We start from the raw sequence: 286,047 nt of genomic DNA, 5'->3' as shown, positions 1-286,047 counted from the left end.
AGATTTTCTATATTTTTATTTTTATATAATTTGTTACTTACCTTCAAAGGTATTTCGATGCTAGCCTCACCCTCTCTATTTTTAGCAACAATTTTATACCTTCCTTCTTGTTTTTTCTGTACTTTAGAAATTTTGACTATACTACAATACATGTGCATATCACTTTCACTCGTGATGACAATATTTTCTTTGCTGGTTATCTGCGTATCCTTGTAATACCATGTTATTTCAGGTTCTGGTACTGCTACCAGACGACTTTCAAGTATCACATCATCACCTTCGTTGACATATTTTGCTTTTGGTTTTCGAGAGAAAGTTGGTGGAATTCCTTCGAGAATATCAGCAAGGGAAGATTCTCTGTAAAGAAAATGAGATAATTAATTAATCTTTTAGCTATACGACAAATTTTAACCCTCACTGTGCATGAACTTATTATCATAATTGGTAAAAATTATTAGCAAATTTAAATACCTCGACAAACTTTTCCTGGATGGTCCAGTTAAGTCTGAACCATGGTCAGATAAAGGAGCTTCCACTATTAATTCCGTCGTGCTAGATGCAAATCCTGCAGTATTCTTGGCAACGCAAGTAAATGTACCTGCATCTTCGGGGAAAACTTCTCTGATAATTAAAGTTGCTACATTATCATCATCATAATAAATTTGGAAGTCTGGTGATGGTTTAATGATGGCTGTTTGGCGGAACCAAGTTATTTGAGGTCTTGGTACACCTTCTACTTGACATTCGAATTGTACTGTATATCCATCCGGTGTATGAATTGGTTGTAATTTTTCAATAAATCTTGGAGCAGATGCCTTTTCTCCTGGTGCTGGTTCTATATTCAAAATTAACAATATTAGTTTTATTATTTCAATCATTTTACTATGGTTTTTTCAATATAACGGAACTTACTTTCAAATACAGGTAATTTGTCGATCTTTTCGTGTAATTTACGTTGTAAATAAATAGTGTAATGTACTTCATCTAACAAATATTGCGCTGGTACCCATCCTTTTTCTTCTGTTAAATTTTTCTTTACAAACCACCAGTCTTGATTTGTATGATCTAAAAAATACAATATAATTATATGCGTATGTTTTTTATTATTTATTAAATAGTTATAATTTATAAGTGTGTAATGCTTACCAATTATGTATACTTTTTCACCTTCAACAAGATTAATTGCTTCATCTGTTTCTGCTACGTATGAACAAATTGAATACATCGTATCACCATCACGAACAACATACTCCACATCTAAAAAAAATGATATAAAATTTAATAAAATAATGTATATTTTTATGTGTGAGTATGCTTATGATTATATTTTACCTTCTTCGTAAATATCTTCTTCCCTGGTGATGCTAAGTGTTGCTTCTTCTGTAATTTTACATTTTAATGTGAAATGTCGTACAACAAAAATGAATTAATTATTAAATGTAGCTAAGCAACTGTTATTTATAATATAATGACGATGATAGTTCTTATTGTTTATTTATTTATTTATTTTATTTTTATTTTTAAAACCGATATGCTTTTCATCGCAAGTTTTTTAGTATGAGGATCGAATGAAATTTTGGATACCTAAAGAAGGAATGATGTATTCGCGATGTTAACTGGAACTGAAATATGTTAGAAGTAACGAATATTTATGATGAAGCTGAAAGTATATATATATATATATTACATAAAAATGAAAATATTAATTGCAAAAGCGAACAATGGTACAAAGTATATTATCAAACCTTCATCGTAAGTAGATGGACGTCTTTTAGCTTTTAATTTCAAAGCCAAGGATTCATCTGTTTCCTCGTACGAGTATTTTCTTTCACGTTTCAGTTTCATTTGTACATCTCCTTCCTCGAATTCTTCTACAGAGTATGGACGAGGTTGTTTCTTGACTTTTCTTCTCAAAGGAAGTTTCATTTCATCGGTTTCCAATTCTTCAATACTATATTCACCTTTACCCTCTTCATCAGATTCATCAATGATTTCTTCTATGACAGGACCAGAATCATCTTCAACTTCTTGAATAAGTCGAATCGTTTCTTCACCAGTTTCTTCCGAATATGTCATTGGACGTTTCTTTGGTTTTAAACGAACTTTACCAGACATAGAAATATCTTCTTCTTCGTATGTGTTAAGTGAGATTTTAAACTCTTGTTCAACATCTTCTTTAGTTTTGGTACGGCGTGGTCTAAATGTTACGTTTTCTACCTCAGTAACTTCTTTAATATCTGTTCTAGGTTTTCTTTTAGGTCGTAATTTACGTAATGTAACATCTTCATACAATTCTTCGACTTGTTTAGGTGCTTGTTTCGGTGGTTTACGTTTAATTGTAAATTCACCAATCAATTCTTCTTCCACCGGTTCTTCTATTTCTTCCTTCCGTTGGATCGTTAATTCATCTGCTTCTTCATCTTCTACTTTAGGTTTAACTTCTTTCTTTTTCTTTAACGTGATATCAGCTTGCACTTCATCCTCCTTCGTTACTTTTTTCTCTGCTTTCTTTAAAGTTACTTCAGTTTCTTCAATTTCTTCAGTAACAGATGGTTTTTCTTTGGTTTCTTTTTCAGAGTAATTTCTTCTACTGGCACTTCTTTTTCCTCTTCAACAACAACAGGTTTCTTAATAGTTACCTCATCAGCAGCTTCTTCAGTTACTGGCTTCTTCTTTGGTTTTTTCTTAATTGCAATTTCTTCAGTAACTTCTTCAGGAGCCTTTTCTTCTTTTTTTGGTTCCAGTTTTTTAATTACAACCTCTTCAGTAACTTCTTCAGGAACTGGTTCTTTCTTTGGTTTCTTTTTCAGAGTAATTTCCTCAACTGGCTCTTCTTTTTTCTCTTCGACAACAACAGGTTTCTTAATTGTAACCTCATCAGCAGCTTCTTCGGTTACGGGTTTCTTTTTAGGTTTCTTCTTTATCGCAATTTCTTCAGTAACTTCTTCAGGAGCCTTTTCTTCCTTTTTAGGTTCTGGTTTTTTCAAAACTATTTCCTCTTCGACTTCTTCGGGAACTGGTTCCTTTTTCGGCTTTTTCTTTAATGTGACCTCTTCTATCACCTCTTCTTTTTTCTCTTCTACAACAACAGGTTTCTTGATGGTCACCTCATCAGCAGCTTCTTCAGTTACTGGTTTCTTCTTTGGTTTCTTCTTTATTGCAATTTCTTCGGTTACCTCTTCAGGAGTCTTTTCTTCCTTTTTAGGTTCTGGTTTTTTCAAAACTATTTCCTCCTCGACTTCTTCGGGAACTGGTTCCTTCTTTGGCTTTTTCTTTAATGTGACCTCTTCTATCACCTCTTCTTTTTTCTCTTCTACAACAACAGGTTTCTTGATGGTCACCTCATCAGCAGCTTCTTCAGTTACTGGTTTCTTCTTTGGTTTCTTCTTTATTGCAATTTCTTCGGTTACCTCTTCAGGAGCCTTTTCTTCCTTTTTAGGTTCTGGTTTTTTCAAAACTATTTCCTCCTCGACTTCTTCGGGAACTGGTTCCTTCTTTGGCTTTTTCTTTAATGTGACCTCTTCTATCACCTCTTCTTTTTTCTCTTCTACAACAACAGGTTTCTTGATGGTCACCTCATCAGCAGCTTCTTCAGTTACTGGTTTCTTCTTTGGTTTCTTCTTTATTGCAATTTCTTCGGTTACCTCTTCAGGAGTCTTTTCTTCCTCTTTAGGTTCTGGTTTTTTCAAAACTATTTCCTCTGTGACTTCTTCAGGAACTGGTTCCTTCTTTGGCTTTTTCTTTAATGTGACCTCTTCTATCACCTCTTCTTTTTTCTCTTCTACAACAACAGGTTTCTTGATGGTCACCTCATCAGCAGCTTCTTCAGTTACTGGTTTCTTCTTTGGTTTCTTCTTTATTGCAATTTCTTCGGTTACCTCTTCAGGAGCCTTTTCTTCCTCTTTAGGTTCTGGTTTTTTCAAAACTATTTCCTCTGTGACTTCTTCAGGAACCGGTTCCTTCTTTGGCTTTTTCTTTAATGTGACCTCTTCTATCACCTCTTCTTTTTTCTCTTCCACAACAACAGGTTTCTTAATAGTCACCTCATCAGCAACTTCTTCCTTTACAGACTTCTTCTTTGGCTTTTTCTTGATTGCAACTTCTTCTGTTACTTCTTCAGGAACTTCTTTAGGCTCTGGTTTTTTCAATACGATTTCTTCGGTCACTTCTTCGGGAACTGGTTCTTCTTTTGGTTTTTTCTTTAAGACAATTTCCTCTGTAATCTCTTCTTTTACTTCTTCCACAACAACAGGCTTTTTGATAACAACTTCATCAGCTGCTTCTTCAGTTGCTGGCTTCTTCTTTGGTTTTTTCTTTATTGCAACTTCTTCCGTTACTTCTTCAGGAACATCTTTAGGTTCTGGTTTTTTCAATACGATTTCCTCGGTCACTTCTTCGGGAACTGGTTCCTCTTTTGGTTTTTTCTTTAAGACAATTTCCTCTGTAATCTCTTCTTTTACTTCTTCCACAACAACAGGCTTTTTGATAACAACTTCATCAGCTGCTTCTTCAGTTACTGGCTTCTTCTTTGGTTTCTTCTTTTATTGCTACTTCTTCGGTTACTTCTTCAGGAACCTTCTCTTCCTTTTCAGGTTCTGGTTTCTTCAGTACTTTCTCTTCAACCACTTCTTCAGGAACAGGCTTTTTCTTTGGTTTTTTCTTCAAAGTAACTTCTTCTATTACTTCCTTTTCTTCTGTAACAACAGGTTTTTCAATCGTAATCTCATCAGGTGCTTCTTCCTTTACAGGTTTCTTCTTTGGCTTTTTCTTTATCGTTACTTCTTCAGTTACTGGTTCTGGAGCTTTTTCCTCTTCTTTGGGTTCAACCTTTTTCAAGACAATTTCTTCAGGAACTTCTTCAGGAACTGGCTTTTTCCTTGGTTTTTTCTTTATTGTAATTTCTTCTGTTATTTCTTCCTTTTCTTCTTCAACAACTACAGGCTTTTTGATAATAACTTCATCAGCAGCTTCTTCTTCCTTTATAGGCTTCTTCTTTGGTTTTTTCTTTACCTCGACTTCTTCAGTAATTGGTTCTGGAACATCTTCTTTAGGCTCAGGCTTTTGCAAGACTACTTCCTCAGTTACTTCTTCAGGAACTGGCTTTTTCTTTGGTTTTTTCTTCAAGGTAACTTCTTCTACCTCTTCCTCTTTCTTCTCGTCCTCCGGAACAACAGGTTTCTCAATCGTTACTTCTTCAGGAACCTCTTCTGTAGGTTTCTTTTTGGGTTTCTTTTCTTTCTTTTTGGGCCTTATTGTAACTTCTTCCGTTTCATCTTTTGGAACTTTTTGAACTTCTTCCTCTTCCTCTTTAGGGAATTCTTCTGTACCCTCATCTTCTGGTTTGTCTTTTTTCCATCCCTTTAGTTTAATCGTTTCAGGTTCCTCTTCCGGTTTTTCTTTCTGGGGTATTCTAAACTTCACCTCGGGTTCTTCCTCTGGTTCTGGTGATTTTGGTTTGCCCGGAATAATTGGAACTTCTTCGATTTCTTGATCAGGTTTCTTACGTTTTTCTTTAACGTATGGTTTTGGTTTCGGTTCTGGTTTTGGTTCTTCAGATTTCTCAATTTCTTCTGGTACATACTTTTCAAGTTCCGGTCTATCAAATTCGGTTGGTTTGAAATCTTCGTGTTCCAGTTTTACTTTTGGTTTTCGTTTCTTCTCTTTTGGTTCTTCCTTTTCTTCAACTTCTTTCACAGGTTTCTTTGGAGTCTCTTCTGTTTCTTCCACTTCTTTTGTGGGTACTTTCTTTAATTTAATTTCTTCAGGTTGGGGTTCTTCCTTTTCAGGAACTTTACCTTTCTGTTTGACCAATTTCTTTGGTTCCTCCGATTCTTCCTTCTTCTTTTTCGGTTTACGTTCGTAAATCGATTTGTCTTCTATTTCTTCCAAAGGAATTTCTTTCAATTTTTCAAATTCTTGGTCCAACTTCTCAAGTTCCGTAATTACTTTTTCCGGTAATTTGGTCTTCTTGAACTTTCTCTTTAATACCGTCATTGCTTCTTCCACGTTTCTCGATAGAACACCAACTTGAATAGGATTTTCTTCGAGTAATGTGATTTGTGGTTTCTGTATTTCTGGTGGATAATCACCAATAAATGTGATTCTACTGCGTAATAATATTTTAGGTATTTTTGCAACTTCAGCTTCCTTTTTCTTCGGCGTTACTACTTTCTTCAATTTGATCGAACCAAATTGTACAGTTTCTTGAGGTTCCGTAAATTTCAATTTCGTTGGTTTTATTTCTTTTCTTTCTATCTTTTGTGGAACTAATTTCTGAAGTTCTGGAGCTAAAGGTTTCTTCTCCTTCTTCTTTTTCGTTGGTTCCCATTGTATTTTTTCTGGCATTGGTTCCAACACTGGTCTTTCGTATTCTGGCTCAACCCATTCTTCAATTTCATCTTTTTTAGGAACCTTCTTTTTCTTCTTTTTTAGGAACAGGTTTTTCTTTGACTTCTTCTGGTACAGGCTTTTCTTCTTCTTTCTTAATTTCTTCTGGTTTTTCTGGTTGAACCTTTTCCTCTTCTTCAACATGTTTAGGAACTTCTTCTGGGACTGGTGTAACATCTGACTTACTTACCCGTTTTTTCTTTAATTTTTCAGGTTTAATTTCAGGTTTCTCTTCGACTTTGGGTACTTCCTCAATCTCAACAGGTTTTTCTTCTTTAATTTCTTCAACTTTTTCTGGTTTTTCTTCTTTAATGTCTTCAACTATTTCTGGTTTTTCTTCTTTAATTTCTGGTTTTTCTTCTTTAATTTCTGGTTTTTCTTCTTTAATTTCTGGTTTCGGTTTTTCTTCTTTGGGTTTCTTTTTAGGTGCCTTTTTAACAGACACTTCTGTTATTTCAGGTTTTTCTTGTGGTTTTTCTTCAATTGGAATTCCTTTTTCTTTCTTTGGTATTTCTTCTGTTGGTATTTCACTCGTCATAACATCTGTAATTACTTCAGTTGTTTCAATACCTTCTTGAGTTATGATCGTTGTCTTCTGTTGTTCCTTAATTGGTTCATCCAATTTAAGTTCTTTCACGATATCCTCCTGTTGTTCCTCTTCCTGTTTTTTGGGGAATTTTTGTGCACGAGTTTTCGTTACCTTCACTTTTTCTTCTTTCTTCGTTATAGGACGAGCCTGATCCTCTGGGATTTTATCTTCAGGTAATTCTTGCGAAATTATTTCAGTTATTACTTCAGTAATTTCAATACCTTCTTTAGGAATAACTTCAGTTGCCGCTTTTTCTGGTTTATCTTTTTTCAATGGAATTTCTTCAATTATTTCTTCAGGTTTTTCCTCTTCTTCTTCAACAGCTTTCCTTTCATCAAACGTAACCTTTTTCTTAGGAATTTCTTCTTGAACCTTTTCAGGTTTCTTTGGTGCCTTTTTAATCGAAATCTTTGTTGTCTTTGGTGTTTCTTTTTTATCTTCTTCAAGTACAATTGCTTTTTCCTCTTTTGGTTTTTCCGTTTCGAAAGGCTCTTCAATTATTTCTGTTATTTCTTCTTTAGTTTCCTTCGGAGCTTTCATTACTATAACTTGATCCTTTGTAATCTTTTCTTCAATTATTTCTTCTTTCTTTTTAGCAACATCTTTCTTAACTTTTAATTCTGGAATCGATTCAATTGTATCTTCTGAAATTATTTCAGTTATTTCTACACCTTCTTCAGTTGTAACAGTTGGTTGAACTTTCTTCTTTTCAGGTTTTTTCGAAATGATTTCTTCGACCAATTCCTCGACTACTTGTTCTTCAACGTCATCAGCTTTTTTCTTTTTCTTTGGTGCTTTTTTAACAGTGACATCGATTACCTTGACTTTTTCTTTTTCTTCTTCAAGTTTGGTTTTGATTGCTTCTTCTGGTGATATTTTTTCTCGTTGTGGTAACTCATCTGTATAAGATGCAGTTATTATTTCTGTAATTTGTATACCTTCCTTCAAAATAATTTCTTCCAATGCTTCAGCAGTTATTGGTTTTTCAATAACAATTTCTTCAATACGTTCCTCAGGTATTCCAGATTCCGAAATTGTACTTTTCTTCTTTTTGATGACTTTTTTCGATGGTGTTTCAACAATCTCAACTATTTGTTGATCTTTCATAATTTGACTTTCGTCAGATGTTTTTTCTATTATTTCTTGAGTAACAACCATAGCTTGATCTTGTTTTCTTGGTTTTTTCTTTTTAATTATTTTCTGAGTTGGTGTTTCAATTACTTCAATGATTTCTTCCAATCTTTCTTCTTCAATCGTTGGTTTAGCTTTTTCTAATTTTGGTTTTTCTATGATAAATTCTTCTATTATTTCTTCAGGTACACCATCATCTTTAACAATAGTTGTTTTCTTTTTAATTATTTTCTTCAATGGTGTTTCTACAATTTCAACATCAGTTGTTTCTTTTATACTAGTTGATACTTTTTCTATCATCGATGGTTTTTCTATAATTTCTTCGATTAATTGTTCTTCCTTTTCTTTAGTTTTAGGTTTCATTTTCTTTCTGATTACTTTACGAGTTGGTGTTTCTATTATTTCTTCTTCTTCTTCTATGATTATTGTTTCTTCTTCGATTCTAGGTGCTTCTATTTTAACTTCAGTAATTTCTATTTCTTCCTTTTCATCTGTGACTGGTCGAACTTTTTCTTTCTTTGGTTTTTCTATTATCAATTCTTCAACTATTTCTTCAGTAACTTCATCAATTATTTTCTGTGGCTTTTTCTTCCTTTTAACGATCTTTTTCGTAGGAGTTTCTTCGATAATTTCCTCTTGAATTTCCTGTTATTATTATGACATAAAATAAATTTAATTATAATATATTGTTTGAAAAATTAAATGGTATGTGAATGATTATTTTTATTTTTTTATTAATTTGTGACTAACCTCTTCCGTTGTCTTCTCTACGATATCTGTAAAAGTATAAATAATAATATTAATGTATGTAATAATTATTAAAACAATTAAGAAATGCAGTAACTTTAGTCTGTAAACATTTAAATGCAATGATTTTTAAACGTGAGTTATTATGGGTTTTTTTTAATTTTTATATTTATCACTCCTAATTGTATTAAAAATATAAATATTGTTTTATGTATGAATATATATGTATACTAATTTAATTTAAGGTTTGTTTTATATATAATAATAATAATAATAATAATAATAATAATAATAATAATAATAATAATAATAATAATAATAATAATTATATTTACACTTAAAATTATTGAAATAACCTAAACCTAGATAAATTCCATCCTATATTTTGTTTGTATGAATGAATAAGGTTGTAAATTGTGTTAATTGAAAGTATTTTTGTGTCGATGTTCATCTTTTTTTTATAATATGAAAAAGTTTTTTTAGAGGGTTGACAATAGTTTATTACGTGAAAAATAAGCTTACCTCCTGATAAGATTTCATCAGTTTTAGGTTTTAACGGTCTTGTGTGTTTTGGCATATCGTGTGTTTCTGTTGTAGTAGTAGTGTCTTCGATATCATCAGTTAAAGCTGTTAAGAGTGATACAGTTTTGTATTTATTTAAAGTGTCTTTATGTTCCAGTAAAGTCATGGTATCCATAACTTCCATTATTTCATTCTTACCTAATGGTACGCCATTTACTTTTTCAGGTTTTTGTGTATCATCAACTTTTTTCTTTTCCTTCCTTACCACAACTGTATCTATTATTTCTTCTGTGATTATATCTTCATCCACTTGTTCGATATCTTTAGGTTTATCTTTAGGAATTTGTTCAACAACCGATTCCTCTGGGACAGCTTTTTTCTTAGGTTTTTTCAACTTTGTTTTACGTATCGTTACTTCATCTTCCGTTTCATCTTTTGGAAGTTTCGAAATTTCTTCTTCTTCCCTTTCAGGGAATTTTTCTGTACTTTCATCTTCTGGTTTACCTTTTTTCCAACCTTTTAATTTTATCTTTTCAGGCTCTTCTTCAGGTTTTTCTTTTTGCGGTATTCTGAATTTAACCTCAGGTTCTTCTTCTGGTTCAGGTGATTTTGGTTTGCCCGGAATAATTGGAACTTCTTCGATTTCTTGATCAGGTTTCTTTCGTTTTTCTTTAACGTATGGTTTTGGTTTCGGTTCTGGTTTTGGTTCTTCAGATTTCTCAATTTCTTCTGGTACATACTTTTCAAGTTCCGGTCTATCAAATTCGGTTGGTTTGAAATCTTCGTGTTCCAGTTTTACTTTTGGTTTTCGTTTCTTCTCTTTTGGTTCTTCCTTTTCTTCAACTTCTTTCACAGGTTTCTTTGGAGTCTCTTCTGTTTCTTCCACTTCTTTTGTGGGTACTTTCTTTAATTTAATTTCTTCAGGTTGGGGTTCTTCCTTTTCAGGAACTTTACCTTTCTGTTTGACCAATTTCTTTGGTTCCTCCGATTCTTCCTTCTTCTTTTTCGGTTTACGTTCGTAAATCGATTTGTCTTCTATTTCTTCCAAAGGAATTTCTTTCAATTTTTCAAATTCTTGGTCCAACTTCTCAAGTTCCGTAATTACTTTTTCCGGTAATTTGGTCTTCTTGAACTTTCTCTTTAATACCGTCATTGCTTCTTCCACGTTTCTCGATAGAACACCAACTTGAATAGGATTTTCTTCGAGTAATGTGATTTGTGGTTTCTGTATTTCTGGTGGATAATCACCAATAAATGTGATTCTACTGCGTAATAATATTTTAGGTATTTTTGCAACTTCAGCTTCCTTTTTCTTCGGCGTTACTACTTTCTTCAATTTGATCGAACCAAATTGTACAGTTTCTTGAGGTTCCGTAAATTTCAATTTCGTTGGTTTTATTTCTTTTCTTTCTATCTTTTGTGGAACTAATTTCTGAAGTTCTGGAGCTAAAGGTTTCTTCTCCTTCTTCTTTTTCGTTGGTTCCCATTGTATTTTTTCTGGCATTGGTTCCAACACTGGTCTTTCGTATTCTGGCTCAACCCATTCTTCAATTTCATCTTTTTTAGGAACCTTCTTTTTCTTCTTTTTAGGAACAGGTTTTTCTTTGACTTCTTCTGGTACAGGCTTTTCTTCTTCTTTCTCAATCTCTTCTGGTTTTTCTGGTTGAATTGTAGTCTCTTCAGGACTTTCTTCACGAGAAGAAACTTTTTCTAACGAAGGTTCTTCTGGTGTTTCTTCTGGGGCAGCTTTTTTCTTTGGTTTCTTCAATTTCTTTTTACGAATCGTAATATCTTCATCAGTTTTATCTCTAGGAACTTCATCAGGAGCTTCACCTTTAATACTTGGGAATTTGTCAACACCTTCATCTTCTGGTTTTGGCTTTTTCCAACCTTTCAATTTTATTTTTTCAGGTTCCTCTTCTGGTTTTTCTTTTTTCGGTATTCTGAATTTAACCTCAGGTTCTTCTTCTGGTTCAGGTGATTTTGGTTTGCCTGGAATAATTGGAACTTCTTCGATTTCTTGATCAGGTTTCTTTCGTTTTTCTTTAACGTATGGTTTTGGTTTCGGTTCTGGTTTTGGTTCTTCAGGTTTCTCAATTTCTTCTGGTACATACTTTTCGAGTTCTGGTCTTTCAAATTCGGTTGGTTTGAAATCTTCGTGTTCCAGTTTTACTTTTGGTTTTCGTTTCTTCTCTTTTGGTTCTTCCTTTTCTTCAACTTCTTTCACAGGTTTCTTTGAAGTTTCTTCTGTTTCTTTCACTTCTTTCGTGGGTATTTTCTTTAATTTAATTTCTTCAGGTTGGGGTTCTTCCTTTTCAGGAACTTTACCTTTCTGTTTGACCAATTTCTTTGGTTCCTCCGGTTCTTCCTTCTTCTTTTTCGGTTTACGTTCGTAAATCGATTTGTCTTCTATTTCTTCCAAAGGAATTTCTTTCAATTTTTCAAATTCTTGGTCCAACTTCTCAAGTTCCGTAATTACTTTTTCTGGTAATTTGGTCTTCTTGAACTTTCTCTTCAATACCGTCATTGCTTCTTCAGCGTTTCTTGATAGAATACCAACTTGAACAGGATTTTCTTCGAGTAATGTGATCTGTGGTTTCTGTATTTCTGGTGGATAGTCACCAATAAATGTGATTCGACTTCGTAATAGAATTCTAGGTAATTTTGGTTCTTTAGTTTCTTTCTTCTTTGGTACTGTAACTTTTCGTAATTTTACTGTACCAAATTGTACAGTTTCTTCAGGTTTAGAATATTGGAGTTTAGTTGGTTTTATTTCTTTTCGTTCGATCTTCTGTGGAATTAATTTTTGTAATTCTGGAGGAAGTGGTTTCTTTTCTTTCTTCTTTTTTGGACCTCTTTCTATTTTCTCAGGCATTGGTTCCAGAACCGGTTTTTCATATTCTGGCTCAACCCATTCTTCAATTTCATCTTTTTTGGGAACCTTCTTCTTCTTTTTCTTTACAGTAGGAGTTTCAGTGCTTTCTACTATTGGGACTTCTGAAATTTCTACAGGTTTATCTTCTTCCAGAAAAGGTTTAGCTTGTTCTTCTTTTGGTTTCTCTATTACAAGTTCTTCAAAAACATCCTCAGGAACACCAGTTTTGGAGATTCTTGTCTTTTTCTTTTTAATAACTTTTTTTGTTGGAGTTTCAGTTATTTCTACGATCTTCTCGTCTTCCATAATCTTTGCTTCATCTGGAGTCTTTTGGATGATTTCTTCAGTGATTACTGTGGGCTCACCTTTCTTGGTGGGTTTCTTTTTCCTTTTAACAATTTTAGTTGTAGGAGTTTCAACGACTTCTATCACTTCAGGTTTTTCTTCCTTTGGAGTTTCAAGTTTTTCCAAAAGAGGTTTAGCTTGTTCTTCTTTTGGTTTCTCTATTACAAGCTCTTCAACCACTTCTTCTGGTACTCCTTTGGAGATTCTCGTCTTTTTCTTTTTAATTACTTTTTTCGTTGGTGTTTCAGTTATTTCTACAATCTTTTCATCTTCCATGATCTTCGCTTCATCTGCAGTTTTCTGGATAATCTCTTCCGTTATCACAGTAGGCTCACCTTTCTTCGTTGGTTTCTTTTTCTTTTTAATAATTTTAATTGTAGGTGTTTCGATAATTTCTACAACTTCTGGCTTTTCTTCTTCGGGAGTTTCACGCTCTTCCAGAAGAGGCTCAGCTTGTTCCTCCTTAGGCTTTTCAATGACAAGCTCTTCCACCACATCCTCAGGAACACCAGTTTTGGAGATTCTTGTCTTTTTCTTTTTAATAATTTTTTTCGTTGGAGTTTCAGTTATTTCTACGATCTTCTCGTCTTCCATGATCTTTGCTTCATCTGGAGTCTTTTGGATTATCTCTTCGGTGATTACTGTGGGCTCACCTTTCTTGGTGGGTTTCTTTTTCCTCTTAATTATTTTTGTTGTAGGTGTTTCAACGACTTCTATCACTTCTGGTTTTTCTACCTTAGGAGTTTCAAGTTTTTCCAAAAGTGGTTTAGCTTGTTCTTCTTTTGGTTTCAATATTACAAGCTCTTCAACCTCTTCTTCTGGTACACCATCTTTGGAGATTCTCGTTTTCTTCTTTTTAATAACTTTTTTCGTTGGCGTTTCAGTTATTTCTACAATCTTTTCATCTTCCATGATCTTCGCTTCATCTACAGTCTTCTGAATAATCTCTTCAGTAATTACTGTAGGTTCTCCTTTCTTCGTGGGTTTCTTTTTCTTTTTAATAATTTTAGTTGTAGGTGTTTCGATAATTTCTACAACTTCTGGCTTTTCTTCTTCGGGAGTTTCACGCTCTTCCAGAAGAGGCACAGCTTGTTCCTCCTTAAGCTTTTCAATGACAAGCTCTTCCACCACATCCTCAGGAACACCAGTTTTGGAGATTCTCGTCTTCTTCTTTTTAATAACTTTTTTCGTTGGCGTTTCAGTTATTTCTACAATCTTTTCATCTTCCATGATCTTCGCTTCATCTACAGTCTTCTGAATAATCTCTTCAGTAATTACTGTAGGTTCTCCTTTCTTCGTGGGTTTCTTTTTCTTTTTAATAATTTTAGTTGCGGGAGTTTCAATAACCTCTATGATTTCTGGTTTCTCCTCTTTAGGAGTTTCAAGTTCTTCTAAAAGAGGCTCAGCTTGTTCCTCCTTAGGCTTTTCAATGACAAGCTCTTCCACAACCTCTTCAGGTACACCAGCTTTGGTAATTCTAGTCTTTTTCTTTTTAATAACTTTTTTCGTTGGAGTTTCAGTAATTTCAACAATTTTCTGCTCCTCCATAAACTGGACTTCATCTTGCGTTTTTTGTATTATCTCTTCAGAAATCACAGTAGGCTCACCTTTCTTCGTTGGTTTCTTTTTTCTCTTAACTATTTTAGTTGTAGGTGTTTCAACGACTTCTATCACTTCTGGCTTTTCCTCCTTCGGGAACTCCAGTTCTTTCATAAGAGGTTTTGATTTTTCTTCTTTTGGTTTCTCAATAACCAGTTCTTCTACAACCTCTTCTGGTACACCAGCTTTGGAGATTCTCGTCTTTTTCTTTTTGATAACTGTTTTTGTTGGAGTTTCAGTTATTTCTACAATCTTTTCATCCTCCATGATCCTTGCTTCATCTGGAGTCTTTTGGATGATTTCTTCAGTAATCATAGTAGGTTCACCTTTCTTTGTAGGCTTCTTTTTCCTTTTAACTATTTTAGTTGTAGGAGTCTCAATTACTTCAATGACTTCTGGCTTTTCTTCTTTCGGGGTTTCAAGTTCTTCGACAAGAGGTTTAACTTGTTCTTCTTTCGGTTTATCAATGACAATTTCTTCCACAATTTCTTCTGGTACACCAGCCTCCGTAATCCTCGTCCTCTTTTTTTGATTACTTTTTTTGTTGGGGTTTCAGTAATTTCAACTATTTTCTGTTCCTCCATAAGCTGAACCTCATCTTGTGTTTTCTGTATGATTTCTTGTGTTATTATAGTGCGCTCATCCTTCTTAGTTGGTTTCTTTTTCTTTTTGACTATCCTTGTTGTAGGAGTTTCAACCACCTCAATTACTTCGGGCTTCTCCTCTTTTGGAGTCTCAAGTTCTTCCAGAAGTGGTTTTGCTTGTTCTTCTTTTGGTTTTTCAATGACAATTTCTTCTAGAACCTCCTCTGGAACACCAGCCTCACTAATTCTTGTTCTCTTCTTTTTGATTACTTTTTTCGTTGGTGTTTCTGTAATTTCTACAATCTTCTGATCTTCCATTATTTTAACTTCATCTTCAGTTTTCTGTATGATTTCTTGTGTTATTATAGTGCGCTCATCCTTCTTAGTTGGTTTCTTTTTCTTTTTGACTATCCTTGTTGTAGGAGTTTCAACTACCTCTATGACTTCTGGCTTCTCCTCTTTTGGAGTCTCAAGTTCTTCCAGAAGAGGTTTAGCTTGTTCTTCTTCTGGTTTTTCAATGACAATCTCTTCAACTACTTCTTCTGGTACACCTGCCTCAGTAATTCTTGTCTTTTTCTTTTTAATTACTTTTCTCTTCGGAGTTTCAGTTATTTCTACAATTTGCTGTTCCTCCATTAATTGAACTTCATCTTGCGTTTTCTGTATAATTTCTTCAGAAATTACGGTTGGCTCACCTTTCTTCATTGGTTTCTTTTTCCTCTTAATTATTTTTGTTGTAGGTGTTTCAGAGATTTCTATTACTTCTGGTTTTTCTTCCTTCGCTGTTTCTAGTTCTTCTAAGAGAGGTTTAGCTTGTTCCTCTATTGGTTTCTCAATAACCAGTTCTTCTACAACCTCTTCGGGTACACCTGCTTTAGTAATTCTCGTCTTTTTCTTTTTAATAACTTTTCGTGTTGGCGTTTCTGTGATTTCTACGATCTGTTGATCTTCCATTATCTGCATTTCATCTTGCGTTTTCTGTATAATCTCTTCTGTGATTACTGTGGCCTCACCTTTCTTGGTAGGTTTCTTTTTCTTCTTTACTATTCTTGTTGTTGGCGTTTCAATCACCTCTATTACTTCAGGCTTCTCCTCTTTTGGTTTCTCTAGTTCTTCCAGAAGAGGTTTAGCTTGTTCTTTCTTAGGCTTTTCAATAACCAGTTCTTCAACAACCTCTTCTGGTACACCTGCCTTTGTAATTCTCGTCTTTTTCTTTTTGATTATTTTTTTAGTTGGGGTCTCAGTAATTTCTACGATTTGCTGATCTTCCATTAATTTGACTTCATCTTGTGTTTTCTGTATTATCTCTTCTGTGATTACTGTGGGTTCTCCTTTCTTGGAAGGTTTCTTTTTCCTTTTGACTATTTTTGTTGTAGGTGTTTCGATAATTTCTATAACCTCGGGCTTTTCCTCTTTTGGTGTCTCCACTTCTTCTAGGAGTGGTTTTGCTTGCTCCTCTACTGGTTTCTCAATAACCAGTTCTTCAACAACCTCTTCTGGTACGCCTGCCTTTGTAATTCTCGTCTTTTTCTTTTTAATAACTTTCCGTGTTGGTGTTTCAGTAATTTCTATGATTTGCTGATCTTCCATTAATTTGATTTCATCTTGTGTTTTCTTTATAATCTCTTCTGTGATTACTGTGGGCTCACCTTTTTTCGAAGGTTTCTTTTTCCTCTTAATTACTTTCGTTGTAGGTGTTTCAGTGATTTCTATTACTTCTGGTTTCTCTTCTTTTGGTTTCTCTAATTTTTCTAGAAGTGGTACTGCTTGCTCTTCTTTCGGCTTCTCTATAATCAGTTCTTCAACAACCTCTTCTGGTACACCAGCCTCAGTAATTCTTGTTCTTTTCTTTTTAATAACCTTGCGGGTTGGAGTTTCAGTAATTTCAACAATTTTCTGTTCTTCCATAAGCTCAACTTCATCTTGCGTTTTCTGAATGATTTCTTGTGTTATTATTTCTCGTTCACCTTTTTTCAATGGCTTTTTCTTCTTCTTTACTATTCGTGTTGTTGGTGTTTCTATGATTTCTATTACTTCTGGTTTCTCTTCTTTTGGTTTCTCCAATTTTTCTAGAAGTGGTACTGCTTGCTCTTCTTTCGGCTTCTCTATAATCAGTTCTTCAACAACCTCTTCTGGTACACCAGCCTCAGTAATTCTTGTTCTTTTCTTTTTAATAACCTTGCGGGTTGGAGTTTCAGTAATTTCAACAATTTTCTGTTCTTCCATAAGCTCAACTTCATCTTGCGTTTTCTGAATGATTTCTTGTGTTATTATTTCTCGTTCACCTTTTTTCAATGGCTTTTTCTTCTTCTTTACTATTCGTGTTGTTGGTGTTTCTATGATTTCTATTACTTCTGGTTTCTCTTCTTTTGGTTTCTCCAATTTTTCTAGAAGTGGTACTGCTTGCTCTTCTTTCGGTTTTTCTATGACCAGTTCTTCTATAATCTCTTCTGGAACACCAGCTTCAGTAATCCTTGTCCTTTTCTTTTTAATAACTTTGCGGGTTGGGGTCTCAGTAATTTCAACAATCTTCTGTTCCTCCATTAGATCGACTTCATCTTGTGTTTTCTGTATGATCTCCTGTGTTATAACTTCACGCTCACCCTTTTCCGTGGGTTTCTTTTTCTTTTTAACTATTTTTGTTGTAGGAGTCTCAATGATTTCTATTACTTCAGGCTTCTCTTCTTTAGGTTTTTCTAGCTCATCCAAAAGTGGTTTTGCCTGTTCCTCTATTGGCTTTTCAATAACCAGCTCTTCTACAACCTCTTCTGGTACACCTGCCTCAGTAATTATTGTTCTCTTCTTTTTGATTATTTTTCTTTTTGGTGTTTCAGTAACTTTTACAATTTGTTGATCTTCCATTATTTTAACTTCATCCTGTGTTTTCTGTATAATCTCTTCAGTAATTACTGTAGGCTCACCTTTCTTCATTGGTTTCTTTTTCTTTTTAATTATTTTGGTTGTAGGTGTTTCAATAATTTCTACAACTTCTGGTTTTTCTTCCTTCGGGGTTACAAGTTCTTCCAAAATAGGTCTTGATTGTTCTTCTTCTGGCTTTTCAATAACCAATTCTTCTACAACCTCTTCAGGTACACCAGCCTCAGTAATTCTGGTCTTTTTCTTTTTGATTATTTTTCTCTTTGGTGTTTCAGTGATTTCTACGATTTGTTGTTCTTCCATAAGATCGACTTCTTCTTGTGTTTTCTGTATGATTTCCTGTGTTATAATTTCACGCTCACCTTTCTTAGTGGGTTTCTTCTTTTTCTTTACTATTCGTGTTGTTGGTGTTTCTATCACTTCAATTACCTCTGGCTTCTCTTCTTTTGGTTTTTCTAATTCTTCCAGAAGTGGTTTTGCCTGTTCCTTTATTGGTTTGTCAATAACTAATTCTTCTACAACCTCTTCAGGTACACCAGCCTCAGTAATTCTGGTCTTTTTCTTTTTGATTATTTTTTTCTTTGGTGTTTCAGTGATTTCTACGATTTGTTGTTCTTCCATAAGATCGACTTCTTCTTGTGTTTTCTGTATGATTTCCTGTGTTATAATTTCACGCTCACCTTTCTTAGTGGGTTTCTTCTTTTTCTTTACTATTCGTGTTGTTGGTGTTTCTATCACTTCAATTACCTCTGGCTTCTCTTCCTTTGGTTTTTCTAATTCTTCCAGAAGTGGTTTTGCCTGTTCCTCTATTGGTTTCTCAATAACAAGCTCCTCTACAACTTCCTCTGGTACACCTGCTTCAGTAATTCTCGTCTTTTTCTTTCTAATTATTTTTCTCTTAGGTGTCTCCGTGATTTCTACGATTTGTTGTTCTTCCATAAGTTGGACTTCATCTTGTGTTTTTTGTATGATTTCCTGTGTTATAATTTCACGTTCTCCTTTTTTTGTGGGTTTCTTCTTCCTTTTAATTATTTTAGTTGTTGGTGTTTCAATAATTTCTATTACTTCGGGTTTCTCTTCCTTTGGTTTTTCTAATTTATCCAGAAGTGGTTTTGCCTGTTCTTCTATTGGTTTTTCAATAACCAGCTCCTCTACAATTTCTTCTGGAACTCCTGCTTCAGTAATCCTTGTCTTTTTCTTTTTAATTACCTTTCGCGTGGGAGTCTCTGTAATTTCAACTATCTTCTGTTCCTCCATAAGCTCTACTTCATCTTGCGTTTTCTGTATGATTTCCTGTGTTATAATTTCACGTTCACCTTTTTTCGTGGGTTTCTTCTTCCTCTTTACTATTTTAGTTGTAGGTGTTTCAACGATTTCTATCACTTCTGGTTTTTCTTCCTGCGGGGCTACTAGTTCTTCCAAAAGAGGTTTTGCCTGTTCTTCTTCTGGTTTTTCAATAACCTGCTCCTCTACAACCTCTTCTGGTACACCAGCCTCAGTAATTCTGGTCTTTTTCTTTTTGATTATTTTTCTCTTTGGTGTTTCAGTGATTTCTACGATTTGTTGTTCTTCCATAAGCTCGACTTCATCTTGTCTTTTCTGTATTATTTCTTGTGTTATAATTTCACGCTCACCTTTCTTTGTGGGTTTTTTCTTCCTTTTAACTATTTTAGTTGTTGGGGTTTCTATCACCTCAATTACTTCGGGCTTCTCTTCTTTTGCTTTTTCTAACTCTTCCAAAATTGGTATTGCTTGTTCCTCTTTTGGTTTTTCAATAACAATCTCTTCCACAACTTCCTCTGGTACTCCAGCCTCAGTAATTCGAGACTTTTTCTTTTTGATAATCTTTTTAGTCGGAGTCTCAGTTATCTCAACTATCTTTTCCTGTTCCATAATCTTCGTCTCTTCTTCTGATTTCTCTATAATCTCTTGAACTATAACAGTTGGTTGATCCTTTTTCACTCTCTTTTTCGTTATTACTTTTTTCGTAGGTGTTTCTACAATTTCTACCGTTTCTTCAGGCATTTCAGTTGCTGTCCCAATTGGTTTCTCAATCGTAACCTCTGTTACGAAACTTTCTTTCCTTTCTTTCTTCTTAGGTACTTCCTTTTCCGGTAATTTTTCATCGTCAAGTGGAATTTCTTCAATTTCTTCAATTTTACTTGGTATTATTTCTTCTTCAGTAACAACATCTGTTATCTCTTCAATCGACATAAATTGTTTCTTTGGTATTTGTGGTAAGGTTGATTTAATATTTTCCAATTCTTCTTCAATTACGACAATATTTTCTTCTTCTTTTCCTAAAATTGGTTTCTTCTTTCTTATTATTGTTTTCTTAGTTTTAATAGCTGCCGTATCTTCATCCTTGCTGCCACGTCTAAATTTCGTTGTATATTCTTCAGTCACCTCGGTATCAGATTCGAACGATGGTTGTGTTGTTATGGTATGTTTTGTTTTGTGTGGTAATGTGATTATGGTGTCATGTTGTTGCACTGGTGCTTCTGTTGTTTCTGAAATGTATACAGAATAAAGTGTGATATGACAAAGATGTGGATGATGAATTGACAATTTATTTTTTTTGTTGATTACTTTATTTGGTTTGACTTCTATGCTTCTTCGACACATTCTTCAGGATTCTCATTTTTTTCAAATGATACATTTTTAATTTACCTTTATATTATTATTATTCTGTAATATATATATATATATATATATATATATATATTATTACATAATAATTGTTTTATATAATAATAATAATAATACATTGTTTAATTAACAATGTATACAGATATTATTATTATTATAATCTCGTTTAATTGAATATGATATTTTGGTGTAATTTTTATAATGAAAAATATATTTTTGTGATTAGTAGTAGTGAATTTGTATAGTTGTGTTTTTTTGTATTTGTATCATTGTGTTTTTCAGACCGATTATTGGAATGTATTATTTATTTATAAGTTTGTTTTTTCCCTTATCTACTACCTGACTATTTTATTATAACTAACTTTCTATTGGTACTTACCTATTTATCACGATAATCCTTTGTTTTGTACTTATTATTAAGTATATATATACCTACGTGTCATTTACACTTTCCTATTATAGTTTAATCTTTATAATTATTTATTCATCAATGTAATTTTTATGAAAATTCTTTTGTATTGTTTTTTATTTTTAAAGATAAAAATCTTTCTTTTATGCTTGTCAGATATTGTCTCAGTTGGTCATTTCTGAATGTTGGTCACGTCAGCAATTGTCATATAAATTGATTGTAATAATACTCACCTATTACATTTGTCAGACGATCAGCTTCAATTGACACATTAGCTACCTTTGTTAATGGCATTATGGATTCTAGCAAGACTGATTCACATTCTCCAACATTTCCCAATTCCGTGACAATGATACTTTCTTTAGGTTCTTCCAATTCACGTGCCTTTTTACTTTCAGGCTTTGATATTTTAAATTCTGAGGTTGTATCTTCTACAAGAATTTCAGTTTTCAATGCAACTTCAGTTTTGACAACGTCAGGTAATGCACTAACTTCCTTAATCGTTTCTTTATCTTCTTGTTTAGTTTCTTTTTCGGTGGTCATGATTTGAGTTACTTGGAAACTTTCAGAAGTTCGGAATGTAACTTCAGCAGTTGCCATTGATACGGTTTTATCAATAACAAGATTACGTTCACTTTCTTGCGGAACTGTTTGAATTTCTTCAAACGTTTCGTAAGGTATTTGTTCAGGAATTATATTTTTAGTTTCTGGTGTAGTGATTTCAGCAAGATTTTCAGTAGTAGATGACGTTATGACTTGTGATTTTTGAGCAACCTGTCTGCCGAACAAACTGGGCAATGCCGTTTGTTTCGTTGGTTCGTCCGGTGTTGGAAGATCTTTTTCCAATTCACTGGTAGCAACTTCTGATATTGATAATGATGTTAATTCTTCCAATTGTGGTTTACCTTTTTGTCCCTCAGGTAGTTTAGGTTTTTCTAATTGGTCTACATTGGTTACTGTTAAAACTTCGGATATTTCAGTGGCTTCCACACTCAACATATTTGGGAATGCTTTACGTTCCGTGGGTACATCCGGACTAGGTAAAGATTTTTCAGCTTCGTTGAAAATAACTTCAGAAACTACGAGTGAACTGAATTCTTCTACTTCTGGTTTCCTCTTTTGACCTTCTGGTTTTTCTAATTTTGGCATTTCTTCTACAGTTGAGACAGTTAAGATTTCAGTTTTTTCAGCTACCTCTCTTGTAAGTAACATTGGTTTTGCTATCTTTTCATCAGGTTTTTCTGGACTTATCAAAGTTTCCTCTGATTCGTTGGATACTATTTGAAACACTGATACTGACGTTAATTCTTCGAAGTGTGGTTTACCTTTTTGTTCTTTTGGTATTTCAGGTTTATCCAATTCTTCGGTGTTACTCATTGATAATACTTGAGTAGTCTCAGCAACTTCTCTTCCTGATAGCATAGACGTTGCCATAAATTTATTTGGTACTTCTGCAGTTGGTAAAACATCTTCACTTTCATGAGAAACCACTTGGGAAACTAATACTGAACTTAATTCCTCTAATTGTGGTTTACCTTTTTGTTCACCAGGTTTAACAATTTTGGAAAATTCTTCAGCACTGGTCATGGTTAATATTTGACTGGTTTGTGCCACGTCTCTGCCAGAGAAACTTGGTTGTGCAGTTTTCTCAGCAGGTTTTTCCAACGTTGCCAATGTGTCTTCCATTTCATTGGACAATATTTGTGAAATGGTCAGTGGTGATAATTCCTCGAAACTTGGATAACCTTTTTGTTCTTCAGGTAATTTGGATTCGATCAATTGTTCAGCACTAGTCACAGTCAAAACTTGCATCGTTTGAGCTACATCCCGTCCAAAGATATTCGGTTGGGCTTCCCTTTCAGTAGGAACTTCTGGACTAGGCATTGTTTCTTCAACTTCGTGAGATATTATTTGGGATACTGTCAACGATGACAACTCTTCTAAACCTGGTTTACCTTTTTGCTTTTCAGGTTCTTGCTGTGACACCAATTGTTCAGCACTCGTCATGGTAAACACCTGACTTGTTTCAGCTATGTCTCTACCCAACAAACTTGGTTGAGCAACCTTTTCCGATGGCATTTCAGCAGTTGGCAATGTTGTTTCAGCTTCGTTCGAAACTATTTGTGAAACTGTCAAAGAAGTCAATTCTTCCAAACCCGGTTTACCTTTTTCTTCTTTCGGAACTTTCGTACTTAAATCTTGGGTTTCTGTGCTGATCATTACTTCAGTTGTTTCAGCTACTTCTCTACCGGAAATATTAAATTGTGCCGTTTGATCTTTTGGCAATTCTTTTTGCAACAATGTATCTTCCGTTTCGTTTAGGATTATCTCAGATACTGATACGCTTGAATATTCTTCAACTTCTACTTTCGTTTGTTTTTCTTCGAATTTAAGATTTTCTGTTATATCTTCAGCAGTTCCAACAGTTAATACTTGTAATGTTTCAATAGCTTCTTTGCTTAATAAATTGGCTAGAGCTTTTTGTTCTTTTGGAACTGTCGATTCTGGTAAAATATCTTCAGTCTCGTTTGAAATAACTTCGGTAATCGTAACTGTACTCAATCCTTCATATTGTGGTTTTCCTTTTTGTTCGGTTGGTTTAAAATCTTTTCCTTCAAATGTATCCTCACGTTCACCTAATGTTGTTTCCGTTTCTATAACAGCTTCCTGAGGTATTTGCGACAAAGTTGCTTGAGATGAAATTGTTTCTTCTTTTTGTATCTCTTCAACATTTTGCACACCTTCTATCAATGATTTTTGTACCGTTTCGAATAATCCAATTTCTGTTGTAGCTTTGACCCCTTGTCGTTTAGGTGCAACATCAAACACATCTTCCTTGTCATCCGTAATAATTTCGGATATTTGCAAAGGTTTGTTTTGTTGGAAATCAATGTCTGCTTTTTGCATCGATGGTTTGAAAATACCTTCGAATGTTTTTTCACTTTCTTCGACTAATTTTTGTTCAACGATGATACTTTCAAACGTATCACGATGAGCTGTTGCTTTTTGGGGTGTGACACTTAGATCTTTGGTGCCCTTTTCAGGTATATTGACTTGAGATTCTACAAGAGTTGTTTCGATCATTCCATGTTCTGTAATTATTGTTGAAGAAGCTGTTTGAGATGGGCCAAGTTCTTTGGTTTGCAAAGATTCTTCAATCTCAGCTGAGGTCACTTCAGTTACTGAAATACTATGACCCTCTTCAAACATTGTATTTGCAGTACTCGAAATTGTTTTAGGATATTTATCAAACAAACCTTCACTTTCAGCGCTAGGATTATCTTCGATGATTAATGGCTCTAACGTGTCTTGTTTTGGGTGAGCTTTCATTTCAATTTTTTCAAATGGTTTAACAGAACCGGTACTTTGTTCTATCAATAATTCAGATGTTTCAGCAACGTCCATTCCAATTCTAGTTAATTTCATTTGTGCAGTACCATGAGTATATTCCGGTACTGTCATTATGTCTTCTTTATCCTGAGTTACCACGGTGTCAATTATTAAACTTTTTTCTTCAACAAAAGCAATTTCAGCGCTACGCTTGTCCAGTTCCAATTTATCCGAAATTACTGAACTTTGTTCTTGGGGAATTGTTTCATTGATGTTTATTGATTCCAATATAGATTGAGTACGATGGGCTTCCGATACAGTTGGTTTTGTTGCTTCAGGTAACGTACCAAGACCTTCACGTAAGTTGACTTCAAGTTGCTCAGCAACTTCTTTAGCATCTAACGAAGGTATTGCCGTTTTTTCGGCAGGTTTCTTCTCCAAAACAAGTTCTGATTCAACGTCTTGCGTAACTGTAGCTTCTGTTATTGCAATGAATCTATTATCGTCTAATGCAACACGTGCTTTAGTTGAAGTTAACGAGATTTTCTCAACCGTGTCTATTTCTTTCTCACCTAAAATCTCTTCGGTCAATTGAATAGTTTCGTAAGGTTTTTGTCCAATTTGTGCTACAGCTGAGGATGGTTTGATTATATCCAATTTACCAGTACTCAAATCAGTTATTATTTCAGTCTTTTCAGCAACTTCGTGTCCAGTAATAATACTGGGTACAGCTTCTTGACTTCTATCTTTGACAGTTGTAAGAATATCTTCTTTGTCAGATATGTTAACCTCCGTAACAGTTATAACACGTTTACCTTCTTCTATCGACGTGTGAATCTCGTGTGTGGTTGGTTTGAATTTTCCTTCGAAGGGTGTTTCTTGATCCTGAGGAATATCCTGAGTTATCAACAAACTTTGTTGCACTTCTTGACTAGGAACTGCAGTTTTTGTATCTGGTTTTTTCACATGAACTTCACCAACCGAATCTTCGGTAGTTATTGTAGTTGTTTCAGCAATACCATGACCTGAATCAATTCCACGAAGAGCTGAATGTTTCGATGGTTGTTCTTCAGGTACATAAATGGATTCCTTTTCATTGGTAGTCACTTGAGATACTGTGACAGTTGTTCTACCGTATTCCAAACCAACGTTAGCTGTTTTATTTTCTGGTATTGTCGTTGGTAAGAATTGATCTTCACTTTCTTGAACGATTGGTTGAGATTCGATCAGTGGTAACAATGGTATATGTTCAGGTTTCACAGTTGACATAGATAATTTTTCTTTGATCAATTCTGCAGTAGTATGATCGACAATTTGCATCATTGTTTCAGCTACCGTGTGACCTTCCACGTAAGTTTTTCCTGCTTTCTTTACTTCAGGCATTTCTTTAGGTTTGTATTCATTTTCTTTATCTTCAGTAATAACTGTTGATATTTGTATACTTTGTTCCTCTTCCATTGCTAATTCTGCTGTTGCTTGCATAGGTAATTTATCTTTGGTTAATGGTGTCTCAGATTCTGATGGTTGTATCTCTGAAGTTACAATTGTTTCTAATGGAACATTCGAAGGTGTTGCAATTACTGTCAACGTTTTAGAATCTTCAACTTTTCCAACACTAAGGTCTACCATAATTTCTTCTTTCTCAGCTATTGGATGACCTATTATTTGAACACCTGCTTTCTTTTCGATTGGTTTATCTGGAATCTCAAGAATTGCTTCTTTGTGTGCAGCAATTTCTGTACTTTCTGTCACAGAAATAAATTCGTTTATTCCAATTTCTGCTTTGTTACCTATAACAGGTTTCTCTTGAAATTCTTTTTCAGTTTCTGTGATAATCGTTTCCAATTGTATGATACTTTCGAATGGTAAACGTTCCTCTTTAGCTTCAGCAACGGGATGCTTTGAGATGTCTAAAATTCCTGGATGCGTTGCTGGGGTTATTTCTGTCTGTTGTGCAACTTTGTGAGCATCGAATGATGTTATTGCTTTTTCACCTTCAATAAGTGCTGCAGGTGTATAATCTTTTTCTTTGTCAGACGTTATGGTTTCTAATATGGTTACTCCGTGTTCTTCATTGAAAGTAACGTTGACCATTTTATCATCAGGTTTGACAAACGTTGGAAGTGGTTGTTCTAAATCACCAGTGGATATTTCTGATGTTATCAAACTACGGAATGTAACGTGATCCGTGGTAGCTGTAACGGAAGTTACTTCTTCACGTTTGAAATCACCAATGTTATCTGTGGTGGTTGTTTCACTTGTTTCAGCTACAACATGTGTTGGTATATCAAACATTATTGATTTTGATTCTGGTTTTTCTTCTTTAGGTAAAGTACTTTCCTTGTCACCCGGTATTACCGATGAAACTATAACACTTTCACCCATGATAAATTCAAGTGTTGCTTTTTTGTCGGATGGTTGGATTTCTGACAATGGTGCTTCCTTTTCCGTAGTTTCCACTTGTTCAGAAATGGTTGTTTCAAATGGTAAGAAAGTTGTTGATGATTGTGCAGTTTTGGTAGGTTCGATTGATAATTTAGACAAATCAGTGTCGCTTATTATCTCAAAGGTAGATGCCACATTTTGAGTGATAATATCAACGTTTGCCTCAATACCTTTTGGTTTAGATTCCTTGTCAAATTGTCCTTCTTTTTCCTCGGGATGGGTCATGACAATTTCAAGACCTTCACCTTCTTCAAAAGTAACTCCCACTTTTTTGCTTTCCGGTTTGACATCAGCCACCAATGGTGATTCCTTTTCGGAAACTGATACTTCAGTTTGTTGTACGATATTTAATCCACTTTGTTCTTGAGTTGCACTTTCTTCTTTTGGTTTATCTTCCTTGAGAATGTTCACGTTACTAGCAACAATTGTTTCTTGCATTTCTGCAACCTCGTGAGTATCACTGATGTTCATAGCAACTTTACGTTCTTTCGGTACTTCCTCGATTGATAATTTTTCTTCGTTCAACATGGCTGTAATTTCACTAACCATTAATGTTTCCGGTCTCGTACAAAATTCAACTTCAGCACTTTGTTCAACAGGACGTACGTCCATTTCCCTTGGTTTACCCGTTTCCGCGATATTAGTTTCAGTTACGATCAATTCTTCCAAAGCTTCTTGTTGCTGAATTGCCTTTCCTGTTTTAGGAATATCATCAATTATGGAACCAGTAGATTGTTGTATCATTGTTTCTGATTGTAATGCTATGGTATGACCAGTTATTGATGTCTGAACTGTATAATCTTTTGTTTTTTCCGTAGGAGCATACGTCATTTCTTTATCATGTGTCACAATTTCAAGAACACTCAATCCACTTTTAGCTTCAGTATAATCCACATTAGCAATTTTTTGTTCTGGTTTTACATCGATATTATAAATGTCCTCTTTCTCAGCAGTTTCCTGTACCTCTACTGAGATACTTTCAAGAGGTATCCGTGATTCGTCAGCTGTTCTTGATGCTGGTCTTTCTTGAGGAACAAATTCATTGGTTGGAGATTCAGTTCTAACTTCCTCAGATATCGGTGCATTGTGCGTTACAAAATCTGTCGTTGCAAATGCACCTTTAACGTCAGTTACTGTGGTATACTCAGCTTCTTTTTCACTGGTTACGATCATAGTTGTATGAACACTTTCAATTTCATCGATTGATATTTCAGCTTTTTTCATATCAACAACTTGGTCATCTTTTACTGGACCTAATCCTTCAGCTGTTACCGTTTCTTTTACAATGGTTTCCTGTAAACTTACAGCACCAACTGCAGCTACTGCAGAGGATGGAATTTCTTTGACAACTTCACCCACGTTATCTTCAGGTTGTGTTTCCTCGATTTGTAGAGAAACAACCGGTTGAGTTGGCACAGTTTTACCGTGATGGGATTCTGGTAATTCGAATATCTTCAATTCACTTTCTTTTTCTATCGAAGTGGTTTGGAAAATTTCAACACCTCGCATTGCATCGTATGAAGTTGCAATTGTACGTTCTTCTGGTTTCATCGTTTCTTCCAATTTAGATTCTTTATCGTGTGTAAGTGTTTCGTGTATGATTTTAGCTTCTGTTAATTCTACAGTTAAGTTACCACTTTCGGATATGTATTTTAATTCATCTTTAAAATCTGATGGATAATCGGCTGTTTCAACTTGAGATATTTGCAAATATTCTTCAGGTCTAACCGAAGTTTCTGCCAAGAATGCTGTTGGTTTTTGATCGATGCTGTACGGCCCTTCCGATTCTTGTACCATCGTACTAGTGACAGAGCCAATTTCTAATGTTGATATTGATGTTTCGGCTAGTTTGGTAATTGGTTTTTCATCTGGTTGATAATCTTGTTCTTTTTCTGAAGTAATTGTTTCTACGGTAGTAGCTGATGTTATTTCGATGACACTTAAATTAGCCTGTACCGTTTTATTTTCTTCAACTTTAAAATCAGTTTCTTTTTGATGAGTGTCAATTGTTGACACTGTTACACCTTCCAACAAGGTAATTTTATCAGTTGCTTCAAATGTATCTGTTTTTCTGTCAGGAACAAAAATACCTTCGCTTTCTTGAATTACATTTTGTTCAACTATGGCTGTCTCGTTATCGTAAGAAATACCAATTTGTGCTTTCTGACTAGGTGGCAATTTATCTGGAACATATTCACCTTCCTTTTCAGGTGCATGCAATTCTTCGGTGATTCTTTGTTTTTGTGCTATGATCGATTGTGTTGCTACTTCAGTTGGTACTATCAATTCTGGATAATATTTTCCAGGTTTATCCTCAGCACAAACTTCTTCTACAATAAGCGGTTCGGTTGCAGTAACATTGACCCTAGGTTTCGTAGGAATATTTTTAACAATTTCAAGTTTATCCTCAACCAAACCTTCTTGTACCTCATAAACTGATAGCCCAACTTGAGGTAAGAAATTATCCTCAGCTTTAGCCGTAAGTGGTGAAACAAAATCTTCCGTTGGTACTTCATTTTGACTTACCAAAGTTTCCGAAATTGTTTTAGCTTCTTGCAACGTCAAACTGGTGTCAGCTGTTCTAGCGATTTCTGGTTTGCTCAAAGTTAAATCAGATAAATCAGCATCGTTGGTTAATATTTCACTTACCATTAAACTTTCGGATGGTGTAATACCTGGAGTAGCTTCATAAGTATTGGGTTTAAATTTATCTACAAATTCACCTGCACTAGCTTGAACATTTGTTTCTGTAGTAGAATATGGTTCAACCATTGAAACTGTAACAGATGCTTTTTGTTCCGCAGGTTTTTTAACGTCAACACTATCAATTTCTTTTTCTTGTACAGGTTGAAGATGTTCGGTGAGTGCACTGACTGTGTCAACAGCTAATTGAGCTTTTTCAACTTTGGGTTTACCTGGCGCTTGTTCAACTGTACGATTAAATGATACAACTTCGTGAAGTTGACCAGGTACATTCAATATAACAGAAGGCATTGATTTGTCACGTTTTATTTCAAATTCTTCAACTTCTTCCAATTGTATTTCATCTTCACCGATATTCGGTTTCTTTGCTTTCAACTGTTTACGTTTGACAATCATATCTTTTTCTATTATTTCTTGTTCTGTTTCAATTTGTTCATCTTCTTTCTCATCTGTTATCTTTTTAATGATATCAACTTTATCTTTTGGAATCAGTCTGCTTTTCGAATCCTTATCAATGACAATTATTTCTTCTTCTTCTTCTTCTTCTACGTCCTCTTTTATCTTCTTCTTCTTCTCCTTTCCAATATCTTGGATTTCCTCGATTTCTACTACCTCTACCTCTACCACCTCATCCCTATCATCCTTAGGTTTATCTTCAATCCGATCCTGAGGTTTTCTATCTTTTCGCTTGCGTAGTGTTGTTGTGTGTGCCTGCCGTGTGTCCTCGTATTCTGCGGAAAGTATGTGAGATTTTATGTGTAAGACGCGATGTTTGTTGTTTTTTTTTATTTTCTTTCAAGTGTTACCTCTACTTCTGCTAATTTAATTTTTTTATTTTGCTTTTAATTTCAACTAGCTTTTTGTTTAGTAGAAACTCCCTTTTATTTCACCCTTCGTTTTGCCTATGTATGTACTATATATGTAATACACTCTTGCATACTTCATGCGACGAATCAGATAGTTATGTTATTTAAAAAAAAAAAAATATTTATGATTCATTTTACACTGAGTTATAATAATTAATATTATTTTATTAATTAATTTAATATTTTATGTTGTATTATATAATTAATAAAATAAATATAAAATAAATAAAAAAATATATATATAATTATATTATATTATATTTATATAATTTTATATTTAAAATAATTATTATTAATTACATATATAATTACAATATAAATTAAAATTAATTACTAATAAAAAATATTAATTATTTTTTCTTTTATTGTTTCTATGAGTATAATAAATAATGAAAATACTGTCGTGTTTTTTTTTAATTTTATTTTTTCGAAGAGTATAGTGTGAATATTTTTCATAATTCATCGTGTAAAATGAATCTCTCTTTTTTTTTTCATACAAGAATCGTGCTTCAACGAAACGAAGAATACAACCTACAACGAGCTAGAAAAAGAAGAAAAAAAACCAACGAACAATAAAAAACGTACAAAAAAACGAGTAATGTGTTTTATGCTGTTTTTTTAATAATAATTTTTCCAACGATGTCGTATTTTATGTAAGTATATATATATATATATATTTTGTAAAAGTATATTTTTTATAATGATTGTAATGATTTAATTCGATTAAAAAAAGGAGGTGGGTGTATTTTATTTATTTTTTTAATTTGAAATTGTAATTACGACATTTTTGGAATGTTGTGCTTGTGTCATTTATGTACAGGCAAGTGTCATGCGTTGCTTGGTAAACAAGTAATTATGTGAATGTTTTATTTGAAATAGAAAATAGTGGTTGATAAAGTAAAAGATGAAAGAGTTTTTTCAAAGAAGTCAAACCAACATAGACACCAACGAAATAATAAATATCATTTTTGTTATAATATATTACAAAAGTTATTTTGCAAAAAAATTACTTTATTTTACTCTACTTTTTTAAATATATGTAACATGTTTGATTAAATTAATACTATCATAAAAGAAGAAGATGAAGAAGAAGATGAAGAAGAAGATGAAGAAGAAGAAGAAGAAAAAACAGACCACACCAAATGTTGCTGTGAATATGTATAAAGATAACTTAATAGATAAAATATTTGTGATGAAGTTAATTAAATAATTTTAACTTCAGAATGATATATTTTTTAGGAATTTTATTATATTTTTTTTGTGTATGATCATTTGCATGTCAATTATTATGTTGCAAGTGAATTAAAGTGAAATTGGATTAAAGTGAAAGAAAAATTAATTAACAATTAAAACAAATCACTATAAAAGCACTGATTGTTATAATTATTAATTGTAATTGCCATCTACTTACATTTTTAATTACGTTTCAGCATAGCGAAGCTCATTTGTTTCTTTTTTTTATTATTTTATAGCTGCAATACTACTCGTAGGCGTGGATTTTTGGGTAAATGGTTGTTGTTGTTTTTTTTTTATTGTTGTTGGGAGAATAATTATTAATAATTTTTGGATATATAATTAAGGTTATTATTGCGCGTGGAAAGCATAGCGGCTTAAGCAGAAATCAAATTGTCACTGCAATTTTGATTCGATCATAGTGTAAAGCTTCATGCATCTGAAAGAATAAAAAGATCAAACGTAGAAAAGCGTATCCTTCAAAATGATATCGAATTTTTTTTCTGTTTTTCAATTGGTTAATAAAAAATGATTTTTATGAATATTATTTTTATATTGTATATAAAATATAATCCATCTTTTCGTTTGTATTTTGTATTTTGTTTTTTTTTGTTCATAGATGGATTAAAAATAAATTTATGATATTTCGATAGCAAAATTAATACCACATTGTTTAAATTTAAATTTGAAATTTTTAACTTTTATTTCACAATTATTTATTTATTTGTAATAATAAGACATGATATTAATTGTACCACGAATGATGAGAAATTATAGCATAATTAATGATAATAATAATAAAAAAAAATAAAAAAACAAATTGATAGTTTATCCGGTTTGTATAAAAATAATAATAATATTATTATTAATTAACCCATGCATCGTAACTCGTTCTATCAAACCTTTAATTTCTTGAATATCCTGTTTGTGAATGGCTTTCCTCTCATCTCTTCTTTCTGCAATCAAAAATTGTTTGTTCGTCGTTGCTGTTAAACATTTTTTTAGGGAAAAGAAAATCAAAAGTAAATCAAAACGCAGGCATATTATGGCACACAGATATTTATAATAATATTTATTAAACAATTATAAATACAACGTAGATTAAAAGAAAGAAATAATTTGTAAAAAAATATATATAAACATATAATATTAAAATTATATAATAGATTAAACATTAATAAGCAACATTTATCATTTTGTAATATCAAACATGTTAAATTCTTAATTTAATTAAATATACAACTAAGTATATGGCGTAATAATAATAATAATTATTATTATTATAGTATAACAATAAATTAATAAACGCTTATATTAAATCATTCAATAAAAAGAAAGAAAAACAAACGGGAATTAGAAGAAAATTAGATTAAAATAACAATCCATGTACAATTTGGTATAATTAGTTTTAAAAAAACATCACACCACGCAATCTAAACTTACCCATGATATGGACTTCTGTCTTATGGACGGCATCGATTCTTTCCATAACGTGTTGCTCGGTTTCAACCTAAAAATATTTTATTATAATAATTTCCAATAATTATTTAAATTTAAATACTTCAATGGCCATTTCTATATCAACACAGTCAAACGTTTTCAAAAAAATTTGGTATTTCAATGATGGTGGGTGAGTGGGTGGTTAAGTGACCAATAGTATTTAATTTTTATCTTTCTAACAAACCCTATAATAATTATTAATCTAAATATTTGTATTTTAATTTATATATAATATTAATATTCATCTTTAATGATAACATGTTACATAAGTGACCATTAAAGTATATTAAATATTATGTTATAATTAAATAAGATTAGGTGGGGTAGGGTGGTTAGTTGACCAATAGTATTCAATACTTGTCTTTCTAACAAACTCCATAATAATTATTAATCCAAATAATTGTATTTTAATTCATATAACCTACCAGACAATTAATATTAATCTTCAATGATAAACTTCACATGCACATGTTGCTTAAGTGGCCATTTAAGTATATTAAATATTATTTTATATTAAAATAAAGTGAAATAATTAAAATTGGTAATAACTAAATTAATAAAATAATGATATAACTTTTGTAATTCGTACCTCAGTCACTTCAGTGACTTCCCAAGCACGTGGACGGAAGTCTTCAGGTACAAAATGAGTAATAACTTCCTCCACAGTTGCATGTTGCAATTCGATCATTCTCATAAATGCCCTGAACCCAATAGTAGCTGCTACGATACTTTCATCAGTAGTTGTTTCTTCTGTTAATACTTGACTGATCAAAGGCCCATGACCTTCACGTTCTACCAATTGGACTAATGCATTTTGTGCATCGGGTGTTCTCAATGCTGGAAACTTGTCGGTAGTGTAAAGACTTTCATTTATTTCAGTAACAGAAACACCTTGACGTACGAGATAACCAATCGTTGCTAATTCTCTCAATGGAGTTTCACCTGGTCCAAATTCTTTCGCTTGAAGTACCTCGAGAATTTCTTCAACTTCTCTGGCAATGTGTTCCCTTTCTTTTTCAAGGATTTCTTCTACAGTTATTTCTTCACGTATTCTCATCTTTTCACCTTTCTTCTTTTTCTTAGGTTTTTCTTCAATCATTTCTTCAGTTTTGATCACCTGTGTTATTTCTTGACTCGTAACCTTTTTACCTTTCTTCTGTTTAGTTTCAATACGTTTGATCTCTTGTACGTCACTTTCCGTACGAATTTCTGATACAGAAATTGTTTCCATTATTTCACCAGTGGTTGTTGTTTCTCTAGCACGATCAATTGTTCTTTCAACTTTGAAATCAGTTGTCACATCTTCCGGTCTTATTTCTGAAACTATCAATGTACTTTCACGTTCGTCGATGACAGGTTTTGCTTTTTCTCTGGGCCAATCTTTTTCTCGTGGTTTTTTGTCATCGATTTTCTTCATTGATGCTGTTGCTTCAGTTATCACTGGTTCTTGAATTGGTACGATCTTTTTAGCACGAGATACCTGTAAGTGTTATTCATTTAAAATATGTCTGATATTACAAATATTTTATTGTATTAATTTTTTATTATAATAATCGTAACGATTGATATTGGAATTTTTAATTGTAAAATATTTTGTTTAATTACCTCTTTCGTTCTTTCTTCAAACGTTGTTGCACTTTCCAATACTTGGGTTTCTTCGATATCAACAATTTTTCTATAAAAATTAATATAAATATTCAATAAAATTTAATAATCGTGGAATCTTATTTTTTTTTATTTAATTTAATTTTCAAAATATTTAACTCACCTGTCTTCGGGTTGTTCTGTATCTAACAGTTCTTCTGTAAAGATTTCTTTTTTGTCAACTTTAACACGTTCTGGTTTAATCTTTTCCTTCGATTCCTTGGCCTTTTTCAATTCTGGTTTCTTCTTTTTGGGTACTTTCTTTTGTTTCACTTCAACAACCTCTTCGGTTTCATCCTCCGACATTGGTTTCCAATCAGTTTCAGTACCTAATGTAATTAATTATTATTCATTTTGAATGATTTAATTATCGATTTTAGATATCGTGTGTTGAATTTTTATTTATTAATTAATATTCTTACCAGTTACACGTAATTTTGCTTTTGTTATTGCTAAACCAATATCACTGGTAGCTTTACAAACATAATTAGCTTCGTCATCTCTGGTTGCTTTTAAAACTGTCAACGTTGTTTTCTTCTCTTGATCGATTATACGAATTTTAATATTTTCCGTATTCATTATCATTTTGTCATTTTTGTACCAAACAACGTCTGCGTTACAAATAAATAAAAATATGTATCAAAAATAATAATAGAATTCTATTCTTGTTAACATTTTAAATCAAATTTATCTCATGAACAAATGTTTCATATAATTTAAATAATTATTATAATAAGTGTTTCAATTTAGATAAAATTTTTCTTCATAATACAATGATAAATTAATTTATTATTTTTAATTATAGGATTTTAATTATTATATATTCTTAATACTTAAAATATTACCTGGAACAGGATTACCGGAATACAAGCATTCAAATACAACCTTCTCTCCTTCATTAACATAAGCGTCTGTTATTTCTTGAATAAATCGTGGTATGGATTGCGTGGCTAAAAAATAATCATTTATACCATAATTAATATAACAATTATCCATATAATAATAATATCTTACAAATTAATTAACATACATTTTTTACCTGATTATAATAATGATGATGATCGTTTGATTGGCATGATCCCAATGTCAGTAATCTGATTAGATGAAAAACACAAACGTACACACACAAAATCGTGCAAAATATAATGTTTAAATAAAAACAAATATTTGTCTGTGTTAGTGATGATGATAATAAAATACCTGACATTGTCCCCCTTTCATCCTCACTATGATGATGCTCGTAGGTAATTTCTTCAGATGTTGAAATGTTGCTAGCCAAACCAAGATTGTTTCCACTGCATTGACTTTCCAATAACAAAAATTCTTGCAATTCTTCTTGACTGTCAGCTGTATGCAATTGTTGGAATGCTTCTAATTCAATTTCTCTAGGTTCTAATGGATACATCCTTGAATCCATGGTCAAATTACCAAAATGTCGTTCTTTCGACCATCTTGGTACTGGTATTCGTGATTTTGGATACGTATGATATTTTCTAACGTGTTCATATTTAACATGGTTGTCTGTTTTTAATTCTGTTCTCTTTGACGATGACGATGAAGATGATTCTTGCATTTGGATCTTGTTAATGCGAAAATCAAATTGATTTTGATCGTTAGACAATGTTTCGTTGTTTTCTTCGATGGGTGATAAATAAAATGCAACTTCAGGTACGTTTAAATCTAATTGACCTTGAATTTTTCTTTCCAATTTTGGCGGTGGAAATTCATCAAAATCCAACGTGATTTTAGGTTTCATTTTTTTCATAGTTGTGTCAGTGATATTTTCGTGTATTTCGTTAGACATTTGTTTCATCGACAATGAAGATCTAGTTGACGATGAAGATGAAGATGATGCTGACGATGAATGTGATTTGTTAGATCTTTGTTTGTTCAATTCTTTGTTAGATTTATTCGATGATGATACTAATCTCGTTTTTATATTTATATTAGATAATTCATTAAATTTCGTAGATGTTTCATCGTCAGTTAAATATATTAATTGTTCAGGGTTATCATTAACTTTTGTTCTTTGATCTTTCAACATTTTCTTTGTAATTTTCATTAGATTTATTTTTTCTTTAGTTTCTTCCAACTTATTAGATACTTTGATTATATTAATCGTTTCATTTTTATCTTGTTTCACATCACTTTTCATACTTTTTATTTGTATTTCAGATTGTTCGTTCAATTGTAAAAGATTTGATTCAATTTTTTGCAATTTTCTATACAATTCTTTCATATTATTTTCTGACACAGTTTTAACATTAACAGAACATTGCGAATTATCTAAATACATTTTATTTAAATCACTTTTTATCTCAATGGATTCCGAATGTTTATTGGAAACATGCAATTGTTTTGAAATTTCAATCGTATTTTGACTTTCTTCGATGGTTTTCATCAAAACATTTTCATCTGTTGTCCTTGACTTATCTTTTTTCCATAGAATAGTTTTTTTTTTAACACTATCATCGTTGAAATTGCATTCATTTTCACTCAGCATGCAATCAGACAATTCCAATTGACGAATATTACAATCTTGATTCTTACCTTTGAGTGCTTCTTGCATTTCTTCCATCTGGGTAACCCATTCTGGTTTTCTATAATCTTTCGTTCCAAGAATACCTAATAACCAATTATTATTTATATTAATTATAACCAATGTAATTATTCTTGTCCCTTTCAGTCCCAGAATATTTTTAAAAGCAATAATTGATTGTGAAAATTATATATTTCAATATGAATATTTTTTTATTAAGCAGGAATACATTATAGCATTTATTATATTATCATTAATAAATAATAATAATAATAATAATAATAATAATAATAATAATAATAATAATAAATAAAATAAACAAATAATTAAGATGAATCTTACTTGCTTGGACATAATTTTTTCTATTTTTTTGGGACTCAAAGGGCTCGACAAATTGTTTCGATTGAATTTATTTTTGCAAACATAAGAAATATTAAAATAATAATAATAAATAATGTGCATATATATATGGGAATGTAATTGAGTGTTCGTTTTAGTGTGATAGAATTATTGTGATAGTCGGATAGGATTTTGAGGATAATTAAAAGGGTTCAATAATGATTCGTTCCCATCCCAAAGCGTTGAACTGAAAAGAACTAGGATTTAAATTAGCAACAAATTTTCTTCTAAAAATATTTTATAACAATTTATAATTGTATTATAATAATTACCTTCTACGGACAAATATGTGGTAGTTGTGGATACACCAAGTGGATTATGAGCTTCGAATACAATCTCACCAGTGTCATCTGGATAAGTTTCTGTTATCGTTAACACTGAAGTACCATCTTCAAATTCTTCGATTTGGAATTCTTGAGATGATACAATTTCCACACCTTGCTTATACCATTTTCCTTCTGGCTTTGGCTTACCTTTGACCTTAACTTCCAATCTAAAAATTAATTATTTATTTAATGATTTGTTCAATGTGTTTTTTATAATTTTTTTGTTTATTTTTATTACCTGGTTAATTCACCATCTTTGGTAGGAATTAACTGAGGAAGTTTCTTTATTATTTCTGGAGCTGATTCCTCTGTATCCGTATCGAATAGAGGTGTCTCCTATAAATAATAATTATGTCATATATATATTTATTTTTTTTATTAAATTTATTTAATTTATTATTTATTTCATATATTTATTTCTTATTAATTTTATTAAATTAATTAAATTACTATTACTATTATTATAATAATAACCTTTGGCGATAATAGATCCTCTTCTGAACCACTTTGTCCTGTGGTAAGTGACGTTGCAATGATCGACGATGCAATTTCAGAATCTGGTACGTACTCATATGCTATTCAAACATAAACAAAATAAATATTTTTAATAACAATTTAAAATAATTAATCATCATTAAATAATACAAAAGAACGGATGAACAAACCTTCGACGATAAGTGACGTTGTACAAACAGCCTCGCCAATAGGATTTTTAGCACGACAGGTGTATTGACCAGCATCTTCCGGGAATACTTCAGTAATTGCAAGACTACAGACACCTTCGGTATCTTGCCAAATTGTTATTTCTTTTCCTTCCTTGATTAACTTGTCATCGTGGTACCATTCAACTTTTGGAATTGGCTTACCTTGTACAACACATGTCAAATTAACACTTTCACCGTCCATCACTCTTACAGGTGATAATCTTTTTACGAATGTCGGTGATATTAATTCGGTAGCTTCTTCCCAGGTTGTTTCAAGAAGATTAACAGTTGCTGTACAGGTAACTGAACCACCAACATTTTCTGCACGACAGGTATACGTTCCTGCGTATTCTGGTTTGATTTCTTTCACGAGTAACAAGGATCTGTTTTCTTTCGTTACTATTCTCATCTGTGCAGTTGACTGTTGAAAATGAATACAATTTATTAAAAGGATTGTTTTTTTTAATATTTAAAAATTATTAAAACAATTGTTAAGAATTTACCTCGAGTGGACGACCTTCGTAAAACCATTGGAACGATGCAATCGGATAAGATTCAACTTTAGCTTCCATGATAACAACTTCACCTTCTGCAACTATTTGTGGTTGCAAGGGTTCGATAAATCTTGGTGCTTTAACCTCATCAGTTTTATCTTCACGTTCTTTGATGGTAACAGAACCAGAACTTCGTGCTTCACCAGCAGGATTTTTAACTCTCACCTCATATTTTCCACCGTCCGTTTTAACTGGTTCTGGTATCAATAATTCCGTAGTATTTTCGTAAATTTCAATAACACGATTTTTACTAGGTACAATTTCGATTCCATTGCGATACCATTTAACTTCTGGTTTTGGTTTACTTTCGAAATCGGCTGTTAATTTCAATGGTTTACCACGTTCAGCGACCAATGCTGGCAATGGTTTCGTTATCGTTGGTGCTTGCATTATTTCTGGTTTAGATACTTTAACAATGTTGCTAATAACCAAATTAGCTCTACATTCTGCTCGTCCAAATTTGTTTACTGCACGTACACGATAAGTCGTTTCATCTTGGGGTTTAGGTTTGAGTATTGTTAATTTAGCTTCACCCGTTTCTGGGTTAAATGTTATTTCCGTATCTTCTTTTTTCGGTTTGATCTCATTTTCATTGCGATACCATTTAACTTCGGGTATTGGTGTGCCAGTGACAATACATTCAAGCGTTGCTGGTTTGTGCTCTTCGACCATAAGTGGTTTGATTGGTATTGGGAAGTGAGGAGCAACACCTTCCTCTTCTTTTTCTATTAAAAAGATTTATCAATCAAATTAAACGATCTTTGTTAAAAAAATGCAACACAATAAAACACATTCATAAACAAAACAATCTATTATACGTGCAAGTATTTTTATTTATTTATTAAATTTTTTGTTTAGGTTATTAGAGAAAGAAAAAGATGATGCGTTATCTGTAAAAACAAAATAAAATTATGTGTAAAGATATTTTTATTATAAAACTTTAGCGATAGGAGGAGGGGGTATTATTATTATATTAAAAAAGTTTTTGTTTTTATAAAAATATAGATGCAGGTATTTAAAGCAAATCAAAATGAACACAACACAAATCATAGCATCTTTGATAATATCAGTACCAAAGATGACTAGATTCACTGTTGACGTTGCAACTCCTGCCGGATTGGATGCTCTACAAGAATACATTCCAGCATCTTCTTCTTTAACCTTGGTAATTTCTAATGTTGCTGTTGTTTCAAAGATCGTCATAATGTATTTTTCACTTGCATGAAGTTCTTGTTCGTTTCTATACCAAGTTACTTCAGGTACAGGATTACCGACTACGGTGCAAGTGAATTTTGCTGGTTGTTGAAGTTCAGCAATAATTGGTTGCAATTTTTGGATGAATCTTGGCGCAATCTTTTTATCTTTATCTATAATTGGTATGTCAACTTGTGTACGTTGTCTACGTCTTCGTTTAGTTTCTTCCGTAACTTTTTCTTCAACTATTTCTTCAACTTTCTGATCGTCTTGGACAATTTCTTGCGGTTTCTTTTCGGTTTTGATTATGGTTTCTTTACGAGTTACTTGGAAATCTTGGACAGAAGTCAAATCTTCTGAAATGACTTCCTTATCTTCAGTTATCAATTGTGGAACAAGTTCATCTTTTGGTTTATCCTTCTTCTTTGGTTTTTTCAATACCAAATCTGTACGAATTTCTTCAACTTCTTCTGGTTTTTCAGGAATTTCTTCTACTTTTGTTGGTTCTAATTTTGGTTTTTCTTTCTTTTCTGGTTTCTTTGTTACAGTTTCAACTGTTACTTCCTCTATTACTTCAACCTTTTCTACAACTTTTGGAATTGGTTTAGGTTCTTCAGGTTTTTCTGTAACTTCTTCTACAATTTCGATAACCTTTTCAGTAATTTCTAAAGGTTTTTCTTCGGGTTTTCTTCGAACTTTTCTCCACGATACTTCAGTCTTTTCTACGATTTCTTCGTCAACTTTTTTATCTTCCTGTACTTGTTCAACTTGTACAATTTCTTCGATTTTTTTCTCAGGTTTTCTAGCTTTCCGCCATGGCATTTGTTTTATTTCGGTAATTGGTTCAATCTTTTCTTCTGTTTTTTCGGTTATTTTCTCAGGGATTAGAATTTCTTTTTCAGAAATTATTGTAGTCTCTTCAATTTCTTTAGGACGTACAATTATTTCGGATATTTCTTTGACTTCTTCATGTATTTCTGTTATCACCTGTTCTTGATCGATTGGAACTACAGTAACCTCTTCCTTAAAATCAACAACCTTTTTCGTTTTTCTACCACGTCGCCATGGGAATATACTAACTTCTTCTGGTTTCTCTTCTTCCGGTTTTTCAATAACCGAAACGGGAACAAGTTCTTCAGATTTGGCTTCGTCGGGTTTCTTTTCTTTTATGACTGGTTTCAGTTTGACTTCTTCTGGAACTTTTTCTTCTGGTTTTTTCTTTTCTACAGGTTTTAGGGTTACTTCTTCTTTGGTTTCTTCTTCTTTAGGAAGTCGTTTGACTGGTTTCAAATGCACTTCTTCTGGTTTTATTTCTTCAGGAATTTTTTCTTTTCTAACTGGCTTGAGCTTAACTTCCTCTGGAGCCTCTTCTTCAGGTTTCTTTCTGAAAACTGGCTTCAATGTTATTTCCTCTTTCGTTTCTTCTTCTTTAGGAAGTCGTTTAATTGGTTTCAAATGCACTTCTTCTGGTTGAATTTCTTCCGGAATTTTTTCTTTCCTAACAGGCTTGAGTTTAATTTCCTCTGGAACTTCCTCTTCTGGTTTTTCTTTTCTAACAGGCTTGAGTTTGACTTCCTCTTTGGTTTCTTCTTCTTTAGGAAGTCGTTTAACTGGTTTTAAATGCACTTCTTCTGGTTGAATTTCTTCCGGAATTTTTTCTTTCCTAACAGGCTTGAGTTTAATTTCCTCTGGAGCCTCCTCTTCTGGTTTTTCTTTTTTAACAGGCTTGAGTTTGACTTCCTCTTTGGTTTCTTCTTCTTTAGGAAGACGTTTGACAGGTTTCAACTGCACCTCCTCAGGTTGTACCTCTTCTGGAACCTTTTCTTTTCTAACAGGTTTTAATTTAATCTCTTCTGGAGCTTCCTCTTCTGGTTTTTCTTTTCTAAAAGGTTTAAGTTTGACTTCCTCCTTAGTTTCCTCTTCTTTAGGAAGTCGTTTAACTGGTTTTAAGTGTACTTCTTCTGGTTGAACCTCTTCAGGAACCTTTTCTTTTCTAACAGGTTTTAGTTTTACCTCCTCTGGTGCTTCTTCTGGCTTTTCTTTTCTAACAGGTTTAAGTTTGACTTCCTCCTTAGTTTCCTCTTCTTTTGGAAGACGCTTTACTGGTTTTAACGTAACCTCTTCCGCTTTAATCTCTTCTGGAACTTTTTCTTTTCTTACGGGTTTTAATTTAACTTCTTCTGGTGCTTCTTCTTCAGGCTTTTCTTTTCTAACAGGTTTGAGTTTAACCTCTTCCTTAGTTTCTTCTTCTTTAGGAAGTCGTTTGACTGATTTCAACTGCACCTCTTCAGGTTGTATCTCTTCCGGAACTTTTTCCTTTCTAACAGGTTTCAACTTCACTTCTTCTGGTATTTTCTCTTCTGGTTTTTCCTTTCTAACAGGCTTAAGTTTAACTTCCTCTTTGGTTTCCTCTTCTTTGGGAAGTCGTTTCACTGGTTTTAGTGTAATTTCCTCGGGTTGGATGTCTTCTGGAACTTTTTCCTTCCTCACTGGCTTAAGCTTAACCTCCTCTGGTGCTTCTTCTTCTGGTTTTTCCTTTCTAACAGGCTTGAGTTTAACTTCTTCTTTAGTTTCTTCCTCTTTAGGTAATCGTTTAACAGGTTTCAATGTTATTTCCTCTTTAGTTTCTTCTTCCTTGGGTAGTCGTTTAAGTGGTTTCAACTGCACCTCCTCAGGTTGTACCACTTCTGGAACCTTTTCTTTTCTAACAGGTTTCAACTTAACCTCTTCTGGAGCTTCCTCTTCTGGAGCTTCCTCTTCTGGTTTTTCTTTTCTAACAGGTTTAAGTTTGACTTCCTCCTTAGTTGCTTCTTCTTTAGGAAGTCGTTTGACTGGCTTCAAGTGAACTTCTTCAGGTTGAATTTCTTCAAGAACCTTTTCCTTTCTGACAGGTTTAAGTTTAACCTCCTCTGGAGCTTCTTCTTCTGGTTTTTGCTTTCTAACAGGTTTAAGTTTGACTTCCTCCTTAGTTTCTTCTTCTTTAGGAAGACGTTTAACCGGTTTCAACTGCACTTCCTCAGGTTTTATCTCTTCTGGAACTTTTTCTTTTCTAACAGGTTTTAGTTTTACCTCCTCTGGTGCTTCTTCTTCTGGCTTTTCTTTTCTAACAGGTTTAAGTTTGACTTCCTCCTTAGTTTCTTCTTCTTTAGGAAGACGTTTAACCGGTTTCAACTGCACTTCCTCAGGTTTTACTTCTTCTGGAACTTTTTCTTTTCTTACGGGTTTTAATTTAACTTCTTCTGGTGCTTCTTCTTCTGGCTTTTCTTTTCTAACAGGTTTAAGTTTGACTTCCTCCTTAGTTTCTTCTTCTTTAAGAAGACGTTTAACCGGTTTCAACTGCACTTCCTCTGGTTGAATCTCTTCTAGAACAACTTTTTCTTTTCTTACAGGCTTCAATTTAACTTCCTCTGGCGCTTCTTCTGGCTTTTCCTTACGAACAGGCTTGAGTTTAACTTCTTCTTTGATTTGTTCTTCTTTAGGAAGACGTTTGACTGGTTTTAATTGCACTTCCTCAGGTTGAATCTCTTCTGGAGCCTTTTCTTTTCTTATAGGCTTAAGCTTAACCTCCTCTGGTGCTTCTTCTTCTGGTTTTTCCTTTCTAAAAGGCTTGAGTTTAACTTCTTCTTTAGTTTCTTCCTCTTTAGGTAATCGTTTAACAGGTTTCAATGTTATTTTTTCCTTAGTTTCTTCTTCTTTAGGAAGTCGCTTGATTGGTTTCAACGTAACCTCTTCCGGTTTAACTTCCTCTGGGATAATTTTTTCTTTTCTTACAGGCTTCAATTTAATTTCCTCTGGCGCTTCTTCAGGCTTCTTCTTGACTACTGGTTTCAGTGTTACTTCCTCTGATTTAACTTCTTCGGGCACCGTTTCCTTCCTAACAGGTTTCAATTTCACCTCTTCTGGTGCCTCTTCTTCAGGCTTCCTTCTGACAATTGGTTTCAAAGTTATCTCCTCTTTCATTTCTTCTTCTTTTGGTATTCTCGTAACTGGTTTCAACATCACTTCCTCTGGTTTTGCTTCTTCCGGTACTTTCTGTTTCTTAATCAACGTAACTTTAGGTGTAACTTCCGTTTCTTTAGGTGTTTCTTTTTCTTTAGGAATGATTTCAGTTGTACTTTCTGGTATTGGTTTTGCTGATTGTTTTCTTCCACGTCTCCAAGGAAGCTCTGTTTTTTCTTCAACCTTTTCTCCATTTACCAATTTTTCCGTACTCTCTGGTTTCAATTGTTCTTGTGGAGTTAGTACAACAGGTTTAAGCGTTGGTCTTTCCATTTCTTCCTGTTCCAATTGTCTGCTACTACGTCTAGTTGGTTTCAAACTTAACCTCCTAAAATCTTCGATAACCTGTTCATCTTTTTTAATTGGTTGTTTCGTTTCTTCCACTTTCATAGGTACCACCTCAGGTTTTGGTGCTTCTTGCGTTGGTTTCTTTTTCATTTCACGACGCCAAGGTGCAGTTGAAGTTTCAACAGGTGTTTCCTTCTCTAATGGTTTTTCCTCAGGTTTAATTGACATCGTAATTTCTGTTTTCTCACGTGGCTTTTCCTTTTCTTCATCCAATGGTTTTTCCAATGGCTTTTTTAATTTTTTCTCACGTAACCAAGGAAGTGTAGAAACTTCCTCCTTAGGTGCTTCCTCTTCCTTTTCTTTTTCTTCAAGTGCCAATTCTTTCTTTGGTTTTTTACCTCGAATCCATGGAACAGCTGTTTCCTTTTGAACCTGTTCAGTTTCTTCAACTTTATCAGTTGTTAATTTGGTAACATCTTCTTCCTCAACGTATGGTGCTTTTTCTGTCTTCTTCTTTCCCCTTATCCATGGTACAGCTGTTTCCTTTTGAACCTGTTCAATCTCTTCAACTTTATCAGTTGTTAATTTGGTAACATCTTCTTCCTCAACGTATGGTGCTTTTTCTACTTTTTTCTTTCCCCTTATCCAAGGTACAGGTGTTTCTTCTTTTACTTCTTTCTTTTCAGTTTCTTCTTCTCTGTCAATTTTTAGAGTTGTTTCATCTTCTTTTTCCTCAAATGGTATTTTGTCTTTTGGTTTCTTAAGTCCCCTTAACCAGGGTACTGGTTTTTCTTCTGTGATTTCCTTCTTTTTAGTTTCTTCTTCCTCTCTTTCAATTTTTAGAGTAGTTGTATCTTCTTTTTCTTCAAATGGTACTTTGTCTTTTGGTTTTTTCAGTCCTCTCAACCATGGTATACCTTCTTCAGTTTTACGTTCATCTATCGTGGTATCTTTTTGAATCTTCAACAATTTACTATCTTCCCGTTCTTCGATACTTTCTACAATTTTGTCATCAACTTTTTGTAATTCTATGGTCGTTTTCTTTGTTGTTTCTTTCTTTTGTTCAGGTTTGACAGATTTTAATTCAACTTCTTCTAATGTTTCTTTCGTTATTTCTTTTTTATCAACTTTTGTTTTCTTCAGCGTCACCATTTCTTCAGTCCAAGGTTTTGTCTCGGTTACTTGTGGTTTCTTTTCGATCTTTTTCAATTTTGATTCAGTTTTAACACTCACGTCAGTTTCTGAAGTTACAGTCAACCTTGTTCCATCATCTTGTTCGACATATTGTTCAGTTTCATCTTTCTGTGTTAATTTCTTTTCGATCGTTTCTTTTTTCACTGCTTTCAAATCAACATTTTCAATTTCTTCTTTGGGAATTTCTTTTTTATCAGGTTTAGATTTTTTCAATGTAATTTTTTCTTCAGTCCAAGGTTTCATTTCAATATCTTCCTTCGATAATTTTCTCGTTTCTTTGACCTCATTAGAAACACGAATTAATTTGGTACTTTCATCGTCACGATATTCTTCTTTTGATTCCTTAATAACCGGTTTAAGATCAACTTCTTCAAGTTCTGGTTTTTGTATTTCAGTTTTGACGGGTCTCGATGGTTTTAATTTAATAGTTTCTGGTTTTTCTTTGACCAATTCTTTTCTTTCAACTTTAGCTCTCTTCAACGTTACTTTTTCTTCAGTCCAAGGTTTAGGTTGTTCTACTTGTTCAGAAATTATTTTGTCTTTTGTTATCTTCTTTTCTTCAGATATCTTAGATAAATCCAAAAGTGTCGTATCTTCTTGTTCTTCAAAGTGTTCGATTCTTTCATCTTTCTTCGAAATTGTTTTCTTAGTGGGTTCACTTTTTTTGGGTTTTTGATCTTCATCCTTTTTGGTAATCGTTTCATCCACTTTACGTGACAATTGTAAACGTTTATCATCTTCTTCTTCAACATACAATTCTTTAGAAGTTTCTTCAATCCGTGAAACTTCAGACACTTCTTTCCTTCCCAATGTAACATCTTTGATTACTGGTTTCAACGTCACAGTTTCTTGACTGGGTCTTCTGATTTCTTTTCTATCAATTTTCGTAGGTTTCAATTCAACTTGTTCCAAAGTTTCTTTAGGAATATCTCGTATCCTATGTTCAGTCTTTTTCAAAACGATTTGTTCTTCTATCCAAGATTTCTTTTCACCTTCAACAACCAATTGCAATTTGTCCAATGACGAATCCTTAGATTTTGGTTTATCTTTTCTCCATGGTGTTACACTTGTAATTCTAGGTCTATGACTAACACGACCTATTCGCCAAGGTAAAGTTTCATCACCTGGTTGAAGAGGTTTATCATCGATCGGTAAACCTTCCTCATCCAATAACAATGGTTCTAATATCACATCCTTTCCTTTCTCAATACCATCCACAAATTTATCATCAGTTTTATAACCTGGCCCCGATTCTGCTGGAACTTTGTAATAAGTCCCTTTTCTTTCTGAAATATTATAATCAATTTATGTTTTCTAGGTTAACTTACTCGAATATTTAAACACTTTGAGATACATTTTCAAAAAAAAAAATAATATTAAAATCATAAGGATTAATGTAAATATAAATTATCTAACATTTATTTCAATTATGATGCACTTGTGAAGCTTTATTATTTAAATAACAACAACAACAAACTTAAAAACAAAACAAACTATAGTAATGAAATATTTCTGTCAAAGATAAAGTCATTTCGCAATACTAAAATAATATTTTGTCAGTAACGTAACGTCGTGTTCTCAAATTATAACTTGAAGATTAAGATCGGAAAAAAAGAAAAAAACCGGGAAGGGTGGGAGTGTGGGTCTGGGTGTGGGGGGTAAGGGAGTAAATCGAAAAGTAGTCGTGCATTGTAATTTTGAGCACTGGGTAATTCGTTATTGCGAGCCAAATTAAGTACGTAATAGTAAGGAGGGGGGGGGGAATAAAATAAAAGGGCAAATCGCCAAATGTGTCGACCTTCGAACAAAACAAATTTTAATTGAAATTATTCAAAATATGTTTTTGGGATCGTACTACGATTGATCTATAGGTAAAAGATGAGACAACGTTCCAACTATAAGAAAATGTAGTTTGGAGTAGGGGAAAGGGAGTAGGGTGGGATGTAAAGGTAAAATAAACCAAATAGTAAAGGTAAGAAACAAATAAAAGGTGTGTAACTTAGAAACAATGGAGTATATTACATTTCCTTAGTAATAAACTGAGAAGAGAGAAATAAAAGGTGAACCAAAGAGTGAAAGTAGTAGTGGTGGTGGTGGTAAGAAGAGGGGAGAGGGTTTGGTCATGATGCATAAACGATGTTTGCATGATCCGAAGGTTGGACAAATCTCTAAGAAATAGTAGTGGAGTGGGGATGACTCGAGACGACTTACTATGACGTCTTACACACACACACTTCTGACTCCGACATTAGGCTACCCTTAATAGTCATCTACTGGAAGCCGGAGATGAACAAGCTCTAAAGGAAACCACTCTCTCGTAAACTTTGTTGGAAGATGAGTCCCATGAAAAATGGGATTTAATGGAATTTTTTTGAGTTATGGTTTTTATATCATGTAATATTTTTTTGGAATTATTATCAATTTTTTTTACTTCTTTTTTTAGTTAGGTGTGTAGTTCAAATTCGTGTTTAGTTAAAAGTGTCAACATTGTGTTTAGTGTAGTGTGGTGTTTACTTTAGTACAGTGTTTGTATTTGTGTGTTTTTAAAGAGACTCGTGTGAGACAAGTTGTGACAGTTTTTTTGTGGTTTTCTTTGACAGTTTCAGGCCGCCTTCGATTGAACCACACACATGTATTTTTTTTTTTTATTTAAATTATAATACATTTTTTGATCGTGTTAGGTTCAATTGAAGTGCGGCCGTATTTGAACTGGACACGACTGTTTTTAATTTGTGATAAACAGTTACGAAGATGGTGCATAAGATTGTTTAAACAAATTTCAATTGTACAAAGTGGTGCTACGAAATAATATCATAGAATTCTATATTAATAATAATAATTATTATTATATAAACGTAGATATATGTAGAAAATAAAAAGAATATTTCATTCATTATCAAAATATTACTTTGATAATGAGATAAGAAAATCAATGTACAGATTCGTGAACGAGTTTTTAAAGAAAGTCTGTCCCGTTTGTAGAATTCGGGGGAAGGGGTGCCAGTGATCTACCACAATTTAACGTGTGACACATTATATTTATTGGATGAATCATTTACGCGAATTGGATTGGTCATGATGTATAAAAATAAAAATAAAGTAAGAAGTCCACAACGTCTAGCAGTGGCAGTCGTTGCAACCCTGACCCTCTTATCTTTCCTGTTGTGTCTCTCAAACAAACACCTACACTACAAATTTGTTTCTCATTTTCTTTTTTAGGAATTTACATGTCATGTTTTTTACTCCCCCATTATGTTCTAATAATAATAATAGTTATTATTTTTAAATTGTTATTCTTAATAATAAATGTCTTTTCTTTATAGCGAGTTCTGTTTTTACAATCATTTGTTTGTTTTTTTATTATATATTTAATAATATTCATTAAGATTGAATTTGAAAATACAATTGTTAATAACAATTCAATAAAATGACCGAAACTAATTTTTTTTTAATTATTTTCATGTAATAATTTTTGTGTGTGTATTAATTTTTAATTCGTAGATGTTATTATTGCAATATAAAATAAAATTCGTGATGTAATATATAATTAAATTAATTTAACTTGGAAATTATAATTTATAATAATTAATTTAATTTTATATTAAACATATATTTATATATAATTATTTTATATTTAATATTTCGCATATAGTGCAATAATATAATTTATATTGATATTTAATTAAATAAAATATTATAATGAACTTAAGCCAGTTAATTAAAAATTAAAGTTAAATATATATATATATATATATATAAGTCTCTATTATTATTATTATTACAACCTAAAAAAGGACCTCCTCAAAGTTAGTAATAAATGAATAATAGGAGGTGGTGGTGGTATTCCTGAAGTAAGTTTGAGAACATAAAACTAATGTCTAACCAGAAATAAATTTTCTTTCCCTCATGCGACGACTAAGAGTACGCTGACACGAAACGCGGCGGGTACTCTCCGAGTATTATTTTTGGCCTAAGTTGATTCACTGACAGCTGCTGCTTGGTGCCGAAATAGTCTTCTGCTTCGTCGACCTGCACCTCCCCCCTTTCCCCATTTTGCGTTCCTCGACGATGGAATGGATGATGTTAGAAGATCGAAGAATCACCACCAAACCAAAAGACGAATAAAATTAAGGGGGTTCCTCCCCCCTTACCTCTACCCCTATTCTCCTAATCTTCGATGTTAAATGATTCATCGTACTTGTTTTTTCTCTCATTTTTTTGTTGGTTGCCGAATCAACGTTGATTCTTGGCACGTATTTAGTTTTCCAGGTGGTTGCCGATTTCAAGGTCGTTATCGTCATCGGGGGTGCTAGTAGTAGTGTTGGTGGTGGTATTGCTGGTGGGTAGGGGTAGAAGAGTTTCCAATATTTCTTCTATTCGTAATTCTTTGGCTCGCTTTTCGTTCTTCCGAAAATATTTACAGTTTTCTTTTGTAATATATATATATAAATTTGATATTTTTCGTATTCAATATTCTATTGAGGGAGAAATAAACAATTTAATGATTTTTCATCTTCATCTTCTTCTTATTATTAATAAAAGATTGAACGTTATGTTTGCACGAAGGTATTCGAAGAAAAAAAAAGATAGAAATAGAATAACTTCATCGTTCCATTCACGGTACATGGAAATGCGTTATATCCGGTTTAATATTCCATACCATTGAAATGCAAAAAACAAAACTAACGTATTACTCATATGCAACTATAAATTCAAACTCCATATATTATATTATAATAAACCGTTAATAATATTACATAACCATAGAAGAATTTCTTTTCTAAAATATATAAATATAATAATATAATAATTAAAAAATATATAATAATTTATGTATATAAATTTCTAAAAACAAATAAAGAAATACAATTTTGAAATGACTATCATAATAAGTTAGACTTAGCCAACTGACGAGAAGGGGGTAATAATAATGAGTTTAAAGATACGTTAGAGAGAAAAAGCAGTCTCACGAATATATATGTCTACATATGTGTCTGTGTCTACAAATATATATAAATTTGAGTAGTGGTAACTCAGCACATGAATTTACAGAGTATTCGTAGAGTTTCGTTACCGGGTGGTGGCCAAATATAGTTAGGTAATGTAATACACGTCACGTGGTCAGAAATAGCCGAAGAAGAGGGCCTAGGAGGGTGTGCACACGGCACTGACGTGTCCGCTTGCTTGCTTGGTTGCTTGCCTCTACTTTTGAAACGACCGAAAGAGCAGAAACTACCGAGGAAAATATATACGTTTATATCTTTAAGACGAGCTACTCTCTTCACGCTCGTTAAAACAGCTGCTTGAGAGGGGTGGGTGGTGAGGGGAATAGCTGAGAGGAGGAGGAGGGTGGTGGTAAGAGTCCGGAGTCCGTAGGGTCGGGTTGTTGGAAAGCTGATACTCGGAATGTTAAGATTCTCTCGTGTCAAACGTGAAAAAGGTTTCAATATGGTCGTTCATTTTCACCATAACTAATTCAATACTTAGGAATTTATTAATTATGATGATAATGATAATGATATGGTATTATAAAAATATTTTTCTACGCACGCATAAAGAGGGGGTTTGTCTATCCGTGAAACTCTACGTTGAAGATCAATTTTGTTTCCATCTTGGTTTTTTTTTTGCTTCTTCGTAGGATAAGATAAACAGTAATTATACTAGAAGTAAATTTATGTGTTTCTGTTCTATTACCATCACTTCACTCTTCACCCCCACCTCCTACACTCTTCTTTTTTTATATTTATATTCTATATTCTATATATTACGGTTCGTGTAACACGCCTGCTTTTTTTTTCTTTTCACCTTCCTCCTCGAGTCACGTTATATTTCGTGCAAACGATAAAAATGACGTTTGAGAAAATAAAAAATGAAAAATAAAAAGAAGATGAAGAAGAATAATTCGTTTTGTCGGTTTTCTTTGATCATTATATCTTTACTTTACTTTATCTTTACTTTAATTTGTTTTTTTTTTTTTAATACTGTAATTTAAAATGCACCCATATCATTCTCTTAATTTCTCGAGTATTAATTTTCTTAATTAAATCTATATATATATATTTGATCTAGTCGACGAATCGATAACAAATCAGACGTTTGTAGACGTATTTTTAATTAATTTTTATTTAGATATTTTTTGTGTGTTCCATTGTACAATAAAATAAATAAATCGATCGGTTGTGTTAAATGATTATTAGCAGCTGATTAAACTTTGACAACGGAGTAATATAAGTGCAAGAAACGCTTCAAAAATTATTTCTTTTTTTTTTTTTTTTGATTGTTTGTTTTATATATGTTAGGTGTGTTTTTTTTTCTTTTTTTTTTCGTGTCGTGTAATATTTTTTTATCGTCACGCGAATTTGTTGCAGTTGAAGGAAGGATTTTAGGCACCCCCACTCCTCCTCATTTTCTTTTCACACGAAGAAAAAAAAACAATGTTACACATATTCTATTTGACTAATTACTATTAATTAATGAATATATATATTATTTTCTAACATTATATTTGTGTTCTCTAATTATGAAACATTTAAACAAGATGAGTACAATTGAACGAGTAAACGAGTTTATATATTTATAAATTAATAATCATTGTTATTGTTTTGTTGTTGTTGTTATTCGTCGAGGCTTTTGTTCTTCATTGTTTTTTTTTAACTTAAACATTAATATATATTTTTCTTTTCATTTGTTGTTCCTTAACTTTCAAATTCCCTTTCATCTTTCTCTCTTAATTTATCATTTTTCTTATTTACACAAAGTATATTAATTATTATTATTAATTATTATTTATAATTCTATCGAAGCACCACCTGTACACGTTTTTTTTTTTCAATTCAATTATTTTCTTTTTTTTTTTAATATCTAACATAAAAACGTACGTAGAGTGATGTCTCGCTCGTTGATTAATACCTTGTTCGTTGTTTTTTTTTTCACCCTACGTTCGTCATGTCAAAATTAAAAAAATAAAAAAAGAAAACAAAGTATGTCCAAATATTTGGAACATGCTAACAATCCTTCAATCCTTGCAACAATCCTTTTTGCATTGCACTTTTCGTCACAACCAACCCCTTATCTTATTTTTCTTTTTTTTTTTTTTAAGCACCACCTTCGTAAAAATGATTAATTGTTTTTCCTTCTCTTTTCGATTAGTAGTCGAACTTTAAAAAAAGAGAAAGACAGATAGAGAGAAAAATAAAAAATAAAATTTCTTTCTTTTCCGTTGAAAAAAAAGCATTCAACGTCATCAAACATAATTAAAAAGCAGCTCGTTTCACTCGCTCGTCTACTTTTAAAAAAAACAAAAAAACCACGACGAGTTAGTACGATGAACTCCCCGTATTGTGCAATTAAAAAATGTTTTTTTTTTTAATTAAGGGATTAAAGTTAAATTTTTTTTTTTTTTAATAGACTCGTTGGAAAAAGGGTTTTTTCAAAACAAAAAAAAGAAAAAAATAGGAAAATGGGTTATATGGTTTTTTAGAGTAACGCAATAAAAAGCGAAAAAAAAATAAATATACTCATGGGTTTACCATCGATGGACCCCCATGGGCACACATAGAAATTCGTATAACATTTAAAACAATAATAAACATGAATCAACAAAAAATAATATCTGAAAATTACGAAATTGATAATACGTGTTTTTAGTTATGACCTTGAAAACATTTTTATTGTCTCATCTGTGATACGAATTTCTTTTGGCAGTTATCTAAAGGTACGTGTTTTTGTTCTTTTCTTTTTTGAGTTTCTTTTTTTTTTACTGGATCAATCCAATCGCGTTTCGTGTTAGCAATTGAATTTTTTACGGATGTTTTTTTTCTTTTTTTTTTTTTTAATTCTTACTTTTGACGATGAGTTTCGCAGATGTTTCTACGGTACCGGCCGAGGTTGTAGCTCTGCAACTGAACGTACCAGTGTCCTCTTCGTAAGTTGTTGCGATTAACAATACAGCGTTGTTGCCCTCATGAATCATCTGAAATTTTAATCAACGAGAACGTTTTTATAAGAAATCATTCATTCAAATCATGATTCGTTCAAATATAAACGTGTCAAATGAATTTTGTACCTGAAAATCGGGCGACTGAGGTATAAGGGCACCTTCCCTGTACCATTGAATCGTTGGCTTTGGTTTAGCTGGTGTAACCTGAGTTTTAAATTGGGCTGGTTGTCCCTCAGAAACTATTTGATCTTTTAACGGTGATAATTTAGGCAAAATGTCAGCCGCATCCGGAGCTAAATTATATAAAATAAATTTATGAAAAATTTGTTACAATTTGTAGATTTGTTTTTTCTTTCTGTTGATCCTTACCAAGAACTCTCAAATTTGCAGATGTTGTAACATCACCGGCAGGATTTTTGGCGATGCATTTGTAAACACCTTCATCTTCAGGAAATGCTTCAGTTATTTTCAAAGTACAAAGATCACCATCCTTTTGCATTTGGAAATATTTCGACGGTTTGATTACCTATAAATTTTATTAACAATTATTACATTAATAAATTGTATTCTATTCTCTTTTCCTCATGATAAAATGATTTATTCGTATTTACCTTGTCACCTTTTTTCCACTGAACAGTGGGTACAGGTTTTCCTGTAATTTTGCATGCAAATGCAACTGAAGTTCCTTCCTTGATTGTTTGATCTTTGAGTGGTTCTAATACAGCAGGTGCTTTTTCAACACCAGGTGTTGTTGGTTTGGCCGTTTTTGTTGGTGATTGTGGTCCTCGAACTGTACATTCAGCATCACAACGGGCTTCACCTGCACTGTTTATTGCAACGCATTCGTATTTACCCGAATCGTCTGGTATCGTTTCCAAAATGAGCAAGGTGTAAATGTTATCTTCTTCTAATGTCTTATAACGAATATCAGCCGTCACTTTTTTACCATTCTAAAAAATAAACAATTGTATGTTGGGTTTGAAAGAATAAAAAACAATTTGTTGCAATTAGGTAAATGATAATATTACCTTCAACCAATAAACATCCAAAGGTTTGGTACCAGTAACTTTGGCATCGAATCTTGCCAATTGTCCAGTTGTCACTGAAGTATTTTGAATTGTTGATAGAAAACTGGGTGGTACGATTCCACCTCTACCAGGTTGTCTTCTACGTTCCTCAACAACCAAATTGGCACTGCATTTAGCTTTACCTCCGCGATTTTCAGCAATGACTGAAAAAACTGCTGAGTCTTCCATAAATACTTGACGAATGATCAATACAGATTTCGTACTGAACGTATAAATTTGTAAATCAGGTGAATTTTTAATTGGAAAATCTTCCCTGTACCATTTAATGGTTGGCAATGGATCACCGTCAAATTCAACCTCAAATCTTGCTTGTTCCTGTTCGAATGCTCTACATGGTTGAATCTTTTTCGTAAAAACTGGAGGTTTAGCAGGTTTCACTTGTCCTTGAACAACACGTTCTTGAGTTTGAGCTTTGTGTTCAACTTCAGTTGTTTCAGTTGCTGTGATTTTTCTGGTTATTTCTAAATCACCTTTTACTTCTTTCTGAGTTTGTTTTTGTTTAGCAACGTGAACTTCTCGTCCATGAACCAGTGATTCTGAAGGTTCTGGTGGGTACCTTCCAGTACCCTTTACACGTTCAGTATCGATATCTACCTCGGTTACGTGTGGTTTCTTCACGAATTTTGCTTGTGGTGGTGGTTGAGTTGTTTCTTTTATATCCTGCGTTTCACTGGAATTTATTTAATTGCGATTAGGTATATTAAATTTTTAATAAAATTATATATATAAATTAAATATTTATAATAATTATATTTAATATTGTTATTTTTATATTTATTATATATTTATAATAATATATAATTATTAAATACATATAAATATATATTAGAAAATTTTTGAGAAAAAAAAGTAATTTTTTTGACCCACCCTAATATATATATATATATCTTATCACATATAAATATAAATAATAAAAAAAATTACTTACAGACTTTCTTGATATTTTTGTGCCATTCCTTTGGCCATAGAACTTGATACAACTTTGTCACCAGGTATTGCAAATTGATGAGAAGATTCCCTCAATCTGGATTCCTTTAATACTTGTTCCTCTTCCAAGCTCATCAATTTTTGATAATAATCCTCATTCTTTTTACTCTTAACAGATTTTTGCCATTCTGCTTCAGGTTCTTTGAATACCTTTTGTCCAAGATGTTCCGTAGCAATTTCAACACCTTGTGATACTGTTTGATGACGTTCTTCAAATACACGCTCGAGTTCTGTGTTCTGTCTCTCCGATTGGTATTGGGTTAGTCCATAATCGTACCAAGCTAGGGAACAAATTGATTAGACCATTCGTTCGTACATTTTTCCCCCACATGTCAATTCTTTTTTTTTTAAACAACAACGTATGTCGATTTATTTTTTTTTTATCTTCGTCCAGTTGAGGAAAAAACAAAAATTCGATTTTATAAATTTCGTAGTTACAACGATATTTTTTTTGAAGTTTGAAAACCTAAAACTTTGATAAAACTTTTGATCCAATTTTATGTTTAAGGTTTGTTTAGTTAATTTTTTTTTGTAAACACAATTTGACAATTGATTTGAAAACCTAAAACTTTGATCATTGATAAAACTTTTGATCCAATTATAAAATACTATAAAAACATAAGTTAAGAGGTTTAACTTAAGGTTTACAGTTAACATAAGTTAAAGGTTTATTTAGTTAATTTTTTTTTTTTAAATATAATTTGACAATTTTGTTCGTTGATTCGTTGCAAATATCTACGAAAAGGTTTTTCAAATTGGAATAATAAATAATGACACAGTACTTCATTGGCGATGCAACACATTTCTATCTTTCCAACTTAATCCCAGGAAACAATTATTTCAAAATTCGGCAAAATAATCGGAGACAGAGGTGGACATTCAAAAAAAAAAAAAAAATTTCATTCAAGTTAGAATACGTGGTGTTAATACACGATTTGTACCCAAACCTTTTTTTTCTATTTTCATTCTATTTTGCATTTTTTTTTTTTAATAACGTCAGTAACAATGGTACACTTAGATCGATCATTCTGTACCCTTCGTCACGTTTGAAGGTTTACCTTGATTTTCCAAAGACATGGAAATTGAAAAAATGCATTTTTATATTTTTTTTTTCATAATACTTCATATATACATAATTCATATTCACCATTCATTGAACACATTTTATTTGAGACACATAATAATCATCAGATTGATTTTTAAGGATATGGACCAACGAGGATTTAATTTCAACAAATTAAAAACTAACCCAAAGAAAGAAAAAAACACAGAAAATACAATTCTCTAGCATAATCAACTAAAAAAACTAAAAAAATAAAAATAAAAATTAAATAAAACGATCAAATAAAATAGGACACACAAAAATAAACACTGAGGAATACGGAGCTCTACTTTTACAATCTAAAATTCATTTATTTATTAACAAAAATATTTTTTTAAATAATATCAATTTTTTATCCACGATCGAAAAAACAAAAAACGTGATTTACGTTCAACAATAAATAACAAAATATGAAATAAAAAATCAACAATTAGAGCCACAAAAAACCCGTTTTCTCCAGTGCAAGAACAACAACAATAACAATAATAATAATAATAAAAAAATTAATTGATAATATTAACACTCGAAGAAAAATATTCCGAATATTTTTCTCCGTGTTAATAAATTAATTTTTGTAACATTCGTGAAACATGATAAGTAGTAGTAGTGGTGGTGGTTGTAATATTGGTGGTATAAATAAATAAATAAATTAAATAAATAAATGCTCTATCCATGACTTGTCATACCTGAATTGCGTTAATCCATCGCGTAATGCGTAATTCGAAGGAAGGTCTGTCACATTGCTCGAAATTCTCGTCCGATTTCCAAAATCCCAAAGAATTAGAAGAAGAAGAAGAAGCTGGTAGCGAAGGTACTCGTAGGGATGATTTGCCAGATTATTAGGACAAGGTCAATTGGATTGATCAATTGGAATTAATAGGAATTAGGATAAATAGATTTGCAATAGGTTTGATTGTGTTCAAATTGTCTCAAGTGTCATTTGTTTCTTAATTGATTAATGTATATATATATATATATATATATTCTTATAATGTGTCGTATCGTTATATATTTTTATGTACTGTGTTTTGCGATTGTACGCATTTGTAACACCTCCCCCTTCTCATTTGTTGCTATCATTATATTGATCATGTGCCATATTGTATCATTGTTTTCGGTTCTGCTTAAGTATATTTTGTTCAGTTTTGCTATTTGCATTCTTTGTATCAATATTTCTAATAATTATCATATATATAGTAACCAATTATAATATTGATACAAATTAGCATATTTGTATAATAGTGTTTTGATATGATCGTTAAATTCAAACTTACGTCTCGGTGAATTCTTCAATACACCACGATAATCGTCGCTACGTTGTTTAACAGTTAAAAATGTTTCCGTACGTGATTCCCCAACTGAACTTCTTGCGATTACTTCAACCTTTCCGTGATCATATTGTCTGGTTTTTGGAATATCAAGATGATACATGCCGTCATATGTCAACTTGTAACGTGATCCCTGTAACACGATATTTATTTAAACAATGATAATCTAATTAATTGTATAATATAATTAAATAAAACCACATACATTAACAACAGTGTGTCCATTAAGAATCCACATAACACGTGGTCTTGGGTGACCCGTAACTCGGCAACAAAATCTTGAACAGTCACCTTCCTCAACAGTAACTGGTTCTGGTTTGCTAACGAATACCGGTGGTGCACGTACCTTTTCTTCTTCACCTTCATCTTCAGGAACACTGTAAAGAGATAAAAACATTTATTAATATTTATTATTACAATTGAACAATAATATGATGTTGTTAATTATCATACATCTGCCATGCTGCTTCCATTTCACGAATTTTTTCAATACTCTTCATACCCTTTGGTAATTGGGACTCATAAATGATACCAGGTTTTCCTGCTGTACGAATAACAGCTCTAGTTTCATCCATTCCGTATAAATTGGTAGCCCTGCAAAGATACTCTCCACTATCCTCAGGATAAACCCAACCAAAGTTCATAGCAACATAACCAAAATCGTAGATTGGTGTAAATCTGTTTTTATGGGGCAGTGGTTTGCCATTGAAGAACCATTCAACTTTCATATTTGGATCACCAACTGGTGCCAATTGACATTCAAATTTGGTACTGTTCATTTCAACTAGTTCAACTTGATCCTGTATTTGAGTGACGAAACGTGGTGGTTGTTTTTTATCAGCATCGTAAAGGTCATCTTCAGTCAAATGAACTTCTGAGGTGTACTTTTTAATAGTTGCTTCCATTTGCATCAAAGCTTCTGATTTTTTCATGCCTTTTGGTACTTGATTTTGAAGAATGATACTTGGTAGTTCTGAAATACAATTTTATTGAATGAATTTTGTTAAACTTTGTGTCAATATTTTTTTTAAATAAAAAATACATACTCTTGCAAGACACGGATGCTTTTGTAGTATCTTCACCAAGATCATTGATAGCTTTGCAAACATATTCACCAGAATCTTCAGGATACACGTACAAAATATCCATAGATACGAAACCCATATCGTAGACAGTTCTGTATCTGTGACCAGCAGGAATAAGCTTTCCATTTCTGTACCATACAATGCGTAAGTTAGGATCATCTTTTGGTTCCACTCTACATTCGAACCTGACTGGTTCTGATTCGTCAACTGTAGCTGATTGAATCTGTGTAATAAAACGTGGTGGTTCACGTGGTGCTTCCTCAGCTGGTGGTTCACTGATAGGTCCACGTTCTAATTCCTTTAATTTTTCTCCACTCATGCCTGATGGTAATTGGGAATCGAAATCTATCGTTTTCTTAGCTACAAATAAAAGAATAAATGATTAAATATTTGCTAGAATTTGTTAAATGAGGATAATTGTTTTTGTTTAGAAAATACTTACATTTACATGTTATGGTTGCTTTAGTTGTTGCAGTACCCCATTTGTTGGTAGCCCTGCAAACATATTCACCACTATCCCTAGCATATGTGTAAGACATGTCCAATGAAATAAAACCAAAGTCATTTATCTGATGTACGCGAGAACCAGTTGCAAATGGTCTACCATTGTGGTACCATTCAACACGCATAGTTGGATCACCGACTGGTTCAACTCTACAATCGAAATGACTTGGACCAGATTCCTCAACTTCGATGTCTTTTAATTCAACGATGAATCTTGGTGGATTAGGTGTTTCTTCTTCAGCTAAGATTTCATCTTTCTTGTAAAGGGATTCTTCTAATTTTTGAATACTTTCAGTACCAGTCTTGAAATTGCTTGGTAATTGTGGTTCCAAGATGATACCTTGACGACCACGAATTTGCAATTTACAGGAAACGGTTGCTTCCCCGTGACGATTGGTTGCTTTGCACGTGTAAAGACCAGAATCTCTTTGATAACAATTGGCTACTTCCAAAATGACAAAACCAAAGTCATGAATGGTTTTTATTCTTGTACCAGCTAATAAAGGCTTTCCATTATGGAACCATTCGACTCTCATACTGGAATCGTTGATGGGTACGAGTCTGCATTCGAAATGAGCTAAAGAATTCTCAGCAAGTGTTAAATCTGATGGAGTTGTGATGAATTCAGGTGGTTTTCCCGTATCATCGTCAGGAGTTGGTTGGCCTGGTTCATTTCCAAGACCTTCAAGTTCGGCTATCTTATCGATCGTACTTTCCATACCTTTTGGTAATTGCGATTCAAGAATGATACTACGTTTTCCTGTACATTTCATAGTACACGTGGTTACTGCTTCACCGTAATCGTTAGTTGCTCTACAGCTATATTCTCCGGAATCTTCAGGGTAAATTGGTGAGATCTCCAAAATAACGAAACCGAAATCACAGAATGTTCGAAATCGTGATCCTGTTCGAAGTGGTTTACCATACCAGAACCATTCAACCTATAGAAACATAGTTTTTATTTATTGTTGGTCAAATTACATGATAATAACAAATACATACCTTTAATCTTGGATCATCGGTAGGTGTAAGTCTGGCTTCGAAGTGTGCACTTTCACCTTCACGAAGACCATCGATGTTGCTTAAAGGTACAGTGAAAACTGGAGCTTTTCCACGTTCTTCAACAGTTTTCTCATCTTTGGTACGAATCATAGAATCTTCTAAGGTTTGAATCTTTTCTAAACCACCTTCCATTCCTTTTGGTAATTGAGATTCCAAGATAAGACTGGACTTTGAGAAACACTTCAAAGTAGCCTTAGTTGTATCCTCGCCATACTTGTTAAATGCTCTACATTCGTATACACCGGAATTTTCTTCGTAACAATAAAGTATGTCAAGAATGACTATACCAAAATCATGGAAAGTTCTGTAACGATGACCATGCGGTAGTTTTTTGCCATTATAATACCATTCCACTTTCAAATCTGGATCATTAACAGGTGTCAATCTGGCCTCGAAATGAGCAGATTGTCCTTCAACCAGTTTCGTGATATCAGCAATTTGGGTAATAAATTTGGGTGGTTCGGCAACAGGTGTTGTCGGTGTTGTTGGTTGTTCACCACCATAACTTTCAAGTTCACGAATCCTAGCAAGAGAATCAGGTTGCAATGAATCCAAGTATACTCCACTTTTACCGAAACATTTGATGGTTGCTTTCGTATAATCCTCGCCATATTTGTTGCTTGCTTTGCATACGTATTCACCAGTGTCGTGTGACATGACTCCAGCAATGTCCATTACGACGAATCCAAAATCAGAAACCATCTTGAAACGTGAAGAATGTCTGAGTGGTTTTCCATTGTGGAACCATTCAACTTTCATATGTGGATCACCAACAGGAATGAGAGTGCATTCGAAGTGTACAGATTGTCCATCTTTCAAACCTTCCAAGGATTGTATATGGGTCGTGAATTTTGGTTTTTGTCCTTTAGATTTGTCTACGCATTCTAATTCAACACTAATTTCCGCTTTACCCCATTTGTTCGTAGCTCTGCAAGAATAGGTACCAGAATCTTCAATTTTAGTTCCCAGAACTTCCAACACGACCATTCCGAATGCATAAACGGTTCTAGTACGATGACTAGCTTCCAATGGTTTACCATTATAGAACCATTCGACTACCATTGTCTGATCACCAGTTGGTGTTAACGATGCTTCGAAATGAGCAATCTCACCTTCAGATAGATTGGTCAGGTTCTCGAATTGTGATGTGAAAACAGGTGGGTGTCCTTCTTCGCTTTCTGGTAAACCACCTTCCTGTCGTTTCAGTGATTCTTCAAGATCTTGAATGGCTTCCAAACCTTCCTTACCTTTTGGATGTTGAGATTTCTCGATAACACTTTCTTTAGTTGAACAATATACCGTAGTAGATGTAAAAGCTTCTCCAACTTTGTTATAAGCTTTGCAAGTATAAATACCAGAATCACGATCATAAACATCAGTCAAATCCAAGGTAACAAATCCAAAATCGCTGGTCATCTTGAAACGGGCACCATGTTCTAATGCTTTACCATTGAAATACCATTCGATTTTCAGATCAGGATCATCTTTTGGTTCGACTTGACCTTCCAGATGAAGAGGTTCAGATTCACCCAATTTGAATTCTGGTTGAAGTGGTACAGTCCAAATTGGTTTGGGGTATTCGTGTTCAGGTTTAGCATCGGGTCTTCTGTATTTGGATAGATATGCATCTTCAGCTTCTTTAACTTTTTCCAGACCAGCTTCACCTTGCGGATGTTGGGTTTGTAGGTAAATACTTTGTTTGCTGGTACATTTAAGTGTTCCAGATGTTTGTGCTGTTCCTTTAGAGTTAGTTGCTTTGACTGTTACGATACCTGAATCCTCTTCGTAACTATGAGTAATATCGAGTGCAACGTATCCAAAATCGTATGTTGATTTAAATCTGGCACCAGTTGGTAATGGTTTGCCATTCATGAACCATTCGATCTTCATAGTTGGATCCTTCGATGGTTCTACGTTACACTCGAAATGAACGTTGTCACCTTCGACGCATTCAACATTGTTCAAGTGGGTTATGAAAACTGGTTCTTCGTATGTTGGTTCAGGTTGTTCAGTAGTACCAACTTGTGGTTGTTCAAGAGCATCGATTTTAGGTAATGCGTCTGGATGAAGAGTATCACCAAGAAGCCAATGACGATCCACGATCTTCAAACTACAAGTAGACACAGCTTCTCCAAGTAAATTTGTAGCTTTGCAAGTATAAATTGCTGAATCGTCTGGTCTCAAACCATTAATGGACAACGTGACTAAACCAAAATCAAATGTACTACGTAATCTTGTACCGGTTTGCAATGATATACCATTTTTGAACCATTCTACTCTCAAATTAGGATCAGCTCTTGGTTCTACTTGAGCTTCTAGATAAACGTGTTGTCCTTCAATCAATTTATCATAACTTTCTAAATGTTTGGTGAAAACTGGTGCTTGTTGTGGAGTTGTATCAACGAACATCTCTGGTACTTTATTCATTTCAGCTTCCTTTAGTTGAATCTTTTGCCATGCGTCCGGTTGTATACTTTGAGCATCAATTGCAGAACGTGCTTTAACTTTCAATGAAATCGACGAAACAGCTTCACCACTTTTGTTGATAGCCTTACAAGTATATACACCAGAATCTTCTGGTATTACTTTCAATATGTCCAATGTTACATAACCAAAATCATGATTTACATGGAAGCGAGATCCTGTAATTTAATGATTAATATTAACATTTGAGAATATTGTAACTCAAACATAATAATTTTGAAGGATTTATAAGACTTACCCATTTTTAACTCGACTCCATTCATGTACCATTCAAATCTCAAACTGGCATCACCCACGGGTACAACTCTACATTCGTATCTGGCAAGCTGACCTTCCCAAAGTTCTGTTGGTCCAGTTAATAATTGAGTAAATATTGGCTTGTCGAAAACCTTATCTGGTTCTTCAGCACGACTAGGTCCTTTATCAGCTTCCAATTGTGCAATTCTACGTTGTGCTTCTGGGTGTTGAGTATCCAATTGTATACTGGCCTTAGCTAAAAATACACACACACACACACAAAGTAATGAAATTTCTTATTGAAGACTGTATATAAAATAGGTTATAAAACATGGTAGAAGAAAACTAACTTTTTATTTTCATCGATGCTGTAGTAACTGCTTCTCCAAGTGGATTAGAAGCACGACACATGTAAACACCTTCATCTTCATCACGAACATGTGTAATATCCAAAGCCACGTATCCAAAATCGTGAACCTTTGTTATACGTGAACCTAAAATAAAACATTTTATAATATTCAAAATAATTTGAGTAATATTTTGTAGTCAACAAAATGTTATTTGTCATACTTGTTTCCAAAGGTACTTCATTCCTAAACCATTCAACTTTTAGTGTAGGATCACCAACAGGTATCAATCTGCATTCGAAATGAGCTGTGTGACCTTCGGGTATAGCATCGATATTTTGTAAGGGTTGTGTAAAGACAGGTCGTTGTCTAGTTTGTGGTTCCGGTATGTCTGGTCTTTTCCATGGTTGTTGTGCTTCAAGCTCACGAATCTTGTCCATTCCTTCTGGTCTTTGTGAATCCAAGATTATATTGTCACGGGGTATTACTTTAAGTTCGATTGAAGAAACACATTGTCCTAATGTGTTGATTGCTTTAACGGAATATTGTCCTGCATCTTCTGGTACTGCATGACTGATGTCCAATGCAACGTAACCAAAATCAAATGTCATATGGAAACGGGATGCTGATGGTAATGGTTTGCCATTGTGATAGAATTCAATTCGTAAATTGGCATCGTGAAGTGGTTCAACTTGGCATTCGAAGTGTGCTGTTTGACCCTCATAAACTTCAGTAGTACCCTAGAAAATAATCATCCAATTTATTGGCATCTCGTGGTCGTCACTGTTGTTGTTTTCATTTTTAGAAATTTACCCTAAGTTCAGAAACAAATCTGGGTGGGGTTACTGGTGGTTCTTCAACTTCTAATCTTGCAGGATGACCATGAGCTTCGAGTTCACGAATCTTTTCTAAACCATCTGGATGTTGAGTATCCAAAAGTATACTGCGACGAGCTGAATAAAATAATACAAATTTTAGATTGTTTATTAAATTAATAAATTGTTTGATTTCATAATAAATTGTTCACTAACTTGAAATAATATTCATGTTATCATCGTCTAAATGTAATACGTCTTACAGGACAATGTTTGTTAGGATCGTGTACAGTTATTTTAGGTGATTGGGAATACATTTTACTTGTAAATGATTTTTTACAGTGATACGTGTTAGGTTCGATTGATTTACAAGGTACTGAACAACAATCCTTTCGTATATTTTCATTAGTAAATTTATGCTGAGATTTGGAAAATTGTGGGAATTCATTTTTATATGTTGGGTAGGGTTTTTTTTGGAGGTAGGAATCGGGTGAACGATGTTTATTCGATTTTGCTGATCGTGACAAGGACATATGTAAATTGTTAATATTTATTTTTGAAAAATATTTGAAATGAAGTATAAACTTACAGCCAACTTTAATTGTGCAGGTATTAACAGCTTCTCCAGCCAAGTTGGTTGCTTTGCACATGTAAGTACCTGCATCTTCTGGATAAGTATACAATATATCCAATGCAACATAACCAAAATCGTGTGTTGTACGGAAACGATGACCAGTTCTTACTGCCACCCCATTTACAAACCTACAATTTTAATATTAAATTAAATTCATTGATTTTACATAACATTAATTAACCCAACATATATGAAATGTTATTCGTACCATTCGATCTTCAAATTTGGATCGTTGATGGGTTCTACGCGACATTCCAAATGTGCGTGTTCACCTTCCTTTAAATGATCCAGATTGTTTAATGGGGTTAAAAATACAGGTTTTTGATGAACAACTTCCTTTTCAATTTCTTCTTTAATCTCAACAGTTTCTAATTCACGAATCTTTTGTAAACGTTGTGCATCCAATGTATCCAAATAAAGACCTTGTTTAGCTGTAAATAAAACAAAATCACAGTTTTAATATTTTATTTTAATTTTTATTTATTTAAATATGTTGTACTTGTCAATTTTTTCAATGATATAATTTTTTTGACGTACGTTTATCATTTGTTTTGAACAAGAAAAATTTATATTATTTATACGGTTGTACAAAAAATACACCTGACCAATTTGTATATAAATTTCAATAGAAAAAATATGATTTAATAAATTGATATTTTTTTTTATTTAACTTACAGTCTACGCTGATGACACACGTGGTGACAGCTTCCCCAACAGCATTTCTGGCTTTGCACATGTAAGTACCAGAATCTTCTGGGTAAGCATAAAGTATATCCAAAGCAACATATCCAAAATCATAAGTAGTTTTAAATTTGTGTCCTTGAGGTACAGGTCTACCATCTCTGAACCATTCAACGATCATAGTTGGATCATTAACTGGTGTTAATGTTGCTTCTAAATGAGCACTTTTGCCTTCTGGTAAATGTTCGATATTCTTCAATGGTCTACCAAATTTAGGCTTTTCAGCAATTATAAAATCTTCTTCCTCGGTACGTTTGTAACGAGAATCATCTTCAAGATATTGTATCTTCTTAAGTGCACTTTCATGTTGGGTTTCGCGAATGATAGATGAACGTGCTGAAAAAATTAGCAAATTATGTTACATACAAATCTGATGTGATACACACAAACTTACACGCAGTTAACATTCGTAGAATGTCATTCGAGTACATGGAATGATACTTGCAAGCAATAAACAAAAAAAAATAAATAAGGTATATACACAACAAGACAAAGGATTGATCAACCTAATAACTGAACTGAGTAATAAAATAAAAAATAAGGGAATCTATGCAAGGAATAATAATCCACCTACTGTCCCCGTATTCACGCAACGCACAAACAAACATTGAACAACAACAGGTAATCTTCGCTTCATCGGCACAAAAATCTATCGATAACTTGTATCTAATTATCATTTGTAACAATGTAGACGAAGATATAGATGTTGGGGATAAAAAAAAGCACAAAATACTTATTGGAAAGATAAAGAAGCACATAAGCTCAAGTACCTATCAATCTAAAATATGTTATCGTATATCATTGATATATAATTGCTGTTCTTGTTTTTTTGACATTTGATTTTTACTCACATTTAACTTCAAGATTTATCGAACTCTTGGCCGATCCCAGTTTATTGGTGGCCTGGCAGGTGTAAGTGCCGGAATCCTCAGAATAAACTGTCAGAATGTCCAAAGATGCGAAGCCAAAGTCACAAGCTGTTCTATACCTGTGACCGGTGGTCAATGGTTTACCATTGTGGAACCATTCCACCTTCATGTTCGGATCAGGATAGGGTTCTATACGGCACTCGTAATGTGCACTTTGTCCTTCGACTAATTTCGAAGGTCCATTTAATTGAACAGTAAATGAAGGTTTTTCTTTCACAACTATCTCTTCTTCTTCACGACGTTGATATTTGCTTGTGTCTTCCAGGGCTTGTAGTTTTGACAATGAACTTTCGTGTTGAGACTCGAATTGCAGGGCTGCTTTTGCTGTGTCGTGGGAACAGTTATTTGTCAGTGTAATTTGTTGTTATTATGATTATGATTACGTTAAGATATATTTTATTAATGTTGTTTTAGTTTTTCTTTTTTTGTTTGTCTGAACACCTAACAGGGTTTTTGTTCTCAGTGTTCGATCAAAAATTGTATGAAAAAAATACCAACGACGAAAAATGGTACATCATACTTCATTTCATGGATTGGTCACTCTAGGATGACCAAAAAAAATATATTTCACAAAAAGTAGCAATAATTTGTACTACCTTTAAAATAAACAACATTTAGCAATTTAAGCGTAATATTTTGTACAGCGACAAAAGCTTAACAAACGTCTAACTATTTGCTTACTAAGCAATCCCGGTTTTTGTTTTATTTATTAAATTTTACCCAATTGTTTACTTACATTGTACGAAAAGTGTTGCTGAAGTTACGGCTTCTCCTAAATCGTTTGTAGCACGGCAAGTGTAAGTACCAGAATCTTCAGGGTTCACGTACTTCATGTTCAATGCGACGTATCCAAAATCGTGCATAGTTGTTACCCGATTTGCTAAAAGAAAATATTTATGTAATATATGATTGAATGTGAAAGTAAATGACTTAACTTTTGTATCAAACATTTCTAACTTACAAGCAGCAATGGGTACACCGTTACGAAGCCATTCAACTTTGAGTTTGGAATCACCAACAGGTATGACACGTGCTTCAAAGTGAGCCGCTTGATTTTCAGCAACTCGTAAATCTTTGATCGGCATCGTGAAAACTGGTGCTTGGGTGACCGTTTCTTCTTGTACGGTTTTACGTTGGTAACGTGATGTATCTTCCAAGTAACGAAGTCTTTCCAAAGCTTCCTCGTTATGGGATTCCATGTAAATTGATTTTTTCGCTGTTGAATAAATTACAATTGAAATAATTATTAATATCCATTAACAATAATTATCCATTAACAGATTACATTTTGAAATATTTAACAATTAATAAACTTACAATGTACTACAGCAGTTGCTGATGTAATAGCTTCACCAATAATATTTTTAGCACGACATGTGTATGTACCAGAATCATCTGGATAAGCATACATGATATCCAACGCAACGAAACCAAAACTATTGGTCTCAACAAATCTTGATCCAGCTTTAACTGGCATATTATTATGAAACCATTCAACTTTCATCGTCGTATCTGACACTGGTATTAATCTGCACTCGAAATGAGCTCTTTGTCCTTCCTTTATTTCAACATTGTTCAATGAAGTTGTAAATATCGGTGCTTGTGTCGTAGTTTCTTCGATAACTTCTTGACGATGATACTTGGAACGATCCTCGAGATAATGAATCTGTTCAAGGCCACTTTCGTTACGGGTATCGGTTAAAATTTGTGCAGTTGAACGGCATGACAATGTGCAGGATACTTCATCGCTACCGACAAGATTGACAGCTCGGCATGTGTACGTTCCAGAATCTTCAGCGATCAAATCGATCACGTCCAATGCAACGTAACCAAAATCGTGGATTGGACGGAATCGGTGTCCTAAAGAAAAACAAAACAGATGGATTATATTTTATTCTTAATAAACGAATTTGTGTTTTTGATAGTTTACCTATTGTAACTGGACGACCATTCTTATACCATTCTACTTTCAAATTGGAATCAGTTACGGGTTCAAGTTTGCACTCGAAATGAGCGTGTTGTCCTTCCCGAAGATTTTCTTGATTTTTAGGACTAGTAACAAATTTGGGTTTAACTGTGACAACTTCGTCAACCAATTCATGTCTTTTATAACGGGAAGCATCTTCCAAATATTGTATTCTTTCTAAACCTTCTGGATGTTGAGATTCTAACAAGAGATCTTTCTTAGCGTGTACTCGAACCGAACACGAGGTGACAGCTTCACCCAATTGATTAGTTGCTTGACAAGTGTAAACTCCAGAATCGTCAGGATATACACCAAGAATATCCAATGCAACATAATCAAATTCGTAAGAGGGTCTAAAACGGTGTCCAGTTTTAACTGGTCTTCCATTGACGAACCATTCTACTCTCATAGTTGCATCACCAACTGGTTGAAGACGACACTCGAGATGGACGTTGGTTAATTCGACAGTTTCAATGTTATGCAATGCTCGAGTAAATTGAGGGGCTTGCATTACGGTGACTTCTTCTTGTTGAGTTTTACGATATCTAAAAAACAGATAAACAAATCATTTCAATTGTTCAAACACATTTTTATTTGATTCATCGTCAGAGTTTGTGACTAACCTGGATGTATCTTCTAACATTTGTATTTGTTCAAGTGATTGTTCATTTTGAGTTTCAGTAACAACGTCAGATCTACCGATGACTCTGACACAAGCTGAAGTATGAGCAGTACCAAGATGATTGGTAGCCCTGACGGTATATTCTCCAGAATCATAAGCAGTTGAATGTACGATATCCAAAGCAACGAATCCAAAATCATAATAAGTTCTAAATCTTGAACCAACTGTTACTGGTCGTCCATTTTGGAACCATTCTACTCTCATAGTTGGATCCCCCATTGGTTCTAAACGACACTCCAAATGAATATTTTTTCCTTCGCTTACTGGTTTTGGATCACTCAATGGTTGAACAAAAATTGGTTTTGATTTGGATATTTCTTCGATGTGATATTGTGGTTCGATAAATTTCGATTCTTCGAGACGTTGTGTTTTTTCAAAAGTACCACGGTGCATGCTGCTTGTATCTACGCTTGAACGTGCTAAACAAAAATGATCGTAATATATTTTAATTAGGCCAGTTTGAGTTAAGGATAATCCTAAAATCAATACTCACTTTCTACGATCATGGTTGCAGAAAGTTGAGCTTCACCCAAAGCATTTCTAGCAACCACCGTATACGTCCCAGCATCTTCAGGTCTAACTTGAAGAATATCAATAGCAACATATCCAAAATCATGATAAGTTTGAATCCTATTAGCAGCAGTAATGGGTTTGCCATTATGATACCACTCGATTTTCATAGTAAGATCACTCTGAGGTTCGACACGAGCTTCAAAATGGGCTCTCTGACCTTCCACAATTTTATTAGTTCCTTTCAATGTGCCTAAGAAACGTGGTGCTTGTTTAACCTGTACTTCTTCTTGCACTTGACGCATATATTTGCTAGAATCCTCAAGAGTTTGGATTCTTTGTAATCCAGTTGGATGTTGACTGTCATAAATGACATCGTTTTTGCTAATGACGCTTAATTGTGCTGTTGTATGGGCCTCACCAACTCTGTTGTAAGCACGGCATGTGTAAATGCCAACGTCATGAATCGTCACGTATTTAATAGTTAATGCAACGTAACCAAAATTAAAGAATGTTGTTATTCTTGAACCTTATTGAATAAAAAGAAACAAAAATGAATTTGTGTGAAATAAATCCTGTAGAAAATTTGATTTGTTGTGAAATAAACTTACTGGCTTCTACTGGGCGTCCATCTTTGAGCCACTCGACGCGTAAATCAGCGTCCCCAACTGGCTCTAAACGGGCCTCGAAATGAGCAAACCCACCTTCTCGTATTCCATTTTGATCTTTAATAGGAGATTTAAATTCCGGTGGGCTAGTCGGTTCAGGCTGTTCTTGGACATATTTTTGATGAATAGCCTGTTGATAAGCTTCCAATTCCTCGGCAGCTTCAATATATCTCTGTTGCTCAGGAATACCTAAATCTGTTGTTACACTAGTTCTAGCTGTAATATATTGATCAACAATATTATTAATCTTCAAATCATTTTACATTGCTTTTACTTAAGTCTATACGAGCTGACGATTAACTTAATCAATGAATTTTGTTTTGTTATAATTAATAATTTGTATAATTTACCAAAGACACGAAGAGTCGCGGAGCTGATAGCTTCTCCCAAACGATTCATAGCTTTGACTGTATAAGAACCTGCATCTTCAGCCCGTAGGTGCAATATATTGAGCGAGACGTATCCGAAGTTGAAGATGGTTGTGATTCTTGAACCTAATTGAACAAGAAAATAATATATATATAATAACAAGTTATATTATAAATTGGATCAGAAAATATTATAATTAAAATGATTATTGTTGAATACTAACTAGCTGTGATTGGTCTACCATCCTTGTACCACTCCACTTTCATGGTGGGGTCACTAACAGGTGTCAACTGAGCCTCGAAATGAGCGTTACGACCTTCCTGTAGCTCACCAAGATCCTGGAGTGGTCGGATGAAGACCGGTCGTTGGGAAGAAGATATCTCCTCCACGCTCTCCTGCCTTTGATATTTGCTATAATCCTCCAGCTGTTGGATATATTGAAGACTGTCGGGGTGTTGGCTAGCTTGCTCGATCGTAGCGCGTGCTAAAAGTTAATTAATTTTAACAAAAACATTAACTGGTAATTCATAAAATGTATTTGTAATATTTAGGTTGAATAAACTGAACCAAAAGATGTTCGTACATTTTTTTAATTAACATACCAACCAAATAAATTTTGGATATATTAAATATTAAAAATAAAAACAAACATAATTCAATTATACAATTTGGAATTAAAGTTTTAACACAAATGAATGCACGAACAGGTTTGTTTCATCTTAGATAAATTAAATTATAAATAATTGAAATACTCACGTGTCACGCTAAGAGTGGCACGGGATTCGGCAACTCCTGTTGAGCTAACAACGCGACACAGATATTCGCCGCTATCTTGAAGTACTATGCTGATCAAATCAAGAGAAATAAAGCCGAATCGGAAGATTGATGTAGCTCGTGAACCTACAAATTTAATTTCAATCATATTTATATTTTGTATAAATGTAATCAATTTATTGTAATCATTATTTTATAAATATAACAATAACTTACTTGCATCAAGTGCTCTTCCATTTACATACCACTCAACTCTCATAGTGGGATCACCCACCGGTTCGATTCTGGCCTCGAAGTGAATACGTCCACCTTCAATTTGATGAACGTCTCTCAATGGTATAATAAAACGTGGAGGTGGATAAATTTTATCTTCCTCGGGTGGTGGCAAATATGGTTTTGCACGTTCTACGTGTCTCAGGTAAATCACTTCGGGGCCAGGTGTTGGTCTGTAATAGTAATGAACAACGTTTTAAATAAATTATCATTAATTATTTGAAATTTAACACGTTCCATGTCACGTGTACCCATTTATGATGAAAATCAAATAACCTACAACTTGTACAACAAAGTTGAACAAAAATGGTTTGACAGGGAACATGTTAATTTATAAATGAAACATTTGTATACCTTACATTTCCTTGAATTATTAGTAAGCGTTAGAAAATTATCAGATATGAGATAATTAATCCCTAATTAATATGATTTAATAATAACTTACTCAGGTTCGATGATTTTAGTCGGTCGGGGTAAATTCAAGCGTCTTGGTTCAGGTGCGGCTCCTTTAGGTGTTTCTACGAAAAGCCGTGCTCGGGTTGCAGTGGAACCAGCCACATTTTGTGCGGTACATTGATACCAAGCTGCATCAGAGAATTTAGCGCATGGTATATCCAATGTTGATGCCCCACTGCCGTCCATAGATATGCGCACGTCTGGACCAGGTGCAATTGGTACACCATCCTAAATATAATCAAACAATTAGACTACAGTTCATTAAAAGTATGATTTTAACATTTCATACTAAAAATTTAGTTTACCTTCTGCCAAGTGATTCGTGGAATTGGAGTACCAACCGCACGTGCCATAAATACAACAGGTTCACCTTCTTTAACATTAGTTGTGGTAAAACGTTCAACAAATTTCGGTGCTACAACTTGTTCCTTCTCGATGACATTGAGATTACATTGAAATGAAGTTTCCCCAGCTTTGTTTCTAGCAATGCAAGTTATTACACCTGCATCGGCACGATTCACGTTGGTAATCATCAAAGAGTTATTACCAGATTCATTGACAAGAATTTTATGAGTTAAATCATTGGCTACTTGTTGACCATTGATGTACCATGTTACTTCTGGATATGGTCGACCAGTTACACGACAATCAAACCTATACAATTAACATATTTTTATTATTTAATTTATGTGTGTAATTGAATTATTATTTTATAATTTACCTAGTCATCTTTCCTTCGGTAGCTTCTCGATCATTGCAAGTACGAACGAAATTAGGTGGAAGAACTTTACCAGTTTCCGATTCTGATGACGATGAATCAATTTGTTGACTTTTAACAATTTCTCTTTGTTGCATTTGATGTACAGCTTGATCAACTTGATCACTTGATTCAATGGCCAAATATGCTGAACTTACTGTGCAACCTTGTTGATTTTCAGATAGTAAAGTGTAATGGCCACTGTCTTCTGGTAATGCTACCCTAATCTTCAATGTTGCTTGCTGATTTGAATAACTCATTTCAACTCGTTGAGATTCACGAATCCTTTGACCATTTTTAAACCAAGTCAACTGGAAAATAAAACATAAATTTTATACTTTGTTAATATTATGATTTTAATAAGTTAAGGAAAATTCAATGAAGATCATAATTACCCTTGGTTTGGGATTTCCTGTAACTTTAGCTGTAAAAACAGCATCGGATCCTTCAATGAGTTTAGAATTTCTCGGTTTTTGGGTAATTTGTGCTGGTGCAACCGGACCCAGATTGCGATCAACCACTGTTGAGATTTGCGCATCAGATTCGCCAACAAAACGACGAGTAATCGATTCTCGAAATTCCGTTTCGCGCAATAATCTATATTCAAAAGTATCCACCTATAACAAATAAACGAAACAAATATTATTTTTAATTAATGTTTGATATTATACGATCATATTGTTAAACAAAAAATCATTGTAAGTAATGAATAAAATTACTTTGAAATCTTCGATGCTGGAGGTTCCATTGACATAACTTCGTTTGTCGTAGGATTGTTGATAACTGCGTTGTTGGAAACTTTGGGCGCCAGTTTTTTGTTCAGTTGTTTGGAAACTTTGAGTAATTTCCTTTTTGTAACTACCTAATTGTTGAGGTGGAGCACCGAATCCTTCAGGTTGAATATACACCGAGCAGATAGCTTCTCCTAAAAAACAAAAAAAAAACAAAAAATATTGTTGTAATTAACATTGAATTATATAATAATTATTAATGAAATTTTTATTAATTCGAATTAATATTAAAATTTATTTTGATATATATATATTATGATATATGATATATATATATATATATCAAACAATTATTTGAAATAATTAATTTTAGCAAATATCATTGATTTATTATGAAAAGTATTGTATAAACTTACCATATTGATTTTTGGCACTACACGTGTATTCACCTTCATCTCCCGGACCTATTTGATTGATTTGTAAAGTAACAACACCAGTTTTGTCGTCATAAGACATCCGAATTTTTCGTGATTCCAATAAAGGTACCCCCTTGTGAGTCCAAGTAACGTTAGGTTTTGGATTACCACGTACGCATCCCTCGAATATGGCATTGCCACCTTGAGCAAATCTTGCATTTTTAAATATCTGTTCGAATACCGGTGGCGACGGATCACCTGGTCTTCCGGTAAATCTACAGAATTATTAATAATATTAATAATAAACTAATTCGTTCATTTTTTATTATTTAATCAATATTAAACGTAATAACTTACGTTGGTATCGTTGGTGCCGTTTGCATCACTATTTCCCCTTGAACTGTAAAAAAAAATAAAACAATTTAAAAAAAATGATAAATTAATCTGATTAATTAATTTTAAACACCTGTTAAAATTTTTTGTTTTTTTCACTTCATTTTTAATTAAACTTTTCAATATGTTTTTATTTTATTAATTCGCACTTTTAGGTTTAAGAACGAAATATGTAATATGTAATACATGTGTAATTTTAATTCCTGTTGAAGTAATAGGGTAGAACATGAATCGAGGAAACGAACCGTTTATGTTCGTTATTTTTCCTGTTAATCGTCACGCATCATGGCTATCATACGTTTTCATGGGAATACTTTCGACGCCTAGCAATTAAGCCAATTTGCTCATTAAATTTGAAACCGTACTACGTTGTATAAGAAAAGAAAAATACAAATTGGTGTATCTTGACTTATTATAACGAGACAAATTAAATATCGGTTTAATCAAAATTACGTAGAACGAATTTGATTTGATCTTCATCGTCAACATTATTGTTGAAATAAATCTATTCGTTAAAAAAATTCTTCAAATAATTATCTCTTAATTGCCTATTAAGAACAATAACCAATTAAGAATACACTATCACTATTCATGATGATTATTTTCATAATATAAATAAAATGATTTAATTCATCTTCAACTCAATGATTGAGTTGACTCATTTCTATATCATCATCATTATCATCGTCAAAAAAATCATTTAATTACAATTGTATATATATATAATACGAGTAGTAACACATTTTCTATTTAAAGAATTTGTTCTGGTGATCTACTAAAAGAGTTTGTTTTATAATCTGTACAATGACCTTCAGTATAATGTTGAATGATCGATGAAACAAACAAACAGTGTTGCATCCTACTGGACACACAATGTTACGTTTCATTTATCCTGTCATTTTCGAAGGTCAAGAGTATGCATGTGTCACTTGCATAAAACAAAACAAAAAAATTGGTGGATGAATAAGGGTTGTGATAAAATGTTTTAATAAAAAATGAAAAAAAAAAATATGTCGTATACTTATGAGAATGAGTAAGAGATAGAAAGAGATAGAAAGAGAGAGAGAGAGAGAGAGGAATGTATCACAGTTGAAGAAGGTTGGTATCCTATTTTTGTATCCAGATGGGGATCGCGTTACCCTGGGCCATTTTAGGAGCAACCATCTTTGCTCTGCTCGGCACCAAACGTCGTCGCATAGCGTCCCGACGCTACGTGTCTATGCCGGATGGTTGCGTACCTCGACCAATCATGTTCATCGTTACGCAAAGCCAGTCACTGACCAAAATAAAATAGCTCATAGCGTTAATCTTTCTCCCTCTCACTCTCTCTCTTTCTTTCTCACTAACTCACACATTCTCCTTTTCTCATCCCCTTTACTCTTCGAATATCGTACTTTATTTAACAACAACAAAAATATTTCAAATCATATTGAATATTTCGATTCATCACTTTCATCGTCACGCAAAAGCTTTTCCTAATTAAATAAAAAAAAAATTAAATAAAAATATTTCAAATCACATCGAGAATATTTGGATCCCCAAATAAAAAGAAATTCATAGAATTTCTTAGTTTTAAATTGTTCCGCAGTTATACAAATCTTGTATTGGTTCTTACAGGTGCTTGAATTTCTTTTGGCAATGTTGTGATTAAATATGTTTATTCACATTCACAATAACGAATGAAATTTTATTTCAAAGTATGAATCATAAATAATCGTACTTTTCCTTGGGATATGGTTATGAAGGTGTTTTTTTTATTTGTTGGCATCGATTATGATGAAATCGGTTAACGCGATTTGGAATATTTCGTTGCTTGGAATTTGGCCAAAGTTTTAAGCCAATACGAATTTTCCCTAAAATAATGTTTTTATATTATCATTTAAATTATGCGATCTACAAATTGTTAGACCTTAATTCTTTTTGGAAAATTCCACGATTTTAATAAATGCGTTTTATTTTAAACAAATAATTTAGTTGAACTACAACACTTTGACAACGAACTGAGAATCTTATAACTCGTTGACAGTGATCTTTTGCATCTTGCATCCTTTCCCTTTCCTTTTTACACATCTTTTTCCCCCTTCAGAATAAAATGAATTTTCAAAAAGGGAACGGTAACTAGGTTGAAACAAGAATTTGAAGAAGATTCGAATAAAAATAGCACTGAGTTATAATTGAACTTAACTTAATTGACTTACTGGAATAAAATCATCAGAAAGAAAATCATGAAAGAAAAAAAAAGATAAAATTGTTCGAATAGATGAAATTCATGAGTTAAAGTGACACGAATTAATTAAAATAAAAAAAAGACATTGTATAAAGTGTCAAAAAGTTGTTTATATTCTGATACACCAATTAAATTTGGGTATTCATTATTAAAAAAATGTATTAATACTATCATCTTTGAAATCAAAATTTCGTGGAAGTAAAAAAGACAAAAAAAAAGAAAAAGAAAGAAAGAGAGAGAAAAAGAAAAAGAAATTCTAACTTGAACAAGTGAGGTATCCTATTTTTGTATCAAGATGGGGGATCACGTTACTCTGTGCCATTTTAAGAGCAATTATCTTCACAGTGCACGAGACGCATACTGCAACGACGAGATTGCAATTCTATATGTCTATGCAAAATAAAATTCATATTTTGTAACTAATCTTTCCTATTATCACACCAAATGCAATAATTCTTTCCTATTATTACACAAGATGCAATAATTCTTTTCTATAATAATTTTTTTTTATTTCTTAGTGTTAAGAAATTTTTGAAAAATAATTTCAAACTGTTTTGAAATTAATTTTCAAATTGATTAGTATTATTTTACGATATTTCTATTCTTAAGTCATTTATTGTTTACGATTCATGCTGACGATGACAGGTTGCGTTACGTTCGATCAGCTGTGTTTCAAATTACTGCGGTATACAATTTTTTTTTTTAAATTATGTATCATAAAGTATGCTGATTTAGATAGTTCTTCAATATTTCTGAACATATCTTTTGTTTAATGCGTAATATTCATATGAATAACTATCCTATATAATATTGAATAAATAAATAATTATTAAAACAAAACAAAATTAAATTAAAATCAAAAATTAATTAAATATCAGCAATCTTTCTAAAATATCATTCGTTGTAATAAATTAAATATTTATAATAATAAAAACATATTGTTTGACGTTACTTTGCAAGAATCAATGCCAAATTGAAAACAAGTACGGTTATTCGGCCAAATTGAAATTCCGATGTTGGCAGAACCAATGTCGTTTGCAATTTCTCTTTTTTTTTTAGATACAGTAAACGTTATTATCGTCCGTTGACATTTCATTAGACAATTGAGAGATTCATTTTCTAACAGGTGCAATCATCACGTTTAATTTCATCATTATTATTACAGAATAGAAATTAATTAAACGATTAGTCAAAACACTTTTAGTTAAAACGTTTATGATAATAAATTAAAACCAAATGTTATAAGACACATAATTGCAATTGATGAATTATTATGTTCAAGTTTACTCATAATTATTAAAATATGTTAAAAAGTTTATTCTGAAAAATGATTTTTCTTATTTATAGAGAGAATGAATTGTTTTTTTTTTTTAATGAAATCATACGAATTAGAAATGATTAACAAGTTTCTTAAAATAACATTATGAAATTCAACTTTTTTTGCAGTGGAGATGTTATTTTCAATTTTGATCTAACACTCATTTCTTTCTAACAAGAATAAACAGTCTAATGTTATTTTCTACACATGATTCATGGAAACACCACAGGTATAAAGTATGAGATTTTTGTTATTTTTTTTTTTTGGTTGTTGTTCTACTTAAATGATTTTGGCATAGATTTCATTTGCATCAAATTATGCAATAATATTATAGACAAAATGTAAATACGAATGATATATCCGAGGACATGTTCAATTGGAGAATTGTAACATAATTTTTTGGAATATTTCCAATATCATATATCGACACAAATTTTCTCAAAAGATTGTAATTTTATCAAACACATACAAAGAAATTTATCTGTCAAACACGTAAGAAGAAATGAATTTGTTTTTCTTGGTGGAAAAATTTTCCTCGATAAAATTATATTAAATAATTTATTATATTTATTAATATAAATTAAAACTTTTTGTGAATACTAATTGATAAAATAAATTTTACATCAAATTGTCAACGAATTATATCATTCAAAATTTATTTTATTTTTTTTTTTTTATATACATTCATAAAGAATGAAGTTGTTTTTAATTTTGTAAGAAATAAAAGCAATAAATAAAGTCAAAGAAAAATGATATTTGCATCATTAGAATGACAGAAATACAAACGTCAAAAATCAAATGATTGAAACATATATAGAATGATTGAAATTTGGGTCTATTACTTGTTTGTTTTGTTAGAAATGAATTAAAAATTATTAAATTTGAAATGTGAATTAATATAATAGAAAATTGTTTTATCGAGTAGGGTGAGATAGAGACTAGACTCCTTGGTTAGAATTAGAGGGCAAACGCGTGGTGGAATTTTCAAAAGATGTGGCGTCGAAAGAACACGAAATTCTATCTTTAGATTCTTCGCAGAGGCGGTACTCTCGCATCAAAAATAGAATAACTTTCAGGGGGGGATATTTTTCACTAAGTAACCAAATTCTGAATTAAAAGAGGAGACACCACGAAATTTTCTTCCAACTAATTGAACCAGAAAAAAACAAATATCTTTACATAAAAATTCAGTGTCACATTGATTTGTTTCAAATGAAGTTCAAAACTACTGAACCGATTTTAATACAATTTTTTTTGTATTTTGCGTGATTTTTTTCAATTTATGTTAGTTAGGATTGTTTTTTAACTTAGGATAGTTTTTATCGCGATTATTTTATATTTTTTTAACCCTAATTTAAGTATTTAATTATTTATAGGTTATCTAGGTCTGTAGGTACGATAAATTTCCAATAGATAGCGGTGTATTACAATTCAATTATTTCGATATAACACGTCATACATTTTTTTTTCAAATTGACATATGACATAACTAACCCCTTGCTTTTTATTTTTTTTTTTACTTGTATTATTATTTTATGTATTCCATTATAATAGTGCTAATTTATTAAATAGTTTATAATTATATTTAAATCAACATTTTATAACAAAATCAAAGCAATGTGTGTCAGGAAAGCATCCTAATTATTTTTTATAACAAATATATATGTGAAACATGATCAACAAAAAGAAAAAAAAGTATTATCATGTAACAGTAACAAAAATACAACGCCAAGTTACGCAATAAAATTCCCCCAATTTTACATCAACCCCCCTCCCCATTTTCACTAAATAAATTTCAAGCAATTTGCAAACTTTCTTTTCGCCATGGAATTATTTCATTAATTTTAAATAAATGATGGATTCCATGAGAAAAAGAAATACTAAAAAACTGACCTCTCTGCTGACTGGTGATCTGTTGTCGAGTAACCTGTCGTTCGGTTCTTTGTTGCGTATATTGTTGCTGTTGTTGTTGCTGTATCTGTTGTTGTTGTTGTTGTTGTTGTTGTTGTTGCTGCTGCTGTTGTTGTTGTTGTCGCTTCATTGTGATTTAGAAAAAAAAACGTTCGAAATTGATGTTTCACAACAAAAAAACGTTCCAAAAGATGGAGGGTTTATTAGGGATCAGTATTCTGATCCCTTTTGAATTATTTTCTCTTCAAATTCGTTGACAAAACTTCTTCTTCCTCTTCTTCTTCGTGAACTTTTTTAAAACTTTTTATCTCCAAAAATTAGAAATAACACTCTCAACAACAACAAGCAAAATAATTTTTGTATCACTCGCGTATATCCTTTAGGAATAATCCTTCAGGATCGTATTCTTCGTTTTATATATCTCGAAATATATCTCGAAATATATCGGAAAAAAAAATGATTTATCTTCTTAAGATTATCGCTGAAATATTAATCTCACTCCAGTCGGCAGAAGTCAAGTCATCTTCAAAACTCAAATCCCCGAGACTCTTTTAAACCAAGACGTCGGTCGAATGCGAATTGCCGGCTGAGACGAGTTCGAAAAACGTACGAAACCTCCCACTACTCCCTCTTTACAAAGTAAGAGAGGGGGTTGGTAACGAAGATGATTCTCTTAGAGTAGGGTGAAATTGAGTTTAGGTGAGATGAAGTGAGGGTGAAGTCTTGACGGTTCTTCTTCTTCACACGCGGAAAATTATTATTTATTTAATGACGTAGTATTTTTAAATATAAAAACAACTTATTGTGATTATTTTCTTGAATCAATCGTCATTTTAATTTTTTTTATAACATTTGTTATCTCACTCTTTATTTTTTTTAAATAGAAAAAAAGGAACATTTAGTTATTATGTTGATCAGTTTTTCATATTTGAATTAAGGGTTTTTTTAATTTCAATTAATTAAATTTATTTTAATAAAATTTAAACTTAAATTTAATTTAATTTAATTTATTTTAATACAATTTAAACTTAAATTAAATTTAATTTAATTTATTTCAATAAAATTTATTTTAATAAAATATAAATTTTATTTTATTTTATTTATTTTACTAAAATTTATATTAATAAAATTTAAATTTAATATAATTTAATTTGATTGTGTAAAAATTATTTAATGCAATTAATAATATAAATTCAAATTAATAAAATTCAAAGTAATTTATGGAATTGACGCAAACAATGTAAAAGTATGACAGATGTATTTAAAATGAATCAAGTCATTGAATATTTGACTAATTTAGTTTAAAACCTACGTATTTTCTTATATGATTAATATAATAAATTATAAAAATTAGATATAGACGAAATATAAAACTGTTTAATTCGAATGATTATTAAAAACTTTTAATATATCGTGTTGAATAAAAATAACTAAATGTTCGTGACTGTAGTTGAAAAAAATGTGCCTTGGCTCTTTGTAACAAGACGTAGGCGGGCTTAGTATAACGTGTTTTAAATCTTCGAAGAAATTCAGGATCAGTTTTGTATGTGTAAAATTACTGTAATAATAAACGAATGACATTGACTCTCTTCTCGAAAGTTGCACGAGTTTTTTCTCTCTCTCTCTCTCTCTCTTTCTTTCTTTCTCTTTCTCGTATTTCGTTGATTTCAAGTCAACCCCATTTCGTTTAGTTTCTTCTTCTTATTCTTATTCTATTTTACGTAAAAAAATAACAAAAAGTTTGCAATTATATTTTTACCGAGTTCCAATTCTTTCCTGATCAAATTTGTTTCGATTATGTTACAACTGAATCATCTAATGTTGTGTAATTTTATTATTCACTTATGTTTCCTAAAGACAAATAATTTAATGTTAATTTATTAATTGCACTCGTAATTTTTATTTTTCTTTACAAATATATATACTTAAATATAAAAACTAATTGAAAAAAAAAATTGTACTATATATATTTTTGTTTTAAATAATTACTAAGATAATTTATGTTTTTTCTAATACCCAAAAAATTATATTTTAATTTACTGTCCCCAAGTTTTATATTTTTGAAATAATAAAAATTAAATTTAATTAAAATATATATGTAAGTAAATGTTATTTAGTTCAAATTGAAAATATTACATATATATACGTGTATGTAATTTTTGTTGTTTGAACTATATTTGACAATGATTCAGATATTAAAGTTGACACGATGCAATGAAACGACCCGCGGCTCACGCAGTTCTCGAGCACACTGACAACCGCCCACGCGTCTACGCATTTTCTCCCCCCACTTTCTTGCACTCCCTCTTCTTACATCTCTTCACACCTCTTCACATCTCTCTTACACCTCATCGTACCTCTTATTTACTTACTCTTTTCCCCCATTCCTCTTACTAGTTACCGTACTTGTTTCTTACACTTTCTTTGACAATATGTCACATACACTCGTATTTTGTTATGATTTAATTTATTATTTCGATTATTCATTTTTATCAAATGTCATATCATTCGTAAGACATTTTTTGAGACGAATTTTTAATCTTTAAAATAAGAATTAAAAAAAATATATTTTGTTATATTTTAATATTCAATTAATATGCGAGATTAATAATATTAATATATTTACTATGAAATATAATTAATAATTATATAATATATTAATATTTAATTAATTTTATATAATAAATTAATTTAAAAAAATTAATAATTATATTATATATTAATTATTTATAAATTAATTAATTAATATATAATTATAATTATTAAATTTGAATTAAAAATATTTAAACAATATTTGTTCAATATTTATTTTAAAATTCATTCATTACTTTATTATCTCATATTATTAGTATTAATAATAATATTATTAGTAGTAATAATATAAATATTATTATTAATTATATTTTATTATTAATACTATTTTATTATTGTCAATAATTATTTTCTTTATCTTTTAAATACCTTATCAATTACTTTTCTTTATTTTTCTTGATTAAATATATCACATCATTTTTATATACGTTTTTATGATTTATTCAATTCATATCAAAGATATAAATCTTTCTTAACATTTAATTTATTTTGTTTGAACTATATTTTATCTCTTTCTCTCTCAAAGATATTTTTATGCAACGGTAAAACTTTATTTAATTTTACCTGTCAATTAAAATACCACAATCTTCGTTTCTCTTTTATACTTATTGTTTTATTATTTTTATTCTTTCTAAAAGTCCCCCACGTGTTTTCCTTCTATCTTTATACAAGTTGACTAGTACAACCATTTATAGACTGTATTCATATCTTCATCCCTCCTTGATCTCCACTTCTTGAATCCCATCTTCATTATTTTCTTCTTATTCGATTTCTCTCTTATCATTCGAGATGCATTTTACGATGTTAGAACGATCATAATCATCGAAACGAGAACTCACTGTATCTCCTCACCTGTCCCACAATCGTGATCTATCTTACCTGTCATGATATCAATTACGATCATATTGCTTCATCTATCATTGACATTTAGATATTTGTTTCATAGAATAAACGACAAAGATAAAAAATAATGAATGTGAAGAAATAAAAAATAAATTAGAACAGAAATTAAATAAAAAATACATGTATATATATATATATATAATGCATATTATAAATTAAAATATTTAATTAATAATCAATGAAGATTTATTGTATACATTATGATGATAAAATGTATACAATAATTATATTTTATGTATTTATATATGATATTATTATTATTATTATTATTATTATTATTATTATTATTATTATTATTATTATTATTTATTAATATAAACAAAATATATATATATATATATATATATATATATATTGTGTATGGATATGTGTATCGTGATATTGCATAGTTGGTAGAAGCACACAAACGTAAATTACATTTACCGTGTGCAAGTCTGTTAGGACCAGCGCGTGTCTCGCTCCGATTCGCCAGGATGCGGAATGCTAACGGTTGGACAACATCATTTCTATACACCTACATAACTCTATCGCATGATACGGTAACGATCTGTCAACCGGCTAAATTATTCCCATACTTTTTCTTTTCTTCTTCTTTTCTTTTCTTTGACTATCATCAAAATGAATATTTTGAAGAAATTATTTCACCAAATATATCTTTTACTATAACTGGTAGAACGAGAATATAAAAAGATCAAAGTTCCCAATACAAATATAGATGTAACGGTAAATAATCGTTTTAAAGTTCATTTTGAAAACTTTGAAATTATCTTACTAACCAGATGAATTAGTAGAAATGAAATTAATCAAGAAGAAACCTAAAGAAGAATGAAATAATAAAATACAATATTGAAATCGTGAAATCTTAGTTGAACACGGTAAAAAGAAATTTCCAAAAGCTTTGAATTATTCAATTACAAGATGAACAAATATAAATAAAAACCAACCATCAGAAACCTAAAAAAAAAGAATGAGACATAGAAGACACAATGTTGAAATCATGTGTTAGTTTTGAACGTTTAACGAAAAGAAAAGACCCCATTGAACGATTTAAAAATAAAATTCTCGATACTCGATCTTTGTAGACGTAAAACGAGAAGATAAGGGTGTCAATGGTTAAACTAGAGGTTAAAATTCAAGTGAAGAAACAAAACAAAATAAAAGATACAATGACAGTGATTGGATTGAACGAATTAAAAAGGATGCTACTTGGCCTAATCGTCTCCAACACTTTCCCCCATGTGTCCCTCCAAACTCCCCAAACTCTCCCAGGTCCCCCAGGTCCTTAACCACCCAACCCATCCATTTGTACTCACTTACGAGTATTATTACGCCCATCGTCGTCCCTTCGTACTCTCGTTGTCATTGTCGTTGTCATTGTCGTTGTCATTGTCGTTGTCTTTGTCAAACGAATTTAAAGAACCAGAGCTAATCGTCAGCAACATGTCACCGCAAAATGCGTTGACTTGATCTCGGAACTCTTTCATCAAGGGAAGTGAGAGGGGCAGAAGGGTAAAGGGACTTTTGTTCATTGGCTAAACTTGGTTCAAACAAACTTAAGTGTAATACGTGCATACAGAAGTTTACTATACTGTAATTCAATGAAAAAACATTCAAAAATAATTTAAAAATAAAGAAAAATGATCATTTCTTCTACTTCTATTCATTTTTTAAACGATTGGAGAAGAAAATCAATTAAAAAATAAATGATGAATTGATTTAATTAATTAATCATCGAACGATTTCCAATAAAGTAGCTCACAGCCTGATTATTATCGTCCAGGTAGAAGACATACGGTACAATCTAACCTAAGTGCGGTTTAAACTGCACTCGTACGAAACCTCGTCGGCTACGTGAGTTGTAGGTCAGATCCAGTCGCGCGAGCGTGTAATTCAGACATTATGATGTTGGAAGGAATCGTTGTACAATGCCTTTGGTTTCGTGTTACGAGATAAGAAAGACAGAGAGAGAAAGAGAGAGAAGAAAAAAAAATAATATACACCTTACGTTTTACCTGTTAGGTGTTTCGTAATAACTACAACAAAGTCTACTAATGATAAGTAAATATTAAAATAGTTTATTATATTAATTTATTATATTTTGATTTTAATTATTATTTGAAGTATTTAATTGGTTGTTCGAAACTTTGAAGTATCAAGTAAAAATTAAGTGTGTTAGATAATTAAAAAAATATTTTGATAATTATTTAAAAATAATTTGTTAAAATATTAAATAAAAGGTGTAAAAATAATCAAAACTCGATAGATTAATAGTAAACTTTGAAATATCTTATAGGAAGTATATCAGTAAGTTAAAAAAGGTAGGTCGAATATATGAATCATCATTTAACCCGAGGTAAAGCTTTTAAGCTACTCTCTTAACCAACGAGCTTCTATTTTGAGATTTGTGAAATATTCTTTGAGCGTTACTAATACCCCTCTAGTGTGTGTTTCATCGCGTGTCTGTGTCTATGATTCAACAGTTCCCTTTAAAAAACATTAGTTTGAAGCTTGAACATATTGTCGTGTCCCACCTGCAAAGTAAAACCGAGGAAACGTGGAAATTCTATTTTAACAATTCACGGATAACGACGAGTAATCAATTACTAAGTCCCTGAATGTACCCAACAGCATCTTCTTCTTCTTTTTCTTCTTTATTCTTAACAGATACGTACAATTTATAGTTACGTGGGTAGAAAATAAAAATAAAAAATTAAAAAGTTGTAACATGAACCCTCGGTTTTATATTTTTTAAATAAATCTGATTCATATTTTTAAATAATTCCTAAAAAAACGTTCATAATATAAATCCTTGTTTTTTTTTTTTATATATAGATTTATATCATAATCATGAAGAAAAAAAATGTACTTTACCGTTCGAATTGATCCTGCGAATTGATTGCGAATGTAAATCAGTCTCGTTCCTCTCGTAATCATCCTGATCGAGGTCACAATATGTCCCGTTTCTGTCGATATTGTAAAAATCGAAACGTTTTGGTTTAATGTAAGATTCTTCTCCCGTTCTCTCTGAGTATTCGTATTCATCGTCACGATTTTCAAGATAACTCCCGTCCTCGCAGCTGCAAAAGCAATTCCGTATTTCTTTTTTTTTTTAAATACCCCACAAGTCGGAATGCAGTTAACTAATTTGGGTTGTCTAGAATAATTCTTACTGATTTATAATATTTATATGTATATAAAAAAATGATAGATATTATTGAATTGATTAAAAAAAGAATTTAATTAAATTAAGAAACGTTTAATATTGATCATTAAATTTAAATTAAAAATATTCAAATAATATTATGATATTATGTATATATATATTATTTATCTACCTGTAATTAGGTGCCAGAGAAAATTCGTATATAGATGCGTGTCGATGATTCGTTATAGTGAGTTTGATTTCTTCTCGTGGTAGAAAGAGATCCTTCAATGCTACATACCTTGGTGAACATTCCAATAATTCCTCATCGATGGATCGATTACTATTGTCAGATTGTGAAGGTGATACCCCTGAAATTGGGTTTAATCTAAGATAAAAAAAGCTATTTCTTATTCACTTAAAATTTTTGTTCTTTTTTTTTTTTGCATACGAATTTTTTTGTTCTTTATATATATATACGAAAATTGTAGTAATTATGAATTTGTTTCGATTCATTTTGCTTCATTATTATCTGGTTCATCTTACCACTTTTCGTGTTATTAGCTTAAGTAAATATCATTTTGAATTTTAAACGAGAAAAAAGTAAATGACGTAATCGATATCGAAACATTGTATTATATACAGGTAATACGATTAAAGATCCTTTCAAGCATAAACGAATAACAACGTGTTTGAAATAAATTCAACTTCATATCTTCTTTAACTTAAACCAGTGATCTTTAATTAATCTATATATATATTAAGGTAAATTATCAAATTAATTGGTTATTTAACTTGTTCAAGGTCTCTACTGTCCTATGTATATAAGGTACGATAGACGAAATAAAAGCTTTTCCAAAACAAATTTTAACGAGAGGGAGGGGAAAACAAAAAAAAAGCTTTACAAGCTCTCTTTTTACATCACGTTTGAAATATCCGGTTACGAACGTATTGCTTGACCGTAATACTAAAGTCTTGCTATTCGTTTTTACGACAACCCCTCCCATCCTCTTCTCTTGATCTAGACGAATATTTGTCAATGAACGTTTATCAAAATAATTTGTCCAACATTTATCCTCTATTTCATACAAACATTACATTCATTTGCAGTTTTTGAAGATGAACAAAACTTCGAACAAATATTTTTGAAAGAATGATCCTTTAATTGTGTTTTAATTTTTTTTTATTTCGACATGAAGGGAAAACACGTGTATGTGTTTGTGTTTTTGTTAACATATGTCGACTAATTTAACCTGTGAATTTTTTTCTTTTTTTTTCTCAATTTATTTCCTACGAAATTATTTTATTTTTGTTTTTGTTTTGACCAAACTTCTTACGAGTTTTAATAATTTCTCATACGAATAATAATTTTGATAATATATGAATTTTTAAATATATATTTTTTTAAGCCACCAGTGGTATTAAAAAAAGAAAAAATTCCCCCTAGAAAATAAAAGAAAAAAAAATTATAAAACCTAGACTCTCATGCACACGCAACTCCTCAATAAACTTTTGCAACATTCTAAAACGTTCCCATTTTTCCTCTCGCAAAATTTTGCTGCGATCGGCGTTGCTATTTCTGGCCAATTCCCCTGCGTGCCAGACCCTCCCACCCCTCCTCCTCCTCCTCCTCCCTCTCGAAGAGTATTCCTCTATCGTTTCTTTCATCGTGACTCTCTTTGCTCGAAGATTAAAATTATTGTGCGTAAGTGTGTGTGGTATGTGTGAGAAAGAAAGAGAGAAATAGATAATCACACTTGACAATTGGGTGACACTTTTTAAAATCTGTCATCCTCTTTTTACCCAAAAAAAATCTTACAAACGATTTTAATTTGTAATCAAATCTTACTATTTTTGGGTTTCTACTTTTGTCTACGAATTTCTTTTAAATCGTCTAAAGCGAATGAGATTTCGCGAAATATACGTTTACGTTCTTTTATTGATATTCGAAGAAGAAGAAAAAAAAATAGAAAAAAAATTATGATAAACATTTTTTAAAGAATTGTAACTAGTATACATACGTTAGTGTTGTTTATACTACGTTTATTCTTAGGATAGAAGATTCAACAATTTTCATACGTAATTTTACGATTTACCTTGCCTTTATATTTTTATATCTTACGTTGAAAATTTTTTTCAATATTAATTATTTATTTATTAAATTTATATAGGAAAATTAATTTTTTTTCTAACTATTTACATTAAAACAAAATACATTTTGATATGCAATAAAAATGACACAAAAATTTCTTTTTACTACCAACGTTTTTGAAAAATCAAATCATAATATTAATAATATTGTTATTTACAATATATATATAATAACAATAATATTATTGTTTTATATATTATATTACAAGTAGTTTCATTTTTGTTGCAAATGAAAGAAATGTTAAATTAATTAAAACATACCTGCTATTTATATATGTGTGAGTGTATGTATATGTATATGCATATATATACGTGCAATAAGTGACCCGTTACCCAAAAATTAGTAATGATATTCCAAGTGTTAGTATAATGACTCATAATCTCGAATTTAAATACTAATATTCATTAATTATAAATAATTGTAAATAAGATTCATTCATGCATAATTTAATATGAATTATTTTTTTTCTACTTAATTATTATTCTATATCTACATTTATAATCCCAAGATTACATTCAACGATTACATTTTACAATTAATTAATTAAATTTTTATTTATAACAAAACCTTTACTTTAATGAATTCATTTGATTTGTTTTTTTATATACATGCAAATAAGTGTGAATATATATTATTCATCATAGCAAAAGTTAAACCATGAAGTACCCATGTAAAAATAATTTTGTTTTTTATTTTTATTTGTTTATTTTATTTTTTTTTTTTTTATTATTATTATATGAAAAATAGCGACAGCAGGGCGGGAGAGAAAAAAATAAATTGTTACACCATAAATAAACCCAGCATATTTTTTTTTTCATGTATATATTGCAGAGGAAGCACACGTTTATTTACACAGTAATATCATCCAATAGGCGTTGGTGACGATGATAAGAACAAATAACAATGATTTTGTATATGTTTTTTTTTTCTTATCTTTCTTATTTTTTTCTCTTTTTCTTTTTTTTTTCACAAATGTGTGTTTGCGACAATCTCGTGCTATTTTTTTTTCTTTCTTTTTTATTTATCTTCGTCATAAATTTATTCATTTATTTTTTAATTAAATTGAGAAATAAAATTTGATAAATGCCAAAAAAAATTTGAAAGAAAAAAATAACACAACACACATTTCGACAATTCTTTCTCGATTATCTCAACCCGATTTTATATTCTCATCTCGAATGAAAAGAAAAAAAAATAATTTGTAATAATATCTCTTATCGTTCGTCTAGTTTTTTTTTTTTTTTTTTTTTTTTAATAAGTAACAAAATGTGACTAGCATTTCTTTTTCATTTCTTGTTTTTTTTTTCTTGTTTTTCTTTCTTTTTCTCGTTCGAACAAAAAAGACATTTATTTTGAATAGATTATTATTAATAAATAAGATAATTTAATATTTTGATTTTTTTAAAACAATTTTGAGAAATGTAAATGAACGTTTATTTTTTTTTTTAGAATCTTCTCTCTTTTTCTTTTTTTTTCTTTCTTTTTTATTTCAGATCCAACTTTTTTTATCTTCTTTTTCTTCTTCTCGTTTCATTTTACAAAAAAATTTTCTTTCATCTTTTTCTTTACATTTTTTAATGCATTTAGGGTACAAGTGAATTCTAAATAATTTTGTATGAAAAATAAAAATCAATAAAGATCATTTATTTTTTTTTTTCATTTTTTATGATAGGTTGAGAAAAAAAGTTAGAAAAAAAGATAAAAAGAGAGAGAGAGAGAGATAAAGAGAGCAAGAAAGGAAAAAAATGCAAGAGAAATAAATACGTAAGTGAAAAAAAAATAGCCTATGAAAGCGATTTATTATTATTATTATTATTATTAATATTATTATTATTTTTTTTTTATTTTTTCTTGTTTTTTTCGAAATTCTTTAGAAAGTCTCAGCAACGACAAAAAAATGCATTTTTCATTTATTATTTTAGTAAAGTAAATTCTTCTTTTTTTTTTATGTACGCGCGGCTACGGAACAAAATAAAAATAATAAAAAAAAAGAAAAGAAAAAAAAAAGAGAAAAAAAAAGTCAAAGTAAAAACAACCATTAACTTATTCGAAACAAATAATTCATCTTAAAATTCATCATCTTCTTCTTCTTCTTCTTCTTCTTCTTTTTCTTCATCTCGTACACTCTCATTTAAACAATTTGACTAGAATTTCTCGTCCATAATTGCGAATTATTTTTTAATTTAAAAAATACAAAACAATCTTACTGCAGTTGAAATCAAAAGAAAGAAAAATCGATCAACTTTGTAATTTTAATTTTTTTTAAATTTCTTTCTTTGTTTTTGTTTTACGATTTTTCAAAATTGATGAAAGATATGAGAGTTGAGTTTGAAAACAATTATCCCAAGCTATCATGAAAACACACATAATTTCAATTAACAATTTCAAATTCCCCATGGACGATAATAGAAGGTTAGAAAACATTTTCCACCACCCCTCATTACCATAAGCTTTACCATTACATTTTTAAGTTTGGTTGTTGTTGTACCACCTTCGTATTTTTTTAATATACTAACACCTTTTTCCATCATCATCATCATTAAATGGGTGCGTATATTGATCGTCTGTTACCTGGGACCTGCAAGGTTGACGAAGTTACGGTTGAGCCTAAACCATTTGTGGCAGTGCAAGCATAAGTCCCAGCATCGTCTAACAAAAATTCAAATAAAAGTAAATTGTTAAATTATAAATGAAAAAAGTGTATATACAATAAAATGATAAACGTACCAGGATAAGCATGAGCAATGGTTAAACGACATACACCATTTCTATAATGTATTTCATAGTTGGTTGAATTTTCAATGATTCTGCCATCCTTTGACCATAAAATATTTGGTTGTGGTTCTGCTTGAACAATACACTCGAATCTAGCGGTTTGTCCACTCACAACAGCGATGTCTCTCAATGGCTAATATCAATTTCAAATAAAAATCATCTAACATAATTCTAAAATATATATAGGGTGATTCACTAGCTTTTGCCAAAATGACTTAACCTAATCAAAAAACACTAATATCATATTGTAGTCCTGAATTTTGTCTTGCAACCTTTTTCTTATCCACTTTTCTGCAACTATCATACTTTATTCTATTTACGTGGCAAGTACTTGTGAATCACCCTGTATATTAGATTGTTATGGTTTAAAAATAAACATTAAATTTACCGTGATAAAGAGAGGTGCTTTCTTTGGTAATATTTCAAGATAAGGTTGAATTACTTCTTTAGCTGATGAAACCCCATTACTCGTTGGCCATGGTGAACCTGTTTAATTAAACAATACTATTATTTAAACTTTTTAAACAAAACCCCATAAAAAAAGAAAAACATGATATAACATTTACCCCAATACCACCTTCTATATATAAGAGCTTACTGATAAAGCAATGAACAAAAAAATGCTGAAAAAGAAACAAATACCATGCCTAAATATACTAATGCATTAAGTTAGTCATTAATTGGAAGGGTAAAGGGTTTCCTTCTTATATAAACAATTCCCATTATAATTCACATGCATTAAGTGAAACAATAATTTCTATTTCTTTATCAATATTATCAAATATTCCAGAACTATTCGAATAATAACCAAAATTTCTAAAACATGTGTGTATGTGTGTGCATGTTGTATATGTTTTGAAAGCAGCTTCAAGCTTATGGTCATCTAACCCAATAAAACAAATTGCAAAGCAGATAATAACGTATCTGAAACTAGCAATCAAAATGAGCTTATTGCATGACAATGAATAAACAATGCAAGGATGTTTTGAAAAGGCAGGTAAATATACCTGCAGAATCCACGTTGCTTGGTGGTCCAGTTGCACTACTGTATCGGGGAGAAAGACTCGGCAAACTTGGACTGAGGGAAAGTGGGCTAGGCGTGGTGTGATCCCATCTGGACGGTGACGGTGAACATGGTATTACCAAACTAGGTGGTGCTGGCATAGTTGTATTATCTCCACCAAACCCTGGATACCTTCTTCTAGCATTCTTCGTATCTTCAGCTTCAGAAAATTCACTCTCAGATGTTGGTTCCCATTTAACTGTTTTTGATGGTCCAAATTTCGTTGATTTAGTTGCACGTGACGATGAAATGTTACTACTTTCTTTTTTAGCATAACCATTTTCTTTTTTGGTTGTAAATTCGTGTACTATTGGAACCTCGATATCACTTGCTCGTCTTTGACCTTGAATCGTTTTGTTGGTACTGGTTATGGTTTTTTTACCTTCGCCAGGTAATACGATGCCAAATTCATAACCGAAATCATACTTGAAGTATATTAATCCAGTATCCGGATCGATTTGCTTCATCCCTGTAGTAGTATAGTTGTTCATTGATGATAAACTTATATATATAATCATAATTTATATTTTATTGGTAATTTACTTTGTAGAATATTTCGATAATAATTTATTACGATTAGCATTTGTTTAATAAATGTGAATTTAATTGTCTATTATATTTTTGAAATGTGTTTTATGTTAAAAATCAAATGTTTAATGTGTGTTTACCGTGTTCAGCAACCCGAGATTCTTCTCTATAAGTCCGTGGTTCGTCACCATCGCTAACACGACTCTCAGCAGGATGTTTTAAGATTGGTTTACCTTGCTTCAGATCCGATTGGATGTCGCTTACGAATTTTTCGGTCTTCGATTTGAAGGTACTCGTCATGTCGCTCATATGACGTGACGCCACGTCTGCGGATGTTTCAGATTTTTTGGTTTTTGTTTCGTGTTACGGGATATGAGCTTGTCAGCAAATATTTTATTATTTTTTTTTTTCAAGAAAGACAGAAAACAGAGGAAATAATATGTTTGTATGTGTGTGCGTATAAATGAAAAAGAAAGACAGGTGAATAAAGTACTATAGAAGAAATTTTAAGATTAAAAAAGGATGGGAAATGAAAAATAGAGAAAATAATTGTCAATAATTAATGAAATTAATAATAAATAGTAATAAATGTGTAAAATTATAATGATAATGATAATAATGATGAAACTATATGTATAAGAGAGTAAAATGAGAAACACGGTTATTTTTTTTTTGTTTACATTAAAGTGAAATGGAGAAAAAAAAAACTATTATCTATGAATTTGCAATTTTGCAAAAATTTGCAATTTTGTGCATCGATCATTAACCAATCAACGGTCATACTTATTTTTAACATAATAACCCGTATAAATTGAAAATAATTTGGAGAACAAATGGACTCCTTTTTTTTCTTTGTTTTTGCATTGAAAGTATAAGTAATTAACTAAAAAACAATAAAAAATATTTGATGAAAAATGCCCTTACGATTGGCAGCCTTTTTGACGTCGGTCCTCGAAACGAAACCAAATTCCGGTGGTGAGCCAGGTTGCAACATTGATTCGTCATGTCTAGTAAATGGTTGTTGTTGAAACTTAGTTGATTCTAACTTGCTTGTTCTAATATCATCACGTAATTGGGTCATCGATGTTTGTCTTTTCATAGTTGATGATGGTGTTGGTGGTCCAGTATCAAATTCCAACGGTGATACAACGTGTTCTTGTCTAACCGGAAGACTACTTGACCTAACACTTTTACCAGAAGGTGGTTGTACCCTTCTGTATCTTGGATCTTCCGAATCACTGTCGGCAGGTGCCCATTTAGGTTTGATTCTACTGGAATCAACGTCACTCTCATAATCTGATTCCCGAAATTGACCTTGTACGAATTTTTTAGGTGTTGGTACTCGATAATAAGATTTCTGTTGTTGTTTTTTCGTAGAATCATCCATCGATGATCCTAAATCACTGCTACTTTTTTGTTTATCACCAAACTTGATAACACGACTGGTTTGTTCAACCGTGACGATTCTTCTACTATTTTCCGTCGATTCATCCATCCGAACGGTTTTCCTAGTTTCCGTACCAATCGCATTGTGATAAGGCATACCTGCACGAGCTTCGTAATAAGTTTCTTGACCTTGAGGTGGTGCATATGCAATTTCAGGTGGTGAACCAGGTAACAATACTTGTTTAATTCTAGTTGGTGTAGTAACGATCATTGATCTGTCTTCCATTCGATTATCTTGCTCGTATTGTTCTTTCGTTGATGTTTTTTCAATTATTTTATCAGGTTGCAATGTTGATACGATCGGTTCCTTTGATTTTCCTAAGTAGAAAATATTTGTTCTCGGATGGTGATCCATGTTCGTAGATAGAATTCGAATTTTTTTTTTAGGGACAGATTTGGATTTCTAGTAACTTTTTGAACTTCAGGGGGTTTCGTGTGTGTGTGGACATTTTTTTCTTATTTTTCGACTCCCCATTTTTTAATTAAAATTAATATTGATTCGTACCACCCTTGCTACGTTTATGTTTTCAATTTTTTTGTTTTTCGAGGAATTAAAATATCTTGCAATGAGGTTATGTTACAAATTATTATTGTATGTCTAACAAATGAACGAAACGAAGAGAATCAAAAGCAGGACAAGAAAACTTGATGGATGATGATTATTGGATATAATAAAAGATAAGATAAATGTTGTTGATGCATTTAGAAAAAAATAAAGCTGGGTGTACGGGGGTGGGGGTTATAGGTTAGGTTAGGTTAGGTTAGGGTGGTTGTTGTTAATAACCTAACGTACGTACTCAGAAGTAGCCAAGAAGAGTAAAGATATGATAGTGAGACAAGCGAAGCAGGAAGATAGGAGAAACTTGTCTCGTGAGATTTTACTACGATAGGAGAAGAAGAAGAAGAAGAAAGCTTTGCCGGGAGGTGTCTACTTGTTGTAAGCTGGAAAAAATTTGCAAAAAGTAATAATCCTATTAGGATCTAACTTCCAATTATATTGTTAACCTCGTTTACGAACGAGATTTTGTATTATTATCCTGATCGTATTGACCTACCAAGTTACATTTAAAAAAAAATTTAAAAAAGTAGAAAATACACCCCTAAAAGATTATCCCATCACCGTCACATAGAATTATTATTATTAAAATGAATTAATAAAAAATAAGTTAATGGATATGAAAAAAAATGCTAAATCTAATCAGGAGGACCACTACTACTTTTAAACTTAACGTTAAAATATTGCAATAGTAATTGTTTTTTTTTATAGAGAAGTATTTTAAAAAATTAATACTTTAGTGAGTTGGACAAATAAATTATTAATAACTAAATTTAATAAATTTCATAAATACCTGGACCAGTTAGAGTAGGTTTCACCGGTTTAAAGGAACGATCATCGGTTTCAATGGTTGTTCGAGGTTTCCAAACTGACGATATTCTACCATCGTAATCACTTTCGTAATCGCTCTCACGAAACTCGCCCTTGACAAATTTGGAAGGGCTTGGAGAGGGTCCTTGAACTTTGCGCGTTGATTCCATTTTACGATGGGTAGAATGATCCGTGGTAAAAACTGTCTCCTGTTCAGAAAATATAAACATAATTGAGATAATTTAATTAATCTTAAACGATTATTGTTTAACTATTGGGTTGGCAAGTAAATAATTGCGGATTTTGTCGATAGGTGGTTTTTTAAAATCAATGACTTAGTTGCCAATCCAATAGTAGCAAATTTTAAACTTTCATTTCATCTAACGTCAGAGATGTCCAACCTTTTTGGTTTTCTAATACAAATTTTGTATTAATCGAACCACATTGATAATGTGAGTTGGACAACCCTAATCTACTTAAGAAAAAAAAGCACAAAACGATCAACTAAAAAGACAAGTTAATCTAAACACAAATAAACATCTATCACTATTCGTGTGCACTAACAATAATCATCAGATCAAAGCATAATCTTTCATGCATCAAAAATATCACTCTAACCTAACATTATCAATAAAATAACTATAATGTTAATCAATTGATATCTTGGGATTCAATTGTTAATTGTTCTTGCCTAGGACTATAAAATAATATATAATATCTCTAAAAATACACACAATAACAAACAAACGAACAAACAAACAGAAAGATCCAGAAATACGTCGTCGAACCTTCGAAGTTTTTAATTTAGTAGGCTCGGTTCCACTCGATGAAGAATATGTCTTCTCAACAAATGAAGTTCTCTGTTGTGGGGCAGGTTTTTGACTTGGAAAAGAACTAGGAGATGGTGTTGTAATAGTAGTAATTGGAACGAATGATGATACTTCTTTTTTCTGTTGTTGTTGATGACTATGATAACTTTTACTTTCAAAGTATTCAGATTTGCTTTCAGAATACGACGTACGAGATTCCATGTGTGAACTGCTGGTTGAACTAGTCGAACCATCATGTTTGCCAAAACTTTTTTGAATGGTAATATTGGATGCTTTTTGTTGCAATGGTTCATCAGTATCCGCCATGTAACCACTCTCCTGTTGGAAAGTTTTAACCTTGAATTTAGGAGACTCTGGTTTCTTTGTTGGTGGAGATTTAGGTGGCTGAGGTTTGCTGATTGTTGAAGGTTGAACGTAAATTGGCGGGGAACCTGGTTTTAAAACGATTGGTGGAGTTTGTGGTTGAATTGGTGGTTGATATTTCGGTTGTTGTTGCTGTTGTTTGGTTGTTTCCCTTTCGTGACGTTTGAATGTTGTTTTCTTATACATTTTCTGTTGAGATTCTTCAGTCAGCATAGATTTGGATGGACCTGAGAATTCAACCGGTGGCGTGTCGAATTTGGATGGTGGTAATGGTTCAGGTTCGGTTGATCTTGGTCTAACCGTTTGTTTGGAAACTGGTGCTTGTACTCTACGATAACGTGGTTCTTCACTGTCACTTTCGTACGGTCGCCATTTTGGTTTAACGTGAATATCCATATCAGATTCGTAATCACTGCCGAAAGTTCCTTTGACAAATTTAGTTGGGGTCGTAACAGGTGGTACAACTTTCGTGACTGGTTTCGTTTGAGTTGGTGACGGTGATGGTTTGAACGGAAATGGTTCTAAATTATCCAAAGATGATTGTTGTTTAGCAGGTAACGGTGGTGGCGTCATTTTAACATCTTTGGGTGGTAAGACTGGTGGTGATTCTTCCTTTTTTTGTAAAACTGACGATGGTATTGTTTTAATAGTACTCGGTGGTATCTTAGCTGGTTTGGTTTCCACTGACATTTCTATTTTTTTCTCTTTTACCATTGGTGGTGGAACATAGCCAATTTCCGGTGGTGGACCAGGTTCTAAAATAACCGAATCATACGAATAAGATTCTGTCATTTTTTTTGATGATTCTTGAGTAGGTGGAACGTATATTTTTTTCGGTGGTTCAACACTTTTCACCAATCCTGGTGCTTTTAAATCCGTTCCAACAGACCAAGGACTCTTCAAGGAATATTCTTCAACTATTTTTTCCGAACTCGATTGTTTTTGTACGTCACATTCTGATGAATACTTTTCACGCATTGATTGTTCTTGAATCGTATTGATAGCATGATCAACTTTAATTGTTTCAGCTTTGTAAATGATCGGTGGTACCACTTTAGATGGGGACGGAGCTTTTTCTACAATTTTTTCCATCGATTCTTGTTTACTACTCCAAGAATGTTTTTCCAAACTACTCGATGATTCAATACTAGTCTTTTTGACACCACCATCAGGTGTCTGTTCAGTTTCCTGTTTAAATTCTTTCGTCGATGTTTTATAATCTTCACCAGGAAATTGTTTGATCAACGTTGGAGTTGTATCACTCGGTGTTGGTGGTTGTGGTGGCCAAGATTTTCTCGTAGCTTCCGTATTTTTCTTAGCCCATGATTTTTCCATAGCTAAACCATCAACAGAAGGTCTCGGTGATATCGATCGTAATATTTCCTGATGACTAGAAGCAGCTGAATGACACCTGTATTCAGAAATATCCGTAGATACGTGAGATCTCGTTTCAACATCTGACGATGAAGACCATGGTCTTGCAGGTGAAACCGGTCTGATGTAGCTTGGTACTGAAACAAACTTTGGTGATTCTATTTTTTCTTCCCTCAACATTTTACTGCTATCCTTTTTCTCATGAACGTCCTTTTTAATGCACACTTCTTCAACAACTTCCTTTTTATCTAACTCAAATGGCGGTGGTGGCATAGTTGATGGTTTCTTAACAATCTTAGGACTTTCTATAACCTTTTGAGGAACCGTAGGAAATATTTTCACTCCACCAATCGGAGCATCTATTGGGGATAATGTTTTCTCGAAGGATTCTTGAAGTTGTTTAGCTTTGATTGGTACCTCGGGACTCTTTTTTTTAATCTCATCAGGTTTAGGCATGTATCCTATTTCAGGTGGTGGTTCTGGTACCAATGTAAATCCTTTCATCATAGTTTCACTACTTTCTGATTTAGTTTCTAATCTTGTAAACATTGATGCACTACTCTCAATCGGTGAACTTGATATTGTGATATCTTCCATAATGGTTTTTTTAGTATCTAACAATGGTGATTTGTAATCCGAATATGGAAAATCAAATAATTTATTATCAACACCACGGGTTGATGATCCGTGTTCTAATTTAGTGAAAATATCTTGAACAGATTTTTTAGTAGTTTGAAAATCCATTGGTTTAGGTTCGGGTTTTTTGATTTCTTGATATCCAGTTGATCGTTCGTAACTTTGAGTTAATTTTCCAACTTTAACCTCGTGACCCTTTCCATCACTATCATCGATCAATTTGATCATTTCTTTGGGTCCTTTAGGCACAGTTTCACTTTCTTTCGTAATAGATTCGAAAAAACTTAACGCATCTTTTTTCGCAATGGTCGATGTTTCTATATTTTCGTTTTCGATTTTCGTTTGTTCTTCCACGGTCGCAACAGAAGGTGGTTCGATCAATTTTGAAGTAAAATCTTCTTGAACAACCTTTTTTACCGTGGTCGTTAGCTCAGGACGAGCTTTCGGTTCGATTATTGGCGGAGTTTTGTGTTCCAATTTCATATGAAACTTTTGTTCAGATTTAGTTTCAGTTTGATGGGATTCAAATGTTGACGAAATTTTTTCTGATCGGCAAGTTTTCATTTCGGGAATTTCATCGATTACTTCAGTTTTACGAATTGTGGATAAGGAAGATGGTAGTATTGGTGTTGTAGTTATTGGTGCTGGACTAGGAGTTGGAATTGTTTTTAATATTGAACTTGGTTGGATCGTTGTCATCCCTGTTATCTGCTCAGTCTTCAAAATTGTCGTTGCTGACGGTACATCATCAACCTTTTTCACGTCAGGCTATGTACAATTATACACACACATACTTTTTATATACTATTGATTTATGAATACCGAATTTTTCATAGAAGATATTGAACATGTTCTTTTATATAATAAAATATGACACTTACCTGAATAATCTTTTTATCTTGAACGTTCTCGTAAATAACCGTTTTGTGTACTTCCGTCATGGTGTCGGGTGTTGGTTCAAAAACAGCAAAATCTGCAATACTTTGTGCTTCACCTCCAGCATTGATTGCACGTACCATATATTTTCCAGCATGTGTTTTTTCAGCTACAAATATTAATAAGAATTAAATATGATTTGGTAAACATTTATAAATAAATAAATTATATTTACCTTTATCAATCTGCAATATATAACAGTTGCCTTGTTGTCTTATTCTTAATGATGGTGGTTGTTCTTTAATTGGAATATCATCTTTGTACCAAGTTACAGTAGGTTCTGGGGTTCCAGTAATTTCAACTTCCATAATCACACGGTCACCACGTTTGACAACTTGTGCTTGCAAACGTCTACCAAATACAGGTGGGAAGATGGTTTCTGAACCAAGAAAATCATTTGTTATTTTTTTTCAATCATAATGTAAAATTTGTAAAATAAATTATTCATTGTTATTGGGGTTCATTTACTTTTGACTACAAGATCAGCAGTACTGCTAGCAGAACCAACTTCGTTGTTGGCAGTGCATGTGTAACGTCCAGCATTCTTCACGTTGACATTTTTTAATTCTAAACGTACGTGGTTGTGAGTATAACTCGTCTTGGCACCATCCTTTGCTTGTAATTCCTGTCCGTTCTTTGACCAAGAAATATTTGGTTGGGGGTAACCTAATATAATAAAATATACTTATTAATAAATTATATTAAAATTTGAGAATTATGTGGATCAAAAAAATGTGTGAATATCACAAACAAATGTTTGTATTTTCATAATAATTTATTATGTGACGAGTAAGTGCAATGACACAAACTTTTTGCCAACAGATTTGATTTTGACATTTTACATTTTTCAATTTTAATGCAAGATTAATATTTAATTTTATTAATATTGTTTATTCTTACCATCTACGATTCCTTCGAGAATGATATCAGCACCTTGATCAACTATCATTCCTGTTAATGGCGATACAAATCTTGGTGCTGTTGATTTTCTACTTGGTTTTTGTACTTGTGCAGTTTTCCCATCACGTTTTATACCTTCCTCTCCTTGTGACACTACTACGGTTTTTTCTTGACGAATTTCACCAGGTTGATCTTGAATTATCTTTTCGAATTCTTCAATTTTCTGTGACTGATATAATAAAATTATTATTTAATTTTATCTGATTATTCTAATCAAAATCATTTTAATATTTTATTAAAAAAATTACTTGAACAACAGGCGGTGCATTATTTTCAGAAGTTGATTGTTCAGTACTATGAACAGTACTTTTAACAGTAACACTCGTAGGTTCTTGTCCAGGTGTTCCCATTGACGAAGACATCATCGATGATATAAATTCTTTTTTCGTAGATGTATGAGTTGTTTTTGATTCCGTAATAGTTTGTGACATTTTTGTTAAAATTTGACTACCCGATAATCCAGTCTCGTCCGACATTTTTTCAGCCGTAAAATGTTTATCACTACTACTTGATGCGTGCATGTCTTCGACAGGTTTTATTTCAACCAACTGAAGTAACCTTTCTGTACCTTCTTCTTCCCTCTTCGGTTCGATACCTAATAATTATTATTATAAAAGAATGATTAATTGAGTTATCATTAGATCAAAACTTAGTCATGTTGTTTATTAATATAGGATTGATATATATAGATCATTATTTGTTGTTTGACAGTGGAATCTATAAATGCATTTGATTTCTTTCAAATCACCAATGTATTAATAGTTGGCATGATTTAAACTATACGCAATAGGAACACATCTGTTTAAATTCAAATCTAAGAATTTGTCGTTATTGCGTAACTTTAATCATAGATGCACACACACACACACACACACACACACACACACACACACACACACACACACACATATATATATATATATATATATATATATATATATATATATATATATATATATATTGTAAAAATATTTAAAGAATTATTAAAATACTTTATTACTAAACTTTACAATTAAATATAAAAATAATTTGAAGAAATAGAAGAAAAAAAATAAAAATAAATTCAATAAGAAACGTAATACCTTTACTGAATCATAGATGCATACATATATATATTGTAAAAACATTGAAAGAATTATTAAAATAATTTTAAAATTAAATATAAAAATAATTTAAAAAAAAATAGAATAGAAAACAAATTGAATGAGAAACGTAATACCTTTAACTATTTGTCAAACGTTTCTAATTTGTAATTTATACTCTATTCGAGTGGAACCAAACATATTGGCTTGTTACCAAAATGCATACGATTTGAACTAACTAAAAGGATCGGGGAATGCATTTCTATGTTAACTAGATCGCAATATGCAAATCTGACCTGTCCTGGATAAGTTAAATTAATCGTAGAAAATCTTGTAGGCGTTTGATTTATATTAAACATTATTTTCATATCAGAATCTTATAAACCAAATTCTTTAATAAAATATATGGAGAAAAAAGAAATAAAAAAATAAATTAACGAACTTTGAGTTTTTTTTTTTAAATGAATCAAACCACACACGAAAAAAAATGTGCATCAATTTTTTACATATTAATAATAATTTATAATGATTCAATAAAATAAGATAATACTTAATAGGATTTGAAGATCCAGAAGAAGGGTCATTTAAATTCCCTGGGTTAGAGCTACTCTATACTAAGCTACGTATTGGGTATTCGTGCTGACAAAAATAACACGGTTTCTACATATATTTTCTGTTAGTGTACGTGCACGTACTAATAGTGCATTTGAAATAAAAAAAAATACGTGAGATTAATATTAAACGTACAAAAGTATTTAACATACAAAAAAAAGAACCACGTTTTATTACAAATATCCTAAATTATAATAAAAATCTACTTTATTTTATTTTATTTTATTTTTCTTAAACTATATTATCATATTTATCAATAATAATTATTTTCGTTTAAAATACGAAAAGTATGATTGTAAAAAAAAATAAGAAAGAAAAAAAAGAAAAAAACAATTAATAATAAAAAATAAAAAATAACGAGAAATTGCTATTAAACTTGTAAAAGTATTTAACATAGAAATAAAAAAAAAGACCACGTTTTTCATTATAAGTATTCTAAATTATAAAAAAAAATCTATTTTATTTTAATTTACTTTTTTCTCAATCCGTATTATCATATTTACCAATAATAATTATTTTCGTTTGAAATACGGAAGATGTAATTGTAAAAAAATAAAATATAATAGTAATTTTGTGTGTGATCATCGAGAAAAAATAACCTACTTTAATAGATAGATACTTATAGTGGATGATTCAAAAATGTCTCAAAAAGATTATTGAAAAAGATATGGGAACACGGAAAAGAAGAAATTCTCTCATCTTCAACTGCACCCTAAAGTTAAAAATAAATTTGTAGGATCGTATTTATGAGTTGCGCTTGCGCTTTATGCTTTAACTCACCTACGAATATTGGGAATCATCGGTTTGTCGTTAAGTTTCGATCAAAATTAACCAAATAAATGAAATTTTGAATATTAAGACAATTTTGATAAAAAAAAAAATATTAGATACAATTATTCTGATAAAAAGATTTCTAATAAAAGAAAAACTAGCCAATGAAACGTAAAAAGAACAATTTGTCTTTTCAAAAATAGTGTTGGACCCTATCGAATTTCCCAAAAAACTGTGTCACGACAATTGTTTGTCATAAAATTATAAAATATTAATATTTAACTTTTGCAATTCGCGCCAATTCCTAGTGAATGAAAATTTACACGAATAATGACACGATATTACAAACACTAAACACTTGTCACGAAAATAAAAATGTATTAATAACTCGTGACACCGTAACACCGTTTAGAATTATTCGATTTATTTTAGCATTCCTCTAACTCAATCTTTTGATAAGTGCAATAGACTCTCTCTTTTTATTTTTAATTATTATAAATTTACTATTATTTTAAATTTAAAATTATAATAAATTTAATATAATAAAATTTTAAATTATAATAAATTTAATGTAATACAATTTAAAATTATAATAAATTTAATATAATAAAATTTTAAATTATATAATAAATTTAATATATTATAAAAAATGTAAAATTAAATGTTACAACGATAAAATAAAAAAAAATAAAAAAGATAATTGGGACCAATTAAAAAAAAAAATAACAAATAATAAATAATTAATAAAAAAACTCACCGATTTCTAATTTGGCGTTGCAAGTAGCCTTACCGGCGGTGTTTTCCGCCACACAGGATATTGTTCCAGCATGCGAACTTTCGGTTTCTGGTATAGTTAATACCTGCCGATCTCCACTAACGGAAACCAAAAAATCTTTTCCATGGACAGGTCGATCGTTGAACAACCACTGAATCTAAATATCGAAATCAAAAATATATTTCCTATTCCCCTTTTTTTATTCTATATTTTATATTAAATAAATATTTAATAAAAACGAGTCATGTTTTTTTCCTGATAATATCCGATAAATGGAATGAAATGATTCGAACGAACTTATGCCGAAAAATGTTCTTCTTCTTCTTCTTCTTCTTCCGTTCTGTTACGTTCCGTAAACTCTCGCTCACTCGCAGAATTTTCAAACGTGAATATACATTGGGTACAAGGTTTAAATATAACCCCCGGTGGGTAGCACGAAATTACTCTTGGTCGGTTACCTCCTAACAGTCTAGCCAACCTTTCTATAATACAACACGATTCGAAATATTCTTTTCATTCCTTAACTATCAAATTTGACCTTGTTACACCGATTAGTATTACTTATAACGTTGATAGTAAATGATAATTTAATTATCACTTTTTAATTGAACTTATTCAAAGATATGAGCTATTTCATAATTGTTCATTATCAAATAATATTTATTTTATTGTTTAATTAATAAAAAATGATTAGATGATTTACCTTAGGTACGGGTTTACCAACAACGATGCATTCAAATTTGGTTGACACACCTTCCGGTACGAATCTGTTGATAAATCTTTCTTTGAAACTAGGTGCTATCAATTTTTCTTCCATTTTAACAAATTCTTCTTTTTTTCGGAAGTCTGTCAATGATCTGACAACCAATCTGGCGAATGCTTTTGCTTCTCCGCTAATATTCGTGGCCTTTACCACGTAATTACCTTTGTCTTCTGGTATGGTTGATAAAATTTTTAACGTTATCGTACCATCTTCTTTTTCTTTTATCTATTCATCGTATTAAATAATAATAATCATTTATTATTAAATAATTGATTAAAAAATGGAATGATATTTTTTATATTTAATGAAAACTCACTAAAATTCTATTATCAGTTTTGATTTCGTTGTTATCAAAGTACCATTTGACTTCCGGTTTTGGTTCACCTGTCACCGCACATTCAAAACTTGCATCCTCCCCTTCGGCAACCAAAGAATCGGTTGGCAATTTGACGAACTTTGGTGGTGAACTTGGTGACGATGAAACTGGTATTTCTTTGTCCTTCGCATCAGCTTCTTCCAAATTACGAGCAATTGCTGATAAAAAAAAATTTGTTATATTTGGATTAAATTAATTTTGATTAAATAAATTTGATAAATGATTTAAATTGACTTACGTAGTACTTTTAATGTACATTGACTAGACGTTTCACCACCAGAATTAATTGCAACAACTTTGTATACACCTGCATCGTCAACGTAAGCTTCGTGAATAATCAAAGAACATTTGTCACCTTGAAATAATAATTGAAAATCTACGGACTCTTTTACAGGTTTATCATTGTGATACCAAATAACCTAAAAATAAAATAATTTGTTTTTAAAAATTGAATTTTACAATAATGTCGAAATACTAACATAATTTAATTTTTATAATATAAAATAAAATTAATGTTAATTTTACACTTGCATAATTATGAATAATATAATTTATAAATAAATTAATTTAATTAATAAAAATTAATTTAAAAAAAATTACCTCAGGTTCAGGTTGTCCAACAATAACACAATCCAATCTAACAGAATGTCCTTCGAAAACTTCGTGATCCTTCAAACGTAGTTGAATTTTGGGTTCTGTTGGTTCCATGTCGCTGCAAGCAAATTCAGAATCGCTTGTTTCACGACGTAAAAGTCCTTTGACGGATACATTGCAGGATACACTGGCTTCACCAATATCATTTTTAGCTGTCACCGTATAACAACCAGCATCTTTTGGAAATGCTTCGGAAATGATCAAACTTGTACGACCACTCTCCGTTTGTATCTAATAATAAACAAATGATCAATGTCATTAGAATGAACAAGTAACAGAAACAAAATAAACAAATCAACATTTTTTTTCATGGCAAATAATTACTTTGGTGTGAGTGGTCTCATCAATTGGTTTTCCATCATGAGTCCAAAATAATTGTGGCATTGGATTACCAGTAGCTTCACATTCCAATTTAACTCTTTGTCCAGCTCTTGCCATAGCATTTGACAATGGTATCAAGAAATATGGTTTTTCTGTAGACGTTTCTATGGCTATAACATCCAAATATTACATTTGATTATAAAATACAAAATTATATCATCTAATAAATAATACAATACTAAAAAATGTATAATCATATAATAAAAATAATAAATATCGAAATAAATTTAAAAAAACTTACATTTAACATCAAGCACTGCAGAAGTAGACACTTGTCCAAGCCTATTGGTTGCTTTGCAAGTATAAATCCCTTTATCGTCTAAAAATACTTCATCAAAACTCATACAAGCTTCCCCATTGTTATAAGTTATAATATAATCAGGAGAATTATCAATATTGGTTTCATTTTTGTACCATTGAACTGTTGGTAATGGATTACCTTCAACTGTACATTCTAGTCTGTACGAATTACCTTCAATTGCAGTTGATTGTTTTAATTCTTTGATGAAAACTGGAGGACTTGGTTGTTCCTCCGGTGCAGTTTCTATAAAATAAAAACAAGAACAATTATTTTAATTAAAACATTCATTCGTTTTTGTTCAAATTAAATGAAAATAATAACCTTTTACTGTTAATGTTGCAGATGTTTCAGCAGAACCAAAATTATTGAATGCTTTGCAAGTGAATTTTGCTGAATCTTCTGCAAATGTTTCTTCAATCGTAAGTGTACAAATTCCTTGATGAAATGTTGTAAGATAATCAGGATTATTTAAAATTGATATTCCATCTTTATACCAAACAACTTCTGGTATTGGATAACCAATTAAACGGCATTCAAATGTAAATCTTTCACCTTCTTGAACAGTTGCATCGTTCAATGGAATGGTAAATTCTGGGGATACTTTTTCCTCAGTTTCGTGCACCATTGTTTTATGGGATTCTTCGACTATCATTTGTTTTGGTGGGCTTGGTTCTTTTTGAACAATTGGTACAATCTTTTCTATTTTCATCTGAAATATAAAATTGAAATGATTTTTATATACTTTATATATTATTTATTTATAGTCGTATATATTTTTATTACCTTTTCCAAAATATGAATTTCTTTTTTGGTAACAGCCGAAGTATGAGTTTCATGAATATATTTTTCATCTGCACCATCAAATTTATCCGTTTGAGCCGATACAGAAAATGACATCGGTGGTGGTGGTGTTGGTGTTGGTGTAGAAACTTTTTGTGCTTCAATTTTAGCGAGTTGTTCTTCTTTCAATCTATTAGCTTCTATTTCTGCACGTTCCAAAGTTTCAACTGCAAGTTTTTCCGCAATTTTTCTCGCATTTTCAGCTTCCAACCTGGCTGCTTCAGCAGCTGCCATTTCTTTTTTAACAGCATGCAACTTTTCGTCAGCTTCTAACTTTTCTATTCTCAATTTTTCTCTCAAATCTTCGGCATTTTGTAAATTTTGAATCAATGTACGCAATTCTGATGAAATTACAGCGAATGAATCCAACATTTGACGATTTTCAACGATAATTTCATTGAACTGTGGTAATCTGTCAATGCCAAATGTAAGTGTTGACAATTCTTTCAATCTTTCGATTCTATTATCTTGATTTTGTTCACCAGGTTTTAAATAATTTTCAATTTCTTGAAGTAAATCCATAGCATCTTTTGGAACTTTAACACTTGTTGCTTTTCTAGCGATTACTATCAAAAGTTTACCACCTTCTCTGTACCATTCTTTGGCTTCTTCCAATAATTCGAAATATTGTATACACAAAACCATACGTTTTTTAATATTTTCCATACGTGATTTCAAATCCCTCCATCTTTCTTTCAACGATGTCAAATCGTTTCTAACGTGCGGGGTTGAAATCACAATGGTTTTTTCAGTTGTTCTAACAAATACATCGATTCTTTGTTCCAACATCTACAAAATTGTATATTACAATAATAAATATTTATAAAAATATTATTAATTTGTCAAAAAATATTATTATTAATAATAGAATGAATCAAAAGTTCAGGTTTATGTTACAAACTGCATTATGTGTATTGTTTTTGTTTTGATTTTTGTTTTATATTTAATTAATAAATATTATAATTCGATAAATATTTGATCTCTTACCGTAATTTAATATTCCACAAATTTAATAATAATAAAAGCAGCAAAAAATAATCAATGAATTAAATTAAATTATTAAATTTGAAATTTAATTAAAGAATTAAAAAGTAATCGGATTATTCATTGAAATGAAAACTCACCGTCATGGTTGCTTCAAATTGATTGAAAGCATTAGCAGCAGTTTTGGCGGCTTGCAAATTTTCGTTAAATCTTGCATCAACCGTTTGCAATTGTTCATTTAAATCTCGCAAATCCGAATCAATTCGTGAAAGATCTTCACTGAAGATACAAATTCTACGATGTTCTTCAATACGAGTTAAAGTTTGAACGGTAAATGTTTGAAAAGGTGAAACAACATTGTCCAATGCTAATCTTAATTTGTCAATATCCTGTAAAGCAGCTTCCGGTGGTTCCAATAATTTAATTTTACCAATGATTATTTCAATTTCTGTTTGAATATGTTTCAAAGATTCCGTAATCGTTCGTTTGTTCGTTTCGAAGTCGTTCAAAACTGAATCAACGTCGTAAGATTTCGAAAATGATGTGACATGATCAACTTTTGTTTTAGATTCTTCTATTTTGTGTTCAACCTCGTGAAGATTTTCAAATATTGAAATTAATGATGTCAACAAATCTTTGTAATTTTTAGCAGTTGTATGCAATTTTTCGTACATCTGTGATAATTTTTCTTTAATTTGTTGATCAACGTGCATCTCACCTGGTAAATTAATAAACATTGAAATTAAAATGAACAAAATATTTAATGAATTTTATCAAAGATTAGAAAATTAATGAAGTATGATAAAAAGGTTACCTTTTTCTACTAAATTATCGATACTTTTAATTCTTGAATCTAATTCGTCAACTGCTTTGTTTAATTCAGGTAAAATACGTCTTTTGGATCCTTCCAAATCACGAAGTATCGAATCAATACGTATTGATTGACATGTTATAACTGGATACAATTGTTCACCAAATTTCGAAACCCATTCTAACGTCTGAAATTTTTAATTACAAAAAAAAGTTAAATAAAATTCATCTAAAATGTTTGAACAATTTTTGAAGTAACAGTTCAGTCAAAATTTCTTTTGTTTTTGTTTTAAAACCAACCTTGGTACTTTCTTCGATTTTTCGTTCATGTTCGATTCGTCGTTCTTTCAATATTTTAATAGTCGTTTGCCATTTTTCCCAAGATTCTGTGATTGTTAATTGTCTGTTTGCAAATATTTCTAACAAAGTTTGCACGCATAAACATGCTCTGGTTACATCCAAATATGGATCATTTATCTACAAAATAAATATTTCAAAAATTTTAGTAAATGTAATATAAAATATAATATTTTTATAATATAAAAATTATAATAAATATATAAAATTATATAAAATATAAATAATATAATAATATATTAAATAACAAATTATAACAATATCGAAAGAAAGAAAAAAATAATAATTAATATTAAATAATTTTATATAAATAAATTTAAATATAATAATAAAATAATATTTTTATTAAAATCAAACATTGAAATACCTTGGCTGCTTCGTCTAAGAAAACTTTGCCACTGTTCGACAATTTCAAATAAATCGATTGAATTGTTTTCCATTTGTTCATCAAATCATCAATTTTAGATTCCTCTGTACAATTTTCCAAATTATTATCAAACAATTCTATTTTATTTCTCAATTCTTCAACTATCTCATGAAATTGTACATAAAGATAACCAAGATCAACTCTTCGAGCAACAATGTTCTTTGTTTTAGCCCATGAATTTTGCAATTCGATAATTTTCGTATGAAATTCATGTTTTTGCGATTCATCCAATCTTTCACGTATCGGTAATATCTCAAATTCCAAATGTTCAACCTCGTTATTACGTTTATCCAAATCATTTAACAATTGATCGTGAAGTTTATAAAAATCTTTGGCCATTGGTAAATCACTGCCCATATCTTGATGACCTTGTAGAAAAGCTTCAGCAATGTTGGTCAACCATACGTGCAATTCTTCATATTTTTCCAAAAATATATTAATCATTCTTGATATTTCAAGATTTTCTTCCTCATTTGCTGTACATCGTTGCAATAAACGTATCTTACGATTCTCCAATTCTTCAACTGTACGTCTCACACCCTGTTTGAATTAAGAACAAAACAATACAAACTTATTAACCAACATTATAAGACGCAACAATAATTAAGTCATTTAAAAATAATGACGTGACTTAACCTCAGCTCCGGGCGCACCTCTTCCCGTAATATCAAGCAATGCGTATCCTTCCATCAAAGGTTTAGAAGTAACATCCTCGATCGTGTTAACCATCTGACCATGGAAACGTGCTAAGCGTGTTGAAAACGGTGGATGTTCTGTCGTAACCAGTTGAATCTCCAATTGATCCAATTTCGTAATAGCCTTCAAATAAATATAAATATTTAAATATGATTAGATATATTGTAATAAATAATGAACTAATAATATTGAACACAAAGTTATAATATATCATGTACAAATATTTAGAAAAATAATAGTTTATGATTTAAATGAATATTAGTAAGAAATACAAAATTTTAAGAGTTGAGGAGGTGGTTTAGCAATTATTATAGTAATTAAGTACAATATTAAATACCAAATATATAAATATGCATTAATAGTTGATGGTACATCTAGTATTATAGCACCTAAGTACAAAATATTATATTAAAATTCCAAATAAATAAATTTACAGGATGGTACACCAACTATTATAACACCTAAATACAATATTATATTAAAATATTAAATAATATAAAAATTCCAAATACTCCAAATATACAAAATTTACAGGGTGGTACACCAATTATTATAACACCTAACACAATGTAATATTAAAATATTAAATAATATAAAAATTCCAAATATTCCAAATATATAAATAAATAGGGTGGTACACCAACTATTCTAACACCTAATTATGTAAATATACAGGGTGGTCCACCAATTATTATAACACCTAAATACAACATTCTCTTAATACAATCTATCAAATAATACAAAAATCCCAAATAAAATGTACCAACTTAAAATACTGGACACTTTAAAGTACTATGAATACTATAATGATTGAATTCGTCATCCTCAGTTAAAAAGGTTAAAGGACAGGAGAGGGAAGGGTGGAGGGTAGAGGGTATCATAGATTTGGTAAACTAAATCAACAACAAAGGGTGACGTCATTTGATAGAACAATTTAGATACTGACCGAACGTGCGGCCTCGAAAAATGCCACGGCTCTGTTCAACAATGTCTCATACTGATCCAAATCGTTGACATAATCAGCTGCAGCACCTAGTATAGCGTATGCTTGTTCTGTTGCTTGTTCACCGGCAAAGTGTCCCGATGACACCAATCGTTCGGTTGATTTCGTAATCTTGATTGATCGATCTTGAAACTCCTGATAGTTAACAAAATCAAAAGGTAAATTAATAGGATGTTTAACCTTTTGATTGAATGAGAAAAAAAAGATGGGAGTACCTTAGCTTCAGTTTGCAATTTCTTCAATTCGAAAAGAAGTAATTCAGCACTTGATGAAGTATCACCTAATTGATCACAACTACTTGACAAGGCAGAAATCCTATCGTTCAAAATCTCTTCCAAATCACGTAAATCGGTAGCCAATAATGCAAGAGCTAAACATTGTTCCAATTGTGTTTTTCTACTACGAAATGAAGCTTCGATTAAACGTCTTTTATCATGGAGATCTTCCAACCATCTTTCTACCTTCAAAACCGCTAAAGTTATAAGAATAAAATGAATTAATTAATTTTGCATTAATTTATCGCATTTATAAATATAATAACAATATTACTATTAAATAATTTATTTACCATGATCAGCATCAATTTTGATTTTATCCGGTCTTGAATCCAAAGTACCTTCGTTTGCAATTTCTTTTAATTTATCCAACAACGTTTTTCCTTCTTGCAATGCACCCATCAAAGCTTCCAACATGGTTTTACGAAGATCGTGTATCTTGGATAGAAAATTTTTAACAGCATCTATTTCGATTGGTAACAAATGATCGTTGCATGCCATCTCGAGTGCTTTCATACTCTCACCACATTCTTCTGCACGACTTTATTTTAATAAAAATAATAATAATAATTAATTTATACTTTTTTATTATTCCTTAAACTCACATTCTCTTTTTTTCCGATAGGTTTTTTTTATATTTTGGTTATTATGATAAAAATTGATATTTTGATACGTACCATTGAAACAATACGTTACAATCAAGAATTTGTTTTCTTCTTTCCAATAAATCATTAACGTCACGCCATGCTTGACCCAAAGTTTCTGCCATTGCTGCATAAATTTCAGCCCTTGGTCTTTGAGTTGATATCAATTGATCAGCTTGACGTAATAATTCTTCAACCGGACTTTGTTTACTCTAAATTGTTGAAATATAAATTAATGATAAACTATCTACATCCAATCTTTTATTAATTTTCTTATTTTATGTTTATTCTAAATTGACAAATATTATTATAGAAAAAAATTAAAAAAATATAAAACAAGCAAGCATCTTATATGTAATCAATATTTTTTATATTCATATATTATTATTATTATTATTATTATTATTATTATTATTATTATTATTATTATTATTATTATTCTATTATTATTATTACTACTATTATTATTTATTATTTTTGTAATTTTGTTCATTTTTAGTTCCCATTTATTTCTTTTTTTTTTGGTCAAGTTTTATGTCCTCAATTTTTTTTTCTTTTTCTTTTGGTCAAGTTTTATATATACTCTTTTTTTTCTTATTAATTTTTCTTTCTTTCTTGTTTTTTTTTCTTCTTACCTGCAATCGCAGAAGAACTTCATTGTGTGAGTTCGATAATTCTGTGGCTTCTTTAACCGAAGAACCAAGTTTCGTTAATTCCGGTTGCACCTCCAATACTTTCAATCGTAACCATTCTCCACTCTGAATAAATCAAAGAAAAAAATTAATATATAACTGTCCGATATATAAGATTTATTCTTTTATTCTTTTTAAAATTTAAACTTCTTTAGAATAGGGGGTGATTTCTTTTTGAAGTGAAAACTTCTTTAGAATAGAGAGTGATTTAAAAAAAATGAAACGTGGCGGCGATGTAACGGAGCGGCGGGCGGCTATGTAACGGCCACGATATTTAGTAAGAAGAGAAAAAGAGACAAACATATAGAATTGAGCCTGCGAGAAAATGAGACAGAATATAGCTATACAGTATTTCCTATTCTCGGTCTCCTCTTTATGCTATGATTCGTAGACATCAATTCTGGCTACTAACCTTTGTACATGTGTGTGTTTGTGTGCGACTGCAACTACGAAGCGTTGACTGATATAATATCGATACTAAGCCAGTATAGTGGTCAATTAAAGAACTACCTTAAAAACAGAAGATAGTCCTTCGACTAGCCGCTAGTGTTCGCATTTTTCTTATAAGCAAAACTATTTCATGGAAACTATGAAAAAACTGTAAGCATTCATCATTCGCCTCGTAAACAAGCCTCGTAAATGAACCCCGTAAATAAGCCCCGTAAACGAGCCCCGTAAACGAGCCCCTTAAACGAGCCCTGTAAAGGAGCCTCGTAAACGAACCCCGTAAACGAGCCCCGTAAGCGAGCCTCATAAAAGAGCCTCGTAAACGAGCCCCGTAAGCGAGCCTCGTAAAAGAGCCTCGTAAACGAGCCCCGTAAAGGAGCCTCGTAAAAGAGCCTCGTAAACGAGCCCCGTAAAGGAGCCTCGAAAACGAGGCTCTTTTAGGAGGCTCGTTTACGATGCTTGTAACGTCAAATCACACCTATTCTATAAAAGTTTTCACTTAAAAAATAGCAACAACTTTACTTCGCAGTTGCGTTGACTCAGCCTTACACTGAGAAGATTTGATATTATATTACCAGTATTATCATTCAGTAAAAAAGGATTGTAAATTATCCTGATGCTTAAGGTTTCTTTACAGTTTTCATGAATTAGTTTTGCTTATGAGAATAATGCGAATCTCGTTCACGAGGCTCTATCTCAAAGCTCTTTCTCGAGGCTTTTTCTCGAGGTTCTGTTTCGAGGCTCGTTCACGACGCACGTTCACGACGACGCACGAGACGCGGAGCACAGGAGACGAGACACGAAACTAGGGACACAGGAGACGAGACACGAGACACGAGACACGAGACACGAGACACGGGACACGACACACGACACCACACGTGTTTGTATTTTGTGTGTGTGTGTGAATTATTTCCCTCGATAAGCATTCTACGATTTTTGTGTCTATCTATGACATTCATCAATTTTTATTGCTTGAATTTGGAAAAGTGTAGTTTTTATCAGCTATTCCACTCCGAGATCATACCGGTGACCTTTGTTATATATGGTAATAATATTATAATAAATAAGCCCTACAATTGTCTTACTCTTAAAACTGTGCATTCGTTTTATTCTCTCGAAACTAAGTTTTTGGAAGATTTCACTTCTAACACGTGTGATCTACACACATGATATTTTTTTAAGGTATCATTTTTCATGAGTCGTATTTTACGTATTACATGACATGATTTCTAAAAAAAGAAATATATGAAATATTAATACTTACCAATCATTGAAAACGCATTTAAAATGTACATTACCTTTAGTAAAGTATTTTAATCATCAAAGAGTAACCTCGAAAGATAGTAGAGTAGGAATAAATTAGTTTTTATACTTAGTATTACAGTAAATTAAATCAAATAATTGCATTTCATACATATATTGTACTATATAATATTAAATATTGTTGACAAAAGTTTCTTACTTCTGTATTTTTTTAAAATATATTATATATTATTAAAAGAATATATATGTATATATTTTATTTATTATTATTATTATTTTTTAATATTAATCTATATTATTTTATTATAATAATATTAACACAAATTATTATTATTATTATTACAAACAAAAACGTTCCATTAAAAGAAAATCTTAGTTTTCATTTTAAAATGATTTTCATTGAAATAACAATGTTGAAAATAACATTCTCACATTATAAAATGATCTAACACGATATCATCATCACTCGATCGCATAAACTAACACTTTTCATACCTAAGATCTATTTCTATGGCACCTATAACAGACAAGCTGTTGTTTGATTATTCAACTAACCGAAATACCACTCGTCCTACTTTTTTTTCTCTCTATTTTTTTTCCTCACCCTTTTTTCCCTCCTCCACCCTTTCACAGTGTTTCAATAACAAGCTAAGAAAAAAAAACTCTTATATAAATCTCTAACTTTTTACTCTTCCGTGATTGATGTTCAAAATACTCAAACATCCCCTCCCCTACTTCCCTCACCCCTTATACCCCTTCTACCATCATCTACAACCCCTACCAATTTTTTTTAGATAGAAGGCTTCCATTTAATGCAAGAAGATTTACGATTTATGTTGAAATACTCAAACACTTCTACCCCTACTCTCCTACTCCTCTTTTACCCCTCTTACCCCTTCTATCACCTTCTACCTTATTTTATTCACTTCCACCAATTTTTTCAGATATAAGGCTTCCATTTAATGCAAGAAAATTTACGATTTACGATTTATGTGCGTGTATAATAACCTGGTAGTGGTGTATTATAATCACCGATTTACAGTAAGTTCGTATAGCAAGAACGAAAGTAGCACTATTTAAATTAAAGGGTAGGTAATACGTGAGTTGAGTACGACGTACAAACTACCATTTATGTTAATTCTCTTAACGATTATGAAAATATGTATGTTGACGAATAATATACCTTTTGACACAGTACTTCGTTGGATGTATATATTTTTCTTTTTTTTACACGTATTTTTACACCCATTGGGTAACAAGAAATAACAGTGATATGTTTCAGAAAAAAAGAGAAAAATAAAATTGAATATTGATATATAAAAATAAATCGTAATATTTGATCTTTCACCAAAGTGTTTTTTTTTGTTTGTATATTTCGAAATTTCATACTGTGAATCATGAAATTCTAAAATTTAGATCTTTCAAAGTAACACACATATACAGGATGATCAATAACTGTTAGTACAAGCGAAAAGGGGTGATTCTACATAACAAAAAATAAATCGAAAATATAGAATAAAAATTTTTCGTTTGAGGCTTTGTTTTCGAGAAAATCGACTTTGAATTTTCGCAAAGTACGCGTGCAATTGATCAAGTCTCGTTATAACGGACCTACGAACTTTTCAAAAATACCCTACGAACTTTTCGTAGGTCCGTTATAAGGAGACATGATCAAGTGCACGCGTACTTTGCGAAAATTCAAAGTCGATTTTCTCGAAAACAAAGCCTCAAACGAAATATGTTTATTCAATACTTTCAATTTTTATGTTCATGTAGAATCATCCCCTTTTCGCTTGTACCACTAGTTACAGATCACCCTGTATATATAATGAATATTATGAACATATAATTATATTTATATTAGAAATATTTTGTAGTTTATGAAATTCTAATTTATATTAGGAATAATTATAAATTAAATATTAATTTATATTATATTATATTTCTAAATATTAATTTATATTATATTATATTTTTAAATATAATTATATAATATTTATAATATTATAAACATATATGTATATAATATTTATTTTCCATCATTGTTTTTGGGTAATTTTATTATACGATTATTTGATTAAAAAAAAAAAGTAAATAAATTATTTATATATAGCAATATATTTATTACACTATTATTATAATATATTATATTATAATATACTTATTATAATAATTTTATAATTATATAATTAAATATAATAAATATACTACAATATAACTAATAAAAATTTCTGATTCATAATGTTGTATATACTTGTATAAATAACTCATTTTGTATCTCTATGAGAAATTTTTTTACACAAACGACAAACACGACGACATTGGTACTCCTTTGGTGATGACATCACGTCATTCCTTCTTATATTCTTAAGTTTTATTTGTAGCTAGTAATATTCGTGACGCGTAGTAACTTATTCTAAATACTCATATATTTTATATTCGTTCACATATGCAAAACATTTTTTTGTGTTTTCTTTTTCTCTCACTAACATTTCCTTGAAATTTAATTATCGTCTAAATATGTGATTGAATATTTTTCTTTCATACGATTCAATCAAACATAATAATTTAATATCAATTTATTTAAACAATATTATTTACCAATCTAATTATTATAAAATTCTTGTTTTGCATTTATTTAAATATAAATTAAAATTTTGATTTATCAAATTGATATGAAAAAAATTGATTTATCAAAAATAAATTCGATTTGTCAAAGATATATTTACTATCATAATTTATAAATACGTATATGTATAGTGAATTGCAAAAATTATTCGTACTACCCCTGTCTTTCCCCACCTTTCCTAACAATTTCCTATAAATTTAAATTAATTCATATTTATTTTAAATATATCGATAAGATTTGAATTATGTTGTTATTAGACAACTAACGAAATATAATTCAATACGTATTATTAATAAAAAGAAAATATTCAAACTTCGTCATTTAAATAATAATAATAATAAATTTACAGAGACTATTCATTTATTTATGTTTAAAAGAAATAAACGATTGTCTTATATTCGTATTACCAAGGAGAAACAACGATCCTCACTGTTATGCAATAACTTGGATTCATTAATTATAAGTTTGTCTTATCGTTCAAGTCACCGACCAGTTTGTTAGTCAAACGAAGATAACTTTTCTTTTTTCTTATTTTTTTTCTTTATTATTATTCCTTATTGGATTATAAATATTTCTAATATAAATTATAATTTTATAAGATTAAAAATGCCCAATAACAAAATAAAACATTAATTATTTTTGAAAAACCAAAAATAATTTATTTGAACTACATTTACATACAGATCGTTTATATAATCATTGTGTCAAAGATTAATATTTTTAATACTAATTATAGTTTCATAAATCAAAAAATACCCAATAACAAAATAAAAATTTAATTATTTTTTGAAAAATAAAAAAAAAACATATATGAATTACAATTTAGGTAGACATTTTATTCTCGAATTTTTTAGATCAATTCTCATTCTCGAAATATAATAATATAGGGTGTCTAGAAAAAAACACTTATATATATATATATATTAAATAATTATAATAACAAAAATAAATATATAATAATAAATATGTTAAATTTATTGTAAAAAATTTGTAAGAATAATAATCGCAATGTGTTAAACTTAACGGAAGAAAATGTACTACCGTCAATCGAATTTGGCGAATCTGCGTAGTCACCCAGCGACGAATCTAAATGCGAACTTAGGCCAGTAAAATCGGGAAGAGTTAAAAGAGAAAGAGAAAGAGAAAGAGAAAGAGAGAGAGAGAGAGAGAGAGAGGGGGAGACACAGTGTACCATGGTATAACCCTACATACATCGAAAAGTCAGAAAGAGAAAGACGTAAAAGTACGAAACCGGAGGGAGATCGGCTTGCAGAGAGTGAGAGAGTTCATCAACCTCATCCGGCAGGTTCTAACATAGAAAAGCTCCAAGATATGCTTTCCATTTTCATCTTTGGCGATAAGCCAAAAGTTTTCGTTTTCTTGGTATCCACCAATTCTCATCCTCTTCTCCTTCATTCGTCCTGTCATTCGTCAACTAGTAGAAACCAACCCTTTTATTTTTTCTTTTTTTTTTCTTTTAACGAATTATATCATAAAGAAGAAAGAAAAAAAAACATATCAATCTGTCTTGTGAACGTGACAAACGAAAAAAATAAGATTTTATTTTTTTTTAGAGAGAGAAAGAATATAAAAACTGTTGATAGAAAGTTATAACCTTTTTTTTTAATAATAAAAAAATTATATTTATTTATTTTATTATTAAATTATTATTTTAATTTACTTATAATTATTTTATTTATTGCATTAATATTATTTAATTATTATTTAATTTAATTAATATTTAATTTAATAATAAATTGTATTACAAAAAAAAACATTTTATATTTTTTTTACAGAAAGAAATTATAAAAACTATAAATAGAAAATTAAATTAATTTTTAATAATAAATATAAATAAATTGTATTAAATAATAATATTAATAATTTTTTTCTATTGTCGTATAAAGTATTTTGTTTTTAGACACCCTGTATTATTATATTTCAAAATAAAAATTGATGTAAAAAAAATTCGAGAATGAAATGAGTGTTCCCATAATCCCTTTTATGTTTCTATATATCATTTAACTTTTTGTCATGAGAACTAAAATTCTAATCGTTTATTATGTCAACGGTCAAGCTCATATTGGCAGCTGCAAAACGTCAGACCCATTTCAATTAACGTTCTTTTTTTTTCTTTATTTCTTTCTTTTGCTTTAAAGTATCTATCAAAATAATTACACTAGAATTTCTTTTAATAATTCTATTCAATTTATCTCAAATTTCAAATCTTAAATTCTAAAATGCTGTAATAATTTTGAAGGTAACCCAAAATGTAAAATAATTCAGGTACACATTGATTTAACATTTAACAATGACAATGAAAAAGGATTCGATACGAGTTGAGTGAAAGTGACTGTTTCAGTTGAGAGTTTAAATTATATGCGCCTGCCTAAAGTCACGTTTACGTGTACTAACATACACACATACATGCATACATGAATACACGTACGTGACGTATACATGAATAATGTTGAGAGAAAGAAAGAGACACGGGCGTGTTACAAATGTAGGAATGTACGCGAGATTCTTAAAGAACGACAACCTCCTGCGAACGATGGAAAAACGGTGTAAAGGGGAGATGAGGAGGGAATGTAAGGGAAGGGGGGAGGGGGAACATGTATACGAAGTCATGACCATATTTGGGACGTAGAAATTAGGCCAACGTGCGTTGTGATCGTGAGAGAGGAGTATAACGAACTATCAAGATTTTTTTTTTACGTAAAAAGAAAGAAACGTACAAACCAAGCATTGAAGTCTCCAAAACTTCTGTTCGTTCGCCATTGACTACGGTCGTTGAATCTCGTGTATTATTAAAAAAATAAAAAAATAAAAATAGAAAAGTTAAGAATGAATATGTGTATACATACATTGACGGATCAAATTATAATTTATTTTCTTTTTTTGTGAACTCATATATTTTAAGTATAAATAATATAATATATATGATTTAAAATGATTAAAATATGAATTAAAAAGAAAGAAATAATTAAAATAAAAAATAAATAAAAAATATATAACATATAAATTAAAAAGAATAAATAATTATAATAAATAATAAATAATTAATAATTAAAATATAAATACAAAAAAATAAATACAAAATATTATATAAAATATAAATAAAAAAAAACAATAATTACTTAAAATAAAAAATCTATAAAAAATAATTAAAATATAAATAAAAATTATTTGTTTTCTTTTTATTTACTAATATTTACTTGTTTAAAAATTGTTTAATTAAATAATATTATTTAACGTTATAACATTTTACTACATAACAACCTTAACCATTTAATACATCATTACAAATTAAATATCACAATCGCAATAAGACAATACTTGTCCTCTTTTATTCTATATAAAAATAAAAAAAATAAAACATTTCGTTATCTTATCTTCATTACCAATCGAATCAATTACTGGTACACAACATAAGATAACAAAAATACCAAAATCTTATCTCGTCTTTAATGATTTCAATATATCTTTTTTCTTGTCAAAGTAAAAAAAAAAAAAGACAAAAAAAATTAATAGTATTAATAACAAAAATCAAATGATATTAAAAAAGTAAAAAAAAATGACACTTCCTAAAAATATCAGGTAGGTGTATCACCTTCTCAAAGTATCCCCTTGTCCTTTGAACAAATCCTGCATTTCATTTTCTTGTTTTTTTTTTTGTTGTATTTTTTTTATATACACATAATTTTATTTTATTTCCTATACTATTTCATTCCTTCATCTTGTTTTTCTTTTTGTTCTTGGATAGGCGGGAGTCAGTGTCGTAAGGTCGTAGATACGATAAGGTGGTAAAGGGGGAGTGAGGTTGGAGGAAAGGGTGAGGAAGGAGTAGGGGGAGGGATACATTGGCGTTGTGTGGAAGGATCACGCCCGGCACAGCTCGTATAATACCGGTTTGTTAGATTACATGAGAACGTGCAGGAGATCTCCCTGACAAAATAAGAAAGAAAGAAAGAAAAAGAGGAAGAAGAAGAAGGGTTGAAGGGTGGGAGGGAAATATGGGGAAGGGGAAAGAGAGGGATCCTCATCTTTCGACCTGTTACACGTGAACCGTTCTGTCGTTCTCTTCTACACACACACACACACACAACCTTGTCGTCTTTCACGGAACGTGATTTCATGCACACACATACACACATATTTATAGTCTTTAAGTACCTCACTTATTTACCTGTATGTATAATATAAAAAAAAGAAATATGTGTGAGGGTGGATATGATCGGAAAGAATCATCGAGAATACGTGATACAAAAGTGTATCGTTTTACGGGAAATTTATACCAAGGTTGAGATTTTTTAAGAGGATAAAAGAAGACAGAGAAAGAGAGATGTATTGGGTATATGTGCTATTTGTTAATTTAATAAATTATTATTAAATAATGTTAGTTAATATTGTTATTGTTATATGTATATATATATATTTTTTTTAATTATTTAATATTAAAATAATTTAATTATTTTTATAATAATTTTAAAATAATTTTATTATTTTAATATTAAAATATAGAATTTTTTATATTTAATATTAAAATAATTGTATATCTTATTTGTTCGCTAAATTATTAGATTATAAAAAATTTTTTTAAATACACTAAACACATATCTTATTACGTGTATATATTATTACATTGATTATATTATATATATTAGATTCTCGATAATATTAAATTCTTAGACGAATGAGTCTGCGGTAAGTGTCAGATCATTTATTTTTTTTTGTTTTTTATGGCTAACCCAATGTTGGCTCATTAATCGTTCTCACCGTTCGGCCAACCACAAACTAATCCTTCGAAAGAAAAAAATATGTAAAAATAAATAAATAAATGAAAAAAAAAACAATAGACCCATGCACCACTGCATCCTCTTTTTCTTCTACTTCTCTCTTCTCTTTTATTCTTTTTATTATTCTTATTGTATGTGGCATAGTAGAATGAGAAACTTTCGTGAGGAGAGGAGGTAAAACCCGTGCTCCTCGCGTATGCGAGTTAAATTTATCCTCCATCGTGAACGTTTCGGCGAATTCGTTTTGCTCGATGGATACCTAAAACGCTTACGGGTTTCGAGAGGACTCGGAAATAGCTATAGACTTCTTCTTCTTCTTCTTCATCTTCTTCGTCGAGCAACTAAAACTCTCCCGAAATATCTAACCACTATAATGGACTTCGAGTATATAACTTCGAGTATATTCATACTTATGTATATACATAGGTGTACATAATGGTATGCATCTATACACGATGATGATACGAGTTAACTAAACCCCTATTCACCCCCCAACCCCAACCCCCTTTAGTACATGTCGTCGTCTATACGTCAAACGCCTTTCATCTTCCTCAACACACGCTTATAGAATATATTTTCGACTCATGATCATCTTCTCCTCTTCTCTTTACGACTTTGTTTTTTTTTTATTTACAGTACGATTATTCGTTAGCTTTGTTCTTGGAAATATAATAGATTGATTGATATCAATTTTATTCAATTTTTATTTATTTCAATGAACTGTTACTTTGATCTAATCAATGTTTTTATTACGATTTAAATGTGTTATTTCTTTTTTTTAAATATACAGAAATGTAAAATGTCAATAATTAAATTTAGCACGTGAACCATTAACAACTTTTTAATTCAAACATTTACTCGAATTGTTTCATTCGGAATAAAATTTTAAAAAAATGGTGCATCTCACATTGTTAATAAAAAAAGAAGTAAGAAACTTTTGAGACATCTTAAAGACGACTTTTGAGATTGATTATAATATCTATTATTGATTATTATTTTGTTAATTTTTAGTAAAATTGATAACAAACCAATTGACAATTCTAAGAATGAATTCTCTTACCTGTAATAACGCGATAACCAAACGCGTTTCTCCACTTTGCACAGCTATAGTACTTATGGTAGTAGTAGGTGTACTCCCGGTAGTAGTAGTAGTAGAATTCTGTTCCTGCGAATGTTCTTTATCCTCAGCAATCGTTCGCGAATCTTCAACAGATCCTTCCGGACTCTTGTCCATAGTCTCCCTCGTATCATTTCCGTCCACCATTTTTTCTATTATCGCCTTTTTTGTTTATTTTTTTTTCATTGTTTTTTTTTTAATCGACACGATGAGAACAATAACAAAAAAAAATATATACATAAATATATATACATATATAAAAAAAAAATAATTGTGGTATCGATTTAGGTTAAATCCTTTTAATCGTTCGTGGTTAATTTGAACAAAACTTTGAATAATTATTTTATTTTATTAGTTAAGGTTAAAGTTAAGGTTAAGGTTAAGGACGAAAGATAACTATCAAGCTATATACCAATAAAACCACAACTATAAAATATATATAACTCTTTTTCACACTGTATGTGTGTGTAAATGTTGTATGCATATTTAAGTATATCTCTTTCACGGTTTCTTAGTTTTACACGTGATCTTTACTATGCTTTAATACTTTACTATAATATTCTACCTATATATACGCGAATTATATATTATATTCTGTATACTCTATTTTAACTAAAATTACTAAAAATTATTACTAAAAATTATTCGCGAATTGTATATTACATTTTGTATATTATTTTTACTATAAAATTACTAAAAATTATTCTTATTTTTTAATAGAAATTTACTAAATATTATTCTTTTTTTGTAATAAAAATAATTTAATTCCGAAGAAAAGATATAATAATATAAAAAGAAGAGTATATTCAACGATATTACTACTTTTACTATAAAATTACTAAGAATTATTACTAAAAATTATTTAAAAAAATAATGTAATTCCAAAAAAAAAACAAATAATAATATAAAAAAATATAAAAAGAAGAGTATATTCAACTATATACCTCTTGAAATCTCGGAGACTTTAACGCCCGCACAATTAAAATGTCAGAATCGAAAATACTAAAAGCTTTAAAAGTTTCAATTCGTTATATATATATATATATATATTTTCTTTGACGAAATTCAAAATGACGTTCTCTTAGACTTGGTTCCAGCGATTAACATTAATTTTGGCAACAAGCCAAGTCTCGTTCGCGCGAATTTCGTGGTACGGAGGAAAGGGTGAAAGGGGCAGGGGTTTGATACACGAGCACGTTCTATGTATGCATACGTGCATGTAAGAACGTGTGTTCTTCTCATCGCCTACGAAAGAATGTTCTTATTCGTGTAGAATATAGAATGTGCTATGTGTATCCCTTAATCATAGCGTTTAAAATAGATATAAACCTAATCTTATATACTCGATCTAAAAAATCTTATTCGAATTCGTATTTTTTTCGTTTAAAATTTGCTTTTTGATTCTTCTGGGATTCTTGATTCTTTTGGGGAGAAGAGAATGGGGAGGGAGAGGTTCTTTTTCTGTTTAATGATAAAAACCGTGTTTAAAGTACTCGAGTTAACCCTTTGAGTGCTGAATACTTTTAAAATGTTTTGTAGGAACGAAATAATTTATTATTAATTACATTGTAATAATAAATTATATTTAATAAAATTTGTCTTTTTGAATGTAATTTAATTTCATTAATATGAGCATTACATTATTTTACATTAATATTAACAATATTATAATAATATATAATAATTATAATAAAATATTATAATATGCATCTATAGCATTCTAAGGGTTAATTTTTCTCTCTCGTGATGTAATTGTATGAATCATGGATGAAAGATTTCATGAATAAAATCGATTAAAGCTTGCCATATATACATACAACATTCGATTAACTAATATACTAACAAACTAACTTCGTTATGTTTATACATTATGGGTATCTTTCTAGAGTGACGTCACCGACACAGACGAACGAATGGGAGGATAAAACCGGACTGACTGGTGGCGTTCTCCGAACGAGAGAAGTACACCACATCGAAAGCTCTCTTTCTCTGATCGTACGACTATCTTTGAAAGAAACTTAAAAAAAAAAAATATTCTTTATCCTATTCGCGATATAGTTAGTTGCATCGATATTTTGACTTGAAAAGAAAATAAAAATAATAATGATAATGATAATGAGATGTTGAAAAAGAATAAGTTAATTGTATTTTCAAAATAGAAAGAGGATCTGTGTGAGGATCTGTGTGAGGATCGTATGCGGACTTATCGTAAGATATGCTTTAACGAACGCTCTTCTGTTTAACGACCGGAACGTTACGTTGGATGCATACAAGTAATTGCACGTAATCTAATAATTAATATTCATGGGGCGTCACTGATTAATTAAGACCGCTGTCTCATTATGTATATATATATATGTATATGTATATAAGAAGTTATTCAACTGATCGCAAAATATAATAGTGTATTGGTTTTAACGATCATATTTTCTCCCCCTCGATTTTTTATTCCTTTGGTCTCTTATCATTTATATTTATATGACTGAACTGTCATGTATATCAAAATTTATTGAATACATGGGGTGGGGGAATACTATTGAAGAAACTAACAAATCACGAATTAAATAAAAATTGAATTAATCATTGAATTAAAATAAATTTGTTTTGGCTTCAAGGTTTCGTTTTGCGTAATTTGTTGAATAATTTGTTATAAATGCATTTAGTTGAAAATAATAATAATTATTTGTTTTTTTGCCAAAGAAAAATGAAGTCAGTGTTTTAAAGTCCTTGGATTAAAAATGATGCGAGATGACACGTGACTTGTTTTTAAACGTGACACAAATGTTGAGTTAGGCCCGTATGGAAATTTAATGATAATTATCTTTTTACTTGTTTGTAATTTACTTTCTATAAAACGGTACAAATAAATAGCTCACGTGTGTAAGAAACGATTAACGGGATTGGATCCAAATTTTCACTTATGTCTCATTTATAATTTATTATGTAAAGAAAAACTTATATATATATATATAACAACCTGTGACAAAATAAAAATAAACTCGATTATGACATCAACGGTATATTTAAAAATGATTGTATAATTTCTACTAATTAAGTAATAAAAATATGACAACACAACAACAAAATAATTAAAAAAAAATCTAAAATAAAATAATAAGATATTAAAAAAAAGAAAAGAAAACAGAAAGAACAAACACGATCCGAACGAGAACCACAATCGAAATTATTTTAAAATATTTTTAAAATTTTTAATGTATTTAATAAACGTTCTATATAAATGATCAAAACAAAAATTTCTTTTTATACATAAATTAATATCAAATGTTAGTAATATTATTTTAATTCAATGTATTTAATAACACGCAAAAAAAATATATCGAGAATCACCTAAATCGATCCACGTTCAAGCCACAATGTCGATAATGTTAACACACTCGTGTGACACATGTCACGAACACGTCACGTCACCGATAGATCTAACACGGAGGCCGAGTTGAACCGAGACTAAAAGACCCGAACTTTTCGAACGTCTTCAAAGCTATAGTCGGGAACCGAGCGCTCCCGATCGTTGCCGATTATCATCGAAGATCACCCGAACGAATACGACGACCCACGACGGCGCCGAATTTAAACGAAAAACGTGTACTCTTATAATTTAGCATTTTTTCTATAATAATCATGATTAAAATTAATTACTTACCTTTTATATATATATATACTCATGCAATAATAAATCACAAATAATTCGTGCATAAACAAATACAAATTCAATAATACAAATATTTATAATAAGATACTTTATTTACAAAAAAAAGTAATCATTATTTCATGCAATACACACCGTTTTAAATTGTTCTGTTATAACGCGTCCCAATTATGAATTTTTTCAATTAGAGTCATTTTTTAAATTTGTAATATTTATATTACTTGAGATCGTATACGATTCATGCCCCTTCGTTTAGAAAAAATCGTCGAGAACTGACACAACCACGTAAATGGCATTATCAGTTACATAATAAAATATATATTTATGTATTAACGATATCTATTTTGTCTCGTTCAATTTTTCGATATCTTATATCATTCGTAAATGATTAAACTTTAGAATAAAAATAAATGTAAAACTTATCACACACAATCGGATTAATCAGCTTGGATTAGCTAAAGGCATACGACGTCGATTCTCATTTGCCAAAGTAACAGATGTTATTTCGGCAAATTTTGAGATACCGGAAGTCGTAACGTCGTAAACAGCGAAGCATGCAGCTTCGTGTGCACAACTGCAACTACAGCAACCGATCGAAGAATTTTGATCAACGTTTTGGACGATATCCTCGATCGAGCGACTCACCTTCCTAGCATTTTCCAAAAACTCCTCACCATCGAGATCATCTTTATCTCGTTTCGTTGGTGACATCTCGATGCCACTATCTTCGTGTTGTCTCGCATATGTTTTAGTAATCGAACAAACATTTTTCGTTTCTTTACTAATAATTTGCGATTTTTCTTCGTCAATTGTTACTTCCTTACTCGTTGTTGAATAAATCGGAATTTCCTTCGATTCCTCTTTAGGAAGCTCGGATGAATCTAAAAAACACATTACATAAATTATACTACATTATACTACTTTTCAAAAAATAAAATCGCTAATATGATGAAAAATTATTAATAAAAATAAAAAATAAAAATTCAACGTACCTTTTTTGGCAGAAGTGACATCGATATCATCTCGATCGATACCATTTAATTTCGTATTCTCATCTTCGATTAAAATATGATTCGAATCTTGCATCTTCTTGACATCAACATTTTGTCTATGATCTTCCAACGTGTTAGAGGTAACTTTATAAGAAGCTACCCCTAAATGAGTGTCATGTGAGACACGTAAAGTAGTCGTTTCTGTGACCTCCTTTACGATCTTTCCAGATTTCTCCTGCGATAAACGAGATATTTTTCTTGCTACTTTTAAAGTATTTAAAAATAGAAACATCTGCGATTAACTCTTACCTCAGTACTCTTTTCAATGGTAACGATTTTTCCTATAGGTAGCAACCCTGGTTTTTCTTCTTCATCCATTTTCGAACTTTGCAACGATAAATCAGATTTTTCTATTTCAACTGGTATTATTATCTCCGTATCTTTTGATTCTTCTTCCGATTTCCACCTAAATTTGTTCAACAATAAATAATTTAGTTATTACAAAATTTTATAAATAGGTCAACGTTCAATATATATTTATATAATTTATTTATTAAATTATTAATAGATAATTTATTAAATATTTAAATATATAATATTAATTTATTAATATATAATATATAATTTTTTATTTATTTATTAAATTATATTTATATACTATATTTATTATAATATATTTAAATTAAATTAAAATATTAAACATATAAAAAATATATATTTAATAAAATACATTTTTTTTATAGATTTGTGTCTCTCTTTTCTCCAACACAAAATACCAAAAGTGGTTAAAAATATTTTTTTTTTAAAGAAAAAAATCATTTTTAGTTCTTACCAAGCTGAAGTAGGAGAGGTTGTTGGTATTATTGGTGAAACTACATCTTCACATTCCGGAGTTGTCACGAAAGATTCACTTCTAGATCTTGCCGTAGGCGTGATCGAACATTCCGTAGCTGTCACGTAACCGTCAACATTGACATCCTCGTTCGTGCTCTCTTCGTTCAATTTTTCAACGTCCTCCTAGTAATAAGATAACATTTCTATTATTTTCAAAATTAATTATTACAAAATGAGACATGTGTAGGCTTTCAAAAATTTGTACAAATAATAATTGAAAATCATTTCAAATTTGTATTGGAATAAATTCAATGACTGAGATAAAAATTCTTCAAAATTTCAATTAAAAAAAAAAAAAAGAATGATCTAAATAATAATTTTTTAAAAGCACAAATTTTTTACAACCCCTATCGTAACTTTAATCATTATTGCAATATTCAGCTTATGATAATAAATATAATTTTGTGAAATGTTAATTAAATAATAAAATAAAAAGAAAATGTTAACTCAATAATACTTGTTCCACCTTGTAACACTGGTTCTTTAATTAATTATTAACTTACGATTTCTTTTTTTTCAGCGACATCATCGGTGATCATCGACGAGGTATTGGAAGCCATCATCGATGGAAAACTACCAGTAGGAACGGACGAAACTGCCGATGAAGTTTTAGTATCTTCAACATGCGAAACTACTATAGCTCCAGACGACGACGACGAAGACGACGAAGACGTAGTAGATGATAATAATCCAAAATTAGAAACAGTTAAATTGGAAACATCGGCGGCAGCGTCGGCAGGGTTTGCACTGATCGATGTTGAAACAAAATCGTTTGAAGAAACAAATGTCGGAATTGTTTCACCGATAGGTGCAGCAGTGATTGATGAAGTTGTCGTAGTAGTCGTAGTGGATTTAGTTAAAACAATTGGAGATGAGATACGTGCTAATGTAGTAGTTGTTGATGTTAAAGTTGAAGAAATTGGTAATGCCGAAGTTGATATTGGTACTGGTTGAGTCCTTGCACCAGCTTCACACAATTTTGCATCCAGTTTCTCAGCTAACCGAGTTACTTCTGCCAACTTAGCCGAAATTGCTTCGACCGCTGTTAGGTTAGCGGCTTTACTCGAAGCATCATCGGCTTCTGACATTCTACAAAGTGATAAATATCATGTTTATGTTATACTTTGGCTTGGTATAAAAAGATTTTACTGCGTCGTATGTTCTTTTTAAGTTGCGCCTAGAGAAAAAAAGAAAGATAGAATGGAATAGAAAAGAAAAATAGTTTCGTGTCATTTTTCAACGAGTTGATAAATAGATATATAAATAGGATACCCTAAAAAAAAAAATATATATATACTAACTTAAGTTATCTAATATAAAATTGTTCATATATATAATCATATAATAATCTATTTGCAAGATAAACATATTAATAATATATGTTTTTGGTTTTTTTTTTTAATATATATATAATATTTAAATTTTAATTATAATATTTAATATATTTATAAAATTATATATTATTAATTTTAATATTTATTAATAATATTATTTTAATATTATTATATATATATATATATATATATATGTTTTTGTTCTTTTTAACAACTAACTATTAGATAAATATATATATTAATAAAAAAAACTATTGATATATAATTATCTATATATAAATGATTTTAAAATAAATTAAAAAAATTGAACTCTGAAGAAAATACGGAAACAATTCCGATTACCCCCTCTCTAATCTCCCACCCCCAATTTATCGAATCTGTTTTCATTGATATATTTAGATAGGCCAATACTGACTAGGATAAAACGTCAAATTTTAGTGATTACGTAAGAAATACGACGAGGACAACAGTGACAGCCCGCCATGATGGCGCATCCTCGCGGCCAGATGGTTATTCCAATGTGGAACGAAGTTCTAATTTCGGGGGAACAGATACGACGTCTGCAATACCACCCAACTATACTTATATCTCAATCGTGTGCCATTTTTATATCTACACGCCATAAATTTATCCTCTTTTCCATTAGGTTACAAACCAAAAAACAAATATTTTAAAATGATATTAAAGATTTAAATGTCAACGTTTATAGTTTCGATCATTTCCCATCGTTCGATTTTATGGAAAAATGCCAATAAAAGTTGAAAATGTGTGTGTGTGTGTGTGTGTGTGATCATAATATAATAATCTATTTGTAAGATAAACATATTATTTACAAAATTTGAAATTATTTTATAATATTTTTTTTATAAATTTTTTATATAACATTTAAATATTTTAATATATTTATAAAATTATATATTATTAATTTTTATATTATTTATATTTATATAAATATAATATTAAATATATTATATAATGTTATATTATATTATATAAAATAAATAAAAATAAAAAATAATATTAAATATATTATTTAAATATATAATATATTTATAAAAATTGGCAACCAATATTTTACGAACATAATTCTAAATTATTTGGCTACAATATAATTCGTAAAACAATATGATATATATATATATATATAAATATTGTATAAATCATAGAGAAATGAAGTAGTATTAGAACAAAATAAGACAAATTAAATTCTGACACTCGGTTGAGTTATTTTTTGACCATGACCGTCCTATGAAATAGAACGTGTATATATTTCTATGAATACTGTTCTTGAAATGTGTTAACGACGCGCGACTGTCCCATATTCGTCGAGCCAAGAACATATATATGAGAAACATCAAAAGCTAGTTAGAGTTAATGGTACACGTGTTTGATCTAATTCACACGAGAATCTCTTTCAAGTGTCTAAAACAATTCTAACATATTCAAACTAATGTTGCTTAAATGTATTGTAACAAATGTTGAATAATTTCACACATAAAATATTCGATAACAAATGAAAGAAGGGAGAATGGAACAGTGTGAAATTGAGGTTTAAAAAAAAGTCAAAAGACATTTCGTTAGGTTTGATGTAACTCACATGAAACGTTCATAAGATGTTGCTATCCGTTCGACGATCAGCCATAAACTGACACACCCGTCTCTCTAAAAAACGGAGCTAACCGCCAACTTGGACCAACCACCCCGACTCCCATCCCACCCCCTGATCCCCACATCATCTTGTGCCTCTTTCAATTTATATTCAATTTTATCTTTCTCGGCCACTTAAGTTTAAGAAAAGTCGTATAAGAATAGTACCACGTAGAACTACCCCCAAACAGGTTTATTTAATTAACCTAATTGCACGATCTTTGAGGGTTTATGTTTTCTGTTTTATTTGGGAGGGGGGGCTAATGACACCGAAATATTTTTCTTTTTTGTTTAAAGAATAAGTTAACACTTTGACTATTACGTTGGTCATTGGTTATCAGAATGTTTGAACATTTTACAATTGTAATAGTTGAATGAAAATTAACATTAATATACATTTTTGAAATAAACAAAATGTGTCATTAAACACTTACAAATTTTAATTGGAACACGTTGAAAATGAAAGATTAATTTCTATGAAATCATCTGAATAATAAGAATACAATTGTTAAACATGTGATTTTAGTGTGACAGTCAAAGTGTTAATAATAATTGTAATTTTACGAATCGTTGATTCGTTGTCGTACTTGCCGTTGATGGCACACAGGTTCCTTCAATCTGGTCCTCAAAAGACGTCCCAATCTAACCATGCGACCAACATCCAATAAAAGTTTTTCTCGATCACCCAATATATCTCTTATCTCAGCTCTTGCACGACACTCACTAACAAAATCTTCATTTTTTCTTGCACGTCTTAAAGATCCAACTATGTCGATCAAATCTCGTAATTTTGAACAGTGCTAAAAATTTCATTGAATTTTATATAAAATATTATTATTTATTATAACTCAAGTTTAATATTTCATCATTTGATTTTGATAAAAAATTACATACATCTTCAACACTTCTATGAAAAACTGCACACACACGTAGTCTGATTAATTGTTCTTGACCAGCCAAACGTAATTGTTTCCAAATTTGACGTAATCTCATTAACAAATTAACGTTGTTGTCCAATGGTAATCTGCAAGACAATCTCAAAACTCTAGCACCGTTTATCAATTGACAACCATATTCAAAAGTACCCTGTAAAAAAAATTACGATGACAAAAATTTGTTTAAACAAACATTTAACAAGTACACATATTTGTAACTTACCTGAGCAGTTGCTTGAAATGATTGATGTTGTTCTTTTTGTGATTGTATTTCACTGGTGTTACATCCAACTTCCATCAAATTTTGAAATAGAACGTTGAATAAATCGTTTAACCATTTAACAGCCTACAAAATATTATCCCCACCATAAATATAGAATTAAAATACAATAGAACTTTATGTAAATGAATTTTGTAAATTATGGTTTACCTGTTCAGCGTCATTTTCGTATGTATGTATTAAAGAAATTTGTTTCAAAGTTAATTTCTGTAATTCTACACTGTCATTAAAAATATTTTTCCTAGCAATGGTTGCATCCAAAATATCACGTACATTGACAATATCTTCTCCATAATCAACATGAACGTCTCTTCCTAAAGCATCTTTGACAGGCATCGATAAAATGTCAGAAAGTTTTTCACCCTCTTTCACAAGTTCCTGTTCTAACTCTTCTACAAAAAAAAAACAACAATTAAAATTATTTATGTTTGTTTATAACACAGAATTATAGATGTTTGTTTATAATGTTATTCAAATTTTTATAATAAATAATAATAACTTGCATATATAATTTATATATGTATTTTATATAATTATATTAACTTTATATAATTATTATAACTTTTATTATATAAATTAATATAATTATATAATTTATTATATACAAAAATATAATATTATATTATATTTTATTATAAATTTATATTTATATTATAAAGTTATATTGCACATTATTATAAATATATAATTGTTATTAAAACATTCTTACAAATTTAAAATAACACCCACCCCCTTTCTATGATTTTATAACTAATTAAATTTTGTATTAACTAACTAATTAATAAAATTAATTAATTTATTATAATAAAAAATGACTATTAATATACCTATTACCTAATACTAATTACTTTTATACTAATTACTTTTATACATTTCATCATAATTTCATAAAATTATATATATATATATATATATATATATATATATATATATATATATATATATATATATATATATATTTACCCAGTGCCAATTGATTCTTTTCCAGCATGAGTAATTTCAAACTTGCTTGAGAGAAATCATGAGTCGTATTTGTCATCACCAGCTTGTCAAAAACTTCACTCGTCTTGTCAAAGTACTAATTTACCAAAAAAAAACAACAACAACAAAATAAAATATTTTCTCCTTTTCTTTATCACCAAATGTTTATTTCTAAAAGCTTACTTCGGATACAAGCCTGAAAAATCTCTGACAAGTTATGAGAACATTTCTACGTCTTTCCAATCTTGATGCAAAACTACGACAAACAAAATCCATAAAATCCTTTTGTGATTTTAAATCTTCCGGTAAATGACCTGTCGGTAAACGATCAATCTTATGAAGCAACTCAGCGTAACGACCATAGGTTTCCTGAAAGAAAATAATTATTCAAAATTGCGAATAGAAATCATTTGTTTATTTATAAGTTATATTTTACCCTGCATTTTAATTCCAATTGTTCGTGTTGTCTTCTAAGATCATCCGAAGAAACAACATCAAAACCAATTTGATAAGAAGAATTCAACATGGCGTCGGCTGGTCCCAAAATCCACTCCGTTACTTGTGAAACACCTTTTTCAAGGTCGTCTATTACTTTTACAGTATCCAAACTTCTTTCCATTTGAGTCCAACAATTTTCAATGTCCACCTTTATAATTAAAGATTATAATACATTAATTGTCAATAATTAAATTTGTGTTTGTTTTTAAAAAAACCATCGAATTAATGTCGACGTATAATTTTAATTTATTTTAATTATTTATAGAATTGTTTAATTACCTGCTTTAATTCAATGGAATCGAGAAGTCCGTGTATTTTTTTAACAGTGTCCAAAGAATCTCTGGATGAATCCCTGCTCATAGTGTTCACTAAACTCCTACCTATGTAAAATAATTGTTTTTTTATTTTTTATAACAAATAACACACGTTTTATTAAACAAAAAGATTAATAAAAATGAACCTGAGTTAAGAATACGAGAAGCAACAGATGTAAGTTCCATTCCAATTTCCCAATAAGATTCTAAATCATCGTCAGATTGTCTCATGCGAATCCCATCAAGGTTACTCAATCGTTCATGTAAATTTGACATTTTTGATAATAATTCTAAACCATCTTTCATACATTCTTCAACTTTCTATAAAAAAATCTCGATAAATGAATGAAGTAATAATTTAAAAAAAAAACCAAGTATAATCATCGTACCAAACGTTTTTGAATCCATTCCGTGTGATCGTAAAATTTATTACCACACAAGTCATACGGTAATTGTGAAAATTCAATAAACGTGTGTAGTCTTTCAACTGTTACATACATCGGCTAAAAAAAATTATGAACATATTATAAATCCATTCTTGATTCAACTAATTAAAATAAACTATCACTAGAAACAAGGAAGTAAATACTTGAATAAATTTATTACAGGACTCTCTTTTTGAGGTAAGTTGATTAAAGAAAAAGTAGTAGTTGTTGTTAATTCATAGAAAATACAAACCTCGCTATCCTTATAAGACTTGGTACAACTATCAACACGTTTGTCCCAGAAGCCATCTGGCCGTATAACGAACACGGAAGTTGCACGACTTCCTAGAAGCATCACCGATAACCTGATGCAGGATCTTGCAACTCGCCATGCTCGATAACGTGCATCTATTATCAATACTAGACCACCTTTCTTTGTACCTTCACTATAAATGATTTAAAAGATAAAATTATTAAACTTATAATATTATAAACTATTAAAATTATAAATTTATTAACACGTTGAGTGCCATGTCAGTCATAAGTGACTGACATTGAACTTCCCTTAGGCCGAATTCGCGTGGCGCTCAATGTGTTAAATTATATTTATTTAATTAAATTAATATTATATTAAAATATAATATAATATTTAATAACTTATTAATTTACTTTAAATTTATCTCAATTACAAATTATATTAATTAATTATTAAGCTTATAATATTATAAACTATTAAAATTATAAACTTATTCAATTTATATACTAAAATAAAAATATTATACGAAATAAAATGATGATACTAATCTAAAACTACCCTCTTTTACAACGAGATCCAATTATATTTTAATCAAACAAATAATCGATGTTATCAATCGATTACCTGAATATTGATAAGAAGTATAAGATGACCGATTCCAAGCGTGGTTTCGTTGTCGGTTGTAGTTCATTTGGGACGTTAATTATTATCAAAGGACGTCCCTCACGATCACGTCCACCAGGAAGATAAGCGAGCTTTGATTCAAGAGCACCAAGGACATCTGTTTCCAAACCCTTCGTTGGCATTTCTTCTAACGTTTAACAAATTACCGATTAAAAAAAAAACAAATACTTTTTTTTTACTATAATAAAATCATTTCAATATTTGTTCATTTAGATAAAAAAAAAAATAAAATGTTACTTCACAACAACAACAACAAAATAAATTAATCTATTTCACACGGTACGATGATATTTCACTGTTACTGCAGTGATAGTTTCTCTTTGTACAACAGCACGGTGACATACTTCAAATACGCTCACTCGCAATGCAAGAAGAAAGTATCGTAAAGTATGTTAGGAGGTATTATATTATAGCTATCACATCGGTTAACCGTTTGCAAATTGATCGTCTTTAAAACTTGTTGTAGAAAACTTGTAACATGAATTACAATTATGATACCATGTCATGCTCGATAAACTTGATACTAAATCAATTAGTTCAACGAAACCGAAATCATACACTTACACGTAACTATCGTAATAACTTAAAAATTATGATATATATACATTTCTTTTAAACGAAGATCAAAAGAAAAAACCGATATGTTTCCTTGCATTATAAATTTCATTGAAAAAAAAGAAAGTGTATAAAATTTAATATACCTGATAACTCGTCGGCGTAAATAACGTTCGATCCGATCCGAAGTAACAACACCAGAATAACACATTTCACTATTACTTAACAGATATTAGAATAAAATTTCGTTAAAATGATAGCAATCGGATAAAACCGGCAGCTGTATTAACCGCCTCTACATATGTAAGAAGTGCACCTGCAAGTGCACGTGGTTCTTGAATGACTCGAATGCTCCCGCGCTCGAAACATACACATATACACATACATAAACCTTTTAAACACTCTTACCAGAGTGTTTTACACTTTTGAAATAGGGTAACGAAGTTAAACAGAAAAGAAGGGTACGAGAAAATGAATTGGAGGGAAAAAAGTAATTATGGTTGTCAAGGAATTATATTATGTGCTAGAATGTTTAATCTAAATGTTACATATAAAGTGATGATAACAGAGAAAACTTGAAGGAAGGGGAATTAAAGGAAAGCCACAGCTGGAACACACAATTTTAAAAGAAGGTTGTTGCAGCAACAACCGTGAACGACGACGGATGCTGTGTTAAGGAAACCAAAAGCTTATCTCTCTCTCTTTCAAGTTCCATTCAGATCCAACGGTACTCTGGCACCGATTGACCGTCTCTCTACACCTTCCCCACCTTCTTTTCCTTTTCTCCTCCTTCTTCTTCTTCTTCCTTTTTCTCCTCCTCCTCCTCCTCCTCCTCTTTCTCTTCCTTTCAACGGGGTGTGCTGAAATTGTATGCAAATAAAAGGAGGATGATGGTACGCAACGGTATACCCAAATACTACTCTCTCAAAAAAAAAAAAAAAAAGAAATATTATACAAGATTTTTAACCACATGTTCTCCTCAAATTATTTTTTCCACATTCTTTCAAACAAAAATATTCATTTCGAATTTTATTTCGTTATTATAAACGTGCCCCTGGGAATTATAACTTTTATGTGTTGATAAACTAATATAAGGGGACCGAAAATATATTTTATATTATAATCAGGATTGTTTATAATTTAAAATAATATTCATAAAGTATAAATATTTTTCTTTCTATTTATTAAACACGACTTTATTAATTATCGGCACGATTATCTATTTTTTTAATGACGTGTTGAATACTCAATCATTCTATTTTTACTATATATAAATTTTTTATATTATATTATTATTACTATATGCAATAAAAAAATACATATATAAATATAAATTTAAAATATATGCATTACTCGGTCGTCGCATTTTTATATGCAAAGTTCTTTTTTTCATATGTAAAATAATAAAAATTAAAATAATTATAGAAATAAGGAGTATAATTTGAATTTACTTGGAATAATATGTTATAGCTATTACGAACGACCTTTCATTCAGAAATAACTCTGGAAAGTTACAATGAACTTTGATGCCGGATTGCGATTTGTACGTGAAAGTTTCTCCGAGTATACATATGTCCTCTCTTAGATCAGATCAACGGAGATATCAATAACGGAGAACGCTCTATTACACCGTTAAAATTTTTCCGTATTCTATTCTACCCGTATTTATTTCTTTTATTTCTTATTTTGCATAAAATAACACACATAAGAACTTGACAGAAAAAAAGATATTTCTTTTTCGTGTTTTTTTTATGACCCAGCTAATTATATTAACCGATAATTATGACAATGAACTAATTATAATTAAAACAAACGATTTTTTTTTATTAAAATTTTTAAATTATATCTTAAATTTAATATTTTTAATTATTTAATTCACGATTAGTGTACATTGTCATAATTATTTACACATATGCAAAAGCCTAATGAATTTCATAGTGAAATTAATTAAAGAATTTTTTAAAACTCTGTGCATTCTGTATTCTGTAATTAACGTAAATTGAATATTTTTAATTATATCGAATTTATATTTAAATATTATAATGTAAATGTCAGGGTATGTTTTTGTAAAATTATTCTATATATATCAAATAATGACATTTTATTATAACTTTGTGATAATTAATAATTTTGTTATTTCCTATAATAGCTTTGTTTTTTTTTGTTTTTTTTTTGTAATTAATTTAAAGCTCTTGTAAAAAGTTTGGAGACTCTCTCCCCCCCCCTCTTTCTCTCTCTCCCCCTCTTTCTCTTTCTCTCTCTCTCTCTCTCTCTCTCTCTCTCTCTCTCTCTCTCTCTCTCTCTCTCTCTCTCTCTCTCTCTCTCTGCTGTGTGTGTGTGTGTGTGTGTGTGTGTGTGTGTGTGTGTGTGTGTGTGTGTGTGTGTGTGTGTGTGTGTGTGTGTGTGTGTGTGTGTGTGTGTGTGTGTGTGTGTGTGTGTGTGTGTGTGTGTGTGTGTGTACATGGAAATATAAATAATATCTTGTGGATATATACACATTTTAAATAGAAAACGCTTCATATTTCTAATTACATATTTAAATTAATTTCATACATTTGTTATTTTTTCTTATTTAACGTTATCGCAATATACAGAATTATACGTTCTTCAACTTGTTCAAAGTATTATGTTATAACTATTAGTTATAACAAAGGTGAAAAAACATCATGAATCTAAAAAAGTAATCTATTGTTTTATTATAGATATTCTTAATGAAATAATCGCATATATACAGAGACAATAAAACTAAAATTTTTTAAGATATGTATACAAAAATTATCTTACATAAATGTATACACATTTGAACAATGTTAAATAACATGCATACATCAGTGCTCGAATATTCATTTCTCATATTTATCGTTCACGACATTAGGTATATATATACATATATAAATATAAGTTTAAAATATATATTTATATATATATTCCTATTTGTTCGATCCATTCCTATATCTTTGTCGTAAATATTCTTCGTTTAAAACTGTGTAATTTTTAATACATCATGTGTACAGAAGATACTATTCAATTGATTTTTTTTCTTTACTTTTTTAAGAAGTAAAAGAAGCATTTTTGTTTGAAATAATATCATTAAATACTATGAAATTTAATACAGACATTGTACGAGAAAATATTTCATAATAATCAACTTTTATAGGAGAAAATCAATCAACCATTATGTGCTGTTTCATTGTATAAAAAAAATTAAAAGACATTCAAGAAAACTTAATCGCATTTAACATCAATTTTTTATAAATAAAATATTAATTTTATCTAGAATCAGTGGACTATACAAATTGACTGGTGCTTGCAATACTAATGTCAAGTAAACGCCAAGCAGCTTTTGGATTGAGTTCCATTGGATCACGACATAATACCCAAACATAATTAAAGCGCATCACTTTTTCAGGATCTCCTTCTACCACGTTATTATCTTTATCTCTTATACAGAAAATTTGTTGACTTAGAAATGTTATCAATAAAACTGGACCTTGTTCCATCATTTTACCCATTCGTAGATCTACATTTTCAATGTCTGAAAATAATGAATATTTGTATTATAAACTAATCACAAATTGTATTAAAAATTATATTTGATTAAAAGATTATAATCATACCTAAAATTTTATTATCTAAACGATATCCCAATTTTTGTGCTAATACAATAGGTTGTGATAATAAATTATATGGTGCCTGATGACACCAATCCTTTAAAATTTCTAAATCTCCTCTAACCATCGCTTCAAGTATATTTGGTATAATATCTACTTCACAATCTCTCAAAAATTGATTTTTGTCAAAGCTTGGATCTAGCTTACAAATTTCTGTTAATGTTTCAGACAAATCTGTATTTCTAAACATACCACCAACCATGTCACTAACTTTCTCCGTAAAAAATCTAGAAGCACGAATTACAGGATTTTCTGATTCGTCATACTTGATTTTCCAATCCAATACTTTATTCATATATGGATTGTTATCCTAGTAATAAAGAATAATAATTAATATAATTAATTAAAACACATAAATAAACAATTATTAAATGAGATAAATACCTTAAACTTTTGCCAAGATTGAAAAAATTTCGAATCTTTATGTAATTCAACTCCTAGTGCTTCCATATTAGGTTTAACTTGCTTTTCATCTAAAGATACTTCTGCTACTTCTTTTCTTTTCCTTAATTTAGTAAGTGGTACGTAAACTCTTCCTGCATTGAATAATACAATGATAAAATAAGTATAATCTTTATTAAACATATGTGTTAATAAATGATCAATATAAAACCTTGCATTCCATGGTGATCTAATTCATCGCGTACAACTTCTGCTGTCTGTGAGATTGTTTGAAAAGCTCCTGTTTTTCCAAGTGCTTGACTCTTTTCAGAAATCGTTTCTGCTGCTCCTTTCGCCGATTTAGTTATTTCCTCACCTATTTGTCCTGCCTTTTTACCTAATTCAGATTTACTTGCTTCCTCGATGACTTCTTGTACCTATCGAAAAGAAAGATCAACATTATTAGAATAAAATTAGATAATAAAAAATTAAACATATAAATATTGTAATTAGATAATCTATAATTAAATATAAATATACTTTTTCTTTTAAAGTGTCCAATTTGTCTTTTATAACTTCGGAACTTCTGGAAGCTTCAGATTCCACTGCTTGAAATTTCTGTCTCGCTGAACGTAATGCTTCGGACTGTTCTAATTTCTGTGCCTCTTCACGAAACTTCTTTAATGATTCCTTCATTTCTTTATTTTTCTGCATTTCTTGTTTAATATTTTCAACAAATTGAGTAAAGAAACTTGGTCTTCGTGCAGGATTTGAATACCAACGAATCTAAATAAACATATATTATTTACTTATATATAAAAACCAATAACTTTGTTGATCAAAAAGAAATAAACTCACCGATGAATTTTGTATATCTGGTAAATGATAACAGGTTGTATGTAGTAATGGATTACGTGATAAAGAATTTTCTCTTGAGCCATTTCTAAATCTTCTTTGGGACTGTGTGGAGCGAGCAATACCCACTAAACTAATCCTGTATGTCACGAAATTCTGAAACTATTAATAATAGAAAATTTGTTTAAAAATGTCCATATTAAATATAATTATTAATAGATAATTTTCATATATGAATCATCATATACATGTGCTTATATATATGTATGTACTTTTTAATTTTAACTAACAAGCATAACATAAAGATATATACATATGTAAGTAGTTTTACAAATAATTAATAACATTTAAAAGTTATAAAACATTATATTTTTTTCTTTTTTTGAAGGTAACATAAAATGACGCAATAAAATAAGTGAGTACCACGAGAGGCATTCGACAAATTTAACCTCACTTGCACAATAAAAAGCCGATAGTTTTCTTCTACAAACACGTGAATATAATTGATTCGTTAAAAAACACATTAAACACACAAATATAATCACATTCTTATATTATGAAGTTAACGTTTAGTTAGAAATTAGAATTATTTACCATTTTACAAACGATTTAATAATTACAGCCTAAGCGAAAATCTTAATCATAGTCGCGAAGTGAGATTGCAATAAGTTTCACTATTTTGCCACTAGATGCAGCCAGTGGTGCAGCATAGTGATGCCAGGACGTGGATTTTTCCTACGCATGCACAATAATCTCTACGTATTCTTGTAATCCTCAGTGACATATATACTTCGCTCTAATATAGGGTATCACTAGATCCCCGTAACAATTAAAATACGGTAAAAATTACAAGAAGACATTTTTAAAACAAATAACATATTTACATTACAATTCAATATATTATATAACATTACGTGACTCACATTCACTTTAACGAAAAATGCGAGAAACATCTAGGAAGGGCTCCTTACGCGCACCTACTGTTACGTATAGATACGTCCATGCAAACAGCTGCCGTTGAGCTGCGCATCAGCATGCGCATGCGCAAGAACGCCTCCACGTGGGAGGCATCACTAGTGTAGCATTAATGTCATTTCTCCTTCTTGGATTTAGGTTATAATTTGATTTTTTTAAAGTTTACAAAAAAGTAAATAAATTGTGATTGACATATTTAGTGGACGTGTTGTTAAAAATAATAATATCTATTTAAGTGTTAACTACGTATAAAATTTAGTATATGAATACAAATAATTTTATTATTGCATCAAAAGTGTTATACTATATTTCTATTAATAAACAACTAACATGGATATAACTTTTTAATTTCATAATAAATACTAGTTAACATTATTTATTTATTTTTTGTTAAAATAAAATTTTATTAAAAACTTTAACATAATGAATGCAGTTGCACCCATTAAACCTCCCCGTGGAATTAAACCCACCAAAGAAACGGTAAATGTCATACATAGTTATAGTAAAATAATAATATGAAGAATAATCTTGAATTGTTTATATACGTATTACATTTTATAGAGTGGTTTATTAATCTCAGTAATTCGAGCACTATCTGCTTCTGAAACTAATGAACAAAGAGAAATCGAAAAAGCTAAATTGGAAAAAGAATATAAGCGAAGTGATCAGAGATTAGATGAATTAGTTTCATTACACGAGCAAGATCTCACAAAAGTTATGCAAGTAAGTTTATTAAAAATGTACAATAACAATTTTTTATTTAAGGTTTTTCATGTACTTGATACATATATATGTATTAAGATCATTAATATTTTAATCTACTTATACCACCAGTTACAGAACATCCTATATATTTAAAGATTATTTATCGCTTATTTATTTAGATATTTAGTACTCTATCTGAAAGAGTTACTGCTGCAAGAGAAAAAATTCATGCTGTAAAAGAAAATTTACATGCTTGTAAACAGTTATTAAGTTGTAAGCAAGAAGAATTACTTAATCTATGGTTAGAAGGTATAGAACATAAACATGTACTACAACTTTTAGAAGAAGCGTAAGTAACCAAATAATAATTCTTTTATTCTAATTTTAGTAAATGTAACTATTAATGTAAATGTACAGTTAATAATCTGTTAATAGGTCTACTTCGCCAGAGAAATATAATTTAGAGTAAAAAACGTTTAAACAAAATACTATTTTTAAATATCAAAGAACTGAATAAGCAAAATTAATTTGTATATTTATAGTTATATTAGTGGTGATAATTATATATTATCAATATATAGTCTATACACGTATAAAACATTATTGCGAAAAGAAATAATGTTTTTTCGCCGTGTTTTATACCATGTTTTATATCAAGAACTATATGATGTATAAAGGGTCTTATACTTACGCAATATTTTGTTACAACACTGTATATTTTTTTCTTTTTTTCATTTACTTGTATTAACATATCTTGTATATATTATTAGATTTGAAAAATTGACAAGTAGTACAAATTTTCAAATAGATTTAGAAAAAGGTAAACTTGTCAACAAATTTATTTGTTTTATTTATTTTTATTGGAATTTTATATAGAACATTTTCAAAGTGTAACTCGAAACTTTAGGTACAAAAATAAAAAAGAAAAATATAATTTAATTTTATTTCTTTAGTGGGACCTCCTATTAAATATAATTTTAAAAAATTCTTATTAAATAAAATGTTTTTTTTTTTTAAAGTATTAGAAATAAGTGTCTTGTATCTAATGGGTTGATATAAAATATATAATTGTATGTGAAAAATCATGTAAATAGCATGAATGTGAAAATGTATAAGTATATGAGTCAGAATAAAGAGAATATAAAAAAATAGAGTTAGATAAATGGAAAACTCCCAATAAAAAGAATTAAACATTTCATACAAGACCTTAGTTTTTTCGTATACGTGATATCTGACATAATATTAAACCTAATCCAGCAAACAACATAGGTAAAGAAATGAAAGATTGTTCCTTTTTTTAGTAATATTCTACAATAAACAATAATTTTTTATCATTATTATTATACTTATATAACGTTATAAAAAAATATATACGTGGATGAGTTGGAAAATTTTTGTCAAAACTCAAAACTTTTCAACCCACTCTCGTATACACAAAGTGTCCCAGATTTTTTTCTGCAAAATTTTACAATCTTGGATTGAACTACTACCTAGGATTGAACAAAAAAGCTTTTAAAAACCAATGGTAATAAAAAAAAAACTGAGACACCCTTATCGTTTACTTTAATATATATACCTTTGGAATTAAAGCGGAACATTCTTCTATAGCTTTCTCCAAATCCTTAACTGCATTAAGATTCTCAGTTATACTTGTGCATAAAATTGTATTAACAGTTATTAAATCACGTGAGTTTATAAAAGTATTATTTATTCCTTTTTTTTCAAGTGTTATTCGAACATAAGCAACACCTACAGATATTAAATCCAATTGTTTCTTATTATTATTCAGCGTTTCAATAATATTTTCATATCTGTAAAATATCATTAATATTGTGTATTACAAACAAAAATTATTTTAAAAAGATGCTATTATCTATATAAAAAAAAAAAAGAAAATACTTTCGCATTATAGGCCATTTTTGGGTAACATATGATTTTTTCTTAGATGTAAGATTATTAAACAATTCTTTTGCCTGGTTTTCATTAGCACCTATAATTTAAATATTCAAATGCTTAACCTTTCATATTATTTATCTACATATAAGTAGATGAGTAGAAAAGTTTTAAGCCAAACATAGAAATAATTTGTTTTCTGTCAAACTCACTTTTATATTTCAAAGAAATAAAAGCTAAAAAATAAATATAAAAAATAAACATAAAATATACCTAATTCTATAAAGTCGTCGACAGTTAGATTATGCAGATCTTTAGTTGATATGTTTCTTTCTTTACAAGACTTTATTAAATGATCAGCATTTAAACTATGTAAAATCATTTGCGTTTGATGATCAAATTTATAATGAATATGATATGTTTCGACGGTACGTTCTTTACACATTTTTGTAATATATTTTTATTGTTTACTTTATGTTTTTTTCTTTATTATAACTTTTGATTATTTAGATATATTGCTTTTTATATTGTTGATAAACAATAGTTTTGTCACTGAAAAAATGCAAACGAGAACTATAAACCTTACGATATTTATTTGTATATATATATGCATGTATGTGGAATGTAAACACATATGACATATATATTTTATATGTCCTCTATTAATATTCTATTTATGTATACATCATATGTACTGGGCATTATATATATGGCATATATATATATATATATATATATATATATCTTACCGCATGAAACGTATACGACTACAGCGACAAAAGTGGATAAAATGTGAACTACAAGTATATTTATCAAAATAAATGATAAATTATGTTTAATATTTTTAAAATTGCAAATGTTGCTTTCGACATTTTTACCAAGGAATAAAATACAATTTTTAATGGTAACATCAATTATTTATAAACAAATTATAAATTTGAGTAAATGTTGTGAAAATATAACGTGTATTTACTAATATCTATATTACATTATGTATAAATAACTTATTAATATTTTACATTATATATTTTATATTCTCATTGATATTATTGCAATATTAGTTTATGTAAAATGCTGATAAAAATCCCATTTATATTTAGTTGTAATAATAATAATAATTAGACGAGTGTTTAACACTTTATCTTACTTCTCATTAGCCATACACAACACACATACCAATTTTAATAGTCTTTTGTTTTTCATTTTTTGTTTTACAAAAAAAATTAATATCACATTTTACAGCATATTACAAAATAATGATCATTGTGATACAATTCTGATATATCTTTTCCTGTAATTAATAATATCATTAAAAGAAAATTAATATTATTTCCAATTATATTATTGTTTATAGAATCGTTATTGTAGCAATAATCCATATAAATTACACATACTACAATTCCTTTAAATGAATACATTAATTTCTCTGAAAAATTATAAGTAAAGTACATATATGTTAAAAAAAAATCTTTTTTTATACATGTATGATGTTATGTGTATCCTTTTTGTTAAATTAAACAATTTTTAATAACATAATTATTTTTCCCATATAAGGATATACATATTAATGAGGTACTTTTGTTAATATATGTATACTCTCTGAATATCATTGATAAATTTATGTATTCAATAGTTGTCATTTTATCGAGAAAATTGATGAATTGTTTAATAGTTAAATCCATAAAAAAAGGATAAATTTAAAAATATTTTATATAAGAAATATCTGACAGAAAAAATAATGTTTATATAATACAGGTACGATGTGACAAATCTATTGAGACCATCATATGTATCTTTTGCTTTAATAATTATATCAAGATCAACGTAATTTTTAAATAAATGTAGGCAAAGAGAACAAAAAAATTCTAATCGAATTTTTTTTTTTGTAAATATTCAGTTTTTCAATCTACAGATGATTATATGATCGTTATACATATGTTCGCGCATCTATTTCCCAGTCTTTATCATGGTAATATTTAATATACTAATTTTTCTGAGAAATAAAATTGCTTTCTTATATTAAATACTGAATAAAAGCTATAAATATCTAAATTTTCTTTCTATAAAATGAACGTACAACTTATTATTGTAATTCGTCTATGTGTTCTATGATAAATTTACGATTTCTTACAATGAAAATATGTATTGCAAAATTGATTATTTTTTTTTTTTTTGAGGTATTTAAAATTTATCTTCATTTCTATTAAAATCTATTTAAAATAATAGTTGTACATTTTTTTTTAATTTTCTTTTTCTTCAACAGATTTATGATCATTGTATATACGAAAATGATTTTACATGCAAAACAAAAACTCAAATTATGTATTCAAAAATCTTATTTTAAGTTAGTTTCTTTCAGTTAATTTGATAATCAACTAACACATCTACATGTTTTGTTTATTTCTTTCTTCAATAAAAACACGTTCAATTAAAACAATATTTAAAAGACATATCTCCAAGAATTTCAGAATAAAATTTCTGAACTATGGAGATCTACGAATATTCTAAATGGTATTAGTTTAACAGATGATACAAGTTGATTGTTCAGAGGAACGTTCTATAGTACTGAGATTATTATAGTTTTCACGAAATCCAGTTTCTTCGACGCATACAGACGATTCACGCGATCTTTCTTCCTCTAATGGAGTACTAGCAGATGCGTGACTAATGGAAGAATGTCGAGAACGAGATGGATTACCGCGTTGATTATTGTTAACAGTCGGAGCAGGACCAGGCGAAGGATTTTCTGGTATTTGTTCTTGTTCCTGCTTATGTTTACTCAACACTAATTTACATAAAAGCGATGTCTGTCCTTGTATACTTGATATAAATGGTCTATATCCCAAACTATAAAAATAATAAAGATATTTCTTCTATCTTCTTTTTAAAGTTAAATATATTTGACAAACAAATGACTCAAATAATATAATAATTAATTAAATATGTTGACATACCATTCTGATTGGGACCACCTTGTAAGAGTTAAAAGTCCATCTCTTAAATTTGTTATAGATTCAAGGGTTTGCATTGGTGCATGTGCTGCTCGCACAGTTCTTGCCATAGCTGGTGCATCTCTTAAAACCACAGCCAATATTGCTGCCCATCCTAAACAACCACCTTCAAGGAATAATTGTAACAGATATCTAAGTTGTACTTCTGCTCTGCTAACTGGAGCACAATGTGAAGCCACATGAATTTCTGTTGGTTCTATTGGTTCTGAAGAAACCCAACATACTGTACCCACACCAGTTCCCACAATTGACTCAGCATCATCACGCCAGATTGTACTAGCATCACTAATTACGCTACTCGTATCTAAAATGGTAAATTATTCAAATAAATATTATTAATAATTATTGAAATTAATCGATTTGGCATATAAGTGACTCGTGCATATGTTTTTCTTTATATGATATTACCGTGCAACATATTTGGTGTTAGTTTCGCTTCAGTGGCAGGAAATTGTGTTTCTAAGCTAGCAACAGGTGACACCAAACTAGTATAAGGAGGTCTGCCACTAGGTAAACTTGTATATCCACTATCTGGTAAATCAATAGCAAAATTAGGAGTCACTGTTTCATCCTCAGGACTTTCGAGATTCACAGATCTTATTGATCGCAATGATGTCAGACTAGATCTTCGAAACCTTTGTAAATTAGGAAGCGACAAAACTGGATAAGGATATGAAAAATCTTCGTGTACAGCTTTTAATGCAGCGATAAAATCATCAATTTTAGCTGCTCTATCGCGTTCTCTACCAAGCCACGTTACCAAATGAAAATCTAAATGGGCAGCAAATCTTCCCAAATCTAATAATCTCCGAGCTGAAAGTAATCGACGTGCGTGACGCTGTAAGATGACATCAATGAAAAATTCTTCGGCTGAGCTTTCTCTGAAAATGAAATTATAAATAATCGTTATTGCATTAAAAAAAAAACAGTATATATTTTGATTAAGTCATTCTCCACTTACTTGGTATCAGACTTTTCTATTTTAACAGTTGGTACAGATTTTTTTCTTCTCATAACAACATTTCTAGTTTTTTCTAACATAGAGGATGGTGCAATATCTTTAGCCATTGATTCAGATTGTACTTTTGGTGTTGCTGTAGTACTGTAACTACGACTCCTAGACACTTGCATGGTTCCTAATACGAGAGATAAATCATCTTCATGAGGTGATAAAGGAGGGGTTTGTGTGTGTCCTCCTAACTTGGTTGTACCACCCCAAGATGTACGAGGTGACTCAACATCATTTGGATCTTTAAAAAAATAAATATTTAGTATTTAATTTTTTAAATAAAATTGTTTCTTCTTTTGCTTACCGATAGCTCTTAAAAAGCGAACAAGATCCTTCGAAAGTTCCCATCTTCCTTGTTCCAAAGCAGCATCTAATAGCAGAGTAGCATGTTGTCTGCTAACAGCTGATGGTTCAAGATTTTGTAATATGATTAAATAACTGGCAGCAGTATCAAGTTGTTGTCTTTGTAAACAATCTTGTAAAAGTTTTTTAGGTGGTCCAGCAACGGAAAATAAATATGGCCAAAGTGCTATTTCAGTTTTTCTTGCACACTGCACAACCGCTCTTGCCCATACTCCTGGAAATTCTCGGATGAATTCTACCACAGATGGTAGTTGAGCATCTGGAATTGGTTCTTTACTAGTTGCTTCTTCTTCCAGTACTTCATGAAGTAATAATTCTAAGGAATGTGGGAAGTAAGGCAGTGCAGAACAAGATCGTGCTATTTCCCATGCGTGATATCCTAAATTTCGATGAATTAGTTGACGTAATATTTGATGAAGATAAACTTGACTCTAAAATATTAAAATTGTAAATATATTTATAATCGTTTAAATTAATTTTAATTCAAGTATATAACAATATAAGTAAATATATATATACATATACATATATATATTTATATACCGTTAATTCCAATAAACTAAAAGGCAGTGAGAATGGAGAATTAGTATCAGATGTAAACAATACAGTGTCATTTTCAGCTCCTAATAAGATTGCATCCTCGAATAATATAGCCAGAGGATAAATGCACAAGTGGAAAGGCAGCATTATTCTTTTACTCATGAATGTATGTGTTTTTTCTTGATGATTTCTTGGAAATAATGGAAGCCAAACACGCATGCCATGAGCACCACAAAACAACCATAATGCTTCAGTTAAATGAGGCTTGTCTCTTCTTGATCGCCATGGTACCCATACATTTTCAACACACGAAGCTAATACCGTAGGAGGACTACACGTAAAAAACTATAAAAAAAATCAAGCGAATTATCAATTTTACAATAATTCTAAACTATTATATTTAATAAATAACTTACGATATCGGGATTATCAGTACAATGCTCACGCTGAACCATCAAAAGTCGTCCAGAAACATTGAGTAATAGACTTTCAGGATGTGGATGACTTCCAGCTGTTTCTGCACGAATTGTTGTTAATGTTGCACTTACAACGCAAGCAGGATGCACGCAAAGTCCACTAATATCCACAGTTTGTATTCTAGTTAATTCAATATCTTCCATTTCTTTAAAAATAATTACATTTTAAAAGTCAGCTTTAACGTCAATTTTATTATCATAATTGTTTAACAACTTTTACCTCCGTGTCCATCCAATAATATATCATAGATACTAATTTGTGCATTAGCACAAAACGTTAGAAGTCTTTCTTTAAGTGTATTAAGTAATAATACTTGAGATGGCATTCTAATACTCTTTACATAATTATTATCGAGTCGTGTATCTCGTGGATACATTCTAATCTCATCTCTATCATCCAAAAGGGAATAACTACTTGCTATCAAAAAACCACGATGCCATAATAATCCACCAGTTACTATGAAATCTCTTTCTTGACTTTCATTTCCAAAAAGTTTCCATTTACGAGATGGTAAGGAATAATGAGCTAAGCCTGTTCTACCAGCTACAGCAATGCTTAACCCTTCGTTGTCAATTGCAGTATACTGTAAAATACAATATAATAAATTAACAGTTAATAATAATAATTTACTAATTAGGAACTTACTCTTATTGGCCAATTGGAACCAGTATAAGCACTTGGAATTGGAACGACTAACCACTGTTTGCATCCGGCAAGAGTCTGAGTTATAATATCACTGGGACTTTCATTCGAAATATGAAAATTTGATGTGGTGGTAGACATACCACCACCAAGATTTAAATAAAGTCTATCTTCACCTTGTAAGTATAAATGTCCATGATGACCCTTTAAAATAAATAAAGAATACAAGTTTATTACAAAAAAATAACTTTTTTATAACTCTAGTTAAAAATTTGATATTACCATACATGGATTAACCGTAAGAGGGCTTTTTACAAAATCTAATTGTATAAGTGAACGCCTTGAGTGTGTCGGTTCATTTCCATTTTCTTCCATTAATAATGGTCCTGGTGATTCTCTCAACATCCATAATTGATAACCTTCCGCTGACCATTCCTAAACAAGTAAGAGAAAAAATAAATAAAATTATGATATATTTCCATTTCAAAATTAATATCAGACTTCATTTACCATTGTATGAATATGTAAAGGATTATCACGTGTCAAATCTACACGTAAACCATAATCCCACTTTAAACTGCATAATAAAAGTGCACCAAAAGTACTCCAGATTGCTAAACCACCACCTTCCCAAGCTAGAGCTATAGCACAACTATCAGGAGTCCATCTTAGACATCTAACGCAACCTGGTTTTCCAGGATAATCTTTTGAAGACAGACTTAACGTATGTGATACTTCCAATGCTCCAGTAGTTTCATCGATATAATAAACAATACCCTCTGAGCTGTTAAAAATATAGTTAAAAAGTTAGATTTTTACAGTATATTATATTAAAGTATATGACACTTACTTTCCTCTTCCAAATGCAATTAAACGATACTTATGATTTACAGCTGCACAAGTAGCATCATCTACATCCTTGGCCCAAATTCCTTGAACTTGCTGAAATATATTTACATGAAATATTATCAACTTACTCTTGAACATAAATTAATTATCAAATATATTTACTAACTAACATTTGGGTCAAATTTTAACGAATGAGCTGTTAAGAATGCTGCTTTCCCAGTGCTAAGAACAATAGCAAATCCACCAACTAAAGGAGAATATTCAATATCCAAAACATAGGCATTGTTTTCAGTAAGTGGTACAGCTGTAGTAGATATTTGTTGGTCTACGCTAAATGGTATTCTACGTAAATCAAGTGTATAGTCTCGATTTACTGTACCATCCCATTTATGCCGTATTACATGACTTGTTTTTGTTGCAACCATAAGTTCATCACGTATACATACTAAAGAACTAATTCCACCATCTATCCAGGCAGACTTTTCCTGATAATAACAATATATCCATTATCCTTTTTTACAATCATTGCCAATGTGATATTTAATCAATGTACTTACGAAAGATAAAACTAAAGATGGAATAACTTCTTTAATGAAAAGTTCTGCACTATCACGTTTTAGGCTTGTAACAGGAGAATCTCTTTGTTCGTAAAGACTTTTTCCTTCTGGACCTTTGTCTGCTAATCGATAAAACAGTAGATAGCTGTCGGATGTCTATAGAAATAATGAAAAATAATTAATATTAACATATTGGACAATTAATACATTGACAGCCACATCAGTCATCCATTGACAGTCAACATATTAGTATAAAAACTTTAAAGCATACATTACTTACTGCAATAACTAACATACTGGAATCTGGTCTCCATTGTACCAAGATATTTTCTCCGTGCTTTCTCAAAGAATCAGCAGTTCTTCTTATAAATACGATAGGAATACAAGGCTATAAAATAGTTTAATTATTATATTAAAGAAGAAGTCAAATATAACCAAATATGAAATAACATAATGTGTTTACATAATGTCAATATAATTGTCATAATATAATTACAGTTATATCATATATATGTTATTTTATTTAAAAAATTGTACCTTGCAATACCAGATGGTAAGAAAATCTGTCGTTAATATTGCAAATAGTATTTTGTCTCTATTACAAACAATGGCCTTTATTTTATCTGGTTCCGTGCAATTTAGGACTCGCGGCCATCCAATAGGAAAAAACATCTTTTCTAAAAGAGAATTTGATTCTGTTACGTTCACATTTCTTTTTCTTGTTCTTCCTTTTTATGACTTCGTTCAGTAATCCTCACTAATTTAACAAGTAAACATATCCTAACCTTAATATTACGAGCATAGATGCGACAGAAACAGGTCATACTAGGTTACTATACATGCACGAATGCGCAAGAATTTCATCACACAAGTTATTTATTATACGTACGTATAACACATTTGTGTTGTATTAGTATAAATTCGAAAGTACATAAATTTAATTCTCATTTTTACAATTATATATTTTTATTATATATATTTATAATATATAAAATATATGTTATTATATGTTAGGTTGACTGTGGAAAGTTCGTGTCCATTTAAAAAATGTCATTAAAAGGTAACATTTTTTTTATTTATATATATATTAGGTATATATATATTTCAATTTAAAAATATGTTTAATAAAATATTATTTATTAATAAATATAAATTAAAATACAATTTCAATATAAATATATGATGTATTTTTTCTTCTTATAACATTATATGTACAAAATAGATTAATAACAATAATATACAAAATTAACATTTACTACAATGTAAAATAAATTTAATACAAATAAAAATTAACGTAAGATTGATCAATTATATAATTAAGTTCTACAAAATTTATAATAATTATACCAAAATCAAATAATATAAATGGCACAATGAATATATTTAACTAGTGTATCGTTAGATATTATATTTAATAAATTAATTCTGCATACCATATTGGATTTAAAATGTGTTTTTCATAATCGAGCTTTTGTACTTATTTCATTAAATTTTTTCATATCATACATTCAATACACGTATACATACATAAAGCATACATAAAGTTTTATCATTAAAAGCAAAGGGAGGAAAGAAAATTGACAATACTGAAATATATTTTCCAATTTTTCTATACCATATCACAAGGAGGAATATATAACAATGTTAAGATGTTTTATTTTAAAGATATTTTATAATTTGTCGTTTCTATAATAATATTAATAATAATAATAATAATAATCCTTTTTAGGGAGGATTGGAGATCATTATTTAACACGGAAAAAGTCATGGCTCATACAGGAGAAAATTTTAACATGCTGGTTCCATAGTAGGTGTGATAGGATTCATTCTAGGTGGTCGGCCAAAGCCACGCGTTCCATCAGGACCGGAAGGCATCCTTGTTACATTTTCAGGTAAGTGTGTCATGATCAATCCATTGTTATTTCTTGATCGGTAAAAGTTATTTTGCTCTGGAATCGAAGAACATAAAGATAGTCTTCTGACTCCTGGATCAAAACCTGAATCTCGACTACAAGAGGATAATCTACGGAAAAATGGGCCACAGTCTACTGAACCTCGACGACTAGGATTGTAACAAGTACCGTTGCACTCGGTGCTAGAAGTTGAACCACCTGAGCAACAGGAAAAACGTCGGTTTTGTTGATAATAATAACCGGGAGGGTAAACTATAGGACAACAGCCAGTTTCAGAACCGGAGGAACAGGAAGAATATCGTCTGCCATAATTGCTGGCATCTGAATTAGAGCCAGAACTTGATGATAAACGGCGAAGAACAAAACCGTTTTCGGATCCTGATATTGAACAGGATGACAATCTGCGCGATAGCCAAGCATCTGGTGACGGTGGACCTGAATGATAAATATTTATATTATAATTTATGAACATATTATTCAATCTTTGATAATCAATAATAATTTACCTTGAAAAGGATGACCAGGGTGACCGGAGTGACCAGGGTGACCAGGGTGACCAGGATAAACGTGATATATAGGATATCCATGAACAGGCCTTCTGTATTTTGCTTTTCCATCTTCAGCCTCGGATCCACTGGCACAACTCGATGAATTATAACTATCTTCTTTAGTCAATTTCGTAACGATTGTCTTCTTCGTCGGTTGTTGTTTTCTTTTCTTATCGGATAACTGTTGTAATTCGAATATTTTTGCATCACCTAAATTCATCTCTAAAGCTAATCTGGCTGAAGCCGAGTCGGTAAATTCAATCATGGCACATTCCTCAGTTGGCTTCAGTTCTTGTCGTTTAGAGATTGCCTGTCGGACCTAAATTAAAAGCGTATTTTAATTAAATTGACTTTTATTTCGATTGAAAATAATTACGGTACCTCTGCAGGTGCAGGATGTCCAGGCTTGAGTACTCTGATAAGTGCGATTTCACCGCATGGTTTAAAGATTTCAGCTACCGATTCGACCGATAGTCTTTCCACGGGAAGCTTAGCAGCTAAAATCGTCCTAGATGGTGTTGTTTGATCGAAAGCTGGCAAAGGATTAATCCTACGTAATTTAGTACCCTGTGGATTAACTTGTAATTTGGAGGATTTAGCCAAAGCAGCACCGACGACCCTCCAATCCTTGGTAAGATGTTTGACTCTTTTAAAACTCGAGACGAGTTTCAACGATACGTAACCCTCTTTATTTCTCTTCACGTGTTTCAAAAGAAATGCATCCTTTACTATACTTTCATCGGCAAAATAAGATTCTACCTGAGCGCAGATTTTCTCGCTTAACTCGTCGTCAGGTAAGACAAAATCATTTGACTGATTTTGAACAGTAGATTCATTATTACTATTCGATGTTACCACTTTCTGTTTGTCCAATTCTTTCTGCCCAACGTCGTCCAAAGAATCAACACCCGAATCTTGTTCAACGTTCTGTTGTTTCATGATAACATCAGTCGATGATTTTCCTTCGCTATCCGAAGTCATACTATCAGATTGATCAGCTTCTTCATCCTTAGAACATCTTCTATCGAAAGACAAACTAATATCGCTGTCGACGGAAGAGATGCTGTCCCTGGTATCAGACTTTTTCATTGGAGGTGGTGAAAACGTCAAATTACCGACCTTATCTCTGGATTCCTGTTGAACTTCTAGCTCATCCATCTTTCTTTCCAAGTTAAATAAAACCCAGTGGAAATATTTGTTCGTATTTTTAAGACTTCACCGAGCCCCAATGATTTCTCATCGAGTTATCCGAGGAGAAAGAAGCCCTTTCAAGAAGACGGATCAAATTCTACGTTGGTTTGTTTTATTTTTCTTTCTTTCTAATGTTAACTAATATTCAATCTCCATTTAATATCAACGTTTAACAACATTATTCCTTGGATATCGTTGCAGAGATCGTGATCGATTAAATTCTTTGAATAACAATCATTGACAAATATCACTTGATGTATGATATATGACCCGAAACAAGAAAAAAAAAAGAAATGCAAGTAAAAGAAGAAACGTCGATGGTTTCTTAAAGGAATCTGTGTTCTTACGCGAGCAGTAGCGCGATTTTAAAGGGAGGACACCACGGAGAGGACAACAAGGACAAAATATGAAGGGGCATGGATGATGGATGGATGGATGGATGGAAATTAAGGGAAAAAAAACGAGGAATGATTTTTTCCCTCCCTCGTTCTTAGATGAATGCGTGCCGGTGTATTCGGTTTTGAAAGACAGGGAGGGAGGAAAAGTAAGGGGAACGTTGCGCGATCCGTGACAGTTCGAGCGACAGTGGCCTTCCATAAGATATTTCCACTTGTTTAAATACTTTCGCCCGTTCCCGCGCATGCTCGTATGTGGTCAAATGTGGCAATCCTCCTCCTCGTCGTACCTCGACAAGATGGTCAAGCTACCCTGAGGTCATGACCTTCCTAAATGACAACGAAGAACGGAAGATTTGGTTTCTATCGAAGGCGTCTAACCGAACCTCGATTAGACAAACACATATCTGATATTTTTACAGATTATTTACAGTCGAATACTTTAAATATTAAAAATTTTATCCTAAAATATGATTTTTCTTATAATATAAAAATAATATGATTCGTATAAGTACATTTGTTATATTAATTACACAAAGACCACCGTCAAAATCAATAATTGTAATTGATTGACTAGTTATAGTATTAAAAATGAAATATATAAATGTATAAAGATGATTAAAATATATCGTATAACGGTGAGAATAAATATTTATAATCATCGAATGTAGAGAATCGATTTTTCGTATCTTGCGGAAGCAGGAGGAAAGAGAACACGACAGCAGGAAGGAAAGATGTTTTTATGGTGGTGGTGAACCTTGATAACCTCGAAGAGGCCCCCCGGGCTTATTCACAAACACTTCGCGCATTGCATTCGGACACTACCAGCATAATAATAAATAGGTCAAGTGCGGCCGGTATGGTGTGTATGCCCATACGAGTTGTGAGAAAGGACAGAAAGATACATAAGATTCATCGTACTTTTATCGAAAGGGTTCTTTCTATGGGTTCTTTCCTTCTCCTCTTTCTTTTCTTTTAAACTATTCCATACTCATTCGTATATAACTTTTCATATATTTTATAATATAATATCATATTAATTTTAATTTATATTTCAATTTGTTTTTTTTTATTATTTATATATAAAAATTTGTAGAGTTACATAAATATGTTTAAAAATAAAAAACGAAAGTAGTACGAAAGTTTTATTTGTTACCGAGGGGAATTGTATAATTAATAATTATTTTATAACTAATAATTAATATAATAACATATGAATTTTTTAAATTTAATTTCTATCCTGATTGTAATTGATATAATAATAAAGAGTATTTGTTTTTGAAATACTAATTAAAAGTTTGTATAAAAATACCGCGCGATCCAATAAGTAGTATATAATTTATATTAAATATTATAATAATTAATAATTAAATGAAAAAAAGTTGGCTTTGTCTGATACCATAAATCAACTTATTTGTAATTATATGTTCGTCTTATTAAATAACTCTGTATTTAATATCATAATCTCTATAACTAGAAACCTATATAACGAAGCCCATAAAATGTCTTCATTTTTTTCTAACTTGTTCTTATTTATATTTCATGTTTGTAATCGATAAGTCATGTTCTTCGTTCATAAATCATATCTTTGAAAAGTAATAAAATTAAACAGAGTCACGTCGTTTGTAAAATACCTGTTCTTCCTTAGAATCATTTTAATAAGTTAAAAGAATGTTTCATATATATATATATATATTCGTAAAAGAAGAACAATGTATAAGAAAAATTGGCTTTAACGTTTACGTAAAAGCATTTGACTCATCGATATTGTATTCTTTTCTCCCTCTTATATATGGCTTCTCATGTATTACGCAACAGTTGTTCCGAAATTGATCGAAACTCTCTAAAATGTGAATATCTTTTCTTTGTTCGTCTACAATTTATATTCATCTCATTTTGATTTAAATTATTACGAAAATTTGCATTATTTTATTATCATATAAAATTTCTAACAAAATAATCAAAACATTTATAGTTAATCGTAAAAGTATTTGTACCTGCTCTCTCTCTCTCTCTCTCTCTCTCTTTCTCTCTCACTGTAAATTTTCAATAATTTATATTTATTTTTAACGCAAAGAGAGCTGTAAAATTCTTCTACAAAGGGAAACATATTTTAGAATCATTATAAACTTTCAATTTTATTATTAATTTTAAATTATATTAAATTTAAAATATATTTTATTATATTATATATTATATATTATATATTATTAAAATTATTATTATATTATATATATTATATAATTATATAAAATTTAAATTATATTAGTCAACTTTTAAAATTACCGACACATATATACGAAGATGAGTTGAAAAGCCTTAACAAACCAAAACTTTTATTATTTCTTTAAAATAAAAGTGAGCTTGACCAAAAAAATAATTTTCATGTTAAGCTCAAGACTTTTCAACTTACCCACATATATTAAAATTAAATAAACGTCAGAAATAAAATCGAATTTTGTTAATTTAATTAATATTATTTTGTTAAAAATAAATAAACACAAAAATGGTATTAAATTAGAAATTCTCGGAAGTAAAATTGAAGTATTTACGAATAATATAAATTTTTCTCTGTTTTGTAGGAATGTCCTTGTAGATATATTTTCTTATTTATTTTTATTCAACAAGGTCTGCATTTATAGTAGACAAGTGCACGAGTTGAATCGTTGAAGGATAGTCCATGAAGATGACCTCGCACTTCACCAGCTCGCATCATTGACTACGCAACCTCCTCTGTCTCGTCGTAATATAATACAATATCCGCCACAAGTATACTTATAGAAATAGACGCAGTCTCGTTGTTAAGTGATCAGAGTCGTTGACCATCTCTACTGTGACTAGTTCGATCACAAATCTTCACGATCTTCGAGGTTGCGTTAACAACAATTCATCTTTATCACAAAATCTAACTTTTTGTATTCCTAATGAAATATTCATTTCCATCAATTAATTCATTTGATGCAACCTATGATATCATACCTTGTCATTCAAATTTTTTTAAGATTTTCTTTTGAGAGTATCTACTCTCAAAATAATAATTAGTATTTTCATGTGCAATCAACTTATGTTATTATTCAAATATCAAATATCATTATGAAACATATTTAATTTATGCATATATTAATCTGAGTCAACAATACGTTTAATTCCAAATTTACAAACTTTATAATAATATAATATAATATAATAATTAGCAATGTTAATATAATTTATATATAATACTAATGTTAATATATTTATTTTAGATTAATTTATATTATATTTATATATTATATTTTTATATTATATTATATATTATATAATTCATAATTATATATTATATTTATTCACAGTTTACATATACTATATATTTATAAATATAATATATAGATATTGATAAACGTTAGTAAAGAAACTACGTAACATGTTACAAATTCTTTTTTTATCACTTTTTTTCTCTTTTATTGTTAATACATATGAGGTTCTCTGAGGGCGGCAATTCCCTGCGGCGATTTTCACTACTTCAGGATACAGTCTCTTATTCTCTTTGACGGAGATAGGAGTTACGATCGAAACTAGGTCAGGGCAGCCTACTAAATGACCGAATCAATTTTATTATTAAACTTATCAAATATGGTTCATATCTTTATACTAATTTATTTCAAAGACTGTTAAAACGTTTATTTTCTTAACACGTTCACATTTTTATTCATACTTATCTACATTTATTCAGATTATTAATTAAAATAGTAATTTTTTACCTGTTAAATACAACTAGTTTGTAACTTTATTTGGGTATTACTTAAAAAATATTTTATATGTATATTGTGGACATTAAATATTTGTAATTTGTTTTTTGTTCTAATTACAAATATTTGAGTTTATTTTAGAATATAAATATATTTGTTTTATTTAAAAAAAAAGAATTACTTTATAAGACATACGCATATGCCCATTAATGGAGAACCACTGAAGCTTCGTGAGTCAAGCTAAGTCAGGTACAGAATAAGGCCCTGGGGTGATTCGCCTGGATGACCATGACCATATTACCGGGCAGAGGCCTCCAATACCATCGAACGTATTTAATTCTACCAATTATCTTTGAAACGATTAGTGCTATTTACTTGTAACGTTTATTGCAACTGACTGGGTTTATTTTTTCAAAGAGTCTTAGGAATAAAAATTATTACTATAAAATAACAATAATTATAAATGCATTATTAATATATATGAATATATTATATGGGTAAACGAGATAATTTTATATTCGCTGAATTATTATTTCTAAACATTGACAAGTTGTAATAAATAATTACATTAGAATGTTCATGAGAGTGTATATGCTAGAAATTAATATGAAATTAATAACATCTTATTAATAAATCTGATTAATTTGTTATATGTTAGATGAATTTGAATATTGCGCATACGTTTTATGTATTTAACACATGAAAGGTAATTAGAATAATTAGCAAATTTTTTAAGTTACCGACCGTTGTATATGCCGATAAGTTACCGACCGTTCTATATGCCGATAAGTTATCAACCGTTGTAAATGTCGATAAGTTACCGATAAGAATTAATACTTTAATATTCCAGAAGATGGCGGGCCAAACACTAATTTTGATTTTCGCGCCATTAATCTTCCTTTTTCCTCAGATCACTTTTTATATCAGTAGTTAATAATCTATTAAAGTTTATTTAATCACATAACAACTATATAAATGTAAGTAATATAATCAAATGAATATATAAATCATTTTTATTAATTTCAAGGTAAGACAATAAATTAACATAGACTGTATTTTTGTTTTAAATACTATTCTCTTTTTCCAATAGGAATTACGACATTATATACACGATAGACAAGAATTAATTATCACATGACATGCAGGTCCGTACACTTAAATTCAAATCATAATGCAAAATAAGTACTAACATAGATATTAAATTTATCTAACAATAATACAAATTATTTTAGAATTATTATCTTTGAATAAAACGAAAAAATTCAAACAGATAGAAAAATTATAATAATAAAATTAAATAGAAAGATAATAAAAATAAATAATGGACAATTAATAGTGCATCTTTTCTATTGAAAAAGAATATGCAATAAAGTATGCTTTATGTAAAAAAAAAAAAAAGCAAAACAAATATATTGTCTAGCGAGATAAAAAAATTTTATAATTGAAAAATAAAGTGGAGATTGTGAAAAGAAATTGGGTGAAAATAAAGTAAAAAAAAGGAATATAAAAAAGAAGAAAAAGAAGACAGATGGAGAGAGTGTTCAGTGGTGTGTATCATATATAATTAGTGTTACATGATGCATTTACCTAGCGTGCACGCACAAGGTAGTATAGTGTCAAGGGTCAGTCAAAGAGAGATACGAGTAAGAAATAGTATCAAGGGAGGACGAATGAGAGTCAGTGCTGTTAAAGATAGAAAGAGATAAAGTGAGATAGTGGAAAAAAAAGATAAAACAAGAAAAAGAGAGAGAGAGAGAAAGGGAAAGGGAAAGGAAAAGAGAGATAGAGATAGTGTATAGATATAGAAAAAGAAGGGAGAGGATAGTGGGGCGGAAATTGATGTGGGTTTTATAAGTGCGGTGATTTCATACGCCTACCTTTCCAAGTAACCCATTTTATCTCTGTCTCGTTCTACCATCTCAGTTTTCAGTGTCTTTCGTTTAGTGGTATCCGCTTAGCGGATAGATGTCATATCCATGAGCCAGGTTGCCTTCTTGAAAGGTGCATGTCTACATTCCATGTGTCGACACGCTGCATTTCCGCGGCTAAAATCGCAAGCGCATACGGCGATAGATCGTACTAAGGGAAAACTCGTTTACAGCGCAGGTACTACACGGATACGACGATTTTAGAATCGGTCTCTAAACTAGAGAAAGAAGAGGAAGAAGAAGAGAACGACGCGATTATGTGTGTCATGAAATTGGAACGTAGTAGCTTATAAAAGCTTTATACTTGATTAAATGGACGTAGATGTAGAATGTTCAATATGACGTAGCTTATTTAAAAAGATATTCAAAAAGCCTCGGTGCGCAATGCGACATTTACGTAAAATATATTGGCTATTTTGGGTGGGTCTACCAACACTCACAGCATATCCTCTATCAACGCCGTATTTAACAGGTGAAATTAATTATATTTCAAAGTTTACATGAATTTCATTACAATCTTTAATCATTATACTTTTTTATTACATTGACAGATTCGCAAAACGATCAAGAATCATTACAATGGGAACGTTATTGGATAAGATATACGGTTACTCTTTTGAGTTTAACCATTGCTGCTTTTGCTATCATTGGATGTTTATGCTGCAGAAGACCAAGGCGTACTATTGGATTTCAGGTAATGTTTCTTCTTCTTCTTCTTCTTCTTAGTTTTACTATTTAATATCTGTTGAAAATGTTAAGAAAATTTCTTTTGGATATAGTCTTAACATTACTTTTTGAATCTGTTTTTCTTATAGGACAAAGCAGGAAAATGTAAACAGGTAATTTTACAAAATGCAGGCTTCTCATATAATAGTTTGTGTATGTTTATTAGAAGCTATTCTTCTAGGTCTTCTTATGAACTGCTTTGGACTGTATTAGTAAGAAATCAAATTATCATTTAGAAAAGAATAATATTTCATAAGCGATATGTTATGTTTGCAATGCGCTTGTGTTTATTAATAAACACAATGTAAATCTAAATTCATTTAATTATTGTTATTATGATTTACATGTATTTAGTAAATACCCCTAGGATGGCTAACTATACTTTTTGGTAGTATTTAGGAATTATCAAGCTATATTTATACTTAAAATAATATTATTTTATTGACACTCTATGCTGAATTATTTTTATAGAATGCATACGTAGGAGAAATGATTTGCTTATCAATGCATTTTAAATTCTTTTTCATATTCGATCATTGTATATGTTTCAAATCACATTTAAACATAATATACGAGTTAGAATTCATTAGAAAATATTAAATTAATCATTGAATCAGTAATATGCATAATAATTTACATTTCATATGCGTATAGCATAATTATCTTCTTATTATGATATTTAACAAAATTTGATAAATACAAAATAATAACAAAACATTTTAATTTCAGGAATTCAAGAATGGAAGCAGCACAGGCCCAGAGTTACCATTTGAACAATCAGTAGAAGGTTTAGCGATAGATGTTCCACGAATGATAGCATTGACAGACAGAGTACAATTTGAACCTCTACCAGTTGACCGAATTATATCAGGACCAAAGGTTCCTTCTCCAACAAAACCATCTTCTATTTCACATTTATCTTTTACGGGAGAATTTAATGAAGATAATGCTATGTTACAAAAGCCTTGTAAGGAATGGTTCGAAGCTGAAGATCTTTATGTACCTAGAGAAAAATTAAAATATTTAAGAGAACTAGGACGTGGTTGGTTTGGCAAAGTTGTAGAAGGTCGTGCAGATTTAGATCAATCGAAAGGAGCATTGAAAAATGGTGGGGTTGTTGTAAGAATTTTGGCAGAAGAAGCTACGATGAAAGAGAAAGCTTGGTTCCTAGGAGAAGCTACACCATATCTTAAATTACACCATCAAAATGTTTTAGCATTACTTGGTTTTTGTTTAGAAACTGATCCATATTTATTATTATTTGAGTCTTGTCCTGCTGGTGATCTTAAAGGATTTTTATTATCAAATCATGATAAAAAATCTCAAGAAGCATTATTAAAAGAAAATGTTCCCACTAGAATGGCATTGGAAATAGCTGCTGGTTTACAACATATGCACAATCATGGTTTTGCTCATACCGATTTATCGGCAAGAAATTGTTTGGTTGCTCCAGATTTATCTGCAAAATTAGGAGATTATGGAACCGGTGTTGAAAAATATCCTGAGGATTATTACATTGTTGGAGATCGTGCTTTACCTATTAGATGGTCCGCACCTGAGAGTTTAGACTGTACTGATACTACTATTGAAACTCGTCAAATTACATTACAAGCAAACATATGGAATTATGCTGTACTCTTATGGGAAATTATTAACTGGGGTAATAGACCTTATGATAATATGTGCGACGAGGAAGTTATACAAATGCTTTTATCTCTTAAAACTGATTTTTCACTAAACAATGTGCAACCATTGCATAACTGTCCTGAAAATAGTCCCTCCAATATATTACACGTAATACGCACATGTCTAAATACAGATGCAAAAAAGAGGCCTTCTTTAAATGACATAAGACAAAATTTACTTACCGAACATATAGAACAAGAAGATTTTGAACAATGGGAAAATTTACAACAAACAAATACATCAATTAATCATACACGAAGTGCTAGTTTACAAAATCTTCGTGGCAGTATTGATTCTGATCATTGGACAAGTGTGATCAATGAGAAACCATTAGAAACATTACAATCTTCTTTTCGACTTGGACCAGATGAACCGGTTAAAAATGTTATGAAAGTGGACAATTTATTTAATACAACACAAGAATCAGGATCTGAAACTGAAGAAGAAAGTTGGAGAGGTAGAATCGAACGAGGAGTTTATACAGAAAAAGTTAAACAAAAATCTAAATCGGTAACTGATCTTATGGTACTCGTACATATTGATCCAGAATCAGATGGGGAATTATCTATGGGTACACAAATGACAGAGAAAACTATTAAGAAAAGATTATCCACCACTGGTAGTGATAGTGATCTAACACGTAACATGATTGTGGATGAATTTGACGAAGCATTAAGAAAATTAAGAAATCCTATACAAGGTGGTGATGTATCTAATAAAACTAATAAATCAATAAACAATTTAGAAAAACCAAAACTTCTGACATTAACTATGGATCAGGAACAAACACCGATCCTAAGGTTATCATTGGATTCTAAAGAAGATTCTATTGTTAGTAATAATCCTTCTGTTTTAAATACAAGTGCAGACAGTGTACGTAGCGAAGAACATATATTAAGATTATTATCAAAAGGTGATCCAAATCTTCCTCTTCTTCGTTATGTTCCTGATTGCAAATCTTCTTGTGTAGTTTTGGAGGATAAAAGTGAAACTCAATCTGATAACACTACTATTAATAATGAAAATAATGAATCTTGTTTTTCTAACAATTTCTCATTTCAAAACCTTGATACTAATCAGAATAATTTGGTAGACGTTCTTCTTTGGAATCATGCGCTTGATTCAGCATTGGAACACAAAATACCAGGATTTTCAGATGAAGGTGAATTTAAGGAATTCATAGAACCTACTGTAAATCAAGAGAATAATGCTACTTTGGAACTTTCTATGTCTACTAATGTTGCAGAAGATAATGAACAATTTGATAAAGAAAATTCTGTCTACAACCTTAATGATTTATCAAATACTGAAGATATAGGAATCGTTCGTAAAGTTTTGATTAATGAATACGAAGAAAGAAAACATTTATCTACACCTGATGATGAACAAAGTTCAGATTCTGGTTTTAGAGACAAAGAATCTTGCGAAGAGGAAGAAAGTATGTGTCCACCTTGTGATCAAACGAGTTCTCATGACAACACATCTGTTACACATGTGCCTACAACTGAAGATGAACAGCTACAAGTTTTATTAGAACTCGATACTATTTTAGATGCTGAATATTATTCAGTACTTCCTGAATCTGATAATTCTGTAGTAACGAATGACACAAACAATAAAACAAAATATGAAAATTCAAATATAACAGATATAGAAGGTCAAAATACCAATAGTATTTTATCAAATGAAATTACTACAAACACATATGTAGAACAAGATGAAGAAATTGGCACTCAATATTTAAATAAGGATGATCTTATGGAAGATGAAGATCTAAAACTCACAAGTAATATACAAAATGGTGATCTTATAGCATCTAGTGATTATTATGACGATACAAATAGTTATGTAACCAAAAATTCCAAAGAAAGCAACATTTCTTCCCTTGATACAAATATAAGAAGTAATACTGATGAAGGTACAGAAAATTATATACAAGATGAAAATGGACATGAAAATGAGGAGGAAGATAGCTCAACTATGAGCATGTGTAGCGACAACTCTTATGTATCTTTTGGTATGGAAGAAGAATTTGTCACGGCAATTAGAAATGAGCTTAGAGAAAAACTTCCACGTGCACAAATGCCTATAGTGGAACCGTCCGAACCACGTGATGAAGAAATTTCTTCTATTACCAGCGATATTGAAAATAAACGTTGGGACGATGATGATAATGAAGAATCTCCAGATCGAAGTACTAGCAGTATAGATATTTCTATCAGGTAAATTAAAATATTTATATTAATTATTAAAAATATAATCAAATTTACATTTGCAATATATTTTCTGTTTAGATATAATCTTTATGGAACACCGTTAAGTCCTATTTTAGAAGAACGAGAAAGCACCGCAACTTCTGAGTCTTTATTATCAAATTCAAGAGATGCATCTATTGTATCTAAAGAATCAGTACCATCTGAAGATGTTTTGTTAGTTGATACTAGAACAAATAAAATGATATTGTTAGAGGGATCAAGAGAAAAACAATTACAAGATGATGATCATGATACAACTAATGGAGACATTTCTGAAGAAGAAAATGTTGAATATAGTTCATCATCGATGCATACATTCGATGATAAACCTCATGCTATGATTGCAATTGGAGGAGCACCATTACCAAGTCCTGAAGAAGAAACCAAATGGCAACAATTACCTTCTTCTTTTCCATTACCTTTACCTTTACCTTTACAAGATGATTTAATGTCTACAAGTTTTGCTACAGAACGTGATTGGGATAGTCAAGACGATGATGAAGTAGGAGACGAAGAAGGGGAAGATGAGGACAACAGCTCTAGCTCAGGTGAATTTGTTTGGAAGGTATGTACATTTTTTTTATTGTATTTATCTTAATGTATAACTTATGTTAATACGATTTGCATTATTACAGAGATACAGTGAACCACATGCGGAACAATTACAAATCAGAAGTACTATGAGCAATGAAAAATTAGAAGTAGAACAGAATGACAATGCAAAAGAAGAGGTTGTTGATGCAGAAGACGAAGAAGAAGAAGAATTTACACCATCTGCTTGGAATGCAACATTAGCACCACATAGGTCTGCATTAAGGTCTCCAGATAAAACATTAAAAAGCGGAGTAAGTAATACACATTATTGAAACTACTACTAACATAAATAAACGAAAGCCATTAGATAATATTTTACACCAAAATATTATTCTTCTTTCTTACATCTGCTGCTAGGACGAATTGGTAGGTGTGTCAATCATTTAAACACAGAACAAAGCATGTCTTTTAATCTCCTTCTCGTGATCCTTTCTCTTGCAGATTTAATTTGAGGTATTTAGCGCATATACTTATTTGCTACACATGCTAGTCTTGTACTAAATATAGACGTAATTTAATAACATTTTCAATTTCTACAATTTTACCAATGATATCAATTATTTAGGATCAAAAGAAGAGTGTATGGTTCAAGAAACAACGCTATCATTGTGTATATGAGTATCCAAAAGAAACATTAGCTAATGACATCCAAGGTACAGCTACCACCACTACATGGGAACCAACTTCGTATACAGGTAAATTTTGATTAGACAAAATATTCAAATATCTTTGGATCTATTGAAACAATGGAATTTTACAGATTGGGAGGAACTAATGAATGAGCCAAGATTAGATATGTATTCTTTGGATTATGAAGATATAAATCGAGCTGGTATTTATATATAAAATGAATTATCTGAACGATTTAACTTTTACTCAAGAAAGAATTTTTTTTTATAGGTAATGAAGAATTTTATGTGAGTAGTTCAAATCGTCCATTTCAATTTCCAACCAGCGATAGTAAATATGTTAGTCAATTCTTTCCTGGTGCTTGTTCTACATCATTAAATGTGGAAGAACAAGATGAAGTGGATTGTAATCAGGAAGAAGAAAATACTAATAACCAGACAACAAATGAGCATGAACATTTTAAACAATATCAATTAGGAGAATTAAGGCATACGAGAGATCGCCTAAAATTAAATTTATTAGCAGGAAATAATACAGTAGATACTACTTTCGTTCCTCTAAAACAAGTATATGAAAATAATAAGGAAGATCTATCAAGAATTGAAAAAACGCATACATTAGATTTGTTGGAAAATATGAAAGTAACAACGGAAGACCAATGTAATTTGTCAAATTTGGTAGATGACAATACTTTGCCAAAGGTGCCTCAAGAGGATTTTCAATGTGAAGTGGATGATAATGATCCAGTTACGTCAAAAATTTATCCAAAAAATGACAATGAAAGGAAAATTGAATCAGCTAAAAGTGTAGCGTTCTAACACTTGACTGAAGAAGAAGTAAATTAATGGTGCACAATGATATTTTGAGGAAATCAGTTTAATTGAAGTCCGTCCGAAACAATTCATTGTGGAAGTGCAGTGGTAATTGGTGCCGAGGAGATTGATATTATTGCAATATCGATATTTTATGACTGTATATATAAAAAAATTAGTATTAAAATGTAAATGTAACAAAAGTAATGTACAGTATATACCAATGAGTTTTTTGGATTGATTCGGATATTGGATGCTACGAAGATAAAAAAAAACAACAGAATTATATGGTTACAAGTAATCATTACTGTGACTATAAACTCTGCCAAATGATGTAGAAAAACTGAAAGTACTGTAATATTTGAGCAGTGGACAGCTCTTTAAGCCTTTCATTCATCGAACAATTTTGTGCCTATTTTATAAGTACTATTTCTATTCGTTTCAGTCTTGACACCACAGGCTTTAAATTTTAATAATAAAAAGTAGTAACATTTCAAAATAATGATGATAGTCAATAAAGGGCTATTCAGTGCTTATGTACAGTATATATATATATATATGAATCATTTGCATAATTAAAAACGAGTGTTATATAATGAAATTGATATTTAAATTCAAGATTTTGTGCAATAATGATCATGTGTAGTTAACAAATGGCTGAACATAGTTTGTTATTAAAAAACATTTTATTAGAATTTATCAATATATGTAGTTGCATGATTGCATACACATGATGTACAAAGAAAAAAAAATGTGTTATAATATGTTTATAAGGTGCTCTAGCATAATATCAAATATGTTGCACAATCTAAAATTACTGACTTTATCTACAGTACATTTCGTATTTAGCAACAGATTTGTTTATGCTATGACAAAACTATTATAAGTAACTTTGTAATACATGTAAATATTTATATATTTAGATGATAATCTATTAGTTGATTAATTGATATAACATAAATCTTGTGTTGCCAATATTTTGATAATACATGATTTATTTATCATTAATCATATTTAATAATACAAATGATCAAAATGTTGAATATTTAATTAATCAACCAATAGATGATAATAATCTTTACCAACAGTAGCAGCCTAATTAAAATTTCGCTACACACACTTTACCCAGTCAATCACGATCAATGCTCATTTAACTATTTACTGTATCACTTTTATGTTTTTTCTTGATATTATTAATTATAGGTAAAAGCATTTGTTTTAAGCATCACAGCATTGCAAAAAAGAATTCTACCATGACTTAATGCTTATTTTTAGCAACCGCAAAATGTTATTTGACAAATCAGTTTATACGAGGCAACGTGATAGTGTTAATCTCTATGTATTGTTAATAGATCTGTGATGAGAACGAAATATATAGTTGTATTTCGGTCAATTTTGTAACGAATCTCTGAAAAAGTATTGCATAAAGTGTAAATGAATAGTAAACTATTTTAGGTGAAAAACATTTTTTGAGGGATCTTGTCGTCCTTTGCTTATTTTCTTTTGTATATATATATAATTACAATGTTTAAAAATAAATTATCTACTATACTCTAAGTTTTTCACTATTTTTCAGTTTAGTTGTACATTTTAACAATGTACATAAATATTTTTACGATATATATATATATATATCTATATACATATAACTATTAATACTTATTTAGCAAGCAATAAAATTGCTCATTCACCTATCAGTTTTTATATATTATAATATATTAATAATTAAATACAAAAACCAAAATATTAATTGAATAATGACTACAAATGTCGTTGATGATTACGCCATAAAATAATAAGTCCTTGATGATCCGCAGATGCGAGAAAAGATTCGTCATAATTAAATGAAAGTGTTAGTACAGGTCTTGTATGACCATGGAGTAGATTTACTCTTGCAGCTTTACCATCCTTTGAAGAATCAAAAAGATGAATTGCACAATCTTCTGAACCAGTTGCTATTAAACAAGCTCCCATTTGAGGACAAAACGTAGACTTTATACAATGAAGTCTGTAAATTAATATAATAATTAATACGATTATTTTGAGACTAAAGAAAAAAAGCACTTAAGAAAATAATACCTGTGTTTAATAGGATATTTTTTTAACAATGTCAAAGAACCCTGATTATCTTCTACACGATACAATAATACTGCATTGCATGCAGTACTTGCCAAAAATACTGGATATGGCATTTCTTTTGAATGCCAAGAACGCCAAGAGAGTCCTGTTACCATACCATTTAATTTCTGTACTCTTTGCAATTTATAAAGTCTTCCTCTCCTAGGCTCGAATTGTAATGAAGTAATGGTACCTCTATCGCTTCCAGCCCATATCAATGAACCACCACTTTCTTCACACGTTAATGATAAAACCTTCAATAAAAATAATGAAAAAGTATATAAACGTTGAGTAATTCCAGAAAAAAACGTAAAAATATTATACCTTTTCCCCAAGTTTACATGAACCACCACGTGTATAGATTCCTGTTGATACATTTAAAATTTGAATGAGCCCGTGTGAATTACCCGTTACTACTAAATTATTATTAGCAGGTATAAACGCACAACAAAAGATTTCTGCATTTTGTGGATCTTTAACCACTCGTAAACACTTAGGTTCTACTTGTACTTTCCAAAGACGAATAGTAGCATCTAATGATGATGATACTATCAAATCATTACTAATACTCCAATCGAATGCAGTAACTCCTTTCTGATGACCTTCAAGTACAACTAGTACTTGGGGTGGTGTATTAATAACTTCACATATAGATAAAGTTCCATCTAAAGATGCACAACCTAATCTGGACCTATCGTTATTCGCAAATTTAAGCATTATCACAGCTGCAGTATGTTGATCAAAAACATGATGAACACCAGTAAAAGCAAAATTTTCTGCGGTTGATTTTTTTGGAACAAAATTAGATTTTGGTAAATTATCTGACGTTTCCTTTTGTAAAGTATTATTTGTAATATTAGTTTGTTCAATATTATCTCCGTATCGTTTATTTAATAAATCTAAACGTAATTTTAAATATTGTGTACGAATATCATGTTCTTTAAATGGTTTTTCTCTTAATAATTGATTTCTTCTACGAATATAAAGCATACCTATAATTTATAAGAAAAAACATTAGCTGATACGTAAAATATTGTATCATTTATTTAAAATAATAGAACTTATAGATAATACTCACCTAATGTTGGTAATTTACTTGCACGTTGTGTATTATATTTTGCATCTAGTGCAAGCACTTGTTGATGCCACGTACTATACATTTTACTTGTTGGAATAAAATGTTTATAAGCTGATTGTATTTCAGTCATTAGAACATATTAACGTGGAAGACTAATGTATAATAATGACGTTTCTTAATGACATTTAATTACGCACTCAATCAAAAATCTCACCATTGAGGTTATGTATTATGCCATTGAATTATATTTATATTCAACTTTCTTAAAATTATAAATCAAACGTAAACATTTATTAAAAGCCATAAGAATGACCTTAAAATCAACTTTTTTAAGAATTATTAATTACAAATAATACTAAACTCTTAAATCTAATCAGATGTTTTGACGTATTGGAATGTTTACCATTTGTTTTCGACCATCTTCAATTACCTGCATGCAGGTAATTATGACAATGGCGGACAAAATCAAAACATTGCAAATATTCATTTTATAATTTATTTTATAATATAAATCATTGTTATATATATAATGAATCATAAAATGATTTCTTTTTAATTGTCTAACTTGATTCATTATTATAATAGTTATGTATATATATTTTACATACACTACCTGATTCAATTGGATTCTGTAATTGTCATGCAATTCTTGAAATTATTAAAAAATCATGTAAAAAAATAATTTGTAATTATGTACTCAAGTATACATAACTAATTTATTATGAAATTAAAAATGAAGACAGATATTTCAATGATCCTAACATTAAACGATCCCCCATTTGTTTGTATAATTGATTAGAATTAATTATAAAACAAAAGGATAGAAAAAAAGAAAATATATATGTAAATATTAATAAGATTGTCTCTAAAAAAAATTGTATACATTTGTTTTGGGGATCTTATGAAAAAGGCAAACATTATAGACAATATATTGCAACAGTCCGTTATAGCTTTTATTCTTGACTGCTGCGAAACATGGTCATTTATATTATATCCTTTTAATTGCATTATCGAATAATAACAGGAATAATAGTTTACACAAAGGTGTACTGTTTCAATTACTATTATTTAAAGGATAAATATATTAATATGCTCACAGAATTTTACAAGTTCTCGATTAGTGAGGCTATTAATAATCCGATGCCTTTATGGGTGTGTTGTGTTCCTTAGTATATTTATAAATCGTAAAGAATGCACAAAATACTACTTAGTCGTACTTAGTACTGATAAAATTATAAAGTTCAAAATGTCTTCCAAGCACAGCAGGTACTTGAATTACAAGATTTCTTTAATACATTTATTCTTATATATTCATATTTATACACAGTAGTAGCTATTATTATTATTTGTAATAATTATATAATAGTTAGCAATAGTGGCGTAATGCATTTTGCATTCTCGATCGATCGGTTAATATTTGACAAAAATACAAAAATTATGAATTGTATAATAATTATTACGAGAACAAACGTGCTTACTCTGAAGTTTATCCTTCTTTATTTATTTATTTATTTTTATTTATTTATTATTTATTTATTTATTATTTTTTTTTGTAATGTTTTTTGTTCTTTTATTTTTTTTTATATATATGTTTAATCGTTTTTAGTTGTTTCTTTTTCTTTTCTTTTTTTTTTTTCGTCTCTTCCATAACAATATTCCATCTTCTTCTTCTTCTTTCTTTCTTTTTTTATCATTTTTTTTTCATTATACATCACATTTATTGTATTTCATCCTAAGTTCGTATCGTGTGTACAGTAAAGAAAAAAAAAAAAAAAAAAATATATATATATATATATAGAAAAAAAAGGCAAAAAATGTTCGAAATAACTAAAGCCTATACTAGATTGTAAGATAAAACGAGAACATAAACATTTATTTTCCGCATTTTCTTCGCAACTGCAAATGCTTTTCTCCCAGTGTGTCTCTTTGTTAATATCCGCTGAATAATATACAACGAACAACGAACACGTTATAATCAACGGCCCCTTATTAAAGTATACCTACAACCAGTGGCATTGCTGTTAATATTTGTTTTACTTATTAGCATTTATTCGTAAACGATTCTTGTTAAAATTGAATCGTCTTATTTTTTATATCATCCTCTGTTTCTCTTCTCTGTTTGTTTTGTTTTATATTTCTTCGAAAATTTGTCAGTAGAAATGGTATATATTTTTGGGAGGAAAGGAAGCTATCCTACATTTGATCTTCCAATATTCCCTCAAACATATCCTATACTCATACCGCTTATGTGTTTACCGTTTGAGACGGCTAACGAGAGAGGAAAAGAGAAAGAGAGAGAAAGGAAAAGGGAAAGAGAAAAAGAGTTTACTTACAACTATTTGTTTCTCGTTTATGTCAGCCGTACTTAATAAAGCTTTGACAACCGTTTTCTTATCTTTCTTTCTTTTTTCTTTGTCTTATTAATAATAAAAGAGAGAATTGGTATCTCACTTATGATACATGATAACCCACGCACAAATCGTAAAAATTTTCACAGCATCATACGGATCGTTCTACATGCATATTTAGCATCATTTCGTTTTAATCGGAAGAATATTGGCAATGATTTACTATTAATAATGCAAAGATGTAAACTATAACTTTCTAAAGCGTGTATTTTGGTCATCGATAATAACATCATCTCTTTCAAATTTCCCTCCTTTTAAAGACCCCCGTTCACGTGATATTTCTCTAAAAGGCGCGTTATTTCAAAAATGGTTATTGATAACCTTTGAACAAATGGATGACCTGACGCTTTTTTTAATTCTTTTTTCTCTTCTTCTTCTTCATCTCTTTTTATTCGTATCAAATAGATAGACGGGTCGAGATTGGTTATTATGACACTAAAAATTACATTGAAGTATTATCTAGTTTGGTTTGTCGGTGAACACACGACTAATTATCATAGATCGTTATCAGGTGAATTATCTGGATTAATTATCATGGATAATTAATCATCAGGTGATTCTAGGTATACCGTATATTAAATATCTAGAATTACATAGACGTTTTTCCTTCTTATCAATTTGAAATGCAAGAAAAGATTAGATATTTGAAGGGCTTATAATATTGACCGAAATCTAATTAACATGGGTCCCAAAATTAGCCCTTTCGATGTAACTTTGACTATTTATGAGCGTTCGATATCGTAAACGAACATAGGCAACATAGAATATTTTAGGACCCAAATTAATTAGACATTTTTTACTCGTCTTAGTGAATACTATAAATCATTCAAATATTCCTTTCTTTTTTTTTTGACTGTCCCGTATAATATATATTAGATTTACAATTAATTTAAAATGAATACATTTTCTTATCTTTTTTCCAATAAACGATGTTTCATAATTTTCACAATGAACTATTAATGATTTCAAGTTAATATGCTTTGCAATATAAATATATGTGTGATAAGATCTTCTTTCTTACAATTAAAGAACTGTAATTTTGAACAAAGTTTATATTTCTATTAATATCTTTATAAAATGAATCGTTATTTTTGTGTGTATTTTAATTTTTATTTTTATATACTGCAAAAAATTTTGGCAAATGTTTATAATAATAATAATAATAATAATAATAATAATAATAATGGTAATGATAATAATAGTAGTATATAAATAAAGAATTTCAACTTTTTGTTGTTGTTACTGGGAATAATAAGTTATAAAAAACAAACGAAATAACGACTAAAATAATTTTCATATTATAATCATTACATTATTTTTTAAAGGGATATAAATAATATTATTATGAATAATTGTAATTGATTTTCTAAAAAAGTAATCTTAACAGAGACTACGGATCAAAAGGAAGCAGGGTTGCATTTCGATTTGATAAAGATGATAAGAAATTAATCGATATCGCCTATATAAGATCCTTTGATATTTCTACACGTATACCTAAAACTTCTTAATTTGACATTTTTCTCTCTATAAATATAAAACCATTTTATACCTACAATATGATTCCAGATAATATAATCATAAGACATTACTTTTTTTGATTCGGGAACTTTAATTCAATACCGTCTAACAAAAAGTAATATTTATCTATTATTAATTATTTGAATAAATCACTCGGAATTATTATAGTGATTCAAATGAACAGAATACTTTTTCTATAGATACAAATAATGTTGATCTGATTTATAATCCCTCAGCTTATTATTTCGTGTACCAAAAAGTGAAAATATTATAATCATAAATGTTTGTTATGTACTTCAAATTTTCATGATACATACAAACACTGTAATTTACAGAAACACATCTTTACATTATTTCATGAAAGGTTATTACTTTGTTCTTAATTCCTTTGTTTTTTTTTTTTTATTCATGTAAAGGAGCACGTTTGATGTTAGCCAAAATGCCTACGTTTTACAAAAAACTATCACTTTTTGCAGTCGATGCGGTATATTCGCAATTGCACTGTAATGTACTGAAGCATATACAGGAGCTGATACAGCAGCCGTTTAGCTTATCTGATTTTATTTCTTTTTCTTTCACACAAGCGCTACGCTATTCACACACTCATCAGTAGTAAGGTTTACTAGCGTTCCGATAAACCACACGAAGCCTGCTCGCGCTCTTTTTATCCTGCGTTCGTGATAAAGAGACAAATATCTCAAAATTATCACTTACGCAACCAGTCTATTTTTGGCACGAGTGCAACTTCTATTAGGAAGAATTATACAATTAATTGCTTTTATAATAAACATTGTCTACAAACAATTCAAAAACATTCAACATATTAATATATGTTTATTAAGCATAAGATATACTAGTAGACAAAAAACAAAAACTTCCCTCTTTTGTAGTTCTGTTCATTAAATGAAAAACACAAAATCAAAAATTATTTATAATATAATTATTGTTAATATTTGAAACGTCACAATTTTGAAAATGAAAATTTATTGTTTTTTTTTTAAAGAAATCATTTTTCAAGGGAAGTTTATTTTGAATATTAATTTAAGAAATATATAAATATTTTGTATTAAGATTAATAACAAATATTGTTTAATCCTTCCAACGATTAAAGACCCACTCTCTAGTCCATTCTGTTTTATAGCCAAAATGTATAATCCGAAGAAAAAAAACAAATCTTTTGTCCTTATTCTCATCAAGTTCCAAGTAAACCCTTTAATCAATGTCCGTGTTTTACACCACCATATGTCACATGGCGAATGTTTATTTTTTCTACATTGGTTGTTATCCCTCCTGCCTTCTTTATCTTGTTCAAGATACTTTAATTGCTTCCAGTCCAGTAGCTGGGACTATACCCAGGCTTAGCTTGAGCTTTATTTTGTGAACTGGTATTGGACCTTTGACCTGTGCTATTGGTACCATCCTGATGAAGTGGTTGATGTAATTGATGAGGCATTGTGGGAATAAATAAGTGTGGAGTACCATATCCTCCAGGCAATCCTGCATTTTGGCTACCAGTAATACCAAATGGTGGTGGAGTCGCAGAATGAAAAGCTTGTTTTTCATATGACTGTAATTTGTTGTGGATTGTTGTTATTCAATGAAATAACTTTATAATACTAAATCAATATTACATTATACACATTATATATGTATACACGACAGCAACAAAGATTTAATCCTCTATGGGTCTATGTAACTTTGAAATCACACACCAATAAGTTAAATATTATTTTTTACTCTAATCAGGAACGTATATAACATTTTATTATCTTTTCTGTCTGCAATCAATAAAAAATTCTTTATATAGATTATCAATTTCAACATGAAATATAATAGTAAATTTAATGTTTTTGAAAATTATTAATTTATATTTAGAGATTAATATTTGTTTATAATGTAATATAATATATAATAAAGTTATATAAATTTGATTGAAATCACGAAAGAAACATCAACCCATAATAGAAGGTTAACTTACGGAATATTAGTTATTTCAAAATGAACAATCAATACTATTACTTACATTAACTTTGCTAAGTGCTACATGACTTTTTGCATACATAGTTGCACTAATGTCAGTCGCAGAAGATCCTCCAGTACTTGTGTTCGTGCCAGACGTGCCAGTTTTACCAGCTTGTGTGCCGGTATAATTACTGCCGGCAGCTTTATATTCACCTGATGGTCCTGCAGATGCCAAAGCATCGTAACTAGCACCACCACCATAACCAGATCCATAACTTCCTGGTTTAGCGCTGTATGCTCCGCTATTTGTTCCAGCATTCCCTGCTGTAGCTATCTGCTATGGTAAATTATATTAATAGTATTTTAAATAAAATCAACTATAATATAAATCATTCAAAGAATCTTACGGGGTAAATAGCAGGAGTTCCATATTGAAAACCTCCTGGCATTATGCCTCCGCCATATGTGAAATATGCATAACCTGGAGGAAGTGTTGGATTTATCATAGGTTGTTGGTGCTGTGTTGCAGTCTGCAAATATTATAAGTATATAAATATCTCTTTAATGTTCTAAGACACATATTCATTAATAAAATTATCACAATTAAATCAAGCTGTTGCAAAAATACTATTAAATACGCTAAATAAATTAATTAGGTACTTAAATCTTACCTGTTGCGACATGGTAGAAGGTACTGGCGACGCATTACTATCAGTTCTGGCAAACCTAGCGTCACTAATACTGGTATAAGCGCCTTGGACTCCTTGTACTCCTTGGACTCCTTGTACACCGGATAACGCATCACCTCGTGCCCCACCAAGACTGGTTGCTGGTCCAGTCGTCTGATAGCCCAGAGCCGCGTCATAGTAACCAGTAGTGGGCTGCAGGTTAGTCAGGGAGGCCAAACACAAAACTACATGCATACACTGTGTACTTCAAATACAAGGACGCTAACTAAGTTCTAACTCTACATGTACTGGACAAGGATGGACAATATACGGTAAATTATAACCATGCTTCATAGTTCAATTTATTTAGATAAGTATTTTTAATTATGATTAAATAAAATACTTGATCGTAACTATGAAACGTAGTATAACGTCCACTTGCTGGGATTATGATGTTTATTGTCATACAATTTGAAATACATGACATCAGATACTGAGCAAATGAAATCAATTATAAATGGAAAAGAAAGATAATTAAGCTATGCCATGTCTGCGATCAAGATCACTCTTATTTTTTTTTCTTTAAAATATAACTATGCTCTCAATGTATCATTTTCCACTTATACCTTTTTCAATTGATCGTAGACTTTCTTCAAATTGCTACCGAATAATTCAAAGGAATAAAGATGATTTCAATAAAGTATTATTTGTCTTATATGCGAAATGCTCTTTTAGAATAGAATATTAAATTTAAACATTTTTAAATTCAACACTAAGAATTTGATCAATGAAGTGATTGAATTGCGAGCAACTACCAAGCATTTAAAAAATGATTAAGATGCCATTCTGTAAATAAAGTAAAGAGTGATAACATTATATAGAACAATGTGATTCAGAGCACCCTAATTTAAAATTGTCATAATGCATGTGTCAATACTGTCTTCTTTCAAGAATGATTCATAACTCATGTTGGTGAAGATAAAAACTGATAAAAGGAATGTGTGCTGCATCAATATACATTACTCTAAAAAAGCAATTCAATTCATTCAAGTAAAGACGTTTGGCTTTATAGGAACATTTACTTGAATGAATTATAATGAATATTGATATAAGGCAACTTTATAAATCAGGCAATAACTGACCATGTGAGGTATTCTTTGTTGCATTATTTGTATATCCTCGTAGCTATACATTGGTTGTTGGAAAGTGTACGGCACTCCTTGGCCCATAATGTATTGATGACTAAGCATCGGTGCCATGCTACCGGCCGCACCGCCACCTGTTATGTTACCACTACTATTACCCGTTACAACACCACTTGATGTGCTTTTAGGTACAGCTGACAAAAAAAAAACATTCGTTTATAAATAATTATATATTATCAAATTAATAAATTATACAAAACTTATTGTAACTTACCATTCGAACTAGTTACTTTTGTTTGAGAACTATTCACAGAGGTTGAACTAAGTCCTAATGTGGTTGTCGTTGTTGTTGCAAGAGAATTATTAGAAGTCGTTGTGCTATTTTCATATTGAGAATCTTTTGTTGTACTACTATTCAATTTATGATTGTGTGATGCAGTTTGTGGTTGACTGGCATAGTTACCATATGCATAAACCTGTAAATATTCATTTTGAAATTATTATCTATTTATAAGTTTATCATCAACTTATAAACTTAATCTGTAAGAGTTTTAAAGAAAGATAAAACTTACAGACTGGGCTGCATTTTGATAAGGTCCTGTAGTTTGAGTTATAGGAGAACTAAAGGTAGTAGCAGATGGTTGATAAGCTTGCGGATTCGATTGGAAAGAGGAAGTTCCTTGATATCCACTCGCTTGATATGGAACATTACTATTCGATACTGTGTTAGTTGCAACAGATGCTGCTTGATATTGAGACGTTGTAGTGGACGCATAACCACTCGTTGTTTGATATACCTAAGACAATAAATATATTATAGAATAGTAAATAATATAAGAATATATAAAAATATGTTAAATCTATATATTTAAGCTACCTGGTTTGTAGTAGTTGGCTGATTATAAACAGAAGCTGCAGATGTTGACGCAGATGGAGATGCTTGACTAAAGTTAGAAGAATTTGATTGTGGGAATGATGAAGAGGAATTATAATTATTCTGTGAAACAGTAGCTGTTGTAGAATACGTATTGGTATTAGTAACTGAAACAGTCTGAAAAGATTGTCCTGATTGCGTATTTGTTGAATACGCATTATATGAATTTGGTGTGGCATTAGATGGTTGAAACGTTTTTTGTGGTTGATAAGTTGCTGTGCCATATGTAGCTGAATTTCCTGGAGACACTTGTGATGTAAAATCTTGTTTGGTTATATCCAAAGTTTGACCAGTATTTCCACGTCCCGCAAATGTTTGAGAATTTATTGAGATATCATTTGATACAGGTAAACTGTCATTGCTTGATAGCTGAAAAAAAAGATATACAATTAAAGTGTTAATTAATTATACAAATATATTATAATTGTAAATTCAAATTTATTAATATATAATTATAATTTATACCATTTGAGAAGTGGCGTTGTAAGGGGTTGTGGAGGTTTGTTTAGTTTCTATATCAATAGAACTATTTGTGCCAGAAGTCGTATTAATAGTATTTGTTGTAGAGGGAACTTCAACATTAGAAGTTGCATTGTTACTAGAATTATATTTTTCCGTAGCTGATCCATCGAGTGAGCTTGAATCACTTCCAAATTCAAGTGCACCAAATTGAACATCAAGAAATCCAATGCCACTGTTAACTGCATCGCCCGGCATTTCTACCGCAGTGGATGGAATCTTTGATGGAGGTGGCACTCTTGGACGTTGTTTAGATTGCCTTTGTGGCTATAATATTAAAAAAATATTATAAGCTTGTTAATATATTTTATACAAACTAAAAGAATAATTGATTAATTTATAAATTAAATACCTGATTAGTAGTAATTTGCGACGAAAATGAAGCCTGTCCGGTTGTTTTTATATTTTCACTAGTTTGCTGAGTTAATTGCGTCAAATATTGAGTCTGTGCAGCAGTTAATACACCACCACTAATGGCATTTGGTTGTTGCGATAGTTGCATTGTTGGTAAGCTCAATACAGTTTGCTGCTGTTGAGCTTGTGGAATCAATGTTTGTTGTTGTATCGTAGGAATATCGGATAATTTCGTCATTTCCTTATAAGTAATGAATCAAATAACATTATTATATATATCAAACAATATTGAAAAGCTATCCATATTAAATTTAATAACTCATCACAAAATTACTTACTTCTTGTTGAAGTAGTCCCAGGTTAACAGTCTGATTTGATTGGATTGATTGTAATTCTTGAATCTTTGGTTCCTCATGTACTGGAGCTTGTTCTGTCAAAGATGTACTTGGTGTAAAAACCTTGGTATCGGCCAGTGATCCGGTATATTCTTCATTATCCCATTCTTCTGTTGTTTCATAATTATTCCATTCGGCTTTAAGGTATTTAACATTAATAATTCTTAAATCTGATTTCAATTATAAAAAAATATATAATACATACCGATTTTAGGTTGTTGGACTAAAGCCTGTTGTTCTTCGCTTCCTGCCCAAGTGTCAATTGGTCGATTGAAACTATGAGCCGAAGAAGCAGAGGCTTCGTTTCGATTTGCAAATGCTCGTGGGCCAAGACCTCTTCCACCTCCGCGTCCTCCACGACCTGATCTACCAGGGCCACCTCTGCCTCCTCTTCTACTACCACCATAGCTGCCATCTCGAGCGCTATCTTCCATGTTTCTCTCGTTTTCCTTATTTTCACGTCCACGCCCTAAATAAATAAAATAGAAATGAACTTCGAACCTAAAAGAAACAGTGATTCTATTTATCTTCTTTGTTTAAAACTTACATTCACGATTATCATGATTAGCACGGCCTCGCATTCGTGGTGGTCCACCACTTCGTTGATTTCGTCTCTCTTCCCAATCTCCGCCATCATTTTGACCACTGGTTTGGTCGATCATCTGTTTTGACCCACTTGGTTGACGTGGCTTCTTTTTCTTCACCTCCCATTCTGTCTTAACACCCTCTAGAAGGTCCATAGCAGCTCTATTCAAGTCTCCATCGCTGTCGTGCACGGCCATAATGACCTCATCTTCAGAACGACAAGTTAAATCCATGACTTCTTTAATACGTTCTTTAAACGAAGGATCTTCGACACCTCCTACACGTGTATCAATGATTTGTGCATGTCGCACCTGCATAGTATTTGACTAAAAAAAAAAGAGAAAAGAATGCCATGATACTTCAAACAAAATCCTGAATGAATCCAAGAACTGTTTAATTTAATCAATGTTTTCATATTAATCAGTTAAATATATCTAATAATGATTATTGTTTATCATCTCTTTATTATATTTAACTAATATATAATTTCTTATTTAATATATTTAATTTTTTGTCTTTTTGTTTTATTATTATTATTATTATTATTATTATTTGTTCTTTTTAAACAAATAATACCTTAGTATTATGAACAATAATGTATTTAATTACAAACCTGCACTTTGTCGTGCTTAGCCGAATCTGATGTTTTAGTTGAATGGTCAGATTTAGTATGTTGTGATAATTTTATTTTATTTCCTCTTCCGCTGGAGGATACTGATGTTTTATTGTTTGAACTCATCGCCAAATATAGACCAGCAAACTATTTTTCACTCACCTATTACTCTATATACACTTTCTATTTACAATCTGTAACAAAAAAGAACAATATTTCAAATATTTGTATCAAATAGATAAAGTAGCATATTACATATGTTATAAATTATTATTTAGAATAAAGATCCTTCAATATTATCAAATTCATAATAATAGATCTTATCTGTCGATATTTGATTACAAAGGTCTTTAGAAATTACAACATTATCTAATAGAAATGTATACAATGACTAATGCATCATAATATCCAGAAATAAATGAAGATATACAAAGTAAAATAAAATAAAATATTTCTATAAAATATAGAACAATTATTTTTGTAAAATTAAAATAAAATTAATGAAAAGTTATTAATTAAATATATGAAATGAATAATAATTCTATTATATGATACAATTTGTGTTAATTTGCAATTTTAATAACTATTATTATAGTATGTAAATCTAAATGTGTACACGCACGTGTTACAAATTTATAACTAAGCTTAACGCCTAAACACAAGTATGTACACGTGGGAATAAAACCAATGTATCAAAACAAAAATTGCTCAACATACAACAGCTTAAAAAATATAAATTAAAAATTAATAAAAAGAACCTTTGATCTTCTAGGTATTACTAACCAATTAAAAGTGAAAATAGACTAAAGTTAAAGAATAGCTTTCATTACAAGAAATTTCATATGGCCACGTGTTAAGATTAGAGACATTAGCATAATAATGACCTACGATAAGTTAATGCATTAAAATGCATTAATCATAGAAGGTTAGGACAGTTGAGTAATATTCCTCTAGGAACACAAATTTAAAAAATCCAATTATTATATAATCAAGGAATTAAATCTGAAGAAGAAACAATGGGATGATCAAAATGTGCGTTCAAATAACCAATAACACGATCATATTGCAGAATTATTCTTGATCCTTCTCAAGGAAGAATAGGGTAGCATTTTTTTAGAAAATCCGAACGATACTCTCAGAGATATAAAAATTTCAAATAAAATTACCAAAAAAAACACATATTTATCACCGATTTGAGAAATAATATCAAAAGACAAATAATTTAACGATAATATGAGGAACGATAATGAAGAATAGCACAAAAGGCACTCGGTTTGGTAGATCCTCGATTAAGGAACAACAGCTTCGGAAGAACTCTCACTCAATATTGTAGTAGAGACGAACAGAAAGGTGTTCATAAGGATAGTAACTTCCGTAACGATGAGAATGTAGTCATAAGCTTTTAGTAGACCATGTGCACGGGAGACGCCATTTCTGGATCTACGAGGAAGGCTTGTCAACCATCGTCGCATCGAAGCATCGATGGTTTGCCCGTAAGAAGGTTCAGTTTAAATATTTGCGTTTAACTCACGGTTATTACGAAGGTTGTTCGCGTCCTTTGAAGCGCATGCAAATGCAGAAATAAGAAGAATTCACGACGCCTCGGCTTTTTCGGCCGCGGCGCGCGAAAAAACACGAAAAAAACAACGGATTCACTCGTACCTGGTTAGTGCGCTCAAAACGCATTTGTGGTCACGTGACCGCTGTTTTCCCCCTCTTACGACTAACAGCACCACCTTTACCTAGGAGGTTTCGTATAACAGAGCATGCCTGACCAATTTCGACTAGAACGATTATGTTTACTAACTTATTCTTTCTAAATGTTCCTAGAACTTTTAATCTTCCTTTTTTTTTTTTAATATCGAACCCTTCTCTCAATCATCCAATAATAATATTCGACTTTGAAAAATCTAGTGAAAAGAATTTTTTCATAGTCAAATTGATTTTGAAAAATATTCGTTAAGAAAAATTTAATTATTTTTTTAAAACGTTCTTCCGTTTCTCCACTTCTTTTTCTCTCCAGTTTTGTTAGTATTTTTTTATCAATTTTATGTTACTAGCACTGAAAAAATTGACCAATCAACAGGTGTTTTGAAAATTCGTCCAATCAAATTAATTCTATATAAATCTCTAATTCTCATTTGTCTACATATTTCCTAAAGTATAAATAAGGTCAGTCACCTTATTATTATCATTATTATAAAATCGATTCAATATTTCTTCGCTTTTATTTAGAATGGAAAATTACAAGAACAAAATGCTTTATTTGAAAACTACCTGAAAATGCATTCTGTTTATTGCATCTAATGCATTGACACATTTGCACAGATGGTAATGTTATGTTTCATGAATGTGTAGTCTGATGTGCTTTAAGTTTCGTCATGAAACTGAGCAAGTTTGACGTAGAAAATAATATGATCCTGATTTTTAATTTAACAGATGTCGTGGACTATTTAATCAAGAATAATGGTTATAAATAATAACAATAATAATATAATTTGTGCATATTAGAACAATATTAGAAAAAAATGCATACCATTTTAAATGACACTTCTGAACGAAGATTTGAAATACAATGCAAATTGGAATCAGAAATTGCAACTTTAGAAGCATTGAAAGAAGCAGAAGAAAGAAGTAGAAAATTAACAAGTGGTGTTGTTGGAATACTTTCCTCTTTGGAACAACGTTTGGCTACTTTACGACGTACCATTCTTCCTGTTTATAATGAAACTGGAAATTTACAATCACAACAACATAGTACGTATACAATTTGAAATAATCAAATATAGTAAATATTTCTACCTTTTATTATCATCTGTCATTGCCTAATATTTATATTTATATTTATTGTAGATATTGAAAAAACACTTTGCATATTGGATCATGCTATTGGATATTATGGCGTATGTCAAGAAGTAGAAAAGTCAATACGTAATGGACCTAGTAGTTCTGCAGGTTTAAACAATTTTCTTGATTCTATGAATCGTTTGTACAACGCTCAACGATATTTTCAAAAAAATAATCCAAGTTCTGTGGAATTAGAGAACGTTACAAGTTTATTTGCCATTGGATTAGAATCTTTGTATACAGAATTTAATGATATTTTAACCAGACAAAGTAAACCCATTTTACCAATTGTTCTTTTGGATCTTATTGGTTCTGATGAGGATACGAGCGGTGAAGATGCACCTCAATCATTATGCCAATTACCAGAAGCTGTTATGGATGATTTACTTAAAATAGCTGGTTGGTTGGAAGAAAGAGGTCAACATAAACATACCAAAATTTATGCTTCTGTACGTTCTAGTATTGTCCTTCGATCTTTACAGTTACTTAAAGAACATCAGAGAAGTGCAAGTGGAGGAAGCACACACGCAGGCAGTCCAATGCCGGTAAATTCTTCAATATAAAATTCAAATTACAATGTGTAAATAATACTTATTAATTATTTGTTTTTAGAGAGCCAAATTTCCTAATCGTCATTCAAGTGGTACCCAAGAAACAACAGGAAGATGGGCATCACGAAGATTACAACATGCACTTGAAAAAAAAGCAAGTAAAATGTTATTGAAAGCATCGCAAACTACTGGATTTGGCCTATCTTTGACTGCATCAAGAAAACCACAACCACAATTATCTGGATATTCAATAGAAGATATAGCACCAGATGAACAGGAAATGGAAAACTATCTTGTATTAACTGCAGGACTTCATAAACTTATGCAAGCAGAGCGCTCGTTGGTTGGTAGAATCTTACCTCCTTCTTTACAACTTCAAGTACTTGAAGCTACAGTACGCAGTGCTATGGATCTTGTGGCTCATGATGGTGAAAGTATTGCAACAAGGGCTAAACGATGTTTCGCGAGACGTGACTTTTCTGCTGTTTTGGTAGTTTTTCCAATTTTAAAGCATCTCGAAGAGCTTAAGCCAGACTTAGAGAGGGCTGTAGAAGGATGCGATTATGCCCTTAGATCTAAATTTGCTTATGTACTCAATGCACTGTATGGAACTGTATGTTTAAATAATTATTCTTGACAATATCCTTATTATACTCCTTAAGAAAACTTCTTGTTTATATTGATAATAAAAATATTTTGTAGGCAGCTACAGCTTTAGAAGATTTTGCAGAAAGTGTTAGAAATGAATCTAATGCAAGTTTACCTAAGGATGGTACTGTAGCAGAAGGTACAAGCAACGTCTTAGTTTTTCTAGAACAATTAGCTGAATATGCGGATACTGCAGGAACAGTTTTTGCACGTAATGCAGATGTGGAATCCGTTGTTTCATCCTCTGCAAAACAAGAAACTGAACGTAAAATTGTACTCGGCATTTACATCAGTTAGTATTAACCGAATTTTAATTTAAACAATGATATAATTAAATATAATTAATTACTTAACATTATTACAGAAAAGGTCTTAGCACAATTAAACTTAGCATTAGTCAGCAAGAGTGATGCTTCATATTCTGATCTTTCATTGCGAGCACTCTTCCGTTTAAACAATCATAACTATGTTATCAATGCTTTACGTCGCAGCTCTCTAATGGAACTTTTATTATTAGCAGAACCAACTATTGAACAAACTTATGTTGATTTACTTAGTAAAGATAAAACCAATTATGTTTTTACAACGCTTGTTAAGGCTCGAGGATTTCTTGAGCATTCATCTGATGAACCAGGTTTATAATCAATTATATGAAATATATTGAGATAACTCCAATTTTGTAGATCTAATTAACGTATTGTTTCTTTTTCAGAACCTGGTTCTAAAGTACTCAAAGAAAAGTTTTTAGGATTTACAAGAGAACTGGAAGAACTTGCTAAGTGTCAACGTTCTTATTCTGTACCTGATGGACGTTTACGAGAAGAAATACGTAAAGAACTTGAGCAAACTATCGTTCCACTGTATACTGCTTTTTATAATAAGTATCGTGGTGTCTCTTTTTCTAAAAATCCAGGCAAATACATCAAATATACACCAGAACAAGTTAAATCTGTAATAAATACTTTCTTTGATACGTCAGCATAAAATAGGATTACAAAGAATATAATTTAACAAGAAAAATAGAAAGATACTTAATAAACACCCATTTAATAAAGCATATTTAGTTACAGTATTTATGGTTTTTTTTTCTTTTTCCATGGACCGAATCCGAATTCCACCTGAGACAGATTGCACAGGATGGTGGATTTTTGACGACGTTCGAATATAGATCTTGATCCAGCCCTTTTATATATATTTATAATATATATATAAAAAAACAAGTAACGTTCGATTTAGATTCGATCAGTGACTTAAACACATAAGTGATAATAATAGGAATACATTTGAACTTCAGCATTTATGTACAATTATTTGCTATAGATTTGTTTTTTTCTTTTTCTATACTTACACATTCGTGCTCCCTTTTTATCACACATCTGACATACCTGTCGTACACTCTATCATACATACTGCTTCTTATTTTGCATACATTTATCCTCTGCTTCATTTATGTAATTTGATGTACCTCTAATGTTCGACTGGTATGCGATACAGCCTACATTAAGACAATGTACTGTGCGTACTAATAACAGATTCTACAGTAAAACTGTAAAAAACAGCACAAGGAAGCAGAGAATGTAATAAATTGATTTTACATACATACTCATATCATATACACCAAAAACTTATACAATTGTCTGTTTTAAACTCTGGTATGTATAGAGAAATGTTGATCAGTTTAATTAAAAAGGTGCGCCATATTCCATGGTTTGCAATTGCATATGGTATTATCATGATTACAATAGCAATTTAAGTTTTATATATAGAGACAAATATGACTTTTTATATATATATACAAAATCTCCATGAATGTAAGATATTTTAAAAATATTTACTTACAGCTAATTATTTTTGAATCGAATATAATATTTGAAATTTGGCTAAAACGTATCAAGTGAGAAACCAATTCTAGCTAAATTTATGTAGCAGTAAAATAATATATCTATGATCAATGGATTACGCTAACATATATTCTCTTATAAAGATAAAATTCTAAAGATTTGTTTTATTCTTTTATGTGTATATACAGCTGCAAACTATACATGGATCACTCTCCCGTTTGATTAAGCTGATTAGTATTCGATTTTTGGGCTCTTGTACAATTACATAGCAATATTTGTATATTTTACCCTTTATATATAATTATTAATCATAATATTAATAACACACTTTAGCATACTGTACAGAATCAGTTCTTCTTTCGGTATCTTTTATACTTTGTTTATCTAGAATACCAGCCTACTTATTTTTCTCTTTGTTATGAGATTAAAGCTTGGACTGGAAATTTATATGATCAGCACAAAAAACATGTGCTTTTGATCTTTTAGATTTCAGTAACCAGAGATAACAGGATAAGTTTGCATTTTCAATGAATGTAAATTTTGTCCCAATGGTATTTTAATCTTTCAGTGTAAGAATCACCAAATTGATATTTGTGCGTTTTCATGGCAGCTGTAGTCAGTCTATCAGAGCTGGACACAAACTGCACTATGGGGTCGAAGATCGGTAACTTGTAGTGATTCAATTAAAATTGACAGGCTGGAGATGAAATGGTAGTATGCTCGATTGAACTCCAGACCATTAGGCAAAAGATAACAATTAATATTATAGAAGGAAACATCTGCGTTTTGGTTTAACCTGAAGAACAGGACATAAAACAGCACGAATTGCTTCATCAAAAACAGTCTTCAAACCTTTCTGCGTTAAAGCGGAACATTCTAAATATTTAACAGCACCTATTTCTTTTGCCATTGCCAAACCCTAAAAATAATAATGTCAACGTAATAACAATGTTACATGCCAACCATTAAAAACATTCAAATATTTTAAACTCATGCCAAAACAAAAGGAAATTGTACAAACCTGAGGATAAGTAATAGGTGCAAGTTTCTTATCTTTAAGACGCTCAATAGTTTCTTTGTCCTCACGTAAATCCAATTTAGTGCCTACTAAAATAATTGGAGTCGCAGGACAGTGATGACGTACTTCTGGATACCATTTAGCACGAACATTCTCAAAACTTGCAGGATTTACCAAAGAGAAGCAAATCAAAAATACATCTGTTTGTGGATAGGACAACGGTCTTAATCTGTCATAATCTTCTTGACCAGCAGTATCCCATAGACCTAAGTTAATGGGCTTTCCATCCACCATCACGTTCGCAGAATAGTTGTCAAATACGGTTGGGATGTATTCACCCGGGAATGCATTGGTAGTATAGCTTATCAAGAGGCACGTTTTACCCACCGCTCTATAGTTATAAATACAATGAATACATATTGATTATTATTTGTTACATTGTCCAAATGTTTAGAAAATGATGACACAATTCTTATAACATTGTCAAAAATAACAAATTTCTCTAATGTTTCTTCTTTCATTTCTCTTTTTCCTTTCTTTTAATATACATATTTTTTTCCTCATTCTCTCTCTTTCTCTCTCTCTCTCTCTCTCTCTCTCTTTCTCTCTTTATAAGAAATAATAACGTTTAAACAAAAGAACTTGGATAAATTTGAATCACATTAAACGTCGACGCTGTTTCGAACGAAATGCTAAATAAGCGATTTGTCCTCGATACGTAATCTATAGGCGTGATACACATTTCTCGTTAGAAAAATATATATCATATTTGATAGGATAGGAAAAAAATATCCGAGGGAAAATATTTCATCTATAAAAATGTAATTGTCAAGTTGACGGGCGTGGTAAACTGATGAACAACATCGAGAGGATGGGCTTTTAGAATTTCGAGGTGAACAAGCTGGAGGAGAGAGAGGCTGAGGCCACTGAGGTAACAACTCATCGTCATCGTTTATGGGTTTGACCTGTTTGTTATTACCCTTTGTAATAACGACCTTAAGACCTATTTTTTTGATTCTCTTTGAAATAATAAATACGTACCCGTCACCGACAACCACGCACTTGATAGCCTGCATCCTGGAGCCTCGAAACGTCCGTAATGTGCGCGAGAATACGTAAAGTCGCGCGACGATTATTCTTTACCCGGTACCTCCGTATACGTATACGTGTAGGAACTGATGCAAGCGTGTCTGTGTGTGTTTCTATGGTATGCGAGTGTATGCGGTGCGTACGTATATACGTACGGAAAGATAGAGATAGATAGATAGATATATGTAGTAAGAAAGAGAGAGAAAGAATCTTGTTGAGAACAAGAGAGGAGGAGTATAAAGGAGAAGATAGAACAGGATAAACTAGAGTTATAAAATTACGGAAAAATAAGTAAGTGTGGAACTAAGCGTTAAAACGATATTTAAAACGTCAGATGAAATAGGAGCAACGTAGCTAGTCAAAGTTTAAGCTTGTTCAAAATATAGTCTAGTTTAGTAAGGTTCGAAACGTTGGAGAATATGGTGAAGCTTCTTCGAAGGAGGGGATGCGATAGGAGGGGTATGGAGAGGGAAGTAGAAAGAGAAACACTCAACGCACACGAGGTTAAAAGAAGGCTGGACAGAGAGAGATAGAGAGAGATAGAGAGAGAGAGAGAGAGAGAGAGAGAGAGAGAGAGAGAGAGAGAGAGAGAGTAGAATGATGAACTAAGCTACTGAGAAAAAAACTATGCAGCCGAGGATCACAGCAGGAGATATTGTGATCACAAATCTTTCTTTCTTCTTACTTATTGAAATCTATACAAATTTTCTATTTTTATGTTTTTTATTATCTTTCCAATTTTAATTTCTTCATTATCTTTTTCTTTCCGTCTATCTCTTTATCTATATGCATTTCTCTCGTGAATTCGAAAAAGAGACAACCGGATATTCGTCAATGAGTAATCGCATGTTTTTTTATAATCGTCATGGCGGAAATTACTAAGAAACGATGACATTTATGGATGCTCTTTCGATAGAAAACGTTGCTGATTCATCCATTAGATACTATAATTTAATTTGAATTTATTTCTATCTTGAGTGTTTACGATCAAACATCGTATTTCGAAACTGTTAAAGATTACTTATCGAATTAATAGATGATCTAGTTTAATTTAATCGATATTTTTTGAGATAATAATTATCTACACTGTTTAGATTAATTATTGTTGAGTATCATTTGTTATTTTAGTTTCCCGCGCTTTTTAAATAGTATTCTACAGTACAACCTTGCGGAAGTTTGTGGCGGGAGATTTAAATTGCATTTCATACAACGATTCGAATTTTTAACTTATTTTTTAATTTTTTTAATATTATATTACTTTTCTTAATATATATGTACATATATACATTTAATAATTACAAAGCAATTTAAATATACATATGTATGTATGTAATAGTAACTCACGAAATTAATAATTTTTATTTATTTTGAATGATACAAAGAATTCATGCAAACAAAATCGTAGGATTCCCCTAAAAAAAAAAAAAATAAAAAAAAGTACAAGGAATTTTGAATCTCGTAAAAAATTAATATTTAAAAAGAAATATTAATTATTCCATCATAAGATGTGAACGCTTTTTAGCGTAACTTTGTTCTGTATATTTTTTTCCGTGAAACTAAAAATAACAGCGATAATTGGACCATCCGGTATATGCAGGGTGGCGCAGTAAGCGTAGTATAACCGAGCAGGGGGTGATTCTATGTGAAAAAATAAGACAAAAATTAGATGTAGCATTCGTTCGGTAGTCTTTATGCGAGTAAGTATTGATAAACATTGACGACAACATTATTGCGGTAAGTGGGACCAAAATCATAGTGTATTCGAAATAATAACAGTTCATTTTCATTAATCTCTAATTAGGGTAATAGAGTTTTCAACAATATTTGTAAAATAATAAATCAAAGAAAAAATAGACAATAAAATACACGATCTAACGATATCACTGTCAATATTTTTTTTAACTCTATCTCTTGTAAACATATTTGATTAAAATAATGATAACTCAAATTATATTCAATTGATCAAATTTCAAAATTAATGTTGTTCTCAAAAACAAAGCTTCACTTGAACAAATAAATTTAATTTTGGTCTTATTTGTTTTCTCGTAGAATCAATTTCTGTCCAATTATGCTACCGATTTATCACTTCACCTTGTATATATATTTCATGTGAAAATTAGGATATTAAAATATATCGTTCGCATATACCAGAAAAATTTATCGCTCATCTTTATTATTTTCTAATTATCATTATAATATTATTATGTGTATGCTTTCATTCATTCATTTTGCGTATATTTTTGTATTTAACGCATATATCGATTCGTATAAATATTAAATATGATCGAAACGATTACAATTTTGGAATATTTATAAACGGATAAACAAATAATAACAATAACGTTGATAACAATAAAAAATAATTCAAAGGAAAGCTATTTAGCGATAGAAACAATAAAACTAATGATCATATATTAGTTATTGTATATTCGCACAAATATACATATTATATATATATATATATATTTATTTATTTTTTATAAATAATGGACAATAACGCAAATCAAATACTAGGAACTTTTTATCAAAATTTGTTCATGCCGTTTATGCAATTTATAATTAAATCGTAGCGACAATCTTACACGCAGGTACTCTTAATATTTTTCACGATAAATAAGCAATATGTCAATTCTTTTTTTTTGTGAATTATTCATTCGATTAAATGACTAAATAAACAATTATTATTATATAAAACGATTTCTTAAAATATACAAAATATTAATAATATTCCAACGTAATTTTAGGTACATCATTGTAACGTTTGAACATCATTTTACAATTAGAGAAAAAGGAACATTATGAATATTTTTCATTATATAATGAAAATTCTTACATATGTAAAAAAAACTTCATTACTTCAATTACATTGAAAGAAAAAATTTGACATAATTGCGCGCGTCTTAAAATAATTATTTATCTATTAACAATAATAATAACAACAGAGTGTGATTCTATTGATTTTTTTCAGAACAAACAAGTTTGAAAAGAAACCATAAAATGATTATTGTTCAAATTGTTCATATAGAATTATTTTTTTTTTTTATAAAGATACACATTGTACGAGTAGAATTTTTTGTCTTTTTTTTATTTTGACTTCTTCGTTATTTCTTTTTTTTGTACTTAAAAATATCTTCATTTCGTGTGTATACCTTTTTTAAAAAAGGCGCCAACACCCTTCTGTTGTGTCAACACCCTTTTGTTCTTTTCATACTTCTTTTTCTTTGCAATTTATCAAATTAAAATGAACTTCCTTTAAATGGAAGTTTAATTATCTTTCATTTTTACTGTAACATTGTTTTCGTTATTTTTTATTTTATTTTATTTTTTTTTTCTTTTCTTTTCAATAAAACTAAAACGACGATTTTCTTTTTCACAATGATCGTCGTCTACAAAACGATAACGTTTGATACTACATTTGATTTTATAATTATTATTATTATTTTTTTTTTCTATCATATAGAAATAAATATTATAGATACCTATATCGTTTTATTTAATTTTGTTAGATGATGAAATTTCTAAAATACATTTACAGGAACTTATTTCGTTAAAAACTTGGAAGATTTATCAGCGCAAATGTGCTGTTGTCGTTTTTTTTTTTCTTTTTTTTTTTGTATCTTTTCTCTTTACATCAGTCACTTTTGAAAAAATTTCTACCAAAAAAATTGGTTGAAATGATGTGCTTCTTTTTCTTTTTTTTTGGATTTTTCTTTTCGTACTGTTCAACGATTTCTAAAATGTATTTATGCACGTTTAGAGAAATACATGAAATATATATTTTAAAGATACGTATTTATAATAAAAATATAACATACATAAACATGCATCAACGGCAGTCAAATAAAAAAACATTTCCATTGGTTTTTTTTCTTCTTTCATATTTCTACGTGTAAACGATTTTCTCTTTACTATTTTATCTAATAATTCAATTAATTAAATATACTTTTCATAGAGTATATTTAAAAGAATATATATATATAAAAATGTGAACATTTTTAACCCATAAATGATAATATATCTATATATGTTTTCATAGAAAAATTATATTTATGGTTTTAATTAAACATGTTAAATAAAATATCAAAAAACTTTATCAACCTCTTCAAAAGAAATTTCTCAATTTTGTAATAATGACAAAATCATAAGTAAAAGAAAGATAATTAATATATTTTAATATATTTTTATATATTATATATATATATATATATATATAATGATTATTATTAAATAAAAATGAAGCTAAATACGATATGCAATCCTTGAACATAATATGATTGTATTCAAACATAAACATGATTGCTTTAATGTAATATGATAGCTTGGAACGTTATGATCACTCAAACGTAAAATGATTACAAGAATATAAAATTTAATTATAGATGAAGTATTATAAAGATATCTAATAATAAATAAAGTCTATAATCTAATCTATAAAATTTATTTATAGATTAAATATTATAGGAAAATATTTTTCATGAGTTAACTAAGAAGAGGTTAATAAATTGCAGACAAATATTTATGGCAATTATTCAATACTATCTTGTTCTTTTTTTGAAACTATTTTCTTTAGTTTATCTTCTCATTTTCATCATAAGTATTTGTTTTCATTGTTAATCAACAATATACATAAATATTGTTTATCGGTCTTACATACACTCATCCCTCGTTGGTTTACATTCTCGGTATTTCAATAAGTTTAACACGATCAGAATTTTTCTCTTATATTCATTGAATATATTATCAATATTAATTACATCATTTTTCTTTTTTTCTTTGACTTGTCAGATAAGAAAATGATTAAGATTTTTGTTCGAATTACAGCTGAAAGAAAATTCTTTTCTGATCATGTTTAAATGAAATGAAAAATATACGTAAACCCAGAAGAAGATTGAGGGACGAATGTATTTCTAATAAAATTATTGAAAATTATAAACTATTATAGTGAAAACTTAATCTTACTAATAATAATAATTTGAAAAATATTATTATTATTATTATTATTACACTCGCAATTCCAATTGTATACCTTGATTTGATCATTGGGCACTCTTGCAGAGTGGACAAGCGAGATTATAATTGAAAAACATTAATATAGATATGTTTATTTTTCCCTATTTAACAGCCAATCTAATTTCAAAATACATCTATACAAACTGATTATTATTATAAATACAAATTGTTTTACAAGCGATAGTAAAAACATAAATTAGCGTTTTCATTTTGTTTACGGATTTAATCTTATTTCTTTTTTTTTTAGAGTCTTTTTAAGTGACTTTTAATTAATCATACGTATTTTGTTTTTATCATTTCGATTTCAGAGAATTCGTATTATAATGAGAGATTAATTAATATTATTTTTAAATGAACAAATAAATATCGTCAAGATTAAATGTCATTTTAAATTCAAATCATAAAAGTGAAATTGTGTTTGATAATGCATGGAAGTATTATTTCATTTCTTTTTATATCTTTCTTTCCTTTCCTTTTCTTTTCTTTTTTTGTAATTTGTTCTTCAACTTTCGAAACGAACGATCATCCATCGAAAGTTTTATTTGATATTCCACATTTCTTGTTCAATCTTGATTTAGGAAAACGTGCAAGGGAAACAATTTTGAAGAGGCATCATATTGACAACATTGTCAATGTTTTTGTTGTTCCTATTGGCTGCTTATTATTTTCATATTATTTTGTCATGAAAAGTGAAAACAAAAATACAAAACAAAAACAAAAACAAAAAAAATAAATATATTTAATAATCATAAAAATAATTTATTAATTAAGAACAAGCCATATACAATTAAAAGCCGACAATTAGTACACGAAGATGAATTTAAAAAAAACAAAGAAAAACAAATTTGTTTCTCTATCGTTAAAATTAATAAATATAAACTATCGCAAAAAATAATTTAAATAACGAAAAATTCATTACTTGTTGTTTATCTATTATTGCGTATTTTTAATACGAAATAAATAAGTTGATTAATCTGTTTTTTTCTTTCGTTATGTATTGTGCACATTCTATTATAGAAAAAATAGATAATTTATATATATATATATATATTTATTAAACTTTTTATACAACGTGTACCATTTTCCCGATACTTATGGCTTCAATGTTATTTTCTTTTGGCTTAAAAATAAGACACTTGTCAAACAAAACATTGTTTTTCATCAATGAATTCATTAAATAGAAATTCATTATATTTTTTTCCCGTCATCAATTAAATATTACTTTAAAAGTATCATATAATTCAAAGTGAATTTGTAAGTCATTCTTTTTAGGACTCCATTAGTACAATATATATTTTTTGTCCAAAAAATCGTCTGTATTGATTTCAAAATCATTGTTCAATCAAAAAAATTGTAATTTAAAAAAAAAAAAACAAACAAAAGAAAATTAACATAAACAAATAACTATTTTTGTTAATACTGTCATTGGTATTCATTTATAATGTACTTAAATATGAAAAATCACAGGACGGTTTAAGATGCGTTCAAATCTTTCGTTTTTTTTTTTTTTGATTTATACTAAATAACGTTTGATAAATATAATTGTAATTGTTATTTAAAAAAAAAATAAAAAAAAATGAATTCTATATATATATATAACGCGATACGCAATATTTGCAATATATTAATATGATAATAGGAACATAAACCTGTTACTTAAACTCAAATAAAATATAATAATAACAATTATAAAATATGTAAAGCTAATTGTAAATAAAAGAAAATCAAAATTTCCTTGATAATTTTATCTTCATTTTTTATTTTTTGTTATCCCTCTCTCTTTTTTTATCTTTATGCTTTCGTTATTCTTTTTCTTCGGGTTTTTTTTTTATATTACTTCTTATTATTTTAATTTTAATTTTTTCTTTTTTTTTATTGTAATTCTATTTTATTTGCTTTCCATTTTTCATGTGTGCCACACAGAAGGATACCGACGTTTCTTTCATTCTCATCCTTTTTTTTATCAATTTCTTTTTTACTTGTATTTTTTTTTTAATTTTTTAATTATTTTTTTTTCTTCTTAAATCAGTCTTACTTCAGTCTTATGCTGGTGTGAGGGTGAATTCTATTACTTTGACCTTTAATGGTTATAAATTAAAGCAAATGGTAGTACTATTTCAGAGGCCTCTTGTAATTCTTTTTTTTCTCTCTCTCTTACTTCTCTTTATTTTTTTTTTGTTCTTTTTATTTCTTTCTTTATTTGTATTTTTTCTTTTTTTCTTTTCTAAAAGAGATCATACAAATGGACCAACTACGTTGATAAAAACAACAGAAATTAACCATCAAGTATTCATGTGAAAATGTGGATGATTATTTTTTGATTTAATACAAAATATATATAAAAATAAATTGATGACGAATTTGTGCCTGGTATGTTGGTATTAATCATTGTTATTAATAATCTTCTTAAATCTTTAATATATGAAAACTAATGTAGCAAGCTATATGATTCTAAACTTTAAATCTTCAACGTAGTTGTACATTTATATCAATATGCTTTGTGTGTGTATGTGTGCGTATTTATGTAAGTGTACATGTACTTTTGTGTGTATGCTCATGTCCATGAAATCTTATTTCTTTTTTTTTGCTAAAAACTAAAACCCCAATTTAAGGGATAATCAAAAAGATGTGAAAGAAATTTGTTAGTTTCGAATATTTTCAATATTTCGAGTATCCTCATCATTCTTTTACATTCATATTTTCATATCATTCTAACATATTTGATCGGACATCTAATATCCGATATTGTGCACGCTTTAAAACAATGTATATATATGTATAAATATATAATAGCAAGCATAATAAATCGGCTAATATTATATTTCTCTGAACGATCTGAAAACTGAAGTTTAGCATTCTTTTCTCTCTATATTATTTTTTTCTTTTTTGTACTTATATCTTGGCACCGAAAATGAAGAAGGAACATTCATAAATTCCCATCTAGTATTATATACAATTAGTATGAAAATATTGCTTTCAATGTCACGCGAATAAATAAAAACGCGGTACTTTCGTATCTTTAACATATCTATATGTATATAATATATAATATATAATATATATATAATTAGATATATATATTATATATATTATATATGTATATATGTATATATATATACATATACATATAAATAAATAAATAAATAAATAGAGAGAGAGAGAGAGAGAGAGAGAGAGAGAGAGAGAGGGAAAGCGAGAGAAAGAGAGATAGAAAGAGAAAGAGAAAAAGGTAGCAATATACACACTTGAGAATATCTACACTTTGTGCTTGATACTCCTTTTTATCATTGAAATTCATTTAAAACAAGATAGCCCGGTTGTTACCGAAATCCACAACTGCGATTCTACCGTCCGGACACAAAGCAACACCAGACGGTCTATCCATTTCACCTACACCTGTACCAAAACTGCCAAAACCTGTTATAAGAGCTCCAGAAGAATCAAATACCTGTATTTTGTGATTTCTTGAATCAGCTACAATGATGTTACCATCATCATCGATGGCCAAGCCTTGAGGTCTGAGGAATGCTTTAGCACCTCTGGCAGCCTCGCAGTTGAGGATGCGAGAATTCATGAAGTCGTAATCGATGATTAAGATTCGATGATTGTTGAAATCCGCACAAACAATATTGCCTTCTGGATTGAAGGCTAATCCACGTGGCGAGTCGAAGTATTTCCACATTGTTGGATCCGTTTCGTGGCCAAATTTTCGAAGAAATACACCTTCCGGACTGAACAATTGTATACGATGATTTCTTGAATCTGATATAACTATTTGACATTCGGAATTAACTGCTACACCCCAGGGATAATTGAAATAACCGCACATTGATCCTCTTTCGCCGAAACTCGTTATATATTGGCCTTCCATCGTTACGATCTGGAACAGCAAAAGAGTACATGTTTAAAATATTATTGATATACTAATAGGTTTGATATTATTTAAAAAATTGAATAAATTAAATACCTGGACACGGTGATTATCTTTATCGGCAATAATAATACGTCGACGTGAATCTACAGCAACACCGGCCGGCCTGTCGAACTGTCCAGGACCATTACCGTATGTACCAAATCTTCTGACCAATGTACCATCCAATCGATAAATTTGTATACGATTATTCGATCTATCAGCGAAAATGACATTTCCTTCTTTGTCACAGGTAACGCCCCAAGGTCTACAGAGATTATCCTTAGGATCAGCATTATCCGCAAGGATTTGTGGTTGGCAAGAAGGAACCTTAGATCCAAACCAAACTGTCACTGGATAATCGTTCAGCGGTATTGGTCTTCCTCGTGGTATTGAAACATTAGCTTTTGAAAATGAAAGAAGCGTCGTTGGTAACGCTTGTGGAAGTGAATTTCCACGTCCTTTTAGATATCGACGATCACCTATATGACCAGGATTGTTTAATACAATCGTGCCCAAATTCACGATGTTTTGAAGCGCGTCAGTTGGTGATCCAGTAAATGATATCCAACATTCTTCCGGTGGCGGTAAATTGTGCTGAATTTGACGAACCTTACACATCTGAAGGTATAATATAATATATGATTAATACTATATTATTATCGCTAATTATTAAGTATACATACAATTGCGGTATGGAATATTTAGGTACGTTATCAATTATATTTTTTACAAGAACATAGTATGAATAATATAAAAACAAAATACTACTAATCAATGCACTACAATTAACGTAAGTTATTATATGACCGCTCTTGTACGTATTATGTTAATTATTTTTCAATACTTCAGATAATGCTAAATCCTTGCAAGTTATCAATGCTCGTGGATTATTGCCAACCGTATAAGTTTCCAAAGCAGCGTTAAGTTCATATGCTGTTTTCGTCAATTGAGCTATACCAATTCTGAGTCCATTGTCTCTCGCTTTCAATGTCGAAAATTTCTTGGATCTAGTCTTTTCAATTTTTCGTAACAATTCCTTCTCACGTATTTCCAAAGCAGTTGTTATTCTTTTCATGCACAGCATCACATCAGACGCTGCTTGTCTAGCTTTTTGTTCTACCATTTCGGAAGCTGACTGTTACAATGAAAATTGAAGTTACAATCTAATACTTTTTAATAATAATTATTCAATAATATTATTTATAATAATCATAAATCGTAGGCACACCTGACAAGAGTTTAATTCTTGTTTCATTGCTGCAATTCCAATTCGTGCATCGTTCAGTAAACGATTAGCTTCCATCGTTGCACTCTCCATAGCCTCTCTCATATTTATCGTTACGTGTTCCTCGTGATAAATAGAACATTCCGGGCAATAGGATCGACTACAAGTCTGACAATAACATTGGTGAGCTTCGTGGATTTTGCAAAATACTATTGGTGTCTGTTGGAAATCTGAAGGTGGCATCAACTTTTTTGTTGTGCATTTTGAAATACATTCCGTTCTGGTCTCAAATTTAAATCCAAATGACTCTAAATATAAAAATTGTTATAACATTATTTTAATTAGGTATATTTTTAATTATAAAAATAAATATATAGCGTGATTAGTTTGTTCAAATAGTATCAACCGATTCGTAGATGATTCTTTGAACAAGAGTTAAGTTGTGTAATTGTTATTTATTCTTTGCAAGAACAATTTATATTATAGAACAAAAAAGAAATTAAATTAAATTAAATAAGAAAAATTATAATTAACATTTTACAATTGAATAAATCAAAAACGAAAATAAAAGATAAATAATAATAATAATAATAATAATAATAATAATAATAATAATAATAATAATAATAATAATAAAAAAAAAGAAAAAAAAAGGTTTATCAACGCACCACATCCATAGATAAGTCGCTAATTGAAAGGCATAGTTCTAAAAAGTAAGAGGAAACACCCCTTACCGATCGACGCCCTTCTATACCCATTTGACAGTCAAAATCTTGATAGTCGTTGCATTTACTTGTTATCTCTTTCGATTGAGAAAACTTAACGGTATCATCACCATTAACGACGTAAGGATGTAGTAGTATACTAATCAACGAATCGACGCTTAAATCGTCCGGTGAATGACTGTAGCCTTGAGAAGTTGAACTACTTCCTGATGACGTACCTGTTAAACTTTCCGAATCTGACTGGAACTTAAATAAACAAATTTCAAAATATTAATAAAATCTTTTTTTTGTATCTTTTAGTAAAAGAATATTAGCTAAAAGCTTTTTCATGTATTTGAAGAATTTTGACTTACACGAAATAAAGAATTCATGTCGCTATTAGATTCTTGCGACTGTTGTTGTTGCTGTTGTTGTTGTTGCTGTTGTTGTTCCCGTTGTAATTTTCCGAAAAAGTTAGCAGCACGATTAAAATTTTGAGCGCGTTTCATCTTAGTAGATCGATAAGTTTCAAATAATTTGATTCTTTTTTTTTCTTGCTTATAACTTCGATCTGAAACATACAAAATATATAATATTGTTAATATTTTTTAAATTTAAATATTAATTCATTGTTTATAGGATATTAAAATTGTTATTGAATATTTACAAGCCTAATTATTAAAGAACTTTATTTAAAATATAAAAAGTTAATTAACAATTATATAATTTGATATTAAAATTATAGAAATAAAAAAGAACATTTTTTTAATACAATTAATCCCTATACTTAATATGTTTCCCATGGATAATGTTTCACATAGATACCATTTATTCTACCATAGTTTTATACGTGTGTATGTGTGTATGAAATCGGGACACACGCCTCTAGGCCGGTTCAAGGCCGCTGACTGAGAGTACCGTACAACAAGAAAGCAGAATCCCCTTTTGCTCTTGGGATCGAGAAATAGGGTCCTGCTTTCTACTCATGGGATCCCACAAAAATCAATAATCACGGGAAATTGACGTAGGTGTATGTATTCATTTCGAGAGAGAAAGTTCTACCTGGTATATTGTTCAGTATCTAATCATTCAATCAAAACAATAAAGATTGAAAATGATAGAAACGAAAAGTACAAACAATTTTGTTGAGTTTTATCTTGTAGAACTTGTTAGATCATTTAGAAACCGGTTTATCATTTTTTTTGTAAATGATCGGTAACATCGAGGAACAAACAAATTATTTATTATTAAATATCGTTAAATATGGGACCAAAAAAAATGTGCAACAGAAGAACAGAGCATCGATAAGAAGAATTAAATATAAAAGAAAAAAAAAGAAAAAAAAACTTATTCATTTTCCGGATGCTTCGTGGCATTTCGAGGGTGGTATCCTTGAAATCGCCATGACGACCAAGGTCAGACCTGCTTTTCCTCTCGAGGGTCAGAAAGGAGGAGAAAGTAAAAGGTCCGATACCTACGCGGAGAGGGTTGATGGTAGTGTTGGTAGGTGGTTTCGAAGGTATGCGAGCGCGCATGAACCACTCGGTTCTTCGCATTTACGCGCAAAGGGAGAGAAAGGGAGTGAGAGAGAGAAAGAGAGAGAGAGAGAGAGAGAGAGAGAGAAAAGGGGAAAGAACGCCCACGCGCGCGAACTTTGTGGGGCACGTGCGCCTATATACCTACCACTACCACCATTCAATGTAACCATTGCCCATATCCATCTTTGTATTGGTATATACATTTTCTATGTGAATTTGAGGAAACATGAGAGAAAGATATCAAAGTTTATGAAATTTTGATATATCAAACATAGTTTTTTCTATATACAAGAATTACTAATTTATTACATGGTATATATATATATATATATATATAACTTTTTTTACCGATTAGAAACTTTATATATACATATATATCAAAATTATTAATTATTATTTATATATGAATATTATATACAAAATTTTATTCCCTAATCTTCAAACATAACACTTTTCTAATCTTTTATACTATCTTTTATACTATCTTATATATATATGTGTGTTACTCATTTACCTTTAATTTTGTCGACAAGTTTTTTAGAAGAATTTGGAATGTTTCCAACCCGCCAGAAAAGTTTGAATTTCGTTTAAGCAAACGAATTGAATTCCCATTCGAATTTATTATAAATATTAAAATAATGTCCTTTAAATCTGTAAAGGACAATATAGAGAAACAAATTCAAATTACAATTACAAATAATCGTTTTTAAGATTATTCATTTCTAACAATTACATAAATTTATTTTATAATAAAAAAAAACCAACGTTCACAATAAAAATTAAACAATATTATTATTTCCCTTTTTTTATTTCTCTTTGTTAAATTTCTACTTAAATTAATAATTTGATTAATCAAAACAATTTTACCATACGTTTAAATTAAACTACAAAAATATTATATATATATATAAATATATAATTTAAAAAATAAGCATCGTAAAATGAATTCTTTTAAATAATTTGATATCGATAAAATATATGATATTTCTAAATTAATTGAATATATTTTATAAGACACTAACCGTTTCGTCCTTATGTCGAGCACCGTCTTACTTCAGCAGCAGTAACAGCCGATGATTTTATATACATGTATATATATATATATATATATATATATATCGTTATCGTGCTACACGCTTATAAACAAATATTTACATTCAAATGCGAATGGTCTTTTCTAAACACAAGTTTAAATAATCGAATCACAATAAAAGGAGAGACGGGGACGGGGGAGTGTTCGTGTCTAATCTAAGAAATGATATTATAATTTAATAATCGAAGAAAAAAAAATAATGGCTCAGTGTTTCTGGAAATTAATGAAAATTTTGCGTGAAATATTTTATCTCAATTTATCTTTCTTTCTTTCTCTTCTTTCTCTTTCTTTCTTATCTTCTAATCACATGTACTTCTAATAATACAAGTTAACCTCGCGCCTCGAGCTTTCTGTCCGCACTAAATTCAAGTTCGTCTACTGTAGTATTTCTAAATGAGCTTGAACACCCGCGTCCCCCACTCATTCTACGTTCGTTCCCGTTCAACCAATCGTAGTCACGCAAGCGCACCCTTATTCTTTATCTCTATCTCTCTCTCTCCGTGTATGCGTATATCTAATCCGCATCCCCACTGGTGGTGGCATTTGCCATTCTACCAGGCCACCGATTTCTAGCAATCCCTTTTCGTTCCTACATTTTTATCTTTCTCTTTCTATTTATTTTCGCATACGGCAATATCGAGTAGGTTCAACTATTTTAATTTTATGTATATATCCATATATATATAGAAGTTGCCTTAATTAAACAGATTTCCAATGAGATATCTCACATTTTGAATATATGTACTTTTAGATAGATATATTTAATTATTTGTGAACACTTATTTTGCAATTCAAATCAACGATATCTTTTCCATCCATCCATCGATATAATCAACTTTATTTTTATCCCATTGACGCGTATCGGTTACTTTCTAGCCCTTATGTATTAACCTTGAGAAGGATTCCACGAACTGATATCTTTCCTATCCCATAAACCCTTCTTCCTCGTGTACCGATAAAGTTAAACTTTACCCGTCCTTTTTCTTCTCTTCTAATAAAAAATATTACAAAAATCATCAATACTTCATTCTTAATTTCACCGGTTGTTCGTTCATTGAAGCTCAAATAGATTTGAACTTGCTAATACTTTTCAACTCTCATTTTTTTATTTTTATTTGATACTTGGCATTGTTTCAATTTTTGAAAAATTTTCTAGACACTGAAAAAAGATTTCATTTGACTTGTTTGAAACTTTATAACAGAGAATACCAATTTACAATTTTCTTGATTATGTGGGAGATTCAAGAAGACACCCCTCTAACCCCTCTTAACGTTTGCCATTCGCCATGCGGCTTTACGATAAAGCGCTTGCGTCGGAAGATCATGAATGGAAGCGTCGCTCAATGCAGCTTCGGCCGTTATACTTTTATTTGCCTCTTGTGGAATGTTGCGGTTTTCCCTTAAAATGACGAACTATATATATATGTCCTAACTTGATTCGATAAATCAAATTTCATCAACGGTATAGCTCTGCAAATAACTCCGCCATTTTAAAATGTATATATTAAATAAATTCTAATAATTGTTATAGTTAACTTTAAATTAACATTCTCATATTCAATGAATATATACATATACATATATACTCATACTATGTTGTTTGAAAGATACCAAATATAACTGCTATGTTACAAAAATTAATATAATTTCTTTGTCAAGGTTTACATCAATTTTAAATATTATAATTAAAATATTTATTCCTCTTATGATCTCTTTTTTTTTAATGAAAGAATTTAACAAAGTTAGAAAAATAATTCTAAGGCGTATAATTTTATGAATGGACTTGTACGTGTACCACGGCCACCACGTGGTGGGGTGCTATGTGCCCGCTTTAACGATCGAGTCGTGTGAAACACACTTTTTCCCTGCTTTCTATCTATCGCGTCAGTCCTCCTCCATATTCCTCTCCACCCCTTATCAGTAACCACTACCACTACCACTACCACCATCAACCACCAACAGGCACGCGCGTGGCTTTGTACGCGCGCGCGGGCGCACGCGACATCGCATACAGGTGGTGAGCTTTGTACGCGTACAATATAACCTTCTATGTGTATTTACATATATATAGATCTATATATGTATGTATTTTCATCTCTATATACAGAATCACGGAAAGCTCTCACGAAGCTGCATCAATAAACGTAATCAGACGTACACTCACTTCTCTCTCTCTTTCTCTCCCTCACTTTCATCCTTCTTTTCTTTCTATAAAAAAATAAAATTCATTTGTAAAATAATATGTTATGTTATACTGTTCAATTTTCTACATTTTCTTCTGGAAAAAAGAAACGAAGAAAATTATTTACTTCCGCGCGATATATCTTTTTGCAAAAATAAAAAACTGATTAAAGTATATATAAAAATACACGTGTAGAAGATAAAATAACATCTTATTTGTTAATAACTTTGTTTAAAACCGAGATAGCGTAGTCTATCTAAAGCAATATATGTATATACTCTTCATGTACCTTGATTATAAAAAGCTCTAAGAAAAATATATTATATATAAATAGAAGTTAAAATTAAATAGATGTTTAATAATATTAGATAGAAAATTAATTCTTAGTTAATTTTGTATTTTACAAACAAAGAGACAAAACAAAGAAAAATTGTTAATTTGTTTTAATTGTTGTATCATCTTAGTATGATAATAATTAATTATTATTAAATTATCGTGAGAGATGTATCTATTTAATATTATAAAATAAATAATAAGTATAATAATATAAAGATATATGTATATATAATATCTATTTCAATAGTAAAGTATAAAGAAATAAAAAGAGAGTTTTCCAAGGAACGATGAATCGTACATGCATATATATTCCTGTCTTTATGTGAATGTACGTGTGATGCGTAGGCGCACGCGCCCATTTGTATGTATTTGTGTGTGTATGTGTTAGGTACGAGCGTTATACGTAGTCGCGTATCTCAATGATAGTGTAAGGGAGGAGCAAAAGGGAATGGGAACGTCGATGAACGAATATCCTTACCCCCTCTTTCTCTCCTTGATACGTAGGTGCTCCCAAGGTCACCGCAAGTGCAAAACTACGTAGTACGACGCCTCCGTCGCGACGCCCGCGCATGAAACGTGGGCGCCGCGTGTATATATATAGATCTCTCTACAGGTCGTTTTGTTTCAACTACATCACCTCCTCTCTGATTCAACCCTAAAAATAACGAGAAAATGTTTATTTTTTTTTTTTTTATAGTTTGTTTTTAACAAATCAAAATCCTTTACATTTATTTTTATTTCAAATTATTATTGGCCAATTTGAAAATATTTCTCTTCCAAGGAGAATTTTCTTTTTGTTTATGAAAATTAAATTGAATTATTTTTTAATTGAATATTAAAAAACAAATTTGTAAATATGTCAATGGAAAAATTATTTAAAAATATATTTATGAGATAATGATAGATTTATACAATATATATTAAAATATATGTATATATTAATTGTAAGATACTTACAAATTTTTTCAGAGATAAAAGTGAATTGGAACGAACAGTAGATCGGTCGGATAAAAAAAACCGACAAGATGATCCCACTTTTCCAGCAGATTCCATATTTTGCAAGATGGGGGTTGAATTCTTTAACACGATTACTTCATTGTCAGTTAGTCTCTATTACAAAAGACACACCATTAACATTGTGTAACTTCAAAGGGTGTAAAAACGAAAAATATTTTGATAATCGATTTAATTAAATTAAAAGATTATTGGATTAAAAATTTTCATTTCAATCTTTAAATCAATTTAAAATTCACCTTTTTCGTGCATATAGAAATATTATCGTTTTACCTTGCTTAACGGAATGGAAATAACGTTTAATTAACTTTTTAATTAACACCTACAATGAATTAACAGAATTTGGAAAAATCATTGTGGTTAATTTTATTGACAAAATACATATAATGAAAAATTCGTATTTTTTTAATAATAATAATAATAATAATAATAAAATTTTTTTTACGTAGAAAATATATCGCCTTAATTGTTAATGCTCTGGCCATTTATATTCTTATTTGTACCATTTATTTTATGTTTCTAATCTAAAATCTAAAATAAACGAAAAGTTTAACTACTAATAAACAAAAAGACGAAAAAATATTTAAAAGAAATTTATTGTATAAAAAATATAGTATCATGGTCGAACCTTAAAAAAATATGATTAACATATACGAATTGAATTTTTGCCAACAACAATTATAACTCCATCCTCCTGTAAATCTTTCAAAGCATCTTCAAACATTTCACGTGTCACCAACTAAAAATTGATAAATAAAATATAACACATATAAAAATGTGAAATATACCAAATAATCTAATAAAATATAAAATATATTATATTTACCAAATCAGATGATCCTCTAAATTCAGTAAAAACTTTTTGATAATTAAGCATAGATGTTTTATTTTTCGATTGTATTAATTTTTTAAGAGCCTCGTTTAATTCGAATCTTCGTTTTCTAGCTGCTGAAGAAATTCCAGTAGTTAAAATACTGATGTCAATCTTACCACTTAAAGGATCAACAGCTGATTGTTTTAAGGCTTCACGATGTAATCTATTTTAAAATATCAAATTTTATTTAATAATTATTTATTGTAGAATAGTTTTAATATAGTAAATTGAATAGTTTTTAATTTTAACCTCCATGCTTCTTCTACATCTTCAATTTCTACAACCTGGCTGAATCGTATTTTTGCATGAGCTTCAGATAATCGTATCAAAGATTCTAATTGTCTCGGATAAGCAGTAATTTGCCCACGGCCACTACCTACTCTCCTCATATCAACATAAGCTTGAATCAATCTCTGTTGACTCTCTTCATTGAGAGTCGGATGAATGTGTTCTTTAGCATATGCAATGTAATCACGGAGTATACTCATATCAATGATTTCATCCTCATCCTCTAATTCAGTTTTATAATAAAGAGATACTAAATGGCGTGCTAATTTTCTATCGAATACTTCGCTTTGAGGATCTAACATGAGAAAGATTAAATCGAAACGTGACATCAGTGTATGAGGTAACATCACGTTTTCGACGACCTGAAAAAAAATCATAAATTCGTTAAGTATTGTTCTATATAATAAATATAACATATGTATGTATATATTCACCGTTTTATTTTTATTCCATTGAGATCCGCACGGATTCGCAGCAGCTAAAATACTTGTTCTTGCATTTAATTGACAAATGATTCCTGCTTTGGCAATACTTAAGGTTTGTTGCTCCATAACTTCGTGCAAAATAGAACGTGTACTATCATTCATTTTATCAAATTCATCTATACAACAAATGCCGTTATCTGCTAATACCAAAGCTCCAGTTTGTAATACCAACTGTCTACTTTCAGGATCTTTGGTTACATAAGCTGTTAAACCAACAGCACTGGAACCTTTTCCACTACTGTATTGTGAACGTGGTACCAAATTGTAAACAAATTGTAATAACTGTGATTTGCTGGTACCAGGATCACCGCAGAGTAATATATTAATTTCTGAACGAAAATGTTTCCTTCTGATGAGACCTTCACCTTTTTTTGTACCACCAAAAAGTTGAAGCAATATACCTTTCTTTACATCTTCATTTTCATAAATACTTGGTGCAATATGTCTGGCTAATCTCTCATAAACATCCTCCTTTTGAGATAACAATTGTAAAAGTTCTATTCTCTCTGGTGGAAATGCATGATCTTTACCTTCTTGTTGATCGTACAATCTTTTTGAATCATGTTTCCTAAAGTGAACAACATCGATATGTGTTTTATAAACGGCACGTACATTTGATTGTCTTGGGTTAACACGTAATGGTTGAGCACGATATATTCCTGTAACATATACTCTATCGCCAGGAGAAACAGCATCAACTAAATCATTATGTGCAAAAATGATAACAGTATGAGGAGTGTGTCCAGCAGGCATATCATCAGGCGATTCTTGTAATTTAATCATTTGTTTATCAGAAAAGTGGCTGCGATTATGTATCAATGTAAAACAATAATTATTGTTACATTTTGTACAAGCTGTAGGTTCTACTATACGGCCTCTATCCATTTCTACCAATGTTGAGAAACCACATATAATACATTCAAAGAATGCTTCTCTCATCTCTGGCATAATATTAGATGTTCTGATCACCATACCAGAAACAGTAATTAATTGATCTATATCTTCTGGATTAAGCAAGCGCATACTTTTAGTTCTAGTAACATTAAAAGGCCGTACTTGTATCTGATGTTCTAACACTGCCGCTGGATATTTTTCAAAAAACATTTCATTAGCTGCCATATCCATAGTAGGTATGACTTCTTGTGGATAACATATTAATTGTCGATATAATTGTTCATCAAAAATTTCCAAATGTGCACAATTTATATTCAAATATGGTTCCTCTAATGTATGAATTTCTTCAAGCTTTTGTAAATATAATGGCTCTGCTAAATTCATATTTTCTGGTAATTCATCGTTTTCAGCTTCTGGATCAATGAAGCGAAGCACAAAACGTTTGAACTGCTCTTTACAACGATTTACAACTACATTTGTACCCCAAATTACTAATTGTGGTCCTGTGTTTTCACTTTCCGATGTACCTGGAATAGCTGCTTCCTCAGGAATCTAAATAAGAAACCAACAATACTTCTTTTAGTAATGTTTTCATTTTGAATGCTTAAATTATTACTGCTAAATAAATATTTGTTATTTACCGGTTCAGACAAATTAACTTGACGCATATGCTTATCGGTTCTAATATCCGTTCTTTGCCGAATAGGGGTTCCTCTAACACCACTTCGTGGAGTACGTATAGATCCTAAAGAACTAGGAGTACCATAATTCAATGGAGATGATAAGTCTATTTCACTCATCCCTGCAGCAAGTGGACTTTGTTGTGCCGCAATTGGAGAAGATGCTGGAACTTGGGAACCAGCCTCCGATGATCCAGCAATCGTCTCTTGAATACGACGATTTCCCCATCGTAATGGAGTTTCTGCAGTATTGTTTGTCAGTCTCTTTTGTGGAGTTCCTGTGTAATACAATACATAATATATTTTGGTTCAAAAAAACCTTTCCAGTAAAATAATAATACATGAAACATCTGATATAACCCAGTTATTTTTTTATTAAAGAAATGCGTATATATAAGCTTAACAAATGAAAAATGTAATTATTATTTAATACATGTATATTTATTTAAAAACCTCTATTAGAACCACTGTCATTGCTTCGGCTGGAACGAGGCGGACCTAATGGGCTTGACATTGTGTTTATAAGTAATACAATGTATAACTACTGTTTTCCAATTCTAAATATCTGTTAAATAACAAAGAAATCGTTATAAATTACACAAAACTTAAATAATGTGAATAGGTTATACGCATTCTTCTTAGACATATACCTGTACTTTTTCCCGGCAAAAATTTCGTTCCTTCAACCATATATCGAAAAATAACCTATCTTATATGAAACAAGCATGCTGATTGGTCGAGCACAGTTGACAAGTAAAACGATTTTAAACTTTTACCGCGTTACGCTACAAATATCTGTCGGGCTTTCTGATTAGTTCTTCAATCATTATTATTAATTAAAATGATACTGATAAAAATAATGAATAAAATACTAAAGAATATTCTATTGATGTTAATTTTCCAGTAAATATTTATTCTTTTTATTCATATATTAAAATATATTAGTTCTTAGGTTTGCAGAAAAAAATTCATACATTGCGCATGCGTAAATAATATCACACATACGAATATCTATCTATATTTATCTTATATTTTGTCTTTCTATCTAATAATCAAACACATTAGAAAAGTGTGTGTTTACGCAAAAGTAAATGTGTTTAGTTGGCAAACGAAAATCTTTCTTTTTCGTTCAATAAAAAATTAATTTAATGAAGGAAAGAAGTGAAAATAAAATTATATTAATATTAGATTCTAATAAATATTTTAAATCTTTTGATTATTTATTATAAACTACGTAAATTTCATCCTTGAGAATTTTTTTCTCTTAATTGTCTCTCTATGTTTCCCGCCAACATGGCAAATATGGCGGCGCTCGTGTAGTTTCCCGCCAAGGAACAGCTTTAGTAGGACCATTCTCGTATGGCGTAGATAACCGACACTTGTCTTTTATTTGTCCATATTATTTTAAAGTCATTGTTCATAATATTCAACGTGAAAAATGGGAGAATCGGAAGATATGGAGGATTCAACTTATAGTAGACATCAAGATTTATGTCAGAAATTAAATATGGATGCAACTGCTGCTTCTGAAGCTTGGAGATCATACGAAACAATTCGACAAAATTATACCTTGGAGGTGATTATAACACATTAATCTAATTAAAATAGAAAAAAAAAAACAATATATGTTTTTTCTATTTTATCAATTAATAGAGCTAAGTAAATTTATTTTATTTTCATTCCAAATAATGACAAACCCAATGATACAATGACATTCTATTTTTTATCATATATATGTTATTTTATTTTTATTAAATATTTTTATACAAATATCAATTCACTTTTCAGCTCATTTAATACAATTAACGTTATTTAAGTTACCTATATTATATAAGTAGGTTTAGTATAAATAATATTTGTATTTAATTAATAATTGTCATATTTTTAGGGTGATCAACTTCATTGGATAGGATGTGCTTTATATGTTGCATGCAGAAAATCTTCGACGCCTACCGTTGGAAGAACAGGTAGCAATGTAGAAGGAAATGGTGTATCTTTGACTCGTCTTTTACAATTATGCAATCTACCATTGATACAATTCTTTACGAAAAGTAAATCTTGGGCAGACATGGCTAGCATGCCACAAGATTTCAGAGAAAAGATTGATAAATTGGAAGGAAACTTTTCAGTTTCTATGGTTATTTTTAAAAAGTATCAGCCAATTTTTACTGACATTTTTAAGGATCCATCCGATGACATTTCAAGACCATCAAGATCGAGGAGAAATAAATCATATCCTTGTACTCCGTCAAGAGTATTTGAATTTTGTTGGACATTATTTATTTGTATAAAAGGAGCATTTCCTGACATATCTGATGATTTAGTTAATTCTTATCATTTACTTTTGGCTTGTTGTGATCTTATATATGCCAATGCTTTAATGGCAAATAGGAAAGATCTTTTAAATCCTAATTTTCCTGGTAAGATAAAGAGTTTAATTTGTATGTTTATTTCATTATAAACTCAATTAATATTCTTTTAATAATGTATATTATTTTTTACAGGTTTGCCAGGAAATTTCAACGATGAAAATTATATACCACCACAAAATCCAAATTGTATTATTAATTTATTATGCGAACGTCATGAAGCTGTTGCCGTTGAAGCAAAATGTATCAAAGAATATCACTTGAAGAATCATATTAATAAGTTATTTAATGAAAGAATTCTTCGTGGAGAACAATCTAATTTTTCTGGTATTTTAGAAGCTTCAAATTTTGATGGAAATAGTAAAGCTGTTAATAAAACATATGAGCAATATGTATTGAGCGTTGGAGACTTTGACGAAAGAATATTTTTAGGTAAAAATTCTTAAAATTTATTTAATGCTTATTAAATATTTCATTTTAACATATATATTTATATATAGCATATATAATTTAGCTTTCGCATGTATTCTCTGTTTCTATTTTGTTGTTATTTAATTTTTTCTTTTAATTACAATGCTTATGCAGCTCATACTATAGTATGTTAAAGCATGCCAACTCGTTTAACATTTTTCATTTAAATTCATAGTTGATGTTACTTTGTTAAATAACACGCATACACCCTAATATATACTATTTAATTCATCTTTTATTTCATTGAAACATTGAATATCAATTAAAATCATCACATTTCTTTGTTTTGTTTTTGTTTTTTGTTTATCATTACATTCAATCTAAAGAGATTATCATTAACTGTCTATTTTGATCTTATCTTTAAATAATTTTCATTTCTTGCGGTTAACCGATTTGTGTCTGCTTTGCCTTGGCTGTGGTTTGCAGCTGAATGGAGGAGAGTGAGACTAGGCGGGATATCAAGCTTGGAAATAGTTGGAGGAGATATTGTTTGTCGTACTAAATTTGCAAAACCTATGCCTGTCAGAGGTAGGTTTATAACTTTTCTTTTATTATTCTTGATATTCAATTGGAAATCAATTTTTATGGTACATTGATATATTTTTATATTTTTTAAATTATAATTAATTATATAGTTATAGACTTACCTTTTTAATTTATACATTTATTATTAAAATTGCGTTATCATTTTTTCATAAATTATAAAAATGGGGTCAAGTAAATTAATTGAAATCTTATCTTATAAATATATTAAGATACACAGAAGTATTTATTAAATAAAGAATTTATTTACAGGTCAAGATGCTAGTGATAATATTGGTTCACCTGCACAGGGTGGTAGTAGTAGTAGCGATGTTCACGATCAGTTTCAGTCAAGACGAGATCATTATACAGGAGTAAGTTTATAATAGTTTTATTTAAGTTAGAATTAAATGTCATATATCAAAGATAACTATAATTAAATAATTATATTGTAATTTTGACAGCAAATGCAACATTTAGCTCCTCCAACTCCACTAACAGGTCGCAAATATCTCAAACCAAAGGATGTGTCAAGCATAACTCCAGTTTTTACAGCTACTCAAAGTGTAATACGCCTTCAAGCAATGTTAGCTGGTCAATCTTCACCCAGCGCAAATTTATTACAAATATTCAATAATTGCACGCAAGATGTTAAAACATTTGTAACAACGAAAGTAAAAGAGATAGGGGAACAATTTTGTGCCAATTACACCAAAAGTTCAGATACTAATGAAAACACGACTCTAGATTTTGGAAGGAAACGTCTTTGTTTAGGACAAACTCTTTTTTACAAATTTTTAGAAATGATTATTAATGATGAAAAACATAAAAAGCCTAATTATGATATTACGGTAAGTATCCAATAAATTTATAAACATTATAAACTGTAATCATATATGTAATAAAACTATTTTATATATTTATTTTAGAATTTACTTATGAATGAAAGATTTATACGATGTTTGTTCGCGTGTTGCTTAGAAATAGTTATTTACTCATATAAAAGTAATGATAAGATGTTTCCATGGATATTAAAAGCCTTGGATTTAGAAGCTTACTATTTCTATAAAGTTATAGAAATAATAGTACGAGCAGAAGAACAATTACCGCGTGATGTTGTAAAGCATTTAAGTCAAACAGAAGAAAGAATATTAGAAGCTTTAGCTTGGAAAAAAAATAGTCCATTATGGCAAGCAATTGAATCTACCATTGGTGAAGTACCTAGTTGTGAAGATGTTTCTTTACCTGGTACATTAGAAATAATAGAACAAAATAATGCTGGACAACCAATATTAAAAAGAATTACTGTTGATCGTAGTGGACATAATGATGTACCACAAAGTCCAATTTCTTCTGCATCCGATAGGTACTCTTATTTATTTATATATTTGTTTTCTATCCATTTGTATATAAATAGTGTGAAATATGTACTTAAAATGTATTTATATAAATATTTCAGATTCCAATCACCAATAACGGCATCTGGTATTGCTAAAAAGCGTTTATTTCCTGATACTAGATCAACCGGACAAAGTGTTTTACGTGTATCTTCAAAAGTTGTAATTGATGGCAATTCACGAATACTTTTAACATTACCTGATCAACTTACAGTACCAAAAACTTCAACTCCACAAGCAACTATTAATGTATCACAAAGTTCGTCGATTACTAAGGAAGCTGGAAAACCAAAAAAAACTGGTTCTGTCGCGTTATTTTTTAGAAAATTCTATAATCTCGCATGTGTACGTATGCAGGACCTTTGCAATTCCTTGGATATTACAGACATAGATTTACAGAAAAAAATATGGACAATATTCGAATATTCGATAAAGGAACGTACTGAGTTAATGAGAGACAGACATTTGGATCAAATTCTTATGTGTGCAGTTTATGTGATATGTAAATTAGTTAAAATGGAAAAAAATTCTTTTACCGAAATCATGCGATGTTATCGTTTACAACCACAAGCTGAGTCTCACATATATAGGTCAGTACTTATTTGCAAAGGACCACAAGAAATAAAAGCACACACTGAAGCATCAGGAAGTAACGATATTCAAATGGATGAAGAAGCAAATGTGGCACCTCCAACACCAACAAATATGGCTGGAACATCACAAGATTATGGAACTGAGAGACGTGGAGATTTAATTAAATTTTATAATACAGTTTATGTGCCACAAGTTAAAGAAGTTGCTAATAAATTAGGATTGGCTCGTGGAAGTACTCAAACTCTTACGTTAAGTCCATTACCTAAAAGTAAAGTGTGCACTAATTCTCCAGTGAGACGTGTTACAGACAGTATTTTAACACGTACGCTTGATATCAAAGCAATGAATGCATCACCTGCACCACAATTAAGTTATTGCTTTAGTCGCAGTCCAGCTAAGGTATGTTTTCTTAAAAATATACTATTAGATACATAGGTAACTTTTTATTATAGATTGTTTTTCTTTTAGGATTTAGAAGCTATTAATAAAATGATGATTTCAATAAGTGCAAAAAAGATTGTCAACAAACGACTTTTATCAGACGATACGACTGATGTAGAGATGACGGATGGCGGGCCCTCACCGATTAAAAAATCAACGACAGTTGTTAGAAAATTGGAAAACATTATGGACGAACGTCGTACAAAAACACAATAATTAAAGTACATTTAGATTGATACAATCTATACCATTTAAGTGGGACTAAACAATGTGAAAATTTGTAGAAAAGATTTTTGTAAAATTTTATTTTTATAGATTAAGTTAGAAAAGATTGAAAATATTATGATTGACAGATTTATTATCATTTTTTTTTTTGTTTAATATTATGATAACTGTTAATCACAATCTTGATAAATTTATGATCAAACAAAATTAATGAACGTCAAATCTATGAATCAGCAACATAACAAAATATGTTCCATATATCAGTTTTTTTAAAAGAGGTCAATTTTATTTGTCACTATTAAATTAAAGCTTTTAATGAAGGTGCAATAGTAGTTACTGCTATACCAATACAGAGAAGATTAAAATACAGTATCTGTTTTTTTTCGATATGTAGCAAGAAAGAAATTATTCTTTTATCAAGTTAATCGTATCTGAAATAAAAACAAGCATTTTTCAATCGATCGTATAAAAACTTTTTTTTCTTTTTTATTATATGTATATATCTATATATATATATATATTAATATACAGAATTTTTCAAAAATTCATGACAATACTTTCGAAGATATACCAAAACATTTAAAAAATGGTCGTATAAATATATGTTTAATGTACATTCATTTTCAAGTTTATAGACAATTAAAGAAAACATTTGAAGTGTGTGCTCGTCCTTGCTCTGACCATTCCTATAAATGGGTAAAAATATTCTACGATTTAGAATTTTACTTTCCAGGGAATTTTCATTGTATAATCGACGTACTTTCAGTTAATTTCTATTTATACGGCCATACGCGAGATGCACGAAGTTCATTACAGTATAACTATTGAAAATCATTTTGTCAATTTCAGAATATTACTAATTGCTGCTAATATTATTCATGAGAATAAGATACTGACTGAACACAATTATGTGTGCTTCATGCTGATGGAAACATCATATAAAACTAAAACGTTCAGCAATTTGTTTTAAAACCAGAAGTGATCACTTGGAAATTTTGAATCATCTATAACTTGAAAACTAAGGTAAATCTGGATAATATATTCATATAACATTTTTTACTTATGTTGATACAATCTTATGAAGTATTGACATGTATTTATAAAACTGTATATAATTTTTCATTTGCATGTTTAGAAAATTCGTATATTATACGTACACATTTTATTGATTAGAATTATTATTAATTTCGAATGTGCGTAGTTCATTATTAAACGTTTATGATTTTAAAGAAATTTTCTATTTTACAGAACGTTCTAATTACACGTTTAGTATTTTATAATTATTTTATAAAAATATATATCGTCTTCATCTCTCTGTATTGATATTCAAAAATAAGCATGCGTTCCATTCATAATAATATGAAAATTATATATATGTGATGACTTGCTAATTTAAAATCAAGTAAGAATGAAAATATTTTTCTATTAAACTTATGATAAATTATTATTCGACGAATTATGTTTATAATATGCGACTTTTCATTAATAGTATCCACAAAATTATTATTAATAAGACTTTTTTTGATTTACGTTTCCTATAATAGTCATTAATTGTTATTGTCAATATTATTGACTGATTATACTTTGACTGAAAAATTTGTTATATTTAATTAGATAAATGTCGTATATCTAAATTTATGACTATTATTTGCTCTAGTACTATAAAATTGTAATGTTAATTTTAACAAAATATTTGAACATATCACTTTGTATGTATACAAAGTGTCCTGTAACTGGTGGTACAAAAGAAAAAGGGGGATGATTCTACATAAAAAACTAAATCTACGATTTAGATTGTAGAATTACTTTTTCATTTGTACCACCAGTTACGGAACACCCTGTGTATTTACATAATTTGGCCTATATATTACATTTATTTTCCTTGAGACATAAGGAATAATTAGAATTTCGATTACCAATGTACTTTTAGTTTGGAGTGTCGTAAGTTATTATGTATATGAAATTTAGTTTATGTGATTAACTAAAAACAGGAGAGAAGGATTTCATTATCCTCTTTTTTTAACAGTTTAGTTCTAAGCATTTTCAAATTCAATTGAAAGTCTCGATCTCATAAGTCTGTCATTTAATATTAAATTATAAGAGTTATAAGATACCCAAAATTAGATTTAAAAATTGTAAAAAAACATTTTCTTAATCAAGTTAAAAGTTTGTAATTTAAGTTATAAATGAAATACTTTCATTTGAAAAAATAATGTTTAATTTATAGTTAAACAAATTCGTAATTTATACAAAAAAACATTACTCAATTATATAAGATGTTTCATCGAAACGGGATCACCTAAATATCTCTTTAAATAACGTAACATTTTCGTCAGAAAGTTTTTTTTTTATACAAAGTCAAGTAACGGAGATATTCAAGTGTTCTCTTTATCGTGACAAAAATTTTAACGTGCAGGTTACCTCCTGTCGTATTTTTGAAATAATTTTTGTTTCAAATCTTTGAGAATGAAGACGAAAAAGATAAAAAAAAGTTAATATATTTGATTTACAAATATAATACATGCTGCGTGCGATTTTGTTTGAACGATTATGAGAGTTCCTTCAATCATCTTTTAAATACTGTAAAAATTCGTATAAACATTATATTAATCGCTACTTTTAATATATATGTACATATGTGGTATTATATCAAGTAAATTAATGGAAAGAAATTGAAATTTTTGTTCTTTCTATTTTTATGAACGTTTATAATAAATGTTTTTTTATTTGTCTTTTACCAAAATTAAATTTTAATTTAAAATTTCGCGCCTAAATACATGATTTACATGATGTATCGAATCGAAGGATCAATTTGGATCTTGAATGCCACCTAGCGGTAAATGAGTGAACTAATTGTGAAAGCGCTCCCGTGATAATAGACTTAGTGTTTCACGCGACGTGTGTGTACATATACGAAAAGTTTTATATAGTCTAGTTAAAAATAGTTTTAATATTTTTATTATCCTTTTGATTATAACCATTATTTTGACGATTAGTTAAGATAATTAAAATAATTAAGAATGCATAAAAATAAAAACATTTTTATCATATCTCACATAGTGCGTAGATTTATTAGTTCGAATAATACAATGTATAAAAATTATGCAATAAGACAAAGTAAGATTATGAATAAGTTTTTAAAACAAAATGAATCTAAAAGGTAGAAATAAAGTGTGCATGTTATTAAAATTTGTTATAAAATTAGTTATCAAATGATTCAAAAAATTGTTCTAAAAGTTTATATTTAATCCTGTAGAAAGTGGTATAAAAATAATCCACCAGCTGAATTGGATTTTCATTCAAGTTTGCTAAAGGAGAAAAAACCTTCGGTTCATGCACAGAGAAGAATGGTTGTACTTAACAAATTGTTTATGAAAAATATAACTGACTTAATGTCAACGTGTGAAGCTGCATCAGAGCTTTCAGAACGTGGTGTCGAAATAACAAATGTGAGTATTTCTTCAGATTATAAAAGTCTTAATGTATATTGGACATTAGAAAAAGTGGACGACGATAAGAATTGGCCAACAACAATAGAAGAAGTTTTACAAAAGAATTCATATATGTTACGTCATGAACTATCCCAAATGCATATCATCAGTAATGTACCAATTATCTGCTTTGTGAAAGATAAAATAATTTCTAATGCAAGAGAAGTTGAAAGTAGATTAGCATCACTTGACTTAGATCAAGATTATATTGAAAGCAAGGAAAAAACAAAACAATTAGACATTACTAATGACAATGAAACTGATCAGTCTGACAATAGTTTTCAAATAACATTACCAGAAATGAGGCATGATGTTCTAGGATTAGACCATCATAGAATCATGTCAAAGGTATAATTGAATAACTCTAAGTTAATAACTCTATTAAATTTATATTTATTTGATTTATTTATTTATAGGTTAAAAGCTTTAAAAATAAATCAAAAAATCATATTAATAATAAGGATGTATTAGAATCACATTCAGAACTAAAGGGACAACCTTTGTCTGCTTTTCTTAATAACGAAGATATTTCTAAAGGTAAAAATCAACGAGAATTATTTATTGAATTCTTGAAGAAAAGAAAGATAGAAGAAAGGAAAAAATATCGTTTAAGAAACAGACATTTGGAACCACATGTTCAAAATACATATAACGACGACAATGATGATGTTGATGATAATGAAAGTTACTTTGATCAAGACTTTGATAATGTGAAATATGATAATATTAATGATGAATTTGAAAAATAAAAATATTTTTAAAATAATTCAGAAGTTCATTGATATTGTATGTTGTTTTATTTTATATAAATATAATACTTACAATTAGTAGGACATTTTAGTTATTTGTGTAAAGAATAATTTAATTATATATTATACACACAACTATTTAACAATAAAAGAATAAGAAAATTTGGATATTAAATTATTTGAATTGTTAAATTTATATTCAAATAATTGATTCTTTTTCTTATGAATTTCAATTGATAAAAATTACTATATATTAGATAACATAGAAAAAAAATCAATGTAACTATAGTTGTTCCTATTTTTATCCAAACATATTGTCAAAATTGGAAAATAAGTATCAAAATAAGTCAGATATAATACTAACATTGTATTTTTAATAATAGAGAATCATAATTGAAGAAATTTTAGTAAGCTTTTATAATGTGACTTTTAAAAAATCCTACTTTTAATCAAATTATATATAACTATTATTATAATATTTCAAATTCTTAACATCGCATAAGTAATTGTACTTTTTGTTTTCTTTTCTTAAATATAATACATTAATACATGCAGGCCATGTATAAGTTCATATGTGCATATCTGTGTACATATTTTATCATAATAAAATTCCTTTTTATAAAATAATGAAATATACATTAACTAGATTTTGGTCGTTGTGCATTTAATTCTTGTTCATCATCTACTCTTTGAGGTTCCGATGTATCATTTTTTATTTTAAGTAAAATATCATCATCATCTTCCATTGAATATTTTGAAATTAAATTTATATTTGAATTTGTTAATAACTGAGTTGAATCAGTTAAAGCGCATGCTTCCAATACGTGTTTGTTAAAAATATCACTTTTATCAGCATAAACATGATGTCCTGCTCCTGATATAACTTGGACATTAACATACGATGATGAACGAGATTGTTTGATAAGTTCACCAGCTGTGTTATCTACCCAAGAACGACTACCATATAACAATGTTATTGGAATTTCTGATTTTAATTTATCCATTCGTTTAACTATAGGATTCTTTGCCCAACCAAAACCTTGCATCATGGCACGAAAAGCACTTTCTCCACTAGTAAATAAAAATTATAATTATATAATAATTATTGTAAATACAAATATGAATTATTATAAACAAAAAAAAATCTTACGATGGAGTTTGTGCATTGCATTGATGTATATATTGCGAAATTATTCCTGTATCATCTTTAAGTAATGGAGTGAATTTCTTAACTATGTCTGGCCGAGTTTTCTCAATAAGCCATTGTCCTAAAAATATATGTAATAAGTAATTGAATTAAAATTTGTATAGTTTATAAATATATATACTAACCAAATGGGCCTGCAACTCTTACTGCCCACAAAGGATTTAATGGTTGCACTACGTAAGCTATGGCTTTAACCCAAAGAGGAACATTTGCTTTTGCTACTACTTCTGAAGGTCTTTCTGGGAATCCCCAAGGATCCGCAAGAATCAAGTGTTTTACCCTTTCTGGATATTGCATAGTATAAGATGCAGCAAGGAAACCACCCATCGAATGTCCCAATAATACAAATTTTTCTAATTGCATTTCTCTTCTCCATTCTTCGATAGAACGAACTAATTGTTCTTCTGCTTCTTTTGCTTCTGAACTAAAGACTGGCCTACTACTCCTACCAAAACCTGTGAAAATTATTATACTTGTTTTATCAATATATTACAACATTCATTATTTGATTATATATAACATTGACATAAACAATAACAATAATTGATTACCTAAAAGATCTATGGCATATACTGGTCTTTGTGATGCAAATGCATCAAGATTTAAACACCAAAGAGCTACACCTGCACCTAAACCATGTAAAAGAACAATAGGTGTTCTTGGTGATTCTTCGTTTAAAGAGATAGTCCATATTTTATCAGCTGTACCAACTACAGGACCAATATCCACATACCATCCCCGGTATGCTGTTTTCAAACCTATTAATGAAAATATTTCATAAAAAAATAAATCATGTGTAGTTATGATTATAAATTTTCTCATTTAACTTTACTTACAAGAAAGTATTTTTTTCTCTGCAGCACGTAACATGGTTGAAGATGATCCCGACCAACTAAACCATCCCCAAAACCAACTAATAAACAAAATCAAGTTGTTTTCATGAAAATTAACTTATATAATTTGTTGGCTAAGGAAAGATTTTTTGAATATATGTATACAATGGGAAGTATATATAAATTTAAATATAAAGATTTTAAAATTTGTTCAAGTTAACCAATGACAAAAATTTAACCTAATGCTAATAATAAATAATTAATAATTTTTCTTATTAATAATATACGTATTTAAAAAAAGTAATACACAAAAATAACAGGAGAACAATTTCTCACCTTTATTTTCATATTTGAAAAAATATAATTTAAATATTAATTACAAAACATGATTTATCATATGTTATAATTTTGTAATAAATATAAATAAATTATTTATTATTAAGATTATTATTTTCGATAATCAAGATAATATTTGAGTTACGTATTTAATTAAAATCAATGATTTATATTTATTATGATTTGTCTCATATCAAAAGTAAATACGTATCTTGACAGTGATAATTGTGATGATGCGAGATATAAGAAGTGACGTAATGTCAAATATTTCTTACGCCAATAGATGCAAAAGCATGTTCATATATATATATTAACATAGAGTATATTTAAACGTGATGAAGGTTCATTCAAAGAAACATTTCGATTGACAGTTTAAAAAAAACATAGAAGCATGATTGTATCACTCACCTTTTAGACTTGACAACTTCATGATCAGCCATAAGTTTATTAAATTATAAAATAATGATTAAGTTTTTATCTTTGTCGATGAATGTCCACCAACAAAAAGCTGAACCTTTATACTCAAGTCTTCTATCTAATAACTGAACACTATACACACAGCTTTTACGTCGTCTGCTAAAAAATAAATGAGTGGGAGAATCAGCTGATCATTCATTGGTAGAAGATATTCCTACGACATCTATGTGTATTATGTATTCTATACACATAAAAAAGAATTGGCATTTAGTTTATAAAAAAAGGATACACAAACATTTAAAATACATATATTTCTCTATTTTCAATCATTCTGTTCATTACAAATGAAATAAATGCTACTCTTCTTCCATGACAGGAAACATAACCTTGACGATCATTCGTAATTATATAATACAAAAATTCCCGTCTATATTTACTTTTATGAAATAAATAATATTATATTTTATAAATAAATAATTTATACAAAAGTCATAAAGATAACTAACTTCACGATCGTTGTAATACCATTACGAATATTTCTGTTAACCCTGACATACATACGTACATTTTTAATGTTAAACACCACTAATGTAAGTCTTATCAATCGTCCTTATTTTTATTTTTATTTTATGTATCCATTTAAGTACATTTTCTTGACTAATTTGTATTTATGTAATGTAAAAAAAAAACAGAGTAATTATTTGAATGAGTTGCTAAAACTTACACAATTTAACGAAATTTATCATAAATAAAAATGGCTACTTTACACGGAACACTATTAATTATTGATAAAATTATTATCACTGGATTTTAAAACGAGAATATTTCTTCGATGCTAATTATTGTTTTTCTATAATGAACAAGATCTTTATTTGTACAGACTAAAAGTATGACCCAACATTTTCTTTTAATCACTGATAAGAAAATCCAAGCTCAAAGGTCGTATTTTCATACAATCGAGTATTGAAAGAAAATAGGAATTAAATATCATATACACTTACGTACTTAGAATTTATTGATATCATATCAGAAATCATTTCTTTGTATTTGAAAAAAAGAAAAAAATCTTGATTAGTAAGCGCGCCTCCAATATTTTACCGAATGTTGTCGAACATTCACGAAATTTACCGAAGAGAACTTTAAAAATGGTTTCGTGTTTTGCATTAAATTTATTAATAATTATGATAATAATTATTATTATAATAATGATTATACATACATACATTAGTTGTCTATTCATTACAATTTCCATTTAGTTTGATCTATTTCATTAGTATTTTAATTGGTATAATATTATATCTTGATAATATTCTCAAAATGGGTAGCCTTTTAAAATACAATTAGTTATTATAAATTGTTTTTTTTGGTTTTAAATCAATTTGAATGTACATGTATTTATATGTATATATATATAAGAGAAAAGGAAGAGCTTACCCATACTATGATATCCTACTAATTTGAACTCTGGTTGGATACTTTTTGCTCTTACACGACGCGAGCTATTCGTTTCAATCACCACATCCTCATTGTAGACTTGCACGATTCTCTTGATTCCGCTCAATCGTTTTGTGGTTTTAAATATATATATATACATATATTAGTATTGTAAAGTTTAGGAGGTATCCTACCTAATATGAAATATGTAATATATATATATATATATATATATATATATATATATATATGAATAAGCCTATGATTATGAAAGAGGACTAAGTCCAAAAATTGCAGTATTGATTTTAGGATTTTAAATTATTTATATTCTAAAGTAATTAAAAAACCATCTCTATTATAAAATAAATCATAAAATTAATTTCTTCTATTTTTGGATTTATAGTTTTTAACGTAAAAGTAAATGAATATATGTATCTATTGACACTTTGACTTTTTTAACATGTACAACAATTAATTCGTATAGAATGTTAATACTTTTTTTTGGATAGATGCTAAATTTTTGCTAACGAATATTTTATCCACTAAAAGTCCTTATCCATATCATATATATGTATTTATGGATTATAAAATATTAATATTAGATTTTCATACGCATGCTCGGTAAGCAGAATATTCTATCGACAAAACAACGATCGAAGCACACTTAACATGCTATACGATTCTTGTCTAATCGATTGATTTATTCTTAATTCAAATGAACATAATTTACAAAATCGATAAAATACAAATATATAAAAAAATGTCATTTATTAAACAAATAGAAAACTAATCAAAATTTTCAATAAAAAAATTATTTATTTAAGTTAATAATCATTTATAAGAAAAGTGACGATATAAAGATCGTTTAAAAAAATAAAAGAAGGTGAACATTTAAATGCGAACATTGTGTGAAAGATAATTAACCGATAGACAGCATTGACAAAGGCTAATTATCAATCGACTGTGAACTACTTTCCCGTGGTTCTCACTTCTTTCATTAGGTTTAAGCGTAAAGTGAAGGCGAATGATAACGATGTAAAACAAGTAACCAATCAGAAATCAGACAAAGGCGTTAGCTATAAAAGGAGAAACTAATCAGGAAGCAGGGAAAGGCGTCTACCGCGACGTGATTGGCCGATATCATGAGCCGATCGTTCCGGCGTAAGAGATTCGATAGAAGGAAGAAAAGTTTTTATTCGGATTGGTTGAGGCGTTGCTAGGCAACAGAAACGTCGTGCGCGTCACCGGGCGGCCAAGCAGGACAGCCGGCCGGCCGGCCGGCGTACCCGGCACCCGAACTCGCACGAAGCGTTTCCTTCGGAGTAGCGTAAATCGGCGCAGAACGTCGTTGGCTCTCGTTGAGTGCGAACGCGCGCTTGTTAATTGGTGCGTAATATAGATCTTTTTTTATTACACTTAAAACGCCGGCAGGATAATAGTATTCTTTCCGCGTATATAATATATATCTTTTATTCTTTATCTCTCTTTCTCTTTTTCTAACGTTTTTTTTATTTCTTTTTTTTAATGTAAAGAATATCATATATATACATATATCAAACAAGCCTTTTTTTTTCGAAAAAAAAAAGAAAGAGATTTAAACGAATAAGGAGGAACATCCGAGTCTTCTTTCTCTCAGTAGGGTAAAAGTAATTTCGAAGAGAGAAAAAACTAACAAGGAGAAAAATGGCAGAGGACAAGAACGAGACAAGCCCGAACGCTGAGGGTGAAAAGCCGCCACAGGAAGCAGCACCGCCCGCTAAACAGGAAAAAGAGGAGCCCAAGGAAACGAAAGAGGAGGAGAAAAAAGTCGAGGAGAATGGCGAGGGTGAAAAGGCGAGAGAGAACGGTGAGGAAAAACCAACGCCAGAGCCAAAGGATATGCGAGCAATCGTGCTCAATGGTTTCGGCGGACTCAAAAGTGTTAAAGCTCTGAGAAAGCCAGAACCCACCCTTGGCGAAGGAGAAGTTCTTATACGCGTCAAAGCATGGTAAGTTACATTTCATTTTTATACATATATATATATATTTATTCATTTTTCATTACTGTATAGAAAAATGTTCTCATTCGTATGAACCTTTTTTCATGTGTCAGTCAAAGAATTCCGACGTTTAGTAAACTAATCGAATGCAGTGAATTTTTTCTGTCAAGGACACACATTGACAGATATAATATGCATATCCTTTATTCACATTTTTTAACAATAACTATCTATTAATTTTTTTTTTTTAATTAAATTCATCTCGAGTCATTTTCAAAGTACGTACTTATAATTGCATATGTAAAAAAAATATCATAAGAATAGTATTACTTTTCAAAAAGCATAAATCGTATCCTGGCAACACGAATCGATTAAAATTTTGAATAAGTATTTGTAAAAAGAATGAAATATTTTTAATTAAAAAACAATCTAATTAAATCGAAAGAGACACCATCGTAGGCCTTGTAACCCACCGTCGTGCAATTCTGTACGAGGTTTCTTTGACCTTGGCCATGGAGCCGGCTTCTATCTCTCGAAAGCTTATACGCTCTTGGGAGCGTGGCACACCCACTCTCTCTCTCTCTCTCTCTCTCTCTCTCTCTCTCTCTCTCTCTTTCTTTCTCTGTCTTTCTTTTTTCCTCTCTTCTTTCTCTCTCCTTCGATGGTGGTGGTGGTGTTGTATGCAGTATACGCGGTCGGGGAGAGATCGTCAACGTTGTATTCAAAGGCGTGCGAGAGAGGACCTTTTCACGCGTGAGTCACGTTTCATAAAGGCGATTGGCATTGATGAGAAAATAGCCCCTCTATAGAAAGACATAATGCCGTTGCTGCCGATGCTGGTTCGAATAAATTCGTGTGTATGGCGGTGTGCCCTTCCGGACACGCCACGCCATGTCATGCCATGCCATACTACCGGGCACATACACAACCGTCTAAAGTATGATTCCAAACGTTCGTTCCCATAAATGCTACTACTCGAATCAAATCATCTCTTTAGAATATTAATGAATTTCTTCTTTTTATTTCATCCTCCATTGTTTTTCTCATCTTATTTTCTTTCAATCTGTATAATTAACGTTTCCAAATCATTTTGTTCAGAAAATTATACAATTGTTTTTTTTATTTATTTTTGGAACTGCAATTTAATTTTAAAGTTCAACACAGAAAAGCGTTTTTGAAGAATCTTTCAAAAGAGGGATGATCTTTTTATATCGCCCTATATATATATATGGTCGACTGTCGAGGACGTGTTTCTTTCTTTTTCTTTCTTCTTTCTGTCTTAAATAAACTTGGTTAGTCGTTTGAAAGGAAATGAAAGGAGCAAGAGGAAAAAGGGGGAAGAGAGAGGAAGGGTGTGAGTGAGTAAAAGTAAGAGAGAGAGAGAGAGAGAGAGAGAGGACAAGAAGAGAGTACGTTATGAAAGGCAGAGTGAAAATCCTAACGACGGGTAACTCTCGTTCATATTAAACTGGAGGGAGAGAGCAGTAAAACTCTTCTCGATGAGCTGAATGGCATCCGTTCAGTTTCCCATAATGCGATACTAAAGGCTCATTAACTTGATAAGCCGAAGTAAGTCGAAGACATAATACTTCCCTTTATCTTTCTAATTCGTTCAAATAAAATCAACGAATATTTATCTGACGTTTCCAATAATTTCACATGTATTTTATTTTTATTTTATTTTTTGAATATTTTTAACTGTCATAATAATTTAAGGTTAAATAAAGAAAAATTTGAATAATAATTAATATATATTTAGATTATCTATAAAGATAAGAAATTATCTTTTACATAAAAAGACATTATTTTGAACACAAAGTATTTATTATCCAATGAAAAAAAAAGAAAGAATAAGGTAGACAAATTTTGGACACCCTGTGGGTGACACAACAGGCCCTCAGCCGTTTTCTTAGTGTGTATTGGTCTGCTGTCTGTGAGTATATTGTGTGCGCTCGTGCACCGATAGATCTATGGGATGTCCGTATTGATCGAACCACACCCGTGTTTCCTGCACCCCCCTTCGCACGCACGCGGATATACACGCACACGCGTGCGCAAGAGAAATCCGCCATGACAGTTTCATGAAAGAGAGAGAGACAGACAGACAGACAGACAAAGAAAGAACCACGAATTTTACTACCCGCATTAGATTTTCTTCTTTTCATCGTTCTTTTGATTTCTAATACAATCAATCTAGTTTTATGACTTTTTTATTATTCTATTATTTATTAATATTTTCTTCGGTTCACGTAAAAAGAAAAGAAACAAAAATTGTTAAAAAACGTGTAGAAAAAAAATGGCGTATGGTTACCACTACAAATAAATTTCTAAGTTCATTGTTCGTGTAGTAATTAAAAAAATGGCGAATATAACACACACACACACCCTTATTTCATTTTAAAAAAATAATCCCATAATAATATAAAATCCTTTCTTTAAAACTGTAACAAATTAAATTATATAAATATAATTTCTTTTATTTTATGGAATATAACATATATTATTCTATTTGAAAATAATACTTTTTCAATAAATAAAATTATAATTTAATAATACTTAAATAATATTTAAAAAATTTAATAATATACATGAACAAATAATTTATTAACTGCAACATATAAAATTGGATATAATAATCAAATTGAATGAAATAACATGTACGCCATTTTTTCTATTACACCTTTTCTTGCATGATTTTAATTTGTTTTGTTTTAATTTAAATAGACAAGGTCGTAAAACTTTGTCAATCTCATTTCGTGATCCGATAGAAATACTTTATAAGGATTCATCACACATGCGTATTTTTTATCCAAATGTATAAATAAAATGTTTCTACAAGTGGGAATAATAAGCGATCAAAGTTTATATTTATTATTACGAATGTTCTTCTTCGTCATAGGGGTAAACGACGAGGTCAAAGAATTTTTCCGTTAAATCCCCCATTCTCGTTCGTCTTCGATTTATCTCAAGTAATAATCCTTCAACTACTACCAACGAACGATACTAAACTCTCTCGCCACACCCAGTGCCAAGAAGAGAAATGAGAAAGAGGGTTGGCTGACACCACAATGTGTATTTCGAAATAATTATATATTGACAATGAATATACACACACACTTACACACATATACAAAAAAGGGAGGAATTAATATTTTATTTCAGTAATAGAAATAAGACATTTCGTTAACAACTTTTAAATAAAATTAAGAATTGTAGTAGGTGTTTATATATATAGGGTGTTTTTATACAAAGTTTTACAGTTTTTCATTTGAATCATTTCATTGACAAATATCTTACAAAAAAATTTGTCAATTTAATTTACAATATTAATTACAATTTCTGTTTTTTTTTTCTACAATGAGTCAATTAATTGTTCTTTTATTTGAGGTTATCGTACAGGTTATTTCTTTCTTTCTTTCTTTCTTGCTTGCTTTTACACATGTTCTTATTTTCCTCATCGTGTTGTTATATTTATCTTTTTTTTTTCATTTCTTTCTTTTTTTTTCTTGTTTAATTATAAACGATATAAGTCATTTCTTACGCATCGTATATGCGGCGATCTGCATTGAAAATGACTCAGATCTTATCAATTACGTTATCTCTTAGAAAATGATTAATCCGGAAAGGAGGGCGTGTGATACGTTTGACGCATACAATTGATTATCAATACCTTATTTAATTAATCAACACAAAAAAATTTATCAAATATTCTCTTGTTTAAATAAATTGCTTAAATACACTTTTTATGCAATTAAATTTTCAAACATTTAAATATATAATTATATCATAAAATTTAATTTTCAATATTAAAATTAATTTTAATTTAATTTAGAGATTTTATTTTTAAATTAATAAAATCAATTTATTAATAAATTAAATTTAGTTTTGAATATTGAAATGATTTTCAAACGAAATAAAAATGAATTCATTTGAAAACGTATATAAATAAAATTATATTATGCACGTGTTATCAATTTGATAAGAATTTGATTTGAAATAGTTTATTCTAGTAAGTTGTGTTATTGACTCATTCTGTATATATTTTTTTTTATTATTGTTTCCACTCTCGGAAGTTGGAAGCAAATTACATATATATATATTATATGTATATTATGTGTATGTGCATATATGTATTTATGTCTGTGTTTTATATATATATATATATATATATATAGTTAACTCGCAACATGAGTCAGAAAAAGAACATCGTGTGCGTGTTCAGCAGCTGGCTGGTCTTACCGTTTTCGATTCTTTGTTTTTCGCGTAACTCGGCGTCATTTTGTCGCGCCATTTTCATATAAAAAAAACTTTATATATATATATTTTATTTAATTTATTTATAAAATACTTGACATTTTTATTATTTGTAAAATGAAATATCATTTTATGAATCGTGGGAAACTTGTAAAAAATAATTAGAATTATTCATTAGGTTATGTACCCCCTTCTCTCTTATTTTTTATTATTAATATATTAAATATTTTTACAGAAATTTTGAATATAATAAAAATTGTTTTATTGTACAGTTAAAAATCAAATAATTATCATTTAATAATTATTATTTTCATTTTATTATCTTCACGTAGTGTTTTTAATCTCATTTCTTACGCATGCATACCAATCGTAGTAACACAACGAAAGAATTCAAATGCAAAGATTGTTTCTGTAGCAATAAAAAATAACAAAGAATTATCCTTTAGTATTATTTATTTTTTTTTCTTTTTGGTCTCTATCTTTGTTTTTCTTTCTCTTACTCTTTTTCTATCTTTCATTTGATGTCTCTCGAATCGTTTGAAAACAATTGATAACTCTTGAAGATGTTGTTGTTTTGAATTGTGTGGTGGTGATGTAAAGAGTACGGGGGTTTATTTATCGTACGCTCGTGAATTATTATTATTCTTATTATTTATTACGTATTATGTATTTACCGAGGCCAATAAGACTTCTATATATATATGTCTATGCTTATATATGTGTTTATGTAGATTTTTATTTATGTAAGCAACCTTATGACGACGCATGTAAGGGGGACAAAAAAAATTATAAATATGGAATAAAGATTTGCTCCTGCTTTTTTTTTTTGCGACAAATGTTTATTCATTTTAATCGTTAATTGTAAACAAAATAATTATCCTTCCTTCACTATCAAATAATACATTTTTTCCTTGACGATGTGTTAATTCAAATTTTTATTATTTTCTAACGAAATATGGAAAAATATTTGTAAACTATGTAACTGTATAACTTTGTTTAGGTAGTAGAGGAAAAAACAGCTTATCGTTATTTCTAATGTTCAACGAAAACATATACACATATATATTTGTTCGTGCAGCCATACTAAGTGATTAATTCTTGTTGTCATCTTTTGTACACGGCTAATCCTTAATATCGAGTCGATAATTCTTATCGCGAGGTTTTTCTCTTACGTCCAACCAATCAACCTAACCTTACTTTGTATTTTTCTATTTTATTTTCATTACTTTTAATACACCTGCGTTATCGTCGATATTTATATTAGACGACGAATCGCATTATTGTTTAACTTGTCCTTTTTTATTTTTATTTTTCTATGTTCCTTTAATTTCATTTTTATTCGTTCACATTAATTCGTGAATTCGAAAATATAAAATTTGTTTTATTATTATTTTTGTTTTTTTATAAGTTTCCAGTATATTACAGTGAGTCACCACCCTAATCGTCAATTTTATATTAATATAATATTTTTAAAGCTTTGTTCACAGATTTTGATATATATATTTTATTATATTTATATTATTTATTTATTTATATTATATTTATCATTAATTATATATATATTATACAATACTTATTTTGATTATTTCTGTACATATCACGTTGAGCGTCACGTCAGTCATCGGTGGCTGACACGTTTAACTATTTTTTCAATACAAAGTAACGCCTGTGGCCTGACAGGAATTTCCCTAAAAATTCGCGTGGCGCTTAACGTAATTTATATGAGTTTTCTTAGTAATCCAATATACATATAATAATAATAACGATAATAATATAATTATAAAAACATTTCGAACGATTATAACGTTGACTGGTATTTTAAAAAGTTTTTCACATTATGACAAAAGTTTGCATTATGCACTCGGTTACACATTTTATGTCTACATATGACAATATATTCCGGAGATGTGAACGTGACTGTACACACATATGCCTAGACGTTATCAATTAAAATGTTCCTCGCTAGTTGAAATACAACGTCACTTTTTTGTCTTTACAAATATTTTTTCATATATTTTTTTTTTTTTTCGATAATTTGAACGGTGAAACGTGAGATTTCTCTATTAAAATAAACTTTTAACTTGATTACTTTAAATCGTTCAAATATTTCATTACAAACATATGATACGATTGTTCATTTACATGGAAAAATACCAAGAAAAGTTTTTTTTTTTTAACTCAATCCGACAATTTAAAAATACCAAGGATAAGAACATATTTTAAAGTAAAAAAAAAAAAAATAAACAAGTAAACAACTAAATATTAAACCAACCAACTAAAAGACTGAAATATTCTGACGAAACTTTACTCTATACACCCTTTTTATAAAAATATTCGTGTCATCTGTTTAAAATGCTTATTAAAAAAAGAAACATAAGGTGTATTACAACAATAAAACATGTTAACGACCTTCGTGAAAATCATTATAGATAACACAATATGTGTGTGTATGTGTGTCCTCAGCGTTATAAGAATATAATAACAGGGATGATTTAACGCATTTCGTTCTTGGAACGAATAATAAAATCCCCATCCCCCTCTCTCTTGTCTCTCCCCTTCATCCCAATTACATTTCGAAGGGGGATGCGTATGACTTGGTCGATTAAATAAATTTTTTTTGTATTTTTTTACTTCTACTTTCCCTAAAGATAATCCCAACGGAATCGTAATAATAGTAGGATGGGTGGGGGGTGAAGAAGGGGTATAGGTGTAGGTGGTGGTCGAGGGTAAGGGTAGGAGAAGGGGGAGGGCACGTGCATACACCGATAATTTTCTTTTTTTTTTGTTGGGGGTTCCCCTAATTGTCCGGGGGTCTCTTTTTTCTCATGGAGTCACGCGAGATTCGCGCATTTGATTTCTTTTTATGACTTTACTGGCGCCCGAGTGTCTTCTTCGTTGATCGATCGATAGAAATAAGATTGACTCTTCGTGTTTCTATATATATATATATTTATTTATATATGCATATATCGTTTAGGTATGCTTTTAGTAATAAAAAAAAACTATACTAGTAACTCGTGGAATAAAAAAGCATATACTAGTTATTTTTATTATCGTTGGATCAAAATTAAAAGAATGTTCCATTTTTATTTTAAAAGCCATATATATATTAGATAGATGATAATGAATTGAACTTTTTATAACGCTATGTAATTTTATAGTCACTTACTTGAGTATATATATATGTATATAGGGCGGGGCATTTAAATCGGAACAGTTAAATTATCTGCATTATGGTATATTTTTTTTGTCAACTAAAATAAGTTTATATTATTTAAATTAAATACATTTTAGTGGTTACACAAATCATTTATTTATTTTTTTTAAACCGTTAACCGGGGAATTCCCTTTTTAATTACGTTGCTTTTCTTATTATTTATTATTATTTGTACTTAAAATAAATGGAAAGACTATGAAATATATTTTTTCATTTTTTTATGTATAAAGTACGTAAAATAAGTTAGACGTATTCATACATCCCGCCCCCTTGACAGGTTAACAACGTTAGTCAGTAAACTGCATCAACTATTGCACTAAAAAATAAATAAAAAATAAAACATGACTCAATTTAATAAAAACTGATTTATTTTTTATATTAATTATTTATTTGTTTTAAGTCCAATATTACAAATATTCTTCACATATTAATAAAAAAAAAAGTAATTTTCGTAATTGAAAAAAAAAGATGAATTGAGTTATAGATGGTTTAATTTATTAACGAACATTTAACTTGAGGGTTAGAGAATATTGAAAGGAAGGAACGATATGTGTAACACTATGACCCTACCCTCCCTTAACGGTGGTGGTGGTGTGTGCAATGCATGCATTGCATGCGTCATCGTTAACGTCGATGTGACGTCATCATCGGTCGCCTTCATGCTGTTTCTAAATACAATTCGATCGATTTTACCAAGAAAACAACTAGGGAAATTATTTCCAAAACCTCAAATCATTTTATACGTGTATTGTATATTATTATTTGTGTACATTTTCTTTTTTGGTTTTTCTATGCATTTATTTCAAAAATATTTGTTTATTAAATTGATACAAAATAATAATTTAGAAATCATTTAAGTATGAGTTCTCATCGTGTGTGTAAGGGAACAATTTGAAAATGATTTGCTCTTATCTATTTCGTTGCTAACGATAATGGGGGGTGACAATTGGGTCGAAACATTCAATGGAATTTCATTATATTAAATCGTCATCGTATTATCTTATTAGGTTGAGGAATACTTCCGTTCTTTTGTAACCATCTTCTTCTTCTTTTTCTTCTTCTTTTTATTCTATACTACTGTGTCTTTAATTCAAACTACGAATTACGAAAGAATAAATTCCCCATTGTTTTTCTTAAAAAGGACTTCATCGTCCCATCCGTTCGTTACTTCCTTTGGAAGGGATCCTTCCGTTGGGGGGTTTTATTATGACAACAATTTCAATTATTTTCATTCATATTATTATTAACGCGTAACCCTTTTTGTTGAACATTCCTAAAATAAAATACTTGTTTTAGATTTGATGCTATTGTTAAAATCCTTTCTTGTGAGATTGACACTAATTAAACAAAAAAATTTGTAATGTTAATTCTCCAAAAATCAAATTAAATATTACATCCGATAAAAAAAAAACATCAACTAACCTCAAAAACAATCATTTGTAATTTCTACAATTTTATTTGTTCCCCTTTCGAACTCCAATTAAAAAAAAAACAATGGTTTCTATTATCTTACGTGTACATGCGTAACTAAAACTTGTAGATATTAGGATTGTACGCAAAGAAAAGAAAAAAAAAGAAATGAAATAAATATCATAATTTAATTCCAAGCATGTAGATAAAACGTAGAGTGTGAGCAAGTAGCGTGGAACCGGTCAGAAGTATCGCATTATTTATTTATTTCCCTGGCAATGCGTATCTTTCCTCTAAGCATATAACCGTAGTTCGTTCGATAGTCGCAGTATAGTTACAGTCAACTTAGGGAGCAAGTAAAACGTCGTCCAAGTTGCGTGAGACGCCAGGCGTCGGTCTAGGCATCCTGGCGCCTTTGGTTTATATTACCCTTCGTTCTTTTGTCGAAACTACATAACATGGTGGTTTGTTTCACGTGACGAAACGATGATGATCATGATGATGATGATGATGATAATGATGATGATGATCATGGTACTCCTACACTACTATTACAACTACTTTTGTTACTACTAATATTAATACTATTATTAAAACTATTTTTGTTACTACTAATAGTAATACTATTATTACAAATATTTCTGATACTATTGATACAATTACAAATACTTTTGTTATTACTAATAGTAATACTATTATTACAACTATTTCTGCTATTACTAATACAATTACAACTACTATTACAACTACTATACCTCTAAAAACGTTATCATGTTCATACGACAACACTCTGGTCTTTCAACAGCACTTTCTATCACAAATTTTTGAATTTTCCTTTTTTTTTCTATCAATAAATTATAATAATAAATATTAAATATTTTAATTTAATCCTTTGACTACTATAGTCATATATACATCTACAATAAGCGTAAATTTAATCATTTTTTAAAAAACAGTATTATTTCAATTAATCATAAAGTAATAATAACTTAATTGTGATCAATAAGTCTACAAAATTCACAATCCACAAAAGGGGTTTAAAAAAAATTTTGAAAAAAAGAAAGACAGCAAATCTTATTGACCCCATTGAAAAAGGGAGATGAATAATCATTTCTTTACCACAATCTTAAGGCGTAATTGTACTTGGTTACAGTGGTCTGAACTTCCAAGATTTAATGGCACGGCAAGGTGCAATCGATTCGCCTCCAAAGACACCCTTCATTATGGGTTCAGAGTGTGCTGGAGATATCGAACAAGTTGGCGAGGGAGTTGAGAATTTCAAAGTAAGTTTTTTTTTCTATCTTTTCTTTTTTTTTCTAATATTTAATAATACATATTACATATGTATATGTATATTGCCTAGTACACAGGATGATTATCGTGTTGGTAATATATGCAAAACTATTATCACTTCTATCTGTTTCTTTTAGGTTGGTGACAGAGTAGTTGCTCTACCTGATCATAAAGCATGGGCCGAATTAGTAGCTGTCCCTGCTACGTCTGTTTTTGCATTGCCACCAGGCATGAGTTACTTGGATGCGGCTGCCGTTACTATGAATTACACCGTAGCTTACATCCTGCTCTTTGAATTGGCCAATCTCGCTCCTGGGAAGTCACTTTTGTTGCACAGTGCTGGTGGTGGTGTAGTAAGTATTTCATTATAATAATTAATCGTATCCTTGTTGAAAATATTATGCTCTGTCAAGTTTTGGAAAACTTCGATTAGTCCAGAATACAATGAGAGTTTTCTAACCAATTAAACTTTTGTAAAAAAAAATGAAAACAATACATTTATGTGAAATGTTTTTTTCTTTATTTGAACATATAAATGAAAGCTGAGAGAGAAAGAGAAAGAGAGAGAGAGAGAGAGGACTAAAGGAAAATATATATAAGTAAATTTAATTCTCCTTGAAATCCTAATAGTTCCAGCCAACCTTTCTATCTGTGTCTCTGTCTCTCTCTTTCTCTAGCTGTAGACATTAAAGAAGAAAAGGATAGAAACGTCGGGATCAATACGACTCAACAGGTTATACCTGAGGCCAACTACTACAGTGTGGGTGGTGGTAGGTGGTGGTAGTGGTGGTGGTAGTAGTCGTCGTGTACCGCTAGAAGTCGAGAAGGTGAAATCTATGGGGGATGCTGGTCGAGATCGCGTACGGGGTGTGAGGGTTGCTTGGCAACCCTTCGCTCTCTCATCGACCACTGTCGTGGGCCGCGCCCGTCTGAGACCGCACCACCACTATTGCACCACGTGTTACTTTTAGGCCTCCTTCACAACGCTTTTACCGTCCACGTGTACAACATGCCCTTCCTTTTTCCCTTCCTTCCTTTCTTCTTTTATTTCTTTCTTATCTTTTTCATTTCAGTTCAACTACGTGGATACATTGAGAAATTAAATTTAAAATTTATTACTTTTCCTTTTAATGTGATTCGTTTTAAAACAAAACTCGTTGAAGTTTTATCCCACGTGAATGGAATTTTATATTATTGTTAATAAAATAATATATTTAGATTGTTTTTTTGTTTATAGTATTATCTATCTATCTATCTATCTATCTATCTATCTATATATATATATATATATATATATATATATATATATATATATATATATATATATATTATATATCAATTTTAATATAAATTTATTTTATTTTATTTTATTTTATTTTATTATTTTTTTTAGGTTATCCAAATCTCTCTCTCTCTCTCTCTCTCTCTCTCTCTCTCTCTCTCTCTCTCTCTCTCTCTTAGCATTCGGACATTTTTTTTTCAAAATATTACGAAGAGAATATCCTTTTATTTTAATGAGTACTTTTATGGGGTTGACCAGTGATGCGCAATTGAGAGCAGAGAGCAGGCTACTTAAAATTCTGGGTTGTGGGTTATCTTCTTCTCTTCTTTTCCTTTCTCTGGTTTTCTTTTTCTCTCTCTCTCTGTCTCTCTCTCTCTATCTTTTTTTTTTCGTTCTTTCTCAAGTCCCTTGGCCTCGGTTCGTTCTTCGGCTCTCTCGCATCGGTTGTCGGGTATCGAATTCTCGAGAAGGGCGGAGAGCAACAGAAAACGAAGAAGAACTCTCCTCGATTCTTGGAAATAATGAATGCTTCCTCTGTTGAGAAGAAAACCTGAAACAGCTTAACTAAATATTTTTTATTGATCGTTCTTAATTCCTCATTTCGTTAATTCATTATTACGTTTTTCCATACTTGTGTTTACACAACAAAATATTTTCTATTTTATGATTTGATTTAAATCATTTTTATATTTTCCGGTTGAAATCTTTAATCGATTTTATGATGAAATTTTTTTTTAGGGTCAAGCCGTAGTCCAACTCGCTAAGACTGTAAAAGATGTGACCATTTTTGGTGTCTGTAGCAAGTCAAAACACGAAGCCCTTAAATCCTCCGGTACTATAGACTATTTGCTAGAACGAGGAACGGATTACTGTAACGAAGTCAGAAAGTAAGAATATTTCTAATACGAGATAATAAATGATCAAAAAATAATGATAAATATTTTTTAGAAATTAAAAAAATATACATTATTTATAATCATTATATATATTATATATTTGAGGGACCGGAAAGTAATGTCGTAAACTACACATATCAATTTTGATATTGTAAATTTAATCGAAATTAAATTTAATTAAATTTTTATTGATCCGGTATTTAAAATTTGCATTACTAAATGAAAAAGGTTTTGTTCATAACAAGGGTTGATTATGTTATTGATTAAAAATAAAAATTTGTTAAAAATTTGTTCTTTTGAATTTAAGATTAGAAAAGTCACATTTACTTTTCGCGCGCGCAGTCCCTCTAATATTATTATATAAATATGTTAATAAATATTATAATATAATATATATATATATAATAATAATTATAATATATTATATAAATGTTATACAATATTATACATTATTATATATTATTATTATTACAGAATTGCATCGGAAGGCGTGGATATAGTCTTGGATTGTTTATGCGGTGAAGAATGCAACAAAGGATATGCTTTATTAAAACCTATGGGAAAATACATTCTTTATGGTTCAAGTAACGTTGTAACAGGAGAAACGAAAAGCTTCTTTTCCGCTGCACGATCGGTTAGTAATATTATTATTATTAAAAAATTTCATTTTATAAAAGATATTAAATAATTTTTCTAAAAAATGCCTTCATTAATTTATTTTGTTCTTTTTTATAGTGGTGGCAAGTAGACAAAGTTTCTCCCATAAAGTTATTCGATGAAAACAAAACGTTGTCAGGTTTAAATCTTCGTCATTTAATGTACCAACATGGCGGTCACGCGTATGTCCGTCGGGCTGTTAATCAAGTATTCGCATTATGGAGCGAAGGTAAAATAAAGCCAGTTATGGATTCAACATGGGCTCTTGAGGATGTCCCGGAAGCTATGCAAAAGATGCACGATCGAAAGAATATTGGAAAAATCGTATTGGATCCTAGCTTGGAACCCAAACCAAAACCAGCTACACCAGCGAAAGGAAAAGCAAAGGACAAAAAAGCTACCAATCAGGAAGAGAAGAAAGCATGTAGCGTGGAATCGGAGGAAGGTGAAAAGAAAAAAGAGCCTGAACTGACAAACGGAACATCCGAGGATAAGTCTGACAGTGGTAAGTAAAAAATAAAATCAAAATTTATTTATTTCTTTTTTTTTGCTCAACAAATCTCAAAAGAACACAATGAAGAAGACTGTGAAGACTGTGTCGTTCATCTTTTACTTTTATTATTTTTCAGACTCGAAGGAAAAAGAATCTAGCTGAATTGTCGGCGCTAGGTAATCGTAATAATATAAAAAAAAAAATCTCAACAAAAAAACAAAAAAATTGTCATCTATAAAAAAACAAGAACTTTCATCATATCTCAAGAAAAAAAAATCCCATATTGTTACTGTCTGACGAAAAAAAAAAAAAAAAAGAAAGAAAAAGAAAACGAAAAAAAAACAATACAATATTAAATTCGACTTCTATAATTACTTGCATGCAGTTTTATGAAACGATATTACGTAATCGGAAGTCATGATTCTCGAGTTCAAGACTTTTAGATCTAAAAAAAAATGAAACCAACAAAAACAACACAAAAAAGTAAGATTACATTTTCTCGATTAAAGAAACGGATCGATCGTAGCTGTAAGTTGTTAACGAATCGTCGGACATTATCAATTTTCATTGTATAATAGTTTTTTTAGGTAAGTGATATCTTGAATAAGTTAAGCTCAAAATGGCAGACACTAAGATTATTTTTGCATTATATTCTTTTCTTTCTTTTTTTTTTTAGGGGGGTGTTTTCGTTTGTTTGTTTTTTTTTAAATTAATTTAAAATAAAAAAGAAGAAAGACTCTGCTTAATTATATATATATATATATATATATATATATATATATATATATATATAGTGTGCATATATATGCATACTATAATGCATATATTATGCAAATAGTATACATATTGTGCATACTATATTTGCAATAGTTTGCAAATATATATACATATATATATATATATATATGTCAGCTCTATTAAAAACATTGAAAGTTCATAAAAGACTAATAAAACTGATATAAAACAGAATCGTCAACACAATCAACAACTTATATTGGAAGATACAAAACAAAAGTATAAAATGGGAACAACAAAAATAGAAATATCATTTTGACGCGGTCCACTAGTAGTTTACAATTGCTAGATATATTATCTTTATCTTTTTTAAAAACTGGCCGAACAAATTAAGTTCGTACAGCACAAAGTAGCAATTAGTTATTCGCGATGAGAAGAAGAATAAAATATAATCTGGGTCGTTTGATAATAACCTGAAGGAATAATAATCATTATCATCATCTCTGTGATTATTTTAGTAATGTTCGTGTAAATATATTTTATACGTACTTACCAAAATATTCCACAGGTCTCTCTCTCATTAGTTATTAATAATTACAAATGGAATTCATTAAAATAACAACATCAAATATATAATTCTAATCGTCGTCGTATGTTAATATATTATGGGCTGTCTCAAAGAAATGATATATATATATAATATATAAAATAGTCAGCTATTATTGTATTTTATAATCATGTATTATTTTATATTCTAATTTTTAATACTATATATATATATATATATATACACACATTTTTTTTTTAATTGTATTTTATAATTTAACGCGATGAAAAATATGTTTTTATTTATCCACGTCGTTCATTTTTGTTTGTTCGTTCCTTCGAGAGACCTATATATCAAGAAGTTACATTGAAATATAAAAGTAATAGTACTACACACATACAGAGTTTTAATTAAATATGTTAAATGCGAATTTTTTTACTCCAATTTTATTCAATTGACCATAATAAAAATAAATGTATTCTAATGAAGAAATGAAAGGAAAGAAAGAAAGAAAACTATTTATTCATCTTTTTTGAATTACGGCTTAAGAATTTATACATGAATTATTTATTGATAAACGAAAGTGTGCACACACGACTGTCTTGAATATATTCGTAAAACGAAAGATATAATTAAATTTTGATAATGTCTGGAAATATTTGCTAAAATATTATCCGCTGATGCAAACCATATAAAATAATTAATCAAATCGTAACTGCTACCGGAGAATAAAAAGTAATATAATTACCAAAAAAAAAATAAATAAAAATTAAAAAAAAAATTTAAAAAATAAATAATTAATTAATTAATTAAAAGAAAGAAAGAAAGGAAAAAAAATAGAAGATCGCATAAAAATGATTTTTCAAAATAATAAATTGTGTAACTTTTGCAACGATTTTTCAACGACCTATTTTTGATAATAATTTTTAAATAATATGCCTGCGTTTTTTGGAAAAAAACGAAAATAAAACACACAGATGGATCAATCAATCAATCAATAAATCGGAGCTTTCTTGAAGCTCATTTATAAAATAAAGTATCGAAAAGAGAGGACTAAGAAGTTGCCTTTCATCAATTTCATTCGTATCAGTCGAGAATATTGTAGTTTTTGTACCAATACAAGATGAAGTGAGTATTGTATTATCAATACTTCATTTAGATTTTAAATATTCAGAATGTTAATTGAGCTAGCTAGAAATTTCTCGATTTATATTTAATAAGATGAAGTTAACAAAAGTAACAAATACAAAAATTGCTTTATAATATTGCAATAAAAGAAAAAATGGCTACACGACAAACAAAAACAAGCAACACAACACACAATATAAAAAAGGGGGACAAAAATTAGTTTACAAAAAGATGATACATACACTTCATTGTATTTTTTAATACAAATATTTCAATTGTAGAAGTGTTCATTGTTTTTTTTTTTAATTATATTTTGCAAACTATTAGAAAACATTTGTAGAGTTTTATTTTTTATCGTTGTTTTTTTTATTTTGTTTTTGTATTTGTTTTTATTCAACAAATATAGTTATTTAATGGAACAAAATTTTTATTGCCGTTATTCGCGCGCCTGCTTAAAAAAAAAAGAATAAAAAGAAACGACGTATTCGTCAAAATAAAATTTAGAAATGGAAAAAAGATAGAGAGACATTTCTTCGAACGAGAGAGAGAAAGAGAGAGAGAGATAAAAGTATGGGTTTTTTGTATGTCTTTTTTTTTTTTTTAAATCTACAAGCGAAGAAAAAAAATAGATTAATGTATAATTTAAAGAAAAATGTCTATCCTGTAAAAGCTTCTCTAGAAAAGCTTTTAAAAAACATAACCACCAAGCTTTTGCATTTATTTAACGAAACGTACGGCCTTTAATGTTTTACGTAAGGAATACTTGCTATAGTTAAACAAAAAAAAACCTAGAAAATCCTCGTAATGGTATTACCGAAGTGAAAAAAAAATCTAATAAAATAAAATAAAAAAAATAATATAATATATTTGCCAATGAAAAGAGAAAAAAGATATTAAATATAAGAAATGAAAGTTAAGTTGTGTTCGTCGAGAAGTTTCTCTAATTGTGAAAAAAACAAATATAAAAAAAATAACAAAGGAACACGTTTGATGAAAGAATAATAATAAGAAAGGGGGAAAAAGTAAATAATAAAAATAATAATAATAAAAAAAAATATACATGCATATCTTTCCGAAGCGTTTCGAACCGCCATTTTTCAAACTTCAATTGAGGGTTTGGTTCCACTCCTAGGATTTGATACTAATCAACTGTATAACGAAGATAATCCGTATTATACTAATCGCTATCGGAAAACTACGAAGTTTATAATATACCGAGGATATTTGTTCCGATTTTCATTGCTAGAAAATATAGGAAAGCGTAATATAAAATGAAAGGGAAAAAAAGAAAGAAAAGAAGGAAGGAAGGGATAAAAAAAAAGTCACTCTATTATTATCAATACTGCCGTATCAAAAGAATTTCTTGGTCCAAAAATTACATCGTATAAATTATATATTATCAATTTATTACCATTACTCGTGAAAAAATAAAATTTAAAAATAATAAAAAAAGTGTGTATCGATTAGGGATGAAATCAAATTTGTAAGAGAGAGAGAACAGAAAGTAAGAACTTTAAGAAATAAGGGTGCAAAAATAGTTGAACATCTTTCATGGGGAATAAAAAAAAGAGGAATACATCTTTTTACATCTGTTTCGACGTTACGTAAACGACATTACGGCGATTATATTCGTACGAAATGAAAGACAGAAATTAAAAAAAAAAAATGGAAACTAACAACATGATGTAATATTATCGCGTAGGAAAAAAAAAGAGAAAAAGACGAATACACACATCACATTGTATATTTTACGTAAGGCTTTAAATGTTTAATCAAATAACTCTATTATATTATAATATATCTATATATATTTGTATCGATGGTTTTTCCTGCCCTATTTGATTTTAGAGTTTAGGGTCGTCTCTATGTTACAAGAGAGAACGTCTAAATGCGAGTGTTGTTTAGTGGCACACTGAGGAACCCCCTCTCCTAATTGAATAAAAAACGAGAATCTAACAAAAAAATATAAGAGAAAGACTTATTTCGATTAGTGGTAACAAGATTAAATTGTAATTACAATGTTTGTTGTGAGAGAATTGTGAAAGAACAAACGGTAATTGGTATAATAAGAACACATTCAAATTTCGCGCGTTTTATTAAGAGTCCTCAGATTGGGCTAAGCAAAGCAGCAGTTACGTTTCGCGAGGCTTTACAAGCTTATCGCTAGATGTCGTTCATAATTCTCTATTTGAAAATAACGCGGGAATTATGAACAAGATCTGTCTTCTCTTGCGACTTGCGTTCGATTATTTTATCGATTCGAAGAACGATATTAGAAATATCATTTATCGTATATTTTATTTATTTTTTTTATTTCCTTTTTTCTTTTTTTATATATCTTTTAAAAAATTCTTCGGAACTATAATCGAGCGCAAGTTTAAAAAGTTTAGAAAGAACAATAGAGAGTAGTTTGAATTAATTGGTTAGAAATGCAAAGAATATGCACATTTGAAAGCAGATAACCGAACTTGAATTTAATCGGTAATCTGCTTCCATTTTTTTCATCGTAGAGAGTCACTTGTAAATTTCTTCTTTTTAGATATTCTTATAAAAATTCTCATCATTTCGTATATGTATTTAGATACTATTTCTAAACACTGATACGTCGTAAGTCAACAGGACTATAGAAAATTTGTTATCGAGCATAGTCCTTTGAAAAAAAAATAAAACTGAAATACAAAATGAACATAAAAATCGTCAAATATGTTCAATAATAATAATAATTTGTTCTTTGAACTGTTCATATATAATAAACAATAATAAGGGGTTCATCAGACATAGGTCTTGTATTATTTAAACAAATTTCGTTGGACGGGGCGCAATGCGTTATATTTTATCTCGAGAGAAAGAAAGAAAGAGTGAGAGAACAAAAAGAAAGAAAGAAAATAGCAACATCCAAGAAAGATCAAAAAAGAAAAAGAGAGAGAATGTAGCACCTACGATTTCACAAACGTGATATACAATTATAATTATGTGTAAAATTGTAAAATTCGTCGCGATAATATACAGGCTGAGATCAACGTGCTTTCTTTATTTCTTGAGTGATTATTATCCTTCTTTATGCGCCATTAATCATATTTTTCTTCAAATGATGAAAATGATTACACTCAACAAGGGAAACGTTCGTCGCAAGCTTGAATATATAGATTGTATTTTTGGCTTATTATTGTAAGACTGACTATGTTGCTATATTAAAGATTGCTTCAAAAATATCTGCGACTTCTTTCCCTCCAAAATCGAATTCACAACCCTTATTGATAATATAATAAAAAAAATAATTATTCTTTTGTTATTACATTCAATTTGAAAATTGATTTATTTTCCTTGTTAACGTCATATTTTATGAATTTTAAACCCTTTCACTTCACCGGATATATTCGGCATCCGTGTGATGACTTGTCCATACGAGCACCGGATATATCCGGCATCTAAGTATTTTTAACACTATGCCGTCCGGCGACACCACAGTGGTATCGTGTGCATAGCATCGCTCAATGGGCGGCGATAGCACTTTACTATCTTTTGCTTTCTGCTGGTGCTTTGTTTCGGTAACAATAAGTTACACAAGTCATCAAGTTTTTTATTTGTATAAGTTCTTGTGCCCTTTTATCATGGCAAACGAAAGAGACGATACAAATATTTACGACGAATCGCGGACGTCTTGTCTGACGTTCCGGACGACTTAGCCGATTGGGAAGACATTGAAAATCAAAAAAGTGAAAGTGAAGCAGAATCGTCGGAGGATAATGAAATACTTTCAAGAAGAATTCGGCGAACGCTACGGTTGCCAACTGATTCGGATGAGTCAGACGAAGAAGACAGTGCACAATGGTCAGAGTTTGATTTACCGAGGACCAATAATGAATTTGAAAAATCTCCGAGTCCAAACATATTTCCCAAGGATATGCAGAGCGTCGAGGATATCACAGGATTATATATTAGGAACGATTTATTTGAATATATTTGCAATGAAACCAACAAGTACCACAGTCAAAATTGCGATAAAAGGAAACAGGATAAAAAAAATGCCAAATTTGTGAATGTTACAGCACTCGAACTGAGAAAACGGTTTGGGCTTGCTATCCTTATTAGACTACAGGTCCGACCTAAAAAAATCGATGGGTCATCTGATCCCCCAGGAAACCTATATGGGACAATATAGGGGCATAAAATAATAATTTTAACACTACGCCGTTACTTGTAAGCTGTCTAACTGAGTACAGGTGAGAATTAAAAAGCACAAAATAAACGGGTACTTTTTTATCAAATGATTTTATACGGCATTCTTACCACCGATAGATCCATCGAAAATAATGAGAAAACACGTAGTGCCGTTTAAAAATAGTAGGCCACAAAGTCGAAAAAAATTTTTGATTTTCCGGAAATTTTCCGGGTTTATTCAATCATTTGATTTTGTACGTCGTCGGTTTCATACAATTTTAATACCTATTCTAATTGATTATTCCGCAACGCCGTACAAAAATCATGCAGATCACCCTCTGGACCCTTGGAAAAAGGTGGATTTTAACCCTCGATTTTTCTCCCTTGTTGCATGATAATTAACACGCAAAGAACATGTAGAAAAACTAATTGTACAATAAAAAAACCTGAAAGTGTATTAGACTATAACAAATATATGAAAGGAGTGGATCGGGCAGACCAATATTTGAGTTATTACCCTATATACAGAAAATCTATAAAATGTTCAAAAAAAGTTTGCATGTACCTTTTTAATTGCGCATTATTTAATGCATTCCGTACATGTCAATATTTCAATACAGAACAGAAGAGTCTCCGATTTCACGATTTTTTATTGAAAGTGTGCGATTCGTGGATAAAAGACCATGTACCTGCTTCTGAACAAAACTTGGAAGTTGCCACTACATCGCGTGCGTCTCATCATGATCCGATTGACAGACTTTTCGGTCACATAAAGCAACACCAACTAGTCCTTATTTCCGAAACGAATAAACGAAAACGAAGAAACTGCCATGTATGTTCCAAAAACAAAAAAAGAAAAATAACAAAACTAATGTGCAAGTCTTGTGGAGTTGCCTTACATCTTGGAGACTGTTTTGCTGCGTACCATACGAAAGAGAAATACTAATTAGCAAAGAAAATGCAAATAAACAAATATATAAAAGAAAGAAATTTTGTATTTATTTACATATGTATATCTTCGAAATTTCATGAAAGTAGGGAAACAGGGTTGAGAACTTATGAGAACTAACGATGAGATTAGTAAAACTTAACAATTTATAATTTCCCGATAATGTCAAGAACGGCCGGCGGCAAGTCAAGTGATCCGAATTAGCGCTGCTGGCGCCAAGCGAATAAATATTTACGAATCGTGCGGACAGCAAAGTGTTAATTATTAGATGCAAATGGGGGTTGATATACACATATGTTTTGTAGACAAATTTTTCATATATTTTTTATTTATTTTTATAAATGTTATAAAACATAAAAACATTTTCAATGAATGTTAAAACGCAACTTCTTCTTTTTAAGTTATATATATATATCCTCTATAATATGAAAATGATACATATAGTTCAGGACAGTTCTTTTTATTTGATTAAGATATAAATTATCTTTGTACCTCTTTTACATATACATATTTATTCATATATATATACAAGGTGTCCCAAAAATACTGTATTGAAGTAAAAAATTAGAAATTATTTTGTGTTAGATATTTGCAACATAAACTCATGTGTTTTAAAACTAATAATTCATGTCTTGATACAAAAAACAAGACATTGCTATTGTTTTTTTCATTTTTATAATTAAGTAACTTTTGGGACATCTCATATATAATAAAAAAAAGAACTGGTCTCCTATTGAACACATGTATATAGCACAAAATATTTAAAATATAAGCTATTTTATAACAGACTTTTGCATGGACGGCATTATAAAGATTATGCAGATGAATAATCTGCTTTTAAAGATTTGCAATGCATCTACTTTTTATACGACACTAAAGACTTGCAATTTATACTTATGATATACATCATCAATAAATATCTTTATCTTTGTATGCATACAACTTATCGGATAATAAACCTTAATATCGTATATTATAGTAGAGCATTGCAATTTAATATAAATGAGCAGTAAGTTATATAATATATATATATAAAACTTATTATATTATAATATAATACTTAAAATATAAATTTTAACTGTGTCGACTCTCTATATTAAAATATATATCTCTTATGCTTATCTAAAAACAATGAAATTTGTTAATATGTATGTCTTTATTATTTTTCCCAAATATCTCTTTGGATATGGACGAACACACATATAATAACTGGACGGTATCGTTTTCTTTTATCTCCTCTTAGCATTTTTTAGAGCAAAATTTTTCTGCTCAAATATTCTATATACAAACAATTGAGAAATATTATTTTGCACAAGTTAAAACTATATGCAAAAAATTGTTTTAATTATATATATATATATATATCATAATCAGTGATTAGATCAATATACTAGCAAATAAAATATGAGATAAAAATTAAGTAATACAAAATATTCATATGACAAATGATAATCTGTCATATTATCATTTATGATTCTATAATTGAAAACAAAAAATAAATAATACTTTTGTTCAAGTTATTTGTATCATTGAGATATTTCGTTAATTTTTCTAGAATGGAATGGTTAATTGAGAAATGTTAAAGTAAACTATCCTATGTTGAATTCTTGTGTTCGATAATATCTCGTTATAGTTATTAGAATAGTTGTAATAAAGATGAGATAAGTTGGAGACATTAGAAGAGTAGCTGCATTATAAATGGGACAGTATGGACATTGAGAACTGCCACAAACTTCACAAATATTTAAAGTGTAAGTTGGTAAAGCATCAAATATAGATTCATTGAATCTTTCTGGAGCATAGTAATCGTAAACTCTGATGGGAAGATATCGTGACATATTTGCAACTGGATACCATCTTTCTATCGTAAAATTAACACAAGTTTCTTCCTGATCTAAATAATCAAAATAAAATAAGATTTTTCTTCCTTGAAAGCGTGCTCTTTGTAAGTTTCTTACTTTTCTTGATAATACATATTTATCAAGATTTTGTTGTTGAATTATATAACCAGTTGGAACAGCCACATCCAAAACTGCCATACCAGAGCGTGATGATTCATTAACATTTGTCCACCTATATAGAAAAAATTGTATATTTATCAAAAATGATTCAACTGTATAAGATATATATGTTTATCTTTAATTCTAAGATGATTCATTTTGAAATTACCTCTGACAACTGAGATATGATATATGAGATTGATTTCTGCCATGGAAATTCGCTCTGGTTACTAAATCAAATGCCTGTACAGGTGGTTGAGTTTGAAATCTTTTAATATCAACGTTGTATTGTACAGACATTTGTAAGATCGCATATCCAGCACCTTTTGCTTGTACTTTTACTGTTCCCCATGCTTCAGGTATCTATTAAAAGAATAAAAAATACATTATTAAATATATAAATTAATAATTATACGATGAGAATCACCAATCAAAAATAAACATACCTCAATAGATTGAAGTCTTGCAAGATTCTGTGGATTCACAGATAAAATTTTTGGCGTTCCTGGTAAAGCTGTAGCTTCAATAGTTACATTTAACGAACTAACATCCCTAATTCTTGATCTAACAGTATAATCCATTAAAGCTTTCATAGCCCATGCACTGTCCTGTGTAGAAGCCCATCCTCCATCAGTTAATCTCTGTGCATTCAACCATTTTACTATTGGTTCTATCATAACTTCCTGTCTTGCAACATAAACGAGAAGAGCATATGCCGTTGTTTCAATATTTTCTGCATCATATTTATAAGGTAAACGTGGTAAAAGGAATGGTTTTTGGTTTTCTAATTTTTGTGGTGGTGGTGGAACAGCTTCTCTACCCCAATACGTCAAACCACCTTCTCTACGTGCATGTCTAGTCAATATATTAAATGCTTGTTCTGCAGTAGAAGCTTTTGCCATTAATAATGCATATGCTACGATAGCAACCTCGTATGGTTTGCCTTTTTCTTCTAAAAGTTTCATATTTCTCTCCAACCACTTAACAGCTTTAGCAGAAGCTAAAGCAACTTGAGAACCCAGACCACCTGTTAAGTCTCTTACAGTTTCCAATGTAATAAGTACATGAGCAGTAAGACTAACATTTCTGAATCTTATAAAATCATTTTCATAATTAAGAGAACTATTCATTTTTCGATCCGGTAACCATGTAACTTCATAAAATGATCCCTCTGGAGTTTGATGTTTTAATACCCAAGAAACAGCTTGTGTGATTACATCAGGATCTATATACAGATAGTTTTCCCATTCATAAAAGCTTGCTTCTTGAAAGATGCGTGCACAATAGGCAGTAAGCCATACACTAGATGCAGATTGATTCCAATCACTACGGAAAAGACTGAAAGATCCATCAGGATTCATAAATGAAAGTTGACGTTGATATCCAATGTTCATGTAATAAAAACTTTGCTTCTCTTGTGTTCTATTACGTTGATTTACTAAACGCATATACATTGTTGTATACATATTAGCAGCAAAACTAAACATATTTTGTTCGGCACAATCCATAGGAAGATCTATAAGACTTGTAGCATTGACAGGCATGGTTGGAAATATAGGCCCAACTACATCACCAACTACACTTATAGTTGCCTTATTTGATCCAAATACATAATAACGATTTTCGTCATAAGATATGATTGGTGTTTCCGTAATATTAACGTGCATATATTGGAATACATATGCTCTGTTACTCAAATCAAGAAGAATAGATTGATGCCTGTGTTGAGGTAGGCCATCAGCTTCCACATGTAAGGTGCGTGTAACTGAATCACGTCCTATTAATGTCATCGCATAAATATGTATTTTAATATCGCCTAATCTTACGGGAACAATAGGTAGATATACAACAGTTGCATCTTGAGCACGTATCCATAAAAAGAATTGATGTTCTCCAAATGACGTTCGAGGTTTATATGATTGAACAATACCATTATCCTCAACATGAACAAATTTGTAATCCTTAGATCCTGTTAAAACAACTGTAGCTTCGATATCTCCACGCATATAATTAAAGACAGATACTCTTATGCCAATTTGTTCGCCTTGCTTACTATGTGTTGGCATTTCTACATTGATATAAAATGGCAGAATTCCTGTATATTCCAATGCTTTAGGTAACATTCCAAAACCTTTGCTAGGTGACATACCAAAGGCTGTGACCATCCAATGAACTGGTCTGCGTGGAACATCTATATTAAAAATTTGTCTGCCATGTGGTCCTATATTTATATCTTTCCATAGCCAAACATTTTCGTATTGTCTTTGAATTCTATTGAAACGCCACTTTCTAAACTCTAAAATATCTGTTGCATTGCCATGTACACAGCGTGCTTCATCTGTACCATCCTCACAATCAAAAACACCATCACACTTTTTATCTAATCTGTAACAACGCCCTGAAAGGCACTCTCCATATCCTTGAGTTCTATTACAATGATCTGCTCGTCTATGAATTATTGCATCTGTAAAAACAACTAGTCCAATGTACTCAAAAGTACGATTTACGTCTACCCCAAATGTAGAGGATGGAAAATAAACCATTTCATCGGGATCTCCACCGTGAAGTAACCAAGTATGAGAATAAGTTCCATTGGTGTCTTCATCAAAGTGTGCCATTTTAGATATAACATTTGCATAAGTCAATTCATTACCAGCTTGCATAGTGTAAAAAGATCTATCAATACCCGATAATGCAATATATGCTCCTGGTTCTCCATAAATTGCAACTTCCACGTTTTCACCTGTACGTGCTTTTTTGTTATTAATAAATACCGTAAAATTATTACGAGAGATTCCATTTACAGGGAAAGTTAAAGAATCTGCAACAACATCCCCATAATGTCCAATATAATAAACAACAGCTGTTGCAACAGGTGCCATTTCGGGACTAAGTGGAACCGCAAAAGTTTTTATATTATGTTGCATATATTCTTGTCCACTTAGAAGTATCGTTCCTTTGGCCATGACAATATAATTGAAATAATCTATATGGAAATTTGTTTGTACGTGAAAGATTATGTATTCTCCAACTTTAGCTTTTTCAGTTGACGTTATTATTTTAATATGTTTCTGATTAGGAGATTCATGTGCGAATAGTAATAATTCAGATTGAGCTCTAAATCCTTCACTATCGGTAAAATAAGCTGATATTTTCATAGATGTTATATCATTAAGCAATTGTTGAGTTTGTTCAACATTGTTTGGGTATCCTATTTGTTGTCTGAGATCTATTTTAGTTGACCAAATACCTTCATTTTCAGGGGAAGGTATTAAAATTTGCGAATCTAAAGATCTTCGTCCACCAGACTTTACTTCAACTTCTCCACGTATTTCCATTCTTGCTCCTCTAAGTTGAGAAGGTCGTAATGCTGAATTGTCATGAAATGATGCAACTAAATGCAAAGTAAAAGGCATAGCTGGCTTGAACACTTGCGGACTACCACCTAGAAAACTTACTTTTATTGTCGAATTGAATATTCTAGCCATAGAATAACCAACGACAACTTCATCTAAAAATCTTTCTCCAACAGTTGCGACAATGGTCACTTCCATACCATCCAAAGATGGAGCAATATTAAGTAATTCTCCCATTGGATATTGAAAATGATATGTTCCATTAAAAAATCTCATTACAGGTACTTTCTCTTCATAAGCATTTGGTTGTCTAAACCATGAAGGATAATATTCATTAAAATTAAAATATCTTTCTACAGGTTCAATGTACGTTGTTGAACTTCCAGTTTTACTTATAGGTTTAAAAGATGCTTTTAAGGTTAAATTTCCTCTTACAGGTGCCCCAGAGGTATAATTTGCTTGAACAATACCATGAATATAAGGATCATTTTCGAAAAAAAATGCTGGCATTGTGACATTAACTTCAAAACGTGTTTGATAATATTCTTCTACGAAAAATGTTTTCTCTTCAACTTGTCCTTGAGCTATAACTTGTATAATCCATTCTCCAAAAACTGGTTGATCTGACATCTGATACGATAAAGAGACAGTTCCTAAATTACTTTGTCTGCTCAACCAACGTCTCATAATTCGTCTATGTGGATCTAACATATAAACATCAATAGGACTATTAAAAGCTTTCAATTCGGTGTCAATGGGCACAGCTCTAAATCGTACTGTCTCTCCTTGCATGTATACTGGTTTATCTAACTGAATGAAAATTGTCATAGATCTTTGTGAAAATATCAGTTTAGTTTCATTCAAAAATGCTTGACCTCCTGTCAAACTATTGTAAAATCCTTCTATGCGTAGATTATAATCCCCTTGGACAGAAGTTGGTGGCATACGCATTAACAATGTTTCTGGTATACCTTCTTTAACTACCTGATTATCAGTTGCAATTTCTACCCCATTGCGTTGTATAGAAGAACGTACAACTATTGGTAATGTGCTATGTAAAACACTTACAGGTACTCTGTAAATCTGACCTGGACGTACCATACGTGATGCTACCACAAAATATGTACTAAAAATAAAAACGTTATAACCATATTAACATAAAAATAATATTATATGGGACTCATAATAGTTATGAATACTTACGCTTCTTTTATAATCATATTTTCATTTTTGTTTCCACTTAGCCATGGTGATCGAGTTGTTTCTGTGGATTCTTGACATTCTCCACCGAGCACAATTAACAATAGAAGAAAATACCACATATTTCTAAAATAGATAAATATTTAAATCACTTTAATATTTATCATGGCAATATACCATTCTATAAAAATAATAATTAACGTTTATAATCATATAACCTTTGAAAAGTAATTCATGAAATGTTTATGATTTAATTTATATCACGTGAACGTGATAAAAATCACAGAAATACCGCACTAAGTATATAATAGCATTGATAAAATTATTATAACAAAGTAACAGCAAAACTTAACCATTCATTAAATAAAGCAAGAGTGAAATAGTTTATGGTCAACGCCCAAAATGCTTACTAATACAATTAATATCTTATAAACAGATGTCGCTTTAATGTCGTTAGTTGGCGGACACACCAATGTCGATATAGTAGAAAAACTACTTATAATTAAAGTCAAGAAAGAAAGAGATAATAAACAGAAATTTTGGCGCTAACTACAATAGCGCCTAAGTTATGATGCGACAAAAATACGAATTAATATTGCAGTGCCGTCTTTTACTCGTTTGTTCTGATTAATTGCGAACATTTTTTGTATATGTATTTCACCAAAAATAGAAGAAATTAAAACAAAATAATAAAAAAGAATCGAAATAATAATAAAAAAATAATGTAAAACATATCAAAGTAATTTAATTGTGTCATAAATTGATGTGCGCCACAAGTGAAAGGTATCTGTCGTATAAACCTTTATAATACGGTCCTGAGCATCCCTAGTAAACTGAAATTCGAAATCGGTTCGTTAGAATTATACAGTGCATGAAATAAGTAACGTGTAATTTACGTGATACAGAAGAATCTTAATTCCAAAGTAGATTTAAATTGAAATAATATACTTAAAAATTGTTTGTGTTTAAATAGAAGATTTAAGTAAGTAATCTAAATAATCAGTGAAATATAATTTGTTGAAAACAATAGATACAAAAAATATCATTAAAGATAACTGTAAAAATATTAAATATGTTTTCCAAAATATTTGAATTAAATTGAATTAAGTGTGTATGCGTACTCGACAAATTATCAAACACATTCTGTATAAATAATATTCATGAAGAATAACAGTTTATTGTGAAAATTGAAAAAAAAGAATAAACATCTCATAAATATTAAAAAATATTATTTATAAATATATTATTAATTGTTTACAGATATACACAGAAAATGCAGCGACCATTCAGAATAAGAAAAGAAATAGCATTTTTAATGAATCAACCACCAGAAGGAATGTTTTGTTTTAGAAAAGAAGGTACCGATGATGGTATAATAGTTACTATCGTTGGTCCACCTGGATGTGCTTATGAAGCAAATGTTCTTGAGTTAGATCTCGATTTGCCATTTCGATATCCATTTCAGCCACCACATATAAAATTTCGCACGCCAGTTTATCATCCAAATATTGATAACAATGGTCGCATATGTTTAGATTTATTAAGAATGCCACCTAATGGTGCTTGGAAACCAACTTTAAAATTAGCTGATATTTTAATTGCTATTAAATTATTACTTTTACATCCTAATGTCGATGATCCGCTAATGCCAGAAATTGCAGATGAATATATAAATAATAGATTTATGTTTGAAATTAAAGCTCGTAATTTTGAAGATGGCAAAAGAAAGAGAGATCTAACTCCTAGCATATTTTAATCGGATTACAAATGAGTATTATAATCAATTTTATTTAATGTTGACATAAAACTATGCATAATTCTTTCTTTCCCTTGCTTAGTTTCAAATATTGACTTTAAAAATGGTTTCCTTTTTTTACAATATATCATATTTTTCTTAATAAAAGTACGTATTACAATTCTTACAAAATGTTTATGTTGTACATGCATCTTTCTTATACTTGTATACGCATTACTTTTATCAAAAAATGTTGGTTCATTTTTTGTTCATAAATTTGTTAAATAAAAATACATTCAAGATACAATAAACCTTATTTTTTTTTCTTTTCTTTTTAAATATAATTTACACCTTATGAAGTATACTGAACGAACAATTAGGCACGCAACAAAGGCAGTTGAAAATATCTTTTTTTTTTTTTATCATCTACTATTACATATAAATTTATAATAAGCAACAATAGTTTATACAATCAATACGGAAAAATGGATAATACAAATTCTTTTTTATTTTACAAGTATCACATCGAAGCAATTAATGAAGATTATTATAAATTGTATAATTCCTTATTCCCTTGATCCAAATGAATATTTTCTTATTTGGAATTGTCACGAATTTATAACGTATTCATAACACAGATAAAATATAAACTTGACGTAAGCAAAGATTATTAAATAATCGATTTAATAATTTTTTATATCATACAAATTTTAAGTTATTTATAAAAATTAATAAAAGTCATTATGCTAATGATTATCTAGGAAGATTTATATTACTTTTGGACTGATAATCATTTACCAAAAGTTATACACTTTGAATATAATATTATATATAATGTTCTATAAAGAGATCATCACAATTTTATTTGTCTTAAATATAAAATTGACATACACTCAAAATATAACGTTAATCTAAATTTTCATGCTAATAATTATAAATAGCTTGTAATAGAAATGTATATAGATAAAATTCAATATTATTATACCCTTCAAATTATAAATGAAAATATTTATACTTCAATAATAAACCCTGCTTCCAATTAGAAAATACATCAAATTTTATACGATAACATTAAGCATTGTATACAAAAACAATACAAAGCTCAAACTATTTTTAGAAAGCTAACATAAGAAAGATATATTTATAAGAAATATTGAAAACATTCGTAAAGCATTTCTATCACTCATATTAAGTATTTGCAAATAACTTGAAAGACAAGTAAATTTGAATATAATCATGCTGAAAATGAATGGCAACTTATGTTCATTGCTATTACTGCATGACCATGTAAATTTCATCTTGTGAAGAATGTTGTACTTCAAGATGATAAGAATTGATGACTTTTGGTCTAGGTGACATTGGAACGTATTCAGAATGATCTACTATTGCTTGCTGTGGATGCATTATTTTATATTCAGAAAGTGGTGTGATGTCATTTGGTGTAACAGATCTAGTATCTCCTTCAGAATCTAAACCATCTTCGCTAATACTGCAAAAGATTAATGTATAAAATTAAATTGATATAATAAAAGTATTCCAGAAATAAAATACCGTTTAATGAAACGAACCTGCCATTCCTAGTAGATGCAGATCCACACCGTTGTCGAGGTGGTAACGGTGGTGGTTGCAATTGAAGACCATGAGAACTAAAAATAAGTTCTTCTGGATCTTCATAAAAATTAGAAGTTACTGATACAATTCTGGAACAATTAGTATTATCAATAATTTCTTCATAAACTCCGGAAGCCACAGAAACATTGGAAACTCTTCTATTTGATGAAGTATCATCTAAATCTTTAATACTAGATACAATATCAGGAATACTAGATGTTTTTTCTTGATAAATATTATCGAAAACTCTATTGAGAATAGGTTTCTTCCCATTCACAACTTTATCAAGACTGTGACTGTTTGTCATATCATTTAACGATTTGACATCATTTCCTGAACGAGAAGATAAAAGTAATCCCAATCCTGCATTAATAAGACTAAATGCAATTTTGCTCTTTATTGCTGGAAAAGTTGTTGTACTTTCTTCACAATGTCCTAATATTCTAAGATCACCTTCGCTTAAACTTAAAGGCCTCTGATCGATATGTCTGTGTCTTGGACCACGGCCCTGAGTTACTAAGTCTTGTAACAATTTACTAGCCTTTAAACAAAATACATGAAGTTCCCCGACTCCAGCACGGAACTCTTTAGTGGTATGAATTACACATATACGTTTAACATCTTCTGGACGACCTGCTGTAGTTAAATGAAATTCTTTCATTTCTTTCCATTCTAGATGTAGTACTATTTCACCAGAATGAATATCTTTGATAAATACTCCTATTTGACTGGCTACTAAATCTCCATATAAACCTATAGAAAATTAGAAATGATTTTAATACATTATATGTAAAAATGTAAGTAATGCCACCAAATTAGAATTAATAAATTTAAAATACAATAAGTACCAGTTAAACCAGCCAATCTGGAATGTGCGTTATCTATTATAGAAATATTATAGGACCCATCCATGAATCTATGTCTTCTTGGTTTTAATAATTGACGAATATTTGACATCCAACGTTGTGTCTCTGTTTCAGAGCAACCAGATAGATACAATAATGGTTTTCTTTCTTTATTTAAAAATATGCCAAATGCAAACTGTTTAGATTTGGATTGAGTACGATATACAATAGCATCGTAAGGTACTATAATAGAATTGTCCTTTTCATTTTGAGAAATCCCACCACTGCTTATACCATGGTCTAATTGTATTTCTAAACCTGGTCCCAATTTTTTCACCATACACCAATGTCTTTTCCAAACTTTCCATGGTGCTAATGATCTTTTTCTCACTTTTTGTGTTATACATCTTGTTCCTGACAACTTAGCATCCAAAAAGCCACAATATATTTCTGTATCTTCTGCCATATATTATAAATAATAATGTTCCCTAATAATGTACACAAAATAAAATTAACTTAATTATATTATTATTAAAGAAAATCATAAAACAATAATTAGCAACAATTATTCTAAATATTATAACAGTATAAATGTATGCGTTTGAAATTTATTAAAATAAAATAAGACATTTTTAATAATAAATTTGTATACGCAAAATAAACAGATATATGAGAAGAGAGGTAGAAAATGATAAAAGGAGATAGACAAAAGAGAAAGAGAGAAAAAGAAATGAAATAACCTTTCACAAATCATTTAGTAACTAGTCACTTTAAATCTTCTTAATTTTTAAATGATCAAAATGAAAATAAATCATCGTTGCTAATTGTTGAAATATAAAATCGGTGTTCGTTAAATCTCTTCGATGTATGACAATATATAATCACTTTAAACTACAGATGCTGATTTTAAATCGATATCTCGAAGCTCGATCTTACGCGTCACAATTTTCGATATATTTTAGAATTAATTAGAAAAATTATAATTTATATATAGATACCACGAGAATTAATTTTTTATTTAAAGACAAATAAATTTTTGTATCGACAATATAATTGTAAAATAAAAAAAACTTAATATTTCAGAACATAATCGTACTTTTTCTTGTTATGAATTATAATGTTGGCTTCCCTGACGTGGAAAGTCGTTACCTAGTCGATATGTTGGACTTCCTGAGATGAAAAATTGTTTGGTTTGTTTGTATTACATTATATTCAGCGTTGCTAAGAGAAATCCCTCTCATGTAAAATAACATAACCCCCACTGCCAGTCAACACGTCACCCAAGTCACGTGACAAGGGTTATGCTTGAGATACGTTGACACACCTTAAACCTAACCTAATCATTAATCTTATATCCTACTTTCTCCCACCACCATTCTATTTAATCTCTTTTTTTTTTTTTTTTTTTTAATATGGTAACGCTAATTATTATCCAGAATTTAAAACCAACTAATAGTATTTTGCAATTAAATATTAGTTGAAACAAACATGTTACAAATTTGAAAATTAAATTGATTGTATTAGAAATCATTCTTTGATGAATTTCCTTAATTTACATATATTAGGAATAAAAAGACAATGCTTTAAGTTTATATTCATTTGATCAATAATATAAACATTCTTTGTCATTGACATTAATATTAATAAAGGAAAGATGCGAATTATGTATTCCTTATTAGATATGGAATAAATTGAAGGTATAGCAATAAGGTGTCAATGACGTTATCGCTGAAACAGTCATCATTATTAAACATGTAATCTGTTTAATCTGTTACTCTTAGCAACGAGTCAGACAACAGACAACAACAATTATTCAGTTTAATGTACTTTTCTATTAATAGGCAAGTATTTTTTTATTAGAACCAATATTTTTATCTTACACAGTATCATCAATCTATTATTCATATTTGCAATTTCATAAAAATAAATTTTTATTTATTTATAAATTCATAATGTTTAAAACTAAAAAAAAAAACTGAAATTAATTATCTGTAATAATTTGAATGATTGTTGGTATATATATTTATATTTATAAATAAATATAAATTATTATAATTATAATTATATTTATAAATAAATATAAATATAAATATTTATTGTAAGTATTTATAATAGGTATATATTATATAAGTATTATAATAAATATTTATTTATTAAATATAAATATCTAATATCATTGAAAGAAGAAAACAAAATAATATGGTTACTCTTCTTTCACGCTGTAATTATATGCACGCTACGCAAGTATTATTTGTGACTGGTAAAAGTATAATTTATTCGGAATAGTTTGCGTGTCCTCACTGTCACCGACATCTCCATAATGACGTTATACTAATAGCCCTTAAAGTTCCCTCTGATATAATGATAGTAAAATTGCTAATAAATAAACCTATTAGAGTTCCTACCTATTTATCCTTGTTGTTGAATAAGACTTACTTATCCTTGTAGCTTCGTACAGGACAGTATTCCTTAAGAAATCTTTCATAAATAATCATATAATAGTTTAAGCAACTGTTATTGAATAAAACAAATCAAATAATTATAATCAAATATACAAATTATTACATCTTGCATAACTTTTTTCAAAATGTTACGCCGTAAAAGGGTAAAAATTTAATTTGATTATTATTTTCTTTATTATTTCTTTAATTTTATTTAATAACGTTAAAAATGTTATTCATTGTACAGGGTGCCGGAAAAGGTATTAAAAGAATGGCTAAGAAAACAATACCTACTGCACTTCAAACTGATGTTACTAATGACGATGAATGGGCTCAAATCTTAACTAAAAAAGGCTTGTTAGGAAAGTACTATTACTTGAATAAAAAAAAATCTCTAGTATTGTTATTACTTTTTTCTTTTACAGTGGTTGATATTTATGCTGCATGGAGTGGACCATGTACGGGTATGGTGAGCACTTTAAAAAAACTTAAAATGGAAATTGGTGGGGACGCGTTAAGTTATGCTACGGTAATTTCATCTATTTTTATTATCAATGAAGTTTTTAATAACGATTGAAACACTAATGAATAATTTTACAGGCAAGGTGCGATAACATTACGGATCTTCAACGTTTTAAAGAAAAAAGCGAACCTATTTGGATGTTTATTCGTGTAAATAAATGTGTTTAGTTAATTTCATTGAAAAAAATGAGATAATAAATATTTATATTAATATTTTCACAGGATGGTATGATGATTAATTTAATGTTCGGCGCACATTGTCCACAATTGGTCAAAATGTTGACCACGGAATTTCAAAGAATTCAAAATGGGGATGAACCGGAGTAAGTTTGTATATTACGTATTTTATATTAATATCTTATTTCTATATTTATTTTTAAATTATAGATTCTGTATATCTGTAAACGAATGTAGCCCGGAAGAAAATACACGAATGCGAATAGCTGAAGAAGCTCGAATACTTAAAGAAGCAGAAAAGAAAGCTCAAAAAGGTATTTGCAAATGCATTGATATCCATTATTACAATTAAATAAATTTTTATTATAAATAATTATTTACGCCTATACTGAATCTCTTATAGAAGCAGAAACTAAAGCAAAATATGAAGCAGAAATGAATCATTTAATTAACTCGTTAATTGATGAAACTTGTCTCTTATTATATCCATGGATATTTAAGGACGAAGAAGGTCATAAAAGAGATAAAAAATGTAGCCCACCATACGTGGAATTAGTTGAAGAAATATTGCCAGGAAATTATATTATTGAACAAGAGATACGAAAACGATTAAATGAAGATATCCTTGATAAAATGTTTCACGAGGTATTTTCTTTTCAACTTTAATATTTTTTTTTATAAATTTTTAAGATTACACAAATCACAAGTAAATAATTTCTTCTTTTTAGTCTGATTATGTACTCACGGATCGTGCAAGACAATTGATTTTAGACGGTAAATGTATGCTTATGCGTTTAAGAAGAAATGAATCTACAAATGAAATGGACGTTCATCAACATTTGATTACTTTACTGTTTGGAGAACCAGTGTTACCTTCAACAGATCAATGCTTCACGGATGAAATGTAAAATATAAATAATTCTTAATAAGGAATAACTATATTTTAAATCTTTCTTACCGTAATAGTTATTTATCTCAGATTTCGATAGAAAATGAATGTTTTTGACAATAAGATTATTTGTTTAATAGATATTGTGGTCGACATCGACCGGGTGTAATATCACCAGAAATGGAAAATGATCCATTTCCTATTGTCTGGACTCCACCTAATGCTAGAAACAAGGCAACCGTATTTCGTTTGATTTTCAGTAAATATACAGATACTACATATCCAGTAAGTAAGTACGCGATTTGAAATATTTAAATATCAAAAAAATTAATTTAACCATTAAACAAAATTTCACAGTATGAAGATAAGTCAAAAAATGAACCAATAATTATTTTTAAATACGACAGTACGAGGAAGAACGAATTAAAAATGGTTTTAGAAATGTACAACGATGAAGTCGTAGATTTTGGAGTTTTTGAGTGTGATAAACTTTCAAATATTAAAATGATAGCAAAATCAATTGAAGATTTCGAATCTAATATTGAAGAAAAAACAGGGTACATTTTAAAAAATTTAATGTTATATACTCAAAACTATAAGACTACTAAGAGATTTCATATTTTTCCTTACAGTTATGAAGTATTTATATGTACTGTAAAAAAGATAGGACGCGAAGCCTTTTTAGCATTTGCTGGCATTGGTCCATTTTATGTTAGTGATAATCATGAAAGTGCAAACGAAGAATCGAAATTATACTTTCCAAATGTTAGTGCTTTGGAAGAAATACAGTCTGATGATGAAGATAAACAAGAAGAAGTAATAGATGATGCAGTGACGACAGAAAACATTAATTAAATTATTGTGAAAAAGGAAAAGATAACAAAAATTATAAAAACGTGTAAAACCAGCATTTATTTTCCATAAGTTCAATGGCACAATAAATGATGGCATACATTTAAGAGTTTACTTCTTATAACCACAACTACGCCTACGGCCTCTGGCTCTTTCAAACTTCCTACCCTTTGAACGTACTAATGGTTTGGTATGAGAGTGTGGAACACCTGGTGCCAATCCAAAGTGTTTCACAGCCTCACGTGCATTACGTCTACCTTGCATTAAAACTGTCTTTTTCCCAAGAGGAGCACGAAGAGCTAACTGATCAAATGTAATTATTTCACCACCAGCTTTCAAGATGCGGCCTCTAGCTTTTTCAGTAATACGTAGTGCACAAACCTAAGATACAAAATAAGCATATGTTATTAATTAAATTCTATAGAAATAAACTACACATATGTAAATTTCAATGACTATATGTATTGTACAAATCTTACTGTTAATTTTGGAACTTCAAAGATCCTGGAATCATCTGTAACAGTTCCAACAATAACTGCAATACAGTTTTCATGACCAGGTTTCTTCATAAATCTAACAACACGTGCTAAAGAAATCGGAGGTCGATGAATCCTGCTCATAAACAGACGTCTCAGAATGATTTGATTGAACTTTGAGTTCGTCCTACGTGCCAGGAATCGGTAGAGCTAGAATATAAAGAAAAGCATCTTTAAAAGATCTTGACAATCAACAATTGTTTTCAATTGTACAATATATAATTATGTACTGTGTATCCATGTATCAACTAGTATAATTGCCTTTTCTTTTAAACGAAAAGACAGAATAGGAAAGCTGACTAATTTCTATAGCGAATTTACAAAATTGAATTAGTCTATAATTGTATAAGACTAACACAGAGTGCTATTCGCATAACCTTACAAAAAAGATAACCTCACTTCTAAAAAAGCATTGTCAAGGTTTCAAAAAAAAAAATAAAACTTCAGTTAGAGGTTTAATATAAGAAAATGGAGAGACTCTTCTCGACAAAAACAAATAAAAAGAATGACTTACTTTTACAAGAAGTCGTAAATAAACATCTTGAGATTTTGGTTCGGTTCGTCGAACCTTTCTATCGTGTTTGTGATTAATATCAATCCCCTGGAATAAAAATAGTTATCGTTAAATTAGGCTTTCTTATTCAACATTTATAAAAGAATTATATTTTGTTTCGATTTTTACACAAATGAGACATTTTGTTTGATTTTATTAAGAATATAAAATATTCACGTGAACTCACCATTTTGATAATCCGGAAGAGAAAGTACGCTCAGATGTATCTTGAACTAAATGAACAACCTGCTGTGTAGAGGGCGCTAAAGACGAACTTTTAAAATTATGATTTACCTGTAAACTTTATTAATACAAATTTTATTTTTTGATAACATAATTTTATATTAGGAATTACAATTTTTATTTATTTTTTTATAAATTAATCAAAAATCAATATTTAAAAATTTTACGAATCATGTTGATTGAAGGGACTGCATTTACAACCATAGATGAATTAGTTCAGTTACGCACTCTATAGTATATTTCATACACTATTGGTTTGTATTTACATGTTACCACTAATATATATAATTCAGTTAATTCATGAAAAACTTATATGTTACATGAAATAACTGGACGTATTTAGGAAACATTAAAAAAATGTTATTATATACTATAATTAATTATTTTAAAAAATAATTATATAAAGCATGATTTCTCAAAAGACGACTATTTAAAGTATAAGACTATAGCATTAATTACGCAATATATTTATCTATAACTTCACATTATAATTATTAAATGATAAAATATTTAAAAAATAAAGTAAACATCAATTTATTTGCCGATTTATCCCACAAGAGTATCATAATAAAAAAGTGTTTCGAGATTTCTTTGATGAATGTTTCTTTTGTTATTTTTCTTAAAACTACTACTAATTATGATTGTAAATAAACAAAATAATTAAAAGAATTGATTTTATGATTTATTTTATATTACAATTATTTAAAAGAACAATTTACTTCTTATAACCACAACTACGCCTACGGCCTCTGGCTCTTTCAAACTTCCTACCCTTTGAACGTACTAATGGTTTGGTATGAGAGTGTGGAACACCTGGTGCCAATCCAAAGTGTTTCACAGCCTCACGTGCATTACGTCTACCTTGCATTAAAACTGTCTTTTTCCCAAGAGGAGCACGAAGAGCTAACTGATCAAATGTAATTATTTCACCACCAGCTTTCAAGATGCGGCCTCTAGCTTTTTCAGTAATACGTAGTGCACAAACCTAAGATACAAAATAAGCATATGTTATTAATTAAATTCTATAGAAATAAACTACACATATGTAAATTTCAATGACTATATGTATTGTACAAATCTTACTGTTAATTTTGGAACTTCAAAGATCCTGGAATCATCTGTAACAGTTCCAACAATAACTGCAATACAGTTTTCATGACCAGGTTTCTTCATAAATCTAACAACACGTGCTAAAGAAATCGGAGGTCGATGAATCCTGCTCATAAACAGACGTCTCAGAATGATTTGATTGAACTTTGAGTTCGTCCTACGTGCCAGGAATCGGTAGAGCTAGAATATAAAGAAAAGCATCTTTAAAAGATCTTGACAATCAACAATTGTTTTCAATTGTACAATATATAATTATGTACTGTGTATCCATGTATCAACTAGTATAATTGCCTTTTCTTTTAAACGAAAAGACAGAATAGGAAAGCTGACTAATTTCTATAGCGAATTTACAAAATTGAATTAGTCTATAATTGTATAAGACTAACACAGAGTGCTATTCGCATAACCTTACAAAAAAGATAACCTCACTTCTAAAAAAGCATTGTCAAGGTTTCAAAAAAAAAAAAATAAAACTTCAGTTAGAGGTTTAATATAAGAAAATGGAGAGACTCTTCTCGACAAAAACAAATAAAAAGAATGACTTACTTTTACAAGAAGTCGTAAATAAACATCTTGGGATTTTGGTTCGGTTCGTCGAACCTTTCTATCGTGTTTGTGGTTAATATCGATCCCCTGGAATAAAAATAGTTATCGTTAAATTAAGCTATCTTTTTTGTATCTGCAGAAGAATTATATATTTTTTCAATTTTTGCATAAATGAGAGATTTCGTTAAGTTTTCGAAAGAAAAGAGAATCTTAATATCGTCTTACCATTATGAAAAACCGGAAAAGAAACCACTACAGAATTACTAACGCGACATGAAAGAAAGGAAGATGTAGAGCAGTGGTTCCCAAAATGGGAACTTTAAAACACGAAGATAGAATCATAGCAATATGAATTTAATATTTTAATTATTACTATATGAACAGAAAGTTTCATATATTATTTAAATATAAATTAATTGTAATAAATAATAAGGTTCAATGACTTATAACATTTAAAATTTGCGCAAGATATTAAATATAGGAAACTATATTATCGACCACAACTTAAGTCAAATCAGTTGATTAACACACTCTATGGGAAGAATATGGAACTATAATATTTGAATTTCAAAACACGTTATCTTTTGAGAAATTATCAAAGGATGTAAATGTAACTAATTTGAAAGAATAAGCATTATGTATTTAATGTTCAGAATAAAAATGAAAGTCGAAGGAGATTAAAAAGAAATCAAAAAGGAAAACAGAACACTTAGAAAGATAAGATAAAATATAATTAATGTCTTAACGTTAGAAAAAGATAAAGAAAGTTTCGATCGATGGTACTTGGTGGCGTTATGAGTAACCTTAAAGTGATGTAAATGATTACGGGGGGTAGTCTGGGCCAAGCTCAGTTAGTGGTCGGATGTTGGTTTGTTTGTGACTGTTGTGACAGTAAAACGAAGGGTTAAGAGGTACATCATTCATTTAAATAATGTAACGCGTGTCACTTTGATATAAAGTTGACATAAAAAGGTAGTGATAGTGAGATTATTAAAAAACAATAATAGTAGATAAAGTTGATTTATAACTGTTTGTCAACAATTTGATCAAAGTAAGACGTCACCAATTAAATCCATTTTCGCGGTACGAGAACTAGGTGGTTGTTTTTGCTGCAGAAGAAGACAAGTACTTATTCACGTTCCTCTTTTACAATTAACAGAATAGAGGACAGCCGTTTGAAGAAGAATAAGAGTAGAAAAAGAAGATCTAGATATTTGTTCTTGTACAGCACGTGCTTCCCTTCGACACTTAAAAACTCGATCATATAATTCGCGCTTCTATCTCCATATCCCCGTTCTCCCACTTTTCTCTGTTCTCACGGGCTACGATTGTCGCGTTCAACTCGTCCAATATCATAATCTGCAACAGCAGCAGCAGTTGCAGTAGGTAGTAGCAGTCGTAACAGCAACATTAAAGCACGAGTAAGAACGCTCGTTGAGCCCGTTCAAAAAGGAAATCAAGAAAGAACGTTGTTGTTGCTCAAGAGTTAAAGCTATTAAACTCGACCTATGTGTGTATAAGGTAAAAGACAAGGAACATAGAAAAGAAAGAGGAAGAAGAAGGACAATACCATGACGCTTATGAATATCACAAGAAGAATGTTGTTTTCTTGATCGATTGCCCTATTCGTAGGAAGTAAATCATTACAAAAGGATGAAAATAACATGAGTGACGCATATTATCTGTCAGTTATCCTCCAAACTCGTTGAAAAAAAAGAAAAAAAAAGATAAAAGAAAATCTTATCTTAAAAGATCTATTCTATCTATCAAATCTTATCTATATACATAAAAACATACATACATACAAATACTTATAACACATATGTTGTACTCTCGAGATGGATGAAGAGAGTCAGGTAACGTCGAGTGCTGTTCTCGAGGAGACCTTCTACGTGACATCGAAAAAAAATACTTATTACAAAGTAAAGCTTACGGAAAAAGGGTTGAGCTTACAAAAAGATAGTAATGGCTCGACGAAGATCGAAACAATTCCGTTAAATGATATTATTGGGTGCAGGTGTATGAGATCGAAACGTAGGAGTGCAGCCGGAAGTTGTGCCTGCCGTCCAGGTGCCTCAAGAATGCAGCTCAAATTGGTCGAGTCTATGGATGCTTATCCAACATCTATAGACGAATACGACACCTCTGCCTATCTTTATATATATGCTTATACGCTCAAAAAAGTACGAATGAAGGGAATACGTAGGCGTGAGAGAACAACAATTACACTAAGATTTCGTAGTTTTGACAAGTATGAAGATAATCTAAGGGAAGCAAGTAGATGGCGATTGGCAATTAAATGTCTCGTCACCAAACTTCCAGTTCCGAAAAATCTCATGAGTCCGAGTCATGGAAATCTCGAAGCTTTGCTTGGTGGTAAGTATTTTTTTTTTTGGTCATTTTTTTAAACATTTTTTTCTTTTCTTCATATGTTCTTTGTTTGTGTCATCTTTCTTTGTTATTTATTGCGATATCATCTTACACGATAAAATTTCATATTCCCGCCGATCTTCTGATCGGTTTGATCATCTGATTGATCCAACGTTTCAAGCTGATGAGAAAATGTAACTTATCTTACGATTAAAGATTAAATATAATTTAATTATATATTTGTTATATATTATTTTAAACTAATTTGATTCTCGTAGTTTTAATATGTCAGCGACATGTCAAGCAATTAATTGATCGGCAAGTGTTTTTGATCTACATTATGTATATTCATGTGTAATCGAATACAGTTGTATAACTATAAAAACTAGTCTATAAGATATTTTTTTAGAAACGGTTAAAAATTATAAAAAAATTTCGTAAGAAATAATATGAATTACGTAGTAGTAGCACAAAACAATGTTCTAATAAATATAACTCACATTCTTGTTCTTCTTTGTTTTCTTCATTTATTAAGAAATTAAAAAAAAAAATGATTCACTCTCAATTTCTTATTAAATTGAATAATTTTACTCGCGTCATTTAATTGACTTTAGTTGTATAACAATCATTTATAATAGTTATAATGTATTTATAAACATTTTTTCGCTTCTGTTTATCCAAACGTGTTGATAAACGAAAAAAAAAACTGTAACCTTGATTAGACAAATGATAATATCCAATATCATGTTTTATCGCGGATTTGCATGATTTCAACATATAAATATAATACGAAGATTCATTCATTAAAAGGAATTTTTATTTCGGGATAGATAGTGAAATATATATGCGAATACATTGAAAAAGAGAAAACCGTAAAAAAATTCAAGTAAGTACGAATAAGAATTCTCAAATTTAAAACAGAAAAAAAATATCGTATAAAATCAATCATTGAATATATCAATACGAGAATACAAATTATTTTCTTGTTTCTTTTTTTTTTTTTTTGCAAAAAAACAAGGAAGTATTGCGTAAGAAAAAAAATTATATATAAAAAATATAAATAAAATATTGTTTTTGTTATTTCACTGTATTTGTTTTTTTTTTCATAAACATATCGCGATAGCCTGAAAGAATCATGATATGGTGAAAAACATTTATTTTTTTAAGTGTCTATTTCATAATCCTCATTAAAAAAACGTACTTAGCAAGGCCATTAAGTTCATTGTTTTTTTTCGTGACTCTTGAATGTTTTACGGGTCTACTGTTGGCATTCTCTCTCTTTTTAACTCATAAAACTTTTCATACAATTATTAAGTTCGAAGATTAATAACCCTGTTGATATCGAATTGAAATATAAGTGCCAAATTAAAAAATCGATTAATTAATAAGGATGAAAAAGAGAGAGAGAGAGAGAGAGAGAGAAAGAGAGAGAGAGAGTGTGTGTGATGCACATGTAGGAAAAAGTGAGAGTGCATATGAGTGTAAAAAGTGAAAAAGAATAGCAATGTGTGTGTAAGTTTGTACGAGAAGAGTGGAAATGTGTGATGAATGTAAGTGTAGGAAATTGTATAAGAGGAATATATATATTATACAATTAAACATTAGAGAGAGATTCTATTTTTTTTGTAATATGCGTAATTACATTACGTATGTAATTACGTTATCGCTCTGATAATGATTAAAACAAATAACCTTTAATATACATTGACTATTATCTTATTAAATTAAATCATTCCATTTATATTATTCTTTTTTTTCTTAATATTCCATGCAATTTAAATTTCCTTTATTAAACCTAATGTATGCATTAATATTATTTAAACACGCATGAGAACTTTATTGATATTAGAATTTCAAATTAATTTTCAATCAATTTTCTTCATTTTCTTAATTATAATTATATGCTAAGTGTCACATTTCCTTTCATTAAAAGAAAAAGAAAAAAAATTTAATGAACCCAAGTAAAAATATTGGAAAGGCTGTAAATTTGCATGAAACATTGCCAGCATCATCATTATTTTCTTTACTTTTTTATTTCTATTTTTTTTTCGCAGAAACGTATGAAACATAGTATCGACTGACGTTATAAATTAGCATAAGATAATCTTTTCGATTTGATATGCTCAGGAAAATGTTTCCTTTGTAAAGTTTTGAGAATTTTCATTGTTTCTAAAAATATTATTTTTTATTTTGATACGTTTCCTCCTCTCCTTCTCTCTCTCTCTCTTTCATTTATTTACGCTTATTTTTTTTTATTTTTTTTGTTAGAACAACGATAACAAAATACACGTTATACCTTACGAACGACAATTTTTAACGAGCATGCATCAACGGTGTAATCAAGGTTACGTAATGTAAGCGGCGTAATATAAGCGGCATTTGTATTCTTTTATGTAGGTGACTCTCGATAAAAATTAACATTCGATCATTGAACATATGATCAAATATTTTACATCTACCTATTAGTACTTTCTTTTTTATATTTTTTTAGATAAATGTATTATAATATCTTTTTTTCAAAAATTTTCAAGTGTCCATTTTTTATACGAACCCATTTTTGATGAATAACCTTCGATCATTTTTACGTAGTAATGTTATTTTATGCATTATATATACATATATATAAAACATATGATTGATCACTTTGTGTGAATTTCTGTTGCAATGTTCTTAGTCTAATATAAGATTATTTTATATATATATACATGTATACATATATATATGTAAATACATAAATGTCTCATTCTTTGTCCTATATCGGACTTCATACTTTAAGTGGCTATATAAGATCATTTCCGGAAAGGAAATTGCTTCAAGATATCGTATTAAGGCGCCTTTTTTGTTATATATGATGTCGCATAAAATTTTAGAAAAATAAAACAAAGATCATTGTGTTTTAAACTTGTGTCAATGTTGGACACTACTTCATTGTCAGTTTGAATTCTGAATATTAGTTGTAATTTCAAACTTGTGGATCAAGTACATATAGACAAGATACAATACATGTTCTTATTTTTGTTTCATTATTTTCTATAATAATCGTTTTATGAAGCTTATTAATATTGACAATATAATAAATATTAATAATATAAATTAAATATTAATAATTTATATATATTAACAATGGTACACATTAACACTAGATATACCAGACCAGTCATTTTGACTGAACGGGCCATTTTAATTCAAAATTTCTACTTCATGTAACATTTGATTTCTGTAAATAATTAAGCGTATTGTTATTTAAAAATGTCTACCAATCCATTTATCTATTAAAATTATTATTGTTAAATATTTTTTTGTTATTTTTTAAGAGTAAATAAAGACTGGAAGCCTTAAAAAGCATTTTTGTGTATACACCAGTCATTTTGACTAATGCGGTAGAAATAGGTATACTGAAAATGGCAGTATATCTAGTGTTAAACTTTGTATTTCGGCCTTGTGTACCACCTGTGGTGCTGACATTTATTGAATACGTCAAATGTAAATGATTTTTTTTTTTCTCGTAATACTAGTCTTCGCTTTTTTTTCTTTTTTTTAACCTTTTAATCAATCCGATAGAAATAATTACACATTTATTACTCTTTATTTGAATATTAATAGTAGTTATATAAATTATTTATAGCATGATTCATTTGTTGATATTTTTATTGAGTTTAACTTATATTTAACTATCATGAATTTTAATTGTATTATTTTTTGCTCTTGTATTATTGCATAAAAAGAAAAAACAAGATTGAAAGAGATTATTGATAATTAGCTTCCGTTAATTATAACAGACGTAATTGGAAACTTCATTGAACGTAAGGTTCTCATCATTACATCGTGAACATTCTTAGATATGCACAGTGCCATCAAACTATTTTAATTTTATTAATTAATCAATCCTTCTCAAGAAAAAAAAAACATATTTATGATAAAATACTGAAATACTAGTGAGAACTAATTCGATAAGAAGTTGTTTGTTTTGATATCGTTTTTTTTTGTTATAAAAAATTTGATTTTTTTCGATCAATAAAATAACTAAAAATTTCATTAATAATATTAATTTATTTTATAGAATACTATCTTTCAAGGAAATTTAACAAAATTACACGAGGATGAGCAAAATATAAATTATTTGTTTAATTAACCGCCATTACGAACTTTAGACTGCGTAATCTATACCGGGTGAGTCGATGAAAATTATCACTTCAAATAAAACGTTATCTATTGACTATAATAAAAAAATATTTAAAATCCAATTAATTTTAATGGAGGAATTGTATAAGAATTAAATATTAATATTTTTTTGTATCAATTTATTCCTCGTTTTTGTTTTTCTCTTTCTTTTTTTTTTTTTTTTTTGAAATAAAATTTTGTATAAAGTCAATAAATAACGAGTCATTTCAGGTAGTAATTTTTATTGACTCAACCTTGCCGAACAAAGTTATTGAAATATTATAAATATCTTTTGGGAACAATTTTCTCTAAAAATTGTGACAAAAATGATTAATTTTTTAAACTTCTTGAATTTGAATTATAACATAAGGTTTTGACAATCACAAAAATCATTTTTATAAATTAAAATTCTGACTTATTCGATACCATTCAAGAGAAATGTTGGCAACTTTCAAATTATCGAAAAAAAAGATATAATAATCAGATATGTCCTTCGAAGTCATTCAAATTATGACCTTGATTTTTGTTCCTGTATTTAAACTTTTAATTGGAGAAAAATAATTGACAAGACAAATATTACATAAAGAATGATACTTAACTTTTACAGATTTGATGTAAACAAATTTGTCAATACTTTTGATCGGCACTGTACTTGTAGACAACTAAGGATCTGTGACATTTGAATTATTTCTATTATTTATTTGTGGTACTTATATTTTATATTATTCGGAAATGAATATTTGGAACAATGTCTCTACTTATCATTTCTTTTCTTTCCCGTTCATTTATTCTTCTGGCTTGTGGTTATAGTTTTGATTTATTTCATCTGTGTACTTCGATTATCGTACATTTTTCTTGGACACAATTCTTGGACGAAGTTTCAGTTTATATTATGTATTCATATTATTTTTTACTCCTATTTTTTTTATTTTAAATAAATATATGCCTAGTTTTTTCGCAATATTATTAGCATATTAGATATATGTGATAATATTTCCAAACAGAAAAAAATTAAAGACCTTTATTTTAATATAGATGTAAAAAAAGAAACAATTAACATATTAATATTAGATATACCACCATTTTCAATATACCACACTAGTCAAAATGACTGGTGTATACAAAAAAATGCTTTTTGAGACTTCCAGTCTTTATTTACTCTTAAAAAATAACAAAAAAATATATTTAACAATAATAATTTTAATAGATAAATGGATTGGTAGACATTTTTAAATAACAAAACGCTTAATTATTACAGAAATCAAATGTTACATGAAGTCGAAATTTTGAATTAAAATGGCCCGTCCAGTCAAAATAACTGGTCTGGTATATCTAATGTTAATAATTCAAATATACGATAGATTATATTTATCGATTTCTCATTAATAACGTATAATATTGATTAAACAAATAGATGCATAATAAAAACTTGGAATAAACAAAAGTATATATGCAATGTTCTTTTTTGTTACAGCATGTCCAGGTGAGAATCGAAAACTTTTAGTTCTATTGAATCCAAAATCTGGACCCGGAAGAGGTAGAGAAATTTTCCAAAAAAGGATACATCCTGTATTATCTGAAGCTGAGAGACCATACGACATTCACATCACAAAATGTTCTAATTATGCTCGTGAATTCGTTCGTACCAAAGATATTTATCAATGGAGCGGTTTGCTAACAGTTGGTGGCGACGGGATCGTCTTTGAAGTCGTCAATGGCCTTTTTCAAAGACCCGATTGGGAAAAGGCACTTAAGGAACTACCCCTTGGTGTTATACCCTGTGGTTCCGGTAATGGTCTGGCCAAATCTATTGCATACTCTAAACAGTAGGTTCTTCTTTCTCTTCTTCACTATTTGAAAGCATCCATAAATGGAACTACAACATTTTAAGAAATTTATTTGATTTATATTATTGCACTTTATAATATTTCAATATTGTAAGTACTTGTAAATAATATATAAATGTTCTTTTTTGATATTTTCAGGGAACCATATGATTACAATCCTTTATTAGTTAGTGTCTTGTCTGTAGTAAAATGTAAGAAAGCTCCTATGGATATAGTACGCATTGAAACACGAAACAAAATATTGTTTTCATTCCTATCAGTTGGATGGGGTTTACTCTCTGACATTGATATTGAAAGTGAACGACTTCGTGCCATAGGTGGACAAAGATTTACTATCTGGAGTGTAGCACGTTTAATAGGATTGAGAACATATAAAGGCAAAATATCATATTTACCTTGCGATAAAGTACTGCCAGTTGAAGTTGTTGGCAATGGTAAAGTTTGTCATACAGATTGTACAAGTGATGGAAAAATAACACATTCTAGAAGTTATGGAGATGAATTAGATCGGTACTTTTCTAATATTTTATATAAAATTACCTACTTCATTTCAAAATATATTATAAAATTAAATTTTATAATGAGAATATTTGACAGGTATGGAAATATAGTTGAATCAAAAAGTTTCCATGATGCTTGTGACGATAGTACTAATGAATTAGATTTGCCACTTAATGGTTACAGAGATGATGAAGTTTTAACTGATAATATAACTCTTGAAACTGAAATTGAGGGACGACAAAGGCTGGACAGTTTCTATTCTGCAACTTCAGCAAAATCTACATACTTTAGTACTGGTTCTGTGTCAAGTTATCATAGTATAGATGATGGTGATATAAGGGGACCTGGTATATATCATTTTTTCATATTATACTATCATTTTATGTTGTTAATTTACAAATAAAGTTTTATCATTTTATAGATGTAGAAAATATAACTACAAGTCAAGTTATGTATGGTCCATCTTCAACGCTTCCAGCTTTGACTGCACAATTACCTGATTCTTGGGTTCAAGATCAAGGTAAAAATATCTTATTATACATTTTCATATTTTTCTTTAATTTTAGTAAAAACTTTATACGAATTGAGACAATTTTTTACAGGAGAATTTGTAATGGTACATGCGGCGTATCAATCTCATTTAGGTCAAGATTATTTTTTTGCACCTCGTGCAAAACTAGCTGATGGTATTATATGGCTTTTAATAGTTAAAGCTGGTATTACTAGAGCAAACTTGTTACAGGTAAGTTTATAAATATTTTTTTATCATTTGCAGTATGTATATGTATTTTATTACATGATAAAATAAAAAATGAATTTTTTTATTTGTCAGTTCTTATTAGGTTTAAGTTCTGGGACTCATGTAAATTGCTCTGGTGTTAACATGATACCTGTCAAGGCTTTTAGAATAGAACCAGCAGATGGAACAAATGGTCACTTAACGGTAGATGGCGAAGAAGTTGATTATGGTCCATTACAAGCTGAAATATTTCCTTCTTTAGCAACAGTAATGACACCTTGACAAGGGTGATTATTATCAGCAGAATCAATCAAATAGTACAATCCTTAAATTATAGACTCAAAGTTATAGTGAATAAATTTGTTATAAATCACACACTATCATATCATTAATTAATAAGTATTTTCAAATTTGCATATGGAAAGTGTAGGATATAATATTTTAGTACCTTAAAATTGTAATCTATAACAATTTATTACTGTTAATATCGTTTAAAAACTATTTCAGTAGCTTCGTCGTTATGGATTATATATCAATTTTCTATATTTTCTTTTTTTGTTGTTGTGTTTTTTTAAATTCGTCGTCTGATTTTTAATATGAAAATTTTTCTATATAATAATAAAATTTATTTATAGCTTATACTAAATATATAAAAAATCAGTATTTAAATAATAACTTTAACAGATGGGATATTTTAAGAAATGTTTTTTTTTTTGAAAGCTATGAAAGAATATAGATATGTTATAATAATAGTATACGAAAAAAAAGATTTTTTAAATCAATATTATAAAAAAATTATTCGCTTAATCATAATTTATTATAATATATTCGATTATGCTAGCATATTGTATCATATGTGTTATTGTCAACTTATCAAATGAAAATATTCAAAAGTGTGACATGGCTAGCATGCAAAATTGTATATTATAGGAGGAAATTTTCTCGAGATCTGAAAAGTATATACATAAAATATTATAAAAGGTGCTCTTTCGATATTCTATATCACTGAAAATCTTTCAAAAAGAGACAGTCTGTGAAAAAGAATTAAATGATAGAAAAGTTACAAATTTGTACAGTAAAATGTAGTTACTAATGGCACAGAATCTTTGATATCTATTGAAACCAATAATGTTATTTCATATATATATATATATATTCTATATATTTATCATATTGTTAAATAATTTTATTAATTAAGTTCTTTCCTCAGATATATCAAAAATTGATGTTCTACCCTCTTTTTTTTTATTGCTCTCTGTATTAGAATGAAACACAATTGTATGTGATTTTATATATGTGTTATATGATATATATATAAAATTAAGAATTTTTTCTAAAAAAAAAAAAAAAATTAACACCGTTTAAAAGAATTGCAAGAACAACGATAATAATTGACAATTGTGTCATCTTCTTTTTTTTGTAAACTCTTTTATGCCATTTACTCATCCCACATTTTTTAGGATGATGTAATTTTGCATTAAGATAATATGGTGCCAATAAAATTGTTGACAAATAATTAATCATTATAATGCAAAGAAGTTTTGAAAAAAATTCTAACTTATAATAAATAAAAGAAAACTTGCATGTTGCCTTTATTTGTTGTAATGGTAAAAGGTATTTTTAGATTTTTACAAGAGGTACAAGTTTTACACATTTACATGTTAAAACTATGTACTACATATTATATCACTATACATATACATTTAAAGGTATAGAATTTGAAATAATTTAAGAAATAAATTATTACTTACGAGTTTCAATTTCAATTTTTTTAAAACGTTATATAAAATAAGGAGAGATATAGTGATTTTTAAATAAACTTCCTATTAATGTAGTATATATAATATGAAAAGAATATAATATCGTGTTAATTATTTCTACCTCATTACTAAAGATTAGTTGTAATGAGAGATAATCAAGTATATTAATAAAAAAATTAATAACTTTATGCGATTAATTACATTGCTAGGCAATCGTAAACTAAATAAATCCAGGTAATTTACTGTTTTATAAATAATTCAAAATATATAATCTAATTCAATTGAACTTTATGAAAACTATAATACATTATCATTGAAAGAGAAATATATATTTTTTGTATAATTTATTCCTAAATCATTTATTTTACATACAAGGGTTCTTTATATATATATATATATATATATCTTTTCTACACTGTAAAATCCTTAATATTTATAATTATTTCAATTAATTAATTAAGATTACACTGCAATATGAAAATATAATATGTTTATTTAATCAATAAAATTAATTTTATCAGATTCATATTCTTCCTATAAATAAAATGTTATATTTTCCATTTGTATTTTATGTTTATGTTTAATAAATTGTTTCCATCTCTTAATTGAAAACATTATAAAATAAAAATAGCAGTATAACCTTATTAATTTTTATTTTCCCACATATACATAGGGTGTTTGAAATTTGTTCGTACCAATATGAGCGCATTCTATACTAAAAAATATAAGAAAAACATATGTTATATGAACATAGATAATTTAAAGCTTTATTCAAAAGTTATAACATATAAATTTTAAAACTTTCTAAATGTGCTATTTAAAGATGTATCTATATAAAGTAAATTCTCGTATAACATGATCAATATGTTATTCATTCTATGAAAAATTTGTTTTTTAAACAACAATGTTTAATTAATGAAAATTTTATTTTTGAATGATATAAAAATTTACGTATTTTATTATATAGAACGTTGTACGAGAGTTTACTGTATATATATTTTTGTATTATAAGTTGTAGTTTAATAAAGTTGTTTTATGTTAATACGATCAATATATACACACGTAAAACATTATATTACTCCGGTTATTTACAAGCTTATATTTAGGTAGAAAATATTGAAATATGTGTATCTTTGAAAAGGTGAAAATTACGACCTTAAGCTCTAATCTTAAATAGCAAAACAAGTATAATGTATATAACGTTTCTTTATAAGTATATTTTGTAAATGTTCTTCTAAAATATATTATAAACAACATATAGCATATTTAAAAGGTAATTAACCTTTTACCCTAGTTAATTACAAACGTTTCTTTACAAAAAAAAAAATCGAATAATATATTATCTTTATTAAGTGCCTGGTTTTGTCAAATTGAATAGAAGATTAATATAACTAAAATCTTACAATATTATAATGAATAATACAATATACGCAGATTCCTTCATTTATGCTTTGATTTCTTTTACTTTGATAAAAATTGCGTAAATTATTTACTTCTATAAAAAAAAGAACATGATAAGAAAAACAAGTATAAATTATAAAAAAAAAAATAAATATTTTCGATCGGATTGTTTATAAAAGAATAATCTCTATTGATCGTATAACATCTACAAAATCCTCCAATTTTTATTTTTACAACAATGAAGCAATAGAGAATTAAAATATGAATGTTAAAGATGTAATAAGTTATTTATAATTGAAATTTCTCATAATTGACAGACCAGGACTTTAAAATTACAAGGATTAAAATGAAGATTATAATGGAGAAAGAAAAAAATAAGATGAGTTTTTCGATATGCTAAACATAGCAAACAACTATAGCTATTGTTTTCTCATAACTTATTTTGTTTATAAAATGTTTAGTATATCTACTGTATTGATATACTATGTATAACATATGAGGGATAAAATTCATAGTATATTAATACAAGTAGTTAATTTGTAATGTTAAGAGAATCTATATTAGCCAGTAAATCTTTAACACCATCCTGTACTTGATCAGATGTATTTGATAGCGAAAGACGAGAGCAAAAGCCACTAAGTGCTTCAACTTGATCAGCCATATCTTTCTGTTTTTGTACATATGCCATTAACATATTAATTATATTATGTACTTCTTCTTTAATCTTAACCATATCTTCTCGAAGAGGTTTACTATAATCTTGCATCATTCTTAATTTTTTCTGCGCTATTCGTAACGGACTACAACCATACTTATCTAATGAGTGTACATTTGTTCCTGCCTTTAAAAGCAAGGTCACTACTGATATATTACTTGCAACTGCTGCTAAATGAAGTGGAGTATTACCTACGATGTCACGTTTATTAGGATCTGCACCATGTTCCAACAATAAACTTACTATTTGTTCAAAGCCTCTGTATATAGAAGTATTCAATAATTAATATTATATATTATTTTGTTTGTTTGATGTTAAATATTATTTACCTGCATGAGGCTAAGTGAAGAGGTGTACGTCCTTGTTCATCACGATTATCTGGTGAAACACCAGCCATTAACACTCTTTTCATTAATTCAACATTGTTTGTGTATGCAGCAAGTCGCATTTTACGTTCCATAAATTTCTCTCGAAAGTCTTTCCAACCAAAAGGATCAGTACGGAAATAATGTAGAGATCTCATCTTTCTTGGTATAATTTTGATACTTTTGACATCTCTTGTTGCAGAAAAAAATTTACTTGAGGGGGGAGCACAAAATCCCTAAAAATATAAATATATTACACAATGAATACAAAGTGAAAATGGTTCAACATTATCTAACTTCATTGTTCTGAATAATATGAAAAAACCTTTACCTGTGAGGGATATACAACGAGTTCTCCCGATGTACTAGCACCTGAATTTGGACTTATATTAATACAATTATAATTACAATTTGGAATTGCTGAATAAAATGGAGTTATAGGTAAATTCAGATCCATTGGCCAAGATGGGTTACTTAATCGAGTAATATTCTGTTCGTATTCTTGTCCTTGATTTTGATTGCTAATTATACTCGTAACGGCTGTAGAAGTATTACAAGTGATCTGGCTACCAAGGACCTCATGTTGTACAATTAAACTATCATTTGAATCGTTTCCAGTCTCAACGCCAGAATCTACCGACGTCATATTGTATCTAAATGTTTTGCAATGTTGAAATGCTTTTCACGCAAAGAAAGAAAGAAACAGATAAAGAAATAGATACGATGTTTATCAAACTCAATCTATGTATATCTATACATATATATGTATCTATATATAAATATATATTCACCTGAGTATTTGGAAATCTATCTGTGCCAAAATAATAACAGAGATGCTAAAAGACTCTCAAATCAGCTGGTTTACAATTTGCTTCTACTGTTGATCCGCGCACGGAGGATAGATACCAGGAGTTGAAACGATATAGAATTCTTCACATTTTATGTGGTAGTCATTTCTTGACCCAGATCATAGTTCTCTTTTTTGCCACTGGCTGCGCAAGTATTCAGAACGTACTAGAGACCCTATAGGAGGGACGCGTCATGTAGATTGCTGGGGGACAGGAACTCGTGTAGTCACGTGATTGCGCGCGAAATATTCAGACATTGAAATAATTATGAAATAATGAATTGCATCAAATACAGAAAAAATAAACTATATTTAATGATAATTAAAAATTTATATTAATAATTAATATAAATAAATAATAATAATATTAATTTATATTAGTAGTTAAGAATACACTGTCGAACCATGATTATTTATCACAAACAATAAGTCTGTAAACAAACGATAAGTTATAGGTTAGATTTGTACATTTATACTTGTAATTATTAAATGAGTAAATTAAACTTACACTTATAGAAAACTACTAAAAAAAAACAAAATAATTAAACATAAATATCACAATAAAAACTATTAGTATTCCAAACTTAAACTAACCACAGCCGTTAATACATACTAAAGATAAACATGGCTGCGCGATGCAACAGAAGCTATCCCCTCACATTTTCAGCCTTGTAATCCATATGACGCGTCCCTCCTACAGGGTCTCTAGAACGTACCGATACTATTATTATTATTACACGTAAATTAAATATAAAATATTAATTTATTTTTTAGGATTATTTTTATTAAAAAATGGGAAAGTATTGTGCCGTTTATGGTTGCCTTAGTGGCCGAAAGGCAAGTGAGAATTTCGGAAAAGTGGCTTTATTCAAAGCACCAAAAGTGAATAACCTCAAAATAATATTAAAAATTTTATGTTTACAAATAATTGATTATTACATTTGTGTAGTTTTTAAATAATATTAATTCCACGTTTCTTAAAATATTTTTATTCAGAGCTGTCAATAGCAACAAGACTTCCCGCGTAAGTATTTAAACGAGTACTCTGTAGAGGGTTTCTCTATAGTAAAGATAATATTAGACTGAATTTGTTTTATGTTCTTTATTGTTAGGATGCGACTTGCTTTTCTTTGTTGTACACTTCTCAACGGCTACGCACAGACTGTACTCGTCTGGTGACCACACTTGCTAGCGTGGTTCCCTAGCCTTCTAGTAACTTAGATGGCGCGACCATCGGTCGTACCGCTACATTACTCCCTTCGGAGCATTTTTCTTATTACATAAAATGCGAAACTTAAAATTATAGATGTTTACAAGTGTATAAAAATATAAAAATATATAAAGATATATAAAAATATTGCATTATCTCTATCCTAACCTAATAAGTTTTAATTGGTACATACGAATCGGTATTGCAATCTTTTTCGACGAACGCTGGTTTTAGTCTTTCTATAGATACATTTATATGTTTTCCTTTATAGTTAATTTTGAAAATATTATCTGTAAGTCTTTGTATAATTTCGTATGGACCTTCGTAAGGCGCTTCTAATGGTTTTTTTACAGCGTCGACCCTTAAAAATATGTGCGTACATGTATACAACCTATCCTGAATAAAATGTTTCTTTTTGATATGGTGTGCTGTGGGTATCGGTCTGATTTGCCTTATATGTTGTCTTAATTTTTCTAGGAATATGTGTGGATCTTGTAATAGCTCTTCGCTGAGGAAAAATTCTCCTGGTAGTCTGATGTTTTCACCATATACCAATTCCGCAGCTGAAGCTTTTATATCTTCTTTTAGACTTGTGCGTAGACCAAGGAGCACTGTTGGTAATATTCCTACCCAGTCTTTTTCTTCGTGGCACATTATTGCTGCTTTAAGTGATCTATGCCATCTTTCTATCATTCCATTTGACGCAGGGTGATATGCTGTTGTTCTAATTCTTTTCGCTCCGACTAATTTGGTTAATGCTTCAAATAGTTGACTTTCAAATTGTGTTCCTTGATCAGTTGTAATTGTAATAGGAGAACCAAATCTCGAAATCCACTGCGAATAGAATGTTGTTGCCACTGTATCTGCTGAGGTATCTGGCATTGGAATTGCTTCTGGCCATCGAGTAAACCTATCGATCATAGTTAGGCAGTATCTCATATTTTTAATCGTTGGTAATGGACCTATTATATCTATGTGCACATGTTCGAAACGTCCTTGTGGTACTTCTATTTTCGAAGGTACCTGTTTGTTATGACGGCTTATTTTGCACTTTTGGCATGCTAAGCATGTACTTGACCATTCTGCGATATCTTTGTTCATCTTTGGCCACATGAAGCTTTTTCCTATAAGGTGTTTTGTTACTCTGCCGCTGGGATGTGACAAATTGTGTACGTTCTTAAAAATCTGCCTCCGTAAAGAGACTGGAACGTATGGTCTTATGCTTTTTCCTACTATGTCGCCATATATGTATTTATCAGAGCTATCGAGGAAAATCTTCTGCAGGTTCCATTTTTCTTCTGCCAAAATATTCTTTAGTTCGTCATCCTCTTGTTGCTTTGCCATTAGCTCTTCTGTTGATACTAGGACTGGCATGTCTATGGTTTCCAGTCTTGACATAGCGTCAGCTGCCACATTGTCCTTTCCAGCAACGTAAACAATTTTGGAAGTAAACTGTCCTACGTAATCCAACTGTCTGGCTTGTCTTGGGCTTGCTTTGTCCGTATTTTGCTTAAAAGCGTATGACAGTGGTTTATGGTCAGTCTCTATTATTAATTCTCTTCCTTCGACAAAA

General features: G+C 30.0%; 26 protein-coding genes and 5 long non-coding RNA genes across 66 annotated transcripts in view; 14 read left to right on the top strand and 17 right to left on the bottom strand.

The window, feature by feature from the left end:
- Positions 1–31,425, top strand: part of LOC107064027 (uncharacterized) — a 39,080-nt gene extending 7,655 nt beyond the window's left edge. Inside the window, exons 2-3 of the long non-coding RNA XR_001475438.2 lie at positions 29,336–29,458; positions 30,559–31,425. This is a non-coding gene — a long non-coding RNA (uncharacterized LOC107064027). The remainder of the gene's footprint in view (positions 1–29,335; positions 29,459–30,558) is intronic.
- LOC107074638 (sallimus) overlaps positions 1–130,774 on the bottom strand; it is a 138,040-nt gene extending 7,266 nt beyond the window's left edge. The window contains 106 exon segments of the mRNA XM_089179482.1: positions 42–357; positions 472–835; positions 913–1,065; positions 1,147–1,257; positions 1,333–1,380; positions 1,746–2,549; positions 2,552–4,070; positions 4,747–6,432; positions 6,434–8,752; positions 8,858–8,883; positions 9,377–9,481; positions 9,575–14,276; positions 14,906–20,166; positions 20,948–29,923; positions 32,194–32,247; positions 32,735–32,801; positions 33,381–34,271; positions 34,397–34,466; positions 34,560–34,764; positions 34,858–35,046; positions 35,281–35,385; positions 36,986–37,060; positions 37,646–37,866; positions 37,938–38,035; positions 38,174–38,274; positions 38,365–38,824; positions 38,907–39,682; positions 40,031–46,918; positions 53,475–53,604; positions 53,698–53,864; positions 53,941–54,097; positions 54,183–54,521; positions 54,600–55,329; positions 55,588–55,927; positions 58,023–58,209; positions 58,282–58,453; positions 58,530–59,049; positions 59,123–59,521; positions 59,604–60,606; positions 60,668–63,369; positions 63,450–63,704; positions 63,799–63,942; positions 64,019–64,535; positions 64,609–64,748; positions 65,200–65,372; positions 65,453–65,675; positions 65,920–66,321; positions 66,837–67,238; positions 67,651–67,794; positions 67,876–68,130; positions 68,232–68,774; positions 68,845–69,425; positions 69,504–69,981; positions 70,056–70,601; positions 70,684–70,956; positions 71,091–71,234; positions 71,333–71,593; positions 71,866–72,009; positions 72,100–72,329; positions 72,602–72,840; positions 72,918–73,266; positions 73,334–73,680; positions 73,765–73,986; positions 74,089–74,294; positions 74,517–74,791; positions 74,874–74,916; positions 86,732–86,937; positions 87,196–87,373; positions 91,726–91,803; positions 91,882–92,062; positions 92,318–92,415; positions 92,937–93,461; positions 93,661–93,846; positions 94,445–95,284; positions 96,316–96,541; positions 97,121–100,303; positions 100,417–100,580; positions 100,647–100,850; positions 100,940–101,137; positions 101,372–101,600; positions 101,680–102,026; positions 104,654–104,828; positions 105,375–105,659; positions 105,751–105,968; positions 106,049–106,229; positions 106,411–106,695; positions 106,789–106,955; positions 107,087–107,389; positions 107,468–107,855; positions 107,930–108,775; positions 109,111–109,688; positions 109,785–109,968; positions 110,081–110,257; positions 110,505–111,104; positions 111,201–111,383; positions 112,207–112,398; positions 112,479–112,735; positions 112,832–113,079; positions 113,216–113,394; positions 113,818–113,940; positions 124,076–124,294; positions 128,445–128,680; positions 128,792–129,026; positions 129,101–129,257; positions 129,624–129,808; positions 130,189–130,774. Coding sequence (XP_089035608.1) covers positions 42–357; positions 472–835; positions 913–1,065; positions 1,147–1,257; positions 1,333–1,380; positions 1,746–2,549; positions 2,552–4,070; positions 4,747–6,432; positions 6,434–8,752; positions 8,858–8,883; positions 9,377–9,481; positions 9,575–14,276; positions 14,906–20,166; positions 20,948–29,923; positions 32,194–32,247; positions 32,735–32,801; positions 33,381–34,271; positions 34,397–34,466; positions 34,560–34,764; positions 34,858–35,046; positions 35,281–35,385; positions 36,986–37,060; positions 37,646–37,866; positions 37,938–38,035; positions 38,174–38,274; positions 38,365–38,824; positions 38,907–39,682; positions 40,031–46,918; positions 53,475–53,604; positions 53,698–53,864; positions 53,941–54,097; positions 54,183–54,521; positions 54,600–55,329; positions 55,588–55,927; positions 58,023–58,209; positions 58,282–58,453; positions 58,530–59,049; positions 59,123–59,521; positions 59,604–60,606; positions 60,668–63,369; positions 63,450–63,704; positions 63,799–63,942; positions 64,019–64,535; positions 64,609–64,748; positions 65,200–65,372; positions 65,453–65,675; positions 65,920–66,321; positions 66,837–67,238; positions 67,651–67,794; positions 67,876–68,130; positions 68,232–68,774; positions 68,845–69,425; positions 69,504–69,981; positions 70,056–70,601; positions 70,684–70,956; positions 71,091–71,234; positions 71,333–71,593; positions 71,866–72,009; positions 72,100–72,329; positions 72,602–72,840; positions 72,918–73,266; positions 73,334–73,680; positions 73,765–73,986; positions 74,089–74,294; positions 74,517–74,791; positions 74,874–74,916; positions 86,732–86,937; positions 87,196–87,373; positions 91,726–91,803; positions 91,882–92,062; positions 92,318–92,415; positions 92,937–93,461; positions 93,661–93,846; positions 94,445–95,284; positions 96,316–96,541; positions 97,121–100,303; positions 100,417–100,580; positions 100,647–100,850; positions 100,940–101,137; positions 101,372–101,600; positions 101,680–102,026; positions 104,654–104,828; positions 105,375–105,659; positions 105,751–105,968; positions 106,049–106,229; positions 106,411–106,695; positions 106,789–106,955; positions 107,087–107,389; positions 107,468–107,855; positions 107,930–108,775; positions 109,111–109,688; positions 109,785–109,968; positions 110,081–110,257; positions 110,505–111,104; positions 111,201–111,383; positions 112,207–112,398; positions 112,479–112,735; positions 112,832–113,079; positions 113,216–113,394; positions 113,818–113,940; positions 124,076–124,294; positions 128,445–128,680; positions 128,792–129,026; positions 129,101–129,257; positions 129,624–129,808; positions 130,189–130,773 — 65,001 coding nt within the window. The 5' untranslated portion in view covers position 130,774.
- A 2,552-nt stretch (positions 130,775–133,326) lies between these two features.
- On the bottom strand, positions 133,327–138,393 carry LOC107073839 (SEC14 domain and spectrin repeat-containing protein 1). Its single transcript, XM_089179479.1, has 12 exons — positions 137,741–138,393; positions 136,980–137,166; positions 136,353–136,545; positions 136,064–136,177; positions 135,821–135,995; positions 135,640–135,740; positions 135,299–135,508; positions 135,046–135,231; positions 134,845–134,959; positions 134,032–134,273; positions 133,825–133,947; positions 133,327–133,752 (listed from the first exon to the last, which is right to left on the bottom strand). Exons 2-12 carry the CDS (start codon positions 137,159–137,161, stop codon positions 133,501–133,503), a joined length of 1,893 nt encoding a protein of 630 aa, XP_089035605.1. The 5' UTR covers positions 137,162–137,166; positions 137,741–138,393; the 3' UTR covers positions 133,327–133,500.
- Positions 138,394–140,265: 1,872 nt separating this feature from the next.
- LOC107063876 (mitochondrial import inner membrane translocase subunit TIM44) lies at positions 140,266–143,235 on the bottom strand. Of its 2 annotated transcripts, none has more exons than XM_015316015.2 (7): positions 143,096–143,235; positions 142,505–142,663; positions 142,187–142,432; positions 141,879–142,083; positions 141,650–141,801; positions 141,212–141,575; positions 140,266–141,129 (listed from the first exon to the last, which is right to left on the bottom strand). In XM_015316015.2, exons 1-7 carry the CDS (start codon positions 143,096–143,098, stop codon positions 140,882–140,884), a joined length of 1,377 nt encoding a protein of 458 aa, XP_015171501.1. In that variant the 5' UTR covers positions 143,099–143,235; the 3' UTR covers positions 140,266–140,881. The 2 variants fall into 2 exon arrangements, with proteins under 2 accessions (XP_015171501.1, XP_089035271.1); XM_089179145.1 differs by lacking the exon at positions 143,096–143,235 and adding an exon at positions 142,925–143,040.
- A 311-nt stretch (positions 143,236–143,546) lies between these two features.
- Sec8 (exocyst complex component secretory 8) lies at positions 143,547–144,899 on the top strand. Its single transcript, XM_015316027.2, has 4 exons — positions 143,547–143,956; positions 144,038–144,199; positions 144,361–144,530; positions 144,617–144,899. The coding sequence occupies exons 1-4, from the start codon at positions 143,900–143,902 to the stop codon at positions 144,648–144,650; spliced, it is 423 nt and encodes a 140-aa protein (XP_015171513.1). The 5' UTR covers positions 143,547–143,899; the 3' UTR covers positions 144,651–144,899.
- Positions 144,900–144,933: 34 nt separating this feature from the next.
- On the bottom strand, positions 144,934–146,978 carry LOC107063864 (uncharacterized). Its single transcript, XM_015315989.2, has 4 exons — positions 146,348–146,978; positions 146,081–146,171; positions 145,758–145,992; positions 144,934–145,489 (listed from the first exon to the last, which is right to left on the bottom strand). Exons 1-4 carry the CDS (start codon positions 146,517–146,519, stop codon positions 145,430–145,432), a joined length of 558 nt encoding a protein of 185 aa, XP_015171475.2. The 5' UTR covers positions 146,520–146,978; the 3' UTR covers positions 144,934–145,429.
- A 42-nt stretch (positions 146,979–147,020) lies between these two features.
- On the bottom strand, positions 147,021–154,195 carry Rich (guanine nucleotide exchange factor subunit Rich). Its single transcript, XM_015315969.2, has 16 exons — positions 154,060–154,195; positions 153,803–153,910; positions 153,523–153,678; positions 153,136–153,450; positions 152,967–153,058; positions 152,627–152,900; positions 152,399–152,551; positions 152,120–152,320; positions 151,694–152,057; positions 151,414–151,619; positions 151,001–151,342; positions 150,399–150,888; positions 150,047–150,335; positions 149,494–149,966; positions 149,029–149,389; positions 147,021–148,921 (listed from the first exon to the last, which is right to left on the bottom strand). Exons 1-16 carry the CDS (start codon positions 154,192–154,194, stop codon positions 148,594–148,596), a joined length of 4,287 nt encoding a protein of 1,428 aa, XP_015171455.1. The 5' UTR covers position 154,195; the 3' UTR covers positions 147,021–148,593.
- LOC107063872 (uncharacterized) lies at positions 151,446–155,622 on the top strand. Of its 3 annotated transcripts, XR_016178812.1 has the most exons (8): positions 151,446–151,585; positions 152,112–152,295; positions 152,381–152,559; positions 152,647–152,922; positions 153,010–153,256; positions 154,537–154,582; positions 155,252–155,414; positions 155,484–155,622. It is a non-coding gene; the product is annotated as an uncharacterized LOC107063872 (long non-coding RNA). The 3 variants fall into 3 exon arrangements; XR_016178807.1 differs by lacking the exons at positions 151,446–151,585; positions 152,112–152,295; positions 152,381–152,559; positions 152,647–152,922; positions 153,010–153,256 and adding an exon at positions 154,313–154,407; XR_016178811.1 differs by lacking the exons at positions 151,446–151,585; positions 152,112–152,295; positions 152,381–152,559; positions 152,647–152,922; positions 153,010–153,256 and adding an exon at positions 154,355–154,449.
- On the bottom strand, positions 154,916–157,377 carry Achl (La ribonucleoprotein translational regulator Achilles). 2 transcript variants are annotated; one of them, XM_015335876.2, is made up of 4 exons: positions 156,365–157,377; positions 155,942–156,302; positions 155,604–155,870; positions 154,916–155,471 (listed from the first exon to the last, which is right to left on the bottom strand). In XM_015335876.2, exons 1-4 carry the CDS (start codon positions 157,139–157,141, stop codon positions 155,311–155,313), a joined length of 1,566 nt encoding a protein of 521 aa, XP_015191362.2. In that variant the 5' UTR covers positions 157,142–157,377; the 3' UTR covers positions 154,916–155,310. The 2 variants fall into 2 exon arrangements, with proteins under 2 accessions (XP_015191362.2, XP_015191352.2); XM_015335866.2 differs by having other exon boundaries at positions 154,916–155,870.
- LOC149033493 (uncharacterized) lies at positions 157,138–159,025 on the top strand. Its single transcript, XR_016178813.1, has 2 exons — positions 157,138–157,279; positions 157,376–159,025. It is a non-coding gene; the product is annotated as an uncharacterized LOC149033493 (long non-coding RNA).
- Positions 159,026–162,267: 3,242 nt separating this feature from the next.
- Positions 162,268–171,485, top strand: LOC107074386 (uncharacterized). Of its 2 annotated transcripts, XM_015335780.2 has the most exons (9): positions 162,605–163,697; positions 163,777–163,919; positions 164,041–164,064; positions 164,681–167,859; positions 167,932–168,457; positions 168,528–168,737; positions 169,052–169,181; positions 169,247–169,318; positions 169,387–171,485. In XM_015335780.2, the coding sequence occupies exons 1-9, from the start codon at positions 163,610–163,612 to the stop codon at positions 169,932–169,934; spliced, it is 4,920 nt and encodes a 1,639-aa protein (XP_015191266.2). In that variant the 5' UTR covers positions 162,605–163,609; the 3' UTR covers positions 169,935–171,485. The 2 variants fall into 2 exon arrangements, with proteins under 2 accessions (XP_015191301.2, XP_015191266.2); XM_015335815.2 differs by lacking the exons at positions 169,052–169,181; positions 169,247–169,318; positions 169,387–171,485 and adding an exon at positions 168,844–168,874 and having other exon boundaries at positions 162,268–163,697.
- Positions 171,486–171,622: 137 nt separating this feature from the next.
- On the bottom strand, positions 171,623–173,920 carry LOC107074418 (WD repeat-containing protein 13). The gene is made up of 4 exons (XM_015335837.2): positions 173,125–173,920; positions 172,371–173,038; positions 172,008–172,300; positions 171,623–171,936 (listed from the first exon to the last, which is right to left on the bottom strand). Exons 1-4 carry the CDS (start codon positions 173,252–173,254, stop codon positions 171,690–171,692), a joined length of 1,338 nt encoding a protein of 445 aa, XP_015191323.1. The 5' UTR covers positions 173,255–173,920; the 3' UTR covers positions 171,623–171,689.
- Positions 173,921–174,053: 133 nt separating this feature from the next.
- On the bottom strand, positions 174,054–186,009 carry lig (ubiquitin-associated protein-like lingerer). 6 transcript variants are annotated; one of them, XM_015317271.2, is made up of 15 exons: positions 185,888–186,009; positions 184,226–184,419; positions 183,575–183,938; positions 183,233–183,496; positions 182,971–183,164; positions 182,631–182,873; positions 182,225–182,545; positions 181,703–182,128; positions 181,398–181,622; positions 181,100–181,301; positions 180,823–181,019; positions 179,684–179,893; positions 179,420–179,542; positions 179,074–179,349; positions 174,054–178,617 (listed from the first exon to the last, which is right to left on the bottom strand). In XM_015317271.2, exons 2-15 carry the CDS (start codon positions 184,349–184,351, stop codon positions 178,369–178,371), a joined length of 3,420 nt encoding a protein of 1,139 aa, XP_015172757.1. In that variant the 5' UTR covers positions 184,352–184,419; positions 185,888–186,009; the 3' UTR covers positions 174,054–178,368. The 6 variants fall into 6 exon arrangements, with proteins under 6 accessions (XP_015172757.1, XP_015172749.1, XP_015172775.1 ...); XM_015317263.2 differs by having other exon boundaries at positions 185,757–185,896; XM_015317289.2 differs by having other exon boundaries at positions 179,074–179,346; positions 185,757–185,896.
- Positions 179,889–180,383, top strand: LOC149033492 (uncharacterized). Its single transcript, XR_016178818.1, has 2 exons — positions 179,889–180,012; positions 180,326–180,383. It is a non-coding gene; the product is annotated as an uncharacterized LOC149033492 (long non-coding RNA).
- A 388-nt stretch (positions 186,010–186,397) lies between the features above and the next one.
- Positions 186,398–189,343, top strand: Exo70 (exocyst complex component 7). 2 transcript variants are annotated; one of them, XM_015316865.2, is made up of 7 exons: positions 186,398–186,556; positions 186,665–186,982; positions 187,079–187,617; positions 187,685–188,236; positions 188,326–188,563; positions 188,636–188,905; positions 188,984–189,343. In XM_015316865.2, the coding sequence occupies exons 2-7, from the start codon at positions 186,754–186,756 to the stop codon at positions 189,253–189,255; spliced, it is 2,100 nt and encodes a 699-aa protein (XP_015172351.1). In that variant the 5' UTR covers positions 186,398–186,556; positions 186,665–186,753; the 3' UTR covers positions 189,256–189,343. The 2 variants fall into 2 exon arrangements, with proteins under 2 accessions (XP_015172351.1, XP_015172362.1); XM_015316876.2 differs by lacking the exon at positions 186,398–186,556 and having other exon boundaries at positions 186,580–186,982.
- On the bottom strand, positions 189,300–192,666 carry Rac1 (ras-related protein Rac1). The gene is made up of 3 exons (XM_015316888.2): positions 192,172–192,666; positions 191,134–191,521; positions 189,300–191,031 (listed from the first exon to the last, which is right to left on the bottom strand). The coding sequence occupies exons 1-3, from the start codon at positions 192,204–192,206 to the stop codon at positions 190,876–190,878; spliced, it is 579 nt and encodes a 192-aa protein (XP_015172374.1). The 5' UTR covers positions 192,207–192,666; the 3' UTR covers positions 189,300–190,875.
- Positions 192,667–193,432: 766 nt separating this feature from the next.
- Positions 193,433–205,776, bottom strand: wech (tripartite motif containing 71 protein wech). The gene is given in 9 exon segments (XM_015317023.2): positions 193,433–201,109; positions 201,197–201,760; positions 201,987–202,277; positions 202,371–202,612; positions 202,615–202,675; positions 203,036–203,338; positions 203,446–203,642; positions 205,124–205,260; positions 205,632–205,776. Coding segments are annotated over 7 exon segments (2,178 nt in total). The 5' UTR covers positions 203,581–203,642; positions 205,124–205,260; positions 205,632–205,776; the 3' UTR covers positions 193,433–200,527.
- On the top strand, positions 201,154–212,613 carry LOC149033491 (uncharacterized). Of its 3 annotated transcripts, none has more exons than XR_016178817.1 (4): positions 201,154–201,292; positions 201,393–201,528; positions 201,608–201,766; positions 212,482–212,613. It is a non-coding gene; the product is annotated as an uncharacterized LOC149033491 (long non-coding RNA). The 3 variants fall into 3 exon arrangements; XR_016178816.1 differs by lacking the exon at positions 212,482–212,613 and adding an exon at positions 211,067–211,194; XR_016178815.1 differs by lacking the exon at positions 212,482–212,613 and adding an exon at positions 209,190–210,029.
- dpa (disc proliferation abnormal) lies at positions 209,813–213,098 on the bottom strand. Its single transcript, XM_015317010.2, has 6 exons — positions 212,909–213,098; positions 212,417–212,733; positions 210,831–212,327; positions 210,358–210,758; positions 210,061–210,271; positions 209,813–209,973 (listed from the first exon to the last, which is right to left on the bottom strand). Exons 1-6 carry the CDS (start codon positions 212,967–212,969, stop codon positions 209,878–209,880), a joined length of 2,583 nt encoding a protein of 860 aa, XP_015172496.1. The 5' UTR covers positions 212,970–213,098; the 3' UTR covers positions 209,813–209,877.
- Positions 213,099–213,637: 539 nt separating this feature from the next.
- Positions 213,638–221,152, top strand: LOC107064145 (retinoblastoma-like protein 1). 5 transcript variants are annotated; one of them, XM_089178691.1, is made up of 10 exons: positions 213,642–214,031; positions 214,344–214,875; positions 214,960–215,256; positions 215,722–215,823; positions 216,091–216,191; positions 216,282–216,668; positions 216,747–217,183; positions 217,277–218,207; positions 218,277–218,470; positions 219,324–221,152. In XM_089178691.1, exons 1-9 carry the CDS (start codon positions 213,894–213,896, stop codon positions 218,463–218,465), a joined length of 3,114 nt encoding a protein of 1,037 aa, XP_089034817.1. In that variant the 5' UTR covers positions 213,642–213,893; the 3' UTR covers positions 218,466–218,470; positions 219,324–221,152. The 5 variants fall into 5 exon arrangements, 4 of the variants coding, with proteins under 4 accessions (XP_015172017.1, XP_089034817.1, XP_015172004.1 ...); XR_016178651.1 differs by having other exon boundaries at positions 213,643–214,031; positions 218,277–219,497; positions 219,723–221,152; XM_089178698.1 differs by having other exon boundaries at positions 213,891–214,031; positions 214,344–214,422; positions 214,638–214,875; positions 218,277–221,152.
- Positions 221,153–221,292: 140 nt separating this feature from the next.
- LOC107073543 (uncharacterized) lies at positions 221,293–222,731 on the top strand. The gene is made up of 3 exons (XM_089178720.1): positions 221,293–221,634; positions 221,731–222,313; positions 222,382–222,731. The coding sequence occupies exons 1-3, from the start codon at positions 221,495–221,497 to the stop codon at positions 222,712–222,714; spliced, it is 1,056 nt and encodes a 351-aa protein (XP_089034846.1). The 5' UTR covers positions 221,293–221,494; the 3' UTR covers positions 222,715–222,731.
- A 12-nt stretch (positions 222,732–222,743) lies between these two features.
- Positions 222,744–227,104, bottom strand: puml (pummelig). Of its 2 annotated transcripts, XM_015316495.2 has the most exons (7): positions 226,942–227,104; positions 225,499–225,666; positions 224,758–224,834; positions 224,473–224,679; positions 224,047–224,376; positions 223,865–223,982; positions 222,744–223,785 (listed from the first exon to the last, which is right to left on the bottom strand). In XM_015316495.2, the coding sequence occupies exons 2-7, from the start codon at positions 225,528–225,530 to the stop codon at positions 223,353–223,355; spliced, it is 1,197 nt and encodes a 398-aa protein (XP_015171981.1). In that variant the 5' UTR covers positions 225,531–225,666; positions 226,942–227,104; the 3' UTR covers positions 222,744–223,352. The 2 variants fall into 2 exon arrangements, with proteins under 2 accessions (XP_015171981.1, XP_015171991.1); XM_015316505.2 differs by lacking the exons at positions 225,499–225,666; positions 226,942–227,104 and adding an exon at positions 225,091–225,475.
- A 1,067-nt stretch (positions 227,105–228,171) lies between these two features.
- LOC107065156 (putative NADPH-dependent quinone oxidoreductase VAT1L) lies at positions 228,172–242,703 on the top strand. Of its 2 annotated transcripts, none has more exons than XM_015318599.2 (8): positions 228,172–228,327; positions 228,578–228,929; positions 238,955–239,084; positions 239,232–239,447; positions 241,115–241,263; positions 241,747–241,906; positions 242,008–242,434; positions 242,559–242,703. In XM_015318599.2, exons 2-8 carry the CDS (start codon positions 228,625–228,627, stop codon positions 242,582–242,584), a joined length of 1,413 nt encoding a protein of 470 aa, XP_015174085.1. In that variant the 5' UTR covers positions 228,172–228,327; positions 228,578–228,624; the 3' UTR covers positions 242,585–242,703. The 2 variants fall into 2 exon arrangements, with proteins under 2 accessions (XP_015174085.1, XP_015174092.1); XM_015318606.2 differs by having other exon boundaries at positions 228,175–228,327; positions 228,581–228,929.
- A 684-nt stretch (positions 242,704–243,387) lies between these two features.
- On the bottom strand, positions 243,388–256,884 carry Mcr (macroglobulin complement-related). Of its 3 annotated transcripts, none has more exons than XR_016178610.1 (6): positions 256,717–256,884; positions 256,502–256,624; positions 252,389–256,424; positions 252,112–252,305; positions 249,559–252,015; positions 243,388–249,439 (listed from the first exon to the last, which is right to left on the bottom strand). XR_016178610.1 is itself a non-coding variant. In XM_015317833.2 (5 exons), exons 2-5 carry the CDS (start codon positions 256,618–256,620, stop codon positions 251,532–251,534), a joined length of 4,833 nt encoding a protein of 1,610 aa, XP_015173319.1. In that variant the 5' UTR covers positions 256,621–256,624; positions 256,717–256,884; the 3' UTR covers positions 243,388–251,531. The 3 variants fall into 3 exon arrangements, 1 of the variants encoding a protein (XP_015173319.1); XR_016178611.1 differs by having other exon boundaries at positions 243,388–249,910; positions 250,000–252,015; XM_015317833.2 differs by having other exon boundaries at positions 243,388–252,015.
- A 248-nt stretch (positions 256,885–257,132) lies between these two features.
- Positions 257,133–258,254, top strand: LOC107064886 (ubiquitin-conjugating enzyme E2 T). 2 transcript variants are annotated; one of them, XM_015318098.2, is made up of 2 exons: positions 257,133–257,281; positions 257,759–258,254. In XM_015318098.2, the coding sequence occupies exons 1-2, from the start codon at positions 257,262–257,264 to the stop codon at positions 258,252–258,254; spliced, it is 516 nt and encodes a 171-aa protein (XP_015173584.1). In that variant the 5' UTR covers positions 257,133–257,261. The 2 variants fall into 2 exon arrangements, with proteins under 2 accessions (XP_015173584.1, XP_015173656.1); XM_015318170.2 differs by lacking the exon at positions 257,133–257,281 and adding an exon at positions 257,326–257,480.
- Positions 258,255–258,535: 281 nt separating this feature from the next.
- LOC107064300 (uncharacterized) lies at positions 258,536–261,917 on the bottom strand. 3 transcript variants are annotated; one of them, XM_015316823.2, is made up of 4 exons: positions 261,786–261,917; positions 260,693–261,177; positions 259,802–260,597; positions 258,536–259,722 (listed from the first exon to the last, which is right to left on the bottom strand). In XM_015316823.2, exons 2-4 carry the CDS (start codon positions 261,153–261,155, stop codon positions 259,506–259,508), a joined length of 1,476 nt encoding a protein of 491 aa, XP_015172309.1. In that variant the 5' UTR covers positions 261,156–261,177; positions 261,786–261,917; the 3' UTR covers positions 258,536–259,505. The 3 variants fall into 3 exon arrangements, with proteins under 3 accessions (XP_015172309.1, XP_015172298.1, XP_089034765.1); XM_015316812.2 differs by lacking the exon at positions 261,786–261,917 and adding an exon at positions 261,430–261,764; XM_089178639.1 differs by lacking the exon at positions 261,786–261,917 and having other exon boundaries at positions 260,693–261,419.
- LOC107064284 (uncharacterized) lies at positions 261,859–265,677 on the top strand. 10 transcript variants are annotated; one of them, XM_089178610.1, is made up of 10 exons: positions 261,859–261,879; positions 263,378–263,492; positions 263,556–263,659; positions 263,731–263,802; positions 263,875–263,975; positions 264,040–264,143; positions 264,233–264,474; positions 264,558–264,733; positions 264,859–265,003; positions 265,076–265,677. In XM_089178610.1, exons 1-10 carry the CDS (start codon positions 261,865–261,867, stop codon positions 265,571–265,573), a joined length of 1,572 nt encoding a protein of 523 aa, XP_089034736.1. In that variant the 5' UTR covers positions 261,859–261,864; the 3' UTR covers positions 265,574–265,677. The 10 variants fall into 10 exon arrangements, with proteins under 10 accessions (XP_089034736.1, XP_015172243.2, XP_015172261.2 ...); XM_015316775.2 differs by lacking the exon at positions 261,859–261,879 and adding exons at positions 262,117–262,386; positions 262,471–262,530 and having other exon boundaries at positions 263,378–263,659; XM_089178613.1 differs by lacking the exon at positions 261,859–261,879 and adding an exon at positions 262,117–262,530.
- Positions 265,612–266,912, bottom strand: LOC107064301 (large ribosomal subunit protein eL18). The gene is made up of 4 exons (XM_015316839.2): positions 266,847–266,912; positions 266,621–266,707; positions 266,050–266,256; positions 265,612–265,951 (listed from the first exon to the last, which is right to left on the bottom strand). Exons 1-4 carry the CDS (start codon positions 266,847–266,849, stop codon positions 265,682–265,684), a joined length of 567 nt encoding a protein of 188 aa, XP_015172325.1. The 5' UTR covers positions 266,850–266,912; the 3' UTR covers positions 265,612–265,681.
- A 650-nt stretch (positions 266,913–267,562) lies between these two features.
- RpL18 (ribosomal protein L18) lies at positions 267,563–268,922 on the bottom strand. Its single transcript, XM_015316851.2, has 4 exons — positions 268,784–268,922; positions 268,559–268,645; positions 267,986–268,192; positions 267,563–267,887 (listed from the first exon to the last, which is right to left on the bottom strand). Exons 1-4 carry the CDS (start codon positions 268,784–268,786, stop codon positions 267,618–267,620), a joined length of 567 nt encoding a protein of 188 aa, XP_015172337.1. The 5' UTR covers positions 268,787–268,922; the 3' UTR covers positions 267,563–267,617.
- Positions 268,923–269,328: 406 nt separating this feature from the next.
- On the top strand, positions 269,329–278,549 carry Sk2 (Sphingosine kinase 2). Of its 2 annotated transcripts, none has more exons than XM_089178581.1 (7): positions 269,329–270,934; positions 276,564–276,915; positions 277,075–277,533; positions 277,621–277,784; positions 277,859–277,957; positions 278,040–278,179; positions 278,270–278,549. In XM_089178581.1, exons 1-7 carry the CDS (start codon positions 270,397–270,399, stop codon positions 278,456–278,458), a joined length of 1,941 nt encoding a protein of 646 aa, XP_089034707.1. In that variant the 5' UTR covers positions 269,329–270,396; the 3' UTR covers positions 278,459–278,549. The 2 variants fall into 2 exon arrangements, with proteins under 2 accessions (XP_089034707.1, XP_015190843.1); XM_015335357.2 differs by having other exon boundaries at positions 269,371–270,934; positions 277,075–277,446; positions 277,534–277,784.
- A 2,363-nt stretch (positions 278,550–280,912) lies between these two features.
- Positions 280,913–283,916, bottom strand: LOC107074163 (ankyrin repeat domain-containing protein 54). Of its 2 annotated transcripts, none has more exons than XM_089178652.1 (4): positions 283,209–283,916; positions 282,749–283,070; positions 282,382–282,653; positions 280,913–282,311 (listed from the first exon to the last, which is right to left on the bottom strand). In XM_089178652.1, the coding sequence occupies exons 2-4, from the start codon at positions 283,061–283,063 to the stop codon at positions 281,870–281,872; spliced, it is 1,029 nt and encodes a 342-aa protein (XP_089034778.1). In that variant the 5' UTR covers positions 283,064–283,070; positions 283,209–283,916; the 3' UTR covers positions 280,913–281,869. The 2 variants fall into 2 exon arrangements, with proteins under 2 accessions (XP_089034778.1, XP_089034774.1); XM_089178648.1 differs by having other exon boundaries at positions 282,749–283,095; positions 283,209–283,915.
- Between the last annotated feature and the right edge of the window lie 2,131 nt (positions 283,917–286,047).

The sequence above is a fragment of the Polistes dominula genome, unplaced genomic scaffold (assembly GCF_049000335.1).
Source record: "Polistes dominula isolate Pdom_NZ unplaced genomic scaffold, Pdom_raw_medaka contig_373, whole genome shotgun sequence".
Taxonomy (NCBI): domain Eukaryota; kingdom Metazoa; phylum Arthropoda; class Insecta; order Hymenoptera; family Vespidae; genus Polistes; species Polistes dominula.
The sequence above is the reverse complement of the archived record's forward strand: the minus strand, read 5'-3'. Positions and strand labels throughout refer to the sequence as shown.

Bases quoted from the DNA above. Each gene is read 5' to 3' on its own strand.
- LOC107074163 (XM_089178652.1), bottom strand. From the start codon at position 283,063: ATGACGTCGGTAGATTCTGGCGTTGAGACTGGAAACGATTCAAATGAT. The intron at 282,654-282,748 runs GTAAAGGTTTTT...TTATATTTTTAG, and splicing joins TCGTTGTATATCCCTCACAG to GGATTTTGTGCTCCCCCCTC. The intron at 282,312-282,381 runs GTAAATAATATT...TTCTATATACAG, and splicing joins CTTCACTTAGCCTCATGCAG to AGGCTTTGAACAAATAGTAA.
- LOC107064145 (XM_089178691.1), top strand. From the start codon at position 213,894: ATGGGAGAATCGGAAGATATGGAGGATTCAACTTATAGTAGACATCAA. The intron at 217,184-217,276 runs GTACTCTTATTT...TAAATATTTCAG, and splicing joins ATTTCTTCTGCATCCGATAG to ATTCCAATCACCAATAACGG. The intron at 218,208-218,276 runs GTATGTTTTCTT...TTTTTCTTTTAG, and splicing joins TTAGTCGCAGTCCAGCTAAG to GATTTAGAAGCTATTAATAA.
- lig (XM_015317271.2), bottom strand. From the start codon at position 184,351: ATGAGTTCAAACAATAAAACATCAGTATCCTCCAGCGGAAGAGGAAAT. The intron at 182,129-182,224 runs GTATAAATTATA...CTTTTTTTTCAG, and splicing joins ACAACGCCACTTCTCAAATG to CTATCAAGCAATGACAGTTT. The intron at 179,543-179,683 runs GTAAGATTTAAG...TAATATTTGCAG, and splicing joins CTTCTACCATGTCGCAACAG to ACTGCAACACAGCACCAACA.
- LOC107063864 (XM_015315989.2), bottom strand. From the start codon at position 146,519: ATGTGTAAAGAACGTACCGTCGAAACATATCATATTCATTATAAATTT. The intron at 146,172-146,347 runs GTATATTTTATG...TTTAAATTATAG, and splicing joins CGACGACTTTATAGAATTAG to GTGCTAATGAAAACCAGGCA. The intron at 145,993-146,080 runs GTATTTTCTTTT...GATATTTTACAG, and splicing joins AAATGGCCTATAATGCGAAA to ATATGAAAATATTATTGAAA.
- LOC107073543 (XM_089178720.1), top strand. From the start codon at position 221,495: ATGCATAAAAATAAAAACATTTTTATCATATCTCACATAGTGCGTAGA. The intron at 221,635-221,730 runs GTAGAAATAAAG...TTAATCCTGTAG, and splicing joins AAACAAAATGAATCTAAAAG to AAAGTGGTATAAAAATAATC. The intron at 222,314-222,381 runs GTATAATTGAAT...ATTTATTTATAG, and splicing joins ATCATAGAATCATGTCAAAG to GTTAAAAGCTTTAAAAATAA.
- LOC107064886 (XM_015318098.2), top strand. From the start codon at position 257,262: ATGTGCGCCACAAGTGAAAG. The intron at 257,282-257,758 runs GTATCTGTCGTA...AATTGTTTACAG, and splicing joins ATGTGCGCCACAAGTGAAAG to ATATACACAGAAAATGCAGC.
- Mcr (XM_015317833.2), bottom strand. From the start codon at position 256,620: ATGTGGTATTTTCTTCTATTGTTAATTGTGCTCGGTGGAGAATGTCAA. The intron at 252,306-252,388 runs GTATGTTTATTT...TTCTTTTAATAG, and splicing joins CAAGACTTCAATCTATTGAG to ATACCTGAAGCATGGGGAAC. The intron at 252,016-252,111 runs GTAATTTCAAAA...TTTTCTATATAG, and splicing joins TCATATCTCAGTTGTCAGAG to GTGGACAAATGTTAATGAAT.
- LOC107074418 (XM_015335837.2), bottom strand. From the start codon at position 173,254: ATGACTGAAATACAATCAGCTTATAAACATTTTATTCCAACAAGTAAA. The intron at 173,039-173,124 runs GTGAGTATTATC...TATAAATTATAG, and splicing joins AAGTAAATTACCAACATTAG to GTATGCTTTATATTCGTAGA. The intron at 171,937-172,007 runs GTATTATTTTCT...ATTAATTTACAG, and splicing joins AAATATCCTATTAAACACAG to ACTTCATTGTATAAAGTCTA.
- Rich (XM_015315969.2), bottom strand. From the start codon at position 154,194: ATGTTTTTTCCTATTGGATGGCCGCGAGTCCTAAATTGCACGGAACCA. The intron at 150,889-151,000 runs GTATATAAATAT...TTAATATTTTAG, and splicing joins TTAGTTTATTGGAATTAACG to AGTCAAGTTTATCTTCATCA. The intron at 149,967-150,046 runs GTAAGTGGAGAA...TTTCATTTTCAG, and splicing joins ATAGAAAAGTCTGATACCAA to AGAAAGCTCAGCCGAAGAAT.
- LOC107064284 (XM_015316746.2), top strand. The intron at 264,144-264,232 runs GTATTTGCAAAT...AATCTCTTATAG, and splicing joins AGAAAAGAAAGCTCAAAAAG to AAGCAGAAACTAAAGCAAAA. The intron at 264,734-264,858 runs GTAAAATATAAA...TTTGTTTAATAG, and splicing joins CAATGCTTCACGGATGAAAT to ATATTGTGGTCGACATCGAC.
- LOC107064300 (XM_015316823.2), bottom strand. From the start codon at position 261,155: ATGGCAGAAGATACAGAAATATATTGTGGCTTTTTGGATGCTAAGTTG. The intron at 260,598-260,692 runs GTACTTATTGTA...AATTTTCTATAG, and splicing joins CAGATTGGCTGGTTTAACTG to GTTTATATGGAGATTTAGTA. The intron at 259,723-259,801 runs GTTCGTTTCATT...AATCTTTTGCAG, and splicing joins GCATCTACTAGGAATGGCAG to TATTAGCGAAGATGGTTTAG.
- LOC107063876 (XM_089179145.1), bottom strand. The intron at 141,802-141,878 runs GTTTTATATTGA...TATTCAATGCAG, and splicing joins AGATCACCATGGAATGCAAG to GAAGAGTTTACGTACCACTT. The intron at 141,576-141,649 runs GTATTTATCTCA...CTTTATTACTAG, and splicing joins AATCTTGGCAAAAGTTTAAG to GATAACAATCCATATATGAA.
- LOC107065156 (XM_015318599.2), top strand. From the start codon at position 228,625: ATGGCAGAGGACAAGAACGAGACAAGCCCGAACGCTGAGGGTGAAAAG. The intron at 228,930-238,954 runs GTAAGTTACATT...ACTTGGTTACAG, and splicing joins CTTATACGCGTCAAAGCATG to TGGTCTGAACTTCCAAGATT. The intron at 239,448-241,114 runs GTAAGTATTTCA...ATTTTTTTTTAG, and splicing joins ACAGTGCTGGTGGTGGTGTA to GGTCAAGCCGTAGTCCAACT.
- Sk2 (XM_089178581.1), top strand. From the start codon at position 270,397: ATGGATGAAGAGAGTCAGGTAACGTCGAGTGCTGTTCTCGAGGAGACC. The intron at 270,935-276,563 runs GTAAGTATTTTT...TTTTTGTTACAG, and splicing joins TCTCGAAGCTTTGCTTGGTG to CATGTCCAGGTGAGAATCGA. The intron at 278,180-278,269 runs GTAAGTTTATAA...TTTATTTGTCAG, and splicing joins CTAGAGCAAACTTGTTACAG to TTCTTATTAGGTTTAAGTTC.
- Sec8 (XM_015316027.2), top strand. From the start codon at position 143,900: ATGAATGCAGTTGCACCCATTAAACCTCCCCGTGGAATTAAACCCACC. The intron at 144,200-144,360 runs GTAAGTTTATTA...TTATTTATTTAG, and splicing joins ATCTCACAAAAGTTATGCAA to ATATTTAGTACTCTATCTGA. The intron at 144,531-144,616 runs GTAAGTAACCAA...ATCTGTTAATAG, and splicing joins CTACAACTTTTAGAAGAAGC to GTCTACTTCGCCAGAGAAAT.
- LOC107073839 (XM_089179479.1), bottom strand. From the start codon at position 137,161: ATGCCAACGAAGGGTTTGGAAACAGATGTCCTTGGTGCTCTTGAATCA. The intron at 136,178-136,352 runs GTTTGTATTTTC...AATTTTTTTTAG, and splicing joins AGTCTTATAAGGATAGCGAG to CCGATGTATGTAACAGTTGA. The intron at 135,996-136,063 runs GTACGATGATTA...ATTTTTTTATAG, and splicing joins AATGGATTCAAAAACGTTTG to AAAGTTGAAGAATGTATGAA.
- Rac1 (XM_015316888.2), bottom strand. From the start codon at position 192,206: ATGCAGGCTATCAAGTGCGTGGTTGTCGGTGACGG. The intron at 191,522-192,171 runs GTACGTATTTAT...TTATAACTATAG, and splicing joins TGCGTGGTTGTCGGTGACGG to AGCGGTGGGTAAAACGTGCC. The intron at 191,032-191,133 runs GTTTGTACAATT...TATTATTTTTAG, and splicing joins CACCTATTACTTATCCTCAG to GGTTTGGCAATGGCAAAAGA.
- LOC107074386 (XM_015335780.2), top strand. From the start codon at position 163,610: ATGCGACATTTACGTAAAATATATTGGCTATTTTGGGTGGGTCTACCA. The intron at 167,860-167,931 runs GTAAATTAAAAT...TTTTCTGTTTAG, and splicing joins AGTATAGATATTTCTATCAG to ATATAATCTTTATGGAACAC. The intron at 169,319-169,386 runs GTATTTATATAT...TTTTTTTTATAG, and splicing joins TGAAGATATAAATCGAGCTG to GTAATGAAGAATTTTATGTG.
- Exo70 (XM_015316865.2), top strand. From the start codon at position 186,754: ATGCATACCATTTTAAATGACACTTCTGAACGAAGATTTGAAATACAA. The intron at 186,983-187,078 runs GTACGTATACAA...TATTTATTGTAG, and splicing joins TTTACAATCACAACAACATA to ATATTGAAAAAACACTTTGC. The intron at 188,237-188,325 runs GTATGTTTAAAT...AATATTTTGTAG, and splicing joins TCAATGCACTGTATGGAACT to GCAGCTACAGCTTTAGAAGA.
- RpL18 (XM_015316851.2), bottom strand. The intron at 268,193-268,558 runs GTAAGTCATTCT...TTTATATTCTAG, and splicing joins ATTTACGACTTCTTGTAAAA to CTCTACCGATTCCTGGCACG. The intron at 267,888-267,985 runs GTAAGATTTGTA...TTTGTATCTTAG, and splicing joins TTGAAGTTCCAAAATTAACA to GTTTGTGCACTACGTATTAC.
- puml (XM_015316495.2), bottom strand. From the start codon at position 225,530: ATGGCTGATCATGAAGTTGTCAAGTCTAAAAG. The intron at 224,835-225,498 runs GTGAGTGATACA...TTTGTTTATTAG, and splicing joins GAAGTTGTCAAGTCTAAAAG to TTGGTTTTGGGGATGGTTTA. The intron at 224,680-224,757 runs GTAAGTAAAGTT...TTTCATTAATAG, and splicing joins AGAGAAAAAAATACTTTCTT to GTTTGAAAACAGCATACCGG.
- Achl (XM_015335866.2), bottom strand. From the start codon at position 157,141: ATGGATGAGCTAGAAGTTCAACAGGAATCCAGAGATAAGGTCGGTAAT. The intron at 156,303-156,364 runs GTACCGTAATTA...CTTTTAATTTAG, and splicing joins GACATCCTGCACCTGCAGAG to GTCCGACAGGCAATCTCTAA. The intron at 155,871-155,941 runs GTAAATTATTAT...TTTATCATTCAG, and splicing joins CCCTGGTCATCCTTTTCAAG to GTCCACCGTCACCAGATGCT.
- dpa (XM_015317010.2), bottom strand. From the start codon at position 212,969: ATGTCAAGCCCATTAGGTCCGCCTCGTTCCAGCCGAAGCAATGACAGT. The intron at 212,328-212,416 runs GTAAATAACAAA...TTTCTTATTTAG, and splicing joins AAGTTAATTTGTCTGAACCG to ATTCCTGAGGAAGCAGCTAT. The intron at 210,759-210,830 runs GTGAATATATAC...ATTTTTTTTCAG, and splicing joins AATGGAATAAAAATAAAACG to GTCGTCGAAAACGTGATGTT.
- LOC107064301 (XM_015316839.2), bottom strand. The intron at 266,257-266,620 runs GTAAGTCATTCT...TTTATATTCTAG, and splicing joins ATTTACGACTTCTTGTAAAA to CTCTACCGATTCCTGGCACG. The intron at 265,952-266,049 runs GTAAGATTTGTA...TTTGTATCTTAG, and splicing joins TTGAAGTTCCAAAATTAACA to GTTTGTGCACTACGTATTAC.